Source organism: Camelus bactrianus, chromosome 2 (assembly GCF_048773025.1).
Source record: "Camelus bactrianus isolate YW-2024 breed Bactrian camel chromosome 2, ASM4877302v1, whole genome shotgun sequence".
Lineage (NCBI taxonomy): Eukaryota > Metazoa > Chordata > Mammalia > Artiodactyla > Camelidae > Camelus > Camelus bactrianus.
Window position 1 is genome coordinate 125,713,509 of NC_133540.1, and position 288,358 is coordinate 126,001,866.

General features: G+C 44.4%; 3 protein-coding genes across 12 annotated transcripts; all 3 read left to right on the forward strand.

Moving 5' to 3' along the window:
- Window positions 1-10,756: 10,756 nt before the first annotated feature.
- TAPT1 (transmembrane anterior posterior transformation 1) lies at window positions 10,757-70,369 on the forward strand. The gene is made up of 14 exons (XM_074349985.1): window positions 10,757-11,773; window positions 22,239-22,369; window positions 34,947-35,065; window positions 45,353-45,515; window positions 47,926-48,061; window positions 49,626-49,723; window positions 49,904-49,973; window positions 55,859-55,939; window positions 58,857-58,966; window positions 60,393-60,452; window positions 60,857-60,925; window positions 63,813-63,889; window positions 66,927-67,087; window positions 68,246-70,369. The coding sequence occupies exons 1-14, from the start codon at window positions 10,924-10,926 to the stop codon at window positions 68,461-68,463; spliced, it is 2,343 nt and encodes a 780-aa protein (XP_074206086.1). The 5' UTR covers window positions 10,757-10,923; the 3' UTR covers window positions 68,464-70,369.
- Window positions 70,370-74,514: 4,145 nt separating this feature from the next.
- On the forward strand, window positions 74,515-218,630 carry PROM1 (prominin 1). Of its 10 annotated transcripts, none has more exons than XM_074349990.1 (26): window positions 74,515-74,584; window positions 123,021-123,454; window positions 154,921-154,976; window positions 159,713-159,739; window positions 161,780-161,985; window positions 169,751-169,871; window positions 171,958-172,021; window positions 172,910-172,999; window positions 184,383-184,600; window positions 186,532-186,606; window positions 188,836-188,899; window positions 191,991-192,150; window positions 194,315-194,467; window positions 200,500-200,623; window positions 202,003-202,106; window positions 203,748-203,832; window positions 205,373-205,519; window positions 206,148-206,219; window positions 207,199-207,291; window positions 209,568-209,621; window positions 210,203-210,283; window positions 210,399-210,467; window positions 212,573-212,665; window positions 215,742-215,860; window positions 216,359-216,382; window positions 216,804-218,630. In XM_074349990.1, the coding sequence occupies exons 2-26, from the start codon at window positions 123,235-123,237 to the stop codon at window positions 216,856-216,858; spliced, it is 2,574 nt and encodes an 857-aa protein (XP_074206091.1). In that variant the 5' UTR covers window positions 74,515-74,584; window positions 123,021-123,234; the 3' UTR covers window positions 216,859-218,630. The 10 variants fall into 10 exon arrangements, with proteins under 10 accessions (XP_074206091.1, XP_074206089.1, XP_074206092.1 ...); XM_074349988.1 differs by lacking the exon at window positions 74,515-74,584 and adding an exon at window positions 104,830-105,008; XM_074349991.1 differs by lacking the exon at window positions 74,515-74,584 and adding an exon at window positions 105,131-105,254.
- A 19,743-nt stretch (window positions 218,631-238,373) lies between these two features.
- On the forward strand, window positions 238,374-241,555 carry FGFBP1 (fibroblast growth factor binding protein 1). Its single transcript, XM_010973007.3, has 2 exons — window positions 238,374-238,530; window positions 240,463-241,555. Exon 2 carries the CDS (start codon window positions 240,483-240,485, stop codon window positions 241,194-241,196), a length of 714 nt encoding a protein of 237 aa, XP_010971309.1. The 5' UTR covers window positions 238,374-238,530; window positions 240,463-240,482; the 3' UTR covers window positions 241,197-241,555.
- The last annotated feature ends 46,803 nt before the right edge of the window (window positions 241,556-288,358 follow it).

Sequence of the window (288,358 nt, forward strand, 5' to 3'; positions counted from 1 at the left end):
GGGGAGCTCAGTGGATGGACAGGTGATGTGTGCTGGCTACTGCCCGTACACACGTATTGTGCAGTCTGAGCACAAATGGAAGGAGCGGGCAGTGGGCAGGGTCGTAGCGCCCTGCCCTGTGCCTGGTGGAACTAAGTTGATGTCCCAACCCCCCGCTCACAACCAGGCAGCAAGGGCATCAAAGTATATCCAATGTCGTGGGCAATATGTGGCCACAGAACTTTCTCAAAGGCAGGTCCGGGCAGATGACAGTATCATGGGTTTAGGGACAGCAGATAAAATCCCCTTGACTAAGGATTTTGTTAATCAAATAGTGATTGTTCAAGGCAGAGCTCCATGCCACTAAGGAATCAGAACAGTAACGGACACAGTAGAAGCCACCTCCTGGGAAGGACTGTGGTCCCACTGTGACCTTGGGGACCCATTCCAACTCTCCTGTGTGTTCATCCTCTCCTTCCAACCCATCAGCACTTAACAATGCTCAAGCCTCTCTCCTGCTAAATGGAAATAAATAAATCAGCCAGTGAATAGGCAGACAAGCTCCCCTCTGACAGCAGTGTTGGCTGTGCAACCATCTCCAGGTCTTCACTTCCATCTCACGCCTCTTGTGAGTACACCCAGCTGGGTGGGTCTCTCCCCACTGGTGAGGCGGCTCTCACTGAGGCTAGTGATGGTGTCATTGCTGCCAAATCTGAAGGCCACGTTTCAGTATGTATCCTACATGCCCTCTGCAGCGTCCATCGACACTGACCACTGCTCTCCCTTGACCTGACCTCCATGACAGTGCCCTCCCGTGGGTGTCCTCCCCCCTCTTGCCTCTCCTTCACGGACTCCTCCTCCTCAGCCCACATCTTTCTGGAATGTTGGTGCTCCTCCCAGTTTTTTCCTGGAGGCCGTTCTCTCAGGCTATATACCCTTCTGTGAGATGTCACCATTCTCTTGCCCTCAACATTCAGATGCAAATGACTCCCAAATCTATATTTGACTCCAACTTCTCTTCAAATCACCCTACCTGCATACATACCCTACTTCCTGGACACCTCCCACTGGCCCTCAGTGGGCTGAAATACCCCATTTTGATTCTGTCATTGGGAGGCAGTTTGATTTAAGGACCAGAATGAAACTGTCAAGGGCCAAAACGATATATAGTAAAACCTGTTATAGATGAAAAAGCTGACTTGAGGATCACATATGATTGGTAGATTGGTTTTTTTTATAAACTTTTTTTATTGAGTTACAATCATTTTACAATGTTGTGTCAAATTTCAGTGTAGAGCACAATTTTTCAGTTATATATGAGCATGCATACATTCATTGTCACATTCTCTTTCGCTGTGAGCCACCACAAGATACTGTAAGTATTTCCCCGTGCTACAGCAAAGATTGTTTTAGGAAAATATTGGGCTTGGTTAAAAAAAGACAAGTAAACTACAATGGACAATAGCAAAAACAGAAAATGGTAAAAAAAAAAATTTATTGCTCACAGATTAATGAAAAACGAAAAAGATTCGATAAAAATGTACATGTACAAAATCTGATATGGCAAAAACAGTGGTTTTAGAAGGAAACTTGCCATGGAAAAAGCTATAATCTGTAAAAATTTGACAAAGATGAAGAAAAAGAAATTTAAAAATCAAGCCTTCTTTGTAACGTACACAAGATTTTATCCTGATGGAAATAATGTTGGTAAAACAAAAATGAAAGTGGAGACAACTGGAAACAGTTCTAATATGCTGTATGGAAAATGGATCAGGAGTGAAAGGGCCTCAGAGGAGCCCACCCTAGAATGAAACTTTGCCACAAAGTTCATCAGTGTTGACATCCGTGTTCCAAAACAAAAAACCAGCAGGGTCAAAATACACAAGAGCTCAAAACAATGACATAAAAGTGTCCCACCCTCCCCATGGTTACCTGAGACCCAGGGCCAGTTTCCATACTGGACTCGCTGTTCCTTGCCTACCTACATCCCAAACCACTTCTGTCTCCTCTGCCAGACTCCTCTCCCCACAAGCCACACCTGATCACATCCTGCCTTTTCTGGTTCCTAAGTCTTTCTCGTGTCATCATCATCCCATTCCCACTGTGATTCCTGCTATGGAGGCCACCGTCACCTCTAGACAACAGCCTCTTAATTGGTCATACTGGTTCCTCTATGTCAAACCACTCCATACGCTGCCAAGGAAGGAGATCTTCCTGAAATGCACATCTGGTCGTACATTCTTCATGGTTCCCTCTGCCCGTGCCTGGCTGGCATGGCCCCTCATGGTGTTTACATCCACAGCCTCAACCCCACAGCCCCTGCCAGATGATTCCTCTCTCTGCATCTTGACTTGCCATCCTCTCTCTGCCTGAGGAGCATCCTACACACTTTCCCTACTCCCCCAAACCCTGCTGCCTTCACCCAACCCCAAGAATCGCTGTGTTGGTGAATTCCTACTTGTTCTTCAAGAATTATATTGCAATCGTCTGTTTTCTTGTCTTCAAGAATTATGAAGTTCTCAGGGCAAAACTCATGTCTTGTTCACCATTGTATTTCTTCATACCAAGTACAGTGGCTGACGTGTAATAGGACCTCTCTATGTATTTGTCAAATGGATGGATGGATCATATTTAATCTTCACAACAATCTTGCCCAGCAGGTATTACTACCCTCATTTAAAGAAGCACAAAGAAGCTAGGTAACTTGTCCAAGTGCCCATTGAAAGTAAGTAGCAGTTAAGATTAAACTCATAACAGTTTAACTATAAAGCGCATATTCTCTTCATTTCACCATGTGATGTCTTTTAATTAGATGCAACCAAAATACAGACATGCTAGGACGTTGTGCTGTACACCAGAAATTGACACACTGTAACTGACTGTACTTCAACAAAAAAAAATACAGATGTGGAGACAATTCCTACAAATACGGCACTGAGAGTCAACAGGGAGAATGATGCATTAAAGACTAGGAACACAGTATGGTCACGCAGTCGCAGGTGCATGGACAGTGGGCATATATGGAAGAGAGAGCGGCCGTGGCGGGAAGGGAGCTTTGGGAAGACTGTGAGAAGGACATTCCCACTAGGGTTTAAGGATGAGTAAAAGCTTGACTGGCAAAGTTGGGAAGCGGATCCTGGGCCGATGTAGAAAATGAGCTTAGTTTTCTCATGTATCAGTCACTGCATCAGAATCAGCTTAAGAAATTAATATTCTCTCTGCGTGTAGTTTGGATGACAAAGCAGCTAATGCCAATGTTTTGACATTTCAAAACACTGAAGTGATTAAATGTATAAGCGTTTAAGTGCCAGTGAGGATGATTTCTCAGCAGCGCTGAGCATTATGCTGAAAGCGTCCTTCTCGGATGCTGCCAGTCCTCAGGCAGGCGGGCCATTATGAACATATTTCTTCCTGTCTTGTACCTCATGCACCTATTCCGTTGTGTTCCGAGTGCTAATTAAAATTGTGTGCTGACTGCCAAAGTAAAAGTGCTTATATTAAAATAATAAGTGTCTAAATTAAATGGCTCAAAACAGCCTGATTCCAAGTTGACGTACAGTTCTTACCCCCCATAATTGTAGGGGGAGAGGGTGGAGATGCAGACATAAACTTTAATAGTGTATTCTGATTTTAGAATTATTAGAGTTATTCAAAACAATCCAGAACTTCGAAGTTAACAAAAACCCATTTCCAGGCCATCATCCCATTTCACCCTTTCAATAGACTGAAATGATCTGAGATTCGAGATTCTGAGGTGAAATGTGATATTCTGTATGTGAAGAATGCATTGCTTACTGTTAAACTCTATCCGTGTGTCCCTGTCAAAAGTCTAATCCTTTGTCTTACAGCCAAACAGGACAAACTTTTAAAAACGTTTGTTCTACAAATGTTATATTGAGATAAATTTTCAGAAGAGAAGATGTTGGTAAAAGTTCTTAACTAGATGTGGGACTTGGGCATTTAGAATAAGACAGTACACAGTAAATGCCCATAAACACAGACCAACTTTCTAACTGTTCTACTGAACTACTGTGGGTAGAAGTGCAAGCGAATCTCACAATACAGGAGGTTCAAAAAAAGCTATGAATTATTCTTCAACTTGTCAAGAGAGCCGAGAGGTAGTGTTAGCAACCTTTTAATCTCCTAACTCCTCATTCCACTTGCGACTTCCTTCTAAGCTGTTCCCCCAGAGCAGAATGACTCGGTCTCCCCTTTGAGCTACCGCGACACCTCATTTGTTCCTCTACTGTGACACTTACCACACTGCAGTGTGATCACTTGTGGACAGGAAACACACCTCATTTTTCTTTGTTACTCCAGGGCTGTGTATAGTACCTGACACATAAAAAATATTCAACAAATAGTTGCTGAATAAGAAATATTAAAGTCTGTTGATTAAAGGGAAGCAATTTAAGGTAAATGTTATAATTTAGAACAGGGAACTTGAGTTCACCAGGAGAGAAATATTACAAGCTTATGCCAGGTCAACATTTAACTTCAGCTTAAAATACCCTAAGAGGTACCTAAAATCTCCTAATTCTAGAACCGAAAGGAAACTTTGAGACAATCTAGGCCATCCTCTGCTATATGGATCAGGGAACTAAGACCCAGAGCTCATCCCAAGAATCATGACCAGTAAGTAAGTGGCCACACAGAATCCTAACTCAGGCTTCCTGACTCCAAGTGTACAGCTTTCTCCATTCAATCTGCTGCCTCTCAATCTGAAGACATTTTCTAGACACTTGATATTAGATTGTAGAGTCTTGTCCCAAACAAATGTTACCCACTTTGGCATAGAAGCAAAAAAAAAAAAAAAAAAAATCTGTTTTGAGAAAACCATCTGTTAGCTAGAAGTAAATGTTTGCATGGGTGAATCCACCTGTGTGCTTGCATAGGTCCCTTAAGAATTAACGGATACTGCCTATCTGAAAATTTAGTTAAAAAATTATAGACTCAGAAGAAAACAGATCTTGGCTGGCATGCTATTTAAAAAATATATACCCTTACAATCTTTACAAATACAAAGAAAATTATTTGCTTTCAAAGGAAAAGCCAATTACACTACTCTCCATGAAACAAAACACTATAAAATGCCAGCAAAGAGACCATATCATACCAATTAGACTTGCTCTATGGAACATTATTAAAATGTTAAAGGGAAACAAATGGCAGAAGATTTAGAGTGAACATTAAGTTGCCCAAACTCAGTGGAATCAACTTATTTTTGAACCTGTAATTACTTGTACAAGATTGATTTTATTGTCTGCACCAAGATAAACTAGAAACTATAAAGAGCATTAACAAGCTTGTAAAAATCAAATCAAATTGCATGAAACTTAATATCATCCAGAAAAGGGGTATCTAGCTAACCATGCCAGATCATAAATCCCAGCATAATAAATATTGAGTATTTAAAAATGATTTGCAGCACTAGAAATGAATTTTTATTTATATATTTGGTGTTATTACAGAGCTAAGAATATGGATGAAAGGTTAGAGTGAAAGCAAAGAGATGACAAAAAGTGACCAGCGTCTGATTTAGCCTCAATTTCCTTAGCAATCAGACATTTATGTGTGAATTAGCCATGCCATGTTTTTAACCCCAGCATATATCTGTCATCAGTGGGCATAAGCTCACGCGCATGTGAATCAATGCTAGCATCAGCTTAGGCAAAGCATAATTAGGAGGATAAAACTGTCCCAAGAAAATAATGCTTGCTAAAGACACAATAAATGTTTTCTTTTTATTGCTATTTTGAAAAATTAGCCACAGTACTGTTCTCCTCCATGAAACCTTACGTCTAAGTTATAGTGTTTTTTAAGCATCCATATGGAAGATGAAGTAAAAGCCATTCACTATTTGAAATTGATACTAAATTAGAAAATGTCAGAAACAACAGAAGGATTTTACGTATAAACATAAACTCAGACTATTGAAAAGAAGACGAGACTGTAACAGATGCTTATAAAAGAGCAATTGGAAAATCCAAGGCCTTGAACTCATATAAATAAATTTCTAAAACCTGGATAGCAGAAACCCTAAAAGAAAGGATTATTTTGAGAATCTAAAAATCTATTATGCATTTGTAACACATTTTGGTAACAAAGACAAAAGAGAGAGAGAAACTTGAGTTTGCAAAAGAAGGGAGAAAATTTAAATAGATGTTTATAAGACCCAAGGAGTACATTCATTTTTAACTATCTCAGAAACAAAAAGGAGAAATAGAAAAACTGTTAGAATGGAAACACTGATTCATGAGCAGAAGGGAAGCTAACTACAAGGGGCGGAGTGCATGATCACCGCCCAGAAGAACTTAAAGGGCATGGAAGTCAAGAGAAAAAGTATTCAGTTATTTTGATCCAAGAGAGTTTACCCAGAAACACTAGAAGAAAGTAAAAATTTATCCTAAATAGCATGTAAAATCTGACTACCAACTACTACTTGATAAGTGGCCAGAAGAAGCAATAAATAATTCACCACCAGGGAATAATAAAAACAAGACAATAAAAAATTCCGGAAGGCAAAACCCGAAAGGGCAGGTAACATGAAGCAAGTGATACATACAATCTTCTCTGCTGCATAAATCCTAGTATTAAAGCCTTTGTTGGCTGCAATTATAAGGAAGGGTTTTGAAAGTTATCAAAATTTACTAGAAAGTCTGAGTTCATTCTGCAAGTGGATTCTCGTTAATTAACTGACCCGATGATTAAAACCCTTCTAAACATGGTATGTCTATTTTTTTTTTTTTTTTTTGTAATGGGGATAATGAAAAATGAACAATGTTCTTTCTCCTCAAAGAGAGAAATCTGGACTGGAAAGCTTGCTAAGCCATCCCCACAGTCTCTTTCATCAGTATTTTGGAATTTTCCAGAAATTTAAAATTTAATATGAAACAAACTTTATATCTGATCATGAAGAAAAGGTCCCATTAGCCAATAACGCATGGATGGATTTATGTTCATAGACTTTTTATTACATAAACAGAACCCACTTCAGAACAAAAGATCTTTTATAAAACATTTCTTGTGACAAAATACAATTTTCAGTAGGTCCTATTTAAAATAGTTTCAGTCCTATATTCCTGTGCCAGAGAAATGCTTTTAGAAGTAAGATTTTGCTCATGACCATTTTAGTTAAGTTGTAACAGGTACATTAGGATCAAAAGCACATTATTCAATTTGTGCTACATCTTCCAGAAACAAACTGAGTCGATGTCCTTTCGAAACCCATGGAATAAAGCCCAGACAGGATAAAACCTAGTAAGTATCAGTCCAAAAATGATTGCTGAAGACTGCAAATATTATTACTGCAACTTGGAGATTCAATAAGCTCACATAGATTTACTGCAAAGGCTTGCTCTGGGCCCCACAGTGTATTTTATTTCTTTAGCACATCAGTTGCAAAGCTTTTCGAATTTTTTAAAAGCATCAACTCATACTTTCCTCTCTGAAAACAATGCTGAATAAATTAAACTCAGCACTACATTTTGTGAATTAGAAACGTGGTATTTATGGTTTGGAAAAAAGAAGTCATGTACCGCTAAAATAAATTTTCAACTAAGAAATATAGAATTAATTTAGACTGTACTCTATTCAGTCTATACTGAAACTACACTACCAAATTAATCATATGACAGTAATAATCTCAAACACCATTTCAGTTGCTGGTAAATGCCACTTTCAAGCGGTGTTTTTAGATTTAGGTATACATAGGTACAACATGGGAAACTTGTAAAGGATACAGAAACCCTGAGTCCTGGGCTGAGAAGTGGAAAATTCAGTGAAAGCACATTAGTCTTTGTCACGCAAAGCAATGAAGAACTATCGCGTAGATCATAATGAAGGTACGTTAAAGATGGCCCGCCTTAGATGTGGTATCAATAAAGCAACTGCATTTGAATTCTTGGCATTCAAATTTTAGACTCAATTACAAAGCCCTTCTGTAATTAAGGACTCATACTTCTCCACAAATCTTCATAGTGTCGGCAAATATCTAGCTTTTTTTTAACCCAGGGGCCCAAAAATCTGAAAAGGGTTTGTAAGAATTTTATTACAAATATTTGGAAGAGGCCATCAGGATAATCTAGTGTAATACTCTTACAGAGGGGAAAATGAAGCAGAGAGAGGTCATAACTGTTACCTGAGGTCAAAAGACTCCCTGATGGAGAGTCAAGGAGTCCAGGCCTTCTCCTGATTCAGGGTCCTTTCAAGTCATCAAAGTACTTGATGTTTTTGTTACTCAGGAAATGCATACGGAACTAATTTCAAACATATTTTAGGGGCGTTATACTAGAAATGCTATCAAGAGATCAGTTGCTTTGTAGTTGAAAAGTAAAAGCTACTTGGTCTAAACAAAAGGAATAGCCAAAGTTAGCTTTAAGGAGGAAAAAAAATGGAAAATTTTTCTAGCTCCTATTATAGAATAGGTATTGCCCCATTTACCAGTGAAAGACACAACCAGAGTGCATAGGCTTCGTAAGATCATCTTCTGGAGTTTGCATCCATGGTTCATACACAGTCGGTTAATTGTATTTTGTATAATCACAAGATCTCAATTATTAAATCTTAAATTACCAAAATATAAAGTTATGCAATTCATTTTTTTAAATTGTGCATTACTCACCCAATTTTCTTTTTTTTAAAAAACAATCTCTTGCGTTTTGCTTTTTTCACAATAGCTACATGGTAGGTATTACTAACGTCATGTAAAAAATAAGTCAGTTACGAATACATGTAGCAATTTTACAAACTTTTAACTGAATTTATATAATCATAGCCGTATAAATCCCTTTCTTATTTAAGAAAGTTTTCTTAACTCACTAAATTTCTGTCCTTCTGTATTGTTTACATGTAAGACTCTTCTTAACTTCTCATTCTTGCTCTTCACTTTCCTCTATTGAAACTATTTCCCACCGAAGATTACTTTGACAAACAGCTAGTACAGAAGCATGTTAACTGCACTCCATCTCACTGTTCCTGAATTACTGTTTTAAGTTCAATTCCTGTAGCTTATTGTTATCCAAATTCTGTTTTTATCTGATAACTTATTTCAGAACGCTTTTGGGTGTCTCTTTAATGGTGAGAGTTGTCATGTTTTTTTTTTTTAACTATTTCCCTTATTTCCTAATGGTGATATTATAAATCTAAGCTTTATCTTTCTTTCTACAACTGTTGTAAAGAACATTATGGTATTTTAAGTTGTTTATTTTTCTTAGGGAACTGTTCGTCCTTCTATGCTTTGTAACTATCTCTTAAAATTTGTCATTTACCATTCTGATAATTTAGAATACAAATTTGATAATATCCTTTCCTGGATTCTGAAAAATTTGCAATGGGTTGAATTAACTCAAAGAAAGCAACTTCTCATATATGATAAGATGATTGAATCTAATTATAACACCTAGGTAAGGGAAGAATAGCGTTAATTGAAAAAATTATTTCAATTAATGTTTGCTTCAAAAATGCTTTTTAGTATGTTGACTTCATTACAAGTTTGTTTGAAATTGTGCAGTTTCACAAAGTATCAGGTAAAATAGTGCAGCTCCAGTGAAAAGACCCAATTGATGAAAAACTACGACATTCAGCTTTCCCATTTCTGCTTTGCTCCACTGCTGTTAACACCTTCACTCCTGGCCTGGAAACACTGCTCCCTCCCTCTCTTTGCTGACTATTTTAAAGCATACACACTGCCTTTGGAACACCATGTTCTTCCGCAGGCCCATACAGAAAATGAGAGAAATCCACTCCCACAACTGGCTACCTTAGGAAACAGAATTTCAGATTCTGTCCCTTCCAGCTCCTGTTGAGTTAAAAGCAGGGGCCATAAGCCAATAAATGTGGTGAGACAGTAATTGGGAACTGACATAAACAAGCAATAAAAGCTTACTTCCTCCTTGACAATCAGTAAATAATGAAATGGGCTGGTTTTACACTACAAAAGATCAGAGAATAATAGAATTTAAGCTGTAAGGAAGCTTAGAGGTCATAAAATTTTCAGTACCTTTTGATTTTCAAAATGATTCTGAAGATTTGACCAGAGCATTTGTTTTTGACTGACTCATTAAGACTCAGCTTTGTCCAAATATAACCAAAACAGAGAATCTCATGGTCACAGGAATGTTTATAAATGTAATCCTGTAAACCGCTGTTGTATGAAGGAGGATAAGGATGTTTCAAAGGCATTAGTTCCTCCTTTCACCAGGCGGCCAAGGGTGAGTTCCCAGCGACAGGGCCTTTTTTGGTCCATCTTGGTCCCTCACCCCCGCCTCTGCCCTGCTGTTACACTGTTAGGCGGCTGCCCTCAGCATGGTACCAAAAACAGCCCACTCCGAGTTTGCAACCAGGTAGGTACTCGCTAGTGACAACAGAGCTCTCAAGGCCTCTGATGAATTAACACGAGGTTTATTTTGCTCTAGTTACACCCATTTACATATGGGTCTCAAGTTTAGGTCTAGGGGAATTTCCAGATAGCTTAACGTTAAGGGAAGAATTACAGTTTGCTTTTTGCTAATCAAGAGAGTATCAGAGGCACAGGTGAAGCTGGCATACGAGAAATCGACCTGCCGCCGTCCCACTAATCGGAGCGCCCGGCCCCGTCCCCGAGCCCTGCTGCGGCGGTGGTCAGTGGTCTCGACACCGCTCTCGGTGCGGAATCACATGCCAGAGCTGCAAAGGACGGTCACCCCAAGTAAAGAGGCCGCACAGGTGATGGAGCAAGGGCACCGCGGCGGCCAAGAGCCGTATCCTAACCCTAATGCCGAAGGCCAGTCTAGTGTGTCCGCGGGCGCGGAAAACGTATAAAGCATCCTGCTCCTCAGGCTGAGTCCCTGAGCCCGTCGCACCCCCACCTGTTGGACAGCATCCCTGGGCTCCTTCTTGCCCAAGTGCTTTGGAAACTGTCAACGGAAACCCAGAGGCCAGGGAATGTGAAGGGCGACCAGAACTATGCAGAAGAGCTGGGACCCAAATAGCGGACCTATGGGGCCGGGCCTCACGGGGGTCGGGGAGCTGGAGACGGGCCCTCACCGCCGCGGCCGCGCGAGCGGTGCCAAGACCGGGCGGGCGGCGCCGGCGCACTCCGGGCACGGAGCCTGCAAAAGGGGCGCGGAGCGAGCGGCCGGCCACCTCGCAGACGGCGGGCAGCGGGCGCAGCGGCCGCCGCCCCGGGGCTCCTCGGCCGACCCTCCGCCCGCCGCCGCGCTCGGCCCGTTCCCGCCGGGCCCCCGACCCGAACCCCGGAGGCGCTCTCTCTCCCCGGCCGCGCGGCCCGGCGGCATGGAGCCGGGCACGGGGTCCCGAACGGCAGAGCCCGCGGTGGTGCGGGAAGCCAGCGCACGCCACGGCGACGGCAGGAAGAAGATGGCGGCGGCCGTGGCGGCGGCGGCGGCGGCGGCGGGTGCGGCGGCCTCGCACACGCCGCTGACGCCAATGGCGCGCGCCGGCCGGCGGGCCGCGGATGGCGGCGGCGGCGGCGGCCCGGGCTCCGGCGAGGGGCGGGGCGAGGCGGGAAGGGGGCCGGCCGGAGGCGGAGGCCGGGCGGGAGCCTGGAGGGAGGCCGTGGGGACGGTTTGTTGTGCTCGGAACATGGCGGGCGTCGGCGACGCGGCCGCCCCGGGAGGAGGCGGCGGTGTCGGCGCGGACGGCCCGGAGCGGGACGGCCGCGGCGAGGCGGAGCAGCCGGGCGGCGGCGGCGGCGGCGGCGGCGGTCACGGGCCCCCGCCGGCGCCTCAGCACACGGAGACGCTGGGCTTCTACGAGAGCGACCGGCGGCGGGAGCGGCGCCGCAGCCGCGCAGGTGAGGCGGGCGGCCGAACGGGCGGCGCTAGGCCGCGGAGAGGGCGCCGAGGGCGGCGGGGGGGCGCCGTGGGACTCCCGGCCGCGAACCCCGCGGCCGCCGCTGCCTCCGGGGCCGCCCTGGCTGTGGGCGCGCGGAGCCGCCGCGGCTCCCAGGGCTCGGCTGCCACTGACAGCTCCGCGGGCGGGTCCGCGCGGCACCGAGGCCCCCGCGGCAGGCGCCCGGCCAGGTGCGTCCGAGCGGCAGGGCTGCGGCCGGGAAGTTCCGTCCCAGGTCACTTTACTGCTTCTGAAAGATCTTTAAAAAAACGAAAAGGCTGGGGTATTCTCGAGCCTCGATCATGCTGGCTAGCATCTCCCACGTCTCAGGGAAGCGCGAGGCTGATCTCTTCATTATGTTCTTGCCAAGGTGACTTTTGTTCTGTATTTTAAGCGAACTTGAGCCATAGAAACCTGTTAACCTGCCCTCCAAATACGTGTTCCTCTGCCGCAGCTGACAATGGTAATAATGACCGTGAAGTTCAGTTCTTTTGCCCAGAACAGAAATACTTAGCACTTCTCCTAATGTTACCAGTGAACTTTTCCTAAACCGAAACTTAGGCCACTTAAGAAAAAAAAAGAAGAAGAAAACTGCATTAAAAAAGATACACTTGTGACTCCTACTTTCAGTGACCGGTTTTAAGCATGTTATTATAATATTATTTCTTAAAGCTATAGGAATTTTATCTTTGTTGTTAGAGGATTTCTTAAAACTTGCATTTGTACGCATACTGCAGTTGTGTATTGGGCTTAAGAATAAGGAAGACTTTGAGATGCATGTTTCAGATTGACTACAAAGTGATCACAGCATTTTAATTCTTGCATAATTCTAAGTTTCGGACAGCAGCTGAACCGCAATTCCATTAAATTTCTTCCAGCTAAAAAATTGCTTCTGGTACACAGTAGGAGCTGCATTAGCTGTTACTTCCTCCAGTTCGTCAGAATAAATGTTTAAGTCGTGAGGCTTACTGCATCATTGATTGTACCTTGGTATTGAGGATGTAAGAGTCATTAAATGCTTTAAGGCCAGTCAGGTGAGATCCTGAATGATTTGCTAATTTTCAGAATTAGACGTTGGTTAGATTTTGAAGAGGTCCTTATCTTTGAAAAATTAAGTACAGACTGTGCTTTTCATTGAACCATTTAAAAATTCTCAACTCTATTTTGATTAAGTTGTCAGTTAAACGCTTGTGAGAGTATATACTTTCTGAATTGGCAGGATCTAAGTTAGGGTATTAAGTCTCTCAACTGTCTGTTTACTTACATAGACTTAAAAATTAAAAGCACTGTGGTGCTAATAGAAACAAATGTGGCCAAATGTCACTCCAATATCTTTGAAATATTTCTGAGTTTTAGGAAAGCCACCTTCATTAAAGCCTTTTTTGGTTGGTTGCATGCACAGAAAATGAAGTTGTCAGGTATCTTGCCAGAAGCAGATATTAGGCTCCTGGATAAATCCTTAACACCCCTTCCTGGCCCTTCCCAGCATGGGTCTGGATACCTGGTATCGTGGACTTCTCTAGACTTCATGCTGCACATGCATTCTTCATCATGGGCTACTGAGCAAGGTTTACTTAACTTATTTGAAGCTGGACTTTTAACCCATAGCTACAGAAAGTCGTTGTCAGGGCACACTTCCAGCTTTAGTTGTTGGGGTAGTCCTTACTGTTCCCCTAGTTCCATCCATTACGCGTGAGGAGAGATGTCAGTGGCACCTCTTGGGGATTAGGGTGTAGGTGAGAATCCCAGGAGTATTTCAGCTGGAGTTGCCAGTCGATGTTGTTCCATCTGGGCTTCCCAGCCTTCCCCCGGGTATCTGTCCCTTCTCTGCTGGTCACACAGCTCTTGCTACTGCTGGTGAGGGCTGTCTAACTCTGATGCAGCACTGGTCAGGGCATCCTCGCTAGAGATTAGAATTCTTTCAGCCATTGTTAAATGCCCTTGGCTGCTAAGTGGCTTCTGTGTTCATCCTTACTATCCAGCATTGCTCCCTTCCGCTGCTCTGTAACCTTCCTTTCCTCTCCTGTCCAGAATGTAGAAAGCTCTTCCCCAGGGGCTGGCCTGGGCCAGAGGGCCTTAGAGTGGCACCACCTAGTGTCATGTGAGGAGCATTTCTTCCTGAATCAAACATCTTCCAAGCCAAGGTGCTTGCACTTGTTACTTGTACATTTTTTTGTATTCTGGTGCTGCCTCTAGTCCTCTCTACACACACCCCCAAACCTGCACACCTCCAATTTAGGGCAACCTTTGTCTTTCCTTTTGAAAGTCATAATCTTAATGTCTTGGTAGCCTTAACCGTCAGTTAGTTCCAAAATCCCCTTTATTATTTCTCCCAAGGAATTTAGGGCTCTTATGAATTAGACATTTGTTGACCTGTCCTAACCACCTAGGATCCCACAAATGAATATACAGATTAGATGATTAGCCAAACCCTCCCAATCCAAGTAAAATAACACAGTGTTTGAGGTTCCCATATTTTATACCTGTCCTTGTTCTTTTATAGGTTTATGGAATATAGATGAACATTAGTTTGTGTATATACAGTTACATATACCATATACACGTGTCTGCATCAAGTGTGAGTGTTCTTTTTGTTTCTCTTTTCAAACTCTTATGATCACATTGGTCTCTGAACTCCATCTTTTACTTATATGTAGCCTGGCAGTGGGCTGAGACTTTTCCAGGGTGCTGGTGCTTAAACCTTAACCTAGTTAGAGATGGGTATCCCACTCGTCACTCCTGTCTTCATTCTCTCTCTCAAGATGGCCATTGTGCATTCGACCACTGCCTTAGCTGCTCACCTGTCTTGGACTCTGGGTATGGTAGTCATTGAAAAGTGCAGATTCATCTCTTCTGTCTTCTTTTTTTCCTACTCTTCAAAAAACAACCAACTTCTCTTGACCTTTCTGACATAAGAGCACATAATAAGCACATGTTACAACGTCTCTGTGCTTGTCCCCCACCTCACTCGTCTATAAAAGTTCTGAAGGGGAGATTTTCCTTCTAGCCGTATTCCCATTTAGGAATCCAGGTCCAACAAGTCAACTTTGGACTGAGTTGGGCAATCTGTCCTTGGCTTGATTTGGTTGCTTTGTACTCCATGCTTGCCTAATCCACTCGGCTCTGTTTCATAACGTCACTGCTAAATGGCTTAGTATCTGCAGTGTCTCAGTGGGGTCCAGTGATCATGGAGACTTCACGGTAGAGGAGTCTGGTGTGAAAGAAGTGAAACACCGCCCGGGGAGGAGGACAGCACCTGTGCAGTGCAGGTGCCGGAGTGCGCACTGGGCTGCGGGTCGCTTGTAAAACAAAGAGCCTGAAGGAAGCAGTGAGCGAGCAGTGTTGTGTCTGACTGTTCTCGTGCCCTGCGGCCCATTGTTTTCCCTTTTAAGTGGTGACTCTTCACTTCTAGAGCTTGAGCCTTTTATTTGTCTCTCTTGTCTTTATTTACCCATTTCAGGACTCTTGCCCTACCCCCATAAAATGAACCGAGGCGGGAAGAAAGACTAAACCCCAGAAAAGCCAGCCGGTCTCCTTTTTAGTGGTTCCCACAAAAGGTTTCCAGTGGGACAGGGGTTTTTGCTGTTCACATTCCCTGTGTCCTATTATTTGTGTAATTGAAATTTTAAGTTCTTCTTACAAATAACATACTTTTATTAAAATACGTTTACGTTGAACCCATCTTCATCCTCCACAGAGTGTTACATAGTTACTCCTGTGGCTTCCCAGACTTCTCCTGAGGCATGATTAAAGGCTGTGATTCTGAAAACGAAGCTGTAGAGTCAGTCAGTTTCTCATTTGCAAAGGAAAATAAGAATAACTGTAAAGCTGGCTGGGAAATTACCTGAAGTAACCCTAACCCCGATACAGGTAATGTAAAATTAGCTTCTTCGGACCAACTACTGCTCTGTTTTTAAAATTCTCACTTGCTTTACTTTAATACTTGTAAATTAAACAAGCGGTGAGAAGGTACTTATTTTGATCTTTGACCGGTTCAGTACCTTGGCTTTTTAAAAATGTTTAACATCAACCAAGTTCACCCTCCAGAATTCAGTGCTCGCAGCTCATTTGTGGCCCACTTTGGGGAACAGTTGAATACATGAGGTCTTTGGAAAGGCTGTGTAGCATTCACTGGCACATAAATGGTGCTCTGCTCCCATGTTTAGTCCTTTACTTTGTAACCTTGTGACTTTGGAAAAGAATCACTGCTCTTTTTGAATCTGTTTTTGATCTATAAGTTTATAAATATTCTGCCTGTTCTTTACGTCCCTCGATGAGACTATAAACAATTTGAAGGCCTTAAAAGCTTGAATGGTACCTTTACTATATTTGACTTAGGGAAGCAGAATTGGTGTTGTATTGATTCCTCGTTGGCCTTGTGCAAGGGTGAGCCTTTGTACTTGTGTAATAAATTTACAGTTAATCTTGTAGTGTAGCCTTAGTAAAGCTTATTAAAGTTTGACATTGTTTAGGACTGTGGAGATTTGCATATTTCATAGTATTTTCCTAACACTTAACCAGTATTACTTTCCAATTTTTTTAATGGTCAGTGCTATTTTAAGAAAGATATATTTGGGCATATTACCCAACATGTAAATGTATTTATGATTCCTCATTACTTTGAATTAATACTTTTTTATCCTGGGTTCCTATTTCTAAAACTCTCTCAGAAGATAATTAAAACATACTATTTCTTTGTTTAGGGATGAGAAAGAAACCATTTATACTGTACTTTGCCTCAATGTAAGATACTAGATCACAGGGCAATTCTGTGGTAGATGAATATTGGTTAAAAATTCTCTGGAGGAATTGACTTGGATTTATTATTATTGGTACTGTTTTCCTAGTGTCAAGTATTTACAGTTGGTAAGACTTACTTATTCAAATGTAGAAGCTCTTATTTATATTACAATTAAATAGTAAAATGCTGCTATTTTTTAAAAGACTTTCACTGAATGATATTCCTTCTTGGTGAGAACTGGAGAAATTAACTAAAATTGGTTGACATCTGAAAAGTTCAGAAAGCAAACATGTCAGTTACTTTATTTTAGAATATAATTTGCTCTTAGACTATAAAGACACATGTTTAGCGTAACAAATGAAAGTGATTCTTGCCAAGAAGGAATGAAATACCACCACGGTATGGAAAAAGTTAAGGTACACCTAGCTAGCAGAATTCTTGAAGAGAGGGGTCAAAGAACAGTAGCCTTCCTAAATAATTAGCCAGGTGCTGTCCCCAGTATCACAGGACAGGTGAGTTCAGGTGAGACTGTGGAATGCTAGAGAACAATGTTTAAGACAGCAACAGCAGACAGAAACCCTGAAACACACCTACACTTCCGAACAGAAGACTGAGTAGCATCCTGCAAAATATATCTGTGCCGGGAAAAGATGGGGGCGGACCAGACACGGCAGAAGGCTGTCTTGGTGGCTCCGGCCGCAGGGCAGCAGACTCCTCTTCTTCAGTGTGACTCAGAAGGCTCTTTCTGACAGGTTGCAACCAGGTCAGGGCCAGGTCATCTTCTCTCATATGACTGTCAGATAGACAGGTGGTAATTGTGGTCCGGGTAGAGAGCACACTGGGTTCAGAGTGCAGAGCTCTAGGTGCTAATCCCAGTTTGCCCCTTAGCTTTTCAGTGACTTCAGACAAGTCTCCCAACCTCTGTGAGCTCCATATCCTTCGTTTGCAAAATGTGAATGCCGTTAACTGCTCTCTTTTGCTCTCAGAACTGTTGTGAGGGTTTCATGAAGTCGTGTGTGCAGGACCTTTGCCAGCTCCCTCAGGACGACGTAAAGAGGGAGACTCCCCCACCCTCAAGCAGGGCTGGGTCTCCGGGAGCAGGGGCGGGGGCGGTAAGATAAGGCTCTGGAAATATTTCACCCTATACAGCTTGGGGTTTTTGTCAGTATTGCTTTAATGTGTCTTTTGAAATCATTCCCAGCCCATTGGTGTGGCGTTGCTCATGGCAGACACTAGCCTTACATTCAGAGCTCTCTGGGGCCTGGACACGGGAGGTCAGGGCACATGGTGCTTGCTTTTGAAAAGCTCATGGTCTGGTGAGGGAACCCTGACTCGTTACCAGTGTAACTTCGGAGAAGTAAATCAGGGTTCAGGGTGCTGTGGGGGCACAGGAACAGGACGATGGGGTCCCGGTTTCCCAGAGCACAGTGTGGGCTGTGTGAGGCAGTGATAAGCACAGCATTCTAGTGCCAGCAGGCACACGAGTTAGGGATAGACTGCTTGATTTTGAAGGCTGGCTCTACCATTTGCTTCCTCTGTGACCTTGGAGGCCTCCTTAACTTCTCTGTGCCTTGGTTTCTTCATCCATAGAATGGGCATAATGACAGAACCTATGTCCTAGTTATGAGAGCTGTGCACTCGAAATATGTTTTATCATTTGATTTTTTAAAAGTGTTTTAACTTCTCCATTGGAGAATCTAAACTGATGTTTATAACTAGATGTACTGCATTTCTAGAGGTAGGATCCTGATACAACAGTGTTTCATATTTACAGTACAGTAAGACTCTCATAGGTTTATTTTGTGTAACTAGTTTATAGAAAATGACTTACTCAGGTTATGTAGTTTGTTAAATATGCTTATTTGACATGTTGCCTTTTCTCTATGGAAACAGGGCTGCAGAAATAGCATCAATAAGCACTAGGTGACCACCAGTCATCGGTGGTCACCACTGTAGCTCATGTGGCGTTAACAGTAAGTGGTTCAGGACATGGTGTTGTGCTTCGCAGTCTCGTGTCCTCATACAAACCCTCCCCCGGTCCCTCACACGTGGTTTGTGGAAGATGAGCAGGTGACAGGTGCCACGGTTTTCTCTTCTGAGAGACTGAGTCACAGGCCTGGGGCCCCTCCTCTGATCGCTGGTCCCTGCTCTTGTGGCCCAGAGCAAACCCTTGTTATGGTAAAAGCCCAGTCCTCTGCTGTCACTGGGGAGGCATTTCTGTGGAGGATGATTTTCTAAACAAACAGGGGTACAGCTATCTCCACCTTTTGGTTTAATTTGCTTTTTAAAATTTAAAATTGTGCTATAAGCTGTTTGTCTCCTTCACACACTGAGGTACTAGTGAGCCCCGCCCCCACTGGCTGTGACTGCATCGCGGCACCCTGTCCACTGATGGGTGACCTTTGCAGTTGTTTGGACACACACTGAGAGGAGGCTCCTTATCTCCAGCGGCTGCTGCGTTTATCCAGTGAGACACCCGGAGCTCTGCGCTCCTGCCCTGCTGATTCCTCCCCATCTCAGAACAAGTCTGTCTCAGCCACGAGCCCTCTTCTCGAGGATCCACTACGTTCTGCTTTTGCCACTTCTGATTTCTGATTCTGCTCCTATCTCCGCCACACCCTCCTCTGTGATTTTCCTGCCTCTTTCCTGATCCATCCGTTCTCTTGGCAAGCCTTTGTTGAGCGCGTGTGATGTGCGGTGCCCCAGGATGCAGAGGTACAGAAGAAAACCAGACGAGAAGCAGGCGTAGCGCAGCTCCGGGCAGTGCGGGCAGGTGCAGGTGCTGTGGGGGCCGAGTGGGGGAGAGGATGGGGACGTGGGGAGGTCTCCACAGAGCAGGGGACGCCTGCGTGTGTTCACCGGTGGAAACGGGAAGGGATCTTGAGCCTCGAGCAGCGTGAGCCAACTGCAAGGAGTGAAGAGTGGTGTAACTGGAGAATTATGACCTCAAGGTTCTGGGAGGCGGGTGTGAGGCTCTCTTGAAACAACAGCCCGGGGCCAAGTGGGAAGGGGTCTGGTGTCCCCAGTGCTGAGGTGCAGACCTCACCTGGACGTGACCAGGAGTTGCCTGATGGTTTCCATAGCCCACCAGTGAACGTGCTGACCAGCAGCCAAGCCAAGTAGGGCTGAGGGGAGGAAGGATTGGAAAAAAGATGCCAGTCGGGAAGCCTTTGCAGTAACCTGGAGAGAGAGGATGAGGACCAAATGCAGGTGGAGAAGAGCGAGAGGGCAGAGTTCATAACTGTTTGGAGGAAGAGTCATTAGGGCTTGGGGAGAGGGGTGGGGATGATCAGAATTGGCCCGAGGAACTGTATCACTGGTGAAGCCCTGAGCTGGTCAGGGCTGCAGGAGCCAGTAGGGGTGGGGTAGGGGCAGGGCTAAGAGGGAAGATGCAGAGTTTAGATTTGCAGATTAAAGGTGCCTTTGGGATTTCACGGAGTTGCCCACAGGGCAGTTGGAAATACGGGTCCAGGCTCAGGAGTCAGAGCTGAAGTAGGGTGACTTTAGGATTTAGATGGTGGTTTTGAACTTGGACTGCCCAAGGAGAGTATGTATAGGAAAAAAGAAAAGAAGAAAGAGGAAGTGGCTGACAACACATCAGAGAATATGGCCTTAAGGGCTGGCGGGTTTCAGGGTAACCTGTGCTTTGACAGGATGGAGTGAATAGAGCACCTGCCAGCAAACACTTAAGGGTCAGGTGGAGGAGGAGGAGCTGCCAGAGAGACTTAGGTGAGAAGAGGCGAGTCAAAGAGCAGAACGCCACTGGGGGAGGTGCCAGGCCATGGGGGCCCCACCGCCGGGCGGGTGCTGCTCGGGGTTCTGGTGGAGTGGCTTTTGGGGCTCATGACTCAGCTCACTGGCGTCAGTGAAAATTGGTGTTTCTTCTGCTTTCTGGATGTCATCTTGCTTCCCGATTTTTACATGAAAGAATTGATATTTATAGATTTTAGGTAATGGGAACATCCCTTTCTTTCTATTTGAAAAATGAGCTGAGTAAGAGTATAATTGTTTGATCATTTTTTTTAGTTATAGCTGTTCTTGTTTGCAGCTCAAAAGATTTTTTCTCTCCTTCACATGCAGATCGTGTTCTGGATATAGCCAGCCAGCAACATATTAGAAGTTTCCTAACCAGAAGTTTTACTCTACACGGATTCGGTTATACTGAGGCCTTTTAATCTGAACATCTGTTAGTATCTGCAGTAACGTTCACATCTTGTGTACGGGGCACGCTCAGAGTGCAGGGGATAGTTCAGAGAGCTGTGTCCTGAGTGAATGCACTGAGAGCCCCTGGTGCCCTGGGCAACTTGGCCTGCCCCTGCTCTGGGCTGGAGGGGGCGGACGTCCGCTTTCCTCTCCATCTGTTTCAGGCTCCACGTAGCTCTCAAGGTACCACTAACTCTCTAAATAGATTATGAATCTTGTATTTAAAGAAACGTGTGTATATGTGTAATTTGGGGGAGAAGCTATAACCTCTGTACACAAGCAAACCACTTCACATGATCCTTAAAGAACTGTTGGTCTGTCCCAGCGCTGGCGGAAGCAAGCGTTTTGGGCCCACTGGGGACAGTGGTCTGCTTCTAAGTGTATTTTTGTCTCTACACTCTTTTCCCCACCTCTGCCGCCTTAAATCCTAGCGCTCACATAAAACAGAACTCCTTAGGTCAATAGTCATAAAGGAAATCAGCTTCTTCTCTGTCATTTTTTGGAGGGAACACCAATACTGTATTTGGCAAAAGGACCGCAAGGCCAACTTATAGCAAAGAGGACAGTGTGAAACCCTTGGCATCCTGAGTTCTGGAGGAGAGTGTGGCCTCAGAGAGAGTGAGAGTAGGAAGAATTACGTGGAGTCAGGAGTACTGAGAGGCCACGGAGGTGATGGCCATCGGGGGAGTGCCACACGTCGGGAATAATTGGGGTTAGGCGTTAACAACCTTACCTTCTCATCTCAAGTCTGCCAGATGCAGCCGGGTGGAAAGTATTCAACCTCCTTGACCTTTCTTGCCTCATCTGAGACAAGATGACGGTGGGTGAACATCAGAGAAACGGAGGAAACAGGTGGACGAATCCAAGGAAAGGGAGGCCTTTCAGACTGGGTTGAGGGTCTGCTCTGTATGACGTAGGATCATCGTCATGCTGGGAAGCCGTCACCTAGGGAAACGGCATTCTTTAGACACTTGCACGATCTCAGAAGCTGAAGAAGGACGAACTTGCACCAGCATCCATGTAGTTCACCCAGGATAGTTCCTGGACTGAAGCAACGCCTTTTAGGTGACTTGGCTCCCTTTTGATTTTGTGTGTGCGTGTGTGTGAATATCTTTATTTTATGTATACTTGACAGGTAGTGTTTTTACTTGAACATTACTTGATCTCTCCATCAGTCCAGGTCCTGTATCACCTGCAGAGACCCAGCACTAGGCTCTCACAAAACCCTTTTCTGACTGTTCTGGCTCATGGTAATTGTCCCTTCTACATTCCTGTGACATTTTCAGTTTATATCACACAGAGCAGCGCTTTTCTCAACAATCTTTGCTAATGGTTTGTGTGCAGTTCATTTTTGGGCACAGAATTACAGATGACTTTGTTTTATTCTGTTGTTATATGTATGTATTACCTGTGGCCCCAGCTAGCATGTAAGTTCCTTGATAAACACTGTCCTTTTTGTTTTGTGTCATTTTTTTTCCCGTAGAGCTTTCATTGTTGAGGTTCCTCGGTGCTGAACTAACCAGAGGGTACTTCCTTGAACATAATGAGGCCAAGTATACAGAAAGAAGAGAAAGAGTATACACTTGTATGCGAATACCAAGAGAATTGGAAAAGGTACTTTTTTTTTAAATTACTGGATGTCATTTTGAAAGTTATGTCAACATGTTAATTCTATAAAAAAAAAATTTGTGAACAGCTTGAGTTGGCTTTTAAAATATTGGAAATAATGTGATCGTAAGTAATTAAATATATTGGGGGATAGGAATTCCCATACAGGAAGAGTTTTTTAAAAGTGTATTTTTAGTGTAACATCCAATGATTTGTAACTTTGCTACTTATTAAACTTACCATATTTCCGTTTGTGTCCCATTCAAATAACTTTTTCCATGGAATTACTCTCCACTCACTTCTTTAGTTCTCTTCAATTTTGTTTTACTAGAATCAGGGTTTTTTTGTTTTTCCATTCAACGTGATATAAATTATTTCAGCCGTTTTTTTAAGACTTCAGTTTCTCAAAAAGCCCTCATATTCAGAAACATTAAATGACAGTCTCTTCAGAAAAAAAAGAAAAAAGGAGATTCACTTGACCTTCCTCACAGAACACATCACGGCACAGGATGTGCACAGTAACCGCGACACTAACTGCTACACACCGTCCTCCCTCGACTGCGTCTCGGTGCATCAGGACCTGTCAGACAGGAAGGTGGCTCTCTTCCCTCTGTCGCTAGAGTCGAGTCTGAACAATTCTGAAATTCCTTATAAGAAGCAGAGAATTAAGAAATAATTCAGCTGCAGCTATATTGCAGCACGTTTTCATACTTTTATAGTAACGTAAAACTTGTGATGTTCCAGCCGCTTGCTTAGAATCATGCTCTCCATTGGAGCAGCTCTCAGGGAGCTGTGTTGGTTTGCTCACTCCGTGCATTGTCGTAACAGGAGGTGCGGTGGACAATGTGCAGAAGGATGCAGGTGGTTTGGCTGATGTTCTTTATTTCTGGCAGTCCATCAGTTTGGTGGAAGGAAGAGAGTCGGATTTGGAGTGACAGCTTGAGAAATGAGCTCTCGGTGGCATGGTACCTGTGGAAGCTTTGGGAAGTTCTGTGTTAAGGTGGGATTTAGAGAGCTGGGGGTCAAGCTGACATTTGAGACTGTGAAACAGTTTGTTGCCTTTGGTCAAGATCATTAAATGTGCTTTTATTATTGTCTTGCTGCTTTTCTAGGGAGTTCTGGGGTTCTGTGGAGGAGCAGACGGGCTGGAGATGAGGGGGGCGTCCCGGTGACCCTCCTCTGCAAGTGCAGCAGCATCTTTGTCATTGGAGTTGCTTTAAGATTTTGTCCAGGAGGGGCCTCGGGGACAGTGTTCTTCTGCTTGCAAAAAACAAAACAAAACAGAAAATTAAGTTATTCATGTGTCTTTCTTAAAACACTTCAACCAGCTTTTCGAGCTCACTTTTTCCAGTGGTAAGCCCCGGGCAGGAAGTGTGAGGATGCTGCAGAGGGCACTGCTGGGCTCTCGGACAGGGCAGTGCCAGCCTAGTGCAGTTTTCACCCCCTGGTGTCAGCCTCTATGAGGGAAGTTTTTTTCTCGCACCTGTCTGAGCAGGTGTGTACTCCCATTTTCCTCTGGGGAGAGCACAGGGGGATTTGCCCACAATCCACAGCCAGACTTTATGGACACACCCAGGGGGCTGCCTCAAAGCAGGTGGTTGTCCGTCCTCCCTCTTGTACTGCCCACCTGTGACAGGAAAATGAGCCCTCAGAATTTTGTCACCTCTTCAGAGGCAGGTTCAACACACATATCCTTCTCTTTTCTTTATTAGCAACATTGAAATAAGCATGTTTCTGGGTAGCTTCCTTATAGACATTTGTAAGCATTTCGTGTGTTTTATTCTGAGTGTTAAGATGTCTTCTGGGGAAAATCCCTGTGGGTCTTGATGAGGCTTCAGTAAAAACCAGTTTTTCTATCTGTGGTCTATTGTGGGACCACTGATGGGGGAGTAACCTGCATGGTCAATTGTAATCAATTAGGCTTTTTTTTTTCTTTTTTAAAGAATAGAAAAAGTGTCAGATTACATTCATTGCCAGTCCTAAGGGTAAGTGTTTTTTCTTGGAACTTTGGTTTCATTTGTATGTGGGTAAAATGCATCCTGTCAGAAAAGCTGAAGGAACACTGCTTATGCACAGTTGTGATTGTTCTCTAATCCTGCTTCCCATGAGAGGGGCTTTTGGCTTTAGTCCTATTTGGGAAATTTTGGTTTAGTCTCTTAGAACAACACTTTAGGAGTTTCATTGCTTGAATGTATGAAAGAATGCTGTCCTTTTCTGTTTAGAGCAATTTTTTCTTCTAGGACTCACTGAAGCATAGAGGAAAAAAGAGTTAGATTTCTGTTTAATTCCAGGCTTAAATATCTCTCTTAACAGCATGAATTCACTCTGCCATCCCCATGGCCTTTATTTTATATGAGGGGGTCCACTTCAGGCTTCTGTTATGATAGCAACTTAACTGACTTTTCCTGGTTTCCTTTGTGTTTACGTTGTCTACTCTAAATGTAATGCCTCACTCACTTTTGTTGTTGTTCTTGTTTCTTTTGGGTAAACGCATGGCATTTTCACCTAACCTTTTCGGGAAGAGAAACTTGATAATTAAGGAGTACTTTGCTTGTTCAGGGGTTGCAAATATGGTAAAACATGTAATTAATGCTTATACTTTGAAGTCAAGAGAAAGGTCAACTCAGTATCTCTTACTAGAGCTGTTTAATGATTGTAAAAAAAAAAAAAAAAATCCCAAGGTTTTTGTGTAATATTGTCAGTGGATAAACACGTTATACTTGACATTTAATAAAGATGAATTTCTCATATATTTAAAGTAGTATTTCTAATTATTAACACTTCTTTACATTTGAACTTCTCAATCTAATGTAAGGGTATGAAATTTTGGAGTATTTTGTTGACTTTGGGGCAGCATTTCTTTTTTTCTCTGCAAATCCCTTTTCCCTTCTGCACACACACCTTTTGGGTTCTTGTCCTGGATCTGCTAACTGCTTACGTGGTCCCTTTCAGGGACTGTGTGTTTGTCTTTGATACAGCCAAGAAGGCTGAACTGTACTTTATGTGCATCCTGTACTGAGAGCCAGGATAGCGGAGAGATTGAGGGCATGAATTCTAAAGCTGAGCTGCCTGGATTTGAATCTTGGCTCAAGTTCCTTGAGGTTTTGACCAATTCACTTCTGTCCGTGCGCCTCGGTTTTCTCACCTGTATGTTAATTATGTGGTAAGCCTTATATAAGTGTTTTTAAAGTGTTTTACCAGCCTTGCTTCAGCAATTCTGGAGTGCCCTGCCCTGGGAGAACAGGGACATCTGAAAGGTTTCTTGTCCTCAGGATGCATTCCAGAGGAGGTCTTGCTTGCAGTAGAGGTAGCTGTCGCCTTGGGCCAAGGACAGCAGGAAGTGATTGGGAGAGGACTGGTTTTCAAGGTTCCCCCATGCCCCACTTTGATCTTACGTTATACTTTTAATCTTCCTGCTTTGCTTGCTAATAAACTTGATTTTTCTAACCCTGCGAGGGGCATGGTTTTCTGACCCTCAGCCTTCTTGGTTTTGCTGACCTCAGGCAGAAAGAACCTTTAGAGAATAAACTATTTTCTTCTCTTCTTCCTTTTAGCCAGCTGTCTTAGGGTAAAGCTTATCTCTTTCATGAGCTGATGGCCATAGAGATAACACACCCTACCACCCTGACATTTTCTGCCAAGCCCTCAAGACTGGCCTCAGCAGCCACATGGCTGGAGCTTACAGTTAGGGCAGACAATGGTCACTTTAACCAGGTGCTTGGTGGAACCAGGGAGGGATCACCAGTTTCCTGGAGAGGAGATTCCTGGTGAGTGATTTATACTGCTCCATACCCTACTTGGCTTGGCCAGTTATGTTCCACCTCTGGCTTCCATTTCTGTGTTAATAATAAAACAAATAGGAAACTAAATTCAATTTCTTGTAATGAGCTGTAATGGAAAAGAATCTGAAAAAAATATATATATATGTATATGTATAGCTGAATCACTTTGCTATACAACATAAAACTAACATTGTAAATTGACTACATTTCAATAAAAAAGTTATGATTTAAAAAAAAACACTAAAAATAAATAAAACAAATAGTATTTACCAAATAAAGATTAATGCTAGACACAAGTCTGAGCACTTGAAATGAGTTAACATTAAATCCCGTTCACAGCCTCCTGAGATACGTGTAGTCTTAAAGTTTTGCGTCCTCTGCCTGCCCCACCGTGCATTCCCATACAGACGTCCAGACAGAGCTCCCTTTAACCTATGTGTTAGTGGAAACATGTTAGTGTATTACATTTCGACCCCATACAAACAGTTTACCCTGGACCATGTACAAAATAAGCCCTTGGGTATGCTAGGGAGATCAGAGAGGGGCAGGGGGTGGAAATTATTAGGAACACACAAGGAAGTTCAGGTATGCTGGAAGGATAGGCTGGATCCAAGCTACTTTGAATGGTTAGCCTAAAAAGTTTAGACTAACTTTGGGAGGAAATTAAAATTTATTTCTGAAACATACTTCTGGCTGTGCATGTAACAGAATACCTAACAGTGACTTAAACAAAAAGGCTTTTAAGAATTTTTTTTAACGAGTCTAGAGGAAGGAGGTCTCAGTCGTTCCAGCAGATTAATGAAGCCAGCGTGGACTCAAGTCCTTTTTATCTTTCTACTTCACCATCCCATGGTTGGCAAATTGGCTTTTGGTCCTCTTGCTTGCTGCCTTTTTATAGAAGGATGACAGCTGCAACCTCAGGCATTACATCTGCATTATAATCAGAAACAAGAGGAGATGACCATGCCGCCTTTTCCACTGTCCCTTTTATAAAGAGTTTAAAGTGTCTCAGCATGCTTCCTTCATCTTGTGTGTCATTGGCCCAGTGGAGTTCCACAGCCATCCCAGCTGCATGGGGACTGGGACAGTGACTGTCATGCTTTTCCAGCAAAGGCAGGAGCAGACTGACGGTGGTACCTGGGCACCCACCCCGAGGCTCTGCTCCCGGGGCACAGCGGTGCTCAGCGTGTGCGAGGGAGAAGAGACGTGTGGGGAGCTCACAAGCCCTCTAGGTGTGTGGTCTTCCTTCAGGTTAAAATCCACTGAGTTATTTATTTTACCTCTTAAGAAATTTATTCCTTGAGTTAAATACATGTCAGATGTAGGTTGTGATTATTACGAAGACTTTTATCAAAATTACTTTTCTGTGGTTACATATGTTTATGTAACCTTGCCTATCCTAAGAGGTTGCAATAAAATGAAAGTATATTTTTGACTTTTCTTTACCTTGTAATTCTGTGCTTTTCGGCAGTCCTTTATTTCATTGTTACCATGCTGTGTACATTATAGTTATTTTGTGTATTTTTTAATTGAATTCAACTTAGTCTTGAATAGAACTACTTAGTTATCTTAAGAGTCTAATAAATTTTTATAAGTTTTAAATTCATCAGGTTGAAGATTGAGGTGTCACTCTAGGTATGGAATAGTGTGTTGGGGCATGGACGGTTGTCCTGACTGAAAGGGAGAGGCTCCTGCCACTTGGGAGTCTGGGGTTGAGATTCCGCAGACGTAGCTTCTCATGCCAGGTATTCAGGGAAAAGCCCAGCAGCCTGACTGAGGCGTTCCTTTGGCTTTGACCTTCTTCATCTAAGATTCGGAGGTTGGACTGGGTCATCTCAAGAGGGTTGCTAGTCCACCGCCCTGTGATTGAGTTTGCCTAGAAGGAGCAGGGGAAGGGGGAACTGTGGGAAGAGTCACAGAAAGGGACATCTCACGTCTCCTGGGGGTGGAACTTAGTTCTGCTTTTTTGAGGGTCAGATCGGGTGATAGCACGTGGGAAAAATCATTCAAAAAGTTCCTTGCAGAATGATGAACTAATCAAACTATCATGTGAAGCAGCTTTGCTTCTCGGTATGAGTGAGTATTAAAAAGAGGTAGTCGTGGCCATCGTTTCCTCTTTATTTCAGTAAAACACCCCAGGATTTCATTGTGAATCTAAGAGCGAGCACTTAGATCTGTGTTTCTGGTGGTGGTTTCTTGGGCATCCTGCTCAGTTTATGGTTTCCTGAAAACATGTTTGGGGACTAACTCCCCTATATTGTTCTCGTGATGCAGCTCTTGTTTGTGCCACACTGTGACTCAGATTTTCAGTCCTGCAGCTAAGGAGACCCAGGAAAGCCATGGGGAGCTGCACTTCTCAGCATCCCAGCAACCGTGGCTGGGGTTCCTCTCGTCCCGTCTGAGGCTTGTCACCCCTGGCTTGTAGCGGTGGTGACAGAAGCTTCCATAACCTTCAGCTGTCTTCCTTCCCTCTCCTCGGGGGGCAGGGCCGGTTTGGCGGCAGCACCAGCAGCCCCCTTCAGAAGTGGGGCCTGGGGGTGAGCGGGGAGTGGCCCAGCGCTGGCCTTGCTCCCTTGTGGGCATGTAGGACCCGTCAGATAGTTCTGGCGCAGCCAGCTGAAGACTTCCGGCCTCCACCCCACTCCCTGATCTATGTAGGAGAGTGTGTGATCTTGGCACTGTGGTGCTTTGTTCATCTTTCTGAATCAAGTGACTTATTTCTGTCACATTAGCTTTGGAAACAGCCTTAAATCTCTCTTCCTCTCTCTCCCTTGTGCCACATCAGGCCCTGTGATCTCTCACTCAGACTAGTGTTCTCCTCCTTAACTGTCGTCTGTGCTGACACTCAGCCAGCCGCGGTGCTGCTCGTCAGCCCCTAGAACAGGAGACCCCAGCCTGGAGGGTGTTTGATCACAGCCCGCAACAGCTCCCCAAGCCCGCCGCGGCTGCTAGGACCTCTCAGACGTGCTGTCGGGTCCCCAGGGCACACCAGCCTCGTGCATCGCAGACCTCTGTGTCCTTGCAAAAGGCCAGGGAGTGGCCTCGGCCTCCAGGGTCGTTGTGAGGTTGAATAAGTTAATGTGGGTCAAGTGCTTAGGGTGTAACAGTGTTCAACATGGATTAAAAATAAGAGAAGTAAGAGAAATCTCAAGACCTCTCCATGCACATAGTCTTTCTACAAATTAAAATCTTCAATTTATGTATTTACCTCCAAGGAAACAGATTCCTCGTGTTAAATATGTCAGGTGTAGGTTGATTATTACGAAGCTTTTTATCAAAATGGCTTTGTTTCCCGCGGTTATGTATGTTTCTGTGACCTTGCTTATGGTGAAGGTACCTGGCTTACGGTAATCCCTTTGTCTCCCGTCCCCTAGGGTAGAGACTTCCCTGGGGTGTGAATTTTTGAATTCAGGTGAATAAAAATTATTTTGTTATAGAGCTGACCTTGAAGAAGTAATTGCTTTCAGAATCAAGCATTTGTAAACTTCCTTATTAGTAACTCATTTGCCTTGACATTCTTCTAACGATGGCTCCCCGCATGTGGGTTTGTTGAGAACTTCTAGAACCCAGGATGAGGATTTGTGCTCCTGAGTGATTGACTGAAGGGACCGCTGACCCCCGCGGCCTCCCGCTCACACTGCTCCTGCGCACGCTCTTGTCTTTGCCATGCTGTTCCTCCTTGCTGTGCCTGGCAGCATCTAGTGCCCGCCCTGTCTCCTCCTGGCAGATCTTTGCCAGCGCTGTTCCTCCCTTCCCCAGGCACACTCCCCAGTGCCCACCCTCGTGCTTAGCCTTCTGGCCCTTACTTTGGGGTCTATGTCCCGTGCACTAGATTTGAACTCCCGGAGGAAGGTGTCCTTCTTAATGACCTTGTACCCCGTGTGGAGTTAGCATGACGAGTGAAGCAGTAGACCCAGAGCCTTGTACGGAGGGGAACATGCTTCCCACTTGACCCCTGCTTCCCAGCTTCCACCCCAGAGCAGCCATGCTCGGCTGGCAGGCACTAGTTGTTGGTGATGGTGGTGGAGACGGATTCAGAGTTGCCAGGAGATACTTTGTGCAATTCAGAGAGACATAGCCTGGAATCACTATGGTACTTTAATTTTAGCCATACCACTTTATTCATTTTGACATTTCAAATGGCATTAAAAGGAAGGCAGGAGATTTTTGTCAAAAGGGGTAAACATTTTTTTAAAAGTTAGGAAACCTTGCTCCACTCTGCAGAAAGAGGCCAGCATTTTCATTTGTCTATGTCTTTTGAGGCTAGTAGTTTTCATTTGATTAAGAGTGATAGTAGTTGGTTCGAGATGAATGTGGTAAGAGCTGGTTGTGGAAATTTTCACTAGCGTGTGATGTTTTGTTGACCAACTGTTACAGAATTGTTGCCATTTTGTAGTTTTAACATTGAAGTTCAGATGTTAAAAACTTAGGTTAAATCTTTGTTTTTCTTTCTTTTTTTTAATACATAAGGCTAAACCCACTGGCAAGGTTGAGGCTGATTGACAGTTGTCTTTAGTAGAAGTAGTGCTTCAGTTTCAAAGCCTTGTCTCCTGCAGACTGAAGTCCAACCCTGCCTCTGCTGCGCATGAGCTGGGCCAGCTCCTGAGTCTCACCGCAGAGTCGGGGCAGGGCGCGGTGAGGATGGACGGAAGCCCTGCACACAGCACCTGGCCAGCGCCTGGCTGTACTGCCCGGTACCTGTAAAAGGCTTCTGAAGCCCCTCCACACAAGGTCTCCCTGTGACAGTAGAGCGTACGATAAGCATGTGGTCAAGAGAAAGAAAGAGGGACAAATCAAAGACTGAGCTAGCTCTGGGAAGTTTTCACATAAGACCTTGTGTAGCATTTTTGTCTTTCATCCCTGGAAAAAATACACAGAATGGATAAGAGGTGAAGGCCAAAAACTCCAGTGTAGAATTTCTTCTTGAAGTACGTTGATTGTGCTTTGGTTTTCTGTGTTTTGTTATTCGTGTAACTGCCAGTTCAGAGAGATGACATACTCATTATAAAGCCTTCTCCCGTGAAGGTGAGACGCAGGTGAAGTAAGATGCCATGTTCTACTGGATGGGGAAAGCGAGGTGAGGCTGGAGAGGCAGCACCCGAGCAGAGAGAAATGGGCAAATTGGAGAAGAGTGTGGCAAGGATGTGCATGGCATGACTGTCATCTAACAGGACAGGTGTTCACCCGTGATTTAAGGAGGCATATTTCAAAAGCATCGTGCTTCTTTGATTTTAGTCACCACGTTGTATTTATTTTGAAATTTCTCGAAAGGGAAACAGAGAGTGTTATATATGAGGCTGATTTCATTACCTTATTGTCACATATTGTATATTTCAGGGAAACTCCCATTGGATGTTACTTAAGATTGCTTGAACACGTTATGGTTATTTGATCCAATTAAAAAGGAGGTAGTCCTTGCCTATTTTATCAAGATGCTGTACAAATTAACTGAAGTTGTGAGAGTATACATTATTTTGGTTACCAATGTATCCTCAAATCTTTTAATTTTATTGACTTATTTTCAAAGCCAGCTATAAATCTGTATATGTGAAATTTTAATGCCTCTTGTAAGTTTAAATGCGTTTTAAATCTGCATTTTTTATGACATTAGGCAAATTGGCAAAAGACTAGTTAGCACAGAGAAAATTTTGTTAACTCCTATGTTAACTCCTATGCTTGGTAAGAATAGGGAGTCAGATCTTTTTACTGTGCTCAGACTGTGTCAAGGAGAGCGTGTAGGGCCTTGGGTGGGGCAGGTGTGACTGCCAGTTCCTTTACTTGACCCACAGCCTCGAGCAAGCATTCAGCCTCCAGAGTCGAGGTTTCCTCCTGTGTCAGGCAGGGGTGATAATCACTAGCTCAAAAGCTATTGGGGGATTAATTAGTAAGCAGTCAGCGCCGTGTACAGAACACAGGGGTCGTTCTTGGCGCGGCTGCTTCAGGCTCTGGGTGGCCAGGTGAATAAAACACGATGCCCTGGAGTGTGCAGCAGGGCACCAGGCTCACACTCAGCCCAGCACCGCTTTCTCTGCCTCCTTTGAGGATGAATGTTTTCAGGATTACATCTTGTTTACTTTTTTAAGGAAATTTTCTCATTTTCATTTGTAAACAATTTAAAAAGAAGGCTGTGCTTTGTGGAAAAGTGCAACATCTGAACAATAGGTACAGTAGTTGAGTCACTTTTTTATGTTTCTAACCCTACAAGGCATTTCTGCTGCTTTTCTTGTGTATGTTGTGTTCTCTCCTAGATGGATGCTGTCTTTCTGCCTAGTTGAAGTTTCTTTAGATCACAGCCACTTGCTTTTCTCCCATTTTAATGTCAAGCTCTAGTGTATTGACAGCTCCAGGTGGTCGCTCCATGGTCAGCATGCAGTGGGAGATTTTTGTTTACCCACGGAGTTTGTGGGCTGGTTTAAAATGTGAGGGGAAGGCCCATTAGACTTCTGTTACTGCTGTTCACTATAAACCATAAACACTATTCATACAGATTCCTCTAAGCCTAAGAAAGGCAACTATATTCTTTAAGAGAAACGTCTATTCTTTCAGAGGAAATTTCAGTCTGCGCAGTCACTTTTCTCACCTGTGTTCCTGCTCAGGCTTCCTCCCCCTGGAAAGCTGCCTTCCCTTCCTCCACCCTCTCCACTGCCCAGCCCACCCTCTGCACATGTCAGTAGCCCTCATCTCAAATGTCATTAAGAATTCCCTCTTCTTTGGAGCTTTTTCCAAATCTCCCCAAGTTGGGTTGGCCATTCCCTCCCTGTGGCTCCCCTGTTCCTTGTAGCCTAGTTCTGTCACAGCAGCAGCCAGCTCTGCCTGGACTTCCTTTATCTACATGCTGGTGTCTTTTTTTGTGAAAAGCCGAAGAAGCTTGCTGAGGGCAGGAACCCCGTCCTGGTGTCCTGCCTGGCTTGTGCCCGCCCGGCCGAGCATGTCACTTGACCCATATTAACAGCTTAGCAGATGCTGGATGAATGGACGGTGCGTTCATCCCCAGTGTGAGGCTATGGGAGAGACAGCCGCTTCTTCTCCTTCCCAGCGTGCTGTCTGCTTGTGCACACACACCACGTGCCTTCTGGGGCGTCAGGTGTCTGCGTTTCCTGCCTTTGGGGTACAACTAGCAGTCCCCCAGTGAACGGGGAGAGGATTCCTGGTGACAGGAGAGGAATAAGGACAGACCACTAGTTTTAGGTGGCCCGTGCTCAGTCTTCTACGACACTCCCCTGTGCAGAACAAGGAGACAGATACAGGACTGTGACTGTGCTGAGGACAGAGACAGGGCAACTGACTGACCATCTGTTAAGAAGCCCAGCGCGCGCGCGCACTTGTGTATGTAAAGATGCATACATACACATATGTGTGTATGTGTGTGTGTGTGTGTGTGTGTATTGTTTTCTTTGAGACATCTTGCAAAAAATTAATAAAATGTGCCCTTTCTTTTAAAGGCGTGTTGTTAGTTGGCTACGGCTGTTGTAACAAAATACCTCAGACTGTGTCTTAAAGGACAGAAGTTTGTGTTCTCACAGTTCTAATGTCTGGAAGTCCAAGGTCAAAGTGTCAGCAGGATTGGTTTCTTCGGAGGCCTCTCCTTGGCTTGCAGACGGCCGTCTTTTCTCATGTCTTTGTGTGTGTCTTCCCTCTGCGCACGTTTGTGCCCTCTTCTTAGAAGCATACCAGTCATGCTGGATTAGTGCCCACCCTCATCACCTCATTTTAACTTAATTACCTCTTGTCTTCAAATACACTCACGTTTGGAGGTGCTGTGGGTTAGGCCTTCAGCATATGAATTTGTGGAGATGCAATTCTGCGAGTAACAGTGTGGATTTTAACTACTTAGTGTACTTCTGTAGGGCAGTGTATTAACTGAGATTCCGTGGAGTGTTATGTGTGAGGGCACACATACCATACCATGTTTGTGTGTCAGACTAGAGAAAGTCACCATCCTTGAAACAGAGTTTGGTAGTCTGGGTGTGGCTTCTTCTCTAAACCATCAAAAGACTCTGTCTTCCTCCTGTGAGATCTAGACCTAAATCTAACAGGTAAAAATGGATAGTCACAGAAAAATAGGGAGGATGTGCGAGTACACACAAAAGAGGGAGAGATGCAGACATCAGTGGCTACTCCTCCAGTTAAGCATAATGCCTTCTGGAACTATATTCAGTATCTTGTAATGACCAATAATGAAAATACATATACATACAACTGAATGACTTCACGGTATACCTGAAACTACCACAATATTGTAAATCAACTATACTTCAGTTTTAAGGAAAAAGAATAATGCCTTCCGAGTACAGCAAGTTTGAGTATATATGAAATTGTGTCCAAATGCATGATCACTTTACATATTTTTAACATAAACGGTACTTTAAGTCAGTATATTTACAATCTTTCTCATCCATGAAGTACTCTGATAAACAGGAAACAACAAAATTATGAAGCATAAAGTTAGTTTCAAAGTTTCATCTGGAAGGTTCTCTGTCAGAGAGCGCAAGCTTGAGGAAGTACTCACAAAGCCGCGTCTGACGTTTCGCAGCTGTGCTCAGTTGAGTAATGGACCTGTGTAGGTGGTAAACTCTGGAAGAAGAACTACAAAGTTGCATTTTGAAAAAGGATTTCTTCATTAAAATATGTCACATATACACGAGGAGAACTATTAACTTGTTATTCTCATAGTTATGAGAAATGAATTTCCTACAAAGTTTAGAAATTCCTTGATTGTTTGAAATTTTCATCTACAGTATTTTAAAGGATATTTATTTTATCTTTGTTTTTTTGTATTCTTCTCTCCTTTTAAAATCCAGCTCATGGTGTTTGGGATCTTCCTGTGCCTGGATGCATTTCTGTACGTGTTCACTCTGCTTCCTTTAAGAGTTTTCCTGGCACTGTTCAGGCTCTTCACGCTGCCTTGCTCTGGCTTAAGGTAAGTTTCAGATCATGAACTATTTCAAATGTCTAGATTATTTTTACTGCTTGTAGTTAAAATAAATAATCACTTGGATAGATTTTTTTAGAATGGGGATAATTCATAAAGTTGCATTCACACTTTGGCCCTTACTGTATAAACTAATGCTTTTGTCTTTTTAGTGAATATTATATATTTCTGCTTTTTATATGCACATTTTTCTTTCCAAATGGTTTTGAACCAGAACTTTGCTCCGGCCAGTGACCTAATGTTAGCAATGCAGGAGCCTGTGTGGAAGAGTAGGAAGGACCCAGCACTGGGTCAAGGACCTCATTACCACTCTGCCACCTCACCCAGTGCCTTTATTTTCTTGGCATCTCTCGGCCTCCTGGGCATTATCTGTAAAGTGAAGGCTTTTGTTCTGGTCTGAGAGGCGAGGGCGAGTGGCATCAGAATCTCCCAGGGAGCTCTTAGCTGCAGGGTTTCTCCTCCATCTCACTTGACAGTCACTGCGCGCGTGGCCTAGCGAGCCTTAGTTACTGCTTACAGGTGAGACGCCCTCTGATTTGTGAGAGGGGCAAACTCTGGAAGACCATCGTCCTGCTGGGAAGGATCACCAGCCTGGTCAAGCGCTGATTAGCTGGTGAGCTGTGGGCAACTGCCTAACTTCTCCAAGCCTGTGTCTCCGTCAGTAGAAAGGGGATGTTGAGAACCAGTATCTTTTACCACAAAGACTGAGGTGTAAAAAGAATACTCAGTGTAGTGCCTGGTGCAGTAGACAGGAACAAATACTATTTCCTTCCTTCTCTACCAAAAGTAGACACAGGAAGATGAAAATGTAAAACTAACGTGACTCTTCATGCTTTGTTGATCTTGAGGTTAGAAATTTGGAGTTGACAGTTTTTCCTCTGTGTTGTTATGTCAACGTACGTCCGCTCGGGGTGGTCACTCCCTGTAACGTTGCTGCAGAGCTCTCGCTCCAGCTGCCCAAGGGAGGTGTCTAGCATGCATCACGGTTCTAAATACATTTCATTCTGAAAAAGTTTTAAAATACTGAAATGGACAATAATACGTGAAACTTTATTTAACTATAAAGTAGGTGATTCAGCCATGGTATATAAAATATATAATTAATAACATGATAAAGGATAACTTAAAAATTATTAGTCAATATACAGAACTATATGTTGAAATTTTTTAAAGACTAAAGTCATGGAAGATTCTCTTTTAATGTAGTAAATGAACATATACTTAATATTTAGTAAGCTCTGATTAACACATGCATTCATTTTTAAAATGAGCCTTAGTTTTAATAAGAAAGATATCCTTCTAGTATAAATTGGAAGAATTTATTTATTGATCATGATGATCATATTGTGGTAAGAGGAAAACTTCTTTGCAAGATTGCATGGAGTAAAACAATGATAAGAATAAGATCACATCATTGTTTTATGTGATACTTTATGTTCTGTAATCTTATTGTCCTTCCAGAATGAGAGAATTATGTTACGTATTTTATTAATTACATGTTAATCAAATGGGAGAATCTTTTTTAGGAATTCACCATCAACTTTAAGAAATTCAGGTACACACTTTATGCCTTTGGGAGAATTTTTAAGAAGGCTTTGTTCATAGCAGCACACCTTTTTTAAAGACATTTGGAGCATGGCACTTCAATGTTAACAAAGCCTAACCTCGTATTCTGTCACTGTTCCTTTATCATCATTGGGAGCCCAATAAAATCGTGGCTATTTTAAGAAGAGCAGGAAAGAAGTCTAGTAAGACATTACTAAACATAAATCTTCACGTGCAATTGCGTGACAAGGATGGACACCCGGAAAATTGGGTAAAGCCAGGTGCAAGTACCTGACATAAGACAGCTCGTGCTGTGTGGAGATGCTCACGTCTGCACTATGAGTGAGATTACTTTTTAGCTGTTGTTTGGTCAACAGTGTGAGGCAGATCACGTTCTAGCCGTCTTGGCACAAGTAGCCTTTAAAGACAGAGCATGTTCTAATGACTGTTGGCATGATGAGCTAGAACATTAGGAGGATGTGTACCCTAGAAACACCCTTCCGGGGGGGCTCCTTGGGTGTGTTAGTGGACGTTCGCTGGCTGAGGGATTTGAAATGTTCCCAAGGACCTCTTATTTTAGGTCCTTATCTGAAGAGCAATCTTGTTGCACAAGCATCTAAGCTGTGTCTCTTGTCACTTGGGGGAGCAAGACACCAAAGTAACATTAGAGCAGTCTTTGTTCTGAGAACACAGAGGTGATGCAGCGCTGGGAAGCCGGTGCCCGCTACTCGCATTCGCTGGAGTGCGTGGTTGGTGGTCCCTGAGCCAGCCATTTCTAGGTATTTTAAGATTTTTTAAAGCATATAAAGTAAAGATGATAACTTTTGTGGATCACTTTAAAATATTTTTCAATCTAAATTAATCTGAGTAACATTTTAAAACAGAATTCAAATACATTCTATTTTCAAGGTTTTAGGGCTTAACTGACACCAGAGGGCAGCCTGTTAACACTGATACCTGTGGAAACAGTTCTTGCTGTTTCTGCAGTTTGGATCAACTGAAAAATTACATTTTATGCCATCACTAATAAATACATGATAATGTAAAACGTAACATGCAGTTAAAATTTTTATTATAACAGAATTTCAGCACTTTTAAATGCTCGATGTGAGTACAGATATAGACTATTAAGATACTGCCTTCCTGTCTTAATGCCTAAAGTATAATTTATCAGAAGTGCTTTCTACTTACAGCAATGTGAGCTGCAGTTTGTATTTTCTTTGAGCAATTTATAAAACAATGTATTTTTGAGCATTATTTTTTTAAAGCACTAAACTTGAAATATTTGAAACTTGAAATGCAATGTGAAAAATTATATTAGCAATTATATTAGCAAAGCTGTTGTTCATATTAAGTTTAAGACCTTTCAAATATTTTTAGGAATATAAACAAAATTATTAATCAGCCAAATTTTGCCTTCTTATAGCTTTTCTTCCAACATTGTCTGCTTCCATGAAAGCTTGTTTGATTTGTCTTGCCTGTGGCTGTACCACGTTCCATCTTTTTCAGCAAAAGCAAGAAGTGCTCTTTCCTCCAGTCTGACTTTACTTTTTCAAAGGGATAAGACGGAATTAAAGAGACCAGCAAAGAAGTTGGTTGTATTCTTTTATCTGTTTTCTTTTTCTCACACTCCTGGATTTTAGTCTTCTTGCTGTTTTTGTTTTTTTTTAAAGTTACTATCTTCCTAGTTCCTTAGTTCTTTGAAAGTATTCCCCAAAAGGGGGAAAAAAGAGATATTTGTCCAAGTAACCGAGATGCTGACTTGGAAACAGGAGCTGTTTGCGGTCTCCAGTGCGGTGGTGTCAGCGTCGTGCCGGCAGCAGAGCGCTGTTAGCGCCCTCCTTCCAGAAATGAGATTAGCGTTCCCACCTCCGCTACTTGCACAGTTAGATCTGGTACAGCATTTGCAAGAGGCTTCTGAAAGCTGACAGTCTCCCAGATTTTCTGCTTTAGAATTGATTCTTTAAACCTATTTCCAAATCTTTCGCAGACTTGCCATGGTGTTTGGTTTTGGCTTTGGGGTTTAAAGTGCTGACAGCCAAGTAGCCTCGCTGCCTTTCATTAAGGCTGAGGACCAGAGCGGTTCTGCCACCTCTCAAGGAAACCCAGCCTTCATTGTGATTGGCTCCACTGGTGAGCATTTTGCCAACTTTTGACTCTGTTAAAATATTCTTCATTTTGAAATGTTGGCAGGGTGATTTTCTTGCCTCTGTAGTTGTATATGTGTTGTCTGCAAAGGATGCACTGTTTCCATAAAAAGTTTATACCTGTCCTTAGTAATATCAAGAACATTTAAGTGAAAGCTATTGCTAATGAATTAACAATCTTGAAAAATCCTTGCCGCCAAATATTTTGCTTAGACCAAAATAAATAAAGAAATACATCCAGATTCTTTAAAAGCTGTTTCATTAAAGTACTTCTTCCCTCTTTCCCCAATAGGGTAGTATAATTTGGAAAAACATTTGAGAAACTTACTGAATTAGGATAATTTTTTTAATGAGGAGGACATGGAAATCAGAATTGAAATTTGATTCATTATATGAGGTCTCTGTTTCTTGGGAGAATGAAAGTATTTTGTTTTTTAGAAAAATAGAATGCTCTCTATTATGCTAAAGAGGTATCCAACATCTTTTTTTCCAAAATTATAGAATAAATAAGTAATAACCAACTGTACGTGTGGTTTTAATTTACCTGGCATTTCTGTGAATCCTTTTTCCTCCTCAAACCTGCGACTTCGTTTTGTGTTTCAGATTTTTCATATTTGAGTTAAAAATTGAGGGAGATTGTAGAGAAAAATGATACTATCTAGTGCCAAGAACAGATAGTTTTGAAAACTTTGCTAAAATATTTTAGACAGTAATAGTGTAGAGTAGGTTTAAGTAAGAAATGCTGGCATATTTTTCTTTTGCTATTAGAGTAAATAAAATATGTGCAAGGAAATTTTATGGATCTCATGCCATGGTTTTAGGCATAACTCTTACTTGAGGCTTAAAGTACTTTTTTGTTTTTAAGAGGCAATGATGTCTTTCTTTTGAGAATTTACCCTTAGAAAGCTCTTATCTCCCTGAAGAATGATGAATTTCAAATGCTTGAGTTTCTTAACCCATTGGGTTTTCCTCCGTATGCCTTACCTCCTTCAAGGTAGTTCTACCTAAAATTAACTTCACATACATAAACACACACATATACATATACAGTAGATTTTTCCCTTTTTAGACATAAGCCTTAATTTTGGCCTGAGTGACCAGTGCCACCCCCTGTCGCACGTGTAGGGAGAGCTCTTGATAGCTTTCTCTGGGGAAACGAGCATGGCTGTTATTTCCTCTTACCAGGGCTGATCTGTGTGGCTGAGTTGTAGGGAGCAGTACATTGATTAGAGAGTCTTCATAACCTCAGGTTGTGTCGTCCCCCGTCTCCTCACCGGGACGCTCTAAGCAGCGTGGCAACATGACAACCTTCTCTCTCTCTTTCTCTCTCGTGAATCAGACGGAGGGAGGAGCACTTTCACTTCCTTTATAGGATGGAATGTGGTGTCACAGGGACTCCTCGTGGTGAGTAAACCCTGACTTTTCCTTCTATACTCTTGGCCAAATTGACATCAGTACAAACGTATATTAATCATGATGAAAAAAAATCAGCAGATACAGCCATTTGGGGATGGACACATACTGAAGCAATGTGGTTCCCCATTCTTACTTGGTCATAACATTACTTTGTCCACATTTGGTCAGGATTTGAGCATGATCTCACCTAACAGAAAAATCACTTGATAAAATGATCTTTAATTCTATGCATCAGTCTAGATTTGACAGCAAATAGGTCATTTCCAATGCCCCATCACTCACCTTCAATATAAGCAGTTTTTATTTTGCATCATTCCAAGCACCAAATACAGCTTTATAAAACCAGTACTTCTTCTGATAGTTTGAAATTATTGTAAAGCCGAAAGAATACTTTAATCATTCCATTTAAGCATTTGTAACTATTTTCTACTGTATGTCACAGAAACTTAAGACTTAAAAATTTCAGTTTTCTAATTAAGGAAAACATCTTCATCTCAATACTTTATTCTACTTTAAAATTATAAAATGACTTTTCTTCCAAAAATGGGGACCATTTTTATTATTTTACATTTTTTTCCAGTAGTGCTTGTATTTCTTCATTCTTTCAATTATACCACAAATAGCTAAAAATATTAAAAGAGAAAGAGAGCAAGAAAGAGCCAGTCTGTGTCTTTTGTAATGAAACACTTCATGCTGGCACCGTGGCATATTTCAGCGCCGATCGGAAAGTTAGCTCGGCAGGGATTACCTCATTTGCTTGGTCATTTGTGTTGCCTCTTCTTCCTTCCTGATCTTTCTGTTTACTACCAGCTTTTACTTTAGTCTTAGTTGGCATATTATCTCCTGCTAAACAGGCAAGGAAAAGCCTTGGTCGTCTTTTTATGCTACATCTTTCTTATTCCCATAAAGCGTCCTTTGAAGCAACTGGGTCACTTTATTTGATAATTGTGCAAATCCAATGGAAGCATTTGAATGACCGAAAGATAAAATTTAGATATGCAGAAAATTTAAATTCTGTAAGAGTGGCTTAACTTGAAAATTTAAGAATTTTTAAGTTCTCCTGAATAGTGTTTAATATGACTTGTCTCATGATAACTGGCAGCCAACCTGTAAACTAGATTCATGGGTTTTTCGCTTGGTCCAACGGCTTCCTCCACTTGTTTATGTGTTAGTGTGGGATTTTCAGCATTTGCACAATGAATTGCCAGTAACTACTGTTTAAGAGGCATTTATAAGGAAGAAGTTTGGCCTGGAAGTATTGTTCAAAAGCCGATTCGGAGTTGATTGGCAGGGCTGTAGATAAGCATTTCCAGCTCCATAAGCAGCTTATCGTATAGTCATGCAGAAATACCCCAGCAGAGGAGGAAGCCAATACTGGGACTGGTTCAAGTTGTTTTAACCAGGTCAACTCATTTTGAGGTTGGTTCTTTTTCTTACTCAGAGAGGCTGTGATACATGTGATCCTGCCTTAGAAACAGTTTTTTATTATTGCAGCTTTCCTTTTTCATTAGCAGGGACATTTATATGAAAGCAAGACCCTTGTTTCTTAAGAGTTCTGCTGCTTTTATTTTTTATTTGAATAAATCTCCTTAATTTTGAAAATCAGAGCCATCTTTGTAGCAACCAGCTATGATATAAGCAATGGAAAATTTTCACCAGAGAGTGCACAGAAGGCAGGGACTCTAATAGAAATAGTCTTGTTTATTCTCTTTTTAGAAATAAAGCACAAAAATTATAGCTAATTTGTTTTTTAGCACAATAATTTTTCCAAGTGAAGTGACAGTACAGTGATAAATTATACAGTATTACATTTTGCTGAAAACATAAAATGTGCTGAGTTGCTGATTCCTGTAAGTTTAAAAGTTCTTTTAAAGAAAAGTCTAGAATGGTAGATAGGAGTGAGAACATGCCTTCTGGAGCCAGATGCCAAAGGTCAGATCCCTGCTCCACTCACTTCCTGATTCTTAACTCTGCAGCTGCAGGCACATTCTTGACTACTCTTTGCGTCATCTGTGAAATTGAGATGGTGTGGTACCTTCCTCATAGGATTATAGTGAAAAATAAAACAGGTATATATACAAAGTGCCTAGAATAATACCTGCCAGAGTAACTGTGGATTGTACAGATTGTGCTTCTACAACTCTTCTGTCATTTTTACAACCTGATTTAATCCCAGGCAAAATAAAGCTAAATTCAAGTTATTTATGCTAAATTTTTAAATTTAATTAATTATCATCTTGGTTCAAAATGTGTAGTATTATGTTATTTGGGGATATCTCTTTCTAATGTTTTGTAGCTCTAAATTCTAACAGTGACTTGTATTAAATATAATACTCCTTCAGAGATACACTAGCACATTGTTCCTTTGTTGCACATGTTTATAAAGAAGCACAATTGGATATATATACATATATATACACACATGTATATATATGTGTGTGTGTATATATATATATATAAAATCCTTTTATCTCTTAAATTAGATGCTTTGCCTGAGATCACTTAACTAAGTAGATGCCAATCTAGTACCGAAAGCTCTAAGTATAGATTTCTAGTTTAATTAGCTTTCTAAATCTTTCGGTAATTAATGCAAATTCATTAATACCACCCTACTTTTTGTTCCTGTCATTTTTTTTTTTAAATTCATAAAACATGACCTATAGTTCCTAATTACAAAGGCCCACACTGTGTGGGCGATTTGGGATTTTCAGCGTGTGCTCAGCTGTGTCTGTAATTCTGAGGGGGAGGTGGGTGTGTCCTCCTTGCTAATGCTTCAGTTTGTCCCCTGGCCATCCCAGGGAGACAGGCACACAGGCCAGGAGCCCAAGAGTGTTCAGATGTCTCCTCTTCTCATTGTTTGAATTGAAAATACATGTAGCTCCAACTTTTGACAAATGTAATACCTCTTCTGTTTTTAATCTTAGAGTCGGGGCTGAAATTACCTTGATAGCTGAATAGCCCTCGGCAGAGTTGTGTGTTTGGAGATGGGAGATAAGGCTCACTGTGGTTTTCATAAGGAGGAAAGGGCCAGAGTCTGCCTGGGAGGGAGAGGGACAGCACTGCAGACAGAAAGGGACACAGAAATGGTGATAGAGAGACTGGTCAACTTTACTCTCGATGCGGTTTTACCCAGAATTTCAACTTTAACCGCTAAGAATAACTTCCCTCGGTTTATGGCGCTTGTCTGAGGACACATGGTCTGACCGGGACCATTCGGACCCGTCCCCATTTAGGCTCGTTGGTTCAGCCCAGTGTCTCATCTGCTTCTAGCCCTTCCTGGACACAGTCTTCACCGAACCTGCCTCTTTTCAGGACTTTAGCAGTATTCCGTGTTCTCTCTGTGAACAGATCAGATTCATACCTGACTGAAAGCCACGTGCAGTGTGCACTGTAGAAAACAAGGGTAGGTCTGTATCACTGCTCACAGGATTGGCATTGTACACCTCCCCGTCATCCTATAAAACAGTGTTCTGGGTGGTGGTTCGGAAGAAATACAGATTCCTTGTTGAACCCTACTAGGATCTTTGGAAGAAAGGCGCCCCTGATCTGAATGTGGACAAGGGCTCGGAAGGAGCGCCAGAGAATAGGGAGCCAAGGAATGATACCAAGTAAGTCAGAGCTCAGGAGGCCTTCGGCCCCCAAGAGCCAGCTTGCCCCTGGGGTGTTTGCCAAAATGTCGTAACGACAGGTGGCAGTGAAGAGGCTCTGTGGCCCCTAGTGAAGATATCCGGGCTGTGTGTTGACCGTACTGTTCACGCAGTGGCCAGAGCTGGAGACTGAGCATCTTCTGCTTTGAGGAATGAGCCTGCAGGAGACAGAGAAAGCACCTCTCCCGTTCCTGTCCCAGGAGTTTTATAAACAGTGAAAGTAACCTTAACTTTCTTCTTTTCTTACTTGCTTTTTGCTGAGTCTTAGGAAGACATTTCCATTGACAGTTTAGGTTAGCCCTTAATACTCTGACCTCAGAAGTAAGGAATGATTCAACTCATATTAAGTAGGAAAAGCTGTAGTTGAACCTTAAGGAGCCAGGGGTGAGGGGTCCTGACCCTACACCTAGTTGAAAATCTGTGTGTGACTTTATAACCAGCCCTCTAAATACACGGTCCCTCCGTATCCAAGATTCCGTCGCATCTGTGTTTTCACTTCCATGGATTTAACCAACCGCAGACCATGTAGTACTGTAGCACATGTTTATTGAAGAAAATCCATCTATAAGCTGACCCAGGTAGTTCAAACTTGTGTTATTCCCAAGTACTTTCAACTCATGTCACGGAGGGCTAACTTCTGGAATATAAAAACTGTTCTACAAACCAGTAAGGAAACGATATGAGGAGAGAATTCACATAAAGTGTAAGTAACTTAAATGTATGAAGATGTCAGTTTCCTGATGAGAGAAACTAACTCTGAAACTGCTAGGTCCGATTTTTCACCAGTGGGATTGGCAAAGATCCCAGAGCCAATCGAACACGGAGCCCATGGGCTCGCACGTTTCTAGTGCAAGTGTAAGTTGGTTCAACCCCTGCAGAGGGCAATACAGCTGCTGTTACCAGAAGGTCAAGTGAGCGTAGCCTTGAAATCCCAAGTTTAGAATAGATGGCACTTTCACTTACGAGACATGACACGCACGGTGCATCATGGTTTGCAGTTGCAAAGGCTGGAAATCTGTCAATGATGTGTTAAATAAATTCTGATCCGCACGGTGGAGCACTGCACTGCCATGGAAACACGAGCTCCTTTGAACAGATGTGGAAAAATCTATTATGCTGTTAAATAAAAAGTATGAAATACAGAGCAGTGTGCACAGAATGCTAACATTGTGTGAGAAGAGCTGATCAGCGGGCTATAAGGCTTCCTGACAAGGTGACAGGCTTGTGTCTTAATTGAGAAAATCCATTGCTTCAAAGCGCTCTATCCGCCACCTGCCCTGTGTGCTCCCCACTTCTAGTGGTAACTCTGGTTTCACGTCTTTATACTCTGTACTTGGGCAGAAAGCTTGATGCTGCTGAGTAGTCAGTTAGCATAACTTTCCTTGTTTACTTGAAATTTTTAAAAGGTCACCCTCATTCCCATTACTTCAGTGTGCCAGTGTGTGTCCAGTAAAGATTATTTATTCAAGAACATACAAGGTAGTAAGACTCACATTTTTATTACTTCTCGTATGTTTCAGGGACAGACGTCTGCTCCAGCCTGCCCAGGTGTGTGACATCTTGAAGGGTGTCATTTTGGTCATCTGCTATTTCATGATGCACTACGTGGACTACTCCATGATGTACCACCTGATTCGGGGACAGTCGGTCATCAAGCTCTACATCATCTACAACATGCTCGAGGTGTGTGAGGACGCGCGTCCACCCGCCCAGTCTGCCCGGCCCCCCGCCTGCACGGGGCTGATGGGCGGCACACAGCCTCAGGTCTTCCAGTGTAGAGTGCTTTCCTGCCGCCCCTGGGAATGGTGTTTGTACGGTCACGGGGGACCTTGTTAAAGTGCAGACTCTGATTTGGAAGATCTGGGCTGGAGCTGGAGAATCTGTCTAACGAGGTGGTGCCTGTGCTGCTGGACCTGGGACACACTTAGGGCAGCAGGTCCTCCGGGCATGACGTGTCCTCAAGTGGGAAGAAGGGGACCTGTCGCCCAGACATTTTTGAGTCTGTACGCCTTTAGAACGTACACTGTCAAATGCTAGGGAAGTTATTTCGCAAATTCATTGGAAACGTAGGTATACTTTATGCTAGAACTTTAAAATTTATGAAGAAAATATTAGGATTATGTATATGTTGGCTATAATAGATTTACCTTTTTAATTTCTTTTAAATTTTTACAGAGAGCAAGTAAATGTAAGTTTCCCAATGTTTCTAAGTCCTTAACATTTGTAATACAATATGTCATGTTAAAGTAGTCATCATGTGAAAATCTACATTTATACAAAAAATAAGCAGTTACTCAAAGCAAAAGAAATGCCTTACTTTATAGACAGAATCTTAGTAAGTTTTTAAAATAGTAGACTACCCTAGGTTATATAGTTAACTTTTGAGATTCAAATTGCACTTTGCTATACTGCTTTTTAGGGACATAAGTAAGGTCTACCTCTCTTTTAACTTAGTCACAAATGAGTGTTCCCTAATGAATGAACACACGGGGTGAGGTGGGGGCAGCTGGCCTCTCTGCTCCGCTGAGGGGATGAGGGTCTTCCGTCTCTTCACAGAGGCTACAGAACCCTAGCCATCCTGGTTACCCCACACTCGTTGACCGAGGTGGTTGAAAACCACACCGCAGCATCCTGATCGTAGGCTCGTTGCTGTACACTCGCTTTGCCCCATCGAGTGAGAAGCAGACGATGGCCATGGGTGCAGTTTGTGAAGCAGGGTAGCCGGGCTGCTCTCCCTGCCCTCCCCCACCGACCTCCCCTCCCGTCCCCCCAAGGAAGAAAAGCCTAAGCCTCCTGTGCTCGCTGGCTGGGAGCCCATCTTCACACCGGTGCCCCACTGGTCTCCTTTCCTGCCTTCTCTCTGAGAGGATCGCTGGTGACGGGGCTTCTCCCTACCCCTAACCTTAACACACCTGCCTCCTGATTTACAAAGTCCTCTACAAGGTGGTGTCATTACTGTTACTAAGAAATAGACCAGGAAATGAATTCCTGATGAAAATGGTTTAAATACGTACCCACTTTGTAGACTACAGTTGAGGTGGTTTAGGCACAGTGGACGAGAGTCCAGGGCTTAGTCTGGAGGTAGACCCCCTCCCATCCTGGTTATCCAGCACATGGCTGCTGAACGACTCTAACCCTCAGCTCTCACTTGTGAAATGGAGATGCCAGGGGAATTAGGAGGATTAAGTGAGACAGCACATCGAGAGGGCTTAGCACAATGCCGGGCATGTGGTAAGAGCTCCGTGAAGGGCAGCTCTTACTCCTTCATTCAGCAAATATGTCATCAACACTTTGTGCATGCCAGGCACTGCCTTAGACCCTGAAGGTCCAGACGTGAACGAAGCCTAGTCTTGTACTCTACAGCTGGGAGAGGCCAGTAAACTAGGAGGTATTTGGAAATGATAATTACCATGAAGACGAAGAACAGGGTTGACACATTAGACACCATGGAGCCCCGAGATTGGAGGATCTGGGAAGTCCTGTCTTAGAATGTGACATTCCAGCTGAATCCTGAATGCTATGCCCTCCTTTCTCTGTTACGTGCCTTTTTATTTATCATACTATATGCATGGAGGTCAGTACTTGAAAATGTCTTTAGGAAGCAAGGCTGCATACTATATGCTGTGTGATAAACCTTAAACAAATTGTTGTTTACAGATACTAGGTATGTGTAGAATGGGTCAAATGATATGCTTATCCTAAAGGATTTAAGTTTGAATCCTGAATTTGAATTTAAAGAGTTAAAACCAGAGGAGCTATGATTTTGATACATCGTCTCTCTTTTATTTTTGCTACTAGGTAAGACTTTCCTTGTTACAAACATAGCTAATTAGACAGTGTAACTTAAATAATATAAAATTTGAGCACTCATTTTGTGTCAGAGAATAAGAAAATTTAAGTAAGAAACAAAGATCCCTGTTCTCTTTTGGAGCTTACCTTCTAGTGGGATTTAAAAAGTCAGGGGGAAAAAAAGAAAACAATAAAAAATAAATAAATAGAAAGTCACATCTCCAGTACTTGAGTTACCTCTGAAGTTTAGTCAAATATTCAAATGGAATATTAAGAAACACCTTTCCAAAATTTTTCTCTCTAGGTGGCAGATCGTCTGTTTTCATCATTTGGACAAGATATATTAGATGCTCTCTACTGGACCGCAACAGAGCCCAAAGAAAGAAAAAGAGCCCACATCGGGGTGATTCCTCATTTTTTCATGGCCGTTCTCTATGTCTGTATCCTTTTAGACTTCTTGGAAATTCCAAGCATCAATGTGTAGTCTACATCGTTCTTTTTGGTTAGCTGTTTCTCAGTTCTGAAGGGGTGTGTGTGTGTGTGTGTGTGTGTGTGTATTAAAGATAAATGTGAAATGTCTGATCTCTTTTGAGAAATTGGTTACAGCAGTACAGTAGACCTTGAACAACGTGGGTTAATCCAAGTATAACTAATTATCAGCCCTCCGTATCTGAGGATTCAACCAACCACGGACCATGTAGTAGCATAGTAATCACCACTGAAAAATACATGCATGTAAGTGGGCCCATGCAGCTCAGGCCCATGTTGCTCGTGGGCCAACCGTGACTGTCAGTTAATTTGAAGAGCCTCATGTGTGCAGGACCCTTGAACTGCTAGAAAATAGTTCTCTTCTCAGTGTAACTGATTGTAAGGAAGGGTTTTAGAATAAAGGGATAGTCTATTTATACATACTTTACATTGTATAAATCTATGTAACTTTTCCATACTTATATTAGAACTTTTTTGACATTATCTTTAAGCCTGTGACTTCTTTGTTATAACTTTCAGCTTAAAATGTATACAGTTCATCTAAAGTAAAATTTGAAATTGATTGGGGAGGAATTTTGGAGATTTGATTTTCCCCTCCATCACCCGCATCTGAAAGCTTTTCTTCTGGAGAGGAGATGCTTTACTCTGTAACCCGGTGTGCAAGTGTGTGTGCCCGTGCATCTGTATTTACACACACGTGCAGCCTACACTTACATTCCGTGTGGAGTCAGGACTCGTTCATAGGACGGTGGCATGTGATTTTTTTGTACTGTCTCTGAAAGAGCGATGCTTGAGAGAATTGGACTAGATTTGGGAAGTTAAAGGACCATGTGGGAAGATTTCTTTGAGAATAGAAGCTTGTTCTAAGTGTAAATGGAGTAAAAAGTATTGTTCTAATTTAAGTAAACTATTCCATATGTAGTACGAGTATAATTCTACAGCTTGTGGCTGCTTCAAAAAGGACATCTGAGGAAGAGTCTTAATTGTCAGACATTCCTTATTATCTCACACTCCCCATCCTTGAAGAACCGGAGAGGAAAATCACTTCCAGGATAACTTTTACTTCGTGTTCTTTTCTCTCTTAAAATGCAAATTTTCTTAATTCAGAATGTGTATATCTAAGTCTCTTCTTTCAGTATTTACCAGAATTTATTCATTTTATTTAATAAACTTTTCTGAGGTCCTATTTCCCAAGCATTGTACGAAATGCCAGAGCTCTAGAAAGAGCAACATAGCCGTTTTCCAGAACTCACAGTCTAAGTGGTTGGAGGCACAGAGGTTCGTTTCTGCTTTTGTTTATTTCAAAATGGGTTGCATATATCTTATCCCATCAGATTTATATCAGATAGAGCTGATGGGGAAATTACAAAGAGAATAAAATGCTTCTGTAAGGCTTGATTTAGAAAGCATAGTCACCTTTTTCCCCATTATAAACTTTCAAGATTTTATAGTATTACCTATTAACATAAACTGAAAACAGACTTAAGTTTTTTCCTTGACATCACTTACTGCTAGTTTTGCATGCAATTCTTATAATGGTTCAAGCAACAACTCTCAACGTAGCTTTTAACTCACACAACAAGTCCCTGCTTACTATCATGATGTCTAATAATGTAAGTATGAGATTTTATTTCACATTTTTGAGGATATATGGGCAGTTTAACGGCAATATTTTAGATGGGACAAAATTACTTTTTCTAAATGGTTTTTATTCTCTAGGTAGCTTTATGAGTAGCATGTCCATTTTAAAACTGTTATATTGATGACAATGATGTCTGTGTTTACTATTTCAGTTTGTTGAAATTAAAGGAAGTGTTTTCAAGAAGTTTGAAAAGAACAATCTTTTTCAAATGTCAAATAGCGGTATGTACAATTAGATCCTACCTGCAGCGTTTTGCAGTATTATAAGTCATTCTAAAACTCTGATGCCACAGTTCCTGTGGGCCACTGTTTCTCTGACTTATGTTGTGCTTTCTCATTCTCTCAACATCTTTACTAAGTTTTTTTTTTAATTACTATTTCTTTGCTTATTGTAATCTCAGGATGTTTAAGATAATGTTTTAAAAATCACAGGCATTTGTATAGCACTTTACCATACTTGCAGAAGCTTCTCATTAATCTCAGAAATTCCTTGGAAACAGTTAATACTATTTCACTTTATGGCTGTGGAAACTGAAACACAGAGAAAGTAATTTGACTTCACCAAGGTCACTCACTTAGCTACTAAGAGTGAAACTGTGACAGTAAGCCTCAGGTTGTCTCTCGGTTCTTGGCTTTTTCTGTTTGACCTTCCTTCCTCCTTTCTAAGAAGTGTGAAGGCACAGAATTTATCCCTGGAAACATCTTACATAGTTAGGAAAATCAGAGGAGCATAAGGTCTTAGTTCTCAAAGTATGGCCTATGGAACCCTGAAGGGGAGAGTCCCTGAGTCCCTGGAGGGAAGTCTGCAAAATCAAAACTGTTTTCATAAGAATATGAGGATATTATTTATCTCTTACACCATGTTGCCATTTGCACTGTGGTAAAAATGGGGGGTCGGTGGGGGAGTGGAAGCCAGAGAGAGGTCACCACACATCCACTGTGAATAGCTGGCCCTGTAGCCTGACGATGCCGAGCGTCAGTGACCTTGGGGAGTGACTGGCATTCTCATGTGTTAGATGGCACGAGTGTAAAATACTGCAGCTACTCTGGAAAGCCTTCCGGCGGTTTCTTGTATGTTTAAATATTCACCTATCCTGTGTTCTCATCAGTGAGGACACATTTTCACTAAAAGACTTGTACAAGAGTTATTATGGCAGCTTCGCTCGTAACCAGAAACTGGCAACAACCCAAATCCTCCTATTAAGAAGAAAGTAGATAAATAAATTTTGTTATGTCCACGCTTCTCAGCAATTAGAGAAAACTACTGGTACATTCATCTGTGTGGACGTGTCTCAGAAGCCTTACGCTGAGTGAGAAGAGGCCGGACACACAGAGTGCATACTGTGTGGTTTCATATATACGAGGTTTATGATCAGACAATGAATTTATGATGATAGATGAAGAAGAGTGCTTGCTTCCTAGGGTGGGGATAGGCTGGGACAGGGGCGGTACAAGGGAATGTGCTGTAGTGATGGAACCGCTCTGTGTTTTAATTATGGGGATGGTGGCCTAGGGTATGTATTCATCAAAACTTATCAGATTGTACACTTAAGAGTAAAATTTCACTGTGTATAAACTTTACCTCTATGTTAGACAAGGAAAATAATGGCGTATGAATAAATTAAAGCAAATGAATGTTTAGAGCTATAGGAGATTTGAAAACTAGGCTAGAAACAAAAAGAAGAAATGAAGAACTTCAGACAGTTCTGCGGGACAGCGATAGACTGTAGGTCACAGAGCTCTGAGGGGCAGTCTGGGCTGTGTCTCTCTGTGCAGCAGCGTTCTTCCTCAGGTGTGCGCTGCCCAGCCCTGTGAACCTGAAACGGGAGAGGAGGGGAGGGGAGGGCTATGTTATAGGATTTTTTTTTTCTCAGCTTCAAGAATTAATTATACAATATGTTAATTCAACTATAAAAATTTCACTTGTAGCAGAAATCATTACTTTTATTAATAACCTGATTTTAGTAGGGTCTCTTTATAGAGCTTTAAACTAGACAAGCAGTTCTTTAAGTTTTAAGGGTTTTCAGTCTTTATATATCATGAGGAGGAGATTATGAATGATTTTTAACCTTATCACTAATATGTTGATGTAATTAATATCCCCTTTTCTTTCTTTTATGAGCTGGTCCCCCAGATTATAATCTCTTACTTTAGAAGGATTAGAGACTCAATATTTCAGTTTTAAGAAAACTCTGAAAACAGCGGCATGTGGACCAGGCAGTGCATATCAGTTTACAAGAAATTCAGGAGTATATTTTGGCTTAGAATGGTTAGTAACCAGCATGAAAAGTTTTACTTTTTATTAAAGGTAAAGTAGTTCATGTTACAGTGCAGGGTGCTCTGTATTGTGCTGCCTTCTATCTTCAGCAAGTTTTATAAGAAATTAATTTTACCTCGGGTAGCTTTTAAAACCCATTCCCAAGTAAGAAGGAAAAATCCGTCCTAGACAATCTCGCTGGTGTTGCATGCGGTGCTCAGATACTAAAGGGGTGGATAAGGAGTCACTGGAGCCTACTTTTCACAAGGTGACTGGGTTTATTGCCTCCTCCACATGCATTAGCAGCTGTGAGATGAGAACCAGCCCAAAGGATGCCGCTGGTCACACACCAGCTCCTTCTTTTCCTGTGAATTTCTCTGAGACTTTGAGCTGCTGTGTGTGTAGGATCAAATTCAGTGCCTTGTGCTAGTTTACTGTTGAAAACTTGGTTTGGAAATTTTAGTGACTTTATCCCTTTCAGCTTATTACCTGACTGTACAGTTTCTTTAAGGGAATTGCCTGAGGACACATGAAATGGAGTTTAGTTAATAAAACCCAGCTTTCAACAGTTTATTTTTTCTTTCACTTCATGTTAGTGTAAGTACCAGAGTATTGGAACCTAGGCCTTTCCGATTTGCATTCTTAAAATGAAAATTTTTATGCCGTTAATAACCCATTGATAATGTGAACTGTACATTCAGAAAGATCCTGCAGGAGTTACATTGATCTGCACTCAGGTCCCATCCCAGGGTGCTTCTGTTTCACTCAGCATAAGCCTGTATAACTGCATTAACTTGAATGACTGTTGGAAGTGAAATAGTTACTTATTTCCTGTTTAAAATGCAATTGTAACTACGTTAAAGTATATCCCCCTTAGTGGTAACATAGAAGAGAAAAGGGAGCTTCATAATCTGCAGATCAGAAATCTAAAATTTTTAAAGTATTAGTCACCAGTGTTTTTAAGCTCCTTAATAATGGTTAAGAGAAGACATTTCCATTTTGATAGAAGTTTTCATTTTTTAATTAATGTAAGAGTTCTGTCCAAGTCAAAACTTTGTTCTGAAGATGAGATATGATGTAAATAAGTTGTTAATTGCCTTATTTATCTAGTAAAAACGTTAGATTATCATTAGAATCTGTTATTTTCCAAAAAAACTTCATTTCCTTATATAAGGTTTTATTTCATTCTGGAGTAACTTTTTCAGAATTTTAGTATACTTTAATAATGCTCAAATTTTAAAAGTCAAATCTTGGCTTCAAAATGTATGTAAATCATTTAAATGTAAAAAAAACTAAATTGTGAAAGTACAAAAATGAAACATTTTTTAAATATTTGCATAACAACCTCATTTTCATAGTTAGATTGATAAATGAGTGCTTTTTTGTGCTGCTTTTCTTTTTAATCTTTAAACTTAAACCACTTTTCATATCCTTCATAGTGTAAAATTGCATTTATCTACCAAAAGTTACCAGTTTTTATTAATCTCTACAGTATTTTGAAATAGTCTGCTTTTCTAAAATCTATTTTGCCTTAAATATTCCCCTAAGATGGACTTTCACTCCTTTTATGGTGTCCTTAGAATTGAAATGATTATGGGTTTCCTCTATGCTGCCACCTGCCCTGTGTCCAAGAGTCAAAAAATGTGATTGATTTAAACACTGCTATTGTTTTTGTTTTATTAGAGTTTTTAAAATTATGTTGGCTTGTCTCAAATAATGTTTTAAATTTCTCAAGGTGATTTCTTTCCAGATAATTCTACAGTGAACCAAGTCAGTATCATATGTCCCTGCTTAGTAGGAGGGTCAGAAATAAGTACATTGCTTTGCTAAATTTGTTTATAGAAATTAGAAATTCAGGGGACTTAACACACTATTGATGCGGCTTTGTGAATAATTTTACAGAATTCCATTAAAGGTACTTTGACAGATTTGCTTAATCCCATGAATTAAGTTCCACAGTTGACTGTACATAAATAGCAGAGGATAAATTTTGTTTTAGATTATGGTGGAAATTGTTTTAGGACAGACTTTTCTTAGCTTCCTTTAACCAGTGTTCCCTTTTGACATCACAAAATAAGTTGAACATGTGATCTAGAACTAGTCACACCATGTGTACTTTTTTTTTTTTACTGAAGTACAGTTGATTTACAGTGTTGCGTTAATTTCTGGGGACAGCACGGTGATTTGGTTACACGGCTGTTACAGGGTTCCCTGTGCTGTACAGTTGGACCTTGTTGTCTGTAACACGTGTTCGTTAAACCCCTGCATGTGCTTCCTTCAAGGGGGCGTGCCTGTGCTCTTCACCTCGAGACTCACTGTACTGTGAGTTTATACCCCAAAATATGGTATTTCACAGGAAGTGACTCTCTAGTTTTCATAATAGAACAGCAAGTTGTGCCCACTGGCTTTTGAAGAAGTAAGGAGACAGCTCAGACTCCTTACAGACAAGGGCTGGGATCTGAGCTCCTCTAGAAAAGAGGTGCTGCGACTGACTGGGAAGCAGTTAGTCATCTCGGGAAGGCACGTGGAGGACACCAGCTTGCTTGTGGAGACCGGGTGTAGCTGTAGATAAGAGTCCAGATCATTTGCTGTAGAGCAACGGAGAGCAGTCCCAGGAAGGGCTTCAAGGTGAAGCTGAAATGCAGAGGGGCTCTGGGGCCCCACGGGAGGCCCTGGATGACCGAGGTGCTGGGCTATTAGGGGAGTGACAGCAGATGCATACAGGCGTTCGAGATGGTTCCTAGGCGCATGATGGCCTAGCCACAGCTCCCATCACTGCGTAGACGCAGCACGTGGGCATGGCAACTGACTGTACTTCAATTAAAAAAATAAAATAAACCAGCAAACAAACAAAAAATACTACAGAGCTACAAAAAATCAGAACAGCGTGGTAAAAACAGACATATGGATCAATGGAACAGAATAGAGAGCCCAGAAATAAACCCACAGACTTTTGGTCAATTAACCTTCTACAAAGGAGGCAAGAATATACAATGGAGAAAAGTCTCTTCAGCAAGTGGTGTTGGGGTAACTGGACAGCAGCATGTAAATCAGTGAAGTTAGAACACTCCCTCACACCACACACAGGGATAAACTCAGAATGGCTTAAAGACTGACATATAAGACAAGACACTCACTGCAGACATGGATTTATTTCATTCCATTTCTCTATTACAGCGTATCTTAGACTGTGATAAGGTAACAGCTTAAAGAGTGAACTGTGTAAACTAGCCTTTAGCAGGAATTTAGTTATTTGCTTTTTTTTAAATTCATTCAGGCTAAGCTCAGAGTACTTAGTAACTTATGGTAAATATCCTCTTGAAATCTAATTTTGAGCTTGTTTCACTCCCCTAAGTTCCACATATACCCTAAGAAATGCTATTGTAATACTGATGCTTTCTTGGCTAAAGAATTTACCAAGGTTGGTACTTGGGTATTTATTATTGACCAGATTGGAAATAATCTAGAAAGCAGGGGTTTTATACTACCCAGAGTCTTGTATTTTGCTTTCTGCTTCTATTTTTTTCTTTGTCTGTAAAATGAAAACTTTCCATATGTCCCCAAAGACTGTTGGAGGAATCTGACTCAATCTGAGCAGATTGATGGTTTGAGTATTTTATTGAAGTTTGTAGAAAACTGGAATTTCCATACCAGAATTATGCTAGTGAAAGAAGTAAATGGCTTAACCAGTGTAGCACCACCTGTATTTAAAATAGTATATTTATTTTACAGACATTTACACATAAAATAATAACTTTATCATGTTCTGACTAAAGGAAAAATATTTTATATATGTACTAAATTATTATGTTATTTATATGCACTATAGTATTTGTTAAATTTTTTTCAGATATTAAGGAACGATTCACAAATTACGTGCTTTTGCTAATAGTGTGTCTAAGAAACATGGAACAGTTTTCTTGGAACCCAGGTAAGTAACTCTTAACAAATACAATGCCTTCTAATTTTACTCTTGAACCAAAAAGCATACTTTTTGTGGAATAAAATGAGTTTTGCTGAAAACTTCAAAAACCTTTAGCTGTTCCACTCTCTCGGTCCAGTAGGTGGGTTGAGTGTGCTCCATGTGTGGTGGGGACCTTTGGCTCCTCATTTCCCACAAACCACCCGATGTCTCTAGAGCTGTGTCCCAGTGTCGGGTGGACCCTGCTGGGTACTGCAGCCGCCAAGCCTCTCGGCTTATTTTTTATCCGTAGCATGCTGTGGCTCTGTGAGTACAGTCTGGTCTTTCTCGTTTTAGGGGTTCACCAGGAGCCCCTAACATTTGTCTTTTACTCATTCACTGCCTGTGAATTAGCATTTTCAATGAAGATAAATAGAATGTAAGCAGTAAACTTTGTTACTTATACATCTCTGAATCAAGGCTGACCAGAAGTAGTTGTGATTCCATGAATTTTCGTCAGTTCTTCAGCCAGCAGACATTCACCGTGTACAGTCCGTGCTGGGCGCTGTGGCGCAGGTGCAGGGGACTGAGATAGTGAGGGACTTGGGCTCACAGACGAAGTAGACAGGTCATCGCAGTCTGGTGGCGCTGAAGTGAGCTCGGTGGAAATGATCATGTATCTCAAATTGAGAAATTTTTATGTCTAACATTTTTGTACAGCCTTGTTCTTAAGGACGAGATAGTTTTGCAGTTTATTTAATACTCCCAATACCATGCATGTTAAGGGATTTAATACCTTCTTATTAATTTATTTAGATTCATTGCTAGTTTTCAAGTATGTGTGAAAAATCAGAAACAGATGCAGAATGAGATATATGATCTTAGAAATACATTTCCAGACATTGTTTTCTTATAGAAACCTAAACTCAAGTGGTATATCTTACAGTGGCTTGAATTCTAATCGGAACAGGTCCAAAGGCTACTTGACTTGTGGAGGCAAAGCCCCTCCTCCACACATACACCCAGATTCTCTGCGTATCTGAATCCTGAGTTTGTATCCAAGGCAGCTAACAGAATGTCCATGGCAGACAGAGTAGTGGGTGTGTGTGGCTGGTCCCAGCAGAGCCCACTGGGGTCAGCAGTCCTAAAGCAGGGGTATGGTGCCGGAGGACAGCGATCCCTAAGCCTGCTGACAGCTGGATGTTTTGAAGTCATGTTCTCACTTGTACTTGACTTTCAACAAATTATCTTACATTTTCTTCATCACTAATGTGCACAAAGTCTGATAAGAGGAACACATCTTTGTTGATAAATTCATCTTTCTTCCATTCTTTTTTAGTTTTTCTTAAAAAAAAATTTTAAACCAAAATACCACTTATGTAATCTTGCCTAAGCTCCCAAGATGGTGCTGAACGTACAAAACCAGCACTAGCCTTTTGTGTGCCAGGCCCACTGCTCTGCATGTACATCATCGTCTCGTCTAATTCTCCTGATGGTGACGTGTAGATACTTTTATCTTGTAGCTGAGGAGACTGGCACTTAGATAATGGCCCATGTCATCTAGCCCGTCCGTGGCAGAGTTTACTGTTGAAAGAGGCTCCCTGATTCCCCAAACCTCAGCGTGGTGTCAGACTCGCTGAGACTGCCTCGCCTGTCCCGCACCGCTGCCTGTCACCACCGCCTCCCAGCTGCCCAGGTCCCGGACTGCCTGGTCCTCGTCAACATTTCTGACCTGTTTCTTTCTCTGTCCCACTTTTATATCCTTTTTCAAGGTCTAAGGAGGTTATCTGTTTGCATCTTTTATCAGGTACTTGGTACTAAGTTGAAGTTTTAATACATATGGTAAAGGTGAGCAAATTTGATAAATTACATCTGTAAGACAGTGAAACAAATAATTGACCAATATCTTTAAATCATAGTGACCAGGGAGGGAAAAAATATTGTCCACTTGGCTTAAGCACATGTTCCTACTAGTTATTTACTGTCACACTGAGGCAGCCAGAGTCACAGGATTTTACAAGGAGCCTGGTCATGACAGCAGTCGTCCCCTGCTGGCCCAGGAAGGTGGTGCTTGACACAGAGAAGGCACAGGATAAATACTTGTTGAATGACTTACCCTTCTTTTTTTTTTTTTTTTTGAGCATTGAGGGGTTTTTATTTTTATTTTTTAACATTTTTTATTGAGCTACAATCATTTTGCAATGTTGTGTCAAATTCCAGTGAAGAGCACAATTTTTCAGTTATACATGAACATATATATATTCATTGTCACATTTTTTTCTCTGTGAGCAACCATAAGATCTTGTGTATATTTCCCTGTGCTATACAGTATAATCTTGTTTATCTATTCTACATTTTGAAATCCCGGCCTGTCCCTTCCCACCCTCCGCCCCCTTGGCAACCACAAGTTTGTATTCTATGTCTATGATTCTGTTTCTGATTTGTATTTATGTTTTTGTTTTTGTTTTTTTTTTAGATTCCACATATGAGCGATCTCATGTGGTATTTTTCTTTCTCTCTCTGGCTTACTTCATTTAGACTGACATTCTCCAGGAACATCCATGTTGCTGCAAATGGCGTTATGTTGTCGGTTTTTATGGCTGAATAGTATTCCATTGTATAAATATACCACCTCTTCTCTATCCAGTCATCTGTTGATGGACATTTAGGCTGTCTCCGTGTCTTGGCTATTGTAAACAGTGCTGCTGTGAACATTGGGGTGCAGGTGTCATCCTGAAGTAGGGAAATGACTTATCTTTTAACTTGATAAAATATGGCTCTTTTTATGATTAATTGAATGCTGGTTCTCTCTGTTACCACTTGTTGAAAACATTACAGTCTTGCCCTGTGGAGATTTCTGACATCTGCCATGGTGGCCTGTGATGGGATATTATGGACTCTGTTCATTCTAAGAGATTTAATTGTCTCTTTTCCCTCCACTTTATAGATCATCTCTGGGTGTTGTTTCCAGATGTCTGTATGGTGATTGCATCGGAAATCGCTGTGGATATTGTAAAACATGCCTTTATCACAAAGTTCAATGACATTACTGCAGATGTAAGTATTTCAATAAGCAATTCAATGTTTAGTGTTGACTTCTGATTAATAATAGAAAGCTGTAGAGTAGCCAGTTTAAATTTACTGCATTTATGAAGATAGTAGGAGAGTACTACCACTTTAAAGTTAGAATTATAATTTTTAATTTCTAAAAATAAATATACTACTGAAAGTACATTATTTCAGTAGTGAACAGTTCTGGTTCCACACATTTGGATGGAGAAATAGATTGGCCAGTAGCTGAGGTTAGGGTGTGGCTAACTCAGAATCATTATAAACTGATAATACCATCATAGTCTGTTTACTTAAGCTTTTAAAAATCACATTGTTTCTATTTAAAACATCAGACTATCAAAACTTTTCTCTCTGGCTAGATTTTTTTTAATATTTTATATTTAAAAATTGTTTTTTGTGTGTGATTAAGAATAGGTTTCTGATAAGCTCTAGAAGACAAGAGCCTTATGTTTTACTAGTGGAAGCATTTGATGGAACGTTGAGAAATTTGTTTTATATTGTAACCAGACAGTCTGTAGAATTTCCAGAAATAGATATGTGGCTCTAGGCTCATTGTAAACAAAACATCGGCTAGTTTTCTAGTGCATTTCTCAATCCTACCTCAGGCCCAAAATGAACAGTAATGTTACCAGTTGTCTAGATTTGATTTGGATTGTACTTTGTCTTACTCTGATGCTTTTTGTTTTATTTCAAAAGGCAAAAATTTAAGTTGTAATGCAGTTGCAACTGCATCAATACGATGATTGGATTATGGGGTTTCTGAATGTTTTAATATACTTGAATAAAATGTGATTTTGCACTTTTTTTGCAAAGCACCAATAAAGTAATTTCACCCTTTACTCTTCTCAGCTTCCTCAAAGTAGAAATCCCTTTTCATGGAATCATTTTCTCAGCATCTGAAGTCAAAATCAATAGGCTTGACTAAAATACTTAGTGCAGTTTTTAGTGGAAATGATAGTTTACAAGTGCCTTCATAACCACTGTGTTCCCTAACTCAGGTTTACATCAGGCTTAACATTCATTTTTCTAAGAAGACATCATTATTGTTAGATATACAATAATAAATGTTTAAACTGTTCATTTAATTTAAAATTTCAGAATTATTTTGTATATCTTACACTACTTAAAAGAAACACTATTCCCAAAATTCTGAACTCTCAGGATCATAATCATTGAATATTTATCCCTCTTTGAAGAGAAACCTTTAAAAGGCCTGAGAACTTAACAGTTGGGGAATTGAGGCTATGTTTTACCCTTTTTTGTAGGAAAGCAAATAGAGAAACACTACCCGGATGTGGCTTGGTTATTACACACTCCTCCTAGCTAGCTATTGAACATTTCATCTACAGAGTAAATCTTTCCACGTTGTATATTTGCACTGTATTAATGCTTCACTCTTACTTGCCTTTAGGTCTACAGTGAATATAGAGCCAGCCTCGCTTTTGACCTTGTTAGCAGTCGACAGAAGAATGTGAGCATTATATCAAAGACATAGTCTGAAATTAACCAAACAGTGGTTTGATTTAGCATGGGATATTAATTAAGGGAAAGCTATCGTAAATTTAAACTTCCTACTTATCTCTGTTCTTGACACTAAATGTTTATGAAATAATAAAAATAATACTAATACTTAATAATACTTAACATTAAATAGGGTATGATTTCTGCAGCTCTGGAACAGTTATGCAACTTTGTATTTTAAACTTCTTATAAACATTCAGATTTCCATATCACTTCACTAAATTACGTAGTAGGTGCTAGGTTCTCTTCTTGCTCATGGCCTCACCTGTTTAGAACATTTACTGTTGGTGAGTGAATAGTACTTTTTAAATGCTGTTTAAATCCCATAAATCCTGTTCTCCTTTCTCCGTCTAGGCGTATACTGATTACAGTGACTCCGTGGCGCGGAGGATGGGGTTCATTCCTCTCCCACTGGCTGTTCTAGTAAGTCCAGACTTTTTTCCCTTTTTTATGAGATGACTATCATTACATACAGAATATCAATAAATGGATTATCAATAAGCTTGTTTCAGAAGGACTTGATATAAAAATGAAAGGTAAATGACTTAGAAGGAAATTCAGTTTTAAGTTTGAAATGTAAATAGTACTGTCCTTTTGGATTTTAAGCCATCCAGTAGATAAGTCATATTAAGGCATTATTTTATGTGATGGCTTTCCCAAAATTGAGAATATTCATTTTTGCTCACTCATTTGGCAAAGATTCTTCTTTTTGACTGGAAATACCTAGTGGTAAGCATTGATGTGGCCACTGTAATGCATATGTGTGGAAATGTAAGTTGACCCAACACTCCTAAGGGGCAGTGTGACAGTGTCACACTTTGATGAAGTAATTCCAGTTCTAGGAATTTACCCTAAGAAAATAGTTACAGAAGGTACATGATGATTTATAGGCAAGATTATGCACTGCAGCGGCATTGATAGTAGTAAAAATTTGGAAACAAATGGAATAGATTAAATGAATATAGTATGTTCAAATGAAGAAATATTCTGTATTCATTATAATTACTACTTCTTAAATTTTTTCAAAGTTTTTACAAGGACAGTTTCTACTGTTATACACAGGAAATACCATATTTTTTAAATAATAGCACTGAAATTTACTAGGTCTACCAAAAAAAATCAGTCATCAACTTCAAATATTTTAATGAATTGCTCAGAACAGCCAGCAAATAGTTACTAGCCACATCAGGCTGTCATAATGTTAATTAAGAAGATTTGCTGGCTGCACTTAAATTTGATTATATTCCTTTTTGGCTACCTATTTTCACACCAAAACAAATGCAACCGTCTTTTTGCCAAAGGACACCTGGAGTTCTCCTATAATGCAGAGTCTCATGGAAATCAACTAAGAGATGTATAAAGAAGTTGTAGGTCATATTAACTGTATTTTAGACCAGCTTGCCTGACTTTTTTTTAGAGGATCAGTGACCAATAGATTTGTTATTTAAATTTCAGCATGACTCGCCAGAAAACATCCTTAAGTGTTTTCAACTGTATTAGTAGCTTATTTGTTATATAATAATATAGATTTCTTTTGCTTGGGAAAAGGAACTCCTAGAATTTTAGAAAAACAGGGGATTTTATAGGGTAAAATTATATGTTAAAAATTTAAGAGATTGATAAAATAGAATTTTGAATTTCTCTACGTTTGTTTCCTGCAACTGGAGAAAGGACACGTGCAGTGTGAGGACAAACATGGTTGCCTGACTTTACTTATTTTTTCAGGGATTGGTTAAGTGGTTGGATTTAAATGTGGCCCTGCTTTGCCAAATAATAATTATTTATCCAGTAACATTTTTGCCCAAAACCTCTATTCATAATTAGTATGAATTTTTTAAATTCATATTTTTTAGATTTTTTTCAGTCTTTGATTTATTCTTTAAATGAGTTTTTATAGTTGTTATACAAAAAGATTTAAGCTTAATTAACAATTGATTAGCAAAACACTTCTGGAAAATCTGCAGTCTTGAAGCGGACTGTGTAGTTACGCAGCAGTGCAGCAGGTTTGTTTCAAAGCGTGTTTCTCACAGTGCCAGTGCAGCGCTGTAGCTTCGGCAGACGTCCGGGGGCCTGAGGAATATGCAGAGGCCTCAGTAGCCGAGTTAATTCTTAAATTAAGACTCAAGAGTGGCAGTGTTTCCTTCTAAATGTTACCTTAGATCCTAGAATGAATTCATAGCCAAGAAGAGTGAAATAAATCATACATTAACGTCTCATGGAAATTAGATTTGGACATATGTATCTTAAAGTTACCTAATAGTATGCTCGATAAAAGTGAAGTCATTTAAGCCTTGAATGTGATCATTGGTTTGCCTTTCATATTAATGAGTAAAATTCTAGAGCCATGTTAATTCCATCCCAGATGTTCGTACAACAGGTCATTTCCCTGTTAGAGACTGACAGAGATGAGGACTTCTGTATCAGTTTTCTCATTGGGAAGTTTTACTGAACATATGGCAGTCTATTCTGTCTGTCTCCTCCCAATTGTTCTTTTATTAAAAGCATTTTTAAAATATTTTAAATGTATCTTGTGATATTTATTAAGAGATTCTTCCATTTGATGATAACATTACTGGGTAAGGTCAGTCATTTTCCTTGATTTTCTGTTTTCACATAGCAGTCCTCCTATATCCCAATATATGGGCACGTTATTAAGCTGAACCTATGATGTGTAAACATTTCCCACCAATAGATCCCACCAGATTTATTCAGCAGACTTCCAAAAATAGTGCTATTACTCATATTTATGTGAGATAAGTAAGAAAATAGGTATTTAATCATAACTATCCAAAAGAGACAAATCTTCCGGCCTTTAAGTAATTAATTTTGTAATAATACTTAGTTTTTTTTAAACAGTACAAACCACCTAAGGCTCCCTTTTCTCTCTCTCCCTGCAAGTCATTGGGGGTTCTTAAAGAGTCAAGGAACAAAGGACAGAAAAAGCAGGAATTAGGGAAATGCCCACTCAGTGCTTCCAGCTCTGGCAGGGCCACGTGTAGCAAGATGAGTTCATTTGTATTTTCCAGAATAATTTTTTACTTTAAAAATCAGCTGATTTGCATCTCTATTAGGTACAAGTCAACATGTCATTTATGAATTAGGTATAGTGTCTGCGTTTAGAGTCAACAGTTGAACATGGCAGTAGCCACAGGCAGCCAGATTTTGATATGAATCAACAAATTTGGATTTAGACAAAGGCCACAAGTATGTGCCTGAAGTGTTAAATATATTTATTTATTTATTTATTTATTTAAATATTAACTAATAACTGTGGGTTTATGTTTTGTTGTTTTGGTTTGTTTCTGGCTAGCTCATCAGAGTTGTTACAAGCTCAATTAAAGTGCAAGGAATCCTGTCTTACGCCTGTGTCGTGCTCTTCTATTTTGGGTAAGATCAACTACTCTTGAATATGTTTTGGGTCATACAGTAAAGTTTAAATGCAAGGTGTAATGGAAGTTAATAGCAACCAAATCATATTGGACCCATCCCAACTGTCCTGGGGGTCTCCCTTGAGAGCATGTATCTCCAGATGCATTTGTGACTCAGTTAATTCTGGTTAAATTAAATCTGCTATTCAGTAGTAGGATTAACAGCACTTTAGATTTTATTTTAATCTTTTAATGTAATCATTTACTTTAAAACCCTTTTTTGCTTAGAATTTTAAGTTTCACTCATATTTTCTTTTATGATAAAATCTGCCATTGCAGTCAGACATTTTTCTATGTTTAAAAAAAATACTCTTTGTTTCTACTCTGTTTGCTACATGAGTTGTTTAGCACATTCTAGGCGTATGTCATCATAAACCCAAAGGAGATGCAGGACTGTAGTTCTCAGCCTGTGACTGGCTGAACTTTTATCTGCAGACTTGTTGGTCTCATGCAGCTTATGTCTGGCTGGGAATGACAAACAGTAACAAATTCACAACTAAAACACTAAAATAGTAATAAGCAGTGTGAAGAAAATAATATAAAAAGGCATTTTTGCCGCCACTAGTTTTCTCAAGGTGTGAATTTATGACAGTAGCCCAACCGAGCTTTAGATTCACTTACTTCCGAGGCAGAAAGGGATCCATCCCTGTGCTCGCGGGCAGTGACGCACCAGGAGCTGTGCTCAGGGTCTGGGTGATGGTCAGAACTGAGTTGTCCCTCGAGGGGGGAAGGTGAGGAGAGAATAAGCCTCGCAGTGGTGACCTCAGCTGGAAATGCACCCAGAATCTGCCACGGGAATGAGGTCTGCTTTCCAGAGACCTCTGGGTACTTCCTGCTTCACGTTTTGAGTGTGTTTTCTACACTGCTCTCTGCCCAATAACTGGCCCGGCAGGACAAGTCACTTCTTACTGTCTACACCGAGCCCGTAGGTCGTGAAGAAGCTTCCCACAGCTTCAGTGCCCCGTTCAGGCAGCACAGCTGATTTCAGTGATGCCCAGAGCAAGATAGAGTTCAGATCAGACTGTGTACCATTTACTGTTTTCCGTCTGAATGAACATAGAAATCCTTTACTAGGTTAAGGAGACTCTCTTCAGTTTTTTGCCATGAAAAAACACGAGGTCCTCCTTCCTGGCACAAATGTTCCCTCCGCCCTCCAGAGTTCTTCTCAGCTTTGTTCCTGGTTTATCTCTGCTCTACTGGGCATAGAGTGGGCAGGGACAGCCCAGGAAGGGGCTGGCAGTGATGAGAAGGGAGGGAACCCCTGGAGGCTTCTGAGCAGAGGAGGGCCAGGGTCCATCTGGCTTTTTGCAAGGGCCACCCTGGCTGGTGTGCTGAGAATGACTGGAGTGTAGCGAGAAGAGAAGCAAGGTCAGCCAAGTCATGAGCTGTACAGTCGTCCAGGGAGAGGACCGTGGCTGGTTTTGGGTGGTAAGAATCTGTCAGCTGGTGTTCACGTGAAAGCGGAGGTAGACAAGACCTGCTGATGAATTGATTGGGTGGGAAGTGGGGAAACAGGAAGAATCAAGCATGATTAGAGTTTGTGGCCCGAGCAGTCAGGGTAGAGGAAGTGCCACTTACTGGGATGGGGAAGCCTGTGAGAGATACACGTGGGGCTGGGTTGGGTTTTTGGGGGATTGGAATTGGGATTGAGAGTTCCGATTTGGCTTTAGTACCTTGCAGTCCTACTAGACACTCCCTAGGCAGTGTCGAGGATGCAGTGGCAGGGCTGAGGGATGAGTTCAGGGGAAAGTTGGGATTGGCGGTCAGTCTGGAGGTGTGACACCCACAAGCGGAGGGTCCTCGCAACCTTGGATCTGTATGAGGCCCTCGTGTTTGCATCCATACCCTTGGAGTTGGGAGGCCTGGGAGAGTGAAGGAAGCCTGTTTGCATCTTGCTTTGACCTCCTGCCAGGCCCCTCCTCAGACTTGCCCTCACCGATTTTCAATGTCCAGTTACTGCCAGGAGTTCATCTCATGAGTAAGAAATGGCCACCCACGTCTTCACTCTCTGAACTAGCCGTGGGGTCCTTGGTGCTGTGTCATTCACAGGCCCCTATTTATGAGAAAACAGCAATGTGAAGAATTTTCTCAAAATTTTTTGCCAGATTTGTTTCAAATGCCTAAAAATGTTGTGTACCTTTTGGCCCAGAAATCCCACTTCTGTGATTATCGGTATTTTGGAATTTATCTTAAGGAAACATGTATTTAATAAAGTTCTTTTAGCCAGAAACTTTTTAATAGAAGCTAAGTATTAGAAATAACCTAAAGAATCAGAAATTAAGGGGTTTGGGGGGCTTTGTTACATGATAACCAGGACAGTGAAATGTTCTGAGACCATTAAGATCATGGCACTGAGGAACACCAGCAGGCTGGGAGAATGCTCATGATGTGTTGTCTTGTGGTAGTAAGGTACAAACTAGTTGGCATTTCTGTGTGCCCAGCACGGTTCTGAGCGCCTGACTGAAATCCCCCCCTTTAAGGATTAGCTAGTTAAGAAATTCACTCAGGTCCACACCGGACCTAAGCAGTGGAGTCAGGATTCGAACTCATACTCTTGGCCCCGAGTCTCTACTCTGAACAGTGCAAATAGATGTGCACTCAGAGCAGAAATGACTGGAAGATAATATACCAAACGTCGCGGTGATTAGCAGTGGACTGTGGGATTGTGAGGTTTTTTCTTGGTTCGTCTGCATTTGCTAACTGTATGTGTTTTTTAATAAGGGAATAAATGTTAAATAACTTAGTACAGATAGGACTTCTGAGTGGGATAAATTTCTTCTTAAAATGAGAACTAAGGAGTTTATCAGAATTTTTCCCCGTTGTCAAAGACGCCTCGGGAGAGGGCTTTGCGTAGGAGCTCATCCGTCTCAGACTCCGCCCAGCGATGCCCGGCCCCTCCCCGCGCCCTCCGCCCTCTCATCAGCGGTGGAGGTCATGGCGTTCACCGAGGCTGAGATGAGTTCCAGCAGTGGATGGGTGTTTCCTTCTGGTTTTAGGTTGATCTCCCTGAAAGTGCTTAACAGCATTGTCCTGCTGGGAAAGTCCTGCCAGTACGTGAAGGAAGCCAAGATGGAAGAAAAGTTGTTTAACCCTCCCCCAGCCGGCGCTGCGGGCAAACCGTGCAGTAAATCACAAAGTAAATGTAAACCCTCTCAAGGTAGGTTGAGTTCTTCTTACCACTTCTGTGAAATATTATCTAAAGAATTAATTGTCTGAACTCTACATAATAAAAAAAAGAAAAATCACCTTTCAGTCAACTTCTAGCAGCGCTTTCAAGATTTGACTTCACTTTGCTTGGTTGCCGATTGTTAGTGTTTACGCCGCAGATGTCCTCGCAGGTGCCTCTGCGCACCGCTCCGCCTTTACGTTCATCCTCGCTGCACAGACGGCTGTTGGGCCGCTGTCACCTGGCCGGTCCAGGGATGCGGCCTGGGGGAAGGGCGGAGCTCGGCTGCCGGGAGCTGGGCAGAAAGGGTGGGTGAATGTGCGCTGTGGCAGGAAGTGCTGTCGGGAACGCTAAAGGGGGTCGGGAAAGGGGACGCGGGAGGGGCAACCGGGGGCACTCCCCAACCGAGGAGAGGGCATCCGAGCAGAGATGGCGGAGCCTTCCCGGGAGGAGCCGCCCAGGCAGAGGCCAGCACGCACCTGCACGGGCCCAGGGTGGGGCGTGCCTGGCACGTCGAGGGACAGCAGGGAGGGTGGAGGGAAGGGGCCGCCCAGGGGTCCGAGTCACCCAGGCCCCGCGGGCTCTTGTGAGGACCTTGGCTTTGACTGTATGAGAAGGAGTCGTTGCAGGGCTTGGAGCAGAGGAGTGACGCGACCCAGCAGACATTTTTAAAGGGTTATTTCTCAGTCTTGGTGGAAAACAGACTCAAGGAAGGTGAGCCCAAAGGCGGAGGACGGCAGGGAGGCTGCCTGGCGCGGGGCGCGGAGCTCGGGTCAGCGCGTGAGCGAGAGCCCGGACTCCGCCTCCGGGAGAGCAGGGGCCAGTGTTCACTGTTCAGGTCTGGCAGCGATCGTACTGGGGCTTGGTTTTATAGGACGGCGTTTGTTACACAGCTAAGGGTGTTGTTTGTGCGATATGATCCACATAATTAATAGCTTCTGTGTAAAATTCTGGGTGACAGACAGAGGGAATGCAGCCTCTGAGTTTCCTCACTGACTGCGGTGCTTGTGCAGCGTGCTGTTTGGCTATTACTCGCCTAATCCAAAAGCGTGACTGATAGACTCCTTTTTTAACTATATTGGTAAACTTGTGTTTATTTTAAGTTGGGGGAAAATCCTCCTCTAATTATGTGAATCTGTTTTTCCACAGAAGAAAACCTGTCTGCTTCAGTCACCAGCCAGCCTATTCATCAAAAGGAAAATGTCGTACCACTGCTTGTGACAAGCAATTCTGATCAGTTTCTGACGACGCCAGATGGTGATGAGAAGGACATAACACAAGAAAACTCTGAGCTAAAACACAGATCCTCAAAGAAAGATTTGTTAGAGATAGACAGGTTCACAATTTGTGGAAACCGAATTGACTGAATTCTGTGGCTCCTTGTGCCAAAGAGGCAGAGTCCTGGGGTGGCAAATGCCGTGATACCAGGACGGACAGATGCTAAAAGTGGCACTTACATATTTATTTAAAAACTTAAGTTATTAATGGAAAGCAAATCTCAGTGTCCTTCCTCCAGTCACGTGGTCCGGCTGAAGGTCAGGTCACGTGGGCCAGCCAGCAGTGACCTCCGGCCTTGACTCTGGAAAACTTGACACGCGGGGAAAAGTTGCTCCTGCTTGGCGAAGTGGCAGAGTCACCCCCGGCCCGACGGGAGCAGCCTCAGAATCACTTCTGCTTTGTCGGTCTGTGCTTCCAGAACATCAGATTTTGCCTTGAGTCCCTTTAGTATAAGGATATTCCTGGAAACCTGTGAAGCTCTTACCACGGCGCTCCCTTGCCAGCCTCACTCTGTTTCCACAAGCAGTTTTCAGACGTCATTTCATCTGCCAAAGCGTTAAAAAAAGAATAAACTTAAGTCAAGATAAATGTTCTTACCACCAGAATAATCTTTGAAGATGTATTAATATTCTGAATTAATCAGAATAAAAGGCTACCTTAAATAAGACATAATGAATAGTAGCATTTTATAGGAGAAAAAAAAACCTTAAGCCAGTTTATTTAAAAAATATTCAGTAATGAAGGTTATGCATCACTGAGAAAATGTTTCATACTCTGTACAGCCAAACATGAGCTGTGTATTGTTTAATTACAGTGGATAAAATAGAAATTCCCTTTATAAAAGGCACTTTTTATACTGAAAAAGCAGAGCAGTGTTAACTTTAATGTATAGTTAACTGGTTTCACTTTAAAACTAATTGCTTCATAAATTGTTACAGTCAAAAGGATTTGGTGTTGAACAGGCTGTCAGTGTACAAAATTCAAAGGTATTAACTGGGTTTTCAAAGTAAGTTTTAAAGTCAATATTCTAAGTGGACGGGACATCATCTCTCTTGGGCTTAGAGAACGTGCTCGGCTTTCCATCTGTGCACATGTGCTGGGGATGGGCAAGCTGTGTTGGGGGGAAGTAAATGGAGTGTTTGGGACATGTGTCTGTGTATGTGCGTGGATGTTGGGAACAGCAGCTAAAAGATAATTTTTGGTTTTATTTGAGATCAAGATTCCATTTCTGCTTAATTACTAGTCTGTGGCCTGCATCATAGGACAAGTTACTTTCCACCACATTTTATCTTGAGAAACCTTTCTGCATTTTTATGAAAATTCTACGATGTCTAATTTCAGGACATCCAGATGTCACTGTTAACTGTTACTCCCTTTGATGTTTCCATTTTGAAGTTTAGCTCTCATGCTGATTATTTCCGGCATATAACGTGCAGAAGGTTAAGTTTAGGTGATCTGTCTATTTCCTGGATGAAATGCAAAGCAAGCTTTAATTTGGCTTGTTCATTTGAAAAACAAAAGTGAATTTTAATTTGCATTAAAGCTGAAGAAATCTGAAGATTAATGTTCACATAGGGTAAAAAGAGGAAATTGTACAAAAACAGTTTTGTGAAACCAGGAAGTATTTTAAGTTAAAAATGAAAGACTTTAAATTGCTCTGTATGTGTCAGTGAAGCCCCATTTTTAAATTATTCTCTTTTCCGTCTTCTCTTCACCATAAGGAACAGTATCCATGAGGAATGGGAATAGTCTGGGGAAAACTTGGCCAAACATAGCCCTCATCAGAGCAAGAATATGATTTGGGTATATCTTCCAATTCAGCTTGAATTACTCTGTTGTGCTGTCATTTTCGGGAGATTTTTTTTTCTTTCCCAGAATATATTGGGAGTTTGGAATGATGTTCATTTCTTCTGTTAAAATGGCATTCAGTACTAATTTTATAAGTGCATCTTGTGTGAAACTCAATAAATTCAATTTTGTAATCTTTTTTAAAAAGGTCACTGAATTTATTTTAATAATATTTACTGCTATATTTGCTGGAGTAAATTTCCCACTCTGATAAGAATTCATTTCCAAGTGACAGGACTAATTCACATTATTCTTTTGGTTTTAATGGGAGCAAAATGTTTGATTTTTGTCTTTAAAAAAAAATAGGCTTGTTCTTGATCATAGGCAATTTAATGTCTCTCAGCAAATTAAGGTACTTCATTTTACAGGTGTTTTGAATGTCACACTGTGCTTTTCCACATCTGGGAGTCAAAGTTGACAGTGCTTTGGTTAAAAAAAAAAACCTAAGGCACAACATAAGTCACATTCATTAGCTGTTTCTTTGGGATAGAAGTATAAATACCAAGGGTCTTTCAGAACTGGTCCAGATTTTCTTTGTACTTTGTACTTTCGTAGTCTGGCTGGCATTTAGACTTTCTGCTCTATACATATACATGCAAGAAACTTGTTATATATATTTAGAGCTTCAGAAATGTTCCTGCCATTTCTGGTAACCCAGCAGAGAAGGATGTAAAGTCACAAAATAACTTAAAGTTACTACATTTCGATAGGTTTCAGTCCCATCTATCCACGGAGGTTTGTCAGTCATCTGTGTGTCAGGAACTGCTCTAGGTGCTGGAACCAGCAGTGAGCAAGTCCCTCCCTCCCAGGGGAGACTGGGAGTAACAAGGCAGAGCTAACCGCTGCTGGAGGCAAGTCGGCTGATGACCAAAGGCCCCTCGGGTTTATTTCCGTTTTAAAATATATTTCTTTAACTTTTTAATAAAAATCTGACTTTTTTTCCTATTGGATTTGCTTAAAATCAAACACTAGTATCGCAGTTTCCAACTGCTTCTATAAAACAAAGACAAAAACACTTTTGCACTAAATACTGCTGGTTGTCCACCAGCATCTTCTGTTGCATAAGCAGAGTTGTCACTGGGCTCGCAGCTGCCTGGCTGGGGACTGCGTTCCCTCGTCCCTCTTGCTGAGACATGTGGCCAGGTGACTAATCTCACCAAGAGATGGAAGCTGAAGGGTACATACCATCACGAGGCCCCTCCACCAGTCCCCGTCCCACCAGTTGGACCCTAGAGGAGGTGTGCCCTCACCCCAGCCTTGCAGATCCACGCATGGGGCCGCCTGGGTCCCAGAACGCCTTTGCGAGTGGAGTTGTCCATCAACTTGGAGCACTCCGGTTAGACTGTACGAGAGAGAGATCTACATGCCTTCGGCTCTGAGCCACTGAATCTGCAAGTTCTGTATCACAGCCCACATTCATACACGGAAATCTAGGAGGGCTATTTCGGGAGCTTCACATAAAGAAGTGGATGTGAGACCTAACGTCCCTGAACACATGCTTCTGAAAATACTCTTTGGATGTTTACTATTAATTGTTTATAAGGAAAAAGATAAAACGACCACGCCCCTCTCACTCAGCGGTCGGACCTTCAGCACCCTGGGCCATCACGACCTGAACATCACAGTGTTGACAAGTGGCCAAGTACTGTTGGTTCGCGTCTCTACAGAACAGGTGGGCCTTGCCCCTCGTCTCTCAGGAAGTTGTGTATACAGTAAGCGTAGACTGTGAGTACAGCCTGACAGCACAGAAATTTGGAAATAAAAGTTCATGTATCAAGGCAGCAAAATCATGATCATCTGGGGCCAGTTTGAGGCAAATGGTACTGTGCACGTGGCGGCTGAGACGATCCCTGTGTCAGTGCAGGGTGCTACTCGGGCACCCAGTGTGCCCGAGGCACCTGGGGTGGTTTAAATTATGTTGAATCTGATTAAGGAGGAATGTGAACAGTTGAGAGGGGAAGTCGTTAAAAAAAGGAAATCGACGTGGTAAGGGAGTTGGCAGTTCTGAGAAGTTTGCTTAGGAACAGTGGGTGCAGCTGCGCTGAGCAAACACGACCTCGCTCTTCCCAGTCTCAGTAAGAAAAGAAAGTCAACGTGCGTGGCAGGTTGAAAGTCGTTTCAACTGCATCCCTTAAAAAAGAAGGGAAGGTATCTGCACAATGTACTTTGCCTTTTAACAGCCTTCTTTTTGGCAGATGAGGAAACTGAGGGTCTTGAGGGTACACTTGGCACCTTTATAAGGGAATTAAATCAGGAAAGACCGTATATAAGCTCTTGAGGAGTGAATCCCCTGCAAAATATGTTACTTTTGAAACTGCAAGTACTTTCAACAAGCATATTTCCATTTCATTTTAGGTATTCTACATAAAAATCTAAATACCAGGGAAAGTCAGAGATAGCTATAACGTCAGGGGGTTAACTAGATAAGCGAAATACGACAAACACAAATAGCTTGGTGGACTTGATGTGACAGATGTCACTGGCACAGTCACCGTGCACAGCACAGAACTGAATGAGTTGTGCTCTCTGCTCAGAGTTTGTCCGCTGTCTGGTGGGGGGACCACCTGCTGAGGTAAGTGCTACCACAAACATCAGTGCAGGTGGCAGCGGAACGTCTCATTCAGACGTTCCGCCGTGTTCGCTGCAGCCCAGCATCTTGTACAGTTCCCGGCACGCTGCAGCCCAGCATCTTGTACAGTTCCCGGCACATGGATGCGGCCAATGAATATTCATTGAATGAATAAATGTATTGGACGCATCACCTCACTGTGGAGGATGTGCACTTGGGCAGCTTTGAAAAAGAGTTGGAATTAAGTGGATTTAAAAAAAAAAGAAAGGTAGGGCAAGCCAGAAATGAACAAAGGAGGAAAGAGCACGACAAGGCTCCGGCACATGTCTTCACCCACTCGGGATGTTACCGAAGGCAAGTTCGTGTGCCTGCCGCTCCAAGAGGCCAAACAAACTGAAACATCGAAATCTGGAGCAGAGAAAGGTTTATTGCAGGGTTGAGCAAGGAGGACGGGGTGGCTCATGCCCAAGAAAACCCCGAACTCCCTGAAGGGTTTCAACAAAGCATATTTACAGATCAGATGAGGGAGGGGGTCACAGAGTGCATGATCAGCTCATGCAAAAACTCTGATTGGTTGATGTGGAGGGAACAGGGCAGTCAACACTATCAACCCCTGGGCGAGGAAGGTCTGGGGGCTACGCCTTCTCGATCATCAAGTAATTTCTTCCCTTTAGTGATGGTTTTAAGCTTCTGAAAAACTCAGGAAATACACATGAGATACTATTATCCGGGTGCTTCAGAGAGGAGCTGCAGCAGAGCATACGGGGGAGGAGTCTGACCCTGGAAGGCCCCACAGGGTCCTGCTCCTTTACAGGGATCTGTATCTGAGCGCCTAGTAGGTGCCAACCATCACGCTGAGAATTTGAGGAAGAACAGCTTCGTCCTGGGGGGAACTTGGAGAAGGAAGCAGGGGCTAGATCTTGGAGAGATTTTAATGCCTTACCAGGAATCTTAACTTGATCCTGTAGGCAATGGGGGGAGCTCAAGTGCAGCTTTAAATTGCATTGTTCTAACTATCAAATGAGATGGAAAATGAAAAAAAAAAAAAAACCCAAATGAAAAAACAAAACTGCAGGCATACATCGTTTTATTGTGCCTCGCAGATACTGCATTTTTTACAAATTGAAGGTTTGGGCCGTGCAACAAGTGAGTCTATCAGCACCATTTTTCCAACAGTATTTGCTCACTTCATGTCTCTGTGTCACATTTTGGTAATTCTCAAAATATTTCAAACCCTTCACCAAAAAGATTATGACTTGCTGAAGGCTCAGTTGATGGTTAGCATTTTCTAGCAATAAAATATTTTTTAATTAAGGTATGCACATTTTTTCATTTTTTTACTGAGGTACAGTCAGTTGACAGTGTGTCAATTTCTAGCATACATCATGTTTCAGTCATACATATGCATACAATCTTTTTTTTAATACACTGCTATTGCACACTTAGTAGAATACAATATTAAATAAACATAACTTTTAGATTTACTGGGAAACCAAAAAATGTGTGCCTCGCTTTATTGAGGGACTGGCTTCATTGCGGCGATCCAGCACTGAAACTGCAGAAAAAGAATCTCCGAAGCGCAGGCATACTTTGTAAACAACAAAGTGTTACATAACTTGCCCAAGATCACAGAGGTAGCACATTATCAGAGCAGGAAGTTAAACCCCTCCCCTAACTATAAAACCCGTGCTTTCAACCTCTGTGCTCTCTGCTGCTGTGAAAGGAGGGAGAAGCAGAGGCAGAGAGACCCCTTCAGCAGGCAACTGCGGTCCTCCACACCAGAGGAGCAGGAGGTAAGGGATAGGGAGTGTGGTGACCTTGTGATGTTGGATGTCTAGGATGTTGACCCCTCTAGGAAGTCCGAGGAGGGCTAGCTGGCTGAGCGGTGTTGGGTCAGGGACTTCTGTGTGACACTGCAAACCTCAGTCTGCTCATCTGTAAATCGGGCTCGATCATCTTCTCAGGGTTGTTTGGAGGAGCAAAGAAGATAATGCATCTAAAACTAAGTGTGTAAATGATAAAGCGCTATACAAACCTAAGCTGTGCCACCCATCATTCCCCAAGGCCCCACAGCCCGGATGAGTGGTCCTCAAAGTCTGGCCCCAGACCAGCTGCATCCCATCACCTGGGAACATGTTAGAAATGCAGATTCTTGGCCCCTTCCCAGCCCTGCTGAATCCAAAACTCTGGGAGAGGGGCCCGACAATCTTTTTACGGCCCTCCAGGTGATGGGCATGCACGTTCAAGTTTGAGGCCCCCTGGCCAAGAGCCATCCCCCGTCTAGGATCTGGAACTCAGAAGTTTGGCGCCAAAAACAACTCCATCTGCTTTTCCCAAAGTAAAGACTGAAGAGCCTTAAAATAGGATTTGGGGAAGGACGCGGGGGTGGAGGGAGCCCCGCCCACTCCGGGGAGCCCCACCCACCCCTGCCATCGAGAGCGGGGCGGGGGAGGATCCGTGGGCTGAGGTGGTAGCCCCCAATGAGCAAATCATGGGAAGCCCAGGCACCGGCTACATTCTTTATCCTCCAGCAGGAGGTCTTAACTCCTCTGCAGAGCTCAGGGCTGCTGAAGGAGGTGAGGAGGGTGCAGGGGTGCAGGGGCCCAGGAACAAGGGAGTTGGGATACCAGGGCCAGGGGGTACAGTGGATCAGGAGAGAAGGGGAGTGGCTCGGGTGAGGGATGCTGGGGAGTGGCAGGGATTCAGGGACCAGGGGAGGGTCTAGGGGGGTCAGGTGTGCGGACCTGACCGAGGATCCCCAAGGGGTCACAGGGAGTCTGCATTGCAGAGGGTCTGGGGCACAGCGGGGTTCAGCGGACACCCCCACTTGAAAGGAAGCTGCACTTGCATCATTTCTCCTCCGGGGGCTGCTCCAGGAGGGCTCCTCTCCTGGACGCCCTGCCAGCTCCTCGCAATCTGGCCATTCTAAAGGCGACTCCAGGCACAGCGAAGACAGGAGTCTGTTCTGATGGGTGGTGCTAGGATTTGGATTGTGAAGTATTTTCCAGATCACTCTGGGTCCTGAATAAAATTTTATCTGATAAAACATTTTTCCTGCTTTAGAACAATTGAAAACCATTCTATTCCTACCCAAGCCACCTCTCTACGTCCAAGGACCCTGACTGGGCCCACACTTGATTTTGACCCGCAAGTGTTTTCAGTTGGGACCATCAAAAGGTGTTTTAAAAATCAGATAATTCGGCATAAAAATATAATTTCTGGTTTTTAACTTGCTCTAGTCCCACCCCCAACTCTCTAGTTCAGCAGTAGCCTTGAAAAATAACAGTCTGCCTTCCCAGTACCGGATGGAGCAGAACAGACCTGGAATTCTTTCCAAACGTCATTCCCAAAGAATTATCATTGTGTGACCTGTGCAGTAGTTCCCTGAAAGACCCACTCAGAATGTTTGTCTTTGTTTAAACTGATTCAAAGTTCATCCAGTGTAAAAGTCTCTCCCACCAGGATGGCCATAATAAAAACAAATCAATTTTAAAATAACAGGTGTTGGCAGGGATGTAGAGAAATTAGAACCCTCACATATTGCTGGTGGGAATGAGAAATGGTGCCGGCGCTGTGAAAAAGTTGAGCAGTTTTCCAAAATGTTAAACAGAGTTACTGTACGATGCAGCCGTTCTCCTGGATGTAAACCCAAGAGAAATGAAAACATATGTCTGCATGAAAATTTGTACATGAATTTTCATAGCAGCATGATTCATAATAGCCAAAAAGTGGAAACAACCATATGGTCCATCAACATTAAATGGAGAAGCAAAATTCCATACAATGGAATATCATCCGGCTACAAAAAGAAATGAAGCTACAACATAGATGAACCTTAAAAACATCACGCTAAGTGCAAGAAACCAGACACAAAGCCCTCGTGTTGTAGGATTCTATTTATATGAAATGTCTGGAATTGGCACATCTGTAGAGACAGAAATTACATTATTGGTTCCCAGGGCTCGGGGGAAGGGGAAGGAAGGGTGTGACTCCTTAATGGGTATGGAGTGTCTCTTAGGGGTAACATTCTGAAGTTCGATAGTTGTACCATCTTGTAAATATAATAGAAGCTACTGTATTTTACACTTTTAAATGGTGGATTTTATGGTACATAAATTATATCTTAAAAAATTTTATTAATTAGCAAATGTACAAGGAGGACTTTGCTGTGATGTTTGTTGTCTTACAGACCAAATTTCAGCTCCAAATTGCACTTTTGATACTGGCCTCCTGTAGTTGATGTGTGTTCTGCCCTTTCGCAGTAGAGAGCATAGAGCATAGATATTTACTCTGGATTTGACTGGAGAGAAAATAAGATCAGAGACTGGTTTTAAACCATCCCAGGAGCTGGCCCTCTGACGAGCTGTTGTCAGCTTGCTCGTGGTGGAACTTCACTGCTCCTGTACTTGGACTTGGAGGAGTTAGTAAGGGAACACCTTGAAAGTCTAAAAATAAAAGTCAGTTAAAAAATATTGGAAATTGACAAGTTACAATAAAAAAGCATGAAATGTGAAAACAGTTGGAAATTCTGTAACGACTGGGATATTGCTAAACAAATCAGTAAGGAAAAAGCCCAGTGGAAGAGGAAAAATGTATATACAAAGTTGATTCTTGAGAAAATCAATGGATGAGCCAATCAACAAAAATATACCATCTCTCAAGTAACTTAAAGATTACAAATGGAAACAAGAACAGGAAGTCATTTTTTGCCTCTCAAGTTAACACACAGTTTACAAAGAACCGTAAAACCAGTGATGATGAGCATCGTGAGTATTTTCCTGCATTTTTGGTGGGAACTACAAATTATGATGAATTCTCTGGAGGACTATTTGACAGAAGGTATCAGAAGAATGAAAAGTTACAGAAATGAAATCAGTATGTTCAAGCGTCAGAAACAACAGCTCAAGCTCTGGAATCAGATAAACCTAAGTTTGATTGCAGCTTTGCTGTTTACTAGCTGTGTCACTTTGGACAAGTCATTTAATATCTCCAAACCTCTGACACTGTAGCTGTAAAATGGAATTAATTATGGTACCTGCTTCCCAAGTTTCTCTGAGCATTTGTTTATCAAGACATTTGTAAAGCACTTGGTCGGTCACTGGCCGTTACTAAGCACTCAACAAATAGTCACTGTTTTATTGTCATTAAGAATCTATTCAAAGAACGTGTGCTGTTTACCAGTATTCTTTATACTAATGCAAATTAAAAGGATGCCTTAAAATGTGGAATGTTTAAATAAATCATCATTCATCTACATAATGGATTTCCACACAGATATTTAAAGTGTAATAAAATCTTTACTGACGTAGAAGAATGTTTACAGTATATTGCTAAGTGAACAAAAACATGCGAAAATACTAGAACATGAAACTGTATAAAAAGTCTTTACAAAGACTTCAATTACATAATTTAAACTGTTGAATGATCGTGTGTGTGATCATGTCAGAGAAAAGGTTCTTGCTTTGTGCAGGAAAGAATTTAAGAGCAAGACATAGTAAAATGAAAGCAAATTTATTTAGAGAGATACACACTCCATAGGCAGAGTGCAGGCTGTCTCAGAAGGCAAGAGTGAGCGACCAAGAGGTGCAGAGCTGATGGGTTTTACAGGCTCAGTAATTTCATATGCTAATGAGTAGGAGGATTATTCCAATTCTTTGCGGGGGGGGGGGGGCAGGGATTTCCATGAACTGGGCCCTGCCTACTTCTTGACCTTTTATGGTCAGCCTAGGAACTGTCATGGCACCTGTGGTTATGCCATGAGGCTCAAGTTCTCCTCGAAGTAGAATCTTCCACCATCTTGGTCCTAACCAGTTTGTCCTGTCCTCAATTACTGTGTCATTCCTTCAGCAGTAGTGCCCTGCCCGCTTCCCTCCTGTTTCAATCAGATTCTAAGTGATTTTTTTCCTTTAAGTGATTTTATTTTTTGGATAGGCCTTGTTTTTTAAGGCCAGTTTAAGTTCACATCAAAACTGAGTTCCCATATGCACCCTGGCCCCTGACCCGCACAACCTCTGCCCCACTATCAACCTCCCCCAGTGAGTGGTACATTTGCTGCAATGGATGAGCCCACATGGACATGGACACATCATGCCTACCCGAAATCCATAGTGTTCATGAGGGTTCAACCACTGATCTTCTTACTGTCTTCATAATCTTGCCTTTTCCAGAAAGTCAGATTGTTGGAATCATACACTCTGCAGCCTTCTCAGAATGGTTTATTTCACTTAGTAAAATGCATTGAAGTTTTCTCCTTCAGGTCTTTCTATGCCTTGATGGCTCACTTCCTTTTAGCACTGAATAATATTTCATTATCTGGATGGAACTCAGTTTATTTATCCATTCACCTACTGTGAGACGTTTTGGTTGCTTCCATATTTTGGCAGTTACGAGTAAAGCTGCTAGACAGGTTTTTGTGTAGACATAATTTTTCATGACTAATTTTTATAACAGATTTATTGAGATATAATTCACATATCATAAAATCTACCCATTTAAGGAATAGGATTCAATGATTTCGAGTATATTTATAGAGTCATGCAACCGTTACCACAATCAATTTTAGAACATTTTTGTAACTACACAAGAAACCCCATACCTATTAGTAGTCACTCCGCATCTCATCCACCCTGGCCTCAGGCAACCATTAATATACTTTCTGTCTAGATTTGCCAGTTCTGGATATTTCTTACAATGTATGGTCTTTTGTGACTTCTTTCACGTAGCATAATATTTTCAAGGTGCATCATGTTGAAGCATGTATCAGTACTTCATTCCTTTTTATTGCTTTAATGAATATTCTTCATTGTATGGATAGACCACATTTTCCTTATTCATCAGTTGATGGACATTTGGGTTGATTTCACTTTTTTTGGCCACTGTGAATAATTCTGCTATGAACATTCATGGGCAAGCTCTTATGTGGACATATGTTGTCATGTCTCTTGGGTACATCCCTGGGAGTGGAATCGCTGGGCCATCTCTAACCTTTTGAGAAACTGTGAGATTGTTTGGCAAAGCAGCTGAACTAAACGCCAGCGAGGCATGAGGGTGCTAATCGCCCTACATCCTTACAGCGCCTGCTGTTATCTTTTTCAATAGAACCATCCTTGTCAGTGTAGTGACTTTTTTTCAAAGACATTTTATCCATTTCTCTGTTTTATGATGAATGACTATCATTTTTGTAATTGTGAGGGACGTGTTATATAAATAACCCATAAAAGTAAAAACCCCTCCGGGTGGGACTGCCGTGAGCGGCAGCACCAGGGAGTGCGGCTCCAGTCTGGGACACTGGGTGGGGCAAGCCAGACTGAAAGAGGCAACATTGGCCTGTTGGGGGCACTTGGGGGGGCGCTGTGATCTGCTGCCCCGGGCGTCTCCTGAGGCCCCAGCCTCTGACCCATTCCCTCATTTCGTTTCCACAACTCCAGGAAATGTCTTCAGGGACTGGCCCTCCCTGGCTGGATTTGGGGTTTGCCTCCTCATCACCCCAGTTTGGGGCTTACCTCACTGCTGCTTACCTGGTTGGCAGCGGGCAACACTGCTCATATGGAAGCGCTCCTGGGATATTTCAGGAAGATGCGGGAACTGATTTTGTTAAGGTCCTCTCATGGGCACATCACCCCCAGCAAAGCCAAAGCCCTCAATGGAAAGCCGAGGCTCAGAATGACTCCCTTGTCCCCAATAAGCCGAGGTTCAGTTTCATGTGGTGCATCTAAGTGATGCCAAGTACACTCGTGAGATCTGAACTGTGCTCCTGGGAGTATTGTATTAGTGGACAAATGACAGGAACTTTTTCCCTTTTTGAGTGCAAACGTAGTGACTTGGTCATTGTGCACCCTCGTTACAGAATTCAAAACAAGGATAAGAATGACCGCCGTCACTGTGAACCAAGGACTTACCGCCTTTGGCGCTGCAAGCAGCTGACATACCCTCTCACCTCAGTGCCTTCCTTGTGGCTTGTTTCCTCACCTTCCAGAAAATTGCAGAAGCCATTTCTCATCCAGTCAGTCAGTTCTACAGTAATTAAGAAATCATTCTTGTATTAATCAAGTCTTTTTATTCTGTATTTTTGATGCTTTGACACCTTGGGGTCTTGCTGACCCCGGAGGGGCCGCCTCTCCAAGGTAGCTAATTCCCAGAGACAGCCAATGGCTGGGCTGCGCACAGGTGTTTCCTGTGCAAACCGACCAATCCAGAGCCCACACCCCCAGCCACCTCCCCTAAGGCTCTCACCCTCTGAGCCACTACCCACCTGGCTTCGTCACCCCCAGGCCAGGCACCAGACACCCAGGCACAGCATCCATGGCCCAGAGTCTGCTGAAATTTTTCACACCAGCCAGTCGCACGCCAGCTTACCCTGCAGCAAGCTCCTTCCGCTGGAAACCTTCCTAAAGGCGCTTGCCCGTGTTTTCCCCTCACTCCCTCTGCCTCCAGCGGATCACGGTGCTGCCCCACGTGGCCCTACCTACTGAGCAAGGCCTCCTGTTTCCAGGGATCTGCGAGAATAACACACTTCTTCCTTCACAACAGTTACTGCCCCACTTGTACGGCATGCCATGCCAGTTACAACAAACCCTCACCCCTCTCCAAACCCTCCTGGAGACCCAGTCTAGAGCCCCTCCGGTCCATGCTCCCCAGCAGCCTGCAGATGACTTCGTAAGCTCCTAACTCCCTGTACTAACTCTCTTTTTCCCTGGAAACCACTAGAGGATTTTGTTTCCTACGGTTAACCCTGATGCTAAAGCCTCTAACCCCAGGCTGCACAGGTGGCCGGGAACAAAGACCCCACCGTCTGTCTGCCTCGAGCACCCATGCCCTCGACCAGGAAGCCCTGCTTTATTTACACCGGTGTTTGTGTCACCACCTACCATCTCAAGGGGTTTTCCTCTCTCTTGAAAGCACTTCCCCAACCACAGAATGTTGCACTGGCCCTTAGGTGACCTTCGTGGGCCAGCCTCCAGCTAAAGCTGTTGCCTGAGCAGGTGTTTTCCAATTCCTTAATCTGGATCATTTCCCGGCAGTGACCTGGGCTCCAGGTTAGGTTCTGATCTCTGGAGAAGAGGACTCGAAGGTGTCTATGAAGCCGAACTGAGTGTTCCTCCCATTTTGGAAAAGAACAAGGAATGACAGGGAATCCGGGAAAACTTCCTGCCACCACTCAAGTCTTCAGAGAGGCGCTCTGGCTCCTGCTGAGGCTTGGGGTGGGGGGGGATATTTCAAGTCAGAGCCCATCAGTCACTTCCACCTGCATGTTTCCTGCAAGTTCCTGCCCAATCTTGGCTCGTGGAGGCAACATCTCACATTATATAGGTGGATGGATCCCATAGCTTGTTCAGGTCATTTTCAGATAGTGAAAATACTCCAGTCTGGTCTAAGCCACATCTTTCTTCTTCTTTTTATCATCTCATATCCTACTGAAGCGGCGCTCTTCCCCCAGTTCAGGCAGAACAGCAGCAGGAGGGGGGGCGATGGTGTGTCCTTCGGGGCATATTTTCCCTCCCCCTCCCCCCTCTGCCTTGCTGTGGCTGGTGCCTCCGGAGCTGGAGGAGAAGGGTGGGCAAAGGGAGAGGAGATGCGAAGATAAGGGGGTTCTGTTGAATTCCTGTTGGAATAGCTGACGACTGGAATGTGCTAGGTGGTGGATGCTCAAAGGTTGGTCCTCACGTTAATTTCCTAGGGCTGCCATAGTGACGTGCCACAATCTGAGGGGCTTACATCAACAGAAATGTATTCTCTCACCCTCTGGAGGCCAGAAATCCAAAATCAAGATGTTGGCAGAGCCACGCTTCCTCTGAAGCCCCAAGGGAGGCTCCTTACTGGCTTCCTCCAGCTCCGGTTGGCGCCAGACTTCCTAGGCTCATGGCTGCATCAGTGCCACTGTGCCTCCGTCTTCACATGGCCTCCTCCTCTCTGTGCCCGTGTCCAGACTTCCCTCTGCTTATAAGGACACCAGTCACAGTGGAGTAGGAGCCCACCTGACTCCGGTGGGACCTCACCTTAACCAGTTACATTAGCTGCAACCCCCATTCCCAAAAAAAGCCACACTCACAGGTCCTGGGGGTTCAGATGCCAACGTGTTTGTGGTGGGTGGAGGCAATTCATCCCGAATGGCCCTCTTTCTCCTCTGTCTTTGGTGAGGTGCTCCTGTGGGCTCCTCAGGGATATCACCCTCTCCTCACAACCACCCTCATCACCACCTGGAGCCTCCTGGCCTGGGAGGTCCCTCCTTGTCTGACCTCTCCCAGCTTCTCTTCATCTCTGGCCCCAGGGCTTCACACTGCAGGTCCCCCTGCCCAGCAGCAAGCAGGATTTTTTCCAGGAAAGTTCTAATCTGGTTCCTTCCTTGGCCCCCTTGGTCCCTGGCTGCCACTCCCCCTTGTGTATCCAGGAGGGCTCCCAGAGAGCAGTGCCGTTTACCTGTGGCCTCGGCAGTTCAGAGGCCACACCTGCCTGCAGCAGGGTCGCTGCTCTCCTCTGGTCTGGCCATGCCGGACCGCACCGCAGCAGCTCAGGCCACGCTCAGCACCAAGTCAGACGCCAGAGTGGCCTGGCTGCCCTTCTCACCCCTCCCAGATTCCTCCTCCTGCACCCGCTCTGGTCTGGGATGGTGAGCCCACCTTCCCCTCTTTCCTCTGAAGTGGAGGAGCAGCACCGTAGCATCCTCCACGTCTGTGTAGGTGCTTTAGCCTTCTCTGGTCCATCTCCTCCGAATTTCTCGTCTTCTCTCATGTATGAGGAGGGTGGCGAGCCCAGGTCACAGGATTTGGCAGATTCAGGCATCCCGGGGAGGGGGGGTGTTCTAACACTTCTTTTCAGAATGTGCGAAACCCGTTGTCTTCGGTTCTGGGGGACTCGGGAAAACTCAGTGGACCAGACCAGTCTCATTTAGCATCCTGGATGATGCAGTGCCTGGTTCATAGTGATGCTCAGTAAATAACTGGCTTGGAAGTCCAAATTCCAGTGCCTGTGGTTCTGATGCTCTGTCATTTCATTTCATACTACATTTGCAGCCATGAGACTTCAGGAAACACTGTGGTCCTCCAAAGAATGTTCTACTAAAGACAAACTTCCAAGTTTTGACTCTTTCCACGTCTATTGCCACTGAACTTCGATAGATGGGGACTTGTACACAAGTACGTGATATAAGCAATCACAACCCTCTTCATTCAACTGTGTCCTCCAAGAAGGCTCTCCATCCACTTTATCTTACAGGGAACACCCCTACCCAGACAGTCTCTGCCCCTTTTCCCTTTCTAAGTGTGCTTCAGAGCAGTTCTGACTGCCTGAAATTAAATTAACTTATGGTTTGTTGTTTGTCTCTTCCGACTGGAATATAAGCATCCTTCAGCTCGCCGTTGTCTGCCAGGTCTCCCGCAGCGTCTAGGGTTCAGAAGAGGGTCTAGCACGTGGGAGGTGGAGTGGCTTGAAGGGCGCCCCCCCACCAAAAGATGTGCCCACTGGAAACTGTATGTGACCTTATTTGGGGAAAGTTCTTTGCTGATACAATTAAGTATCTTAGGATGACATCATCCTGAATTAAAGTGAGCCCTAAAAACAATGACAAGTGTCCTTACAAGGGAAGAAAAGGAAAGGAGACACAGACAAGAAGGCCATGTGAAGAGGGAGGCAGAGTTTGGAGGGATGTGACCACAAGCCAAGGGATGCCTGGAGCCACTGGAAGCCAGAAGAGCTAGGGAAGGGTCCATCCCTAGAGACTTCAAAGGGAGTGCAGCCCTGACAACACCCTGATTTTGGCCTTCTTGCCTCCAGAACAGTACAAGAATAATCTCCTGGTATTTCAAGTCACCAAATTTGTGGCAATTTATTATGGTCACCCTGGGAAACTCATACAGTGGACATGCAGTAAATGTCTGCTCAATGAATGAATGAATGAATGAATGAATGAATGCCATCCACAGCAGCAGTGTTCAGCCCCTCTCTATGGGGTCTTGGAGAGCCCATTGCGTCAAGGCATCGCCCCAGAGGAGGAGCAGGTGTCAGGACCATTGGGTGTAAGTCCCAGCTCTGCTGCTAAGTGTCAGTTCCACTCCTGGCCTCAGTGTCCCCGGTTGGAGAGACGATCCCTGAGGTTCTGGGGTCTCCATGACCGAACAGGAGTGCTGCAGAGTCAAAGAAGTCTCTCTCTGAGCAGCTCTTTCCAGGCAGCCCTGCACGCACCGGGTCTGAGGCCGCAGCTGGCAGAGGGCCCCGGGAGTCCCTCCAGAACAGGGCACGGGCTGCGTGCCCAGCAGTGGCAGCTGCTGTGTGTCTGTGTCTGCCTGCCCTCGGAGCCTTGGGTTACCTTAGCGATCATCTCTCTCCCAGGCTGCCCGGGGCAGATGGGATCAGCTGGCGGTAGGGCTAGGGGAGAACTGTCCCCTGGCTGCGAGACAACATGGGTGCATCATGAAGGGCTTAACCTCTAGCTCAGGGTGGAGGACAAGTGGTTTAGGAAATTCACAACAGCGCTTTAAAGGCTTGTTTTCCATTTAGTGGCTGCGGGGAAGCCCCCTGGTATCGACGTGTCTCCTAGGAAGTCTGCCTGGTTTCCCCAACACAGAGAAGGAAGACTATTTTTGGAAACTTGTAATGGTCTACAGAAATTTATCCACAAACCCGGCCTCTGTATTCTCCCGAGAGTCCAGTTGGATGGCCAAGTTGCATGGTTCATTTCAGCAGGCTCACATGGGTTTAAAAAAATTCGGAACTCGATATATTTGCACTGAAGTTCAGCTGAACTCAATCTTCTGACCTTTCCAATGACTGATTCTCTGCGCAGCTGCTGCCCCTCGGAGGGATGGCAGCCCCTGGCAGCCGGGCGGAGCCAAGATGACCCTGGCTGAGGTCCCAGGACACGCAAGCACTAGAGCAGCCTGTGTGACTTTGTAGAAGTTCCTACATCTCTCTGGGCCTCAGCTGCCCATTTGGGAAATAGGACTCACAGTGTCCCTGTGCCCACCTTGGGAGGCGTGGAGAAGGTCCAGCAGCCAGGCACTTCGGAAGACTTCCTAAGAAAGGGCTCGGGGCACCCAGGGAGATGGCTGGTGAAGCCGGAGGAGGGGGAGGCATTAACTTTGCCCAAAGAAAGGTGTCATTACTGAATCTAAACTCGTTCTGCTCACTGCAAGACAGACCAATAAATGGGGGATGAGGTGTTGGAGCAAGGAATAAAAGACTTTACTTGCAAAGCCAGCAGCCCAAGAAGACGGCAGACTAATGTCCCGGAGAACCATCTTCCCCAAGTCAGAATTCAGGCTGCTTTTATCCTGAAAAGGGAAGGGGCTGGGGCTGGTTGTTGCAGACTTCTTGGGGCCAGAGTCCTTTGCTCTGGCATCTGTCCACGTGGGTCAGGTCATGATGTTCCTGCAAACCTCCAGCAGGACGAATATTATTTTCTTTTCTGCAACTTTTTATCTTTATATGAATGGGGAAGTGTTAATACCCTTAAAGGTCAGAGCTTGAGAATGGGTAGACTGTATATTTCAGGCTCTAGGCAACAGTCTTTTACAAAAGGTGCAGAACCAGCATGACTGAGCCCAGGAAACAGAGCACAGGGTTAGAGCCAAAGGAACAGGTCTCATACGCAGTCAGATTTGTTCTTCGCTCCTACAGAGTGGCCTTTATCTCTGGCTTCTGGGAGCTAACCGCCAAGCCCTTGGGATGGTCCACCTGATAGAAGTGCCTTTGTTTACCTGGGTCTTGGGCTGTGCCAAATAATTTGCACTGACAATGTGATCTGTGGTGGAGCCCTGGGACCAAGCAGTTATCAGCTGCCCCAAGGGACTGGATATGAAAGTCAGCCACGTGTGTAATCTGCTTTGTGTCTGTGCGACTGACCCCCATAAAAACTCTGGACATCAAGGGTTGGATGAGTGCCCTTGGTTGGCAACACCCAGTGCGTTCTGTCTCACGTGGTGGCTGAGAGAAGTAAGCACTGTCCTGATGTCACTGGAAGAGGACAAGAGGCAGCTCATACCTGGACCTCTCCTTGACCCCTCCCCGTGCCCTTCTTGTTGCTGATTTTGATCTGTGAGCTTTGGCTGTAATAAATCACAACTGTGAGAATGATAGCTTTGCTGGGTTCTGCAGGTCTTTTTGTTGAATTACTGAAGCTGAGGTTGGTCTTGTAGACTCCCCTGAACTTACACTTGGAGAACAGGCAGCATAGGAGAGGGCTCTGTGGCAGAAAATGTGAGAAAATGTTGGATGGGTCACTACCTCTGGTTCCCCCTGGACCCTCACCCCTGCCCCAGCCCCTCCATCCTGCCACTGGCATGGGGTCATGTCTCTAAGCATCCTGCATCTTCACATCAGTCCCTCAAGTCTCAAAATCTGGGGAGGGAGCATCTGACTGGCTGAGCCTGGATCACGTCTTTGTCCGCTGGTTGCCTAGGGGCTTGGAGAGGGTTTTTGTGGTCGAGGGACCATGCCTCCTACCTGGCTCCAAACAATGGGGGATTCCTCCACCCCCCAAATAGGAAGAGTGTTCCAAGCCTCGGAAGATGAAGCTATCCACTCCAAATGACTTGGCTGCTCAGACCATCTCAGACATTTCTCTCTGAGATTAAAGAGTAGCGGGAAACTGCTTAGAAGCAGACCAGCTTAGCGGGCGTGCAAACCGTGCAGCCGGATAGGGCCCCACACTTGTTTTAATGCTCTGCTATCACCGTCTTGAAGTTTTTCCTAATTTTTGAACAAGGGGCCAACATTTGGTTCTGCACCAGGCCCTGTAAATTGCGTAGCCCGTCGTGCCTGGAAGTCATCAAACATCACACAAATGCAAGGGCTTGTTGTAAGCTTTGTTTACCAGGAAATGATCGAATCCATCAGACTTATTTTCACAGCTGCCTCTTTTATTATTATTATTTACTTTGACTTAGACTTAATGAAACTGCCATCTGTCCCACCTGTCACACCCCCTGAGCAGCACCCTCTGTGGGTATCATAGGCTTTCTGCACCTCAGACCCACTTGCCTGCTCTGCTGCTGTCGGTCCCACTTGACTTTGACCTCTTGGTGCTTCCACTGCATCTGTCCTTCCCTCCAGAAATGCTCCTGCCTGGACTCAGCTGTCCTGTGCTGCCCTGGTTTGCCCCTTTCTTCAGATGTTGATCCTTTGTCTCTGCCATTCGCATTTGCTCTACTTTCTCTGTGCCCTTCAACCCTGGATGTACCTCCAGGGTGAGTTCCCTTTTGTGTCCGCTCTTCTCTAGATGCACCAGTTTTATCCCAAGTCTTCAAGCAGAGCTTCTCTGCCCAGGCTTCCAAGATGGTTGCTCTGACTGGCTGATGGGCATCACCACATGGATGGGCATCACTGCATGGATGGGCATTACCATGTGGATGGGCATCACCATGTTGGTGGGCATCACTGCATGGAAGGGCATCACCACATGGATGCCTCAATTAGGTCCAAATCTAATGTCATCAGCCCAAGCCACCTCCCCCTCCCACTCTCCTGATTCTGCCCATGTGACCATCAGCCTTCTAGCTTAACTAGTCTCCACTTCTTTCCTGCTTACACATTGTTATCTTATTTAAGACATGTCCATCATTAACATCACTTGTAAAATTATTTCCAGTAGGGAGTTGGGTGCATCAGAATCTCTGGGCAGAGGCTGGGGTGGAGAGGTATGTACGTCAGCAAAGTCTCACCGGATGCCATTCCTCAAGCCAGGTGCACAGCAGGGCCAACAAATATTTGTTGAGGAAATGAATGAATGAAATATTTTTTGGCTCTCAGGGCCCCTATAACTAGTGGAGGAGGTAATAATGAACATCTCCAAGCTCCAAGGTCAAGTAAGAGCTACAACCACAAGGAGTCACATTTTCAGCATCAAGCCCTACAACAAGAATTCTGGTAAAGAATTTTTGTCTGATTCTTAAATATATTTAAATAAAAATCTTACAAAACTATTTGAATTTAAACATGTCCAACTGATTTTCACAGCCCCTGATCCTCCCATCCTGTCAAGAACCACATCATCTCCTGCCTGGCGATTGGAGTCACTTCCTAACCGTGCTCACTGTTTCTATTCTGTGCCACCGGCGAGTGGTTCGGGGGTTTCACGTGTGGACACTGGGCGAGAGAAAGCCTCCACTCAAGGGTCTCCACCCAGTGGGACAGGAGGGGATGGGAGCCTGGGGTTGCGGGTGATCAGGCTCTCGGCTACTTGAAGAAAGGCGGTCACTGGTCAGGAAGAGTAAAACAAACGAAGCCCCAGCAACAGAATCTGATCACCGGATCCAGCTGTGCCTGGATCTGCCACTAGCCTTTCTGGACACCTAAGTCAGCACCCTTTGTGTGTGAACTCCTTTGGAGCCAGGTTTCTGTTTCTTACAAACAAAAGGCTTCTGGCAAATGCAGTTTTCCAAGTTTCAGTTTCCTCTTCTGCAAAATAAGCCACCTCCTAGGTCTGTGACGAGGATCAAATGAATGAGTATTGGACCAGAGCTTTGTCAATACACAGTACAATTATTCATTGTCATGTGCTGGCCTAAAGCTCCTATCAGCTAGGATGCTTTGGGTTGCAAGCGATAGAGCATGCAACTAAAATTACGTTCAGCCCTGGTTACTCGAAGTGTGGTCCCTGAACCAACATCAGCATCATCTGGGAGCTTTTGGGAAAGGCAAAGCCAGTGGCCTCACTCCAGTCCCATGAATTTATATCTCTGTGTTACATCAAGTTCCCTGAGAGATCCTCGCTCACTAAATTTGGAAATCAATGGCTTCAGCAGCAAGGATTTATTAGCTTGTATACAAGAAGTGCAAAGCTAGCTGGGAGCGGGTTGTTTAATTTCCTCAGTGGCCTGGGTGCTTTCTACACTGCTTCTTGGTTTACTGGCTTCTGTGCTTGGGTTTGTCTCATGGTCACAGGATGGTGGCCTTAGCCTCCAATACATATCTCCATAGACTTATGTCCAAGAACAGGAGGGGCAATTTCTCCTCACATATCCTTTCCATTAAGGAGGGGAATCCTTCCCCAAGTCCTCAAAGGACCTCTCCTTCTGCCTCAGAAGCTGAGGCTGCATCCCGTGCTCACCCCTAAGTGGTCATGGATGCAGGGAATGAAGGGACCACAAATGGCTCAAACGAAGCCACATGCATTGCCTGTGGCCATGGAGGGGCAGCTCTCTTGAGCATGTGGGAGAGGGAATGCCCAGACCTGGGCTTTGCCAGCAGGGGAAGAGGGCAGAGTCAGCTGTGGAACACCACTAGGAGGGTCTGCCACATGTATAAGAGAAGTGTCATTTAGAGTCTGGAGTGATCATGGTGTTCTGTTCTCTGATCCATCAGTTAAAGTCCAAGTCATGGGGACCTCATCCATGGGTCATGGTGGGTGGAGATTTTTTCCAGGTGTATTAAGTGAGTTTTTCGTTAGTTCAGAAAGGCCAAGGAAATAGGTTGGGTAGATAGAGGCCCCCAGAGGACATTCTAAGCCTTCCCCAGTGTCAAGGCCACACCCATAGCACCAACAGTGTCCCTGCTCTGTGCAGCCCAGCCCAACAGTGCCACATGAGCTCCGTCATCTCTTCACCTAGTGAGGGCCTGACATCTTCAAGGGATAGAGTCCAAGGCATCTGTAATTTCTGAATTCACAAATAAGGCTTCACCTGTGGACACTCTGGAAACTCAAAAACCAGAAGGCCTCCCTGAGTCCTGCCAAGCCCCAAGCTGGAGGACACTCGGGATCTTCATTGAAGGGAAGGATGTCCTGCTTCCAGACTCAACTCCCATTTGACAAGCCAGGCAGCACCCCCAGATGGGGCTTGTCAGGGCCTCCAGGACCCAGGCAGCCTCTAGTCCCAGTGATGAGGGAGCAGCTCCTGCCGAAAAGCACTCCTATCCCGGGAGATCTCCGAAAGACTGAAAACGGCAGGAGCAAGGATGCTCTGTGGGGAGGTGAGCAGCAGGTGAACCCTGGGTCCCTGTGCTCCTCCAAGTCGAATTATTTATGATGCTGTATCGGTCAGGTAGTGTTTTTAATTAGCATCCTGGGAAAAGACTGCAGCCTCGAAGCCCTCTCGTGGAATCTCAGGGAAGGCTCCACGGCCCACTGAATTGTTTTGGTAACAGCGTGAAATCCTGAGCAAGGGGAGCCGGCAGGGCTGCTGGCTCAGGTCTGAGAGCTTTTCCTTGCGGAGGAAGGAAGGGCTGAGGCATTTCCCCACGTACTGCAGGGCTGACCCTGCTCCAGGGCAGAGTTGGGAGGCTTGAATGGATGGCGTCCGTGAGGCAAGGCCAGGTTTCTGGCCCTCAGCAGGCAGCAGCTAGTGTATCCTGGCGAGGCATCGCCCAAGGGCTCCATACGGTCTCCGAGCAGCACCTGAGCGGCTCCGGCAGCAGAAACCTGGGGACTGACAAGCCGGCTTCCTCAGCGTGTTTGTCCCTGCTCGGCTTTTTGGAGGTACTGCTTGAGTATCTCCAGGTGCAGCCAAGAGATGACCAGAGCGAGAAGCCAGGGAGGAAGCAAACGGCAGCTCTGAGGAACCAGGAACGCAGAATCGGATGCTTGGAGCCACACAGAGGTGAGGACCTCTGGCCGCATGTTCCTAAATCCCGTATTAGGGGCCTTCATTACATGGGAGGAGGCAGTGGAGCGGGATGGAGGAAGATACCAGACCTGCAAAGAACCAGCTCTGCCCCTAACTCGCTGTGTGACCTTGGACACCTTGGACACACTTAACCTCTCAGCATCTCAGTTTCCTTCTCTGTAAAATGAGACAATGATAATGACCTAGCACATACAGCTACTCAAAAAAGAATACTTGCTTCCTTTGGTCTTTGGGGAAGTTTTACCTGACCTCTCTGACCCTTGGTTTCTTCTTCTGCAGATAAAATAATCCCCATGACATTGAATTGTGGAGAAAATATAATCACAGCTGATGTGTTCACATTGGCCAAGAGTTTATTCCATGCTTGTCCCATTTTCAGTGCTTCACGTGTATTATTCACTCACTTATCCTCTCAATGAACCTATGAAGCAGGTACTACTATCATCTCCATCGTACAGGTGAGGAAATGAGACACAGAGAGGTTAAGAAACCAACCCAAGGCACACAGCCCAGTAGAGCAACCTAGATGCTCATCAACATTTGCTTGGGGGAAAGATGGGCGACTTGTCTCTAAGATATTAGTCTAGGTATTCTGAGGGATGGGACTAGGAGCAATTTTAAGTTTCTTCTTTGGGATTTTCTGTTTCCAGGTTTTCTACCACAAAATGTGTAATTTTCATTATCACACAAAAAAATCTCAACAAAGGTTAAAATGTATGAAAATGAAAACCACAGTTCCGCCCTCCTACACTGATGCTCTGCAGGTCGCTGAGAAGAGAGTGTGGGACACTTTGATCTGAGCGACATACCTAGGAAAGGTGAATCCACAACGATAGATGCAGACTGGGGGCTGCCAGGGGCTGGGGACAGAGGGGTGGGGAGCAACTGCTTAATGGGATCAGAGCTTTGTTTTGGGGAGATGAAGATGCTTTGGAATTAGACGGGGTGGTAGCTGTGCAAGACTGTGAATGTCCTAAATGCCAGTGAATTGTACACTTTAAAATGGTTAATTTTTTTTTAATTGAAGTATTTACAATGTTGTGTTAGTTTCTGGTGTACAGCATAGTGATTCAGTAACAGACATATATGTCTGTGTGTGTGTGTGTATGTGTGTGTATAAAATGGTTAGTTTTATGTTATGTGAGTTCTACTACAATTTTTTGAAAAAGGAGAAGAGGGTCCTGCCCAGTTGATTCCTGTCCCATGGCTGGATCTGCCGAATGACCGTCCCCCGCCCCCCTGTCACAGAAAGAGCTTCAGCTGAGAAATCTTCCTCCTGTGTTTTTTGTCTGATGCTCAGGGAGGGGCCACCTGCCTGTTGTGGGCCCCACCACCCTCTGGGGTGAGGAGGCCCCTTGGAACCCTGAGGGCCTTTTCTGGTTGAAAAGCCTGTCCCTTCTGTTCCTGTCCCCTCCCTGGGGCCACGCAGCCGCATCCCGGTGCGGCCCCCAGGGCGCAGCGCGGGTGGGGAGGGCGTGCGGCGGGTCTGTGGATGCTGGGCCCTTCTTTGCTGGGCTTAATCTTCGCTCTTTACCATCCTGTGGTCGTTCACAGTGAGTCATTTTTCCCCTTCAGCCCACTGCATCCCTTGAGTTGAGTGAGTCTCCCTGAGCACTGGAAAGCTGACATCTCAGGATCAGCGGGAGGGAAATGAGGAGGCAGCCCCTGCAAGCCCCGAGCAGTCTTATGACCTGGAATTTGCTCCCGGCTCCGCTGCCTCTCTCTCCAGAGAAGCCTGTTCCACAAAATCTGCCTGAATTGGTGGCCATTTGCACCTGCTCTGTGGCCCTGGGGCCCAGTCATAGGGCCAACCTGCTTCCAATTTCAACACCACAGTTAGGAGACCAAGTTGGTGAGGCGGTCGTTAGCAGGAGAGAGCTCAGAGGCCCTCCAGGCAGTCTAGAAAGGCTGGACTGTGTCTTCATTTCCCCTCCTTCCCTCCTCCAAACAGCAAGCACCCTGCAACTGTCTCCAGATGATTTCTGTGGCACGACAATGAAAGGTGGTGCTTGAATCTCAGCTCTGCCGCTCCCTGGCTGGGTGGTTTGGGCTCTTTCTCTGCTTCCTTGAGCTTGGATTTCCTTGGCTCTCCAGGGGAATAAGAGCAGCCCCCACCTCTCGGAGGCGTGGAGAGGCTGGGGTGGGCGAAGGGCCGAGGGGCAGCAGGCCCTGGGGAGGGGGTCGGTAACCCTGAGCTGCGATGGGATGATGCCAGTGTGGGAAAGGGGACGGCCACCCAGGGCCACAACACTTTCACTTTCAAAAATGTCCTGCAGCCACTTTATTTACTTTCCCAGAGTTCAGCTCCGGGTTTAAACAACTGGACCTCCCAACAAGGCTTTGCAACGTAAATAAAGAAACTTCTTCTTCCTCCTGGCTGCCAGGAATCAGATCCCCTCCTGCCTCCGGGAAGGCGCTGCCCTGTCCCGTGGGCACCAGGGAGATCACTGGAAGGGCTGCTCCCTAACCGCAGGAGGGCAGCGAGTGATCATAATTCCCGGCGGGGCGTCCTCCGCTGCGGCACGAGGGCGCAGCTTGTCCCGGGCTCCCCGACCCCTGCGGCCCCTGGAGGAGCAGCTCCGTGCAGTGGGAAAGGCTTGGCAACCAAAGCTCTGCCTCTTACTGGAGGCAGGGACCCTTGAGGGGGACGCGGAAGCTCTCTGAGCCTCTCTCTCCTCATCTGCAAAATAGAGACAACGACTGTCCTCGTGGGGCGGGGGCTCGTTTGCTAGGGCTGCTGGCACCAAGGACCACAAACCGGTGGCTTAGACAGCAGGTGTGCACTATCGCACTGCAAGGGGAGGATCTGTCCCAGGCCTCTCTCCTCGGCTCATAGACAGTCACCTTCTCTCTATGTCTGTCTTTGTGTCCAAGTGTCCCCCTTTTATAAGGTCACCAGTTATTCTGGATTTGGGGCCACCCTAATGACTCATCTTAACTAACGACTCTGTAAAGACCCTGCCTCTGAAAAGGGGGTAGGGACTTCAACATGAATTTGGGGGGGGGCCATTCAACCCTGTCGGGGGGGGTGCCATTCAACCCTCTCAGGGTGGCTGCCATGCTGATAGGAGATGGGGAGGTGACTGTTCATAAATGTGTTCGCTTGTCTCTTCTAGAGGTGGGGAAGCCTTGGTCTTGGGGACATTGAAAGAGGATTAATAAAATGGCCACACTTAGGCTAACAGATTGCTTATTCTTATGCTTGCCCTTCAAACAGTCAACGGACCTGACCGATTGCTACTCACAGCTCCAGGCCCTTTGTTAAAATAAAGCTATTAATTCTGTTTCTGCTTTATTCCAGTGATCAAAAGTAATAATCACACTTGGTTTCTGACTTGTTCTCCAGGGAGAAGGTCACAGAACTGTAACCTTACAAAGTAGGCTAAATACCAAGAAGACCACGCCTTGGGCTCTTAGGAGATAAAGAGACTGAAAAAGTGGTAACTTTTGGCCTCTATAGAATTGATCACCTGGAGGCATCATGACTAAGTCTTATCACTTGGAAAATGAATGTGTTGACTGTTTATTGTTTGAGCTCTGAGCTCTGGCTACATAACCACCCCACCCCATCCCTAAGACGGGTGTACACTTTAGAAGGCACCAGCCTGCTGTGAGTCCCCTTCACCAGGCAAAGCAGTAAAGCTGTCTCTTTCCTTCTAAGCTCCAAGACCCTGTCTCTGAGTTATTTGGTTCATCAGGGACGAGGCAGATCTGGCAACATTTCTGCTGTTCTCTTCTGGCCGTGGCAGCAGAAGCAACTCTTGTAGGACTCTCGCTGGGTGGTTCCCTGCTGCATTCCAGACGATTCCACTGTACACTCTATGATGGACATGGCCACGAGCTCAGCGTAAAATGTCCCAGGGACCCAGACACCTGGCTTAGTGAATTTTTGTTTTCTCTTCCCCACGTTTCAGGCTTCTTTGCTCAAGAAGCAGTCGGGGGTGGAAGCCGAAATCCCAGGCCCGGATTCAGGCCAATCCACACCCAATGCCCCACCCCCATTCCTCAGCAATGGAATTTTGCCAAGTCTCTTCACCTTGGGAATCAAGCAAATGGGCCACATACATTGTGTCTGGGATACAGCGTGGTCTTGAATCAATTCTATTGTTATGGAAACGACAGGCCAGTCAAGAAACAAGCACCACTCGGAGGGTTGGAGTACTCAGATGTATTACGCTGGCGGGCTCAGAGGGGCTTCTGCTCCGAAGCTCTGAGCACCTCCAAGACGTGCGCATGAGGTTTTATAGGGTAAAGTACAAGCTTGGGGTATTTGGCCAGTAGGCATGGAACAGCTTTAGCAGCATTATCATCACAAAAGTGGGGGCGGGGAGGCAGCAAACCAACATTCCAAAGCCAGATACATATCTTTGAAAACCCAGCTGGCTAGCAGAAAACATGAACAGCAAACCAACACTAATTAACCTAGATTTATAAGTTAGTCCAGCAGAACTCAGATCAGTATTCCGATACTTAGATTTGTGAGTTATCTTGTTAGCCCAGCCCGGCTTTTCCTTCACACTATCGAGTGTACGTGGATATTTACTATCGGTGTAAGTCCCTGTGTTATGTGGTGTGTCCCTCTTGGTCTCTGTCCTCCTGAGCCCATCCAGGCACCATGCCTTGTGCCCCATTTGAAAGTGGACAACTTCTCTGCTCCATTTGCTTTAGCATCTAACTGGTAAACGGGGTGAGAGTTCCTCAGTCAAGGCATGATGGGTCAAAGAAGCCACGTTCCCCCAGACTATCTGGTCTTCAGGACATCCTTGGTGAGCCCCCTGGGCCCTTGAGCCAAAGACTTGGCTGCACAGGCAGAGTCCCCGTGCTGGGCTGGCGAGCAGAGATGAACTTTGAGGGGCCGGGCCAGGTGGGAATTCCTGCCCTAAGCAGCTCAGGACAGGGGCACCAGGTGGAGCTGTGAAGACCCCTACTGCAGGAGAGTCTGTGATTTCTAAATGACACCAAGAGGGCAGTGCTCTTGTCAAACACTGAGGCAAAGAAAGCCAAACTCTGACAGTGGGGTTTGCAGCAAAATAAGGGTTCATTTGCAGGGTACCAAGCAAGGAGAATGGGTCCTTCTGGAATTTGAAAAGATCTGAACTCCCTGATGACTTTCAGGGAAGGGCTTTAAAGAGAGTGCGAGGGGAGAGGGTCCTCAGACGTGTGATCAGCTCATGGACATTCTTCTGATTGGTGGCTGTTGCAGGAATCTTCATCATCAGCCTTCTGGCTCCAGCCAGTCTGGGGTCCACGTGCTTGTGGTCAGCATGTAGTCAGCATCCTCACCCAGGGCAGGAGTTTTCGTTTCTATAGAACAACTCCAAGATATGCACCAGACGGTTATCTAGCTCCAGGAGGACCCAGGAGGCCTGAGATTCCATTGTCCTAATCTGTAACTGCTTGAGTCTGTTCTGTGGGACTTGGGGAAGGCCTAGGAGACAGAAGCCTTTTTTCCTACAAATAAGAGATGGGCACGGAGGGGCTTTTGTACTCAGGAAGGCCCCACAGGGTCCTGCTTGGTTTCAGTCCCCACTTCTCTTTGATGTTCATCAGTCCTGAGTGGAACAGCGGCGGAACAAGAAAGGGAATGAGTTTGGACAGAGAGGGTAATCATAAACTCAGTGAGGGAGCTCAGTTTTAGAGGGACTGGGTTTCACTTTGATGTGATAAAGCTGGGGCTGCAAGCCCTTGGGGCGCTGGGCGGGGTGTCCCACATAAGAGTGGACGTCCCTGATGTCAGTGAGGCGGGAAGGGGAAGATGCTGGAACGGGAAGTAGCTTGGAGGGCAGGCCTTACACTGGCAAGGAGCCGACCGACTGCTTCTCCATGGGCCCCGCTGTGGGGACCTGGACCCCAGAAGTAGGGAGAAGGGGTGCCAGATGCTAAGGCTCAGCAGTGGCTACTGCCTGGGAAGAGGCTGAGCCAGGCATGGGACAGCTGCGGGTGACCTTTAGGGTTCTGAGAGCAGCCATGTTGGTGGCGGTGTCATTGACTCTATTCATGTCCCTTTGGTGCTCTCCAATCCCCTATAAAACTGTGCTAAGCCATCCAGCCCAGTCTCAGCTGAGCTGGGGCAAATTGATGGGTGTGTCTGTGTTCAGGGTTAGGTCAGAGAAGTAAAGGACTAGCAGGGGTGTGGTGACATCAGGGAGACTCCGAGGGAACGGGGAGTCTCACAGCCAAGACTGCCATGGCCCTCCCTGCCAGGGAACCTCCCCCCTGGCCACCAGCCTGGAGAATCAAAGTTAAGAATTTGATGAGGACACCTGTCAGGGAGGCACAGTTACAGGGGTGATAAAACCCCTTCCCCATGCGTTTCCTTTCTGAAGACTAGTGTCCAAGGTTATGTGCCATGGGCCACATCAGGGTTAGGGGTTCCCATAAGGGCAGGGGGAGCCAATAGGGGGTCAAGAGAATCTGTCTTAGAAAGCCCAAGTTCAAATTCCAGGAGGATCAAGCTCAGAAGGTCAGAGCATGATTAGGGGGCAGATTACAGAGTTTAGGGTTTAGAAGCCTTCATCTGTATCTTCAAACCCCTGACTTCATGTCCTTACACTGCACTGCAGCCACCAGGACCCTCGATGTTGCATGAGCACGTGAAGCAGTCCTGCACCAGGGCCTTTGCACTGGCTGTTCTCCCTGGAACCCTCGGTCCACAGTTGTCCACTTAACTCTGGTCTCTGCTCCAGCATCACCTCCGAGAGCCATCTCTGAACACCCCATGGAAAATAGCTCTTTCTGTCCCCTATACTTTTTTTTTTTTTTTTGACTTCATGGCACTATTCCTTAAATTGTATCCTACAGGATGTTTATTTATCATTGTCTGTTTGCCCTGGTAGAATGGAACCCCATGAAGACAGGAACTGTGCTTTGCTCAATATTGCCTCCCAAGGCTCTCTAACAGACCTGGCACATAGTAGATGCTCACTGAGTCTTTGCTGAGTGAACGGATTGAAGGTGGTAAGTGCTGCTGAGCCGCCACTCGGGTTCCACGACTTGCCTTTATGGAACATCAGGCTGCCTTAAAGGGGCGGGCACGTGGCAGAGGCAACGTGGACACGCCACAGTGGTTTCTACCTAGGCCTTTAGCCACTCTGTTTTCCATCTTCCTCTCTCTGTTACTCGGTCCTCTCCCCGAGGAGACCCAGTCCTCCGCAGCGACCCTCAACCACACCACACGTATTTCTTCCGTCTGGCCTTCGATCGTGCTTTTGCCTCTTGTAGTGAACGTTCCTTCTCCCTTCCATTTTCCAAATCCTGCTCTTCTTTCAGGTCAGAACTCTCCATCCCACAAGGGCTAGCTTGAGACTCTGAAACCTTTTTTGTAAAAACTCTTTTGTACCAGGTAAAACTAATATTCCTTTCCCTGGGAATCCTGAATACTTTCTTTAGTCTTCAGTTCAAGCAGCTTTCCCAGGCTCGTGTAATTATGACATAAGAGGGGTCTGTCCTTCTTAGAAGACGATAAGCTTCTTAAACATCTTGACTGGAGGTTTGGTATCCCCAGGACTTTGCATATAACAAGTGTTCAATGAATGTTTGCGTAACTGAATACTATTGGCATTATTCTCTGAGAATTAGCTGGAGAAAAGGAAAAAAAATTAAATGTGCTTTGTAATAATGCCATCACATACTTTTAGTTCCCCAAACCCTTATTTCCCCAAACAGCAATCTGACAGCATATACATCTTATGGCATGTATATTACCATCACTGCTTTATAGATGAGGATCAGAGAAGTTGTGTGAGCTGCCCAGGGTCACACAGCTAGTAAGAAGCAGAACAAAGTTTTAAAGTCAGACATATATATTTAAAGACACAATGGCTTATATTTAGTTTAATGGCTTATATTCAGTCAGATTATTTATTAATTTTTTAATATTTTATTTTATTTTATTTTTTGGTTGGGGGGAGGTAATCAGGTCTATTTATTTATTTTTAGAGGAGGTACTAGGGATTGAACCCAGGACCTTGTGCATGCTAAACATGCACTCTACCACTTGAGCGACACCCTCCCCCCTTAGTCAGATTATTTTTATCCCTATAAATTCAGAATGAAATTCTAGAAGATGACATAACTAGATATAAACAGGCATGGACTTGGAAGCTTGATTCTAATATTAGCAAAGGGTGACCAAAAAAAAAAGGTGTCCCTTCTCCACCAGAATAAGGATAACTTTCAGAGGACAGTTTAGAGGCTAGACATCTGCCCCAGATGAATCAAAACAATTGGCTACAATGAAGTCTCATAAATTAGTGATGCTTAATTCACATTTTTCTGGAAGTGGAAACAACTAGCGTAGCTTTACCCAGGCTTGAAGAGGCAAGAGAGATGTTTACAGCAACAAGAACAGCTGATTGCAAGTATTTATGTGTCACTTAAATTTATTCTAGGAAACCTTATAATTACCAAGTTCATCAGCTCTCACACTGGACTCAACAGCTGACGTTACGATTTAAAATTTTATTTTTAAAACGTCCTCTGAAGCTAAGAATAGAAAAATATGAGGGTTGCCCTGAAGTAGTGTCTCAGGGCAAACTTAGCTAATAGAATTTAGTTCAGCCCCTGAAGAAATTAAATTTCACAAACAGTTTATATGAAAATTCTTTAAAAACTATCCGTAAAAAAGCATCTTTCCAAATAATGTGCTCTGATGTTTACGGAACTTAGAACACAAAAATTACCCTTTAAAATATTTCTTTTTGAGGAGGAGGGGAGGAGGTAATTAGGTTTATTTATGTATTTTTTTTAAACGGAAGTACTGGGAATTGAACACAGGGCCTCTTGCATGCTAAGCGTGTGCTCTACCCCTGAGTCATATCCACCCACTTAAAGTATTTCTGTGACGCCCTTAAACTAAATACTTCCAGAGTAAAAACTAATGCATTCTTTTTTTTTTAAATTGAAGTAAATCTGATTTACAAGGTTTCAGGTGTACAGCAAAGTGATTCAGTTATACATATATATATATATAATATATATTATTTTTCATATATTATTATATATATTATTTTTCAGATTCTTTTCCATTATAGGTTATTACAAGATATTGAATACAGTTCCCTGTGCTCCACAGCAGGCCCTTGTTCGCTATCTATTTTATATAGGTTAATCCCAAACTCCTAATTAATCCCTCCCCTCCAAAACTAAACTAATGCATTATTAAACTTTCATGCTTTTTTCTAGAAAAGTTGGTTACCAAATGTATCACTTACAAACTCGAAACAATCAAAAAGCTTTTAAATCTAAAAAAATATAAAAAGAGGGATTGGATGGAGATATTTTAATTCAATTATAGTGATTTTTTTTCCTTCAAAGAAAGTTTTCTTCTTTTAATGATAATGCTTCCAAGCAAAGGCTTTTTAAATAGAAAATCTGGAAAAGACAGAACATTTTTTAAGACTAGAAAAGAAAAAGACTTTGTCCCACTGCTCCCAGAAACAAGCGTGGTGAACGTGTTGGTGTAGCTCCTTTTGCTTTGTTTTGTTTTCTCTAAGCTTGGTTTGTACTGTTCCTGTGTTTGCTCGCATTTATCTGCCCCTTGTTTTGCTCTGAACAGCGCCAGTGACCTGGTGAGTGGTTGTCTTGGGGCCCCGGGAGACTGAGCTGCCATTGCTCTGTGATCGCAGGTGGGTTGTTCTTTCTCTTCTCCAGGCCGGACGTTTACACAGGTCGGTTCTGAGAATCTGAAAAATCAAGCACCTTCTGCCCACAGACCTGCACAGGGGCCCACACCACCTGGCACACAGGCTCAGCACCCAAGTCTAAACCCCTCAGCCAACCCGGAGCCTTGAGTTCAACCCCCTGATCTGGGTGATTGTCCAGACCCGTTGGCAGCTAAGACTCTGTTTCTCAGTGATGCTCTCACGTAGGCCCTTATTGTTTAAATCCGCATGCGTTCTGAGTAAGAGACAAGGAGGAGAGAGCCTTTCCAGACGTCGCCTGAGCCTCCCCGCTGACAGCTTGCTGCCTCCATGAATCTTGCAGGCAGATTGTAGGAAGGGGTTGGGGGCGGCCAGCAGACTTTCTGCACCTGACCCAGGTCACTGCTGGAAACACTCAGGTGAAAACTGTCTGTCTGTGTCAAGATCAGAAGAAAAGGAGCCATCAATCAAGGCTCAAGGAAGGGTTTTGTTTTTCTGTCCCTGCAAAATGGTCCCGGTTCATTACATGTCCTGGCATGCATTCGATGCTGGCTGAAGTGACAGCCACACCCAGGCCCTGACCACACAGGGTCCAAGGGCAGCAGGACAATGACTTGAGTTGCTAACGTCCAAACTGCCTCAACCAGGCTGTGTGGCAATCGTGACATACCACACTTCCTCTAGGGATGCCGCCAAGCCAGCATCGGGACAGTCAGGGACAGAGCCAGGGGTCGGCAGGAAGGGCAGAGGGCCTAGTGGGGCAACTGGGGGCCCGGGGTGAAAGGTGTTCCGGGAAGGACTTTGAACTGAGAGTCTGGAAGACGGGGAACCAGGGTAGAAAGAAACAAGGAAGTATTTGCCAAGTACATACTGAACCCAACACTATGTATACAATCAGTCTATTATTCAAGCTTCTCAAACCTGCACGATAAGTATTGTTCAGCTATTTAACCAACACATATCATGGGCTGGCGCTCTGCACGGGACCCAGCAAGCAGACACCAGGTCCTGCTCCCCAGGGGCTGCCTTCTCCTGGGGGAGCTGGCAAGAGAGAACTGGACAAATACGCGTGTGAGATGACAGATGAGAATGCCCCCCCAAAACTTAGCTGCCTCCAGGGGCAGCAAGGGGCGCAGTCCGGAGAGGCTGTGTGGCATCTGGGGCTGAGGTCCCCCTCGCAGAGGATGTGCTCAGGGCACAGCCGGAGGGGAAGTGGGCCCCGGTGTCTGGGGGCCACGGGGATTACAGGCCACGCCGGACACTTTGGACGTTGTTCTGAGTGGAGGTTGAGATGGGGGCCATCGGCGACTTTTAAGCAAATGAGGGACAAGCTCTGGCTTCCACTTTGAAAGCATCGCTCCTCTGGGTGGGGAATTACACCGCAAGTGGGAAACAGAGAAAGCAGGGGACATGTCAAGTCTCCTGGTCTACAGATGAAGATTCGGAGGCTGAGAAACGTGCCATGACCGTCCTGAATCTTTAAGTGACTTTCCTTTGCCCTTAGAACAGGGCACGTGTATGGACGAGACCCGGCATGTTCTGCCTCACCTCCTGCCCCTGTTCCCTGGCTACCCCGTCATCTCCTGAACTCCTCAAGAGGCCTCTGTGCATTTGTCCTGACACCTGCAGTGCTCTTGTCCCACCTGTTCACCTGGCTAAGTCCTAGTCATCCTTTGCATCCTTAACCCTTTCTCAAGGAAGCCACTCCTTCCCCCGCAGACCAGGCCAGGTTCCTGGGTACCTCTATGGGGTCCTCCTCTGCTTTGGTGGCATTCCTCACCTTTGGTGGTCCTTCTCTTTGGCAGTCTCCCCTCTGGGCTCTGGAACACCCAGGGACAGTCTGGGTTCTCACTTTCCACCCATCAGCACTTCAGCCGGGAGCGTGATCTGACATGTAATGTGGCCCCTTGCTCGTGAATACCTTGTGAGTTGAGAAGACCTGCCCAAGATCACACAGCTAATGAACAGGAAAATCAGGATTCAGACTTCTGATCCCAGCTTCCCTGTAGCCTCAGGACTTGAACTTAAGTCTTGGTTTAGTCCAGGACCTGGGTGCTTCCTAAGAATATTTATTCCCAGCCTCATTCTGACCTGCAGAGTCACAACTCCAAGATCAACCTGGGACCCTGGTTCTGTTTGTTTGCTAGTTTCATCAAGAGCCCTGGGTTATTCTTATCAAATATATTTTGGAAAGGCACACCGATGGGACTCCTTCCCAGAGGAGTGTCCTGAAAGAAAAAGATTAAGGAGGAGATAAGAACAGGATTCCAGGGACTATAACAACAGTTCCTTCTCAAACGCTTTCTCTTTTATAAAAGGCAACTGCAAGTGAAGCCTGATATTTATTTATGTGAATTATTTTGGTGTCCTAATGGAATGTTCCTGAATTCACTGAGAGTGTAATTTCCTGGACAACTCTAAATAGCCCTGCCTGACAAGCTTTGAGCAAGTCTGAATTAGGCAACACTCAAAAGGAGCAAAGGTGGCAAAAACTCTCAAATGCCCTGAAAGGAGAGATAGAAGACAAGAGAGGTTAGCCAACCTATGTGAAGGCACACAGCTAGCAGGTGTTAGAGGTGGAAGGAGACCCAGCTCCCTGTGCCCCTGGCTGACCTCTTTCCTTCTGAACCACAGGAGTGTGCCAGGGCAATGTGGGTTCTGCACAGAACCAGTGATGCTCGTGCTTCAGAGAGAAGGTGCTCTGAAAACATCACATCAGTGATGCTCTGAGACAAAATCAGTGGCATGGCACGCAGTAGGTGCTCAATAAACAATGGTTAACTGGTTGACCAATCCCAGCCCCTAATCACCTGGGAACTAGACACTTTTCATACTATTTCACTCTCTGCCTTGTTGCAGTAAATCTATGAAATACCTGAGCCAAGTTCCCACTAGTCAAATGAAAATGTATTTGATGATTTAAAAAATAATCAGTGCAGAATCAAGGGAGGCAGACATTCTCACTCTGCTGTTTCCTTACCTCGCAGAACCTCAGTTTCTGCCTCTGGGAAATGGGGGTGATGCTTCCCTCATCACGTTGTTGGTGAGGATTAGATGAGAGAGTGCACAGTACCTGCACAGAGTTGGTCAGAGACGGTAAATGAAAAGGAACAGATGAATGACAGAGAGGAAGTGGTCTGTTCTGCCCTAAATTTGGAATTTGTCCTCTCTCCTCCCAACCTCTTGTCCTGTCTATCAAGGATGCAGCAACTATAGGCATTGATTCAGACATTCCCTGAATCAAGAGTCTGTCGTTGGAGGGAGAATGTGAGTCCAAATGCACTATACTAATAAAAGCGGAAAGGAACAGCAAATAAAGAAGCCATAGAACCCACCATCTTCCACTAAGCGTGATACATTGGCATTTTGTTAGTTATGAGGAAGTTTGGTTACATGTAACAGAAAAACAAAAATACCTGTCGCTTAAACCTCATAGAGATGTATTTGTCACTTGCTCATAGTTGTGGAAGGAAGGCAGTGAAGGGCTGGAGTGATGCTTCACTGTTCCTTTCATGTTGCTTTGCTCTGCGTGACTTCTATTTTCAAGGTCAACTCATGACCCTAGATGGCTGCTGGAGCTCCAGCCATCAACCCAAATTCTGACTAGCAGGTGGGAGGAAGAGATGAAGGAAGCACATTCTCCCTCTGTGATGGCTCATTTTATGTGTTCCCAGTTTAAATATTGTTTCTGGGTGTGTTTGTTAGAATTTTCCTGATAAGATTAGCATTTGAATCAGTGGATTTAGTAAAGCTGATTGCCCGCCCCAGTGTGGTTGGGCATTGTCCAATCTACTGAGGGTTTGACTAGAATAAAAGGTGGAGGAAGAAGAAATTCTCCCCGTTTTATTCCTGCTTGAGCTGGGACATTTCACTTCATCTTCTCTTGCCTGTGGACTGGGATTCACATTATCAGCTTGCCCGGTTCTCAGGCCTTCAGACTCAGACAAAATTATACCACCAACTTCCCTGGGGTTCCATCTTGCTGAAGGCAGATCGAGGAACCCCTCAGCCTCCATAGTCACGTGAGTCAATTCCTAGTAATAGATCTGCATCTAGATCTCCTATTGGTTCTGTTTCTCTGGGGAACCCTGACTAACAAACACACCCTCTAAGGACATTTCTGAGAACTGCGTACACCAATCCTGCTTAATTCAGCTTGACCAGAATTCAGTGATATGGGCACACCTAGCTTCGAGGAAGGGTGGGAAACGTCGTCTTTACTGGAGGAGGCCGTGACACTGCTTATTCAGGATTTCAGTGTATGAAAGGTAAAGGGGTGGGGGGAGTGGACATCAGCGGACAAGGAGCAGTTCTGGCCACTCTTACTATTTGTGTGTCGTTAGATGACTCGTCAAGGTCAGGGCTGTCCCTAGGCTAATTTTAAATGTTGAGTTGGGATGGAGAATAGATCCTTTTTTCCTTAAATGCACATCTTATTTAGTAACGTAACCTAACATATGTAACTGACATCTGAGCACCTGCTCCCCTTGAAGTGGGGCCGGGGAGCCCAGACCACGTCCTGCACAAACTCTGGGGCTCCCTGCATCACAGTTAGAAAACCACATCAGAACGGGAGCCCTTTAAGAAGAGCCTTCTGGTAATGAAAGAGTAATTGGGCTTTTATCAAGGATTAGCTTTGTAACATACATGTTCTGGTTGTGCCCTTTGTTTGGGAAGGCAGAAACTGAGGTTCAGAGAGAGCAAACTGCTTGTCTGAGGTCTTAGAGCCGAACGCCCATATATTTCCATCCCTCACGTTGCCTCCCATTCCAAGATGAAGGGGCCTGGTCTGGGTTTTTTCCCAGTATTCTATTGTCCCCTATCATGGGATAGAAGGCTAGATCCCTGAAGTGAGGATCTGGAACCCTCGGTACCCAGCTCCCAGCGATCCTCTAGCTAGTCTCCTGGAGGGGTGAGAGGGGGAGTTCCCCAAGTTCCCTTTGTTAACACGGATGGTCCCGCAGCAGGGACCCTTTGTGGAGGGCGACTGTTGGGCCCCATCAGTCACCACGATTTTTAGCTGACTCAGAGATCAGAGGCCGAGGGGCTCTTTAAACTGCATCCAGGAAGCTGGAGCATTCACAGTGCTCCAGCTCAGTGTCGACCCCCAGAGGAGGGAATGTGTAAGGATGGAGACACATGGGTCCTGGGCAAAGCAGTGGTTTTGAGTAAGAGACCTGAGATTTAATCCCTCATTTCCCACCGACTGACATTGTGACTTTGGGAAAGACCAGCCAGCATGGGGCAGATGTTCAATCAATCCTTACTGAATAGTAATACGCATCAGATCCTGTGCTGAGCTCTTTGGGTGGGTTAACCCACTGAATCCTCACCATCTCATGCCATATTAGATGCTAGTATCTGTCAGCCACACTTTTCAGAGGAGGGAACTGAAGCACAGAGCAGTTAAATAACACCCCCAGGGGACAAGTGACAGGCAATCTCCCTCCAGAACGTGTGCTTAACCCCTCTGGTGTAAAAGGTGGCACACACAACCTCTTGGAGTCCCTGTTCCTTCATCTCAGGAGGCTGGTGAGAGTGGGGGCTCCTCGAGCTTAATCGGTTTGCAGGGCGGGATTGGAACCAGTGCAGCATGGCTGGGGAGTGGTGGACTCGTCCCTGGAAGGCTGTGTCTGCGGGATGGGAGACCCCCTGAGAGATCCTGGGCCAAACAGCAAAGCCCCAAACAGGGGTTGGAGTGACGGTTCTGTGATGCGCGTGGTGTTTTCACTTAGACATCCTGTCCCGCCCCATTTCCCATGGCTGTGCACCTGTGCTCCCCAGGGAGTGGCAGTGGAGGTAAAAACAAAATGAGCATTTCACCAAATTGTCCGCGGGAGAAGGCTGGGCAGTACTGGTTTGGTGTCCCTTTGACAGAGGGTAACATCAGGGAGAGAGGTGTTTCCTCAAGTCTCGAAATATATTGAAGGGTGTGGGATATCCTCATCTGACCCAGGAGACAGCAGTGCTGGTGAGGCAGGTAGTTCCCAGCCAGCCCAGCCTCACTGGGAGCAGGAGGGGAGAAATGGCCCAGGCAAAAGGTTCCCGGGGGCTTCCAGACTGGAGAAGGGGGGAAGGACCTCCCAGGGTGAGACTGGGAAACCCAGCAGCAATGCTGAGAGCACGTGATGAGATTGGGGATGAGAAGTTCTGAAACCTTAGCCAGTCTGTTTGGAGCAAATTAAGCCATGTTAATAGTGGAATCGCTTTAACAGAGGGAAACACCAAGAAGGAAGAGATACTCCCCTAATGTCTGAATTCCTCAGGGTCCCATGGTGGACAAAGGAGAATGAAGAAGAAGCAGAGATGGCCAGCCTGGGGTGGAGAGCAGAGAAAGCAGAGGAGGGCAGAGAACCCCAAGAGCACTGTTGGGGGGAGCCTCTGGGAGGGTCACCTTAAACATTAAGTGAAATACTGAGAGTAATGGTTATCTTGATAAATGGTAACTATTGTTCTTACTGTGGACTAATAAAGTACAGCCTGGGTCTGTGAGCCTCAGTTTCCTTCTCTGGAAAATGAGGATAACAGTGCCCCCTCAGAAGGGTTTGAAATAAGGGGACGTATGGAAAGCAATTTGCTCAGAGCTTAACAGATAGTAAATGGTCAACAAATGGCAGCAACAAGCACACAGAACTGCCCCGTGGATACACATCTTCTGTCTTCTGGCTCCCTTGCTGTTAACTACTAACAACAAAAGAAGTAGGGGGCGGGTAGAGCTCAGTGGAAGAGTGTGTGCTTAGCATGCACGAGGTCCTGGCTTCAATCCCCAGTATCTCTGTTAAAAGAAATACATAAATAAATAAACCTAATTACCTCCCCTCCCAAAAAACAAAAACAAAAACAAAAGAAAAGTACCCAAAAAACAAACATGTAATCAATAGTCAATCAATGCAAAAATTAATCAATAGTCAATTTAAGAAAGAAATGGAAAATTTTATTAGAGCCAAACTGAGAATTATGACCTGGGAGACGGTCTCTCAGAGAGCTCTAAGAATGGCTCCAAAGAGGTAAGTGGGGGGAGGCCAGCCAGTATATATGTGATTTTGGTGAGGAGGTCCCGTGCAATCAAATACACATCAATAAACATCACAGGAGAAGGTTGCTGCTAGCCTCCAAAGACAGACATCTTAGTTAATGATTTTAGTGCTTTTCTAAGTATGGGAAGATGCAAGAATCCAGGTTCATAAAAAAATTCTTCTGAAGATACCCAACTACCTGAAGGCACCTCATCCTGATCTTCAGCCTTCAGGGTGTACTGTAGGTCAGCAGCCACAGTGGCCGATGCCTTGATTCTTCTGGACCGGATGGTGGGCAACGTTCTTTATTTGACACTCCCTCCCTTTTGGTCTTAAGTCTGACCAAGGTTCGGGAGGCATCTCATGACCAATTTGTCCCGTGGTGCTGGGAATGCTCATTCCCGAGTTAGGCAAGGATTTTGTTGATTGGCCACTCAATGTGACATTACTGGACTAGACCCTGTTAACAGCAGGCAGAAGCCTCCGGGCCCCCATCTTACTGGTCTGTTAGGGTCCAGGATACAGTTCCCTCTTGTTGCTTCTTCCCACATCTGGAGTTACACTCTTACCATCACTGATCTTATAAGACTATATATTTGATCAGTCGTTTCAAGTCACCTAATTATCGTTACTTTTAACTGAAGCTCAGTCACGTTCGGTACTGCAAGAAACAATAATCTTATAAAATAGGCAAAATACAAGTAATAAAGCTTGTAACGTGAATAAGGTCCTAAGTAAGTATTTAAGCTAAGAACCCCCATTAGATGCAGTCCAGTATCTCCCCAGGTCCCATGACCAGTCTATTCCACACCAGTCGTTGCCTTTAAGGGAGATTACATCTTGGCATTGTAGGGAATGTTCATCCAAGATCTCTGCATGTATAAGGCAAGGAGGTGGGCCGCCGCGATCCTTTGCAGGATCGAGAGGGCGATGTTATCTTCTGGCGAGTTACATGGCTCGCGTCAATAGGAGGAAAATTGATCTTTATGGTCAAACAGGTATTTCTGCCTTCGGGGAGTCTGGTTAACACGTAATACAGATGCGCTGTGTACGTCAGAGGACGGCGGCCAAAGGGCACAGGAAACGTTTGATGTTTAAATGCTTAAACATTTCTTGTCTTACCTTAAAAGGTGAATTTTATTTCATCATGACTTCTGTTTGTCTTTTTTTGAGCTTATAGTTTCCCCGCACCGCCCCTGACCACCCCCCCACCAGTTTTCCTCTGAGAGTTATCACACGCCAGGCACTTTCTCATTAGGCCATCGGAGATTTCATTAACTATCCTTTTAGTCTTTTTGTCCGAATGCCTCTATGCTCAAAATTATAAGTAAAATGTCGAGCTTCTCCAAGTGTGAGGCTATCCTCAGAACAGCACCCAGCACTGGAGGTTGGTGACGGTCCCAGTGGAGGAGTTGTAGCTATATTCCTGAAATAATGCACTTTGCAATTCTTTCAAAGCAGGCTGTCATCATTGGCTATGTGAGGTCAGGGAGGGCTGACTCCCTGGGGCCAGGGAGGTGACCTGAGTGGATTAAGTGGTTTGGGTACACCATATGCTTTAGGTCTCGACCCAAATGCTTAGTACTTGACAAAACTGATAGTGGAGACGCCTTCTTTAATACAGCTGATAAATTTTGCCCAAACTCAATCATTTCTCCTCTGACTTAAAAAAAAAATTTCAAACTCTAGATTTTGGAAGTATTTGGTTGTCGCAACGTGGGAGGTGGGCGCTACTTCTGTCTGGTGGGTAGGTCAGGGATGCGTGAACATCCCACAGTGCACAGGACAGCCCCACATCAAAGGGTTATCCAGCCCCAAATGTCAGGAGGGCTGAGGTTAAAAACAGCCTTCATCTAGAACAGTATTCTGACTTCATTTGTAATTTTCCTGCCCTCCATAATGTAAACTGTCTGGGGATCTCTCTCAGACTTCACCCGGATTATTGAAAGAGGTCAGGCAGTCCTGCACTTAACCCTGCCTCCAAGTACAGCCCCTGCACTTACATGCCAGCCAGTCCACCAGGCCAGTCCTTCCTCTCTGCTCCCTGGTCTTTCAAGGGCGAGGTAATTCTACCTAAATTATGAGGATGGAGGGGAGAACCGAATTTTGTAAACATTGGAACCTGCTTCCCCGCCATTTTCCTTGATCTTTAAAAACGTTGAGCCTGTTAATTAAAACACAACAAATCATTCTGTGCCTGCAGCAGTCAAAGGGCATCTACTGTAAGCTAGCTTTTAAAATATTTCCCTTTGTCCCTAGCAGTTCCTTGGAGACTTGAGTCAAAGGTTGCTCTAAATGGGATTGCTGTTGGAAAGAGCTGGAAGAAAAGTTGACAGGAACATTTGATGTGAGGCTTGCAGCATCTCTCTCCCAACAGAGGGGCTGTTATTATAATATTAGGGTCTATGCATAGGTTTAGAGGTAACTATGCATTTTACATTTCCAGGATTCATTCACATTTTAATTAAAAATTAATTAATGTTTAAAATTGCTATCTGCTTTTTCAAAAAATTAAAAAACATGACTCCCAGGCAAATGTATAGGGAAAATATGTGAAAGATTTTACTCAACTCATTGATTAATGAGGAAACCAGTAAGATGTTATGACTGCTTCAAAGGATACTTTGAAGAATAGACATTTATATAGGTAATCGGGAATGCTGAAATGAATATGTGCTGATAGTTGCAAAATTTGTCAGCATCCTATAGGGCAGTGAAGTATTATGTTTCAACAGGGTGGAAAGGAAATGATCTTTACCAGAGAACAACCATTTGCATTGTTATCAGTGTTCCACAATTTTAACTTCTACCCTTACAGAGTTGTGATGTATCCAAGTCAATAGAAATACAATCAAACATACACCTCTATAGAATCCAATAATTCCCAGAAGGGCCTTTTGATCATGACCCTCATTCCACTGGAAGGATGCCCAGTCGTCTCCTTTGCCCATTTCCAAGTCTTGGACAATTTCTTCTGCAGAGCAAAGGTCAGAATATGTCTAGCTCCTTCAGCCTTTCTGGCTTGGAGCCATACACATCCTTGGGTCATATTATGTAAATATTTGTAGGATGAACATTTAACTTGTGGACCCAACAGCCCTACACCCCGAATGTATGAAATTGAAACTAAAAATCGGGGGTAGGGGTGAGAGAGCGTTTGACAGAGAAATAGAAAGAGCAGAAATAATAGCTGCCATTCATTGCCTCCTGTGTGCCAGGTGGGTTGCATATACCACCTCATTTAATTTTTGCAAAACCTGTATTTTGCAGGTGAGGAAACTGAAGCTCAGAGAGGTCAAGTACTTATCGAAGGGTATACAGCGAACATGCTTATTGATTTGCTGGCTTATGTGTCTCAAGGTCTCCTTTATGAGGGGGTAAACTCTGGAAGGCCAAGGGTGTCCTTTGGTTTATTCTCTGCCTTTTATCTTTGCTCAGCCTGGCTCGCAGAAGGTACTCAATCAACATTTGTTGAATGCATGTACAAGTGAATGAATGAATGCATGAGAGAATGAATGAATGAGTCAGTGAAGGGAATAAAAGAGCTAGGGCTTGTTACCAGGTTTGTTCAGCCTCCACCTCCCATGCTTTTCCCACCATACCACAAAATATGGCTCCTCCTTCACTCTCTAGTATAAATAATTTTGGGGACTATAATTTAACACCTTCATTGCTCTGGCAAAAATGAATAGTGTTGTAATTAGCAGGAAGTTTAGTGGGTTTAAAATAAATATCTGATTATAGCTTAGGTAGTAGACAAAGTATGATGCAAAAAATTATGCAGAGAATCATTTTTTAGAAAGTCTCACAATGAGGGAAATATGCAAGCGGTCAATAAGAGGAAGGACAGTGTTTCATAAAATAGTTTTTTCATAAGTTTCATTGGAAAAGGTAACTGGAAGACAAATTCAGCACATGAAATATAAAATTCCCTCAAATCTGCCCCATTAAAGTGTAACAGACTTTTCATAAGGATGTTCTGGGTCAGAGTAACTGGAATCTCTAGCTCCTGACATATAGTAGTGTTACTGAACTCAGGTTCGACTGCTTATTGCTCAAGAATTCAATACTAAGAAACAAGTGTTGGGTAAAAGGAAAGATAGTTTCGTTAAGGAAGCTGGCAATCCTGGGAAGAAGGTGCACTCACGTCCCAAAGAACCAACTCGCAACTCTCCAGGTTTTGCTCAGAGATCATATGACGAAAAGAGGAAGGGCTATGTGCTGGGGAGGGGATAATCTTCAATTTTCAGAGATGGCTGTCTTGATTATGTGCTTCCAAGTAGCCATCAGGTCTTGCTTTCAGCTGGAACATTATCTGAGCCATATATTTTTGGCTAGCTGGGAGGGCCCTGCAGGATCCTGCTGGGTTTCAGTCGGTGCTGAGTAATTTTTATGAATGAATGAATGAACGAATGGTTAACTCATGCTTAAAGTGCTTTTAGATGATGATGAAGATAAATGCAAATTAATAGTTCTTTAGAGAAAGGTAATAATAGTAATTATTCCCAGAGGGGTAAAACACTGTGTGCATAGATGCAAGTTTTGTGTTGTGTAAATTAAAAGTTCCTGGGTGAATCTTTTATGGGATATGATAAAAACTGAAAACTATAGAATCAGAATTGTGGAATTTTCTTGCCTGCCTCCTTCTGCAAGCTCTCAATATCATCTAGCTGGAAAGAACCTTGCCTTCCTTAAGAAAATGAGAGAGTGTCCTAGCACTTTATAATTCTCTTACCTTCTATGGCTCTCATTTTTTCCATACAGTTCCTGAAGGCAAGTTATGAAGCCCCACTTGAGTTAGTGCATGTTAAAAATGACGTCAGAGGGAAAGGCACAGGTGAAAGCCAGCCCCAGAGATGAGGCATTTATTCAAAACAGTTACCAAAAGACAGACTCAGCACATAAAATATAAAAGTACCGCACACCTGCCCCATTAAACTGTGACTGAGTTTTCCAACTTCTCCCCACGTTTCTTATTTGGAATTGAAGCTCTGAGGCACTGTCCTTGGCCTGCGCTTTCTGTCTCTCTCCTCCCCTTGGCCCAAACTGTACTGATGTTTTCTTCCTCTGCCTTTGAGTTAGCATGCAGTGGGCTTGATGGAGGAGTTGCAACTCATGGCTGAAGGTTCTCAAAGCACAAGAAGACTGTATTCTTGGCTTTTGGTTATTAAACACCAGCAATGCTATTTTCGGTACGTAAGCCCAGAGCAAGAGGGAAAAAGCTAGATTAACAGGAAATCAAGAGGTAAATCATTTAGAGGAGAACCCTGGCTTGCCTGAAGCCGTTCCCTTCAAAGCTAGTGGAATTTCTGTTTACAGCAATTTCTCTTTCTTTGTTTCTTTGTCCCTGTCTATCTCTGTCTCTGTTTCTGTTTCCCTGTCTCGCTGGCTGTCTCTTACACAAGTTTCAGTCTTAAGAAGACAAGTCAGTGGATGTTGAGATGACACAAACCTGTTTTTCTAAAGGGTCACATGCTGCCATGTTTGTTGGCCATACAAACACATAATTTTTTTTGAACATAGTTATTCACAGAAATTGTCAGGTTAACCAGAATAACATACTCGCTAACTTATTTTGTTTTAGCCTTAGTGACTCAGAAAAATATCCAAAGTTCTTCATAAAGAATATCTTGTCAAAGATTGAGGATTGTTGAATGACCAAGCATTGTGTGCTCCAACAATAATTAATCTCAATCAACACTTCATTCTTTTTTTTAACACTTAACTTCTAATGTCACATAACCCTGATAATTTTTGTTGAAACTTTAAGTTTCTTATTGCAGCCCTGTTGTAATTTTTCCTTTATTATAGCTCACTATTTAACCCAGCACTATCCAGTAGACCTGTCTGTGATGATGGAAATGTCCTGTATCTGCACTGTCCAAAATGGTAGCCTCTAGCCCACTGTGGTCATTGAGCAGGGCTCTTGACCAAAGAGAATGTGAAGTCTGGGGGGTTACATGACTGACCAGGGACCCACTGGCAGCTTGTGACTGAACCTGAAGGAATCTTCTGGCTGTTTCCAGGCTGCCACACTGCCTCATGCTTAGATTTCACTAGGGCAGGAAAAGTGAGGAGCGATGTTTAGAAAAGGAGACCTAATTTTTGCACCTAATGACTGAGTATGTATATGGGAATAACATCACCCTCTCTGGCCTTGCATATGACAGATGACGTAGAAATTTAGTTGCACGAAGTCAAAACCACAATGATGTATCGCTTCAGAATGGCCATCATCAAAAAGTCTACAAATAATAAATGCTCAAGAGGGTGTGGAGAAAAGGGAACCCTCATACACTGTTGGTGGGAATAAAAACTGGTGCAGCCACTATGGAAAATAGCATGGAGGCTCCTTAAGAGAACTAAAGACAAAGCTACCATATCCTGGGTATCCATCTACTCCTCGATATATATCTGGCCAAAATGAAAACTCTAATTTGAAGAGATACATGCACCCTAATGTTCATAGCAGCACTATTTACAATAGCCAAGACATGGAAACAACCCAAGTGCCCATCAACAAATGATTGGCTTAAGAAGATGTGCTATATAAGGGACTATTAACCCTAAAAAAGAATGAAATACTGCCACTTGCAACAACACAGATGAATCTGGAGTGTATTATGCTCGGTGAAATAAGTCAGACAAAGACAAATACTATATGATAGCACTTGCATATGGTATCTAAAAAATAATTCAAATGAATCTATGTACAAAACAGATGCACAGACATACAGGTTACCGAAGGTGGTGGGGGTGGGAGGGGTAGGGATGGGTAGGGGTGGGGAGGGACAAATTAGGAGTATAGGATTAGCAGGTACAAACTGCTATACTTAAAATAGATAAGCAACAAGGATTTACTATATAGCACAGGGAATTATAGTCAATATCTTGTAACAACCTATAATAGAATATAATCTGCAAAAAGAATCCAAAACTCAAATCACTATGCTGTACACCTGAACCTAATGCAATATTGTAAATCAACTATACTTCAATAAAAAAGAAAAAGAAAAGAAATTCAGTTGTGCCAAATAACAGAACTATAGCATTAGAACTCCAGGTTAAATTGAACAGAACAAATCATTAGGTCCTGTCACTGTCTGCCTTAGGCTGTTCAGAACAGATCTTAATATTGTGTTCTATGTTTACTATTTATTCATTTAATTATTAAACACCTAGGACGATCCAGTTAGAGTGGGGTTGGGGGATCTGAGATAAAAGCAGTTGCAGGAAGACAGATGGCTGACCTTTTCAATCCACACTACATCATCTGTCGGGGTTTTATATTATCTTTCTGTGCACTGGTGTGTTAGAACAATCATGGGCTTTGGAGACCAGATCTGAGTTCAAATTCAGTACTTCTCTTACTAGGTTTGTGACCTTGGGCAAATTATTGAAACTCTTTTAGCCTTATTTTTAAGATGGGGATATGCTGTTCTTATTGCTAAGATTACATGAAATAATGCACATAAAACGCTTGGCATAGTATCGCATTTGAAGTGAAAATTCATTAAGTTTTAGCTCTCACCACTACTACAGTTATAATTATTATTACTGTTTTTATTATTAGGGATAAGAATGAGCCCTGTGAGGCTTAATTATCTTTCTTTTCTTTTCTTTTCTTTTTTTTCTTTTTTCTTTTTTTTTTTTTTTGCAGACAAGGAAACTGAGGTTTAGCTAGGTTAAGCACTGATGAAAAAAGACAGGGCTAAAATTTGAGGTAGGACACAGCTGGCTGCTCTCAGGAGGGAAGAACTCACCTCTGGGCCCCACCTAGAGAGGGTGGCCTTTGAGCAGAAGTGCTGGGGCCTCTGGAGGTGTTCCATCAGGGGCCCCAACCAACAGGGGCTTTCAGAGGAGGAAACATCAGGCCTGATTAGACATCTCGCCTAACCTGGCTATGTCTGTACTGCAGTTTTCATAAGTTTCCAGAACTAGCATTTGCCCTGGAAATACGCGCATTCAAGATCAATTTAAACTTTTAACTATAAATCAGACAAATCACACTCTTTCCAACACCTGTTTTGTGCTAGGTTCTGGGGTAAGTGAGAGAGCTACTGAATTAACGTTACTGTCCATCTTTCAATCGTTGGTCTGTTCGTCCTTCCCATTTATCTATATCACAAGCCTTGAACACCTACTGTGTGCTAGACACCGTCCTGAAGGTGCTTGTCTTCTGTAGGTCGTCTTTTTTCCTATCAGACTATACTCTCCACTCAAGATAGGAAGTAGGGAGGGAAGAGTGAGATGAACGTCGGTGTGTGTAGTTGGAGTGGTTGCTTCTGGCAGATTTCCATCACTTAGCCTGCGGAAATGGCAGGCAACTCATAGGCGAGAGACCGATATGCAAAGAGTCACTAACGCTCAATGTTTGCAGCTATAGCGGATGCCTGTGTGCACATAAGGGGTTAAGGACTGCTTTTTGCCGGTTTTATAGCTCCAGCCGCTGGCATTGCGGTTAGTACACGTCAAGGAACCAAATGATTTGAGTTTTCTTTTATTTGGGTGCATTAAAAAAAAGTCTTGAAATTTGGTAATAGAAGCATCTAAAGCGTCACGGGTTGTTACCGAGGCAGGTCTGAGTTGGAAAGAGAGAGAGAAGTTTGTGGAAGAGCAGCGGCGTTCCGAGTAGCCCTCTCTGCTTGCGTAAAGGAGGCGTGGGTGTTGGGAGAAGAACGTGCTCGGGTGAGGGGACTCTCGGCGGCAGGAAATGGATGCAGCGAGGTCCCTGTGGGTACCCTGGGGCATCGTGGCGAAGCTGCTCAGCTGGTCCAACCGGGAGGGCGGGCAGAACCCCGGGCTTAGCGCTCTTTAAAGTCCCCAGCCAGTCCCCACCGGGCACCTGGCCGCGCGCTCGGCTCTCCCGCCGCGGGTGAGTACGTTTACGGAAGCGGTGCATTCCGCCGGCCGCAACAGTCCGGGAGCGGGGGAGGCCGCAACAGGTCGCCGCCGTCACCCTGCTCCTGGCCGGCGGGCCTCCAGGACAGGCGCCTTTCCGGGCCCGCCCCGTCCGGGGGTCTGGCTGGCGCGCGGGGCAGCCAGGCGGCCTCTCCGGAAGCCGTCCCGGTGGTCCCCGAGGCCGACTCATAAATCATTCATGAGCCGGGGCCGGGCGAGGGGGGCTATGAGCAAAGGGGGCGGTGGCTGCGGCGGCGAGGGCAGAAGAGGGAGCTGGACCCGGCGCGCGGTGAGTAGCTGCATCTTCATCCCGGGGCTCGGGAGGTATCTGCGGACTCGACCGCGAGGCTGAGCGCTCCCCTTTCCAGAAAGCTGGGGCGGGGAATGGGGAATGGAAGGGCTCGCTCTGCGCCCGTCTCCGCCCAGCCCTCGGCGTCCCCTCCCCGGCCCCGTGGCAGGTGGTGCGAGCTCCAAGAGCGGCGGGGGAGCCAGCGGGGATTCCGGGCGGGGGGCAGACGCGCGCAAACTTTGCGGGCTGCGTGGTGGGTGTTCTTGCCATGCGCTGCGGGGGAGCCGGCGGCAGTGGCTCGCCAGGTTCCGGGGCTCGAGCTGGCGGTGGGAGAGCGAGCGCGACCCAGACCCCGAGGTTGCCAGCTGGGTCTCTGAGAGGGCGAAGGACGAGAGGAGGCTCGCCCGGGACTTGAGAACTGTTCTGCTGAAGAGTGACCCGGGGTTGCGGGGCACTGACCCTCCCGGGCTGGGTATGGGAAGGGGTCACCTTCCTCTGGTTTTCTAAATGGAGTACGCTGGGCAACTGTCCATCACAGGACGGGGGCTCTGGGGGGTGCAGTGGGAGGCCTTATGGCCGCGCCCATGAGGGAGCACTCGCTCCCCTGACTTGAAGCATCCCTCTGCCCACTTTGGGTGCACAGCGCGGGGACGTTCGGCGATTGCTGGAGGGAGAACTGAGAGATCGCGGCGCACCGCGCCTGTACGGCGCGGGCCAGGACAACAAAGGGAAACGTGGACGGAGGGAGAGCTTCGCGGTGCGGGAGAGTCGGCAGCCTGGAGTCAGTTTTCCCGAAAGTCCGCGCGGGGGCTGGGGATCCGATCCACGGGGGCTTGAGGCACACCGCTCAGGACCCTCACCACCCCTCCACTGGCGACCCCCGATCCATACCAACCTGCATGCGGCCGGGAACCCGCGCTGGCGCGCCGGGCGCAGCCAAGTTACTCCGGCAACCCCCTCCCCCAGGCGGCGGCGGATTCCTTGAGTCTCCTCGCTTCCCGCGCCCGCCCTGCGGCTTATCCTTTGTCCCGCAGCCCGAGAGAGGCTCCTACCCGGGATGGAGCGAGCCCCGGAGGGGCCCCGGCCTGTCTTTGGATTGGAGGGAAAGACCGAGGAAGCCATTACCGCTAGCTTTCTGCAGCAACAGGTTGCGCCTGTAGCCCACGGAGGCTGCTGACCTTTCTCCTGCCCCGGCTTGAGAAAGGTTTTCCCGGGTTCCGGTGGGCGGCGGCTGACCTTTGTTAAGATCAGCAGGTGTATGATTAAGGGCCTTGAACACCCCTTCTCCCAACCGCAACATAAACCCACTGGAGACTCAGACAGCTGCTGGTGATGGTTGGTTGAACTACATGAAATTGCCGCTTTCTGTGGGTCGAAGACTTGACTATCAAGGCAACTTAGTGTGTGAAGTTTCTACCTCTTTCCTCACTCTTTTGTGAGTTTCCGCCTTTAGTACCCTCGGAGCTGCCCTGCCTGCCAGGGTGAGCCTGGGATCCACGGTGGAGTTTAGACTATTTCTCTGTGCAGTGGCCGTACACACCCTCCACCACACCTGCCAGGTGTTTGTGCGGCAGGGCCTGTACCTGTTCCAGCTGCAGCCCTCGCACACAATTCCAAACCCCATTTTACAGATGAGCAGAGGACAGCTTGGAGATTGTAAGCGACTACTGTCACAGAGCTCATCAGTGGGACTGGAGATGTCCCCGTCTCAAAAGCGAGGGCTCTTGTCCTTGCAGCAGCGCCCTTCAGTTTAGTTTTGTTTTCTTAATGGGTCCCCTAATCTTTTTTTAAATGAACTTCCTTAAGAGTTGCATGCTGGGCTATTTCTGTGTGTCTAGATAAGGACCCAGTTTTACTTTGTTTTCCCCCTAAATGGCAAGTCAGTGAAGCAAAGTGCATCAGAGGACAAGTGGGAAATAATAAAACTTTAAATCAAATATTGTTTTGTTGGTACTGTTTAAAATATGAACAATTGGGTTTTGCAGGGGCCGAGAACTTGCTTTGAGATTTGTTAAAGGTCAGGTTGCTTTGTTACAAGCGACAGAAACCAACTCTGGATAACTTAAGCAGAAAAAGGGACTGGATACTGGGTGGCTTAGAGAAATGACAGGAGGGCTGGCTAGCCAGGCCGAGGAGCCTGGAGGAGTGGGACACAGGACATGCAGCAGGTCCCCTGATTGGTGTATGGCCATGGCTGCCCCCAGAGACTGGCTGTGGCTGCTGGCAGGCTGCCATCATTGTTTGGATGAGGTAGACACCACCTCTGCCTCAGTGTGTCTCTCCTGCACAAGCCCAGGAGTAAGCATCTGACTGGCCAAGCTTGGGCTCAGTTTGGGCACCTCAGCGGGCCTCACAATGAGAGGCAAGACGGCCACCCACAGGACTCACAAAGGTTGGCTCAGAAGTTGGGCAGCTCCCATCGTGCCCCACCCCCTCAGTAAACCCAAGATAACAAACATCTACAGATCCTTTAAAAAAGTCCTTCAAAATTTCCGTCAAAAAAAGGAGAGCAGAAATGAAGCTGGATGGTCATTGTATTTGTTTTTAAACCAGTGTTTGTGGACGTGCCCATCCCTGGACTCCAGGCTCAGAATCATGTGAGGTATTTGCTTAAAATTCATGTTCTTGGGTCCCTTTCCCAATCTGAATTCAGTGCATTTGGAGTAGAAACCAGGAATCTGCACCCCGCAAACCAGAAAATGGTGACTCGCCCTTATTGATTATAGTCCGGTGCCTGTGTGAGGAGAGAGGCCCTGAGGGAGCCGGTTCCAAAGCCTGTGAAGTCGAGGGTCCCAGCTGAAAGTATGGCGCCCAGAATGGTAGGCCGGTTGTTCCGCCGTGGGTGACTCCAGCGAGGGGACAGTCTGCTGCTTGTGTTGGAGGAAACAGCTGTAAGCAGTCCAGCACCTCCCTTGCAGAGGCTGGAGGCTGCTTATCAACAGATGCTTGGTCAGTTCTGAAACAGGTAAACATGACCACTTTGTCAGTCTTCTCTCTGCCTGCCGCCGTTTGATTTCAGCAGTCCTTACTGAGTGCCTACCGCGTGCTGGGCTCCCGGGGTGCAGAGAGGATGAGTAAGTCAGGGACCCCCCACGCAGACGTTGGGCCCAGTCAGTTCAATGTAAGAAGGGGACTTGGGGAGCTTTTGTCTTGTGCCTGTTGTTCTGCAGTTGTGTTTGGGAAGATTGAGGTGTCTGGAAAATAGCACGGATTAGCCAGGGGGTCCGTGGGAACAGTGCTGGTTCTCAAATCTTACTTGTTTTACTAATTACTCACAGGGGCAGTGGGTTAAAGATGCAGATTAATGAGCCACATCTTGAGAGATTAGTTCCGATCGATCATCTGCACTTGAAATAAACACCCCGTTTGATGCTGATGCAGCTGATGAGTTGGGAGAGCTTTCCTGGATTTTCTGCCGGCAGCTCCCTGAGCTGCTCTCAGTGGCGCTGGCTTCCTGCGGTGGTTTCATAGGGGAGTAGCCAGACCTTTTTTGGGCACAGCTGATTAAAACTGAGATGTATAACTTCCTTTCCGACTTGGTGTGTATCAATTGTCTAGTGTTTCATAAGTAGTGAGATTTTATTATGCTCTTAAACTTAAAGAGTTCCAGAGCAAGATGTAAAGAAACCTGCACATGCCGCTCAGGTGCCAACTCCCCTGACACCCTGTCTTCCCATTTCATTTGGGATTTCCTTTCCCCTGCTTCTTCTCTGAGGGAGTCGGAAGGTCTCTTTAGTCACAGCTCTCCCGTGGGCCTTCCGCCGTCTCCCTCCCGCTGTTTCTCTGTGTCCCTGGCTGAGGCTTGGTGGCATTACCAGGAAGTCAGCCTTTCTTAGCAGCTGAGCCCTTAATCCTTCCACCGGCTCCTGCCTGTCCTTTAACAGACAACAAGATAAGATGTGAGCGTGGTGTGTGTGTTTATGTATGATGTGTGTATTATGTGTGATGCTTGTGAGTGTGTGTGTGTGCATGTGGGTGTTAGTATGTGGCATGTATGTGTGTGGAGTGTGCTGGCTGTGGACCATATGTACCTGGTATATTTAGTGTGTTGCGTGTATGTGTGTTGTGTGTATGTGGGTTGTGTGTTAGTGTGAGTGAATGCATGGTGTGTGTGATGTGTGCGTGCACACACCCACCTGCCTGCCTAAAGGAGCGTGGTCGTATCCTACCTGAATAACCACACCCCCTCCCCCCACCTTCCCATCTTCCTCCTACCCAGTGCTGGTCCCGCAGACTTCCAGAGAGGGGCTTTGCGAAATAGCTGGCATGCTTTGTTTCCTTCTCACGTACTCTCTCTGGAGATGATCTGAAGACTGAGCAGAGCGCTGATTCCTAGTAGAACCCGGGAAAGGTTAAGCACTTCAGAGCCCGAGGACAGGGACAGCGGCCATGCCTGGCAGGGACTGCCCTTTGGAAACAGTGCCCAGGGTCCTGGTGGGTCTGTAGGGGAGATGGAGCTGGAAGCTTGGGGTTTGATGAGTTTGGCACTGGGCTCCATAGAAGATCTGGGCAGCCCATGATTTCATAAAGGGAGGATCCAGGGTCATTCCGCTGGCAGGTCAGAGCAGAAGCAGTTGGAGTGGGATGGGGCTTAGACGATGAGCCCATATCCAAGGGTACCCAATATGAATGAGCATCTTCATTCAAACAGCTCGTGCAGTACTACCTCTTGTCCGGAGCTTTCTTTGACACCACCTATTTCTGTGATATAGGTGGTGGGCCCTCATACAGTGTGTCACTTTCTTGGTGGTCCCTCTCCCCCATCTCACAGTATGTGTTTCAGGAGCACCCTGTCCTTATTCTGAAAGTTATTGAGTGTGTATCTAACATGAAAAATAAAATCAGGGTGTTTTCTGACCCCAAAGAAGTAAGGACAAGCAGAGCATCCCGGCTGCTCTGGGAGGTTCTGTTTTGATTCAGCCTGTGTTCAGTTCTGGGGATAGAAATTCGAGGAGGACAGGGTCAACGTTGCTCTCACTGGACACTGGGCTGGTAGCACTTCTAGATTCCTGATCCTTCTCCCTTTTCCCGGGGGTGGGTGGGAGCCTCCCTCTGCTCTGCCTCTCATCGCCTGGACCCCGAGTTGTCCAGTTGGTGACTTGGGGCAGGGATTTCCGTCAGGGCTACCTGGTGAGTGTGTTAGGAAGGCAGAGTCCAGTGTCACCCGGCCTTGAAGAGTGTGGTCCCTGCTGGGCAGGCCACGCTCGTCTAGTTTGGGTTGAGGGTGAGTGGAAACAGGGATATTTGAGATGAGATCAGTGAGCACATAGCAGAATAAAAGGCGTATCTCCAGAGATGGGAGAACAACCCCAAACTGGAGGAAATAAACAAGCATTATCGTCTATTGCTGGGGGCCTTCGCTTCTCTGACTGGGAGGGAGGGCTCTGCAGGGACAGTGTCTTGGAGCTGTGGTTAGAGTTCATAGTTAAAGCAAATGACTGGGTTTGAATTCTGTCCCACCGTGAATCAGCCGTGGCCCCAGGCAAGTCGCTGACATGCTATCTGGGTCATCTGTAAAGCGGGATAACGCCTTAACCGAGGGCCTGCCTGCAAAGCATGTAGAACATGTCTGGCATGTAGTAAGTGCTTAATAAATGGCAGCTTCTAAGACTGCACATGCACTTCACTACCTGGTGTTTCTGGGTCTGGTCCCTGGAACCTTCTAGCTTTCCTGCCCTTGCGCTCTGAAGCAGGCTCTGTGTTTGCATCCCCGACAGCGGATTAGGCTGAGGGCTTGCTCTAAAGCTTTGCAGCCTCTCCTCCAGGGAAGCTGCGCTTGCAGGCCGGCTGCGTGCATTAGTGACCGCTGCCCCTTCTCTCCCTGCCAGGGATGGTGCCTTGAGCGGCTGACCACCCTCCACTCCCCGGAGAACATTCTCTGCCGCCCATCACCGCATGCCAGCCCAGCTGGAAAACCGAGGGCTCAGCACACTCAGTCCTCACCACGCCTCTTCTGCACAGCATCACAGTCCTCCAGGCTTCCAGAACCTCTGAGGCAAAAGGCCCCCAGTCCTACCTCATGTTTGGGGCATCTTGCTAGCTATGGCCCCAGTCCTCGGCTTCTTCCTGCTGCTGGGGCTGTGTGGGGACACCGTTTCAGAGGGGTCGCCACCATCCACCAACAGTTTTGATCGTTTGGAATTTGAATTTCCTCCAACAAACTATGAGACCGAAGATTCTTATGAAGCTGGACCCACTGGCATCCTCTTTCAGATGGTGCACATCTTTCTCCACACCGTGCAGCCCCATGCTTTCCCTGAAGGTAAGTGCCGGTTGCGGGAAAAGGTAGGGTTGGGCCCTAGACACGCTCAGGTGCACACACACGATATTGTTTGTTAATGACAACACCATCCGTGTAGAATATATTCAGTATTTTTAAGTGTGAGATTAAAAACGATTGAATTGCACAGGAGCAGAAAGTATTGAGACAGAAATTAAGAAAACCAGGTTAAATAGGTTGTCGGGAGTGTGAACATAAGAAATGAAATCAAACTGCATTGCTGCGCTGTTTTTCCAGTTCTTTATCCTCCATCTCCTCCCTTTTATTTTTTTTTTCATCTGATTAGTGCATTGGATTATTCTCAAGTACGTACCAAAGGTAAAAATTAGGATAAAGATGCAACTTCTCTGTCATCAAATGAGAAGTTAATAATGACCTTTCATGACCATTTAAAATTACAAATGTAACTCCCCCACCCACCACAAAATGCAGTTTTGACATTGCTCAGGGCAAGGCCAGGCTGGACGGAGCCTGTTACCTGGGTAACTGTTTGCTTCAGTTCTAAGAGTCTGAGTGAGGGTGGGAGGGCGTGTTCACGGCACCGGGCTGTTCTGTACCATCCTACTGTTTGGCCTTACCACCGCTCCTCCTCTGTACTCCCGAGTCTTGGGGCTCTGTGTTCTCAAGTGTGGGGTGATGAGAATGTAAATGGTGTGTGGCAAGTGCCTGCTATTAGGGTTTGGCAGTCTAAATTTTTATTGATTTAATGTTAGATCTAGCTTAAGCTTGTTCTTTAAACTATGAAGATTTGAAGATGAGCATGATTACTAAAAATTATAAAATTTGTAGTAATGTTATCATCTTCTTTAGCTGGTCAGCTGTTGTTCACAAGAAGATTATTTGTGTGTGTGAGAGAGAGAGAAAGAGAGAGGGGGAAGAGAGAAAGCGAGAGAATATATTTTGTGAACTTCAGCTCTTGTTTCTATTACAGGCAGTTCATAGATTTTCGTTCATGTACATTTTTAAATGTTCCTTTGTTTTATTTTTTTAGATTCCACTTATATGTGATATCATAAAGTGTTTGTCTTTGTCTGACTTACTTCACTAAGCATAATACCCTCCAGGTCCATCCGTGTTGCATCATTAATATACATTTATGTTGAAACTTCCTTTATATTTGTCTCAGATTAAGCAGTTGAAACAGTTTGAAGTGTAGGTCTCCATTTTTAGTTTAAATTTCAGTTGAGTGAAATAAATCACTCTGAGCCCTGCTGTCATAGGAGAGTGCTTGCTGTTTATGTCACTGCTTGAGCGACTAAATTTGGAAATCCTAAAGGCAGAAGCAGAAAATAAACTGAGTTTATTTATTAATGTTGAATACAAGTTCACTATTCTCAATAAATAGTTCTTCATTTGTTTTTAGACTTGATGTAAATAAAATTAAATAAACAAGTATCTACTAGTGTTTTTAGTCTTGGCTTCTTTGTTGTTTTTTTCTTTTAATGTAAAAAGCATAGAATTCTGTTGTTTAATATGAATTTACAATGACTTCTTTAAAAAGACTGTGATGAGCATCTTCCATGGGTCATTGTAAGACAGATCATGTAATTAGTTAATCCTGTAATCTGTTTCCATATGTTGTTCTATTTTGCTCCTTCTAGACTTCTTGGGAAGACTTCCTCACACATATTTTACAAGGAAAAGCAGTGTTTTTAAAGGTCTTCATTCAAATGATCAGGTTAAAAGACATCTTTCTGGTGCTTTCCGAGGTTTTCGACTCCAATGTCATTATTAGTTTAGAATTTGAATCCTAATGTAATCTGAGGCTGTTGGCCTTGCTTGTCCCTTGACCTTCATTAATACTTGTTACTTCAGAGAAAGAAACTCCCAGAAGTTTCAAAAGTAGACCAGAGCAGACCAGTACTCCCCCTTTCAAAATCACCGTTAGGTTGCTTAGAGAATATAATACTGAAGTTAGCAGGTGACGTCTTGGACTGTTGATTTTCTTCCATCAGCTCATTATTTCTATTCTTTCACCCAGTTACTGGATTTCATAATAGTCTTGAAGTGCCCATTAGGTGCTTTGCAACATAAAGAAAACATATGAGACAATCATAGTTTTTCCATTTGGGGCCGGTGCATTTCATGAGCATCAAAACAGAGGCAGATGTCATCATAATTGAAGATGCAAAAAAAAAAAAAAAAAAATAGAGCAAGAGGGAGAGAGATGGATTTCCGTTCATTAGGTTAACTAATGTAGTACACTAACCAAAACAGATGACTATGGACAAGTCTTCTGTGGAGTAACATCTTCACAGATGGTAATATCCCACAGGTCTATTGTTCCACATGAGGGAGAAGTGTTTTGAATGCAGAGTCCCAGCACAGAGCAGAAGAGGAAGGGAGGAGGGCCCTGAAACCTGGACTCTGTCTTTTCATGCCCTCGGACTGGGGAGTTTTCCACTTTCACATCCCATGTATGACCAAAATGGTGTACCAAATTGTGCATTTGGAACTCCCTAAAGAGAAGTTGTACCATGTTATATCTTGGTAAATACAAAATGGAAAGGTCTAGTTTAGCTGGGGCTTGAGACAAAGGCTTATTCCTGGACAGAAGAAAAGACCAGGAAGACAGGTAACTATACGCTGTGGCAGAATGTGCTCTAGAACCTGGTGTGGGTATTTCATAAATCCCTGCCCTGGACTGAAGTTGCCAGAGTGGAGTGGTGACCTGGGCTTGGCTCTCTAAGCAGAGAGTGATGGCTTACATTTGGGAGGAGTCGTCAGTCTATGCATTCAACCTAGAAAAGGTGTTGATGGCAGGATGAGTGAGGAGGGGCTGGGGGTGGGGGGTGAGGGTGGGGGTGGGGGCTGGGGATGGAGGGTGGGAGAGGGAGTTGGGGAAAGAGCATTCCAGGCAGAGAGAATGGCTTGTCCGGGGAGTGAAGGAGACATTGGTTCATGGTGGACCTATGGGGCGTGTATCTGTGGAATAAGTCCGCCAAGGTTGGGAAGCCAGAGCTGGAGTACCCGGACTGGTAGGCCAGGGGGTTCTGTAGGGGGACAGAAGCTAAGGCAGCAGGAGCAAAGGCTTCATTCACTCGAGAAGCATTATTGAAAGCCCTGCCTTCTGTGGTGCGCCTCGCTGGGTGCTGTGAGCCAGCGTGGATGTGAAGCTGGGTTTTGGGAAAAGAATCCGACAGCAGCTGGTAGGATAGGTCACAGGGAGGGTGGTAATAATGAACTAACGTGGAATGAGGCGAAGGCGATGGGGGAACAGGGTCAGGATCCATTTTAGGTCCAAAAGGCTTGGTTTAAGTCCTAGCTCTTGCCTGTTACCTGCAGGGTGCTCTTGGCCAAGTTAATTTTCAGAACCTCTGTTCTCATAGATGTAGTATGACTATAATCACAGCCCGCTCCGTAGCTTTTATCTGTGAGGCTGAAATGAGCTGATGTACGTGAAGCCTCTGTTTAAAACCATGTCTGCAAGGCACAGAGAAAAATCCTCAGTACATGTGGCTGCTATTAATATTGCCATGTGAGGGGAAGAGTGGGTGAGATTTGATGCCCAGATTGGTGTCGGGAGGGATATGGAAAGAAACGGTGTCCCAGGGGGGCTCATCAAGCTGTCCCTGCTGCTGCTCCCTCAGGACCGTTCTATCCGGAGCTACGTTCCATTATTTTTGAGGTTACGTGGGCTGTATCTCCCCAGCAAGCCCCACGGTGGCAGGACTGGGTCTAGAAGCCAGGACTTGGATGCAATGCTAGTTCACTCAGTAGTCTCTACTCCTACAAAACTACTGGCATCTAACGGGCTCTGTTTTTCTCTGTTGGTTCTTCCCTGCTGTCCCCAGTATCTGCCGTAAGGCATCCTGTGCAAAGCGTTAGCTCATTTGACTCTCAGGTAGTTGATGGTGGTAGATGGTGGTCTAACTTCTGTTTATTACACCCCCCTTTACAGATTGGAAAACTAAGTCAGGATGAGATTCCACATTCAAAGTACACAACTAGCCAGTGGCAGATTGAGGACTCCCCAACCCCCATCTCCAGGACTAGTTATTTCTCGTATATTCTGCAGCTTACTTTGTGGGTAATTTATTTCCCTTTTATTTTATCATAGTGCTTTTAAAATGAAGAAATAAATACGAAAAATAGTAATTTTTACACCTTAAAAGCATGCAGTGCAGAAGATTATCTGGTGTGGATGGTAAGCAGTGTCTTTTCCAGTTTTGTGTGTCTGGGATGAAGTTAGTGTAAATCATGACCCAGATTAGAGCCTTTCTAATGGAGGAAGCAAAGAAAAAGGTCTCCTCTGCTTTTATTCTTAAAGAAGTTTTCTAAAGTCATTCTCCATTCTGTGTTGGTATATTTTAAAATTAGATTTTAGGATGGTTGACCTATTTCTATCAGTGTTTTGGGCTAATGTGATTTGCTTCCTGGAGTTGGCGGGCGTGGGAGCGGAGCTGGTAAGTGGCAGACCTGCAGAAGAGGGAGGGATTAAGCGTGGTTTCTGCAGACTTTGAGATGCGTGAGGATGTGACATTCAGTGGGAGTCTCCCTGTTGAGGTAACAGAAGCCTATTAGCGAAGGGTGTTTATTATCAGGACTCTGGGTTACCTCGTGGGGGGAGGGGTCAGCCACCAGGGACTCCACCTCCTTCCCTCTTGGCTGCTGTCTGCCCGGTGGCCACTTCATTCCTCCTCCTCTCTCCCATCCCCCTCTCTGGGTTCCCCCCTCCTGCAGTCCTCATGGTGGAGAACCTGCCAAGTTCATAGGTTTCAGGCCGGCTTCCTGGAGAGTGGCTGGGCATTCTCTCTCTTTCAGTCCCAAGTCTCAGTTCTCATCCCACCTGGGCCAGTCACCAAGCACGGGCCCATCAAGTCGCCGTGGCCAGAGTGACACCTTGTGCGTGGGCCTGGCGCTGCGAGCCGTCGATGTCCCCCTTGCCTCACAGGCATAGAGGTGGTTTCCAGGAAAGAGGGGTTGGGTGGACAGCCTAATAGGTGTGTGTGTGTCAACGTCCACCTAGAATCAGGAGGTTATATTGTATCCAACACCTGCGTGTTCTTAATTCAGAGCCAGCACTGTCTTCTTTAGATCATGGGACTCATTGGCACCAGGCCTGGCTATAAATAGGGTCATGGAGCCATTGTCCTCCTTCCCAGGTGTCACTCACTGTGCCGCGCAGGGTACAGCTGTCATGTCTTTGCATCTTAACAATTATAACAGCAAACTGCTATTATGTGCCTGCTTTCAGGGGTTTGAACAACTCAGTGACTCTGTGAGCTGGGTACTATTATCCTCATTTTACAGAAGGGGAAGCAGAGGTCCAGAGAGCTAACGAGCTTGACCAGGGTCACACACTAGCCAGTGGGCAGGGTCGAAGTTTGAAGCCAGGCAAGCTGGGTTTGTTGTCCAGGCTCACAGTCGTCACTTGTATTTTGTTGATAAGGAAAGAGAGACTCAGGGAGGTTGAGGGACTGTTGGCAAGGTCACACGCACTGATGGCTAAGGGACCAAGCCAGGGTTTGCCCCGGAGCCCTGTGCCGCCCAAGCCTGGGCTTGTCCCCTGTGCTGCGCCGCGTTGCCTCCGTGGAGGGGATCTGTTGTATATCAGATCAAATAAATGGCATATATGCCACCTATGAGTGTGGGTGGGTTTGAGGAGCGGGGACGTGTCTGGAGACAGTAACGGGCTCTCCTCTAGTCCATCCATCATGGTACAGCTTCTGCAGCTAAGATGAAAAACTAGACCTGTTGACTGTGTTCCCATAAGCTTGTCCATGAAGTCGTGCTGAGCCCTGTCCCGGCCTCCTCCCTGCGAGAAAGTGGTGCAGGCAGGCTGTTCCCTTCTGAGGAGTAAAAGTGGGCCAGTCCCCCGCAAGACACGAGAAGGAAAGCTTCCCTGTCCCCAGCGGTGACGTTCTCTTGGAGGCCTTCAAATACATCCAGGAAAAGACAGATTAGGTATGAATATAAAATGGCCCCCTTCCCCGGGCAGCTGCTGGATGAAGCCCACGTGGTGGGAGGCATCGCTGGTCCACTGAGTGGAAGGGAAGTTCTCGGATGTGCGCTTGGACATCCAGCTGTCGAGTGTGGTCTGGACGGGGCAGTGCTGGGGCAGGAGTGTGAGGGACGTTACCAGGACGGGTGGCCCTGGGCAGCCCTGCCACGTACCGTCTGCCTGGCTGGGGTCTAGATTCCAAAACGGGCCTGGCACTTGAGCGGTGGTGAGCACTCTAGAGCCACTGCCTGAGTTTGACTCCTGGCTCCTGTGTTGACTAGCTCTGTGACCTTGGGCACGTTGCTTAAACTCTCTGTTCCAGAGTTTTCCCTCTGAAAAATGGAGATAATAATAATAATAGTACTTTTGGGATCATCGTAATATCTAAGTAAATAATATTTATGAAGCAATTAGGACATTGATATACACTAAGAGCTATGTGAATGTTTGTTAAATAAAATATGAATGCATAAAATCTATATTCATTACAAACTTAAATTAATGTCACACCTCGGTGATCACATGGACAGAAGAACAAGTATTTATTTGACTTATACTGTGTTGGCTTTTTAGGGCTGCTGTGACAAATAATCACAAACTGGGTGGCTCAAAACAACAGAAATTTATTCTCTTATAGTTCTGGGGGCCAGAAGTACAAAATCAATATATTGGCAGGGCTACTCTCCCTTGAAGGGTCTAGGGGACAGTCCTTCCTGGCTTTCTCCAGCTCCTGGTGCCTCCAGATGTCCTTCGCTTGTGGCTGCATCACTCCAGTCTCTGCCCCTCTCCACACGGCTGCCTTCTGTGTCTCTGGCTTGGATCTCCCTTTGCTTTCTCTTATAAGGACATCTGTCATTGGATTTAGGGCCTATCCTATATTTGGGATGATCTCACCTTGAGATCCCGAACCTAATCTGCAAAGACCCTTTTTCCAAATAAGCTTACATTCCTGGGGTCAGGACTTGCTGATTCTTTTTGGGGGCCAACATTCATCTCACCACACTTATTACAGACTTCTTTAGTTCTCCCGGTAGCCCCAGCAGCTCAGAGATATTAAATGATCTGCCCAAGGTCATATTTCTGAAAAATAATGGAATGAGATTCAGACCTGATTGTCTGATTCCAAGTTCTTGAATTTCAATGCTGTAAGTATAGTGAGCACCCACTGGGTGCCAGGCCTGGTGCTATTTGGCAGACAGACTGGGTTCCCCCGCTCTCAAAAGGCTGACATTGAGCACTGAGCCCTCCACCTCCACAGTCGGCTCTGATACAGGCAGGCTGGTCCATGCTGACTGTCAGGTGCGAATAGTGGGCTCTCGGCTGTCCAGAGGAGGGACTAGCCATTGTGGGGCAATCAGAGAAGGCTTCCTGGAGGAAGTAACATTTGAACTGAGCTGCGCGGTTGTGGAAGAGTTCAGGAAGCAGAGGAGAGCATGACAGGTACACAAGCAGAGGCCCGAGTGATGCATGTTGAGACAGGGGCTCGTGGAATATGTCTTGTAGAGCAGTGAGACCAGAGCCCTGCTTGTCTGGGAGGCTGTCAGGCCACAAGCCGGGGGAGTAGCTTGTGAGCAGATGGCAGATGGGCTCTGGAATGTCATGCCAACACGTGTGCTCGGGGCTCTGCGGACAGCGGGAAGTGGACATCACTCAGTAAACCTGTAACGCCAACCAAAGCAACAGGAAGGAGGCTGGGGGTGGGGTGTGTATTGTTCTCGAAGCCTGTTCCTGGAAATTCTCTTGTACACTTGGACATTTGTGGCATAGCTCGCTGCTACTCCAGGTGTGTCCTTTGGACCAACAGCATCTGCCTCATTTAGGAGTTTATTACAAATGCAGATTCTTGGGCCCTACCTAGTAAGTCAGAATTTTCTATTTTTTATTGAAAAAAAATTTTTAAACAATTTTATGCATATAGAAAAGTGCACCTAAACCTGCAGCTCGATGGCTTTTACTAAACTGCACACATCTGTGTAACTAGACCCCAGGTCAAGAAAAAGAAGCCCCCAGAAGAACCCTCTCGTTTCCCGGTCGCTGTCCCCAGCTTATCCCCAAGGAAACCCTCTCCTGATTTTCAGTGTATAGGTTAGCAATGCCTGGTAGGGGAGTATGTTCTCTTTGGTTTCTAGCTTCTTTTACTTCACATTTTATTTGTGAGATTCATCCACGTTGTTGCATGTAGTTGTAAATATTCACTGCTGTTGTTCTGTCACGTGAATATACCATAATTTATTTATCCATCCTACTGGATTGGCATTTGAGAGGTTTCCAGTTGGGGCCTGTTTTAATCATAACAAAACACCACAGACTGGGTGGTTTAAACAGTCAACATTTCTCTCTCCTAGTCTTGGAGGCTGGAAGTCCAAGATCTTAATGCCGGCGGATTTGATGTCTGGTGAGAGTCCTTTTCTTGGTTTGCAGACGGCTTGCTCTCCTCACTTGGTGGAGAGAGAGGGTTCTGGTCCCTTCCTCTTCTTAGAAGGGTACTAACCCTACCATGAGCCCAGGCTCGTGACCTCACCTAAACCTAATTGCCTCCCAAAGGTCCTACCTCCAAATACCATCATATTGCAGGTTCGGGATTTGAAATATGAATTGATTAGACACAGCAACGGATGTTTGAGTTCCCAGTTGTTTGTTGTTTCAAACACTGCTATGAAGACCACTCTTGAATATGTATCTTGTATACTTATAGTTGGGCAATACAACCAGTACGAGGAATCCCTGGAAAAGGAATTACCATGGCATATGTACCATGGTATGTGCATTTAAAATTTTCATCGCTATTACCATTGTTCTCTAATTTATATACCACTTTGTATTCCCTGTATTAGTGCATGAAAATGCTTGTTTCTCCACACTTTTTCCAACTGTGGTTATGAAGACTCTATCTGGCCGGTCTGACATGTTATAGAAAACATGCTTTATTTTGTGTACCTTTAATCATTGGTCAGTCCTATTCTTTTATCCATTTTTCTTTACTTTTTTTTTTTTTAAGATGGAGATCCTGGGGATTGAACCCAGGACCTCCTGCATGCTAAGCATGCGCTCAACCACTGAGCTATACCCTCCCCCACCATATATATTTCTTTTTTTTCAAAAAAAACTTGTGATTTTGCCTTTGCTCATTTTTTTCAGTTGAGTTATCAGTATTTTTCACCTTTGATTTGTTCCCATATTTCACCGAATTTAGAAAATACCCATTTCTCAATTGGTGACATATATTTACATACTCAGAATTTAGAAGTGCAAAAGGGTATGCGTTGCGAAGCTTCTGTCCCACTCCTGGCTCTCAGTCCCCAGCTTGCTTTCACAGACGACCGCTGTATGCAGGTTTTGCGTGTGCATTTGTGTGTCTGTGTCTTTTCCGATTTGTTTTCTGGTAACGCAGGCAAACGTGTGTCTGTGGTCTTTTTTCCACAGATGATAACATATTGTGTATATTGTTTGGCACCTTGCTTTCTTTGTAAATGCATATTTTGGTCATTGTATTAGTACATTAAGAGCTTCCTCATCTTTTTTTTTTTTATTGCTGCAAAGTAGTTCATTACTTTTAATGTGTTTTTACCATTTTGCTGTTACAAATACTGTGTAACAAGTTATTTCACAAATGTGCAGGTAAGTATGTATTCCTGGAAGCAGAATTGCTGGGTCAATTTATAATTTTGTGAATTGGCACATTTGACAAGTAACCCCTCATCACACTCCACAGAGGTGGATTCAGTTCTGTCCTGCACGAGCGAGGCAGAAAAATCTCGCTGAATTTTGTCCAGTGTCTTGGGAGGCGGACATCATCTCTGTAATATACACATGGGGGAAGAGGCTCAGAGAGAGGAACTCACTTAGCCAGGGTCACACAGCTTGTGAGTGAGCAGAGCAGGGATTTGAACTCAGATCGTCTGATTTTGGCATCTTACTCTTACTTACGTTTCATTACGCTCTTAGACTCAGCTATCGCCCGATGCCTTTTAGTCGGATCAAACAATGCACCCCATGGAAAATGCTTTTGTAAGTTCTTCTATTTCTTAGAAAGCTAGAAAGGCAAGCAAGGAGAATGATTTTAAACTTTTGCTAGAAAAGTGTAGTCCAGTAACTACTCTGGATTTTGGGCCCTTTCAAGGTGACTTTTTAGACACTGTATTGCTTGTTTTACAAATAAGTTTCCCCAGTGTAGCAGAAATGGGCTCTGGAGTTAAGGACTGGCCTTTACTGACTCCTAATGTGCCTTTTAATAAATGAAAAATAACCTTCATTTTGTTTAGTCTGTTATTAGTAATTCTACCCTTCTTCACTTGGAAGTCTATTTAATTTTGGTTTTTTAAATTTTTAGAGTAGAACATCTAGTAATTTCATTTTTGTTCTTATTTCTTTTTCTAAAAATTAAAAAAAAATTTTTTTGTGGGGGGAAGTAATTAGACTTATCTACTCATTTATTACTTTTGGTGGAGGTACCAGGGATTGAACCCGGGACCTCGTGCATGCTAGGCATGCACTTTACCACAGAGCTATACCCTCCCCCTTATTCTTGTTTCTTGATAAATGCATTTAAGCCTATAAAATTTCTCCTGAGAACAGTGTTGGCTTTATCCTGTAGATTTAGAATGTGGTGTTCTCATTTTTAATTTCCAGTAGTTCGTAATTTCAGTTTTGATTTCTTCCTTTTACCCAGTTTGGCTAACATCAATTGAGTCAATTTTACCTTTTTGAAAAGGCATGGATGACAAAGAGTGAGCATGAGTTGCTACAGTGTATTTTAAAAATCTCCAGTCTTCACCTGTGTAGGCTGCCATCCGCCTGGGCTTCGCCCTGAGCTGTGAGCTGTGTGTGGAGGACTCGTGGTGAGCCCTGACACCTCTCCTTGCTGCCGTCTGTAACTGCACAAGGAAACGGGTCCCTCCGGCTCCCATTAGCATGCTGTCGAGGCGGTTAATTACACCTCAGGGTTTCCTTTTGGTGAGAGCATGTGGAATAAAACTTTCTTTCTGAGAAGAGTGGCTCCCCCTTCAGCTGCAGGTACAGGACACAGATGTGCCGCTTGCTCCCTGTGTTCCTCTTCCACAAATGCCAAGTGCATGTGCAGCGCGTGCTGTGCGGGATGGGACCGTGGGTCAGATGGGCTCTACCTGCATGGAGCTTGGGAGTTTCAACTTATGTCCCTGGACTTCCTTTTCTCTTTTTGTCCTTCATATTCATGTTACCTTAATTTTATACATATCCCTGTAAGCCTTGGAAGAATAGGGAAAAAAAGTAAAATCCTGGAAAACAAAAACACTAATTCAAAAAGATACATGCACCCCAGCATCATGGCAGCATTATTTACAATTGCCAAGATATGGAAGCAACCTAAGTGTCCATCCACAGATGAATGAATAAAGAAGATGTACTATGTGTACACACACACACACACACACACACACACACACACACACACACACACTGGAATACTACTCAGCCATAAAAAATGAAATTTTGCCATTTGGAGCAACATGGATGGACTTCAAGGGCATTATGCTAAGTGAAATAAATCAGACAGGGAAATACAAATACTGTGTGACATCACTTACGTGGAATCTAAAGGTAAAAGCTAGTGACTATAATCCAGAAAAAAGCAGACTCACAGATACAGAGAACAAACGAGTGGTTACCAGTGGGGAGGGTGGGAGAGAGGCAATATAGGGGTGGGGAAGTGGGAGGTACAAACTATTGGGTGCAGATTGGCTTCAAGGATGTATTTTACAACACAGGAAACATAGCCAATATTTTGTAATAACTGTACATGGCGAGTGACCTTTAAAAATTATATTAAAATAAACTAAAAATTAAAAAAAAAAAGTCCTAAAAGCCAAGTTCTTATTGAATGGGATTAAAAAAAAACCAAAATAATTTAAAACTAGAAGAGACAGGATGGAGAAGGCTCTCAGGGCAGTAGCTTAGGTGAAAGCAGTCTTTTCAGTCTTTCAAGGAGAGCAGTGACTTGTTTACAGAAAGCAGCTTGAGAAAGCTGTTTAGTAATTCTGTAGGAGGGAACTTCTAAGTTAACGCTGGGAGACAAAAGGTGGCAACATAATGTTTGTGTTTGACATTTTTTGAGCACTGATTACCTAATGCAGGAGTCTGTATGTCCTTGTATTATTATTTTAAAATATTTAATATTTTAGTAATTGATGGTGATGCAGTATGATACGTTTATCACTGCCTTTGAAGGCTCTCCTCCAACCTGATTGGAAGTAAATAGCCTGAATCCTGGGGAAGGGGAGGGTGTGGATGTTTTTATATCCCCTTGGAGGTTGGCTGACCCAGAAGCTCAGCCTAATGAGATTTGGACGGCTGGCTCCTTGGGGGGCCGCTGATTGAGATGTGCTGTGCTTAACGCAGCCAAGTCTACTAGTCTACGGTGGTGTCAAATGACTGAGTACTCTGGAAGCCAGCTTTGCAAGGAATTGCATTTCTTTAAAGAGCCATTCCAAGTATAACCTGTGTAATAGAAATAAAGCAGAGTAGAAATGAGTATCTGCTCTGAAATCAAGTTAATAGCTGACTTCAGAAGTGAGTGCTTCCTGAGTTCTGCATTGAAGTAACAGCACAGACCCGTCTTCCTGAGGACCAGTTTGCTTGGATGTAATTCCACGTGTTGTACTGTGAGTGTGTGTATCTGAGCTGTCCACTTCTCTCCCGCAGGGCTGTCCTCCCCCTCACTAGGGCTGCCGGTCGCCTGGACCAGTGGAGATGCCTCCTCACTTAGGGGGAGAGAACGGGGAAGTGGGGGACACAGTAGCCTCCGAAGGACCGTAACAGTCATCCCAGCTTCCTCCCAGATCTTCCTGAATGTGCCACATGACGTCCTGCCACAGACCCTTGGCATCTGGCCATTCCCTTTGTTTGGACCATTCCTCTGCATGGCTTGTTTTTCCTGTCACTTGGTCTTTGCTCAAATGTCAGCTCCTCAGGGACCATCTCTGGCCACACTCTCTAACTTAGTATCTCTCTCCAAACACACCACACTCCCTGCTGGTCCTGACTTGTTTCTCATACTATTTGCATACATTTTCTTCTCTTTTGAAATTTCTATCCTGAACCCTCCTCCACCAGCCAGTGACCTCCTACTTCACGGAGAAACTGGGTGGAATCCCATGGAAACTAATTCATCCCTCCCCATTTTTATTTCCAATTTTTCTCTAGGCTTATTCAGGCATTTAGAATTCTTTCCCCTCAATAACGAATTAGTCAAAAGATATGATCATTTTCAAAGTCTTTGAAAGAACTACCCATTTCCCAGAAGGTCCTGAAATGGTTGATGCCACCACCAGTAATGTGTTGGGATTTTTTAAGACTGAATTAATTGCATCTTGTTACTTTATACTTATTTCTGATCACTCCTGTGGTTGATGGTTCTCCCATCTGTGTTTCTTTTTTGAGGAGTTTGTGAAATGCCTTCTGCCCAGTTATGTAGCCAAGTCTCTGTCTTTTTAGTGTTGATTTCGTGTCAACAGCTCTTTATACAGAAACCTTTTGCCTAATCAGGTCACTTGGTTTTAGGGAATCTGTCACTGAGGGAAGATCATCTGGTCAGAAATAATCATCCAATTTCCTAGTCCCATTTTACAGACAAGAAAACTAAGGCCCAGAGACAGGAAGCTCGCTCATTTCAGGTCCCTCAGTCAAATGAATGCTGGTAGGTCAGGCAAACAGGAAGGTGGGCAGGGGAGTTGTTGGCTGGGAGGGAGGCAGTGCCTGCTTTGTTGTTTGAAATTGGATTCCTGGTACTTGGGTATAGCAGGAGCTTTTGTTGAATGAACACGCTTTTGTTGACTAAATAAGTGAATAGTTTATTATTGTTGGTTAATATCATTCTTTGCAAGCACAAGAGACATACTTTTATTTGTTTCCATTTTGCAGGTAGAATATGTTCATTCAAAATATACAGAAACAGATTTTAAAAAGGTCCATTCTCCACCCAAAGAAAAAAGATAGTTTTTCAGATTTTTTTTCCCTAGGCAAAGACATTTTAAAATAGTTTTTATATAGTGAAAATCACGCTATATCCCCATATAGAATGTAAGCATAAAGTTAAGACTTGGAAGAAAAAAAGGTATTTAGAACATCTGGTTTCAGACTGTGCACCCACTGGTCTCCAGTATATGCAGAATATCTAGAACTGACTGTGCTTTAGGGTCAAATCATTTTTTATTATGATAAATGAGACTTTTGAGAAATAGATTGCACATTTAAAAACCAGACTGAATTAAGGACTTAGAGCCAGAGGGAAGTCAGATTTTGTGTGATATTTAATGTACCATTGGAATGGCTGGGGTTTTAAAGTTCAACAGTAGTGGTGATTTGGGATTATGATTTAGTTTATAAGAAGTCTTTGATTTCTCAGCCTGCCTCCTTTGGAGCTTAATAAAGAAGACGAGGTGAAAGACATACAGGAATTTCTTAAAATGAAACGAAATATAACTTAAGAATATGATTGTATTTCTAGATTTGTTTTCAAAGAAAATATTCTCACCTAGAAGAAGTTATTTCTTAGGTTGAATTGAGGTGTCTTGTTTAGGGCATGCAAGTTCTACTGAAGACAGGCTGCAGGTGCATAACACTGGGTTAGGAATGATAAGATTTATGTGGGAGAAAGAACATTTCCTACTTTAAGGAATGAACAGTCTCCGGTTGAAGAGATGAAATATATTTACAGAGAATAAATAGTCCAGGGGACATGTAAGCCGGTGGATCATTCAGTCTCACAAGTGGATGATGAACTGTAGGTAATTAGTGATGAGGGAAGTTGGCAAAGGACCTCAAGTGTTAACTTTGAAGGATAGAAGGAGGGTTTTGATAGGTGGGGGGATAGCATCACCAAGCCTCAGAGGGTTGGAATAAGTTTTTTTGTTTGTTTGTTTTGGGGACAAGGGAAGAGATCTGGCTGGATTGGAGGGGTCTTGTCTGGAGGGAGACATAATTATAGCAACTGCCTATTGATTGCATAATATGTGCTGGAGTTTTGACGTATTATTTTTAACAATGGGTATTTATTACCTCCGTATCAAAGATGAGACAATTGAGGTCCAGGGGTGTTAAATAGATTGCCAAGGTCACACATCATTAAGTATCAGATCTGGAATTTGAACTCAGGATCACATGATTTAGGGTGGCCATTTAATTTATCATCTAAACCAGGACTTTTTAAGAGTGAGAGACAGCACTGGTAACGATTAGGCCAGGACAGCAGGTGTGCACCGGACTGTCTGGGCGAGCCAAGATACGTATCTGGTCAGTCTGATTCCAAAGCCTGCACTCGCTTTAATTTCAGTGGGAAGGATAGGGTCACATTATGCACAGCTTTAAAGATAATTAGTGGAGGCCATGTAAAAAGGGTTGTAGGTTAATTAATCTGACAACGTTGTCTAGAAAGGAATGGAGTTAAGAGAGATGTGAGTCCAAGGGATCAATTAGAAGGTGACGTCACTAAAAGTGGGTTACGTGGAATGAAGATCTGAATTGAAGGATGGAGTGAGAGGGAAGTAAGATTTCCTATATGTTTTTATTAATCTGTTTCTTTGTTTTTGTTTTTGTTTTGGTGGGGAGAGGTAATTAGGTTTATTTATTTATTTATTTATTCTTGGAGGAGTTACTGGGGATTGAACCCATGCATGACCTTTTGCATGCTAACTATGCACTCTACCACCTGAGCTATACCCTCCCCTTTCCTATAAATTGTTTATAAAAAATTTTCAAACCTACCCCAAAACCGGAAAGAATAATACAGTGAATCCTCGTTAGCCAATTGCCCAGATGAAAAAATTTATCCGTTTTTGTCATATTTGTTTCATCTGTCCTCTTTTCTTTCTTGTTTCTTTGCTGGGACATTTAAAGCAAATTCAGACATACTATCATTTCACCCTCCACATCAATGTGCCTTTCTAAAGAATACGGGCATTTCTTACTATCCACACTGTCCTTACCGAACTACCAAAATTAATAAGAATTCTATTTTTTTACTATTAATTCTCATCATTAAGTGTGATATCCATTTTCCCAGTTATCTTTTTACTTATTCATTTGTTCCTTGAGTCAGAATCCCAAAAAGGAGAGAACAAAGCATAAAACGTGTGACTTTCCAAAACTGAGTTCAAAAGTTTTGCCCCTAATAAACAGGAAAATAGGTTAACTGGCTAACTAGTATTAGAAACAGAGTTTGGAAAAGGGAAAATGATTATAGGGAAAAAGATGGGAAGAGATCCAGGAACTTTTGCCTTCCAGATTTTTATCTTGAATCATTTCTAAACTTTAGAAATGTTACAAGAATAGTGCAAATGGACACCTGTCTGTCCTTTATAGATTCATCAATTGTTAATATTTTGCCACACTACTTTGTTAGTATTTTGCCACACTACTTTGTTAGTATTTTGCCACACCACAGCATGCATCTTGTAAGACTAAGTCTCTCCTACATAACCACATGCAAGTATGACACTCAGGACATTTAACATTATTGTAACACTTTTATCTAATATACAGTTCATATTTACATTTCTCAGATTTCTCCATAATGTTCTATATAGTTTTTAATTCCCTGGATCCAGTATTCAGTCAAGAATCCTGCCTCACCTTAGATTTAGTCTCCTTTAATCTAGAACAGTTCCCTAGCCTATTTTTCTTTATAGCATACAAGTAGTTTTTTGGACGAGCCTAAGCCATTTTCCCCTGAAGTGTCCCTCAATTTTGAATTTACCTTGATTTCTCATGATTAGATTCAAATGAAATCTTCTGTCGGGGTACTACGTGCATGCTGGATCCGCTCAGTGGATCTCATCTGGAAGTTACTGATGTCAGTTTGTCCCATGATTGGTGAAATTAAGTTTGTTGATTTGATTAAGGTGGTATCTTCCAGTTTTCCCCATATCCTGTCCTGTTCCCCAGCCCTCATTGGCTGAGTGCTTTTAGCAACCAGGGATTACCCGTGCCTTCATAAATCATCACTGTGGTGGTTGTGAATGGTCATGCTCTATCACTTCTTTTCCGTTCATGAGTGGCTTTCTGCTGTGTCAGGAGCATTGTGGTGCCATGTCACAGGAAGGGAGAAAACTTGCACAGTCTAGTATTTCCCCAGGACTCAGGGGTGACTTTTGAGTGGCCTGAACAGAGCTCAGGGACTTGGGATCTGTGGGGTGTCGTGATCGCAGATGCGGGGGAAGGTGCACGTGCTGCCTCAATGGCTGGGGGGCCTTATTTAGCCCCTGCACCCTCCGAGGGGGCCCAGGGGCCCAGGTGTGGGTTCAGCTCTCATAAAGGATTCCTTCCGTCCCCACCCTGGCTGCGGGGCTTCCCATCCCACCGCTAACAAACAGGCAGTGCCGTTGATCCAACAGAAGTTGGTTTGTTTTTGTGTTTAAATTGAAAGGAGGTGGCCTTTGGGCATTTCACTGCCTTCCTCTTCATTTGGGGTTTTGTTCTCTGACACTTAGGAAGTTTATGTAGGAGAAATTCAGAGCAAATAAGCAGAAGCCGTTTTTGTACTGGGGTCTGGGAAGTTGTCTTTGGGGGCCTCCGGGCTCTTGCTAATCCCAGTCTCATTCTGAGTTCCCAGCTCTGCCCTGCCTCGAGGAGTGACTGGAAGACAGCGGTCAAAGGCCAGGCTCACAGACAGGCTCAGGACTTTCACATAACGCAATTCTGTCCCTCTTTTAAAACACAGCTCAAACATCACTCAAACACTGCTCCACGAGTGTTTCCTTACTCGCCACAACTCCCCCAATTTGACCTGCTGACGGTGAACCTTGTATGACCCCATCTTCCCAAAAAGCAGACCTACTTTTTATCTACTTATCTGTGTTTCCAGTAGACTGTGAACCTGTTAACCACAAGAATTTTATCTTTTCGTCTCTGTATCCTTAACACCCAGTATAGGGTCTAGGACATATTTGTGCCTATTAAGTATTTTTTTCGAGATGTATTTTTATTGAAGTATAGTTGATTTACAATATTATATTATTTTCAAGTGTACAACATAGTGATTCAAAATTTTTATAGATTATCCTCCATTTAAAGTTATTATGAAATATTGGCAGTATTCCTTGTGCTGGATAATATACCCTGGTAGCTTATTTATGATATTTGTACCTCTTAATCTGCTACCCCTGTTTTGCCCCTCTCCCCTCCCCTCTCCCTGCTGGTAATCACTAGTTTGTTCTTTATATCTGTGAGTCTGTTTCTGTTATATTCATTTGTTTTATGTTTTTAGATTCCACATATAAGTGGTAACATACAGTATTTGCATTTTTCTGTTTGACTTTTTTCACTAAGCATAATACCTTCTAGGTCCATCCATGTTGTTGCAAATGGCAAGATTTCAATCTTTTTTATGACCGAGTAATATTCCATTGTGTATATCTTCTTTATCCATTCATCTTTTGATGGACACTTAGGTTGCTACCATATCTTGGTAATTGTAAATAATACTGCTGTGAACATTGGGGTACTTGTTTCTTTTCTGATTAATGTTTTCATTTTCTTTGGATATATACCCAGGAGTGGAATTGCTGGGTCATACAGTTGTTCTATTTTTAGTTTTCTGAGAAACCTCTATACTGTTTTCCACAGTAGCTGCACCAGTTTACATTCCCACCAACAGTGTATGAGGGTTCTCTTTTCTCCACATCCTTGCCAACATCTATTACTTGTGTTCTTTTTGGTGATAGCCATTCTGACAGGTGTGAGGTGATACCTCATTACGGTTTTGATTTGCCTTTCTCTGATGGAATGTTGAGCATCTTTTCTTGTGTCTGTTTGTCATCTACTTTCCTCTTTGGAAAAATATCTATTCAGTTTTTCTGCCCATTTTTGAATCGAGCTGTTTGATGTATGTGTGTGTGCGTGTGTGTGTTATATAAGCTGTTTATATATGTTGGATATTAACCCCCTACAGTCTTATCATCTGCAAATATTTTCTCCCATTCAGTAGGTTGTCTTTTGTTTTGTCGATGATTTCTTTTGCTGTGCAAAAGCCTTTGAGTTTAATTAGATCCCATTTGTTTATTTCTGCTTTTATTTATTTTGCTTTAGGAGACAGATCCAAAAAAATATTGCTATGAGATATTGCTACAATTTATGTCAGAGTGTTCTGCCTATGTTTTCCTCTAGGAGTTTTATGGTTTCTGGTCTTACATTTAGGTCTTAAATCCGTTTTGAGTTTATCTTTGTGTGTGGTGTGAGAAAATGTTCTAATTTCATTCTTTTACATGCAGCTGTCCAGTTTTCCCAGCACCACTTACTGAAGGGACTGTCTTTTCTTCATTGCATATTCTTGCCTCCTTTGTCAAAGACTGATTGACCACAAGTGCGTGGGTTTATTTCTGTACTTTCTATCCCATTCCATTGATCTTTGTGTCTATTTTTGGGCCAATACCATACTATTTTGATTACTGTAACTTTGTAATATAGTCTGAAGTCAGGGACTATGAGACCTCCAGCTCTGTTCTTCTTTCTCAATATTGCTTTGGCTCATGAGGGTCTTTTGTGTTTCTATACATATTTGAGAATTATTTGTTCTAGTTCCATGAAGAATGCACTTGGTATTTTGATAGGGATTGCACTGAATGTATAGATTGCCCTGGGTGGTACGGTCATTTTAATTCTTCCAATCCATGAACACACTGTATCTCTTCATCTGCCTAGTAAATATTTTGAGGAGTGTAGTCTGACCATGTCATTATACCAATGAAAAAGCTTCAGCCTGAGAGGGTGAGGAACTTAACAAAACATCATGGAGCAAAGTCTCTCATCTCCCAGTCTTGTCCCTTTTCCTGCTATTAATAGATGTTTTGTCAATATCTATCTTGGATTAAAAAGCCCAAAGATCTATCTTTTCATAAACCACCATTATAGCTACCACCATCACCACCACTATTTGGGGACATTTATTTTGTGTCAGATACTCTTCTAAGTGCTTTTCTACTTACAATACTTAGAATAATCTTGCAAGGTAGGCAGTATTAACTCATTTTACATATGAAGAAGTGGGAGCCTAGGGAATTCAAGGCAAGGGCCCAAGTCACTTCATATCCCACAGGATGCAAGGCTGGACCTGGGATCTGGATCCACACAGGGCTGTGTACTGGAAAGAGCATGGGCTTCAGCATGAAAACACTTCTGAGTCTCAATTCCTGACTCACTGTTTATCACCTGAGGGATTATGTGCAATGTATTCAACCTTCCTGGGCCCCAGTGTCCTCATCTGGGAATGGGAGCGATACGGGGACTGCCGGCAGGATTCTGTGTGGTAGCCATCTAGTGTCATTCTGATAAGCTCATGAGTGGCAATTGCTTTCTCTCCATTTTACAGATGAAGATCTCGAGGCCCAGAGGGTTTCTGTAACTTGGCCCATATTCAGACTGGTCACATTGCTTCTGAGTACTGGAGGCAGAACTTGAAGCCATTTCTGACTGGTTCTAAATCATGTGCTCTCTCTGCTTTGCCACACTGCCTAGAGCGCTTGGCTCTGGTTAATAGTCCCTTATCTTCCCCTCCCTTTCCTCTAAAAGACTGAGAAAGTTAGAAAGTTGGAGTAGGGTAGTAAAAGCCACAGATTGGAGATTTGGACAGAACAGGATAGGTTATTACGATTCTTAGAGAATTGCCACTGGATTGATTTATGGTTAAAAAAAATGAGGATTAATTTAAGGAGAGTAGAACCCTCTTATTCAACATGATTACTATTGGTAGTCGATTTGTTAAAGTTGGTCAATTTGGGGAATCCTAAAAATTATACATCCTTTTTGTTTTTTACATTTTTTGAAATTGAAGTATAGTTGATTTGCAATGTTGTATTCATTTCTGGAATACAGTATAGTGATTCAATTATACATAATGTATTCATTTTCATTACAGGTTACTACAAACCATTGAATATAGTTCCCTGAGCTATACAGAAGGACCATGTTGTTTATCTGTTCTGTACACAGTAGTTTGTATCTGCCAATCCCAAACTCTCAATTTATCCCTCCTTCCCCACCCTGGTAACCACAAGTTTTGTACATACTTTTCTTAAGCATTTTATTTTACCTTGAAGTATAAATGTAAATCCCCTCAACAGTCTTTTTTTTTTTTTTTTAATTCGTCTCTGAAAGTTTTCTAACATCTGGATTCTCTCTGGGTTTGATTCTTTCTTGACAGTGGGTCATTTTTTTTCTTTCCTTTTCATGTGTCTTGTAATTTTTTCCTGAATGCTGGGCATCCTGAGGAGAATTGTAGAAACTGGGCTGAACAGTGTTTATTCCTAGATATGGACATGCCTTCTCTGCTTTCAGGCTATTAGTGTTGGGAGGCTGAGCCCTCCTGGTTGAGTCAGTTTGCTGTTGGACCATCTTCAGTGTATGTACACGGGCTTGCAACTCCCCCAGCCGTGGAGTGTGGTTGCCATGTGTGCAGCGTGGGGCCTGGCGTATGGAGGGTTTTCCTCAGTGTGCCCGCTCCACCCTCAGCTCCTAGCGGTCCCTACTCACCTGTGCCACCGAGGGCCCCTCTCATGCTCCTGCTCCTCCCCTCAGTGCCAGGCTCATGGGGGAGGCAGTGAGGGATGGTCTCCAGCTACCCTGGTCCAGCCTTAGGCTTAGGCTGTCCCTGTGCGGCTGAGCTCGGGGAGTAGTTGGGGGTTTTATCAGTGTTCCTCTCCCCCTCCCCATGGTGGCCAAACTCTTACCGGGAATTTGCCTTCGGTGCTGGAAAGGAGTGAGCTTTCTGCCCCAAGAGTGCTTTCCTCTCTAGGAGCAAAGGGGTTTTGCTCCCATCCTGTCCCCCAGCAGCAGTGGGCCTTTACCTGTGTCCCACAGGCAGGAGGGTTTCAACCTGTTCCCCATGGGCGGATGGGTTTTGCTGATATCCCCCACCCTAGAAGCAGTGGAGTTTTGCCTTGGCCACAGGGCACAGAGGGTTCGCTGCCCCTCCTCGAGTGGCTTTAACGCTTTTTCTTTGAGAGAAATGTCCAGGGAAGTCTGTGGTCTTTGTGTGTGTCCCCAGTGGCAACCCCTCACCTGCATACCTGCCACCACGGGGACTTTCTCCAGGCACCTCCCCCACCCCAGTGGAAGCTTGCAAGCAAATGCAAACTCCTCCACATTTCTGGGTCCTCCAGGTATTCCTTGGGGACACGCTAGCCCACACGTGCCCTTTAATAGGTTGGGAACATTTTCGGTGGTTCCTTTTTGCCTGACCAGCAAAGGGGAAACAGCTTGTGGGTCCCTTGTCTCTCCTTCAGCAGTGTGGTGCTCTTTGGAATCGATTGCTTTGAAGCCTCAATTCTCTGGTGTGCCCAAGAAAAGTGAAACACACACACACACACACATCTGGCTAGTTCTCCATGCTGGTGAGAAAGACCTGTTTGCAAATTCCTACATCCTCATTCTCCACCAAACATTCTGAAGGTCCATCGACTGTGGATCTCTGGATAGGAATTTCCCCAGCATAACTTTGATGATGTCCAGTTTGGGTTTCATTCATGTAACAAGAATGTGTGGTGTAAACTGAGCACTGATTTTTTTTCCCCTAGATTTTTATTGGTTTTTCTATCTGGGCTTTTAGAGTTGCCTCCCCTACACTGAATTCAACAGCTCTTGTTCTTTTTAAAATTACTCCTCTTTACTGAGTTTTAAAAAGCATACCACTGAGAATTTGTATCAATTACTTTTGCTTTTGGAAGTCATGTTTTATCTGCTTACATAATATTTAATTCAGTTATGAAATTGCATCCACAAGTACAATGAGCAGACAGTGGTTTGGGTACACACACGAGAGACTCTGGGAGACTGTTCAGCTCAGCTAGTGCAAGAAGGGATGGAGGCAAACCCCAAAAAAAGCTGCTTCTGGTGATTATTCACAAAACACTGGAAGAGTGTACTTTGTCTGGACCACACACTTGTTGGGACAAAACTGGGCTTATCCAGATCTTGAATATTTGGTTATTCCTTTCCCAGTCATTATTGGGCAGCATCTAAATTTTTGCAGATTTTGCAGATTTCAGCCTTACTTCTTTTCCCTTTTTTTTTTTTTTTGTTTAAATAACAAATACTAGATGCTGAAATACAATAAAAATAGCTCCAGGTCACACCTACTGTAAAATCTGATTCACATGTATGGGAACTAAATTTTTAACTTGATAGTGTTACAAACTCAATTTTTTAATGATTTTTTTGGAGGGGGAGGGTTTGGAAAAAGTAGAAGGGTATGTCAATAAAAGTACTTTGTTTAAAAACTTTTTAATATTCTCTTAAAAATTCAAGTGTATTCCAAGTATACAGAGGAAAAAAAAAGTCCCCCTCCACTCACCTCCTGGTCCCACCTTCTGTCCCCGGTTGTGGGGAGGCCGTGCTCAACAGCTAAGCCTTCCTCTGTCATGTGGCAGAAAAAAATGGGGTGTAGTGGATTCACATTCTCACAGGAGTGTGTGTGCGATCACCTGGACCTTGGTGCCAACCAAAAGATGTAAGTCAAACTATTCCTTTTAAACATCCTCAAGTCAATGTTCCTCAAACAATCAAAAGATGATAGTGGAGCTACGCTTTCCAGGAATGTCTTAGGGGAGGAGATGAGCCAGACACCCTGGGACTCCACAAGCCCCTCCACCCTACCCCCCCCCCCCCCCCGATTTACCAGTGGTGGCGACACAGATGGCAGACCTGTCTCGGTCCCAGCGGCCCCCTCCCAGCCCCCGCCCATCATTAGGGAGCCCCTGGGCCCTGAGCCCTTATCCAACTTGCATCTTTGTCCGAGCTCCAGGAGACCCCAGAGGTCTCCCTTCTCCTGTGCAACCCGAGAGCCTGCTTCCTCTAGAGGAATTTGCAGTGATTGAAGGGCGGGCCTGCCCGTCGCAGGCTTGGCTGCTCGTCGCCTGACGATGAAATAGGATCCCCAGGCACAGACTGGTGTAAACATCTGGTCGGGGAAAGCTACAGGGGCCAGCCTGGTACCAGATGTTTTCCCAAGAACCGCTTCCTGTGCGCCGTTTTTCCGAGCTCTTTCCTTGAAGAGCAAGTCATTAATTCTAGTACAAGCTGATGTGTGCCAGTCCTGCCGGGTAGCCGCCCCAGTCAATTCAAGGACAACGGTGCAGTCCTGTGCTGACAGCTGAAATGAAGGGAAAACCGCACCAAGGGTGTTTGAACTGTGCTTTAAATCCAGGAAAGGGGGCTCACCCTCCAGAATACTGGATGATATAGTTGGAGGCAGGGGGAATATGTTTGATAAGTTCTAATAAACCCAGCTTGGCTTCCAAATGTCTGAAGCATCAATCCTTTTATTAAAAACCAAACTGAAGAGTTTAGTCACGTTGATGGAGGAGTTGAGCGGCAGAAGGTAGCGCTCCGTGAAACGGAAAGGTTCAGGACCTGCCGCCTGAAGTGGTTGCTAAAATGCATTATCACCCAGGTCCTGAAGTCAGACAGACTCAGCGCTGCCACTCCAGAAGGAGATACGGTGGCAACACAGATGGCAGACCCGTCTCGGTCCAAGACCTGAGGCAGTTGCATCGTCTGGGTCCCCAAATCCTCACCCACACCAGCCACAGGAAACTATGAGCCGAGAAGTGGGTCAGTCATGTTCATCCAAGCCTCAAAGGACAGTGGACACACTTGACCAAACCAGGCTGCTGGGAGATGGGCTCGCTAAGTACATTCTTCAGAGAAGCAACACTGACCTTGCAAGTGATAAACTCATTTAGTTCTGTCATTTTTGATGGAAATCTTTTCAAAAAGCATTTATCTGTCTGCCTTTTCGTTCAGCGCACACCAAACGTAAGTCAATTTTGGAGGTGGTTAAGGGCCATCATTTCAAGATTGGCGGTCCCCTGCCTTTGCGCTCGCTCGGCCCCAGTGGCTTGGCTGGAGGCTCCGCTGGTCGGGAGTTGCACTGACGATGGTGAGTCTTCCTGCTGGGTAACAGGGCGGCTCAGACAGCCTCTGCTGCAGCACCCCTCCGGGGCGTAATTATCCTATGGGGAACACAGCTGGCTTGTGCCAAGTCGTGGTTTGTCTTCTGTGTCTACAGTGGTACCTAGGGATTTAATGAAATGCTAATCTAGGTGTTGCTGTGAACGTATTTTGTAGATGTGGTTCACACCTACAGTAAGTTGACTGTCAGTGAGGGCGGTTACCCTCGATAATGTGGGTGGCCCTCATCTAATCAGCTGAAAGGTCTTCAGAGCAAAACTTGATTTCCACAGAAGAAATTCAGCCTCAGGACCGTAGCATCACTTCCTGCCTGAGTTTCCAGCCTGCCTGAGACCTCAGACTTAGTACCCATGGATCTTTTAAATCAGTCTCTCTCTTTCTCCCTGTTTCCCTCTCTCTCTCTTTCTCCTGCTGCCTCTGTCTCTTCCTCTATTTCTATCTCATCTCTTACACAGTTCTGTTTCTTCGGAGAACCTGATGTCTTAACATAGGCAGTTACTCCCAGCGTTTGGGGATGAGGGTGGGGAGCAGTGTGTAGTTGGATAAGAGTTTAGTTTAGCCCCTTCCCATTCCAGTCACTGAAGAATCAAATAAGCAAGATCTTCTCATTTTTCTTGAGGCAGAGTTTGTGGTCACCAAGTTCTTTCTCTGAAGTACCTATCTCTGTGTAGGTGGTGCCATCCTGTGAGCCCATCTGAGTCATTATCATCTACCCTAAGCGTGTGGTTTAGAGATGCGGTGGTGGGCACAGGTCTACCTCTAAATAAGCAAGGAGCTTCCTTTTACCTTGGGTTCTATCTTAACTCACATCCGTTCTAACCAGAGGACTCACACCCAAAAAAGGACCTCAGCTTTTCGTCAAATGCTGGTCAAATGCATGTGTATTTATTTGCTTTAAGTTAAAATAAAATGTCTAAGGCATGAGTCCCTTTTTATTTTTTCACCAGCCTATCAGCTGTTAGAGCTGATCACGTCTGCTACGCCGATGTAAGGTAGATTCAGACATTTTCTATGCAGTGAGTTGGCTCCTTAAACGTTTTTCCTGATAAAAAGTAAACTGAGTCAAATTATTCAAATAACCAGAGGTTTCCTAATTTCTTTGAATTAATGAGATTTTCCTGCCAAGAGAAGAAACCAGTCTCATTTTAGAAATTGGAATCAGGATGTTCTAAAGCATATAAACAAACCCTAGAAAACCTAGATGGATGAGAGAAGACAAGATTCAACTAACAGCAGTGGGGTACCTATGTCTGGAATCCAAGACCCTTTCCCCATGGGGCTCTAGGGAGAGGGCTGGGGGCCACATTCAAATCATGTAAATGTTAACATTTTCACCAACTACCTTTGCATCTTGGTTGAAATCTGCATCCTCCTCCAGAAAGAACAGTCTAGACCTAGAAGCTGGTGCTCACGACCAGCTTTACCAGCCATCCTGTGCACCTAACTCTTGGAGAGGGTACCACCATCTTACACCCATTTAGTCTTAACCCTTTGTCTGATGCCTGTTTCCCAGGATAAAACTGTTACCTGAGAGCATGTTACGTACATATGTTAGCAGTAGAGACGTGCTTGAATCTGTGGCTTGAACTGATTGGGAACACACGCTTTGTAGGTTAGGAGAATTCAGGCAGTAGTGAAGCTTTTGAAAGGCTTGTGGATCTGTGGATGACAGCTCAGGTTGTGCAGACCCGCGGATAAGAAGCAGGCAGGAAGAGTTTTTTCTTTTTAGTATTTTGTATCTTTTTTTAATTGTCTATAGTTGATTTACGATATTATATTAGTTTCATGTGTACAACACAGTGATTTAATACTTTTATAGCTTACACTCCATTTAAAGTTATTAAAATAATGGCTGTATTTCCCTGGGCTGTACAGTATATCACTGTTGCTTTTTTATTTTATACATAATAGTTTGTACCTCTTAATCCCCTACCTCTATCTTGCCCCTCCCCACTTCCCTTTCCCTGCTGGTAATCAGTAGTTTGTTTTCTATATCTGTGAGTCTCTTTCTATTTTGTTACATACATTTCTTTTATTTTTTAGATTCCACATAAAAGTGGCAACTTAGAGTATTTGTCTTTCTCTGTCTGATTTATTCCACTAAACATAATACGTTCTAGGTCCATCCACATTCTCGCAAATGGCAGAAATTCATTCCTTTTTATGGCTGAGTAAAATTCCTTTATATAGATTGCATATGTATATAAATATAAATATATATATATATTTGTGGTGTATATATATATATATATATACACACCACATAGGAAGAGGGTTTATTTGAGGTATACTGCATTGCATTTTGTAGTGATTTTTCTGGGTTCAAATACCATTTCATGCATTCTTTTGTGAATACAGAAATTCCGATTTTTGAATGAAGATGTCTTTTGAATCCTGGTTTACCTTAGTGCTAATTCTCAGTCTCCTATATTATGTGTATGTTACACCTGCTCCTGAGAAAAATGGGTTAGTTTTTATTTGGCCAAATCTGGCAGGTGAGGCTATTGTTAGAGGATGCTTGCAGTGGGAAAATGTTGGGGGTCTTAATTGGCTAAGGCTTTTTTAGTTAGGGCAAGTGACACCGTCTGCTATAGCAAACAAGCCCAAATTTCAGTGAAAAATGCTTCTCTCTCACAGCTCCATCCAGTGGAGAAGTGATGGAGTGGGGGGGGGGCAGGGCATTCTACTTAATGGTTCCGCCATCCTGTTGGGCTTTGTGTTTCTCTACTGGCTCCTCCAGTGGGTGATGCGTAGATGGATAAAGAGGGTACATGAGGTTTTAGAGGAGGTTTTAGGCGCCAGGTGTGGAAGTGGTGGGATATATGTCTGCCCACATTCCAGTGGCCAGAACTCAAGGCTCAGGGCCCCACCTAACTTCAGGAGGGCTGACCGAGGAGAGCAAGGTGACACATGGTTCTGCTGGGTGCTCAATCGGGCCACAAGCTGAAGGACAGGAGAGGGCAGAGCAGTGAAGGTGGTGGGGTACAAGGGTGATGGTGAAGGATGCCAACCTTCACATGTTAGTGTCTTACAAACCAACCATGCCCTGAACACTTCTCTCAGGGCGAAATGCCTCTCGCTCTTCCGCACCCCACATCATGCTAGCACAGCCAAGACATTACCATTTTTCAGACTGTCCAGGTTGGTGTTTTACCTGGACTTGTCAGGCATTCCACTTGGTCTGCCTGCCTGGATCCCATCCCCACAGGAATTTGTCCTGATGGGGACAGTTGTCAAATTGATTTTTAGGAGGCTGTGGAAAGTCTTTTGTGCCTGGAAAGAAACACTTAGAGTTGTGTTTTAAGTCATATTTAATTTACTAAAGTTATACATTTACAACCCTAGTGTTTGTAGGACTTTAAATTGAATTTGGATATCATTTTTATTTACTTATAAAACTCATAGCTTTAGCAAAAACGTGAATAATCTCTTTCACTTCGACCAGTGTTGATTTCATGCACAAATTGGCAGATTAAGTCGCTCTCTGTACAGAGACCCCCACACCATGTGAGTTTAAGATGGTGCCACTGGGGGTCAATGAGGGATGCTGTGGGTGTCTCCAAGGGGGGCACGTAACACTATTTATGCTCTTAGTTAATCACGTTTCCAAGTAAACACTTTAATTCCCCGAGAGGGCTGACTCTGCTCCAGGGCTGTGTGTGTGTATGTGTGTAATTTTTATTAGTAAGAATTCTGAATACAATAGCAAATTTAACCTGACATTTAGGAAAAAAAAGTGATTCATCCTATAAGGTTTGTTCATAAAGAAAAACCTATTCTGTGCATTTTATTCTGCAGTTTTAATGCTTACACCACAATGCTTCTAAGTCTATAACTTAATTTTAGGCTTAATGTTAATAATCCTACATTATTGCATCTGGTCAAAGAGACTAGAAACCCTCAGGTAGAAATGAAAATAACCTGAATATAAAACTTGACTGATAAGCTTTAAAAAAAAGCGTTTTAAAACAATACAGCTTAAAATTAGAATACTTCTGGTAGATAAATTTAGCAGCTATGAACAAAATTAACATTTCATAATATTTTATCAAGAACTACATTACAGTAATATTGTTTTACATATAGGAGAATGATTTGCCTATTTATATCAAATATAAAAATCTCTTTGTCAAAAAAATTTTTAATAGTTTAGCACTTTGGGGAGATATTGTTCCCAAAAAAATGGCAGGAACAGAATTTAGAAGATGAAAGGTGGGGTATATTTTTTAAATCAGAGACCTAACTGATAAGTCTTGTCAAATAGATCCTATGAGCAAAATCTTTCCAAGAGCCCTTCAGTTTGTCACAAATCTGATACATCAACTTCCAAGACAGATGCAAAGGACTGGGCTGCAGCAGAATGAATGTGACACTTGTGAACCACCGAGAGTGGGGGGCAAAATGGGACACCAGTCCTTCCACAGGCTTTCTGAGATGGACTGTAATTGATTCCAAGTTCTCCCCTGCGATGAACCTATTAAAACTGCGATAGAATCTCCGGGAGTGAGGTCCTGTGGGTTCCCAGATGACGTGTGAGCAGCAGCATGTTAATGCCAGGACTTTTCAAGGAAAGATGCTTGGGTTTTGTGTTCTACAGGCATCCCTGATGTTCACTCACCCTGATTAAAAGCCGCTTAGTCAGAGATACACAGGGAAGCCAAGGAAAAAAACGATGTGTGGTGCTGAGCATTGAGGGCTGCTCATTGTGTGTTCCTGTGCCTGGGCACGCTGGGAAGGAGAGGGGGATAAGGAAACAGAGGCCCTGGGGCTTTGGGGAAATGGCATTGCTCCAGGGTGAGCTGGAGCACTTGAACTGTAGCTGGTCTGATCTGAGATGCGCTGAAGGGCATCTACACGGGCTCCTGAACACTTAGTAGCAAAGTAAGACTGTAAAATAGCTTGGTAATATTTATATTGATTGCATGTTGAAATAATACTATTTTGCATATATTTGGAGTTAAGTAAAACATGTTAAAATTAATTTTAAATTAACTAATCACCTTTTTAAATGTGGCTACTAGGAAATTTGAAACTACTTATACAACTTGCAGTATATTTCTGTAAAACAGTGTTGTTCTGGACTGCAGGAAGGGAGACCACCTCTGCTCCACAGTCTTGGGGTGGGTTTTTGGCCAGCATGGCCAGGATCAGCGTTGGCAGGATGTCAGGGGCAGCTGGCAGCCAATGGACAGGGAGCAGCCACCAATGAGTGTTGTCACTAGGTGTAGCTAAGACCGTGCCTGGGACACTCAGGACCACGAGAATCCCAGAAGGACTTGGGAGGGGCCGGGGGTCCTCAAGCAAACTGATGGGAGCATCTGTTTGATATGGAGGAATGTCACTGTTTCACAGAGGTTGCCAATGGTGCATAATCCATGTTCTCCCGTGTTGGCTCACCTCCAGAGAGCTCTATAGAACAACACCTGTTACGTGTGTGCAACTGACGAAAGCAAAGAGACTGGTTCACCATTGGAGGACACTCGTGGGGCTAGGCAGCCTCAGGCTCCTTCCTGCCCTTGGGTTGCCCCTGAGGAGCCTTCAAGAAACTCTAGGGTTCCCACGGTACCTACCAGCTTGAAAATCCCTATTCCTGCAGCACGTCCTTTACAGATGTGTTCCACGTATTTGCTCTGTGCAGGTGGGAAGCTGTGTTCCAGAAGGCCCATAAGAAAGCTTGTTTTGTTTACTGGCCAGTAAATCTGAACGTCTCTGCTTTATAAAAGGGTTCACCGTGGGCTTTCCGCCCCCCTCCCACAGTAGAACACTTTGGAAGTGATCATACAGGATACAGTCATAGCATCCCAGAACCTCATTCCTGGGGCAGGAGACAGTGTGCAGTGTGCGAGGGGCCCGCAGCAGGGGAACAAAGACCTGTGCCTGGGTCTGGCCTCAAATCCACAAATCACTGCTTTTAGACAAGTCACCCTCCCTATCTGGGCATCACTGTGCCATGGCATTACTAGATGGGTGAATCAGGATACGAGGTAGCTCCTGACCTACTGAGAATTTTAAAACTCCCCAAATAAACATGCATAGAGAAGTCCAATTTTGCTTAGCATCGCAGGGTTTTCAGTGCACTGCTTGGAGATGGGAAGGGAGAGACAGCTCATGTTAAGAACTCTTGGGTTAAGTTATTGTAAGATTCCTTTCCTTTCTAAAATATCATGTAAATGTGGAATTATTAAAGAATAAATTAAGCTTGTGGTTCTAAATTATTAAGAATTAGTGATTTCAATGTAACATTTTATCAGCGAGTATTAATGAGGAGTTATGTGGTTTGCTGGTTCATACTGAGGTGTGTTGTGAGAAACTGAAAACTTAAAAATAGCAACCCTCCAGTTCTGCCATTGGCAAAATAGTAGGTCAAAAATATTTGTCCTCCATTCATTTGCTTCTAGCTAGAACCTCATTAGCTCAATTATTCACCTACATTAAGAAATAGGAATAAAGTTATAAGTATTATATGAAGGTGCAATCGTTTGTGAACATACATAGGCCTTTATTTTCTAAATATGCATTTTACATTTTTATTGAAAAAGTGATTTTGTTTTGTGGCTTTTCTTCCCAGATATTATAAGAAAAATTCTACAGAAGAAATTTGACTTCTCAAAGGACTATGATAAGGTAATTTTTATTGATGTATTTGTTATAAAAAATAAGGATGAGCAAAATTTTGACTCACTTGAAAGTAAATCTTTAAACAACCTGTTATTTAAGAATTTAGTAACCTTTCTGGCTGAGTTTTATGGACTGTGGAAACGCCTTATAAATACTATTTGAACTGCAGCAAAAATTTCGAAAGTTAACACTTGCAGAAACATTCATCTTTCAAGCTGTATGTTGTTGAGAAACTAAAATTTCCTTAAAGGAAGTCTTAATGCTACTTTTTTAGCTAAGGAGAGAATACTCCGTGACTGCATGAATTGTTCGACCATCCCTAGAAACAGGGATGTGTACTTGTAACATATGCATGTGTATTTGTAGGGGGAAAATAATTAATTCCGACCAGAAGCTCTTCTGCAAGGAGGTCACTTTGCGACTTGTAAAAAAGATAAGCAGGGCTGGAGCGAGTGGGGAGGTGGCTTTCCAGGCAGTGGGGACCACGGGAGCAGAGGACGAGGTGTGAGAGGAGGAAGCCCATGGGCCAAACCGATGGATGAGCTGGGGCCAGTTCAGGGGAGGGCCTTGAAGGCCTCGCTCAGATAAGTGTGCAGTATTTGCAGAAAGTATCCAGGTACCTTGCATGTCTCTACTTAATACCAAGGTGCTGCTAATTCACTCCGTTTGCTTCTAGGATTAACTTAACAGAAGAATGTGTTCTTTCGATTCTGGCTGATGATGAGTGTAGATTGCCAGGGAAACAAACAGATGAATGTTTGTTGCATTGAAGGTTAGGATAATAAAAAAAAAAGTTGAATCTGTTTGTCAAGCTCTTAGTCCTACAGGGTCAGACACCTTGTTCCTCCTCTCCTGGTATGAAGGTGTCATCAAGACAACAGTAAAAGTACCAGTGGACATCCTTTAATGGCCAGCACAACAAATGTGAATGACAGTGTCCCCAGTGGATGTGAAGGCAGTGCGTCCACCAGGAGGGCTGGTGAAGTCTTTTCCAGAGGTGGTAACAACGGCTGTGTATCCTCAGTTTGCAATATAATGATATTCAAGAGAAAGTAAATGTAGAAGCCAAAGAGGAAAGCCTCGTCCCTAAGCCATTTACACACATCAAAGAGGATGAGCCAGTCGCTCCCTGGTGCCAACAACTGTTCTTAGTACCGTGGAAAGCAGCTTCATTCTTGAATGCCACTGGCTTCATTTATATCTTCCAAGCATGTTTGTCCTTCTCTCTGGGCAGAATAAAATGATTGTAGCTTTTATATTTATATTAAAAATTAGCATGCCATTAGCAGTCCAGCCTGAATGCCAGTTAGTTCTGCCAAAAAATGGGTGGGGCAGGAGGCTGTGCTTTTTCTGTGTCCAAGCCTTGGAGGACCAGGTCCTTAGACCCTGAGGCAACTCTGAGCAGCCTGTCCAGCATGAGCTCGAGTTGGCTGCCACTGTCCATGGCAGGATTCTTAGTTGGACCAGTCCTTTGTGGTTGGCTTGGTATTAGACCTGGAGTTCCTGTAAAATCGGGGACCCCCCCCAGTTCCTGATTTCCTTTCCTTCTTAGGATAGTGGATAAAAACTTTTGGGGTGGAGGTGAAGTGAGGAAAGGAGACAGAACTGGACCCACGTGAATGAACTGAATCCTACCTTAGATGTGGAATAGGGTCACATTTTCCTGATAGCTAAGGAAGAGGGACTTGGTTAAGCAGAGGCACCGAAGAAGCCAGGTCCCCTTGGGAGGGGAGCTTTCTGATTGGTGTTAGTCAGATAAATGCTGGGTACATTGAGTCTGTGTCCCCCAAAGCGGACCCAGAGTCAGGGATTCCAGGGCAAGTCATTTATGCGGGAGGTGCTGGGAGCACTGGTTGGGAGGTGGGAGGTGACCCAGGGGAGGAAGGGTCACTATAGAGGATGTGCCATTCCACCACCTGCCCCAGGGGGCGACAGAGCTCATCCTGTGGAGGAGATGCAAGACACCCTGTAGGACACCAGCCTCCGGATTAGCCCAAGGGAGGGTCAGAGAGCTGAGGTATCTATACTCCAAGACCCAAGAGGCACTGGTTAAGGGCTGCTGGGGGTGGGGGACAGTGCTAATCCCTCTGACCCCTGACCTCCCACGGCTCCTGAAGATGCCTTCGAGCACAGATGGCAGCAGTAGGAAGTCTGAGGAGGCACACTGGCATGGTTAAGGCTGGGGAACATGGGTGGACACCAACAGCATCTCCTATACTGGCCGGTGCCCACTGGCTCTAATACGTGCAGTGGGACAGGTGAGATCTGTCCAGGTGAGTGGCCGTCGGGGGTCCCCTCAGCTGTCCTTGTTCTGAGCTCAGTCTCACCTCCTGGTGAGCCTTGGGGGGCCGAGGAGCCTGGGCTGAGAGTCAGCGATCCTCTGCCGGGCGCTCTTTTTATGAGCTTTCCTCATGAGGAAGTTAGGAAGCAGTCAGCCGTACAGACCTCTTGTTCCAAGGGGTGGGCCTGACTTTGGAAGGGAAATGGGACTCCTTTTCCCAGACCCACCTGCTTCCTCCACTTCAGCTGAGTGTGAGAAGTAGTACTTCAGGATTCTGGGCCTCTTCTACTCCCATTTTCTCTCTTTTGTGTAATGTATTCATTTAATCAGTATTAAGGGAGTACTCACTGGAGGCCATGCATGGTAGGGGTGCAGATGTGTGGAAGGATGGTCTTTATCCAAGAATCTGCGGCTGGTGAAAGGAGGCAGTGGGGTAAGACATGTAGATGCGTGGATGTCATGGGCTGAACTGTGCCCAAAACGCGTATGTTGACGTCCTAATCCTCTGTACCTCAGAATGGGATTGCATTTAGAGATGAGGTCTTTAGAGGAGTAATGAAGTTAAAATGGGGTCATTAATCCACTCTGACTGGGATCCTTACAAGAAGAGGCAATTAGGACACACACACAGAGAAAAGAGCATCTGAAGACATAGGAAGCAGATGGCCACCTGCAAGCCAAGGGGAGAGGTCTTAGAAACTAACCCGGTCAACGCCTTGATCTTAGACTTTCCGGCCTCCAGGACTGTGAGAAAATAAACTTCTGTTGTTTAAGCCACCAAGTGAGTGGTACTTGTTACGGCAGCCCTAGACGACTGACACAGTAGAGCCGGGGGGCAGCCCAGAGAGAGATACACATCATATAAGAAGTTCTGATAAAGGCTGCTTTGCCCAACCTCACTCGTGCTGCAAGTCATGGGGTAGGGATTCGGCACGTAGTAAATGGCAGGCCATCGTTCCAGGTGGAGCTTCGTCGGGGGCAGGCACAGGGCTTGGGACACAGCCCCGCTGCTTTTTCCAGGTGGGTTCGCCATGTTTGGAACTCACCCTACACGTTTGTGAAAGACACATGCCTTGGTTCCTTGTTTCCTGCCCTCCTAGAGGGTAAGCTGCTTTAAGTGTGTAAGTAAGTGTGTAAGAACACACTCTCCTCCCCCCAGTAAGGGAGGTATCTTTTGGGATCTCAGAAAGCATTGAGACAGGAAGCAGTACGAGATAGTCCCTGACCGCGTCATTGTCTGAGGCTCCCGGGAGTTTAGGGCTGAAGATGATGCTGACGTGCGTTATTATTACTATTATTATTACTGATTGAGCTTTACTCCGGCAGACACTTCCACCTAATATATGTTAAATAGTACATGCCAAGTGCTGAGAACAGAATAATGCACAGAACATGCATCGCCCTCATTCTGTCGCCATGGTAACTCAGGCTCAGAGTCGCATTTTAACCATGCCAAGACCTGTCCCCCAGAGACTCCTATGTAGTTGGTCAGGGTCGGCTGGTTATTGATACTGCTCAAAAGGTTCCCGGGGGAGTGGTAATGGGAGATTAATTGGAGCACTGTCCCTCAATTCACTAGTGTATCTGATTGCAATTGGGCAGCTGTCATCTGCCAAGCCCCTGGTGGGTGCCCGGGAAAGAGCGGGGAGTGTGACTGTCACAGTTCTCCCTCCCCTGGGGCTGCAGCAGGCTCAGGAATCGGCCACAAGGGAGCCGTCACCCTAAGTCAGGTGAGTGCCATGAAGGGACAAGTGTAGGACTCCATGAAGGAAGGATTTACAGCAAACTCAGACATGGTTATCAAGACAGACTTGCTGGAAGAAGCAACGTCCAAACTTAGACTTGAGTTTCATCAGGGGAGCAGTGATGGGAATAATGTTCTGGGTGAGGAGGTGGCAGGAGGGAGCCCAGAGTGAAGAAGGGGAGAGAGCATGACGCTTCCTGGGGACTAGACTGGTCAAGAAGAACAGGACGTGCAGCCGGGCAGCAGAGGCCCACGTGGAGGAGTGTGAATTCCACGTGGTGGGAGCCCCTGGGATGCTATTCAGCAGGGGAATGCCCCATCAGAGCTTCATATTGGAAAGGGCACTTGGAAGGTGGTGCCTTGGGCTCTGGGGTTCTAGGCAGCTGCTGATTCTCTTTTACAGAGACCATGTGGTTAGTGCATTAAGCATTTGTAGCTCTCCCTCCCATTCCCTGGTCCATGACTGATTAGCATATGATTAAGGACCTTTCAAGGAATCCAAATGTGAATTCAAACGTGAGCCTTAGAACTTGACTCCACCTGCAGCACCGTTTCTCTGATGAACACTCCTTTCACATTCCTGTCTGGTGTCCTCTCCCCCTTGATTTTCTCTGTGTCGGGTATTAATGTTCTTCGTGGTGGTTGATCACTCCAGTAACTTTTCTGTTTTCTCACTGCATGCTGCCTCTGCGGGCACAACGGCTTTGACTTCTACAGCCAGAAAACGTAGTCCTGACTCTGAAGGTAAAGTCCTGGCCGCTGTTTCACGTCGCTCTGTCTAAAGCCCACGAGTGGTGTGATGCTTTGGCCTGAACGCTCTGGTCACTGTCCTCTCCACTGTGATGGTTTTAAAATTACTTGTTTCTCTTTTGTTTCTTCCATCATCTTTCATCTTCTATTTCAGCTTTAGTGGTTCATGAAAGAATAGCCACCCATCTCGGCAAATTTAAATCTTGATCTCTTCAACACAGTCCACAAAGGCCTCCGGAGATCTTGGTATATCAGGAAATAACTGAGGTCCTTGCCAGACCTTGGCCAGACTTCAGCCTAGACGGGGACTCTGGAAATGACGTACCTTGTTCCTGACTCTGTTTGACCTCATATTTAGTCAGAAACATTGGGAAAGTTGTACATAAAACATAAAATTTGCATTTGGAGCTAAAGAGCACATTTAAAACGTTTTAATACACCTTTCTCTTCTGGGTTTGGGTTCAGTGTCTCGGGCTTCAGAAAGGATTTTAAATTCCTTTTAAAATAGTAACAGTTTTGTTTTTTTTTTAAGTAACGATTTAGAATATTTGCTGAGAAATGAAAGCAAACTAAGTAAGAGTGTCTGGGGTTGGTTTCTCTATTAGCCAGTGATGTGAGTCCTCAAGGCCGGGTTACGCACCAGCAAATAGTGACTCTTCGTGGCCGCAGTGTCGGGCTGAGTTTAAGGAAGAGTGTGTAAGTGATGAAGGTGGCAAAAATTTAATCACTTTTTTTCTCCCTTTTTTTTTTTTTTTTTAGCATTTTAACCTTAATATGGGAGTAGATAATACTCAAGGGCCATGTGCACCTGGCTTAATACTTACAAGCATTTGCCCACAGAGTTAGCTAATATTGATCGAATATTTGCTGCGTGCTGGGAAGTTGGCTAATTGCTGACACATTACATTATTTAATTAGCTGTCCTTTACAATATGCCTGTGACATTAGTGCTAGCAATGCAGCGCTTCGCAGTTTAGAGAATGAGAAGCCCGCTGCTGGGATTTAATTAGGCCTTCTGACTCTAAGTTCAGTGCTCTCTCCCAAGACATCACATGTGCTTCTAGCAACGAGCCTTGGGCTTTGTTTCGCTTTGCTCAGCTTGGCTTCAGAACATATTGCTATCTAGCTGGCCCATAGCTGCAAACTGCCAACCTGTAATTTCCTATCATTCTTTAAAAATGTCTTGCTTTATGAAAATGTGAGTAACTGCAGACATGGATTGGAACAAGAACAAGTTTTATCCAGTTGCATTAATTTTTTTTTATCCTGGAATAAAGCCAGGAAAATATGTTTAGGTCATGTGATTGTATCTAGCAATTGGGCCAGTTCCTAGGAACCTAGGAACCTAGGAACGATCTGAGACAGGCTGCCGAGCGCAGCCTCACTTATTAAGCATCTGCTCCGTGCCAGGTACTTGGTACGTTATTGCTAATCGCAGATTATCTGTAACGTTCACCGTGACCTTACAAAGTATATATTATTATTCCCAGTGTATGGATGGGGAAACTGAGTCACCTGTGATTCACATGTCTGATTCGGAAAGTCTGAGCCTTTTTCCTAAATGTAGATATATTCCAGACTCTTTTGCAACTAACTATGAATTTATCATTAATTGATCCAGTCCAAACTGCTTTGAATCCTTAATGATGACTATTAATTCTATCTGGTGAAAAGCACCCTTGGTGTAGGTTATTCATTATGCAAGTATTCCTGCCAAAATTTGTCATGCCATTTAAACAAAATACCTTTGAGGCTGAAATTCACTTGCAGCTTGGCCTTGCATTTGGATATTTTCCTGGAAGTTGAAAGAATTTAGTAATGGCTTGGTCCCATGTTCTGATAACTCAAATGTCTGCTTCCTCTGTTTCAAGAAGGATCTTCAGAATGGATGCACACACACATACACACACACACTCCTTACAATTTAACTCATGATGGCAAATAGGTTAAAAAGCATGAAATGTGTACCCTGTGGAATGTTCTACGTGTGATTTTGTGTTACAGCATGTGCTGTTTCTTTTGTTTGACTTGCAGATTATCTACTATGAGATCGGAATTATTACCTGTGCTGCCCTGGGATTGCTGTTCATTATCTTGATGCCCCTGGTGGGGTTTTTCTTTAGCGTGTGTCGTTGCTGTAACAAGTGTGGTGGAGAAATGCACCAGCGACAGAAGAAAAATGGCACCTACCTTAGGAAATACTTTGCAGTCTCCCTCTTGGTGATTTGTATATTTATAAGGCAAGTAGAATCTTGGACAACAGCTGATGGTGTTTTAGGTCAATGAGAAATGTCTCGTGTTTTAACTGTTAAGCCCATGAGTTTGAAACAACAACCACCAAAAACAAAAACAAAAACAAAAACAAAACTAAAAACTAAAAAAAACCCCAAAACAGAAAAGAGAGGACAGAGATGCTTGCCCAGGACAGCTCAAAAATATGTCACTTTTAAGCAGAAGTTAGCGTTGTAACCAAGCTGCTCTAGCTTATGTGATGAGCCAGCCCTTTGGTAGTTTTTCATTTGAAGACATCCTGATACACCTCTGGCCGCAGAAAGCGTTCACCTCCCAGAACGGCACCCCCTCCTCTGAGTAGCTCCCTAGAGCCAGGCAGCAGGCAGGAGGGCAGAGCAAGTATTTGCTAGTTGGTTTGTACATCGTAGGTGTCTTGAAGGACGGGTAGAGTCCCTGAATTTGGCAAATTGAGAATATTGTAGAATGGAATTAATTTTCTCATCATATACCCAGTCTTCTAGAATTTGCGATTAAGCTGAAATCCTCTCTTGAAGCCTGGAGTACGCTTCATGGTGTTTCTTCTGCAGCTCCTACTGCTGCCAAAAGTTTTCCAGTTGAGTGACAAATGGGACGTGCCCGGCTTTTAGGACAAGGATATTAAGTTGGGTCCAAATCAGGTTCCTTGGTTGAGGAGTTTGCGTCATGGTACTGGCCCTCTGGTTGGGATATTTGGTCCTCTCTTCACATTTCCTCATTCATTCAACTGATGTGTCAAATCCAGGGGAAAAAAAAGTGCCTATGACATGAATAATGCCTTAAGGAGACACAGAGACAGCGAGGAGAGGCAGTCAGCCTCTTCCCTGAGGTGTCTCTACCGCATTTCTCAGTAGCTGTGAGGAAGATTTTTCAAGTTGCTAAATAACTGATATTGGGGAGTTTAAGCAGAAAACAGAATTGAGCAGAACAATTTAAAGTTCTAAAGCTCTAGCTGCAAACTCAAGAGGAAGAGTCTTTAAGTGTGGCCGCCAGTAGGGGCCTGGTAAGATGTATGCTGTCAGGGGGACCATTCAGCGGCATGCAGTATACCCAGGGGAGAGAGCACTGGCCAGCTCTAGATTTGCTGATATAAAACAGTCCCCAAGTGAGATGCAGTGAGACAAGCAGGTGGCAGACCCTGTGTAGAACACAGCGTCAGTGATTGAAAACAAAAAAGTCAGGGCACAAGCACTTTCTTACATTTGCACAGAGCACATGTGGAAAGATTGCCAGGACCCTGGCAACGCGGCGGTCCGACCTCTGGGAAGGAAACTGGTGGTCGTCTCTTTTAGATGACCTACCATGCTCAGCATTACCTGCTGAATTAGGTGCACTAAAAATTAACCCTGAACAACCGAAAAAATCTCCTCAGAAAGCAGAAGCTAATGCACTGCCGCTGATTCCAGGGAAGTCATTTTTTGAACAAGGGCATAACTTCTGCTGAAAATAGTCAAATAATAGACCTTAACAATATGCTCTTTAACAAATTACAACTGAGTGTTAGCTCATTTCACGCACCCTTGTTTGACCACCAGGGAGCTTTGTTGTGTGTGTTTTCTCTGCAAGATTGGGATGTGAGTGTCTCTCTCTCTACCCACCACCCCAACTCCTGTTTCCCTGTGTGCCTCTACCTCTGTCTCTCCGTACATAATTTGAATCTGTTTCTTCACTTTGCATTCTGCAAAGCAGCTTAGGATCAGGTTGATGGTAATTCCAGATGTCCCCTCTCTCTCTGCTTTGCATTTGAAATATTTTCAGGAATGCACAGAGGAGTAATTACCTCCTCCCCAACCGCCAGAGAAATGTCAGGTATAGCCCAAAGCCCCTTGTGCATTTCCTTTAAGCCTGAAACTTACATCCTTCATGCATCCAAAGACTTGGACAGCCATGCCTCTCCCTCCTTGTACACCATGGACATCAAAGATGAGGCTCAAGTGACAAAGTGTCATTTGAAAAGACTTGCCCTTAGGGGTTCTTGTCAGCATGATTACTTACTTAACAAGTTAATAGTTTTCACTTGATATAAATGCATGTGATGTAATTTCAGGAAAAGTCTTTATTGCATGTAGTTACTTATTTACCCAAATAAATGTTCACATATATAATAATAGGCTTTGAGGGTTATTTATTTTAGTGGAGCATATGTCCTGTATTAGGCTTCTATTTTTAAACTGGATTTTTATTCACATTACATATAATTATGCAATATAAGCGTTATAGTTCACCCGGAACTGACTGCATTATTTTTATTAGGTTTTAGATACCAAAATATATGAAAGCTTCAATGTCAGAAAGAAACTTGAATGCTGTATGTATTTTTTATTCTTGAGAACTCAGACCCATCAAACAAATTTAGATAAGTTTTTTCTCCTGAGTCTATTTTAATTTAGAAAATTCTTAAATTTTCTTACATACACAGATGTGAGTCTGTAACCTCCAACACATTCAGTTAAGATATTTTCCCCCAACCAAGTAAAACTTACTAATTAATATCACAATTTTAAATTTCAGTATAATTAAACCAAATTTGATCAACCATTTGAGGCTAAGTGACACATTGACAACTAATTTATTTCACACAAAACACTGAATTTATATATGAATTATAAATAGGCCTAAATAAGAGTAGTATTTGAGACTGTTTTGTTTACTTCAAATTCAGACTAGAAGTTTAAACTTCTTTGCCTTGAAGCTTTCAAATTTAAGTAGCTATTTTGATGTCTTCCTTCTTGAACACTTACTGGTTTGCAAGTATCTTCAAATCATGAGTTGAAATAATGTCTGTGTGTTGTTTGCAAGTAATCAAAACTAGCCAGTGAGAGTAAAGACTAGGCGAAAGCAAGGATTTCTCTATTATGATTAGATACAAAGGAGAAGGAAGTTACGTCCCCACATCAGAAGATTAGATAAAATAAGAGGGGAAGGAATGCCAACAAAACCAGAAGGCAGAAAGAGGAAGAAAAGGAGGTGTTAACCTCCGGCTTATGTTGACCTCAGCAGAGATTGGATTCTGTTGACAAATAATCTTTGTATATGATTTTTTAAAACTCCGCTCAGAAGCCCACAGTAGTCCACTTGCCTTTTAATCAGGCTCAGTTCCAATTTGTGGCTGTACACTAAATGTTAGAATTAAAAATGAGGTTGGCTTTTAAATGAGTCTTGAGTACTCTAACATTTCATACGTTCTGTTTTCTTTAAAAATTAAAAAAAAATTTTTTTAATTAAGAAAGGCATAGATGTTAAGGAGAAAGCTTCCCTATATGTAGAATATATGTGGTCGTGTTCTCTCTGGGCTTTTCCAAAGGCAAGCTGTGGAATGTTTAATTCCACAGACATTGACATGTGTTTGTGTAAGCCTGTTTGACCATCAGCAGAAGATTACATTTCCACATCTCGCTGTGGATGGTTTACACAGATGTGTCTTACTCCAGAAAAAGCCAACTTTCCTTTGCACCTGTCATCACTGCATTTTTCAGAATTTCATAAAGGTTATAAGCAATGGTGAAAAGGAGAAGCCATGCATGCCTTTATTTCTCCAGTACAGAGGTGTTTCTAAGTTTCCAAGTGCGGTAAGTCAGCTTCTACTAATTACTGTAGGGAAAATTGAATCCCGGTCATTTTAGGAAGACGGCTGTTTTCAAAGTTCATTTATTTTTGTTGTTAGGATGTGATATCAATTCCTGGCTTGGTGGCCACAAGCTTCTAGCAAAGAAATTGAGCCAGTATGCCTTGAAAATCATGAGACTTTCTTAATGAGAGGGCTAGTTATTTAAAATCGATACTCAAATTGAAAAATTATTTTTAAAAAGTAAGAGACCAGTTACACACTGAAATTTATTTGGCTCTTATTGGCTAATTTCATTGTCAGTAGAAATTGGTAGAACAAATTGCTACAAATTTTAAAGGTTTAGCTATACTCTTTAAAAACTTTAAATATTTACTTCTAAGTGTATATGAGAGCAAATTGGTCCGTCCATATAAAATATAGAAGATGTAGTGCTAATATATCATAAAAAAAGTCCTGTCTTCTGCTAAAATTTTCCAGGAAATTTTGTTGTCCTGCATTAAACTTGAAGGCTTTTCTGTCAAATGTGAGAGAGCTGAAAGTAGTTTGATTATCATTTGATTGAAATTTTATTCACTTTTTGTGTGAGGTGAACTTCTTTCATCCTCATATCCTAAGAGTTGATTGGTAGTTGTTTAAAAAAAACCCAAAAACATTAATTCACATAATTTTTCTTTTTGCTTTAAAGAGCATCAAATAATAGGGAATGTCTAAATCAACAGCAACAAAAAGCATAACTTTTTCATTTTCTATTTGTGTGTAAATAGCAGTGTTAAATTTGAGATTATAAATGGAGACCATCAATTTGTGTAGTATTTAAAATTTTTTTCTTTGATTTGTTGCTAATATTTAAAAACAGGAAAAAAAATTTAAAAATGAAAATGGGAGATTTTACATACAAATCCAGACTCCCAGATTTTTGTAAATAATTGGAAGATCCGGCAATACTGGTCTTCCATCGAGGTGGCACTTGCTGGAGTTGCAGAACATCTGGCGCACCCTATCTTTGCTCCCCCAGCTCCCAAAGGTCGGTACCCTACACTGTGCCCTCCATGCTTTCTGCCTGCCTCTGTGGGCTTTTGATGTTCCCATCTTTAATTTAAATGTAAAATTTACAATGAGCTATGGGTTTGAAAATCAGCTTTGAAAGTTGCTGAATTCTATCCCAGAATTCTGTTTAGTACAGTTTTTTTTTAATGATCTATGCTTTCATTTTAATTGGATTCATAACTGGGTAGCAGAAATGTGGGTCTTTTTAACTATGTTGCATTGAAATTCAGTGTTGTTTTGCAGCGCTGTGATGCTGTTCATTTATTTTACTGATTGATGATCTTTTGAGTAAAGGCATTAATTCAATAAAGGAACAAAGACAGTTTCTGACTTGGACACTCCGAACATATGGCTAATCTTCTAAATGGATCAAATGAAACAAAGCCCAGTCCTTAAACCCACATTCACTGATCACCCACCGTGAACAAGAGACCCTCAGTACCCAAAGTTGACAAAGAAGCAGTCAACCTTTCTTTTAGAGCAGTTAAACATAGGTGAAAATAAAGACAAAATAAGAGACGAAGTGAGAAATATCCCATCAGAACTTCAGGCGCGCCCTCTAGGAGTTCATGGCTAGGCGTTCTCCCATCCAGGTGGACTTGGGCCTGCTGTTTGCTTCCCAAGTTCACTTTGACTTCTTATGTGACAAAATGAGTCTGGAGCATGATGAATGACGAATAATTTGGACGTGATGGGGAGGAGAACAAGAGTCCCAGTGTGAAATCTTCTGGTCAGGTGGCGATCCTGACTTGGCATGGTATGGAATGTTTGAGATTTGGCGTGGTAAATAAAGCTCCAGGCACATTGCTGTGACTCAGCCTTTCCTCCCTACTGTTGACACTACACCAAACTCATTGTTTTGGGTCATTTGGCCTCATTTCGCATGAATGTATCATTTAATAACTCATTGCTCTGGTGTAATGTCAACCTCATAAATACCGATGCAGACCTTTAAGACTGACAAAAATGTATTCCAAGGTGGTCATTCTAAATGGCAATTTTTAAAGGTGGTCCTTGACACCCAAACTTTTAAAATAATCGTAGATACCTTGTGAACATCCATACCCCTCATCTTTGCAGTTTGAGAAGCACCGATCTAATCGAGTTTCTAGCTTTGTGATGCCAGGGAAACTCAGAGGGAAAGTGACTTTCTCAGGCTCACACAGTGTAAGTTAGTGGCACTAGAACCCAAGTCTCCTGTTTCTACCCTAGTACACGTCCCACTGCAACTTGTTAACCATAAGAAATATTGTTCACCATTGTGTAATAGACTTTTTAGGATTAGTTTGGAAAACCCAAAGCACTTGTGTAATACTGCTGAGGGAAAGTATGTTTTTATGAGAACAGCAATGAACTCCTTGGAATAACTCATTACCGAAACTGGGGTGAATGATTCCTCATTTACCCAAGACTGAGAGGTTTCCTGGGAACATGGGACCTTTGGTGCAAAAATGGACACTTGGCCACCCTACTTGTAAATATATGAATGCATACTGCCTAAGATGTTGCTTTTGGTGAAGATGCAAAAGTATTCATATTCTGCATCAGAATTATTTTCCCCAAAGTTTCTTATTTGCAAAACATTTTTCTAAAAACATATTGACACCAATCATTGAGTGGTTATAAACTAACAATTTGTTGCAAACTAAATTTTGTTATTAACTTCTCAGGTAACATCTACAGCCTATGTGTTGAGTTTATGTGAGTCCCTGCTGCCATCTAGAGGCTAAATCCAATGAGGGGGGGCTTGGCAATTAGCAATTTTAAATGTAACTTTTTAATGTTTAAAGGCTTTGACATAAAAACAAACCAGTCGATCAAATTAATTGAAGTCAGTGAATTGTTGGTAATTAGTCAACATTAAGAGCCCTTAAGATTAAATGTAGACATTTCAGATGGTTCAAAAAATGTTTTTTATTTTCATGTAGAACTTTGCATGCAGGATGCCTTTCATGTAGTGTTTTTGAAACTCTTTTCCAAAGTATATTTTATATGGAAAGAAGTGTTCATATCATAAATACATAGGTATGAATTTCCGTGAAGTGAGCACAGCGATCCACCCCTCCCCAAGTATAACCACTGGCGTTTAGCATCAGAGTTGTGTTTGATTCTGTATTTCACGTGAGCTAGAATGACACAGTATGTACTTTGCTGTGTGTGGCTTCTTATGTAGCATTTTAATGCAAGATTAATTCATGTTTCTTTTCAATCTGGACGATACAGTAATAACAGACAATTATATTAACTGAAAACGTTAGAAAGCCCAAACCATTCTTATCATTTGGGTTTTTTTTTTTTTTTTTTTTCAGTAACGGAAATGGATTTTTTGTGTATATTTATTTTTTAGAAGTATAGTCAGTTTACAATGCTGTGTCAACTTCTGGCATACAGCATAATGCTTCAGTCATACATGAACATACAGGTATTTGTTTTCATATTCTTTTTCACCATAAGTTACTATAAGATATTGAATATAGTTCTCTGTGCTATAGAGTATGAACTTGTTGATCTATTTTATATATATTAGTTAATGTCTGCAAATCTTGAATTCCCAATTTGTCCCTTCCCATCCCCTTCCTGCCTTCCAACCATAAGTTTATTTTCTATGTCTGTGAATCTAAAAAAAACAAAAGGCAAAGGAACTTATTTACAAAACATTTGGGTGTTTTTGCTGAGAGTCTTCTGTGAGGGAAGCAGAGCTACGCGTGTGGGGTTTGTGTGTGTGCTGCGTGGAGGGTGTGCACCTGTGTTCCCATCTGTACAGAAATGGGACTGTATTCCACACGCTGCTCTGTAACCTTTGTGACTTCTGTTTCTGCCATAACTGATCGTGAACATTGTTCGGTTTATAAGGCTTGTATTTAACAGAACAATGTCTCTTGAACGGATGTGGGTGTTCTCTGAGAGGATGGAGTCCTGTTCCGTGGGTCACATTGGCTGGTGCGTGGATTATGGTTCTGTGGCAGGAAGGTTGTGGCAGTGGGGGGCTGGGCTTGGGGAGGAGGGGCCTCTGCGCAGGAAGACCCCCCCCCAACCCCGGGCCCCGAGGCTGCTCTGAACCTGGCCACAGGGTCGCTGCGCCCTCAGTAAACGCTGTCCCTTCTCCTCTGCTCTCCCCGCAGCATTGGCATCACCTATGGTTTTGTGGCAAGCCACCACATGAGGACTCACCTCAGAAAGACTCAGAAATTGGCAGAAAGCAATTTCAACGACTTGAGAACGCTCCTAAACACCACTCCAGGGGTAAGGACCACGGTCTGATTATCCTGTGATGCTCTGTGTCTGGGGCCTTTTGGAGTTCCTGCATATATTTGGAATCTCATTCAGACCTTCTGGAAACCTAATGAATCAATGCAGATGGATGCTGTCTCTTAATTTTGCAGATGAAGAAATAAAGGCCTAGCAAGTGATTTTCAAAAGAGTATAAAAGCATAATTTCTGAATTTGTGTTTTTATTATATTTTATTTCTTTATTTTATTAAGGTATAACATATAGTACGTATTATAAAAGTACTTAACCATTTTAAGGGTCTCATGATTTTTAAGATTTTATTGTTATTTATTTGTGTATTTACTTATTTATTGAAGTATTACTTTGTTTTTAGGTCTTTTTTTCTGTTTTGTGAACACTTACTTGCTAATACCTATATACATGTGTAAACTTCCTTGGGAAGGAGACACACAGACACAAGCTGTCTTTGGGGAAGGGGACAGGGTGGCTTGAGGGCATCCTTTTTCTGTATCCCAGAAATATGTTGATGCCCTGCCTATTCAGAACCTTGTTTTTAAAAATATCTCAGCAGAAAGCAGCCCAAACATGCTGCTGAGCGTGTGGGAACCTACATGCGGAGACAAAGATGCTGTCTTATCAGAGTCACTAGTAAGAGCCTGCTGGAATCCCTGGGCCTCCTCACACAGGGATGTGTTCTTCCAAATTGAACACATTCTACAAAAATGCCAACATGTTAAATATGGCGCTAGTTTTTTAATATGTGGTTGGAACTAAAATAGCAAAGCGTGCAAGCTTTCTTTAATACTGAGATTAGAGAAGCTAGTTTTATTAATAGTTTCATAGCCTGTGCAGAGAGGGACGCTTCATTTTCCCAGCCTGCGAATAAAAGTTCATATTTTCCACCTATCATCCTAACGACTCCAAAGTAAAACGTTCCCCCTAAAAAGTTGGCAAAGTCATACACGCAGCAGTCATGGCTGGTGAACTTTGGAATTGCTTTCCTAATCTCAGAAGGAGAGTAAATTGTTATGACTTTGGGGGAAACTTATCTGGTTCAAAGTATAAGAAAGCGCTCTGACAAATCTATAAGAAACTGGGCAAAGAATGTCAGTAGTCGATTCACAGAGGAAATATAGCTGGTCCCAAACACAATAAGAGATTCAGCTTTCCTCTAGTAATTGGAGAAATGAAAAAGTAAATCATGATGCACCGAGAAGGTTGGCAGTAGTTATTTTATTTAAAAGTGGTGATACCCGAAGTTGCAGAGGCTGCGGGGAAGCAGATCCGCTAAGACCTAGTAGACGGAAGAGCAAGTGTCCCCAGCAGAGGCCAGATCAGCGATAACTGCTGAACAAAATGATGCTAAGGTGGTAGGTTTCTAATGGCCTCGAATTCTTTGCAGTCTCTCCTCCCTTCAAGACGTGGATCTGTTTGCAACCCCTTGAACCTGGGCTGTGCCTCTGACCTGATTCTTTGACCAAAAGAATGCAGCGGACATGACCTTGTGCTAGTTTTGACCTTAGGCTGCCAGAAGCCTTGCAGGGTCCACTCTTGTCCTCTCGTTGCAGGGGCCGCTACGTGAAAACACCCGGCAGGCCTTGGGGGGAGAAGCCACATAGAGAGAGGGGTCCGTTTATCCCCAGCCACACTGGCCCCAACCAGGCAATCCACATAGCCCATCCACAGGACCATGAGAAATAATAAACCATATTTCTTAAGACAATAAGCTTTGAGTATTTTGAAGAAGTCTGGGAGTCAGATAGGAGAAGTATCTCTGAGAACCCAGTTTCCTATAAAAATGTTCTGATTCAGGATAATTTTTCCCTTTAAATCTCTTTTTTTTTAAAAAATTGAAATATAGTTGATCTATAATGTGTTAATCTCTGGTGTACAGCAGTGATTCAGTCGTATATATATTCTTTCTCATATTCCTCTTCATTATAGGTTATTATGAGCCATTGAATACAGTCCCCTGTGCTATACAGTGGGACCTTGTTCATCTGTTTTGTATAAAGTAGTGTTAAACGTCTTCCTACTGTGGCTTCTAAGGAGAAGAGGCGGTTTCATTTAGTTTTTTGTTTTTGTTTTTGTGTTTAGCAAATCGACTATGTACTGGACCAGTACACCATCACTAAGGCAAAGGCATTCTCAGATCTGGACAGTAAGTAAAATCTAAACTTGCCTCAAATTGTTTGTTTTGGCTGGAAGATGCTATGGCCACTTCCCATAAAACATGGAGGAAGAACTGAAGTAGTTGTTTCTACATTTTCTGCGTGAAAGCAGGGGAAAGCAGGTCAGTGGTTCCTCAGTGCTATTGACAATGTGTAGTTTGTTCCTCAGTGAGGAAAACCTAGCATTTATTGTAAGAATGCTTTTGCTTCCCTGCGGTCACCATCACCCGGTCTTCACTCCCCACGTGGGAGAGGAGATGGGTCTCTGGCAGGTCCATCGTTAGAGACAGAAATGGACCCACCGGAGAAACCAGTGGCTTTGGGACTAGAGGGACAGGTGGGTGGTGCCGGTCCCTGCGCGCCCACGTGGCACTCACACACAGCCCAGTGTTCAGGAACCAGGGGCTGTATTGCCTTCGAGACAACATTTGGCAACATCTGGAGGCATTCCGGTTGTCCCTACGGGGTGAGGAGGAGAGAGCAGCGCTGCTGGCATCCATCAGTAGAGGCCAGGGATGCAGGGAAAAGCCCTCAGTGCCCAGGACAGCCCCTACAACAAAGAAGGATCAGGCCCTCAGTGTCGACGTGCCAGGGTTCAGAAACCCTGGTCCAGCTGGAGAGATTAGGGACCCCTCTGCGGTGATTAAGTTTTCCCGGGGGGCACCACTGGTGTGGGGGCTTTGAAGAAGGCGATGAAATCCCCAAGGCGAGGGTCCACGCCTGAACGGAGTCTGGAGTGAAAGGGGATTTCAGGGCGGGAGAGACTACAGAGAATCTTCCAGGCAGGGACATCTTGCAGCGTGAAGAGACTGAGCGGTAGGAGGGTAGGCAATCAGTGCAACCCACCCTCACCGCCCCTTCTGCTTCTTTGAATTTAGATGTTAAATTATTGCTGGGAGGCAGCATTTACGAAAAGCTGAGACCCAGGGTGGTCCCCGCGCTGGATAATGTCAAGGCCATGGCAGAAGGTAAGCACATGGCACAAAGACCCGGACAGCCTTGCACCCGGAGTCCCCGGCTCCCCAGCCTCCCTCTCTGGCTTCTCTTTTCCCTGCGAGTCAGCGGGGGTGGGGTCTCGCTAGAGTCTGTTTTTTAAAACTTTTTTTAAAAAAAGCCTGTGCTAAAGCTATTGTACAAATGACCTAAAAGTCATTTGAAATAATAGTAGCAGAATTTGATAGGGGCCCGCCAGTTGCTTTTGTAAATAAAGTTCTTGGAACCCAGCCATGCTCACCTGTGCAGACATCACCTGTGGCAGCTGCCACACTGTCACACGGAGCTGAATCGATGCACCAGGGGGCCCACGAAGCCCACATATGATGGCCTGGCCCTTGACAGAAAAAACTTGTCAGCTCCTCCTGCAGATTTTAGGTCTTTTGGAGTTTGATGGCTTCCTTTTCCTTTTCCCCCTGAGAGAACAACTTCTGATGCAATAGGAGAATATGTTTGTATCGTAAGCTGCTGTGATCACTGATGTAAGTGAGCAGATATACTGATGTTAAATAATAAACTACATATTCAACTGCAGTGAAAAAAGACCTCCCGGGCCCTTCCCGATGTTGAGAAAATGTCGTTTTCTAAGCGTTTGATGGAGAAGACAGTTTCATCTATGCAAAACTTTTGTCATTTTGCCAATCTGAATTTCATTTTCATGAGCTTGTATTCCTGAGAAAATGGGCCATAAGAGAATGAATTGGGTGGAAGCTGGGAAATTATGCCTGTTCCTTTTGGCATAACACCTCCCGTCTTAGATTTCAAGGACTCAGGGAGGTACAGAAACACGTTGACGTACAGAACAACCAGGGGCCGGTCAGATTAGTCTTATTAACTAATGGGAAGGGCCTTTCCCTGCCCTTCCCCTTGACTCTGCGAAGGCTCCGGCTACGGTCTGAAGATGTTTCCTCTGCTCTTGACGCCTTAGACGGCTCCAGACACCTGTTCTCCTCGTCACCAACCATTTCCCATGCAGAGAAACTGAGGTCCAGAGAGGGGAGTGACTGCTGAGACCCATGGCCTCGCCTTCCTGTCCTAACTTCTTCCATGTAGTCTTCTCTTCCTCCCTTCCTTCCTTTCTTCCTCCCTTCCTCCCTTCCTTCCTCCCTTCCTCCCTTCCTTCCTCCCTTCCTCCCTTCCTTCCTCCCTTCCTCCCTTCCTTCCTTCCTTCTTCCCTTCCTTCCATGCCTGACCCCTGCTTGTCATTCCAGTCTCTCTTCTGCCAGAGCCCTTCGCCTTCCATTCCAGGCCATGAATCCAGGTGGTCATCCTGCTGTAAGTCCCTGATGGTGTCATTCTCTCCCAGATCCCGTACTGCGTGTGTTTCCTCTGCCTGGGGTGCCACAGAACCCCACCTCATCTTACCTGCCTCGTGGCCCTGAGCTAAGCGTTCTCTCCTCTGCAAGCTTCCCCACCCCCTCCCCTCCCACAGGGGAGCATGATAACTCCGTGTTTCTGCTGCTCACTTTGTAACCCTGAATACACGGCTTATTCATGGCATTTACAGCATTGCCTCTGTAGTACACCACGAGCTACTTCAGGACAGGATCTGTTGATTTTGTTCACCCTTTATTCCCTGTACCTCTTGCAGCATCTGGACTGGAGCAGAGAGATGATCATTTCTTGAATGAGTAAATGCCTGTGGCCCTTACCTTAATTGTCTAAGTTTAGGATATTGTGAGTTCACTGGGTATAAAGTAGAAAATGGACTGTATTCTTTCATCACCCTGCCTCAGTTGGTAGGCAGCTCCTTTTGAGTCTACAAGCTTCCTGACCCTTTACTTTTTTTAAAATATATTTTTTAATTGAAGTATATTCAGTTTACAATGTGTCAATTTCTGGTGTACAGCACAATACTTCAGTCATATAGGAACATACATATATTCGTTTTCACATTCTTTTTCACCATAAGTTACTACAAGATATTGAATATAGTTCCCTGTGCTGTACAGTATGAACTTGTTGTTTATCTATTTTGTATATATTAGTTAGTATCTGTAAAATCTCAAACTCCCAGTTTATCCTTTCTCAATCCCTTCCCCACCTGGTAACCATAAGTTTGTTTTTTATGTCTGTGAGTCTGTTTTGTAAATAAATTTGGTTTTTTTGTTTTTGTTTTTGTTTTTTAATTCCACATGTAAGTGATAGCATGTGATATTTTTCTTTCTCTTTCTTGCTTCCTTCACTTAGAAAGACAATCTCCAGGTTCATCCATGTTGCTGCAAATGGCATTATTTTATTATTTTTTATGGCTGAATAGTATTCCATTGTATAGATATACCACAGCTTTATCCACTGACCATTTACTTTGGATGTCTCTAGTCATTTGTTTAACTTCATGACTTATTTATTTATTTATTAAGGTATAGGCAGTTACAGTATGTCAATTTCTGGTGGATAGCATAATGTCCCAGTTATACATACACACACATATACTCATTTTCATATTCTTTTTCATTATAGTTTACTGCAAGATATAGAATATAGCTCCCTGTGCTATATAGAAAAAATTTGGGTTTTTAATCTATTTTATATATAGTAGTTAATATTAGCAATTCTCAAACTCCCAGTTTATCCCTTCTCACCCTCTTTCCCCCTGGTAACCATGGGTCTGTTTACCATATCTGTGAATCTGTTTCTGTTTTATAGATAAGTTCGTTAGTGTCTTCTTTTTTTTTTGTTCTTTCCTTTCTTTCTTTCTTTCTTTCTTTTTCTTTTTTTTTTTTAGATTCCACATATGAATGATATCATGTGGTATTTTTCTTTCTCTTTCTGGTCTATTTCACTTAGAATGACAGTCTCCAGGTCCATCCATGTTGCTGCAAATGGCATTATTCTATTCTTTTTTATGGCTGAGTAGTATTCCATTGTATAAATATACCACAGCTTCTTTATCCAGTCATCTGTCAATGGACATTTAAGTTGCTTCTGTGTCTTGGCTACTGTAAATAGTGCTGCTGTGAACATTGGGGTGCATGTATCTTTTCGAATTAGAGTTCCCTCTGGATATCCGTCCAGGAGTGGGATTGCTGGATCATATGGTAAGTCTATTTTTAGTTTTTTGAGGAATGTGATTTTTTTCAGTTGCCTTCAGTGTGCTCTATGGCTGTATCTGTCTGCCTGTCTATCTATCTATCTATTTATCTATTTATGTATTTCAGTGAGATTAAAATTGTTTTCATCGGAATTTAGGAGATAATTCTCATAATTAGAGATCTTTTGAAGGTGATATGATATCAATGCTAAAGATCACTTGAGTGGCTTAAACAATAGAAAATATATCACCCATGACAGGGTATCGGCTGTGAGGGGTTGGTTGCTTCAGTGGTTCAATAACATTGTCAGGGTGTCCCCTGCCCTTCAGCTTCCCTCGTGTTACCCTTTGTGTGTTGGTGTGGCTCTCCTGTGTAGCTCCAGGTACATGTGACTCTCATATATGTCACATGAGGAAGAGGGACACTGTCTCCTGTGCTCCTTTATATCACAAATGACAGCAGGCCTGGCCTCAGTCCTCTTAGCCAGTGCCCCTGGCAGTGGCTGAAGGGGCTGAAAAGGCGTGCTTGCTATGGAAGACCTGTGGTTCTCAAACTTGAGGGTGCACTGCAATCACCTTGAGTCTTGTAAGAACACAGCTGCCGGTGCCCCGCCGCAAGCTTCTGATTCAGTTGGTCCGGAGTGGGCCTGAGGCTTTCCAGGTCTAACGAGCTCCCAGGGGATGCTGCTGCTGCTGCTGGTTCAAGAACCACGTTCTGAAAACTACTGCTTTGATCTGTCGCTCCCAGGCCTGGGTGCTTATTAGAATCACCAGGTGAGCCTTTAAAAAATACCCTCCCTCGATAGACTCTGAGTTTATGGCTCTCGGGAGGACCCTGGCTGATGTTCTGTGCCTCTCCTGTTATGTTTCGTTGTTAAAAACTCCAGATGATTCTAAGGAGCACTCGGGTTGATAATCCATTGCTTAAAGGAACAGGCATGCGTGCTGTGTGGTTTGTGAGGGGCTTGTTCAACACATTGCCATGTATTTCTGAAACAATCAGAAAGGAGGGAGCAGAGCCGAGGCCACCGGATGATTGTATCAACTGACCTTTGCTGCATAACACAGTCTGTTCCAAACTTAATGGCTTGAAACAAGTCATCTGTTTAGCTCCTGATTCTTTGGGTCAATAGGGTGGCATTCCTGCTTCAGGTTAGCTCAGCTGATCTCCACTGGGCTCTCAGACGTGTCTGCAGTCAGCTGCCCGTCCAGCCTGGGGCTGGGTGATGAATGATGTCCTCATTCACCTCTGGCCATCAGGAGGCTGTTGACGAGGGCAGCGGAGCCATGTGCCCCATCACCCAGCAGGCTCGCTGGTGCTGCCTCACCTGCCAGCCACGGGTTCTGCAAGCAGCAGGGAGGGGGAGCCCCAGTGCTCCAGCCCCTTTCAAATCTCTGCTGTGTCACATTTGTTATTGTCCCACTGGCTGCAGGGAGTGACATGGCCAAGCCTAGTGTGGGAAGAGACTACCCAAGGGTGTGAACTTAGTGCGGCACCAATGTATGGGGACCATCACTAGAACAGCCTACCACAGTGGGTGTGGTCCCCAGCCTTCACCATGGCCCCAGTGACCGCAGCCTGCTGGTGGTCCCATCATCACGTGAGTCTCCCGCACCATGACACGAGGTCTGTGTGGCTAATGCAATATAGCAAATAGGGCAGAGGTGATGGTGTGTCACTTCTGGGCTCCCATCTCTCTCCCTCACTAATCACACACATTGGGAAGTCAGCTGCTGTGTGGTGAGCCGCCCTAGAGAGGGGCCCACATGGTGAGGAACTGAGGTCTCCTGCCAACCACGTGATTGACTGGGAAATTGGTCCTCCAGCCCCCAGCAGTCTTCAGACAGATGCAGCCCCAGCTGACAGCTTGGGTGCAACCTCAGGGGAAACCCTGAGCCAGAACAACCCTGCTCAGCTAACCCCAGACTTCTGACCCTCAGAAACTGTGTGAGATAATAAACATTTGCAGTTTTAAGCTGCTAACTTTTGGGGATAACATGTGTGCAGCAACAGATAACTAATACCATGGACAGTCAAGCGTGTCCGTTATTTCCCTAAAGCATCAATTTACTATCTGGGCTCTGACACATGGAGAAGGACTAAAATCGTCTGATTTTCCCAGCCAATATATACGATGTTATCTGTGACACCTTTTCAGATTTATACCTGATTTTCAGGCAGCGTGTATTATATAGACCATTGGATTAAGAAAGAACTTTTTGGGGAAAGAGGAAAGTATCACATTAAACTAAATACAATATTGATCAAACATGCATCTTCATTTCATTAAAGTTAATGCAAAAAAGAAAGTGAAAGGAGTCATTGAATCAGGGAAGTTTGATAATCCTTAAAAACGGAAAGATGACCCACTCCGGAGCCAAAAAAAATAATAGGGAAAGAATAAACACACGAAAATGATAACACGGTGGACTCGTAGGGGGCGCTGTCTTAGATGAAGGACTCAGTGTGCAAGGAGTGTAACGTCTTATTCCTGTTAATTAGTACATTTTCTTACACCTGAGCTTTAACATTTCTTTCCTCCAATAATCACACTTAAGACAGAAGATGAAGTCTTTGTGATCATGGCCAAAAGTTGGCTCCCAAACAGTGTATTATTGTCCTTTATTGAAAACTAAATGGTGTTAGTTACAAAAAGAGCCAGCAAAGGCCTTTGGCAGGATCTTCATATGTGAGGCATCAGGTCTGCTTAGAGATGAAAGATGAAAGCTCTTTCTCATTTGAAAAGATGCTTGAAACAATGAAAACCACCTTCCTTGGTTTCAGCCCATTTTTACACTGAAGCCAGGATGTCTCTGATCTGGGAGGTGGGTGGGGCCGTCTACTCACAGGAAGGGCGGACTTCCCTAAATCCTCTTTCCGGTGTTGCATCTGTGCCAAAAACAAAACAAAAAGAAACAGATTTGAGAGAGAGCGAGTGTGTGTGTGGCGGGTGTGCCGAGGCTTGCTTCGACCCTCACCTCTAGGTGAGATTTCACAGCCCTCGTTCCTTGAGTGTTGACATTGCCTTTCACGTGGCAGCCGTTGTACAGGCTGGTACCCAAGGAATCCGCATTCCTGCAAATCCTCCTCCCAAATGATTCCCCCAGCCAGTCAACGGTGCTGAAAAGCCACTCCTTAACTCCACTGTCCCCGCAGAGCTACTCGGCCTCCCACGATGGTGGTGTGCTCTCCATCCTCCCATAGGTATGAAAATAATGCCTGATATTTGTATAGGATTTTGTGGTTTTTCAAACACCTTTTAAAGTATATATGTATTCCATGTACTTGTCATCATGTCCCTGGGATACAGGCAGGGAGCTATGATGAGCCCCACATTGCAAAGAAAAGCCCAGAACTTGAAACCTATGTTCTTTGGTTAAATTGGATGCTTTTTTCCCTCTAGTGCTTTCTGACCCACTCTTACTTCTCTGCTTTAGGACAGCCAGAGAAAGAGATTGGAAACACCACTTCCTCTCTAACTAGGCAGTGTCCTTTGCTGACACGGGGAACACAAGAAGCAGGGAGGGACCCGCTTTGGAGAGCTTCCTCTTGCCCCTGGCACACTCGTCCGAGTGGCCAACAAGTGTGCTTCACGCCACGCGAGGCTGGGAGGAAGTTGTTGAGCGCAGCTAATTTTACCCCAACGTCGGCAGGTCTGCCTTGCTTGGTCTGTTGAAAATTCAGCCTTCATAAGCTGAAGTAAGTCCCTTTTAAATTAAAACCGAAACAAAACCAAAAACAAAACAAAACAAAAGATGCCTTCTCATTGACCAAGCGTACTGGAATTTGGGCTTTCATTGGTTGAGGGGTGGCTCCTGTCTGTCCCCGTGATGGCTCTGATGATCAATTCATCTTTGTCAAGCAGCAGAAAGATGTTTCCTGAACTGCCTAAGGAGAACCACCCACCGGATCAGTACATGGCAGAAATTTAGATCGGGGGTCCTTGACATTTTTGGTACTATGGACTTGTGAACTCTATGGACTTTTCCTCAGAATATTTTTAAATACATCACATAAAAGATACAAGGTCATAAAGGAGACCAGTTGGGTTGAAATATCAAAATATTAAAAAAATGAATCTGCAGAGCAGTAGCATGTGCTTGTTTATTAACGTCATTAGCTAGTGGCGTCTAGTAGGGGTCTGATAACTGTCATAATTTCAGAATAGCCATGAGCAGACACAGTATATCAGCAAACACTGAATATTAAATAAAAATATTTCTGACTTTTTAGTGACAGTCAGAGAAACTGCCAGAGATTGGCTGTCCACTTTCGTAAGAGAATCAAAGGCTAAAATGTGACTAGAGTGGAAATAAAAAGGGGGGTTTGCTTTGGTTAGACTCTTTTCTTCCAAGCTCATAAATCCTCCTGAATTCTATTCACAGGCACAGTTGAAAAACCTCCGATTTCACCTTAAATAGTTCAGGTTTATCCAGGGAACCAGATTACATCAGAAACAAGGAGCCCTGGGTTGTGATTAGAGCTGAGGGAACAGTCTTCAGAGACGACTTTGTCACTTGGTGTTTGAGCATTCCCACTGCGGGGAGGAGAATGAAGCCCGGAAGTCCTCCCTGGAGAAGCTTCCTTCCATAGCTGTCCCCCTCACCGCCCTCCTCCCCCCACCCCCCACCTCACCCAGGCCTGTGTCTTAGCAGGAAATACTACTACTTAACTGGCAGGAGCGGAACTGTGATGAGAGTGGGGGTCCAGCGGCTCCTCCTCCCTTCGCCTTCAGAGTTCACCACCCTTGTCCGATAGCCTTCACTCTCTGCTGCCTCCGGCATCACTCTTGCTGGCGATCCTCTAGGGCCCTCCATCCCACCCTCGAGTGTTTATTTACACTTCACCAGTGGATTAATGATTATTTGGGTTGGCTCTGTGACCTTTTACAATCAAATCTCTCCAGTCATCTCTTTCATTCTCTTATAAGCATTTTTTGAGTAATCATGGGATGTTTGTCTGATTCATACAGAAAACCTATCTCTATCTGGCTTTCGACTGAGTGGATTATTGGCTCATGCACCTGAAACTAGCTTCAGGTGAGGCTTGATCTAGCGGTGAGCCGCTTTCCATCTAGCTGTTCTCTACAATGTCTGCACCACTCTAATGCAAACTCCCTTTGCAGTTGAAAGAGGGCTGGCTCCAGCCACACTGGTCCTCCTGCTCAACCAGATTTCCCTCCAGTTGGGCCATCAAGGGCCCATGGCCAGCTCTGAACCGGTGCTACGGAGGGGAAATAGGTTGGCTGGGGGCAGTCAAGGCCCACTCCTTAAGCTGAGGGTGGATCCTGCATTACCCAAACTGCTGCCTCATGGAAGAGGGCTTCTGAGATGTCAGCCAGCAAAGTCCAACAAAGCAAGTGTTTGTAGAAATGATGAGCCATGAAGTCAAATTTAGAAAGCTGTTGAGTGTTGGGGGCCTGCCATGTGCTAATGCTGTGCACCAAGTACTCTCCTGTGTTCTGTCAGTCAGTGCTCACAACTGCTCTGTGGGATGGATCTGGTTACCCCCATTTTGCCAGCTCGAGACAGTGAGTCTCAGAGATCGTCTAACTTGTCTGAGATAAGATAGCCGGGAAGTGGTGGCTGGGAGCTGGGATTCAGACCCTGGTCTGACTCTAAGGCCTGTGCTGCCTTGACTCCGTGATATTTGGGCACATTCGGGAGTGATGATGCAGGGTGCTTCTGGGCCGTCCACGGCAACACAGCTCAGTGTCAGTTTGGAAGAGGAGTTAGGAATCTGGAGTTCAAGAGCTGGTGTGACCCCAGGATGATGCTGGGCACCTCTGCACCCCAGATCCCTCATGAGTCAGTGCCTTTGGAGCAGGGGTCTGCCAAGATCTCTTCCAGCTTCAAAATTCTGTGAAGGTAAAGGCCGTGCAGAAATATGCAGACGGGTCAGTGCATGTTTACTTTGCCCCGTGGTTTGCCCAGCTTTTCCTGTTTGCTTTATAGTTCTCTTGGATTAAAGCCAATTAACACAGATGTTTTTTCATTTCAGTGCTTTCTGTATTTGTATTGAAGTTGTCTGTATTTTTTAAAAAAGCCAGCCTGAATACGTTAGAGTTTAGCCTCTGGTGTTGCCAGAGCGTCTTAAAATGTACTTAATAAACTGCTTCGGCAAATGTTTTGCTAAAAATTCCTTTCAGCTGCATGTGTCTTGTGGCCTTTGGAGAAAGTAGAAACATGCAGATGGATTGGTGCAGGTCGTATTTGAGCTGCAGGGTAGGACCTCTAAAGGAAGTGTGCTATGAGCTGGTAAAATGTTAATTAGCTAAAATTGAGATTCTAGAATACCTTTCCACTGACTTCAGATACATAATATATGTGATCTTGGTAGGCTTGGAATGACTCCCAGAGTTATGACCCAGTAGACATTTTATAAAATGCTTTGAAGCCTTTGGAAAATAAATGTATTTATTACTTCTCAGTCCTTCTTGGGACATGGCAGCCTAGTACCCATAATCCAGAATGTCTACACATGGCGCCTAAACGGACACACGTTTTCTGGGCCATCCACTTATTTTATTGTCCATTCTTTGTTGTTGTTGTTTGTTTGTCTCTTACCTTAAAATAACTCATCTTGAAGTCAAGACGGAAGGGGCTATGAGAGGTAAACCACAGAACATTAAGATGTGAGGTGTGTGTTGTGTGATTTTGGCATGGTCTTTTGCATCCTCCTGTGTGTTTCTAGCTGGCACTGTGTTCTTTGAGTCTTGCTTCCCTATGGTAGGTATTTATTGAACCTCTAATTTGGGCTGGGTACCTGCTCCATGCTTTGCTGATAATCCTGGGAGATAGATGGAAAATGAGCAACTGGGGCTCAGAGCGACTTTTTGATAAAGTCTTTATTAATATTGTAATCTCAAATATCGTCAAGATATGACTGGGCCTTAAGTCAGGAGAAAAGATTGTAGCAGACTCTAAAATCTTCTATTCGGAGAAGGTGATAGAACTGGGGGCCGAGGGTCATACAGTCCAATCCTGGAGACCTCCCCAGATCTCTGAGAGAATCATCAAGGCTGGGTTGTGGCACCATCTTGGATGACACGGGCAGTGCCACCTCCTACGAGCATACCTGCTAAGGTCCAGCCTAGAAGCACAGACTCGCCTTATAACCAGGAGATGACCCACCCAACCTCCCACCCAGCCTCTAATTTGCAGGTGTGCAAACCAGGTTCCGAGAGGTGAAGGAGTTTGCCAAACGTGCTAGAACAAGGTGGTAGAAGACCTGGGGTGAGACTGCACGCTGCTTTTGGCAAGAGGCCACAACACATGAAAATGTGTGTGTGTGGTGTTAGCACCGAGTTTCATGTGGTTGCCAGGGGAATTTGGGGACACTAGTTTTTAAAGGCACACTTTCCCTAGCAGCACGCTGTTGTGACTTGGTGCCCCCAGCATCTGTTTTGTGAGCCCAGACTTATTTGCTTAGAAGAAAAGCATTGCCCTGTAATTTAAATTTCACCTCTTTCACTGCTTTGATTTTCAGTCACTGTGGAAAAGAGTTGTCAGTTTGCTCCTTGCCTAGCCTTGAATTTCTACGCCCCAGAGAGACCAGGGTAGCAAATGACGGAATAGGGATTTCCTAGTCTAGGGACGTGTCCTCGGCGGTGGAGCTTCCAACATTTAACAGGTGGACTCAGTGCCACTGAGGAATTTCAGCCTGGTCATCCTAACCTCACAGTTTGCAGTATGAGCCTGGTGGTGGTGGTTTCACCGTTTTCAGATGAAGAAATTGCCAGTGTTCAGGAATCGGCGTCTGTTTACACAGCGGGTAGAGAGGCTGGGACCTGCACCTTGGCTTGCCTGCATCCCAACCTGTGATTGTAACCACTGCCCTGTGTTTAATTACAGCTCTTTGAATGTCCACAGCTAAAATCTGACTTGGGGTGACTAGTTTTTATGTGAGTTAAAACTGCTTGGGATGGAAGGTGCTAGCCTGTGTGGGCTGACCTCTTCATGGGCAAGGCTAGGGGGGCGACACCTTTCCCTGCCGCTGCTGCTCCAGTCTGGCCAGTTCATGCTGTGCCCACCCGTCCCGGGCACATTCCTGGGGGTTGACCCTCGCCCCTGCTTGTTGGAAAGAGCCCCCCGGTGGGAAAGCTGAGCTGGTGGGAGCAGCTGGCAGGGGCAGAGGAGGCCAGCAGTGTCCCTGCATTTCCCCGCCAGACGCCCCCTCACAGCAGGGTCCCCTGCTTTGCCCTCCAGTGTCATTTACAAGTTCATCTCGAGTTCCCTTAGAGGACTTTTGTAGATGAGAAGGGATTTTTCCACTTGCTGGCCTAGTGAGTGCCTCTGTTCTGAAGTGGACTGTGTTCCTGCAGCCATCAGAGAGACCGAAGAAGCCCTGGTGATGGTGAACAGTGTCTTAATGGACATGAAACAGTCATCCGCACAGCTGAGTGCCAACCTGAGTGACGTTCAGAAGGACCTGGCGCTATCCCTCAAGGACCCCGCGTGCCAGGTGCCTTCGGCAGCCACCACTTGCGACCACATCAACAGCTCTCTAAGCTACCTGGATGTCAGCGTGGACTTCAGTCAGGTGAGGGGGGGCCCTGGCTCCGGGGCAGCGCCAGCTGGGGAAGGCTGATTAGGAGGGGCTCGCCCGTCAGGTGCTTGGTGACCGGGTCTGTGTCGCGGTAGAACAGTGGCAGCAGGAGAGAAGGAGTCGCGGGAGACCCTCCTTGGGAGTTCTCTGCGACTGATCTGATGAAACATCAGAATGAATTCAGCTTTTTTTTTTTCAGATTCTTCTTTTTAAATTTAATTTAAATTTTACTTTGGTAGTTTCAATGTGCATTTTATAAAATACAGGCTGTGTTCCCTGTGTTGTGCAGTATATCCCTGTAGCTTTTTTTATACATCATAGTTGGTGCCTCTTAATCCCCTCTCCCTGTATCGCCCCTCCCCCTCCGCCTCCCCACTGGGAACCACCAGTGTGTTCTCTGTATCTGTGATACATTCAGCTTTAAAAAAGAAAAAGGAAGTCGAATGCATTTTTGTAGACCTTTAAAAATTAAAATAGTTTTAAAAATGGTGAGCCTAGTATATTAACCACATATGCCTAAATATTGGGTAATTTCCCATATTCCCAAAGAGATTAGAAAAAAAAAGAATTTGGAGCAACTTGAATATATAAAGTTCTGGGTTGTAGATAAAATAATCATATATCAGCATTGTGATATATACACACCACACTTTATACACAACAGTATTTTAACATAGCTACATTTTCCTCACCTTCACATCCCGTGAGTCGGTTTCATTCACACACGTCACATTCAACATCTGTGTCTGCGTATCTACTACAGTCACTTTTCTTGTCATCGAACAGTTTTTCAGAGCCTAGGACCTATAGTTGCATTTAGGTTATTTGAAATCAAGTCCTTTTGGGGGTATCTTTTATTTTTGATGTGCTTTTAATACATGCAGAAAATTTGCAAGATTGGTATAAGGAACCCTTGTTCACAGCTTTTATCCACGTTCACCAGATGTCAACATTTGGGTCCATGTGCTTAATTTATCTCTGTATCTGCCATCTTTCTCTTCATACCACCATATATGTGCAAATTTAGTATTGTGTACTGTGCATTTTGCTCTTTTCTCAGTCATTTGGAGGTAAGTTGCAGACATTATTCCCTTTTACCCTTAAATATTTCAGTGGATTTCCTAACTTTACATAACATTTGGATGATCAAAATTAGGGCATATAATGTTGACCCAATACCACTAACAAATCCACAGTTTATATTCAAATTTTGCCGATTTTTCCCAAAAATGCTCTTTTAAACTGCTTTTTCTTTTTCCAGTCTGAGATCCAGTTTAGAGTACACGGTCTTTAGCTGTAATGTCTCTTTAGTTCCTTTGATCTGGAACAGTCTCAGTCTTTTTTTGAAGATTGCGGGCCATTTATTTTAAAGCATGACCTTCAATTTTGCTTTGTCCAATGTTCCCTCATGATTAGATTTGTTATGCGTATTTGTCAGGGTGTCACAAAAATGATACAGTGTCCTTCTCGGTACATTGTGTCAGAGGCCCATGATCTCTGTCCCAGTATTGGAAAGAGATAGAACACTTACATCCATATGTAATGCTGTAAAATAAAATATTTATTCCAGGCCACTCACCAAGATAACCACTGACTATTACTTTTAAACATGCTTTTTCAAAGGTTATTTACAACTGTATTCAACACTGTTCAGTACCTGACATTGTGAGGTCACACATACTCAATCTGTGTTAAATTTCTTTCCCTCATTTTTAGCTGACTGCAACAGGAGACCTTCAAACGTTGAAAAGTTAATGCTTGTAGAGCCCATTCTGAGCTAAATGTGTTTTCCCCAAATAATACTCTTAGATCATACCCTGAAATATAGAGACTTTGGGACTTGGGTGTAAGATGATTCCCATTTTTATGACAAATAATTTTGGGGGAAACCACCTTGCCTAATATTCTGTTTTATAAAATTTCAGCTCCCACCTTTGGATAAGCAAATTGCTAATATGAGTGATGTTCTTCAAACAAATTTGTCCGGCTTGATCCAAGAGGTATGTTTTTTGGGGAAAAAAAAATACAGTAGCTCATTTTAGATTATTTTAAAGAGTAGAACAGTACATAAGAAAACAGGTAACAGCAGAAAAGCAGTGATGCTCTGGAGGAGGGTGGCCAAGAACGGTGATCGGTGTTATCCTCCGGGTAATTCTATTCATTCCAATTCAGGAATTTTTTTTTATCGTGTATCTATTTTATGCCAAGCACAATGCTAGGACCGTAAGAGACAAAAAGAAAAACATGATCTCAACTTCCTGGGGCTCAGAATTTGGTGGGCTTGGTGTTGGACCCCATGCTGATTCTGACACAGACGCTCTCCCACTCGGCCTGTGAGTCAGCCGCGTTTTGTTTCTTTCCGCTTCTGCACGTGTGCACATGCTGGGCGCTCTGCCCGCGCTCTCTTCCTTCCCCCTCCCCTTTGCCTCCCTTCTTGGGCTACTAAGGCCGAGCTCCTTTAAGTTTTATACATCACTTTCTTAGTGAGACTTTTCCTGGGCTTCTTGACCAGGTCAAACCCTTTTTAATACATCCTTACAGCATTGCAAATATTTTTTGTTAATTTCCTCATAATTGTGATTATTGCTTTCATGTCTCGATTATCCCCCTGGACTGTAAACCCTAAAAAAGGCAGGGACCACATTGTTCGAGAATACCTTGATTTCCGCAATAGCCTAAAAGGAAGAGAATAGAATTTTACTCTTGGCTCTGCCTTTTAGCATAGTCATAAAAAAGTTATAAAATAACTCTTCAACACTAATCTTCATATACTAACAAAGTGAGTGTCCCCAGAAACAAGTCATTCAAAACTCTTAGCCTTTGCCTTCTGATGTCACCTCCTTTGTTAAATGAAGGAATGGAGCCGGGAGATGTGTGAGTCCCCTTACAGCCACGAAGCCTCTCATGATGGGTGAGCCCCACAAGTCCAAACACCGATAGAGACAGAGGGACCAGGTGTACTGAAGCCAGCACAAGCTCTGGTGTGCTCAGCGGCTTAGTCCCTGTGAGGAAACGAGTCGGGGACGTGCTTTTAATGACATCAGCACTGCTGGGCTGAGGTGGAAGTGTTCTGGCACCATAAATCTCATAACGGCTATAGCAGATTGCACTGCTATGAAAGAATATAGACTAGGTGGTTTATAAACAACAGAAGTTTCTCACATTTGTGGTGGCTGGACGTCAAGGTCAGCCTGCCAGCATGGTCAGTTCTGATGAGGACGCCTTCCAGGTTGCCGATGGCCATTGCGTCATTGTAACCCCGTATGGTAGAGAGAGCTCTGAGGTCCAGCCCTTTTAAAAGGGCACCGACTGATCCCATTCGTGAGGGTGAGGGCTGCATTCTCACAACGTAACACCCTCCCAAAGGCCTCTTGACAACGTCTCACTGGGGATTAGGATTTCAACACATGCTTTTCAGGGGAGACAGACATTCAGTTCATGTAATTGCCACGGTTCCCCTAGAGGATGCCTAAATACACCAGCAGGCAGGTAGGAGACACAAACTAAACCCCTTCCAGAGGAAAGGCTGGCTATTGAATTGAGTTGCTTGGAAATAGTGACATTTTCCTGTCGTGGATTTAGATGCAAAGTGTGAAAGCTTGGCGTGGCTGTTTTGGTTTTCATTTTAGCTCCCTGCAATGTGTATCCTTTGTCAGTTGTGTTTTAGGACATGACTGTTTTCTATGAGACCTGATCTCCAATTTTACTGTGTAATTGCACTGGAGAATAAGATTCTATTTTCAGAAATTCACTTTATATCTGCACATGGTGCATTGTGCAGATCAGGGTCTTTTTAGCCTCAGCACAGTTGGGGCTGGATGATTCTTTGTTGTGGGGACTATCCTGTGCACTGCTGGGTTTTTATTAGCTCCTCTGGCTCATGTCCACACAAGGCCAACAGCACCCCCACAACTGTGATAACCAGAATGTCTCCAGACGTTGCCAGATACTCCTTGGGGAACCAAATGGCTCCCGATTGAGAAACACTAGTATAGATACATGTAAACTTGTAACATGAGTTGAACATTAAAAATGGGAACCTTTTAACATGATCTTCAGCGGATACAATTTAAAGGAAGTCCTCTCTAAAGGGTAATGAACATATGATCGTTTCAGCCTTAGGGGGCATGTTCCATTTTAATTTTGCTCCTCTACTCCATATGAGGTTGAAAATGAATAATAGCGAACCGCTCACTCTGTATTTCACTTTATTTTGAACTATTTTTTAGGGCTATAGATCTTTTAATGATATACCTGAGACAGTGGAAAGTAAAACCACGAACGTCATATCAGGTAAGAGTCCCAGTCGGCAGTAATTTTGCATCTCTCCTTGTTAGAAATTGGCTGCTAGTACAAACAAACGTATTGTTGAAAATTGTATCATTCTTTTTCCCTCTTAAAAAAATATTCTTTCACTAAAACCTTAAACACTCAACGCATATTTCAGTTGTGTTACCTTCACACCGTGATGGAGATTTTCAAAAATAGTAATATTATTGAGCATCCATCACATCCGCCTGCGGGCTGGAAGCTGTCTGGTTGAGGGCCACGCCTTTGTCAGGTGCTGTCAGAGCCCACAACAGCCAAAGTCCACAGTTTGGAAGGTCACATTCTGATTGTTTTCGCTGGAAATTTATTTTATTTTCTAAAAGAACTTAAAATTCATTTTTTTAAAGTTTGTTTTTAAATTTAAAAATTTTTTAAATTTTTCAGGGGGCTAATTAGGGTTTATTTATTTATTCTAATGGTGGTACCAGAGATTGAACCCAGGACTTTGTGCGTGCTAAGCATGCACTCTACCACTGAGCTATACCTTCCCCCTTGAAAAATTCATTTGTTTTTAGAGGAATACTCCGTAGAGGGATTTATTTTGTCTTTTTATGAATTTGTTCCTCTGATGCTGATATAATGCTATTTTAGACTCTTAAGGATGCTCACAATTTTGGAGAGACAGAACTGATGCTGAGAGAATGCCACTGGTCTCAAATGACCGCATCATGTCGAATTCAGGTTTTGGTATCTGGAGTGGATATGGAGAAAGAATGCAGTATACACAGTTCTTTGAGCAGGGGTGGGACTCCATCAAGGTTGTTTGCTAAGAAGGGAAATCTCTGAAGCTATGTAAGATTATCTTCTCTTTTTGTAAAACTTATCATCTTCTCAGTGCTTCCTTTTTATCTGTTGACCAAGTGGTTTTATTTCATTTATTATTATTTTTTTAATTGAAGTATAGTCAGTTACAATGTATCAGTTTCTGGTGTTCAGCACAATGTCCTGACCAAGTGGTTTTAAAATACCGTCTAGAGGTATTTGATAGTTTTTTTCCTAGTAGAGTTCTTTCAACCCATTAAGACTTTAGAAAGGGGGTTTTATCCTGAGACATAGTATTTTGGATGTTTTGTGGGTTCCCTTCTGTTCTAGATTCTGCTTTAAAATGTTAAGATTCTCAAGACAGAGTTCACGCTTTCCTAAGCTAGCATCTGAGGGCTTGCACACCCACGCTGCACACCCAGTAGCCACCTGCTGACTAATCTCTGTGTTTACTTTTTTTGTTTCCCCTTTCTGGACCTCTTCTGCCAGTACTCATGGCCCTCCCTTGTAAGTCTGGCCAAGCGAGGCGTGCGGTTTGTGTGAGCGAGGCCCGGTGCACGCCATGTCATTACCCAAACACAAGCCAGAGTTTTCCCAAGTCTGAGCGAGTGCCAGCCATTCCATCAAGCCGAGTATCATGCCCTTCCAAAACAAATAACCCTTAGCTCCCATGTCTTGAGCATTGGGTCCTACCCTGCATGCGTACTTTGAGTGCCTACTGTGTGCCAGGCGCCGCTAGGCTCTGGGGATGGCAGGTGAATAAGGCCTGACCCCTTCCTGCCTGTCAGCTGGGTGTGTTTACAGATGCTTGTTATCACCCTCCGGGAACAGGGCGAGGTGTGTGCAAGGAATCCAAGGTGGGTAGAGGGTCACAGAAGGTTTCCTGGAGGAAGCAACATCCAGATGGAGGCCTGAAGAAGGTATTAGCTGAGAGAGGGCACCAGCCATGTGTAGTCACCAAGGCTGTGGTGTGTGGGAGGCAGCACAGCCTGAGGAGCAGAAGGGGCCCGACTCTGAGTTCAGGCAACTGTGCGCAGGAGACGGGGGCGGTCTCCATGCTACATCTCCCGGACTCCCAGAGATCCCAGGGGTAAAAGAGAGACCTGCAGGGTCACCTTGTCCAGGATCCTGGGGTCTTTTGGTGCACAAGCCATCTGGAGGAGACGCTGAGCTCTCCTATTAGGAGCTCTCGAGATTGTATATTGATGTGAACCACCGGCTTTGAAAAACAGTTCCCCCCTACCCCCATGTTATGTAATTTCATTTTGGCTCATGCTACCACCGCCCCGAAGTTCACCAGGAGCCCTGGGACTGCATTGTGAGGACTGCCAGTCTTACTTCTGCTGCTGCAAAGAGGTTTATCTGCCTTTGAGGGTCGGTGGACTTTGCACTGATTAGCATGTTTTTGGTATGTCCATGTCAAGAATCACGGTGGATAAAGCCAACTTCAGATCTTAGGCGGGTGTTGGACCAGGTGACAGCCCTACCCCCCCCCCCCAGGGCTTTGACCCCAAGACTTGTCAGGATGGATGGACGCTTTCCAGGAAACTGGAACTTTATTTCCTCTCTGAAAGATTAAGATGACTATTAATAGAAACTGTTCAACCACTGGGAATCCTATTGATTCTTGCATATAAGACAGAGATGTACTTTAATAAGTCTCAATTTGTATGAGTCAAATATAATTTTAACAAAAATGTCACCTGGGTCACTTCTTCCAAAAACTAGTCCTAGAGAATTACTTTGTTCTTGAGTGGCATTTCATAGATGGAGGAATTATTATAATGTTAAATTATTTTCCCCAAGTCATTTAACAGAACCTTTAGTCAGAGAAACCCGAGTTTTCATCCCATTTCTAGTGCTTTCTGAAAAAGAGACAGATGGGCGAATGATTTAACCCCCAGGGGACTCAACATCACTGTCAGTGAAATGGGAATAAAGAAATGAGTTAACATTTATAAAAGTGCCTGGCCCATGGTAGGCACAAAATACATTTTAAATCGCCTGACCTTTTTTTTTTTTTTTTTTTAGTGAAATAAGTAGAAGAAAACTCTGGCTTGATTTCAGCACCATATCATTACAGTCAGCTCTCATGGCTTGCTGTTTTGTTAAGTAATTGTTTTCCTATGGGCTTGGCTACATTCCTGCTTGTCATAGACCCTTTTCATATTTTCGACACGTACATAATGCGGGAAAGGCCAGAAGTGGTTCGAGCTTTCCAGTTGAGTTCCAGGGCAAAAGTTCTGTGTCCTCTAGGTTGGAAAACGCATCACTGAGGTATCTTTGTTTTCAGATATCAAGAGGACTTTGAATTCCATTGGCTCAGAGATCACTAATATAAGCAAAAAGATTCCTGTTCAGGATAAGCTGTCAAATTTCATTCACTACATTAATAACACTGAAGATTACATCCACCGCTATTTACCCACTTTGGAAGAATATGATTCGTACAGGTGAGTGAGTGCCTCCTGTGAGCTGGTAAACTAGCAGAGTGACACCTACCATAGGGCAGGATGAAAATTTAACATCATAACCAAGACAATCTTATGAGAGCCAACTGTACAAAGAGGCCATAACCTGATGGGTTGACCCTAGTTTATGTTCATTAAGAAGTTGAAGTGTTCACTTCGGTAGCACAGATACTAAAGTTGAAACTATGTAAAGAAGACTCAGGGCGTGGGTGTAGCTCAGTGGTAGAGCACATGCTCAGTATACATGAGGTTCTGGGTTCAATCTCCAGTACCTCCATTAACAAAAATTTCTTAAAAATAAAGACTAGCATGTTTGCTGTGAAAGGATGTCATGGGAATTCACGAAGCAGTCCATTTATTAAAAATTGCAGACTTGAAGTTCTTGAGCCAAATAGTCGATAACATGCAATTTTGATGTTGTCAGTGGACTCTGGAATCTTGGTTATAATTATCTAAGGCAGGTAAAAGGATTTTGAAGCTTAAAAGTAATTAAAAAGGGCATTTGGATAATATTTTTCTCTTCTTTGGTTTATAAAATAAATACATAGGTGTCGGTTCTCACAGAAAGAGCATCCTTGAAACCAGTACCGTGACTGAAGCTGCTGTCGTTCCCAGCTCTTCGCCCTTTAGGAGAATGCCCGGGTGGGGCTTGGCCCCGGGAGATGGTGGTGGGCATCTCAGACAGGAGCGTGGGGGAGGGAGGGGCTTGGAGACTCAGTGTTCCCAGGATCGCATGAGATGTGGGACGCACTCTCCTCTCTGAAAGGCTCAGCCCTATGACTGGCCACCGGAACTGTGCCTTCTGCCCCAACCCACAGAGATTCTGGAGACTTCCATTCCTGTTCAGGTTATTTATTAGGCAAGGATATGAGATAAATAATAAGATAATAGCAATAATTGCAAGCCTTTAGGGGACAGTCACAACGTGCCTATCACATGCTGTACACATGGCATCCCCTTTAATACAAAATCCCTTTGCTTGTGTTCTATTTATAACCCTGTTTCATAGGTGAGGACACTGAGGCTCAGGGAGGTGAGGCGACTTTCTTAGGGCTGGCGACAGCACGGCAAAAGTGGGTTTTCAGCCTCCGCCTGACTCTGCTTTTAATTATTGCTCTGTAATCAACAAGCCATTTTCTGACCCTGCAGCTTGGCCCCCCCAGCAGGTGTCAGGACAAACATAAGACACACCCTTTACAATCTCATTGGAAGTCATAGCTGGAAAAATGGTGCAGTGATCTGTCTATATATCAGCTCCCCTTCCTTTCATCTTCCCCCATCCTGAGACTGTAAGCTCATTAAAAAAAAATTTAATGAAGCAGATGAGGTATACATTAACTGGAAAAGATTTCTGAAGCCAGGTCCAGGGCTTATTTCATTTTGTGTCCTCAGTATCTGGAACAAAAAGTCACAGAATTGGTACAGGTGGCTATAATGATAATTGACGAGTTTGCACTTAATTGAATGAAAAGCTGTAGTGGCTGCTTTTGTCCAAGAAGTAAATGCTTTGTTTTTTAGTGTTTTAAGGGTTAGGAAGCATTTCTACCCTTAAATGCTCCTCAGTTGCTGGGAAAGGTTGATGTACGTTCCAGGAATGCCAGTAAGACCTAATTGAGGCTCCATTATCCTAAAATGTCTCACTGGACCATTACAAAATTGAGACTTGCAGGCATTTGATTTAGGATGCTCCTAAAATTCTGAAATATTCAATGCCCTCATCACATAGAGTTGCTGGCTCAGTAAAGAACACAATTCACTCCCCGCCCCAAATATTCCTGCAGCCACAAAACATGTCAGAGGAAGACCAGTGGAAGGAGCCTCATGTTTCTTTATCTCATCATATCTGTTCACATCTCATCATCATCATAATAAACACTGCAGGAACCCTGAAGGAACTTAACCCTGCAAAGGAAAGACGGAATAATCCCGTGTCCGTTGAGAGCTCTTTGAAACCAAGATAAACATCATCTTGGTTGGGTTTGAGGGCTAGGGGTGGAGAGGGGTCTTTTCACAACACTCTCACCCTCTGAGGAATGAACAGAAGGATCTGACACTGGATCACCAGCTGTTCCAGCTCAAGTCCGAGAGCTCTTGTGTTGCGATGACGTCACTCTTGTGTTTGCTAACACTGTGCTTGTTCCACCAGGTGGCTGGGTTGCTTGGTTGTCTGCTGTTTGCTGACCCTCATAGTGATTTTTTTTTGCCTGGGCTTACTGTGTGGCACGTTGGGCTATGACCGGAAAGCTACCCCAACCAGACGAGGCTGTGTCTCGAACACCGGAGGCATCTTCCTCATGGTGTGAGTGTTGGCTCTTCCTTGCCGTGGGTGGGGTGGGGGTCGGTTTGAAACACAAGGAGGAGAGCAGGTGAGTCTGGTGTTACAGCGACCCGGTGGCCTCTGGGCCAAGCAATCTGGGTTCCAGTGAAGTAGGTCGCCTGGTGTGATTGTGCTTTCATTGGTTTGGGGAATTCCATGAAACGTACGTAAAGGAAGACTCTCAGTTGGCTGCACCCTGATAGACAAGCTTAAAAACAATACTTCTAGACGGTAGACTCCTCTTTAAAGCAGCTGTCATGGAAATTGTTTCCAAGTTTCTTTTCCTGATTCTTACTGGTTTTTTCCCCATATTCATCCATCTATCCATCCACCCCTCCCTCCCTCTCTTCATTCATTCATTCATTCCTTCACCAGATACTTGCTGATGACTGACTTGGTATCATACACCATTCTATATGATCAGCCAGCTTGTTCACTTTGAAACACTAGAAACTTGATTCAGAACAGAGGTGGCCAACCTGGCACCCTTGGAATTCAGACAAGTAGCCTAAATTAGTGATGAGATCAGATGCGAGGTACCAGGGAATGGTGAGCCTGCCGTGGACTGAAGCCACTGCCCCCATTTCAATCACATTCATGTCTAAGTTCATATTTTTGAAAGGGGAAAAAAAAAAAACTTTACTAGAGTGTAACAAGGTATAGGGGACATGCACGAGGTGGGACTGGAGATGGAGCCAGGAATGGAAGGCAGTAACCAGGGACAAAAGCTTTGAATGGTCCCCAGAGAGGAAGCTGTGTGAATTCCACCTCCATGAGCTCGTGGAGAATCCATGGGGGGGGGGGGAACGGGGGTGAGGAGGCCCCAGGGATGGAAAAGATCTGGAACAAGTCCTTCAGACAATAGAGAATCACAGCCGTGGCCGTTTATTATGTCAACAGGGACATGCCTTGACTTGCTTTTTTAACCTTTGGGTCGCTCTGATGTTCAGACTTCTTAAGAGCAATGGTTCTAAGGCCTTTTCCTTAAACCTTTAAGCTCCACTGTAGTGCAAGCCTTTATTAACATGAACACAGGCACACGAGTTTTAAAAATAACCTTCAAGCTAATGACATGGGAGTCTGCCAGAATTGGACAGAATTGGACAGAGTTCCACACATGGAAACGCCTGTTTGCTTACATGCCTAAACTTAAGAAATTAAACTAGCAAGGAGGAGTATATTTGCCCGGACTTTTTGTTTAAATGTACACGGCTACAGACAGAAAATTAATTTCATGTTCAGAATTTAATAATCCCGGCACTTGGCTATTTTGTCAGTGTTTTGATGGCAAATTTATTTATTACAACTTTTTAATTGTTTGAAGGGAGGGAGTAAATACTCCATCTTTTTCAAGGGATAAAACCAAAAGATGTGATATTTAGCTTCGAAGAATAAAGAAACAGGAGAGTCACGAGCGGATTGATGGCGGCTGAGAGCAGCGGCAGTTTGGACGTGATGCTCATTTGTGCAGGTTAAGGACTCTCTGAAGGGCTAAAGTCACGTGGACCCCTATGACTTCGGGGCCACAGGATTTAGCTCAGCAGTAAGAAAAAGGCTGGTGACTATAAGTTGCCATCAGATGCGTTCCAGGTGGTCTGCAGATCCGGAGGGTGGCTGTGGTCTCTGGCCTGTAAAGCTCACTGCTCCACATGGCGTGCTCTGCTGTCCTTGGCAAAACTCTCCACCCCTTGCCACATCTGGCAAACAACTGGATGGACTCATCAGACTAACCAGAAGAATGCAGTTCCTTCTTTATAATGCTCTACTTGCTTGTAGACACAAGAAAGCGTATATTTAGTTCAGCTTCAACCAAAACACCACCGGCTCTTTAAAAATAGGGACACTGTTCAATCAAGAGCGTGAACTTCATAAAAATCCTTGCCTCCCGAGAGGACGCTAGTGAAAGACCTGGAAGGAGGGCAGGCAGAGAGTCCTGGCTCTGTCTGCCCCTCCATCTCCTGAGGGCCCAGGGAGCATTTTAGGGGCTGAATGGATGATGGGGTGAACGTACATCTGCAGGGGATATGGACAGTTTCCCCAGAGATAAGGAGACCCAATTAAGGCAGCCAGAAAACAAATCTCTTGTACTGAAGCCCACTGTAAAACTTCCAGTTGTAGCTTGAAAACAATGCCTGGATTACCCAGACCTTTGAAGAAAAACTAATACCAGATGTTGCCATGGGCGTTTTACATACAGTGGAACTACAGGTGGCAGTTTCAACTGTTCTGTTAGAGCAGGCAGATGGATAGATGTGAGCAGAGAAAGGGAGACACAGGCCAAATGTCAGGAAACCATACATCTTGTGAGCAACCAGGGTCCTTGGGCAGACAGAGGAAAACAGGAACCTCTGGACTGGTAAGAAATCACACATTTTGGGGTGACGAGTGTTCTGGAGGCAGACAAAAGTGGGGAAAAGCAAGAATCTCTGGTGTCCCAATGTAACCTTTTGCTCACTATGCTCTCATTATAATAAGATTAGCCTTGCAGGTTAAAAGTACCCATCACGCACTGACGCCATGACACACTTCCGAGCCAGACTAAACAAGGACAAAAACCTCTCCTCCCCTTGGGAAAGTGGAGCTGGGATGGAGATCAGGGAACACAACTCCAAACCCTTCCCTCCCCAGTGATATTCTGCCCATTCATTTTTATACCCCGTGTAACCAGCTTGACAAAGAAACTCAGCACAGCTACTCACCTGAGTCTGCCCACTCTCCCCTTGAGAATGTGCTGTGTAGCCCTTAATAAATCCTCACTTTACTTTCTTGACCTCCGTGTCTCATCTCTGAATTCTTTCTGCAAGGAGACAAGAACTTAATCACCGGCAACAGTTATAGATACTTGGAAAGCAATTTGTTAGGTTCTAGCAAGGGCCATAAAGAGACCATAATCCTCTTGGTCAAGCCCTTCCCATTTAGAGAATTTATTTTGAGGAAGTAGACCGAACTGTGGGAAGAGCATCCTGCGCAGCTGAGTGTTTTTGCCTTGTTAGTTATAACAGCTAATTCCAGGTGACTGTCAGCTCCCAAGGAATGGGAAATCACGTAGCCACGGAAAGGATAAGTAGGTTAGCTCTCCTGGATGGCTGACGAAAGTGTCTTAAGATGTGCCACAAGGACCCACAAAATCATGCACGTGTCATTAGAACCGTGTGATCGGGAGTGGGCAAACTTTTTCTATCAAGGTCCCAATAATCAGTATTTTAGGTTCTGCCGGCCACATACAGTCTTTGCTGAATATTATCATTCTTGTTCTTATTTTTTCTTCTCCTTCTTGTTCTCCACCTCCTCCTCCTTTACGACACTTTAAACACACACCCACCATTCTTACCTCACCAACCTCACAAAGACAGGCCCTGGGCAGTTGCATGCATGTTCCTGACCTGGATGCATGCATGTTCCTGACCTGTATACATGCATGTTTAGAAAACAAAAACTGGAAATGTCAGCAGCATACTCTTTAGAGTAGTGGTGTTGCTTTGGAGTGTTCTATAGTAGGTTATTGATTATTTGTATAATTCTAACACACACACACACAACACTGATGTGCTCAGTTAGAACCTGGGGGTCTGTTATCGCCCTCTGTCGACTGAAAAAGAATGTACAACCTTAAAGTTGAGAATTATGTTTTATTCAACGGACTTGAGGATTAAGCCCAGAAGACAGCCTCTCAGGTCGCTCTGAGGAGCTTCTCTGAAGAGGAAAGGGAGGAGCCCAGATAAATAGGAGTTTTTGCAACAAAAGCTAGGTAGTCGGAACATCAAAATATTACTGTTAATTAAAGAAAACCAGACAACTCAAGTTAATGAATTTCGCTCCTTTCCATGTATGGGAAAATGCAAGAATCTGGGCTTACTGAAATCATTCCTTTGACGAACACCTTAATTAACTCTCTAGGGCCAGTGTCCTGCTGCTCTCCATCCTGAGTCCCCCAGGGCACACAGACAGGCAGCAGCGGCTGATGGCTTGATGGCCCTGACACCCTTTGTTTACTGATATGGCAGGTGGTGTTTTTCATCCACATCTCACCTGAGGTCCCCTCCTTTACCTTCCCCCTAACTCAATAGTCCTGTCCGTCAGAGAAGGTCCAGACTGACCGAGGGCCCCTCCAGCAAACAGACCTTGCTGTTTATTTCAGACCAGCCACTTACATGTAATTCTGCTGTAAGTGTTTGCCCTGGGAAGAGTTGTGCTGAGAAAAACACTGTATTATTAAAAACATCAGCCCTCACCCTCCTGAGGGTCCTTCTGATGTGCGCCAGTGATGGTACAGGATTGGCTACTTTGCCTAGACTAATTTAAGGGTTTGCTCTGTCTGTGTTTCCGTCTGGGCACCTGAGCATGGCTAGAGAAAAGTCACACAACAGGGCACATTAGGATCCCTACGAAATTATGATACCCCACCTCAAAGGGACCCTCCATAGCCCTGGAAATTCCTTCTTTCCTCCCTCTCTCCCTCCCTTCCTTTATTTCTTTCTTCTGGTCTTCCCACTCTGGTACATCCATCCTTCTTATTTCCTCTCTCTCAGCAGACAGCTTTACCATTTTCTTCACAGAGAAAATAGAAGCCATCACAAGCTTTCCACCACCACCCCTCCGAACGTGACTGCGCTCACAGACACGCGAAGCCAGAGGCAGAGGGGTCTCTCTGCCCGGCCCCTCCTCCTGCCCTGGCCCGCTGTGTTCTCTGTCCTTCCCTGCTCACCGTCCGAGGATGGGTCACAGCCTCCCTTCTCTCTCCTGCATCCTCATTATCTTCTCTCCTGGGTTTTCTTCTCAACACTTAAACATGTTCTGTTCTCTGCCTTTGAAAAGGAAAACAGAAAACCCCTACCAACACTGCTCCTTCCCTCCCGCTCCCCTCTCTGCACAGACGTCGGGAAGTGAAGGTCGAGTCTGCTGCCTGTTTCTGCATCTCCTTCTTCCTCCCCAGCCAGCTCCCCTGTGACTGCCCCGCCTGTCACTTGCAGGGCAGCCGTGATCTCTCCGTCTCCAGTACAGTGGGCTGCTTTTGGTTCTTCTGGAGCGCGTCCTCAGAGCAGTGATTGGAATAACTAGCTGCTGCTTCTGCAAACACTCCTCAGTCTCCCTGTCAGTGACTTCACACCCTAATGCTTTCCTTCCTACCTCTCTGACCCTCCACCTTGGTCTTGTTTGCAGACTACCCCTGTTCTTCAAATGGTGAGGCTCCCCCGGTGCAGCCCTAGGCTGCTTCTCCCTCCAACCCCAGCCCCAGGGGTCAGTGATCGTGTCTAAACTGCTGATGCCCTAAAGGAGGCCTGTAACCCAGGCATCTGCTCCAGACACCTGGCGGCCGCCTCCATGGCATCTCCACTGAGGTGTCTCCCGGGCAACGTGACCAAAAGGCCACCCTCTCTCCCCTCCCTGTCCCTGCCGCTGACAAGCCCTGGTGCCCCCCTTGGCCCTTTCCCTTCCTTCACCCCCAGTGCACACGTCTTCACCACATCCCGCTGCGCCGGCCTCCCGTGGCACACTGCTTTCACTGCCAACTTCTCTCCACCACCAGCACCCGGGTCCGACCACCACCTGCGGCCAGAAACAGCCCCCTCGGTGGCACCTTGGTCCACGTGGGCACCTGTCCATCTATCCTTCATGCTCTGCCAAGAGAGAAATGTGGGGGAGGGGTGTTCTTCTTGAGCGTTCCCTCCCTGGACCCTTTACAGACTCCGAGGAGTACGTTTCCCACATCACAGCCTCCTCACTCACCAGGAAGCCACAGTTCTCTCATGTGACCCCAGAGCCCGTGCCTGACACCACGGTGCTGGGCTGCAAGCAGGCCAGGGGCTAAGTCATCAGGGGCCCCTAAACACGTGCTTAGGACTGACGGGGACAGTGCTTACCCCTTCCTGTCGGCGCTCGTGGGGAGGCTGACCCGCCTAACCCGCAGGAGGCTGAAGCATACAGTGACTGGGTAGAGTTAGTAAGGACTGGTAGGAAATGTTGAGTAATTCCTGGTAAAATTATTAACTTTATTTCTATTTTTTTTTCCCCAGCGGGGTTGGATTCAGTTTCTTATTCTGTTGGCTACTGATGACCATTGTGGTTCTTACTTTTGTGGTTGGTGGAAATGTGGAAAAACTCGTCTGTGAATCTTACCAAAACAAAAAGTTATTCCAGGTACATATGGTTTGGGGACCCCTTATGGAAGGGGCTTGGGTCAAAACTTTTATTTCCCCATATCTTGTGAGTTTCTTCAAGAGCAAAACGATGAGCAGTTGGTTTGTATTCAATACAGTGAGATTCCTTCTGTTTGTCAGAGCAGAAAAATACAGCAATGCGGCCGACCGTAGAACAACAGGCAGTTGAGGGGGTGGGGGGCTGACCCTCCACGTATGCAAAATCTGCGTACAGTTTATGCTGGTTTGAGGACCCTTAATTTTAAGTGAAAGAGACTGATAAATGGCACACCTTGTGGCTGAGGGCTGTCCCTGGTGGAAATCTGATGAGGTAGTTAGGAATTGAATTTGAACTTCACTTTCTCCCTCTGAAACCAGCTGCTTCAGACTCAGTGGCACCAGGTCCAAGTTTAGCTTCGTTAACTAATGATGTTTTGATCTACATGTCTGTCTTCTAACTTTGGCTTTCCAAGGTTTTTCTCCAGATTCAGGTTTTTAAAAAATCTGTTTTCTTGTTTTATTGGCTATATTGTGTTGACCTCGAATCTGTTACTAGAATCAGGTGAATGGCTACTAAAATAAACCAGCTGTTGGGGTGGTAGTTTAACTGCTCAGCCGGCTGAGGAAAATTAAATCAGGAACATGAGTTTGTCAAGTCGTCTCCATTTGGCCTCTTGATTGAAAAATAATACATCAAACCAGACTTCACCATCTTTTGTGCTACGTTAAATTGTTGAAAAGGAATTCTCTAAAAGTAGGGGATATTTGGGAACCATTTACAGTCCTCAAGCATATGTACAGTCATGTACTAACTACCCCGTCTTACATGTGCATCCTGTGAGGTCAGAGAATGTGCCAATTTCATTCATTTTTGTCTACAGGGAAGTAGTGAAGAGCTGGGTCAGCTGCTTCATGGATTCTATTAGCTGTTCTCAGTCGAACAGTCTGTTTTGCTCCCATTTCTAATATGTTCATTTTACCAAAATAGAGGTCCCCCCCCCAAGGGTACTGTTTTTTTTGTTTTTTGGGTTTTTTTGAGGGGAGGTGGTAGCTAGGTTCATTTATTTATTATTTCTTTTTTAATGGGGGCTACTGGGGATTGAGCCCAGGACATCATACGTGCCAAGCACGTGCTCTACTGCAGGGCTCTACCCTCTCCCCAAAAGTAATCTCAGTGATTCCTACTGATGCCACCCAGAAGTCAACCCATTTATTCCAATTACACTCCTGTTTTTTAGTTGTAAGTTGAAAATCAATGAGGAAAATCATGATACGAACATCCCCCCAACACTGTCTCTATCACAGAATATTCATTTTATTATCTGTATGTATGTGAGTAGAAAACTGTCTTTCCAAAAAAAGCTTTAAAATTTGTTCTAGGTTTTGGACACACCGTATTTGCTGAATGAGAATTGGAAATACTACCTCTCTGGCATGATGTTTGACAAACCAGACGTTAATCTCACTTTTGAACAAGTTTACAGGTACAAATAATTGCATGATGCATTTGTGTGTTGTTGTTGTTATGGAGAATGTTGTTTTTCTACAATGAGAATTTTGCTTTCAAAGTGTCTTTAATTTTAATGATCAGACTTTGCAGTTCCAGAATTAAGCTGCTCTCTAGTCTTGGCTGTATGACCAAAAAGATAACCCTCCCCCTGAACGCCTTCTAGGCCTTAGGACGGTGATGCCCCGAGTCGCTTTGTCTTGATCCCTGGGGAAGGTGACCCCAAAATGCATTCATGGGACACTGTGAAAACTCTTATTTAAGAATCACCCTGCCCCATGTAAATGCCATATAACAAGAATTCATCGAATGGGTCTGTTGACGGAAGTAATCAATAAACAATCTCTAGCAGGAATAGAAAAGAATTTTATCTGAGCCAAACGAAGAACAATAGCCTGGGAGGCAGCCTCTCAGGTTACTCTGAGGAACTGCTCTGGAGAAGCATGGTTTTCAACACCGTTTTGTATTTTGTCAGAACAAACATCAAACAAGTCAAGGATACACTCATTAAATGTTTCCAAACAAGCATCAATTAAACCATCCCTAGGCAGAGAGGATGAGGCCAGGCTGGGCCTGGCCTGCCAGCTCTTTGTGATTCTGGCCCTTGTGGAACTTTCTGGTCTCACCTCCGATGGTTAGTATGTCAAACGCTCTGTTCCAACACCAACCCACGTGGGGCTCCCTGGAGAGGAGTGTCGTTCCTCCCAGGGGTGGGGGAGGGTTGCCTCTCCCAGGCACCCCTTGGGGCTAGAGGGCTTTGGCTGCTGGACAAGGAGGAGGTGCCCCAGGAAGTGGCCGTCCTGGTGGCAAGGTTGCACATCAGATGAGGCCACCCTGCTTAGCTCAGTCGAGGAGGCACTTGTCACATTATGAAGCACAGAGAGGTGAGGCCAAGTTAGGTTTGTGGCCAAAGTGGACTGACCCTTTGGAAGTTTATCACCCCGTCAAACTGGGTCTCCTTCCTGCCTTTAATCCAACCTTATGTTTGGTGAGTGAAGCCCACCCTAGAAATATGCAGGGGCTTGATAGGATCTTTTCATAAATCTTTTAATAAAGATAGTTTATTTTTATTTATTTATTTTTTAATTTTTGTGGGGGAGGTTTATTTATTTATTTATTTTGAAGGAGGTACTGGGGATTGAACCCAGGACCTTGGGCATGCTAGGCATGTGCTCAACCACTGAGCTGTACCCCCCTCCCCCCTTAATAAAGGTAGTTTATTTGTAACACACCTTTGTAACATGCTTCTTTCTGGCCTATGCTTTTTTTTCTTTTAATTAGAGTTTATTTCTTCCCAAATTTGTAAACTCCATTATCACTCACAGCACTGGAAGAGCTCAAAGGAGACAGACAGAAGGATGCAGTGTTTACCAGTCCTGTTGTATCTGTCCCCAACATGGGGCATTTAGTAAAATGGGGAGCGAAGGCAGGAATGGTGGGCGCCATGGGGGTTCGTGCGGCCACTGGTGATGGCCCACTGCGTCCATCCCCAGACGTCACGCCTGTGTACACAGGTTAAACAAGGATGAACAGTTAGCCTTTCTCTCCATCCTGAGCAGTGGACCGAGGTGGCCACAACTGCCTTTCTGGATCTTGATTTCTCTGTTTATTCCTTCAGTGATTGCACGGAAAACAAAGGCATTTATGCCACACTTAGGCTGGAGAACATCTACAATATCAGTAAACATCTCAATTTCCAAGAGGTGAGTAACCAGGGCTGATCAGGATGCTGACCTATTTCTCTGCTACATTCAGTTGTCTTTTGTTTAAATTGGGGTGAAGTTCACGTAGGATAAAATTAATTATTTTAAAGTGACATTTAGTACATTTGCAAGGTTGTGCAACCTTCACGACTGTCTTAATTCCAAAACAATTTCATCACCCGCCCCCAACCAGTTGACTTTCTTTAGCATGCGTTTCTCTAGTAGATCATATGAGCTCCTCCCTGCGCACGCCTCATGGGGAAAGATTTTTGTCTTGCTGAGCGTTGATGTTCCTCGAGGAATAAACCCCGCTTGCTTCCCAGGGATGTTGACTCTCCAAGACCAGCCACCCTTTTCGGTCATGTCCCTGAAGAGAGAACGAGGCACCAAGAACTGTGGCCCACACAGTCACCACTGCTGGCTGTGGCCCCAGGATGCCAGCGTGGGCGCTGGTGAGCTCTGCTGGCCTTTGCCAAGAGACACCGTGAGGACAGAATGGAGCGACCTCTCCTCCTCCTTTGCCCAAGCTCACACCCAAGGCTTGAGTCCTAAGACTCCAAGGAGAGGCCAGTCTAGAGCACACTGGCTGGGAAAAGGGGCAAAGGGGTTTCAGCTGCCCAGGCCTAAGGCACTATTAGCCTAGGCTGTCCCTACTCCCCCATGCCTGCGGGCCTTCTGGGAAAGAATCTAAGGAACCTTCTTTCTTCTGGGCTTCCACATGGAAGCAGATACCAAGGGAAATCAAGGGAAGAGGTTGCTCCCCAAATCTCACGGCTTACCCACTGAGGCATCACAGAAGGCTTCCAAGAGGTACCGTGAGGCCATGACGGCCTGACAGTTTTCAGATGTGAAGAGGCTTATTTGAAAGCTGCGTACAGATTTTGTATTGATTATCTTCCTTAAACATCCCTTGCACGTCTACATAAATAAAATATAATTTTGCAACCAAGCCCTCAATCGATGCCCTCTACTCATTGGCTCATCATGCTATGTGCCATTTTCTTGGTGCACCATGACGATGTGTGACACCTCCCTGCTGCCCCATCTACCCGCAGGCCCAAGTCATCAACCACGGTCCTGCGATCCCGAGTCTCCCTACCACGCAAGTCCAGTGCATGCTGCCTCTTTCCGCCCCTTTCAGCATCTCTATTTGTCAAGACTCACTCAGAAGCCACCCCCTCTGTTGGCCTCCCTAGCCCCCTGCCTTGAAAGGCTCTGTCTCTGGTGTCCCCATGTGGTTCATGTGCCTCTATTACAACACTGCCTCTTCCCTTCGAGGTCTTTGAGGGTGGAGGTGCAATATTACTCTGTTCTGCAGCCCACCTCCTGGCCTCGCACAGTGCTTGGCCTGGGTATAAGGAAGAAGGCAGGGAGGTGGGGGAGGAGTCGGGGGAGGGGCGGTACCAGGAAGAAATGCCGGTCAAGTGTGCGTGTGTTTGTTTTTGGCCTGTGTGGATTTTATTGCTCTTTTAAAGCATTGGGTATGTGACGTTCTTGGAGAAGAGCGGACTGATTCCTAACTTTTCTTTTTATTCTGCAGCGTATGGGAAGCATAAACAGTAGTTTTGAAAATACAGTCATCAGAATTGAGAACGTAGTTCTGCTGGATGAGGCGGGAAGAAAAAACCTTATGGATTTCAGCTCTTCGGGAGTAGACAGAATAGACTACAACACCTTCATGAATGCGGTATGACCCATGAGTTCATGCTTGATTTTGGGGGGATAAGTAGGGCATCGCATATATATGGTTTTCGCTTGTTTGTTCTTAGTTTTTTTTTTTTAATTGAGATGAGATTCACATAACAAAATTAACTCTTTGACCAAGTGAGCAATTCACTAGCATTTAGTATAATCACAGTGTTGCAAAACTAACCGCCTTATCTGGTTCCAGAGTGCCTTCATCACGCCAAGAGAAAGCCCCAATCTCATTCAGTAGTTGCTCCCATCCCCCACTCCCAGCCCCTGGCAACCATCGCTCTGTCTTCTGTTTCTGTGAATTTACCTATTCTAGATATTTCATATGAATGGAATCATACAGTATGTGACCTTTTGTATCTGATGATCTTCACTGGTCCCTTCTGTGTAAGTTTTTTGAGATACATGTCCATCATACCGTGCATCATCACTTTATTCCTCTTTGTGGTTGAGTAACAATAATATCAGTTTTATGTGTATAAATTAGAATGCAGATGTTGCCCATGTGAGAGTGTCTAGCCTTACTTTACGGTTATGGACCTGTGTTCTCTGTTGCTTCTGACACGTTATGGTTTAAAAATCCCACATCCATAACATCGCTTTTCGCACCTCTTTTGCAGACCAGTAAACATCCCACAAAAGTGAATCTTTTATCCTTTGCTGCTGATCTAGATATAAAAGCCAATCATTTGGTGAGTTCAAACAGTCTGGTTAAATGCTGTAATTGTTGTAGATGTCAAATGTCTGTACCATTCTTAGAGAAGCTGCGGAAGGGGTTCCTTAGACCACAAGTAACTCCTCTCCGTGCATGGTAAAATCTCCCACCAGCAGCCACTGCCGCCTGGCCCGAAGTCTGCGAGCGCGTGAATGTTTCCTGGGCGGCTTCAGGATGCATGCAGCTGTTCACAGCCTCTGCTCCTGGTGCTGCTGCCCTCGCTGCTTTAGCCTCGAGTCTGCTTTCACCCCTGTCAACCCCTCATTGCCTGTGCACACATGTTTGTTGCAGTACAGGGGGTAACTGAGGACATGGGAGGGAGATCCCATTTGGTGCCATGCGTCGCCAGTAATGAGTGGCCAAGGGAGGGCAAAGGCACCATCCAAGCCCCGTAAGCCTCCCGGTCACCACCTCCTCTGCTGGTAGGTGACTAATGGCTGTAACTGGTCCCTCTGAAGAAGCAGCCGAGCACGATGATGTGGAATTTGGGCTCTGGAGGAAGACTAGTATTTAAATCCTGACTCAGCCACTTCCTCACTTTGGGCAAGATAGTGCACCCCTGTGCCTTAGCTTCTTCATCTGTAAAATGGGGGCAATAGTAACGCTTATTATACATTGTTATACCAGAAACTATGTAAGTGTGGGTTAAATAAAAGTTTTTAGTTGAACCTTGGTTTTCTTATCCTGTGAAGTGGCTCTCCAGCGGCCGTATTAGGGTGAGGTGAGAGAGGAAACACAGCCTCTGGCGCTCAGGGAGAGCTGAGTGTGGGCTGTCACTGAGAGTGTGTGGTTCCCCGATTTGAGGTAGGGAGTCCTGGTGCTGCCCCTCCTCGTGAGCCCCGCACCCACATCGGCATCCCATTAGAAGGCGGCATCCTCGTGTCCTGTGATTAGAGACCGTGCTCCAGAGTCTGGAAAGATGGTGCTAATATTTATTTACTTTGTTTTCTTTGTAGCCCCAAGGAGATTTGAAACAGTCCCTGAAAAGAAATGCACAAACCTTGAGAACGATTCACCGCATCAGAATCATTCCTTTGGAAAAATCAATGGTAATAACCAACAAGCTCTGGCACCTCACCAAGACCCGGGCAAGCCCCCTTTCACCTAGGATAAGTGATATATTTGCATCTAACGCGTAGGTCAACGTTGATTAACCTCAGGCTAAGAAATTGAGCTCTTTTTGGGAAAAAAATGGTAGTAACTGGGCTTTGAAGAAGACGCACTTTCAATTTTCACTACTCCTTTTCTGCCTTTTCCTTGCCTTTTTCCATTTGAGTGTGAGGTTAGCTTCGATCTGTGGCCACCTCGCATGTTCTGCTGTAGTTTCCATGGCTTTAACAGCCCCCACCCCGCCCCCCGCCCCAAGCCTTGCAGCAACTGAAGTGCTGCTATTTTGGTCTGGACTCACTCTTACTTGGTTTCTTGTTCTTAAACTCTTTTCCTCCTGACCCTGCTGGGAACTATGGGAAGGCAAGGCTGTGTCCTCTCTTTCTACCTCCACTGAGTGCTGCTCCCCGTACCGATGTTCTTTTCTCCTCTCTTCCATCCAACTTCCACTTTCCCCTCTTTTTCTTCTCACTGCCTTCTGGCTTCTTTCCTTAAATGCCTGAAAGGCAGTTTGTAGCAGAGAAAAATCACGGACCCTGGAGTCAAGTGGCCCTGATCTCACGTTCCGCTTCTGCATCTCCAAAGGCTTGTCGCTTTCAGTTTCCTCGTGTGGAAGCAGTGGGGACGGTCCTCGCCTCGCTGTTCCCTGGAAATGAAGGACCTGATGTCCCCGAGGCACTCAGTCAGTGGGAGCTGTGACTCTTTTTTTTTTTTTAATTGAAGTACTGTCAGTTACAATGTGTTAATCTCTGGTGTACAGCGCAATGTCCCTGTCATGCATATGCATACATATATTGATTTTCATATTCTTTTCCCTTAAAGGTTATTACAAGATATTAAATATAGTTTCCTGTGCTCTACAGAAGAAATTTGTTTTTTTTATATATTTTTATATATAGTGGCTAGCATTTGCAAATCTCAAACTTCCAAATTTATTCCTTCCCACTGCCTTTCCCTTGGTAACCATAAGATTGTTTACTATGTCTAGGAGTCTGTTTCTGTTTTGTAGATGAGTTCATTAGTGTCCTCTTTTTTTCTTTTTTTAGATTCCACATATGACTGATATCATATGGTATTTTTCTTTCTGGCTTACTTAGAATGACAAATGGCATTGTTGCTGCAAATGGCATTATTTTATTTTTTCATGGCTGAGTAGTATTCCATTGTATAAATATATCACAGCTTCTTTATCCAGTCATCTGTCGATGGACATTTAGGTTGCTATGCTTGTGTGGAGGTTGTGTTGGCAGTCGTGGAGGGGAGGCTGCATGGGCACTAGGTTACAGGGTCAGCTTGCTCAGGCATGAGGAAGCTGATCAGTCCACTCGACTCCAGCTTCAGAACCTTCTAGAACTAGTTCTTTCTGTCTCTCTTTTCATTTTCCTTCTTACTTTCTTGTTCAGTCAAGTTTTCACCAAGCCCTCCCAACAACTTTCCTGATTCATGTGCCGTGCCCCCTCGGTTCTCTCTCTGATGTCTTGTTTATCTGAGCACAACTTTGTTAACATTGTAAGCTGGTTTTTACACATTCCTTAAATCCTGTCCTTTACTTCACTTCCTTGGACTTTTCAGAGATGGGCAACCTACAAATGGGCAGGTTGTTCTGTAGTTGTGACCCACAATTTAAACTGGGGGTTAGCAAACCAGGGCCTCAAAAACTGCAGCCTATGGGCTCCATCTGGCCTGCTGTCTGTTTTGATAAATAAAGTTTTACTGGAACACAGCCACATCGACTTCGTTTCAGAGGATCTGTGGCTGCCTTTGGCTAAAAGGGCAAAGTTGAGTAGTTGGGACAGGGTATAGCCCACAAAGCCTAAAATATTTACTTATCGGGACCTTAACTGATAAAGTTGGCCAGTTTCTCCTCTAAACCATGCAAATTAAGCCACTCTTGTCAAGGAGGTTTTACTTTAAGCATTGCCTGCTGCTTTGCACAAACCCGATTCCAGACAGTTTCCTGGACACCTTACCTGTGGTGTGCTGCCCTTCAAAGCCCTAGAATATCGATCCCAATTTTCTCCGTCATGTTTTCTTATACCAGCAGTATGCGGGATGCATATTGCTACCTGTGTCTGCTGGGTTTTTTTCTAGAATGAAACTTACAGATTAAAGCCAGATTTGATGGCTGACTTGGAGTTGGGGCCGGGAGAATACAAAGCACATGATCCTGCAGCTTCGTGTAATAAGTTGAAAAATATTATCTGTGTTTGTTCATCAGAGCACTGTGTACCAAACCATGAGGGGACTTCAGTACAAAAACAGTGGACTGGGGGTAAGGATTTGTTTTCTTTTTCTGGCATGGAGCCCTGTTATAAAAGCACCCACAGACTTTCAGAGATGTTGGTTTTTGCAGATACTTTAAGTAAAATGAAGTCTCAGTTACCCACCCATTCTAAACACCAAACTGGGTTCTGCCACCAATCTCCTTTCTACAAAGACTTCTGTAAACACAGGCAGCATCCTGGCATGTTGTTAGTTACAGGAGAAAGTGGTATTTGGATGTGTAGGATGCAAGTGTAGAAGACACACCGGTCACTTTTATGGTCGTTTTTACAGCCTCCAAATCTCCGTGCCTTCTGACCACAAACCTTCATTCTCATGGGAGGACTGGCACAGTGCCACCTCGTCTGCCTTCCAGGGGCCAAAGCAAGTCACACAGCCAAGCCCACCCTCGTGGGGAGGGGACGTACACTGGTGTCCTGGGAAACCATGCCTGGGAAGCTAGCAATAACCACGAACAGCTAGTACAGCCTTCTTAATAGCAGGCTGTGGTGGCGTGGAGCGGAATTAACAGACTCTGCCAACTGTGCAATGAAACCTTTTATCACTTGATACCACTGCTGTGTTTTCCAGGTAAAAGTGGCCAATGTCATTTTCTTTTTGAATACTGCTCAGGACTTCCTCAAAAACCACATCTCCATGATCACTGCCGAAGTAAGTTTTGTTGTTTAAGTAAGTATGCCAGTAAGTGGACGTGACTGCCTGCGTAAGGAGAGGACGATGTTGGCATTTTAATGGGCTTAATTCTCTTTGCTGTCTTTTTTTCCAGGAAAGTAAGAAGTTTGCGGCTATGATACTGGGATACTTTGAGCACTATCTGCAGTGGGTCAGGATCGCCGTAAGTGGTTTGACCTTTAAGAACTTCAGGGGGCCCTGTCTTGAGATAGTTATTTTCCAGGATAAAATCAGGAGGAACTCAAATTAAATTCCCAGTAATTAGAGAGGAGGGAGGTAAAAGGCCCTTGATCGTGGGGCTCACGAGTGGAGGCGCCGTAAACTCAGTACAAGTGGCGTCCACGCCAGGTGGCTTCCCCGGCCTGCCCACGTGGGGTCGTGCCCACTGCTCCAGGGGCTCTGGCCCCCTCCCCTGCGTCTCCCCTGGCAAACCACAAGCTCCTGATGATAGAGTCCCTTTGACGCTGGGGTTTGTACCTGCCCCGGGCAGCGCTGCGTCTGCTGTGTTGCTGGTGTACTTGGGGACTAGGGTTCTTAAACAGCAGAAGTTTATTTTCTCACCATCCTGGAGGCTGCAAGTCCAAGATCAAAATGGCAGCAGGGTGGTTCCTTCTGAGGCCTCTCTCCCTGGCTTGTTGGTGGACGTCTTCTCTTGTGTCTTCACGTTGTCTTCCCTCTGTCCGTGTCCATGTTTCCTCTTCTTTTATTAAAGACACCAGTCCTGTTGGATTAGAGCCCATCGTAGTGACCTCATTTTAACTGAGTTGCCTCTTCAAAGACCCTATCTCCAAATATGGTCCCATTCTGAGACACTGGGAGTTAGGACTTTGACATAGAAACTTGCGGTGGGGGGTGGCCAATTCAGTCCATAAAGTTGGGTCTCTATGGACGTATGAGAAGTTGAGGGGAAGGGTGAAGTTCCCAGGGGTGCACGTTGCTCCCAGCATGTGACTTACGGAGAATTACAGCGTTTTGGAAAATGCCTTTTGTCATCTTGGGCCCTGGGCCAGGTCCCCACTGAGGATCATTCCTCTGGGGCGGTGTGCTTGCAGGAGAGTGACTCAGGGAGGTGCACACGCACAGGTGAGTAGTGGCAGAGGAAACACACAGTCTTATCGCCACCATTGCCAACCTGCATCTCCTCTGCTTGACCAGAGGACCCCATCCAGTCACTCTGGAAGTAAAGCGAATCGGGACAGGAATGCTTAAGTCATGCAAGAGCCACAGCATGGGAATATTAAGTGGCCGTGGGTACAAAATGGATCAGAGCTACCCCACAGGACTTGGAGAGATTTTTATGGAGTACATGTGAGAGAGAAAAGCCAGATGCAGGAAAACATGCAAGACGTGACCCCTACCCCACTTTTTGTAAAACTAACGGTGAAAAAGCCTGATAGGGTTGTTTGAGCTCAGAAGCATAAGGTTATGAACGTGGGTTGCCCTGTAAGGTGCAGGTGGAAGAAAGGGGGAGGTGAGCCAACCAACAAAGGAAAAGAACTAAGACACACCCCTGCCCCAAAGGGCCAGCACCTGGCTTACTGTACTTACTGTACTTACTACGAAGCTTCTGGAATCAGTGAATAGAGCTTTCTGAAGTCAACGGGATTGGAGCATCTGTTTGTGTTTATTCTCACCTTGTTAATGAGAACTTCGTTTTCTGTCTTCTAAGACGGGGTGCACAGGTACTGCCAGTGTTGTAAATAATGTTTTATTGGCACACAGCCACGCCCATTTGTTCGTGGATCGTCCGTGGTTGCTTGCACCCTACCACGGCAGAGCGGAGCAGTAGCGACAGATGTGTCTCAGCCCAGCCTGCAAAGTCTGAAATATTTATTCTTTGGCCCTTTAGAGAGAAACTTTGCAAACCTCTGTTCTGAAATGTCCCCTGTTTTGAAATGTCCCCTGTTCTAAAATTATCCACCTTTCTATTTAGATCATCCCGTCAGATTACAAAGGGGTCAGGTAAGAAATTCAGACTGAGGTGCAATGCTGGCCGCCTGGACTCTCTGATGCTCTCGGGAGTCCTGCAGGTTGGGACTTACTGTTCCAATAACAAACGAGGAAACCAAGAGAATCGAGGTCTTGCTTTCTAGTACGTACTTTGATGTGTCGTGGAACTCATGCATAGAAATCAGCTGTCAGCTCCATATCCCAAAGGGCACAGAGATCCCTTCTGTGAAAACGGGCCAGAAGTGACTGGCATGTCTCACTCTTGTGGAATTGTGTGGGTGTGGCTCAGAGTTTGCCTGTGTTTCTTACCCACTACAGATCACCGAGCAGGTTGCAGCCTGCAAACCAGTGGCCACTGCTTTAGATTCTGCCATTGACATCTTTCTGTGCGGCTACGTTGTTGACCCCATGGTAAGAATTTCGTCTTTCAAAATAAGAAGACACGATAAACTCACTATCTTTGATTTTTTTTTTCTTCCAGATTGTGGTACATGCTATTATGTGAAATAGATTTCTGCTCGGGTCTGTTACAGTTGTAGAGTCCAAGACCTAAAATCTAAAATCTAGCAGAATGTGTTGATACCAAATAGACTAGAAAAGTCCAAGTCCCAGCTGCACCTCTTCATTCCTTACTGGGATTTTAGTTACGGAAGTCAGGAGACCTTCATGAAGAAGACTCCTCTTTGCCCAGAATAATCAGAAAGGAGCAGTCACTGGTGTGCAGATTGCCACCGTTCCATGGGACTCTTAGTGCAGCTGTAAATGGAAGCCTAAAGATACAGCAAACTTAATTTAATTTTTGAGTTAAAAGCCCTTTAAGATGCTTGTTACCTTTGGGCTGGTAAGTTCCGGTTAGTCAAGTTCATTCCCCAGCTCTATTCACTCCTTGGTCCACACTGACTGTCTCCATGAGTCAGTCCTCTCACAGCCTTCCCTTAAAGCACCTCAGTGACTTACCATTCACACCACAATAAAGATCAGCCTCCTTAATGTTCTACACTAGACCCTGCATGATTGGCTGCCTGCTCCTTTGGCCACATTTTGTACTATTTGATCACTTTTCCTACTGTGCTCCAGACACACTTTCTTTCATTTCTTCAAAAAAATTTTCGATCTTCCCACCCCGGGGCCTTTGCACATGCCAGTCCTCTGCCTGGAAATGGGAAATTCTTTCTCTCTCATTCCTCTCCTCCACACCCATCCCTCACCTAGCTGACTCCTCTAGGTTTTACAATATAACGATTGAGAACAGGTTCTGAATTCAAATTCCATTTCTACATTTCTTGAACTCTGTGACTTGGGAAAAATATTGAACTTCATCACCTTAATGGGGTGGTTTTGATGGTCCAAAGAGAGATTGCATAGGAAGCCCTTAGCACCATTCTTGGCACATGAACACACTCCATGAATGTTTGCTGTCATTCAGTTTGTGTGTCTTGCCCAAACGTATCTTTTTTTGTCCAGGAAGGCTCTTCTGATCTTCTCAACTAGATCTGGCTCCCTTTCCTACACTCCCATGGAACTTCCTGCTTTTCCTTTAGAGATGTTATTAAGCTGTTTGAATCATGCATTTGCGTGGCTTTTTGATGAAGATCTGTCCCCCACAACGTACACTAGACTCTAGATGCCTTAGCAAGGGGTACATGTTCACTGCTGTGTCCCTGTCATCTGGAGTATCTCCAGCACAGGCCATTGAATGAAGGATGATCAGATAGCCGTCTGTCACAGTGCATTCGGATTGCTCTATCCATCCATCGCCCTGTCCCATGTCCACATGCCCTACCTTCTGTGGGATGGACTTTTGTACCTGAATGGAAACAATCCTGCCTCTTTCTCCACCATGCAGGCCCCACACCTTGGCTTTCCGGCTGCTTCTCTCTTGTTCCAACTTCTTATCCTTTTTGTCCTGCTGCTTGGAGCCCCTGCTGATGGCTCTGGTTGAAGCCCTCATTAGGGGAGCCCTCAGTTAGCCTAGTTAATTATGAGTTCATCTCCTTGTGTCCAGTCTCTACCACCCGCCCGCAGCCAGGCATATTACCCACTGACCAGAGGCCTCTCTGAAACAATGGGAGACACTGGAGGGGAGGCCTGGAGGGGGCTCAGGGAGATTGTAGGCTGGAGCTTTGTCAGAGGTGGTTTAAAGAGTCAGGGAGAGTTCTGGCCAGGAAAATAGACTCCAGGCTGTCTGATGTGTTTCTTTTATATCTTGATTATACCCCGAAGGATTGAGGCAGCTTCCGGTAAAAGGTATGGTTGTCATAAAGCTCTAAGGCCTCCACAAACAAGGTTGAGAGCGTAGAAATCTACCAATAGAGAACATGTGGAAAAATAGAACAAGCTTACTGGAAATTCTGGGCCACAAGGTGCCACTCCAGTCGACACTAAACCCAGCCAGGAACAAAGCAGCAATGCAGGGGCCGAGGCCTGAGGGTCTGGGCGGTGGTTGTTGCCTCCCTGCGGGCTAGGAGGGCTGCTGTAGTGTTGCTGCCGTGTCCTTGGGAGGGGCTGCAGACTGGAGCCTCTGCAGGGATCTGGCGGGTGGTAGATTTGCAAAGCAGGCCGAGGTCAGACACCGGCTGGCGTACAGGGTGGATGGTACCCACGGGGCCGTGCTGGTCGTGCACGGCTGTGTCTGTGCTAATTGGTGGTCAGGTTAAATGACGTCGGGTAGCACCCCTGCGAGAGCTCGTGGTGTGGCCTGCGGCAGGCTGAGGACAGATGCCCCTCTTGAAGGAAGAACCATCACTTGGCTCCAGCTGACATCACCTTGTGGGCTCGAGAGTCCAGCTGTTGCAAGATCTAACTTGAGACTTTCTGAGAAAAGATGCGTAAACCCAAGTTTCGAGGTGAAATCTGACTTAGGAATATTGGCAACTGTCTTCAAAAAAATAACTTTAACATTGTTTTTTGGACAAAAACAGGATTGAATTCAGCCTCCAATTGACCCTAAAGTTGGTCTAATGAGTCATGAGGTGTTTGTTGGGGGCCTCAGCTGCACCGACCATTGCTTCTGCTTTCTTCACCCAGTAATGTTATGGGGTGAGGATGCTGCCGTCCCACTGTTCTGATGCAGAACAAAGCCAGGGAGTTTCATGAGCCACCCTAACATCAGAGCAACTCATGGAAAGATTTGCCCATGCTCCTGCCACTGGCCACAAAGGGAAGCCGTCTAGTGGGGTGGTGAGCAGTGGTTTCTGGGGATCCTGGATGCTAATCCTGGCTTCACTACTTGCTGCCTCTGTTCCTTGTTTGTAAAATAAATAAATACAACAATAGGATCTAGTCAAGGTTTTCAGAAAGATTGAATGAATTATAATAAGACGCAGCACTTCACACAGTGGCCAGTGCATCTTAAATTCACAACCGGCTTCGATGAGCAAAGTTAGAATCCGTTTAAAAAAAAAAAAAAAAACCCAAGCAAGTGTTGTTTTCCATTTCTCATCTCCAAGCGTCTAATCCTCCTGATTTTCCTTTTTCCCTTCTCCAGAATTTGTTTTGGTTTGGCCTAGGAAAAGCTACCGTATTTTTACTTCCAGCTATAATTTTTGCTGTGAAGCTGGCCAAGTATTACCGTCGGATGGATTCTGAAGATGTGTATGATGATGAGTAAGTGTGCACGTGAGGGGCGCGGGGTCACTTTCTAAGCGGTGCTACCTTCCAAGAGCTTTCTGGGGAAGAGCTCTGATGAGATTTTACTTGATCGTTTTTTTAAGCGGCAGGTCAGCCCTATTCAGATGTTTTCTTTGTACTGATTTTCTATGCGTGACCTATTTGTCCCCTTGCCTGATCTCAGCTTCTTTAACCAGCCTTCTTATTTCTTGTTTGCAGTTCCTCTGTCCCGGGGACTTGGCACTTTACTTTGTAACTGTTTCACTAGTTTTCGTTTTGACTCTTTTGACTCTGTAGTCCGCGCTCCACTCTTCCCGGTGAACTTGTATTCAAACTGTGTTCATTTTTCCTTTAGTCACCTCCTCCGCAATATGTGTTTCTTCTGAATTTGCTTCGTCAGCGTCTGTATTAGAGTGAAAATGTGGAGGATGCAGCTCCTGGGCTGTAACTGTAATTAAAAAATAATTTTATCTTTTTTTTTTTGTATTTTTATAGTCTTGAAACTATTCCCATGGAAAAGTAAGCCTTTTCTTTATTAAGCTGTATTTATAAGGTGGGACTGGGGAGGGCTTTGTTATTAGATGATGGACTTTTAAAACTCAATTAACAACATTATAGTTATGTCACAACCACAGATATGCCCAGATAAAAATAAACACTGATGCCTCTTAAAATGAGAGCAGGCACGTGGAGAGGACTAAAGAAATACTTGTTGAATTAAGGAAAACTTTATATGTTATAAAACTTATTAATATATAAAATGTCGGTTTTTTGGTTTTTAAAGGAAACAAAATGTAAATATACCTTTTTACTCTCTTTGTAGATGTAACACATTGTTATAGACATTGTACAGCCATTATATTGTCTTTGTAACCCATGAGGTAAATGCTTTATCTTAGAGATAACATGGTTTTTTTTGGTGTATTTATTCTTGTTACAGTATGAAAAACGGTAATATTGGTTTTCGTAGACATCGAACCTCTCAGACACATTGAACAAAGTTTTTAAACAGAGCCAACTGCACAAGTTCTTGAACTGCAGCGCCTGCAAATATTGGAAAAGAAACCTTCCCTTCAGGAGTTCACAGAGTTCAGTGGGATCATATGGAATGTATACTGATGGGAAAGCACGCATGCTTATGTTTTATTTTTAGTAGTTTTGTTTTAATCATTTGAGCCTCCTTTGAACATTTAAATATGCAACACATTCGTTAATTACCCGTTTAGCCTTGGAAACTAGATGTGAATTTTGGCCCATTTCACTGCATGGGAACTTAGACTCCTAGTTAGAGAAAGTCCAGCAGACCACAGATACGTGTGTGCACAATAAAAGAATGATTTCAGAACTATGACTCTAATCTTTTTATTGCAAAATGGGCCTAAACTACAGGTGTCAATTAAGTCTCTGTATTATTTCCTTAGGGTGGCTGTAACACATCACACAAACTGGGTGGCTTAAAGCAGCAGAAATGTGTCCTCGCGGTTCCGGAGACCGGAAGTCTGAAATGAACGCGGCAGCAGAAATCAGCCTCCTCCCTGCGGGTCTGCGGGAGAGTCTGTCTGTTCCATGCCTCTCTCCCAGATTCTGATGATTGCTGGCAATCCTTGATGTTCCTCGGCTTGTAGACATATCACTGCAGTCTGTCTCTGTCTTCACATGGAGTTTTCCTTTGTGTATCTGCGTCCAAATTTCCCTCATCTCCCAGGGACACCAGTCTTTGGATCAGGGCCCATCCTAATCAAGAATGACCTCATCTTAATTTCATCACATCTGCAAACAACCTGTTTCCGAACATTCACAGGTTCTAGGTGGACATAATTTGGGGCAGGGGTGGATATTCAGCCCAGCACAGTCACACAACAATAGCAAATAGCCAAAGAGATAGAGACGTGGACACGAAAGAGCAACACTGTACACACAGAAATAAAGTAAGTTACCAGAATCAGAAATGACAGGAAATAAAAAATTTTGATAGACATACACAAAATAGTGACTCGTTCCCCTCTTAATTTTGTTTGTCTTTGTCTAAGAGCATGTTAATACTCCACTGCTTGTGCACATAAATTGTTTTCCATCTAACCCAGTGATGCCCCGCCCCTGCTAGACAGTGGATTTACCCAAGGGGGGAACTTTTAAAAAGTACTGATACTGGCTCCTACCCTAGGAGGTTCCCATGTCGTTGGTTACTGATGTGGCTTGAATATGTGGATTTAAACATTTTCCTGGGTTAGGGGGAGGGTATAGCTCAGTGGCAGAGTGTGTGCTTAGCCTGCACAAGGTCCGAGGTTCAATCCGCAGTACCTCCACTAAAAGAAAAATTAGTTAAAAAATACATAAGTAAACCTAATTACTACCCCTCCGCCCCTCCTAAAAAAAAAGATTTTCCCTGGTGATTCTGATGTACAGCCAAGGTTGAGAAACACTATGTCTGATTCATTAAGTCAGAATTTCTGAGCTGTATCCCAGGTAATCCTCATATGTAACCTGGATTGAGAAGTACTCATTCAGCTTCTACAGGCATTGCATCCCATTAATATATTTTCATTTATTGTCTGCTATGTCCCAAGCCCTGTGCAAGACCCTGGGTGGAGGAGGGGGTGAGCTAACAGATTAGGTCCAGCCTCGTAGGAATTCACCGTCAGCAGCGGAGACCGAGAAGATACACTTGATGAGAGTATGAGAGACAGAAGGCTGTGGGGTGGTGGGAGTCAGGGAGGTTTTTGCTGCAGTTGAATTTCTGAAAAATAAATACATTAAAAACCTATGACACAGTTAACACATCTGTTTCTTGGGAAAGCTCTGCGTCTTTTACTGTCCCCTCCTGTAGTCCTCACCGCATCCCTGTGGGGTCAGCAGTTTTAGTTAATAACTATAAACTAAGTGGCCTGAAGCTTACAGAATCGAGTTGTCCGGTACCACCCAGCTCATAAGTGTTGGGGCCAGAAGAGGCCTCCGGTCCCCCAGATTCTGTAGCTTCTGACTCCCCAGCACATGCACGGCTGGGCTGGGCTGGGTTTTGGCTCAGACATGTACTGACAACATTTCAAAGGAAAACCGCCCGTTAGCTGCCTGGTGTTCTGTAGGGATGAAATGGAATGAGCATCAGTGCTACTCAGAGCGTGGGCTGAGGACCAGAGCATCACCAGGGGAACCGAGAAAGGCTAATTCTGACCCCACCCTGGACACACTGAATCAGAGTCGCTGAGGGCAAGGCCCAGGAATGTGGATTTTAACAAGCTATCAGGATGAGTCCAAAGTAACCTAAAGTTGGCCAGTATTTCAATATTTCAAATCACCCTGAAGGAAAAGATCCTGATTCATTTACAAAATTGCTTTTGCCCAAGAAATGCGGCTAAGCCCCACTGCAAACTAGAGACTGTTGGCAGAGCAACCTGTGCCTCTGTAAGGGCTGCAGAAGGCAAGGGAGCGCGGTCATGGTGCTTTACACGGCTGAGCGCCAGGCGCAGACCCACCTCCACCCGGCTGAAACGCCCGTCTCCTCGCCCGTCGTCCCCTGCGGGCCTTCATGCCTTTTCTGAACGGCAGCTGCCATCAGGTCAGATCAGTGACGGCCACCACTTCTCCGTCCTCTTCTAAATAAGCATTTATTTTATTGCTCCAACCAGGTCTCAGACCCTCGTACACAAAGCCCATGTCTCAAGTTCCTCAGATTCCCCCTGGCCCATTAGAGTGTTAACCACAGTTTCAGAACCAGAGACCTAACTAAAATAAAGAGAGATTTATTTAGGATTTATTAGGAGCGCAGTCCAGGAGACACAGATTCAAGATGTCCCTACAGCGCCTTCCTGGGACAGACCACCCCAGCCCCCCTGTATCCTCCACCTGCCTCTTGTTGGTAGAAGACTTTAGCCTCCTAGACTTTCCCCAAGTTCCACAGAATACATTTAATCAGACAAGTGAGAAAATGCAGAAACAAAGGAAAACAGTCAAATAAGACAAAATAATAATAGTTTAGCCATTAAACAAAGTCAAGGACCTATAGGCCGTCCTCCGGGGCTGTGGGAGCTTTGAGCTGTTCTACAGGTACATAAACCCCCACCAGGTGGAAGAAGTTAGCTGTCTGCTGCCCACAGCACGTAGACCCTAGACTGGTCGGCTCCCGATTACCTCACCACCAGCCAATCAAAACAAGGTCCACAAAGCTGATCTCGAACCCCGAAACCCTCTCCCTCACCCTGTCTTTAAAAAACCTTTCCCTGAAAGCCACTAGGGGAGCGTTCAGGTCTTTTAAGCACCAGCTTTCTGGACTCCTTGCTTGGTGTCCTGCCGTAAACACTGCACTTTCCTTCACCACAACCTGGTGTCGGTGGATTGGCTTTACAGCCCGAGGCTGAGCAGACACAAGTTTGGTTTGGTAACAAAGAAGCACTTGAATTGTGCCCCCCCAGGCTAGAAAATGCGAGAAACTTATAAAGGCAAAAACTCACAGGATTACAGAAGTTGTTTGCCAAGAATTAGAATTGGAGCCGGCAAGAAGTAAAGGTGCTTGTTAAGCAAGGATTGGTTGGGGTTTGAAATGATTAGCAGTGTAAGGGGTGGGGTACTTTGAAATGACATGGTTACAGCTAGCAGCTGCTAGCAGGTAATGTTTTGCAAACTTAATGCTGGTAGTGTCCTTGAGTTTGATACCGTTCAAGAAAGTTCAAGTTCTCAAGGATGCAGGAACGTGTCTGAAACCACAACCACAGTGGCCACCCAGCTCCATCTGAGAACCATAGTTACTCCATTTTGAATTTTAAATGATTTTAAATATGTCATCAAGAGACAGTCTGGACTGACGTCAGACTCTGAGACCTCAGTTCAAATGTGGCTCTCCCTTGAGAAATAACTCAAGCTTTCTCAGCCTCATTCTCCCATCTGTTAACCGGGGAGGGGAATGCACCCACCTCCTTGGGTGGATGTGATGGTCCTCATGATGGCTGGCACCGAGTAGCCTCAATAAAGGAGAGCCAGTGTCACCTGCCAGTGATGCTATAGGCTTCCAATACACAGCAGATCAAGGTTTTTTTGTGAGGTAGTGAACTCCTGTCCCTGGGGGGTTCAAGAAAGTCTAGCCAAACTATGTTATTTGTGAGATGTCATGAAGAGGTGTCTCCAGTTCAAAGAAGAAAAGAAAGGAAAGGAAGATGTTAGAGAAGGCACGAGGATCTGTCTTCCCACTTAAAAATGAATTGCGCAGACAAAATCTGTCCAAAATAGTTACACTATTTTGGAACCCTGGAGTCTATTGAAGGCTGACAAATTCCAGGGGAATATTTGGATGGTAAACTGGGTAATTTCCATCAATTTCAGCTTGAAGCTCTCCATTCCCTGCCCTAGTCCGATGGCAGTCAATGGTGTGTGTGTTCCTGGAGTAGCTCGTACGCAGACTTTTCGAGTGCCAGGATGGGCATTATGGACCCTGTTCCCCAGATACTGGGGGCCTGTGTTCTGATCACTGGCTGCTGCTTCTAATCACAGAGGTGCAGTCGCAGACACAGGTGGCTCTTCTTGACTTCCTCTAGGGACAAGCTGCTCTAATGCTCACGCAGTCTGGCTATGGGGTGGCCCACTATGCTGGCAGCACATCCTATCCTGCTGGATGGACTTCTCCAGCCAAGTTTTTTCATGTCCCTTCTACCTCTTGCTGATGCCACCAGCTGAGACATCTGTGGAATGTCACGTTCACCAGCCCACTGCCAGGGCCCCTTTGCTGTGAGTGATGCAGCATATGTGACCACAATGAGCTTGGTCTCCAGTGCTACCTGGGATGGCCCAAATCTGCCACTGGTGCAGAATGGCAAATTCTAGTTAGAGGTTAAGTGTCCAAGGCCACTGGAAGCCACGAGCAGTCACAAGATGGCAGCAGAGGACACATGTGTTCTATTTGCCAGAAAAGGGCAAGGCTCACCCTTAGAGCTGAAAGGGTCCCGGCTTATTTTCAGAAAGACAGATGAACTACTGACGGGCACCACAACCCGATAGTCACTTCAGTCTCAACGGCACACAGATGTAAGCCCCGTTTTAGAGCCCACTGCGCTAGAGGCAGGATTACCACAACCAGACCAACGCGGGTGGAGAGAGGGATTGATGATGGCACTGGGAATGTGCAGACCACTGACTCGCACTGTTCCACTCAGTCTCAGCTGGGTGTGCACCTTCCCACGGGCACCCACCTGGTGCACAGAGAAGTGTCATGCAGCAGTGGCTTTCCAGAGCACGCAGCTGCACAGAGGGGTGTCTTGGATGTACTTGTCATTGTCAACCACTAGCTAGGTTGCTATCCAGGGTCCAAGAACAGGTAATAAGAGGCCTGCCTGGTCCCTAGGAGTATTGCTTAAGGGAAGGGCGACTGCATTCAATTTCAGTTTAGCCCAAGAGCTGATGGGCTCCTTCCAGAGCTGTCACCGGCAGTAGGTGGCTGCTGCCAACCGGTGGGCTCCATCAGTTTTTAGCTGGGATATGCCTTCAGCAAACTGGGTCCAAGCATCCTCGGGGACTTCTGGGAGCCACCCCCAGGTAGCCAAAGGCTTTCCCCAGGAGTAACCAGGGGATGCCCAGTGGATCCCTAAGGGTGTGGCCTCAGCCTTCTTGTGTGAAGAGCACTCATCTGTGGGGCCAGACTTGATGTTCTGGAATGTTCCATTTCCTTTTTTTTTTTTAAGTAAGAAATCTGTTTGCTTTTCCAACTCTGTCTTCAGCATCTGAGGGGGCCAAGGCAGGATGGGGATCCCTGGACATAGTGACATCTGGCAGTCCTCTCTAAGGCACTTGGTCTCCACAAGTGCCCAAGAGCAGGCCAGGAGCTGGTTTTTCTTTTTTTTTTTAGACATTATTTTTATTTTTTTAGTTGAAATGTAGTTGATTTACAATGCTGTGTTAGTTTCTGGTGTACAGCATAGAGATTTTGTTATGTCTATGTGTATATCTATATCTATATCTATGTTTATTCCTGTTCAGATTCTTTTCCATTATAGGTTATTACAAGATATTGATTGTAGTTCCCTGTGCTGTACAGTAGGTCCTTCTTGTTTATCTATTTTATATACAGTAGTTTGTATATGTTAATCCGAAGCTCCTAACTTATGTCTGTCCCCTCCCTTTCCCCTTTGGTAACCATAAGTTTGTGTTCTATGTCTGTGAGTCTACTTCTGTTTTGTAAATAAGTTCATTTGTGTAATTTTTTTAGATTTCACATATAAGCAATATCATATTTGTCTTGCTGTCTGACCTACTCTCCAGGTCCATCCATGTTGCTGGAAATGGCATTATTACATTCTTTTTTATGGCTGAGTAGTAGTCCATTGTGTATGGTGTGTGTGTGTGTGTGTATATATACACACACACATATATATATACACACACACACACATGTACTACACCTTCTTTATCTGGTCATCTGTTGATGGACATTTAGGTTGCTTCTATGTCTTGGCCATTGTAAATAGTGCTGCTGTGAACACAGGGGTGCATGTATCTTTTTGAATTAGTTTCCTCTGGATATATGCCCAGGAGTGGGATTGCTGGATCACTCTATTTTGAGCTTTTGTTAGGAATTTCCATACTGTTCCGGGAGCTGTTTTTTAAGTGGGGTCTCACCAGGAGCCATGCCTCCGAGGAGCCGGTAGCCCAAGGGCAGACCCTGGGCAGAGGCTGCCTCCTTCTGCCGGAGGCTCCACTCAGCATAGCTCGCAGTGTCAGCCAGATTTCACCCCATCCTCGGGTTTATGGGGCCCCAGCATAGGTTGCCTGTGGGACTCCCTCTAGCACACCTGCCACCCTGATGCCCAGGTAAACCTGGCAGATTTTCTGGTAACTGTGTACACCGGGCTCAGCAAAATACCTGGATGAGGCACATTGCTTCCTGTTCCCAAGGAGTCCCGCTAAGTCTGGGCTTTCTACTTCAGTTGTGAGGTCTTCAGGGAGAGTAATTTTTTCTTTACTGTCTCAGGAATCAGTCTTGAAGCCTCAGTCCGTGGTGCTCCCAGGAATTGACATGGTGGCTGATCCCTGATCCTCTGGGGACTGTTGAGTCCCCACCCCCACCCTGCTTTGGCATTAGTCAGAGTCTATTCTCAGTTTCTGCCACCTGCTCTTCATGGGAGCCTCTCAGAATGAAATCATCCACGTAGTCACTCCCTGAGGGGAGAAAGGCTTGTCCCGTCACTTGGCTCATCCTTTGGTGACAAATACTAGAACAGTAAACATGCATGGACATCCAAGTGATCTTCCAAGAAAACTGACCCCTGACACTTTGTGCCAAAGAGACTGAGAAAAGGCATTCATTAGCCGTGTCCAAGACAAAACACTGGCAGAATGTATAACATTTTGCAGCAAGTAGACAAAGTCTGCCAAGGCTGGGGCTGTAGAGCCAACCACTGAATTTTGTTGGCTAGAATTAGCCGTGGAAACATCCGCTGTGGACTTCATGTGAGGAAGAAATGCCTTTCCAGTGTGTTAAGCCCCTGAGACCTGGGGCTTTATTTGCAACTGCATTCCTGGCTTACAGACTTGGCTACTTCTTGGCTCGAGGACTTGTAAGTGACACGTGATCTGTCTGAGCTCCATGTAGGAACATCAGTAACTATTTGTCAAATTAATTGGGTTAATGGATATAAACTGATGACATTGAGCTGTATCATCTCTCAGAGGTACTCCTCTTACAGTCAGAGATTGAAAGTTTATTTGAATGTTGGGCCAGTTTGGACGCTGGACTAATTACTGCCCTTTATGAACAACCATCCCCTTGTCTGCAGGAAGGCGTTAAGAAATGCCCGAGGAGTCCATGAGGTGAGAAGCCTCACGGCTTTGAGTTTGATGTCTAAGAAACATGTGAGCGTGAAAAGAGAAAGAAAAACAGCATATGATATCACTCACATGTGGAATCTAAAAAAAGAAAACAGAAAAAAGAGGACACTAATGAACTCACCTACAAAACGGAAACAGACTCGTAGACATAGTAAACTATCTTTTGGTTACTGGGGAAAGGGAGTGAGAAGGGATAAATTTGGGAGTTTGAGATTTGCAAATGTTAACCACAATATATAAAAATAGGTAAAAAACCAAATTTCTTCTGTATAGCACAGGGAACTGTATTCAATATCTTGTAATAACCTTTAATGAAAAAGAATATGAAAATGAATATATGTATGTATATGCATGACTGGGACATTGTGCTGAATACCAGAAACTGACACATTGTGACTGACTATGCTTTAATTAAGAAGAAGAAATACGTGAGCACGAAAAATCCCTTGCTGTGTGTCAAGTTGCAAATATAGGTAGGTCTCTGAGCACCACAAGGATGGCAGTTTATAACCGGCATAAAGGAACGCTTTGAAGGACTGTTTTCTGCCTGGAGAGCTCAAGTCTGAGGCCAGCCTGGAGCAGCTGGGTGGTCTTGTGGCTGTTCTTTAATAATATATTTTTTATGTTCCCCTGAAGTCATACATCCATCGACACTTTAGAGATCAGAGTTGGAAAAGACTTTAGACCTGTTAAAGAGAGTGACCCTTTGTGTGAAGGCATCCTCCCCATTCCTCTCCAGCCTTTGAGTCACTCAGGCTGCACCCACCCTCCCAGGGAGCATCGTTCTCTTTCTGCTTTGCCTTCCTTTCTCAGCCCCTCTGCTTCCAGGAGCCTGCCGAGCTGCTAGCTGAAGTCTAAGCAGGATTTCCTGTGTGCAGTTCTACCCCCTGACTCCTGTATTCATCTGCTGTCAGGCTTCATTTGGGCTTGTGGTGTCAAGCAAAGATGAAAAACCTTTGTCAGAGGAGAAAGAACATTGTCTCTGAGGTAGGAGATCTGGGGACAGCTGAAAGGTTGGAGTTCTGAGACTTTCGGGAAGTCACTGGAGTCAGTTTTCTCATCTTTATTTTTAAGCGTAAATAACAGCTACTCCTCATCGGGTTGGTATCAAAGTCTGATGTAAGAGTGCACAGTGGACACACGGCAATGAAATGGTCTGGGCAGATGTGAGGTGCAATTATCACACAGATAGAAAAGAGGCTGAAATATTCAAAAAAGGGAGGAAAAGACCTCCCGACAGACCAGTCTGCTCTTCCAGGATAAGATCACCACGAGGTGGCGATATGGAGTCACCAACGCGTCTGAAAACTGGTAACCAGAGGCTCCCTGTCACTGAGAAGGACTGAGGACTAAACTAGCCTGAACAGAAGCCCTCACCATGAAAACCTGCTGTAAAAGTTGGTTGTTACAAGTTTGAACTCTGAGACAAATTAAAACGTTGAATTCATTCAGATGATGGTTTTAAAGAGAAGCTGAGGAAAGGTGACCCTTTTTCTGCATTTAGGTCATTTGAAGGTGCCAGGAGAGGGAGGCATGTTACTAAACCAAACCTGGCCCCCGGGGGTGGGAGTGGGGGCTGACATCAGACTCTCTTTCCCTCCCCGGTCACACTCCGATGACCCTGTCCCTCTTGGAGACTGACTCCCCCATATTTGAAGAGCTGTGTCTGTTCTGAGGTCAGACCCTGGGTGGGCGGATGGCCTGTGGATCCATTTAGCCTCTCGCAGTCCCAGAGTGAACCTTCTCTACCCACCTCTTTCAAAGGTGGCAGCCTGTGTGACCTCAGGGATTTCTAACTGCTGGTCCCAAAAGGGCCCCAAGCAGAGGGTGGCAGGCGGTAGGAGGAGAAGAAAGAGCATAGGGTCTGAAGGCCAGATGTTACAGGGCTGGGTGGGGCCACTGTGTCTTGGACATAGATATACAACTCATGGGCAAATGACAGTAGGTGGTACAGTAGTAAATGAGCTGCATATCTATTTAAAATCATAATTCCCATTGGCTCTGTGTCATCTTTTGACAGCAGTTTAGGCTCAGGGCATAGATTTTTTAGTGTCTCCATGACCTTGTTAAACCATGGCTTTGTCAGTCGTTAGCTGTCTGGTCTTGGGTAATCTTTAATTTCCTCGTCTCCACAATGTGGGTAATAATAGCACCTATCTCATAAGCTTGGTGCAAGAATTAAGTGTGATTATCCACATAGATTGTGCGGAGTAATGGCTCACGCGATAGCTGCTGTCACTTTCAAACTTTATTAAATGCATGAGTGCAGTGATGGAGAGGTCTGCCCAGGGTGCGGGGATCATCAAAGGGTCCTCATCCTGGAGAAGATAGGAAGCCATTGGTCTGGATGCAGCCTCAGGTGAATTCTAGAATGTCCTCCCGCACACCTCCTGGTCTACCTGATCCATAAATTTCTCCCACGCAGACCTGAACCCTACAGAGTCTCTCCGTGCTGGGAACAGCTCTCTGTGTGAGAAGAGTTGCTTCTCCTTCAAATCCTACCACAGATGTCAGGGGACCGGGCTGTTTGCCCCAGGATCCTGCTCTTTGCCAGAGTCCATGAGTCCAGCAGCAGGAACATGACTCAAGCCCAGGAAATTGAATATAGTTCCCTGTGCTATCAGTAGGCCCTTGTCGTTTACCTATTTTATATATAGTAATGTCTGTTAATCCCAAACTCCTAATCTATCCCTCCCCCTCCATTCCCCCCTGGTCATCACAGTTTGCTTTCTATGTGGGTGATCTATCTCTGACATGTAAAAAAACTTTTTTTTTTAGATTCCACATGTAAGTGACATCATATGATATTTGTTTTTATCTGTGGAGTCAGTCATTTTAATAATATTAGATATTGGGTATGAGGGTCCTGGAGGATGAGAACACAGTATTAAAGTTGTTTTCATTTACCATGAGGTAACCTTTATTTTTCTTCAATTTCTTGTAGTGAGCTGTAATAGAAAAGAATCCGAAAAAAAATGTGTATGTATAACTGAATCTCTTAGCTGTACATGTGAAACTAACATTGTAAATTGACTATACTTCAATAAAAAATAAGAATTTAAAAAAAAGACTGACTATACCCAATTAACACCTGGTGACTGCCTGCCCCGTGGCTTTGGCTAGCATGGTCTTTTCAGTGCCTCTTTGAGCAGCCTCTCACTGCTGTTTGCCTTCCCCCACAAAGGGACACGATGCACTTTTTCCAGACCACCCACGGACTACGCTAACAGCTTTGTCATCATGGCAGCTTTGCAGACAAGGTCTTAATGGCTTTTAAGATTACACGACATACAATGTTGAAATTTAATGAGGTCCTCAGATACAGCTATAATTTGAGCCTCAATGTTGATTGTGTTTTATCAATTGTCAATTTATCATTTGTAAAGCTGATGGCACTCCTCCCATAAGCAGCCTGCTCTGCAGTGTAGACAGTTCAGGTCTCGAGAGTAATCTAGGGGCGTACCCATCAGTTCAACACCTGCTGGGCCAACTGTCTCAAAAGCTACCCTTAGGATTCTAATTTACAGGAGTGGCTGGGTGATGACATTGAGAGGCTAATGCCATTAAAAGAACAATTTATTACTTACATTTCAGAAAAGAAGTGGGCACACCCTGCCACCACAGCCACAGGGGAAGCACCTGGTTTTTGTCAGGAGGGAGGGGAAAGTGGAGGCTAGAGCCCTTACTGTGGTTATTTGAGAGAAAGACCCTTCCCCTTTAAATATGTCAACAGGAAAAGGCAGGGCGGAGTAAACAGTTTAGGATGGGCCAGTGTGAATAGTTCCCGCGGGCTTGGGACAGTGGCTGGCTGTTTGATATCTGGCCATGGGTTGACTTAAGGCAGGAAAAAAATATTGGCGTGGGGAGTTCAGAGTTAGATACGGATGGTTAGCTTGTATAAGGGAAAAGCGCGCGTAATTAAGCTACTTACTATCTCCAGGATTAGCTTGCCCTGGGAAGGGCAGTCTCTCCTCGTATCTGTTGGCTCCCGGCAAGATGTCAAAACATCATAAGATACAGGATATAAAATACACGATTAAGACAACCACTCAGACACACAGAGGTGGGGACCTAGAAATCACCAGCACAATCTCTCATATCGCATCTCCTTTTTCTCTGCACGTGTGCTTTGCATTCTCAGAAAACTCTTCCTCACATGGTTAGAAACGTGGCTGTCAGCAGCTCTGACAGAGGCCGTGTGGCAAATCTCAGGGATAGACTTTGATAAGCTGGGCTCGAGGCCCAGAGCACGGATATGACATTACGTTGACGACAGCTCCGCTGAAGAGAGATATTTGACACGTTCATTATGGACATAGAAGTCCAGCAACTTTTTGTTCCTTTTGGATTCTAGTGGCAACATAGTCTTCATCTACAAACTTTACTTCCAAGTTAAAATCAGCTGGCTCCCGTTGGTGCCCTCGGAGACTCCTTCATTGGAGTGGCTTCGGCCACCTCTTCTCATGCCCCCTGGAGTCTCTGGGCCACCAGTGAAGGCCATCAGTTGGCCAAGGGCTCTGATACAAGAAACTACCCCTCTCAGCTGGGCTGTACACCAGTAACACAACAGATGACTGGCTACCTACTGGGCTGTGCTGGACCCTGAGCCCGTGACCCTTCATGCCCACTGGCACGTTATGGTTTGGGTCATGCCACCAGCACCCCACAAGACAGGATGGAGGCAAACTGAGGCTCTCTGGAATATTCCTGCTGCAGGAGTCGGTGGCTTCCCCTGTCCTCTGTCCCTGGCCAGAGGTCTCAGTGCTAGAGGAGGTCACCCCTCCCCCAGTCACCTTTGTGACCCGAGAAGCCCCTTGGGAGTGACTAAGTGAAGAGCAATGGGTAGTGGTAGACCACGCGAATAGCACCACCGAGCACCGTGCCGTCATCCCAGCACTGGACGCTTTGGCCAGTAAGGGGCCCCATTTCCACATTTATTACAAACTCTTGGTCCATGGCCTTAAACTTTTCCCCTTCAGAGTAAAGAACTCTGGGAATCTCTTGTCTCACAGATACCCAAAATATCAATCAAAATCACACACGTCCCTACCTGTACCAAGGCCACGGTACAAGGCCAGGACATCCTGTACCTTCACAGTAACCAAGTTACAGACACTCCTCATAGTAACCAAGACACAAGTTTCACTTCTCAGAATAGACAGTGCTTGGAAGAGGCGTTCAGTAGAACTCTCGTGTTCTGGATTGTTCCGGGAAACCTGGAGCAACTGAGACATGTGACTGTCTCCTCTAAGAACTTGTTTACATATTCCAGTCCAACAAAGAAACCTCCAGGTGAGTTTCTATTTTGCCCGAGGCCCTAATCCAGTTTCACAAACTTTCTGTCCTGAGCCCATCTGATGACGTCCGGCAGCCAGATCGAGGGCACAGATTCTTCTGAAATCCATTAACCAGACGTTATCCCAGGACCAGCAGATGCCTGTGCAACATAGGACGGATGTGAACCTAGACTTTCCTCCAAAGCAAAAGCCAGCTCAGTGCCGCAGTACCACACTCTGTGGGCTGTTGCTCTAATTGCTTCTGGTCTAGGAGCTTTCACTGGTGTGTAATACAGAGGCCCAAACCCTCCAAACAAGCCATTGTTTCATCCAAACATGGCACGTGCTTAGAGCCACATCAGTTGGAGGGGATGTCCACTTGGAAAGGATGCTCCAGTCCCACATCCCAAATGACATCGCCCTGGCCTAGGTGACGCCACTAGTGACGCCCTCACTGCTGAAGATGACATTAACTCAAGTGACATTGCCCCTTAAGTAGGGGCAGCTGAAGACCTCACCTTGGACGTAGGACATTTTTGCTTCTTTTTTTTAATGTCAGAAATTCTGTTGTGTTTCTGAGCTCACTGTCTGCTTAGCTCATGATGCTGGAGTAGACATTCCTTGCTCTCTGCCAAGACCTACACACCTACACTCCCTGCCTAAAGGGAAATCTGGGAAGGGGTACTACTGTCTGAGCCATTCTCCCCAGGAGACACCTCACCTGCCTCATATCAGTCAACCTCCTCGAGCCCCTGGGTAGAGGACCACCCACTCCTCTGTGCCTTTACCTACTACCCCCACCTCAGCTTCCCACCACAATCTCCACTCTTGCATTTCCCACGAGACCACCGTAACTGTCCCTCCCCTTAGTTACACACGACGCCACCAATCTTTACATATACTTTACTAACTTGTGAGTTTATATCCTCCAACAGCATAACTGCCACCTTGAACCAAAATACGTGCACAAAGACATTATTGGCAAACTGTTGCTTTTAATGATTTCCACCAGGGTATGGTTGGAAACCTCTGCAAATTCCAGATCTCATTTCTTGATTACACCTTATAAATAGAAAACTTACTTATGGGCTGGCCTGAAAGAATCCCATGTACCTCTACTTGTGACTCTCCATTCTGCTTTCATAACAAAATATTTTCTTAGCTGTTGAGGGCAACTTATGGTTCACTCCCCCAAAATCTCCATGATCATCACACCAAAATTTCCTTAGTCTGGTGTCAAAACATCAGAGGATGGATTGAATTCATTATTTTTTTTATAGTCTGCATTTTATGATGCTTTGCTATTTTACAGGATCTTCTAAACTTGAGGAGAGACTGCCCCTCCAGAGGTAGTTAATTCCGAATGAGAGCAGCAGCTTATTTGGGAGCATACCTCTCATTTGCTAGGTAAGCACCTCCTTTATTCAGCTCTCACACATCAAACCAATAACTCCCTGCCCCCAGTCCATCCAGGGCCAGGGGCCAGATAGCTAGGGATACCCCTGGGCCCCACATCCCTCTAGAGCTATTAAAACTGACCAGTCCAAAGCTGTTTACTATGCCCTGCTTCACCTTGCCCTTGGAAGCCCCAGTAAGGGCGCTGGTCCAGGCTTTCCTTCCCCCTCTCTTAATTCTGCCTCCCAAACAAACAAGCCAGATGCTCTTCCTTGGAAAATGTAAGTTTTGAACTCTTCTGTCAGTAGCTTTATACACTCCACAGAGTCACTTAGTAACTTCCATAAATGAAAATTCCAAAGGTACATTTTGAGACAGGGGTCCTACACGATCCTCCTTGCCTTCCATGGGTTATAAGAAACTTCCTGCAAATTCCCAATTTTGTTTCTATTGTTTTTAGTTTTTTTTTTATTATGATTACAATCAGAATAATCTTGATAAACACAAAATCCAATTCAATTCAATAAATATTTGCTAAGTGCTTACTTATTTTTTTAAAATTGAAGTACAGTCAGTCTACAATGTGTCAATTTCTGGTGTACAACATAATGTTTCAGTCATATGTACACATGTATATATTCGTTTTCATAGTCTTTTCCACTGTAGGTTACTACAGTATTGAATGTAGTTCTCTGTGCAGGAGAAACTTGTTGTTTAGGCTAAGTGCTTTCTAAGCTTTGTGCTTGAGCTCTGGGCCAGAGATGTCACTACCTGGGATGCAGGTGGTGGCGAGTACATGAATGAAGCAAAACAAGGCGACCCCTCAGCTGTAATCATGGTGAAGTCAGTGAAAACGTATGAGACCCGATGAAGGAGCAACGAATTCTGCCGTAGGCACAGGGAGTCAGGGAGAGAGAGAATCTGCCAGGTAGAGAAGGGTGAAATGGACTTTTAGGCAAAAATATCAGTTTGACAGAGGCAACGTGTCCTGAAACAGTCCAACGTGTAGGAGAAGAGTGGATGGGAGGATACAGCTGGAGCCCAGGGACATGTGTGTAGGATGTGCAGGGTGTTGACCTTGAAGTTGGCTAGAATTGAGAAGGGAAGGACTTCTTAGGTCAGATTCAGAAATTTGGACCTTTTCTCTAAGCAGATGAAAAGCCTCAGGGACTTGAAGCTAAGATGTAATGAGATGCCACCATGACAGCAGTCACTGGAGAGTGAGCTGTAGACCAGGCTGGTGGTCTGGAAGGCAGGGGCCAAAGCTCTCTCACCCTGCATCCCGCACAGTGACTAACAGTGCACTTGGCACAGAGTGGGTACTGAGTAATGACTGAATAGATACTGTTCTCTCCAGCTATTGTGTTGTCACCTAACCAGTAGAAGGCTATTGAGAAATTCTCTCTGCCTCTGGCTAGGTCAGATGTCCCCACACTGAGCGTTCCAGCCTTCCCTCCAACATTTCAGTGGCCACTGTATTGTCATGACCGGTAGCCTTTTCTCACCCCCTACTGCCGTCTCTTTGAGGACGGGTACCAGCTCATTCTTGACAGCAATTCATTCAATGACAGAGAGAGTCTGGGACCTGAGGTGCTTCATGAGTGCTCTTTGGGTAACTGGAAGAATGAGAGAATGACAGGAGAATGACAGACTGAGTGACAGGATGAATGAGGTCTGGCAGAGGCCAGCCCTGTTCTTGCTGGAATCAACAGTGTCAGTTCCCCCAGCACCCCTCTCTTCCCTGAAACTGCCCGCAGCTCTTGGAGCATGGATACCATTTGCCCCAGGAGTCACCACAGGCCTTTTCAGAGCTGTTTTCTGATACCTTTCATCTAAACGTCTTCACCTCTTCATGTGACAAAAGCAGCCAATCAAATGCCCGCGTGCATGGTGACTCACAGCATTAACGCAAAGGGCAACTTGTCTTCTCCTCTTTTCAGATTCCTAGGACAGCAACAGACACTCTTTGTAGCAAAGATGCTGAGGGTTAGAGACACAGGTTAGAGACTAATAGTTCCAAAGGGAAACTCTCTAAGACCTTCTGCCCCAAGATACAGAGGTGGCAGCTGTGCGAAGGAATGTGTCCCCATCTGTGACGCACCTGCATGACAGTGTGTGTACGTACGTGTGTTCAGGGTGTTTAAGAGGATGTTTAAGATGTTTTAAAGCAATTTCTTTTTAAAAACGAAATGAAAAACCCAGAAAAAATCAATTAACTTATCTTGTATAAAGAGTTTGTTATAAAACACTAAAATTAAAAATATATATGTATAAGGCTTTGAGATACCTGGGGAAAAACCCTCTAAATATTATTATTAGTTCGAGCTATTCGAAAATTGCTGATATTCTACCATGTTTACCTACCAGAAACAACAATTTCATCTGGTTTAACTTTAGCAGAAAAACTATGAATTACTTTTTAGATGGATTCAGAATCAAAACCAAGAATTGCACATGGCTTCGAACAAAATAGTTTCAATGTTAAGAGATGTGACATAGGGCCTTCCTTTAAGAGAAATAAACATTAATATACTTTCCATTTGCATTCATACAAAGTGCTGTACCATCAACTCTTCACTGTCTCTTATTTTTCTAAAGTAAAACATTAGCAATTTGATCTGCTGGACAGGAATTCTGAAACCTCATGGCTAATGAGCATTTTAAATTTGGAAAGCAAACACTGTTCTGTAGGTCTAAGATGGATGCTTTCTGCCAGACTAGATTTTAGCTTATGTTTATTTGGCCAACTTCCTCATTTTCTGACAATGAATATGTTTTTAATGTACATAATTTGACCGAAAAATTAATACTGCTTTGATGCAGTGATAAGCATTTTGTCTGTATGTGAGGTCACTTTTGAAGGAGGGGCTAGTTTTTGAGCAAATTTGGCCTGGCAAAATGCACAGTTAAGACTCAGCTGAGAGCAAAACCTCACCCACTGGATAACCACTGGTGACTTACAAACAGGGGCCAGCCCTCTAGGTCAGGGAACCACACGGCAGTACAACATGCATGAGAGCAAAGTCAGATTTTGAACTTCAAAACTATCAGTGACCAGACTGCATAGGACACGTATTCAACCACCAGCCTTAGCTGTGGGTGGTCACTAGTTGTGTCCAGACATTCTATGGAACCCCCAAAGGAAACCTGCCATCCATCATTTCAATCTTTGGTGAAGAGAATGACACATCCCCAATCTAATCAGGAGAAAAAAGCAGAGAAATTCCAGATGGAACACATTCTCAAAACACCTGACCGTACTCCTGAAAACTGTCAAGGTCATGAAAAACAAGGAACATTTGAAAAACCGTCACAACCAAGGGGACCCTAAGGAGTCTTGTCTATTAAATGTCACTTGGAATCTTGGATAGAATCCTGGGCAGAAAAGATCATTAGGAATTGAACACATATGTCCATAGCAAAGCCTGCACGCAAATGTTAATAGAAGCTTTTCTCATAGTTACAAAAATGATGGAGCAGCTGAGATGTCCATCAGGAGGTGAATGGATAAATAAACTGTGGTCCATCCGGTGGAATGCTATTCAGTGCTAAAAAGAAGTGAGCTATCAAACCACAAAAAGAAACAAAGGAAACTTAAAATCTTATCACTGAGTGAAAGAAGCCATTCAGAAAAGAGTAAGTTCTGTATGATTCCAACTATATGACACTTGTGAAAGGCAAAACTACGGAGCCAGTAAAAAGACTGGGTATCTCCAGTGGTTGGGGGAGGTGGGGTGAGCAGGTGTGACGCAGAGGATTTTTAGGGCAGTGAAACTCCTCTGGATGACACTATAATGGTGGAAACATGTTATTATGTTTGTCAGAACCCGTGGATTATACAGCCCCAAGAGGGAACTATTATGAAACCTATGGACTTGGGGTAATTACAATGTGTCAAGAAACGTTCATCAGCTATTGTGATTGTACCACCCTGGTGGAAAATCTTGACAGTGTTTGTGAAGGACAGGGTTGATATGGGAATTTTCTGCACTTTCCACTCAATGTTGCTGGGAACCAAAAACCACTCTTAAAAATAATATCCAGTAATAGCCTCCAATGAATAAGAATATTAAAGAGTATATATACATGTAACTGAATCACAATGCTGTATACCAGAAATTAACACAGCATTATGAATAAACTAAACTTCAATTAAATAAAGTCTCTTGATGATTTAAAAAAAGAACACTAGGTAAAAAGTAAGGAGGGCTGAACAAAATATGGACTTTAGCAGTAATACATCAATATTGGTTCAATAGTTTTATTAATGTAGCATTATTTTGCAAAAGGTTGACAACAGAGGAACCTGGATTGGAGGTAGGGCAAGGGAAACTATCTTTGCCAATATTTTGTAAAGTTAATACTAGTCTAATATTTAAAAATGTATATATTAAAGAGAGAGTTTACAATTTATCAAAGTAAGGGTACATCATTTTTCATGAAAGTATTAGAAGTGGCCTCCATTCAGTCTTTCCTAATCACATGCCAGGCACATGCTTAGCCTCAGCTTCACATCTGGACCACAAAATCTGGCAAAAAAAGAGTTGATGAGCCTTTACAGAGTCTGTTCTCCAGGAGTCAGGGAAGCCCTCAGTTCTGGGAGTATGGGGGTTTCATGAAACCTGCTGAGAGCAGCCTTGCTGAGGTTCCAAACCCCGTCCAGCTCCCCAGGGCACAGCAGTGCAGGTGTATGCTTTCTCAGCACGTCGAGCTGTGAGTTAGTGTGTGGATAGAGCCTCAGCATGATGCTAGCACACTGGGAGTGACGGTCTATTTCTCTCCGTGGATGTCCATGAAAAACGGGCAATGGGGAAGCTTCAGGGGACCAAGGACACCAACAAAGAGGAGATGGCATTTGAGATGGATCTTGAAGGATGAGTTATTGTGTGTCTGGCAAAGTAGAACTGGAAGGGCATTCCAAGTAAAGGGAACAGCAGTAGCAAAGGCAGGAAGGGGAAGAATTCACCAGGTATTCAGGAAATGCTGGATGAGTGGCTTAGTGTGTGTGTGTGTGTGTGTGTGTGTGTGTGTGTGTCTAGAAATGAGTTTGAAATAACAAGCTCAGCCAAGAGGAAAAAGACTACACAGCCTGGTCTAAGATTGTTCCCCCTGTTTGGAAAAGAAAGATCAAGGCAGAAGTTGGCACAGGGTCACAGGAAAAGCTGGGGGTCCACGGGAAGCCAGTGAAGAAAGTTCCCTGCTCCCTGCCAGAGCTTGGAGACATCTCTCAGAAAAGATCCCGGAGTCCACATGTTTTTGTTTTTCTAATTTTGCTTTGTGTTCTGACCTATAGTCTTTCTCCAGAAAGAATCTGGCTGCCACTTTAGGATCAAGATGAATTTCTCATTTTGCAGGAGACCACCTCGATCTGTACTTCCTTGTGAAACAAAGCAGCTTTGTCTTGCCTGTGTCCAAGTAATCCCCCAAAATACCACATTGTGAGTGCCTGTTTGTGCGGTTCAACAAAGCGAACAGAGGGTTGGATCTTAGGGTGAGCCAGCTTTACATGGGGCTTGGAGTCTGGGGAAATAGCCTCCTTCCATGCGATTCATGAAGAAAAACTTTGAATCACTGAGAGAACCAGTCACTACCCAGAGCTCTGTGATCTTGGAATTCTCAAACAGGTGGAACTTGAATGGAATCCATCCACAGTCACAACTTTTTGTATCTTTATTGTGGGTCAGGACAATGTTTTTGAAAGTTACAATTAGCTACCAACCCAATTCTATAAACACACATCAAGATGTCAGAGGAGCTCTTAAAATTTCATGAAATGTCCATTTTTATTTTTAAAATTGTATATGTGAAAAAAATTCATTAGGTCAGAAAATACTGATCTTCATGCCAACTTGTTTTTGGTCAACTGGCACTGAGTGTTGACATTTGGATATCAGGAACTACCCTGTTTGCCACAGTCCCCACCACTCCTTATTGCCTCACTGTCCCTGTCCCAGAGGCAAGGCTCAGTTGCCATTTATCATCACACATGTGCTGTTGTTTTCCTTACAACTGAGTCAAAAAGGAAAACGACAAATTTCTTGTGCCCAAACATCATGAAAAGTAAAGAAACAAATTATAGAGATCTACATCTTTATGGAAGTGAGTTCTTTTTATATGGTCAATGTGAAAACAAAATGTATCTATTTTTAAAGAATACAACTTATGAACCAAATCTGTTCTGCTTCATTTCATGTTAATAGCTCAGCCTCCTATAATTTAGTATGAAGCCTTACATGAGGGGCTGTGGTTGTCAGCTATCAGGAGATGAGCAAATGGAAATTCAGAGAAGTTAAGATCACAGCCAAACAGATGCTGTATCCAGGGCTCCATCCACGTAGGTCATTCTGCTACCAGACTCTGCCTAGAAAAGCCTGACCAGAGTGAGGTCCCCCACATGTGGCCAGAAGGTGAATTTTTTTAAATCAAAAACCCAGATCAAGAATTTCCTCCTTATTAACCTCTCAGGGCCCAAGGATGCCTCTGCTCACACAGTAACTTCAGGTGCTTCACAGGAAACAGGAACTCACAGACCGAGATGGCTTCCCCAGCTCAGTCCTTCATTCATCGAATGTTCATTGAGAGCAGCAGATAGGAAAAGATCAGATAGTGGACTCCAAGCTTCGGGGCTTCAAACTCTGGGCTTCTCATCCTCCTAACCCTGTGACTTTGGACAAGCCGTGAGTATCTCCAAGCTCCAACATTCCATCTGTAAAATGGGATGAATTATAGGTTACGCATACCATGGAGGGGACTGTGATGAGAATGAAGGGAGAGCTTTGGGTAAAATGGGCTTATTGTTTGTAACTTCCCCTCCAAGATTTTGCTGCTGGGGTCCTTACCCAATCAAGGAGGGTCTTTACAAGGCTGAGCTGTCCTAAACCGGCTGCTGGGGGGAAAGGAAAGGGCTTGGAAGAACCTGGTCTAATGCCACACATGTAACACCGTCCCACCCCGCCCCCCACAAGATTACATCAACCACTTTCCCTGCAGGAAATGGCTGTCTCTGAAGGGGCGTGGCTGGGAGGAGTGTGAGTAAAGCTACACAGGTTTGTGAGTTGTAAAACCCTTGTCTATCTGGGCTCTTGTATAAAAGGCCGTCCCTGCCTCATACTGTGGACAAGACAGCTGTAAGCCTGCAAGCTCACTCCTACATCTGGGATCACACTGGATCTGCAAACTCAGAGCCAGGTAAGAGCCTAGCTCTCTAGAGAGTTTCATTGCCTGTCCCTCTCCCAGCTCCCATGAGGACCTCAGGTTCCTGGGGTCTGGACCCCAGCAGAGACATGTGGGCGCTGAGTCCCAGTGCCGTGAGGAATGAGTGGGTCTTCATCTGATATGCCTGGCTCCCATCCAGCCTTCATTTTGGAAGCCCACGTTTGGTGACTATCCTGTATCAATCCTGAAGGGAGGCCATGTGCTAAGAGTAGAAATGAGATCAGGGCCACTTCCTGCCTCTTTTGTTTTTAAGTTTTTTTTATTGAAATGTAGTTGATTTACAATGTTAGTTTCAGGTGTACAGCAAAGTGATTCAGTTACACAGATATATATATATACTTTTTCAGATTCTTTTCCATTGTAGTTTATTACAAGATATTGAATGTAGTTCCCTGTGCTACACAGTAGGTGCTTGTCGTTGATCTATTTTATGTATAGTAACATGTGTCTGTTAATCCCCAACCCCTAATTTTCCCTCCCCGCCCTTTCCCCTTTGTGAGACCTGCCTCTTTTTAAGCAAAATTCTGTATTCTTTTAAAATGGAGCACTGATCATAATAATCAGCTTATCACCCTGAACTAAGCCAAACCAAATCTTGAGTTTTTCATAATTGCTTTTTTATTTCTTGCCAATGTTTTCTGAAAGGCAGAGTAAGGTGAAGGCAAGAGGTCTTCAATGAGGGCTGGTGTACAGGACCAGAGAGAGAAGTTCTGGCTGTCTGTCCCAGCTTTGTCACTTGACCACCAGGGGACACTGAGCAATTTGTTTGCCATTCTGAACCTTAACTGTCATATCTGTTACCTGGGGGTGATGTTTTATTACCTACCAGGCAGGGCTCTTGTGTGGATTAACAAGACAAGAATTAAATACCAGTCAAGTGCTTAGCACATAGTAGGTATCAAATTAAAATGCTAATTCTCTTCTTTCAAGTGTGGTTTTTGTTGCCCACCTGATAAAATCTATGCAGTTTGGTGTAGCAATTAAGGTCATCCTATTTGTTCAATGATTACTTTTGAAAAGCACTGATTGTGGGCTTTCTGTATGTCAAGCACAGTGCCACAAGTCTAAAGGCTCCGGTGGAAATTCACCCCTATCCACCCTGGTTCACGTTGCCCAGTCAAGTTGGGTGACTTCCCCTCTTGCATGACTCTCCCTAGCTCTTACTGAATCCCAAATACCCCTCCTCCCAAGCCCCGCTCCATCCCCCATCTCAGAGTCTCCAAACTTCATGCATGTCTAACCTTGGGTCAAACATCACCTTTCATGTCACTTACCATGTCCTTCATCATTGTGTGGTCATCTGAGTGCACATCGAACAGTGAGAGAGAAATTCAGCACGCTGGAGCTGGAAGAGGGTTGACGATGATCTCACCCACCATCTTGATTTCCAGATAAAGAAGCTGAGACCCAGAATGGGAGAGAGACTTGCCCAAGATCAAGCTGGGGACACAGTTGGGATAGACTCCTGGTCCATGTTATTCAGAGTCCCCAAAGAGTTGCCTCTAAGTTTTTAAGACATGAGACTTTCTTACTTACCTTGAGGAATTCAACTTCCAGTCTAGTGCACAGCTAGTAGAAGCAGCTCCATGAGTGCTTAGTGAGTGATGAGCACAGGAGTGAGTGAGCAAGTGTGCAGTAATTCAGTGAGTGATTGAGGGAGTGAGAGTTAAGGATGTTCAGAGTGGTGATGAATGAATGAAGAGTAAGAACTTGCTGACATTCAAGATTCAAGTCAAGCAGAAGTATAATTAGACAGACTGCTTGTTTACTAATTCCAGGAAAGAGAAGGATCTTTGATCTCGCTCCTCTGCAGGCAGGCACGGGTCTGGGTGGAGGGAGGGTCATCCTGCAGCCCAGCACTGCAGAACGCTGCCTGACACTGACTCACTGCCTTTTGTCACACAGGTTCCCACCAAGCTGAAGCCATGAGGGTCCAGAGCCTCACCCTTCTCTCCCTCCTCCTTCTGGCTGCTCAGGTGCTCTCGGTGGAGGCCGAAAAAGAAAGAAAGAAACGACATGGCAGTAAAGCCAGCACAGATAAATTGCATGCTCCGGGCAAGCCCCAGATGGAGCCGAGAAGCCAGCCATCCAAGCACCTGACCAAAGGCAAGTTTGTTACCCAAGACCACGCCAACTGCAGATGGGCGGTGACTGAGCAGGAGGAGGGTATTGCCCTGAAGGTCGAGTGCACTCGGCAGGACAATAAGTTTTCCTGTTTCTTCACTGGCAATCCAACCTCATGCTTTGAGTCAAACCAAAAGAACGTCTATTGGAAACAAATTGGCCGGAACCTACGCTCTCAAAAGATAATCTGTGGGGACTCCAAGAGCGTCCTGAAGACCAGGGTGTGCAGAAAGAAGTTTCCAGAATCCAATCTCAAGCTGGTGAACTCCACTCTGATTAGAAACCAGAAATCCAGCCAGAAGTTAATGAAGCCTTCTACTGAAGAGCAGAGTGAGGTCGAAAAGACCACCCTTTCCAGCCCAGCAAAGACTCAGACCACGGCCACCAATTATTCCAAGTGTGTGGAGGACCCAGACTTGGTAAACCAGAGGAAGATAGCTTTAGACTACTGTGGGGAGTCCTGGAGCTTTTTCTGCAATTTCTTCATCTCCATGATACAGGGCAGTTCATGTTAATGAAGTCAAAATTGAACAGAGCCCACTAGGAGGCGCCATGTCAAAACTTTTCCATGTGCTGTAAAGATCTCCTGGTTACCTGTAAGATGAACATTTGTGCTATGAGAGTGCAACAGTTTATTTAAACAGATTTTGTAATTTTTGCTTTTGTGTTTTGGTATTTGTTTTATATTCATTTCCTGAGATGTGATTTCCAGAGGCTGTTGACCTCTGTATGTTTCCATGACCCCTAAAGCTATGTTTATATGAGCACTAAGGACCAGTCTTTGAGCTGAATGAGTCAGAGTGATGATTTCAGTTCAATGCACTTTCTGCACAATTAACAAACATAATAAAGCTCTGTGTGTTTTTCAGAAATACATCCAACCATTGTTTGGTTTCTCTATATCTAGTTCGAATGAACTCATAAACAGGCCCTCACGTAAGTGGAAAAAATATCCTGTTACCATCCTAAGTCATCCATAAGGGGACCCACCCAGAATCTCCATCTGCATACTTCCATGCTTTGGTCTGAAGTATTTGATGCTGACTGAACTGATTTCCAGTGGGGCACCTGAAGCATAAAGTTATTGATTGATACCTGTCAGGGTCTCACAGAAGGTAAGAAGGGAGGCAGGACTGGAACCCAGGAGGTCGGCAGGGTGGCCAGGTCCACAGGCTGGAGGGGCATCCTCCATCGATTCAAGTCAGGGCTGCCCATTACCACTCGCCATATACAGGACCTCTGACCGTGAGCTCGTTTCCAGCCTGGGGAGAGGGGCCTAAGTAAGTACAGCTTCCTGAGATGAAGACTCCAATACAAGGGTAGAGGCAGCATGGAAAACCAGAGAGAGGAGACAGAAACTTCTGGAAGATCTCAGGTTGAGCTTCAGAGAAGAGGTGATACCAGAGCTAGAATTTGGAGAGAGTTTCTTTAGGTAGGAAGTGGTGCAGAATGGAGGCACATTAGGCAGATGACAGACGTATGGTGAAGCTTCCACACAAAGACACACTCATCTCCACTTCTGTGGTCAATGCAGATCCAGTGGCCACACCCAAGTTTAAGGGGGCCGGAAAATGCCATCTTATGGTGTATCCAGGTGGGAGAAAACTGCATAGAATAATGACTCTTACACATAGCTAATAACTGTACCACTCTGAATGTTTCACAAGAGATTTTTCCATACCTGAGGTCTCACTGTCTTTAAATTCCCTGGGTGACTGTGAACCTCACGATGGCAAATGTAGATGTGATTCTAGGTAATGGGGCCTTGAGATTTCTGAGCAGGGAAGGACAGAGTGCTAAAGTTCCATAAGTAAATGAAGGCAAGCATCAACGCGGTGCTGGAAACCAATGCCGATGCTGGTAGAGCGCAGGGGGCACTTGCCGTGCGAGACGTCAAAGACGGCAGCCGTGGAAAAGCTGCTGGAACAGTCCAGGTGCAACCTGGACTTGGGATGGTGGCGACGAAAAGACAAGAGAATACTACAGAGACACTCTGATGCACGAAACACTGAGTATCTACTCTGTGCCAAGCACTGCAGGGCACTGGACGCGCAGAGATGGGTGAGAATGACCCGACGGCGGAGGCACTTCCAGTCCTGGTGGGGGAGACAGACATGAACAACTCTTCCTCTTGGGAAATAAATAGAATTAGTGAAACTTGACCTTGGATGTGGCCATTGGCCTTGCCTTGGCCAAAGAAGTAGAAATGAGCATGTCACTTGGCTGCCTCTGTTCTCACCCTGTGCCCACCTCAGAGTAAGACTTAACACTTAGTTTTATTCCTGGAAAAGTAAACCTGCAACCTCCCTTTAAAGAGGGTCCACATTTTACTGAAGATGGCGTGGAGAGCTGGAGAACACTCCATCGGACACAGCACAGCAAAGCGAATGGTTACCAAGCCCCATTCAGTGGCGCCCTTCTTCCCCAACACACGCTCTGACCACAGCCAGCCTCACTTCCTTGTTCCAGGCCACTGACACCCCCCTCTCCCCCACCCCCGTATTCCCCAAACTTCCTTTTCTCTTTGCAAAGCGATTTAGTGCTCTCTCTCTCTCAGCCTCTCCCAGCCTGCAGTCTGGCGCACGGCACGGTCCTGGGCGTATGGCCAACCCTCCTGAGAACTCACCCTCTTCAGAAGGGGAAGTAGGTGATGAAAACGACTATCAGCTGCCTGTCTCAGTCCCTTGCCTTCCCTGACGCTCTTCCCAGAGCAGAGCGGCTTCAGCTCATCTATTACTTAACCTTTTCTCAGAGAACTTTGAGAAGACAAAGCAGGCCATTCACTCTGTGCAGGGACCCGTCTCAGTCTGTGTCTGACACCTTCCCTCTTCCTTTTGGCTCTGCCCTGTCGTTTAGCGCAGAGACACGTTTACCGGGTCCCTGGGCGTCTCCACTGAATGTGCTGGCCATGGGGGCTTGGCACTTTCTCTGCTTCTCACTCCTCCCAGCACTAGGGCTCCTGGCACTTGGGGAAGCGGCCCCTTCTGGGTCGCCTACCGATCCTCCCCCAGCAGATGCTCTGGAGAAACTTAGCTCACAGTACCATTACTGTTTAGGTAGAATTAACATTCCAAATAAAAATCAAATGGTGAGTATTTAGAAATGTTCTTTCTACCAGTGTTAAAGCAACTATTAAATATTGTTCATGTTTTTAAATATAGGAATAAACAAAACAATGCTCAGAGAGTGACACTCCGTCCTCGTGACGAGTGTCCATTCGCCAAATAATACTGGGATCGTTTCCCACCGCTGGCCCCCCACGCACGACTGCTGGCTGGATTCTGCCTCGGCCCCAGCACGTCCTGGGGAAAGAGAGGCCCATATAACGAATGCCTTGAACAGGGCTCCTGTCCTCACCTCTGTCAGGCTTTCTAAAGTTTCCCCAGACCCTAGGGAAAGGCTTTTAACAAAGCCCTTCCTCCTCTTAGGAAGCAAATAGAATTAATGAAACTCAGAGTCAGTGCACGGACCTCTGGGTGTCCTCTTCCTGGAAAACAATCAAACAAACAAAAACCAGGCGGTTATGAGGAAGGAGAAACCGCTTGGGTGGCAGAAGTCCTCACCCCAGGACCTCTTGCTGGGAGATGGTGCTGGCCGAGGGCGATGTTCTTGTTAGTGGCAGAAGTAAACACCCACCCTGCTGCTCTACCACGTATGACGTAGGGAAGCTGGGCCTAAGGGGGATAGCAGGGCTCAGGGCACCTTGCACCTACAAGGTGGTCAGCCGCTCGAGGCCACAGAGCTTGGCTGTCCACTGCAGAGTAACTGCCCTGAGTCCATCCTAGAGCCAAGGCCACTGCTCATGGTATTAATCATGTTTTAAAATTTTCTATATTGCCTGATGCTTTGATGTCTTGGGGCCTTGCTTCCTCGGGAAAAGACCCCTGCTCCGGGGACTCGTCCCAGTAAAGGACCCACCTGCACGTGCTTTTTTCAAATGAGGATCCAATCCGAAGCCCACAGCCCAAGCCCCTCCCTCCCTGGGCTCACACAGGACTCCCACACTCCAGGCCAGTGTTCCCCTGCCCTGATCACACCGGAGCCAGGTACCAGACACCTCAGGACAGCTGCGCCACTGTGGAGCCTGCTCAAATTAGACACACTAGCCAGTTCTCAGTCTGCCTCGTCTGCCGCTTCTCACAGGGACCCCAGTGCAGGCTCCTACCGTGTTCTCCTCCCGCTGCCTCTGCCCCCTGACCAGGCCTGGTGCTTCCCCACGCGGCCTGCGCAGGGTGACGTGTGCCCCTCCTCCTGGGAGCTGCGAGCAATAAACTGCTCTTTCAATGGCAGCGTCTCAGTGTCTCACCGCACCTGAATAATAATGAAACCTGCATTTTCAAACGCCTGCCTTGGGCAGAGGGCTGCAAGTGGTGTTGGCGATATTTAAATGTGCTTAGTTTTGTCTCGGATGGGGACAAAAGGTCAGTGACTAGTGTCAGTCTCTGGGTGTCCTGAAACTTCTGTCTAACTGGATTAACAGAATCAAAGTATGCCCTAGGGCGGAGAGGCGAGTCACTGACAATCTGACAGGTCCTAAAATCGAATTAGGAAGCGTTTCCATGCATCTTTGTTTTGCAGTGAAGTTTGTCAGAATCCAAGCCTACGCATATTCTTCCCATAAAATCCCTTCCTTCTTAAATTAAGGTGACACGGGTCAAGGAGCATAATGATCTGTGTAGGAAAGCCCCACTCTTCTCCTGCGTCTGCACTTTTGTCTCACATCCCTACCACACTCACACCGCTTCTGACACCAGATGTGTGGGTTTTCCCCAGGCCACGCAGTTCTGTGACACCAGCTGGGTGTCTTACAATCTAACTCAATCTGGACACTGCCTACCTGGAAGGCACAAGTCTGCCCCCCACCGTAGATGCCAATCACAGGTGGTAGGTCCCCAGGTTACCCACAGCTTCAGTCCAACTTGGCTACAAATCGGAGGTTCCCAGACCCCCTCCTTGGGTTCAATTTGCTGAAGAGACTCACAGAACTCAGAGAAATATTTACTTACGTTTATGAATTTATTAAAGGAAATGATAAAGGCTACAGATGAACAGCCAGATGAAGAGATACATAGGGCGGGGTCTGGGAGGGTCCCCAGGGCAGGAGTTTCTGTTCCCATAGAGTTGGAATGCATTACACTCCCCGTGTGGATGTGACCACTAACCCCATACTTGTGGGATTTTTAGGGAGATCTTATCATGTAAGCATGATTGACAAGTAACTCCATTTCCAGCCCCTCTTCCTTCTCTGCAGAATGGGGGTGGGCCTGAAAATTCCAAGCTTTTAATTATGGCCTGGTCTTGTTGGTGACTCATTCAGCCCCCCCTCAGGAGCAAACCCAAAGTCACACCATTAGAAACAAAGACATTCCTATCGCCCAGAAAATTCCAAGGGTTTAGGAGATTTGTGCCAGGAACCAAGGGCAAAGATCAATGTGTGCGTGTGTGTGTATGTGTGTGTGTGTGTGTGTGTATATATTCTATTATCTCACAAGAGCCAGCCTATAAAATTTCAATCCTTTTGAATAAACATATTTGAAAATAGATTACATACATCCCTGCTTTCTTAAGTGAAGTTAATTCAAAGAGTGCACAGCAGGCCATAAACTAGGTACCAAAATAAGAATATGTAAGCTGTCAGTGAAGGCCCAAAGCACGTACTCACCTGTCATAGAACACAGAAGCGTTAGTGTCCAGACAATACCTATTTTGATGGTTAGAGACATTTGTTTTATTTCTTTCCAGTTTTTTGGAAATTGGAATGGTACTAATTTTTACTAGTACGATTAAGAATCAAATGTCTTTACTGGACTCTTTCCTATCCTCATTCACTGATGGGGCCAACAAGTTTCAAAGGAGTTAAGTGCCCAGAGACTGATGGCCAGAAAATAATGGAGCTGAGGTTTGAAACGAGACCTGTCAGGCTGCCGAAGCCCCCTTTCTCAACCTCATGTCTGTCTTGAGCAACTAACATTGTCAGGTTAGTGCCTTACAGTGGCTGGTGTGTTACTGAGGTTTAGCTAAAGTCAGGTCCGTCAGTGATGATGCTGGAAGGAAAAGAAATGCCTCACAATGTAGAGAGTAACCGTCGAGCTCCGCAGAGTCCATGCACACTTCCCGATGGGAAACCACACTGACGGTCCTTTAGGGAGAACTGCCTCCCTAGACCTTTCCCTGCAGGAGACGTTCTCCAGCTCTGAGAATGTTTTATCCTACTTTTTTTTTTTTTTTGGTTTATTTTTATTTCCCCAAATATGGTGAAATATTTTGGTTTTTCAGCAGTGCCACCTAACTAGCTTGTCTCAGTAAAAGTCTAGTGCCAGCCCCGGTTGCAGTTTTGAAGTTGAACGACCCAGAGCCGTGCAGGTCTCTGCCTCCACGCTCCCGCCTTCAAGGAGGTCTTTCTGCCTGATTGATCTCAGTTCAATATTTCAGTGCAGCAAATTTGACAAGCGTCCACATAACTAGTTAGACTGCCCTACTTTCTAGTGTCCTGAGATTTGGGTGTGGAGTTGGGAAGACAAGTGGTGTGACCCTGGGCAAGTCATTTAACCTCTGAGCATGTTCATTTCAGTCAACTCACTTCAAAACCACTCACTGAGGTCCTACTAACTACCATGCCCCAGGCTAGGTCATAGCTAGGTCACACAGGAGTGCAGGTTTTGAAGCTAGACAGACCTGGGTTCATAGGCCAGCCCATCACCTCCCTAATCATGTGACCTGGGGATAGCCACTTCCATTCTCTAATATGAGCTGGCACTCAGGACCGTATACCTTCTCCATCACCCAACAGGGATGGATTAAGCCTCTGTCATGTGTCAGGTGTCCAGCCCTGGGTAAAGTGAACAGCAAACACAGCAACCCTAGACACAGGACAGTGCTCACCACGTGCAGACACTGCCATGAGTCTTTGACAGATGTTAACCCAGTTAACCCTTCTGATAACCTGTATATGAGGTAGGCACTCTCATTAGCCCTGTCCTGCAGCCAGGAAATCGGGGCATAAAGTCAAACAACTGGCTAAGATCACACAGCTACTAGGTGGCAGAGCCAGGAGTCAAACCCAGGCAGTCTGGGTCCAGAGTCCCTGCCCATCGCCCTGTGTAAGTTGAGGCTCTCAGTAACCCGACCAGAACTTCAGCAACAAATTCCTGTCTTGTTTCTGCCACTACTCTTGTTCCTTGTCAGCCCATGGCCCTCCCTGCATGAAACCTCCCAACAGTTCCCCACACCTTCAGAGTCAAGATCAAATTCCCCACTGGAACTCAAAGGCCCACAGATCCTACCCTTGAACAATTTCCACCAGCTCAGCTCTCACTGAGACACACCCTCCCCCAACCACCACCCCCTGCAAGCTCTTATCACACAAGAACACCCTGGGACCTTGACCTTCTGTGTTTTGCTTACCCTTCTCCCTCTGCCCTCCCTCCCTCCCCTCCACCAGGCCATGCCCAATTCATTTTTTAACAGAACACCAAGTAGGAATTTTTTTTTATACAGAATGTTTACAAAAACAAAACAAACAAAAAAACCTTCCTTGACTTTCTGTTGAGATATAGGTACAAATATCAAAAGTAAAACATTCACATGGTATACTTGTTTGCTAGGGTTGCCATAACAAAGTACCACCCACTGGGGGACTTAAACAACAGAAATTTATTTTCCCACAGTTTGGGAGGCTAGAAGTCCAAGATCAAGGTGTTGGCAGGATTGGTTTCTTCTGAGGCCTCTGTCGCCGGCTTGTACTCAGCCAGCTTCTCCGTGTCTGCTGTGTGCCTCTGTCTTCCGAGTGCCTGTGTCTCTTCTTATAAAGAAGACAGTCATGTTGGACTAAGACCCACCCAATAGGACCTCATTTTAACTTAATCACCTCTTCAAAAACTCTAAATAGAGTCACATTTTGAAGTACAAGGGGTTAGGACTTCAGTATGTGAAATTTAGGGGGACACACTTCAGCCCACCACACGTGGTTAGAAAACCAACGCATTTCCTCCCCCCTTCTCTCATGACTTTCCCCATAGGAAACCACTCCAAACAGTTTCTTGGGATTCCCACCTGCTTAATGTATATGCATTGACTATCCCCTCTGCCATGAAAATCACCCAGAGAAAAGTGACTATGACTTCCACAGTGTTGCATCTTGCCTCTTCCTCTCAGTGACATATCTTGGGTCTCTTTCTGGAGTAACATGTTCGAACCTGCCTCACTCTTCACGGGCTACGGTGTCTCCAGCACAGAGAGGTACCTCCTTGAGCCAGCCCCTGTGGATAAGCAGCTGGTCTCCTAAGCTTCCACCATCACAAACAAAGCTGCGGGGGAGGCCAGCACACGTGGGTCTGGGCAAACTTTTCCCAGTAAATTCGTAGGCTAAATTCCCACCAGGTGGATCCCTGCAGCCTGCACACTGGGTTGTGCCAAATTTCCACCAGCACCCCGGTTTATGCTCCACCAAGCATGGATGAGACAGCCTACTCTGATGTGCGTCAGCTCATTTTTGAAACCGAGTTTCAAATTCTTTGTAATTTCCTCTGCTGAGTCCTGACGGTTCAGGGTGAGCTGAACAGTCGTGCCCACCCTTCGGGTCCCCCAGGGCCCTTCTGCCAGGACAGCTTCCTGCATGCATTTACTTAGCTCTGTGTTCCTCAAGGGCAGAGGAAAGCCGGCTTCACCTCTGTACACCCAGTGCCTTGATCATAGCAGGTGCTCATTAAACTTTACTGACCTGCCTATTGGCTCCTCCAGGAGCATCCTAATCTTAGAATCCTGGGAGTCTGGGTTGGGGATAATGTTTCATTCACCTGCATTTCTCCAGGCCTGAGCCCAGCACCTGGTGTGGTCATGGATTCAAAGGAGAGTTCTAGAATGGAGCAGTTCCCAAGAAGCCTTGTCAACGTGATGGGCTAATTCAGCTTGTCTTTACAGCTGTCCCTTCTGCCCCTTGAGAGGGGCAGAGAGAAGAAGGAAGGAAGGATGGAGAGGCATCCAGAGCCCTGAGCTCTCAGGAACCCCATTTTGCTGATGGCTCACGACCAAGCTCCGTGGGATCAACCAAGTGCCTATTTCATGGAGTGCCGGCAAGGGAGGAGGGGGCTGCCCTGTTATTACTTCCCCCGGGCAGACAACTTCCACCTGCCAGTTAGAAATGAACTCACTACTCTCTTATTTCATGCAAGACATTAAGGGGGAATTTTTATGACATTCTCTACTAAAACCTTGGAAGAAAGCAAGCCAGCATTTTCCCTTTTTTTTTTTGAGCAAGAGCTTGGAAAGTGTCAATGTACATTTTCCTCTTCCCAGATAGAGAGCACCTTCTGGGGACACACAGCTCTTGGTACAACTTTGCTTAAGGACCATAGACAAGAGCCTCAGCTCTTCCATTTGAGGGGCTCTTTAATTTAACTTCCTTCCTCTGGGGGCCCCCCGGACCTCTCTGTCAACTGGAAGTACCACAAATTCTGGCAGAGGAAAGAGCGGATAATATTGGAGCAGGTGCTGGTGTGCTGGCTCCAGCATTTGGCTAAAAACAATTCAGTTGAAAACCCAGCCAGCGGACAAAACCACCCGGCTAAAATGAAGACATGTCAAAACCGAAGGGCGCCACGTCCTGTATTTTCAGCCCATACTGGTCGTTTGGATGCACTGGGTCATTTTGAACGTTTTGAAATTTGTCTTTAATCATTTTAGCATAATTTAGAATTTCTCAGGTTTAAAGAAAAGAGATTCCAATGCTTTGTTATTTATTCCTAATTCAATTTTAGCTTATTGTGATGATTTGTTTGGACTGCAAAACCAAAAAGACCGAACAATCCAAATAACTAACAACAGAGATTAGTTACAACAACCTGAAAGTCCTGCGGGGAATTGATTGGAAACCACCTAAACATCTCAGAACTGGTGGCTGGCGACAGCAAACTGTGGCGGGCTATCATACAATATTTACGGTAAGATCAAAGTTTACAGAAAACAGTATTTATACACATGTGTGGATGCATGGAAAATAATCTGAATTACACACCTGGTCTGCTCCCCACCCCTCGACATTTCCAGGGTTCAGGCAAAAGTACAGACAGGGTCTGACATCCCATATGTATAAATATTTAGAAGTTATAGATTAAACTAACAAACTGTTTAAAAAAGGTCTATTCTTTCCTTAACAAAGTTACTTTTCTAATGACTCAGAAGGCTAGGGTGAAATACAGAATTCTTAGACTCCTCAGAGCTCCGAGCTGGAGAGTGGAACCATGAAACAGGGCAGTATTTCCTTCTCCCCCTTCACCCCCCAGGGCTTGCTTGGTTCGGTCCCCGGCTCCCACCCCTCAGGCCCTCAGCCCCCAGCCCCCAGCCTGTCCCCTTCTCCTGTCACCCAGAGCTCCATCCCACGGCAGGAGCAGCCTCACGCACATGTGTGAACCACCCCACCTGCACATCCCAGTTCTGTCCAACCCCACTAATAGCCACTGCTGGGTGCCCTTTGGGACTGGGGTGCCCCCTTGGCCCCCTTGTAAGGCTGGACCAAGGAAACAGGCCATGCAAGTGGAGAGTGGGCTTGGGACATTTGGGCAATGAACTCGATCTTGGGCACCCATGGGAGTTCCAGGAGAGTGGGCACTAGCTTTCAGTGGGTCTAACACCACGGGTCCACAAACTCCTTCCCTGGTGGACAGAGGCTGGTATCATGGAGTTTAGGGCAGTGGGTTAACTTCCTTTTGTTGCTATAACAAATGACCACAAACTTCTCACAGACTTCAGACAACACTACAGAGCTACAGTAATCAAGGCAGCATGGTATTGGTACAAAAACAGACATATAGACCAATGGAACAGAATAGAGAGCCCAGAAATGAACCCACAAACTTTTGGTCAACTAATCTTCAACAAAGGAGGCAAGAATATACAATGGAATAAAGACAGTCTCTTCAGCAAATGGTGTTGGGAAAACTGGACAGCAGCATGTAAATCAATGAAGCTAGAACACTCTCTTACACCATACACAAAAATCAACTCAAAATGGATCAAAGACTTAAACATAAGACAAGATACAATAAACCTCCTAGAAGAAAATATAGGCAAAACATTATCTCACATACATCTCAAAAATGTTCTCCTAGGACAATCTGCCCAAGCAATAGAAATAAAGGCAAGAATAATCAAATGAGACCTAATTAAACTTACAAGCTTCTGCACAGCAAAGGAAACCATAAATAAAACAAAACGACAACCTATGGAATGGAACAAAATTTTTGCAAATGAAACCGACAAAGGCTTGATCTCCAGAATATATAAGCAGCTGATATGACATCATAAGAAAAAAACAAACAACCCCATCCAAAAATGGGCAGAAGACCTAAATAAGCAATTCTCCAAGAAAGAAATACAAATGATCAATAGGCACATGAAGAAAATGCTCAACATCACTAATTATCAGAGAAATGCAAATCAAAACTACAATGAGGTATCACCTCACTCCAGTCAGAATGGCCATCATTCAAAAGTCCACAAATGACAAATGCTGGAGAGGCTGTGGAGAAAAGGGAACCCTCCTACGCTGCTGGTGCGAATGCAGTTTGGTGCAGCCACTGCGGAAAGCAGGATGGAGATTCCTCAAAAGACTAGGAGTAGACTTACCATATGACCCAGGAATCCTGCTCCTGGGCATATATCCAGAAGGAACCCTACTTCAAAAAGACACCTGCACCCCAATGTTCATAGCAGCACTATTTACAACAGACAGACATGGAAACAGCCTAAATGTCCATCAACAGATGACTGGATAAAGAAGCAGTGGTATATTTATACAATGGAATACTATTCAGCCATAAAAACCAACAACATAACGCCATTTGCAGCAACATGGATGTTCCTAGAGAATGTCATTGTAAGTGAAGTAAGCCAGAAAGAGAAAGAAAAATACCATATGAGATCACTCATATGTGGAATCTAAATAAATAAAAAAAAAAAACCAAAAACCATAAATACAAAACAGAAACAGATTCATAGACTGAATGCAAACTTGTGGTTGCCAAGGGGGCAGGGAGTCAGAAGGGACAGACTGGGATTTAAAAATATAGAATAGATAAACAAGATTATAGTATATAGCACAGGGAAATATATACAAGATCTTGTGGTAGCTCACAGTGAAAAAAAATGTGTAACAATTAATATATGTATGTTCATGTATAACTGAAAAATTGTACTCTACACTGGAATTTGACACAACATTGTAAAGTGACTATTACTTAATAAAAAAAAGTGTTAAAAAAAAAAAGACCACAAACTTAATGGCTAAAACTAGCAAAAAATTATTATCTTACAGTTCTGGAGGTCAGAGGTCCAACACAGATCTCACTGGATAAAATCAAGGTGTCAGCCAAATGATGTTTCTTTCTTTTATCTCTAGGGGAGAATCTGTTTCCTTGCCTTTTTCATCTTTGAGAGGCTGCCCACATCCCTTGGTTCATGGCCTCTCCTCCATCTTCAAAGCAAGGAATGTGGGCAACTGTTTTTACTGTGGTCTAGAGATTTCTGGGAGGTCCCTGAGACCCTTTCAGGGGTTTCATAAAGTCCAAGCTATTGTCTTAATACACTAAGATGCCATTTACCTTTTCATGCCCCCCTCAGGGGTGGACGGTTCAGGTTTCCAGAGGTACAGTAATATCACGGCAGACTGAATATAGCCACAGGGAGGAGCAGCCCACTGGCTTCCACTAAGCCAGATGTGAAAGAGATTTGCAAAAATGTAAAACAATGTCATTATTCTAGTTACGTTTTGTTTGAGGAAATATAGTTACTTTTCACAAAAATGTTTCTGTTAACACGTCATAGGTTTATTAATGTTTAAAATAATTTAAAATTTTTTCTTATTTTTGACTTCAAATACAGTAAATACTAATAGCTATAAGTCACAGAAACAAGAAATGTTAGGGGATTTCAATAATTTTTAAGAGTGTGAAGAGGTCCTGAGGCCAGATTGCTTGACCCCTGAGCCTGGCAGTCAAGGGCAGGGTCACATCCCTCCCAGAAGGACTTGGTGAGGCTGGACAGGCCTGGCAGGGCTGGAGTCCAGGTGGGGGGACCAGTGATGGAAGAGGGTGACAAGTGGGCAGAGGACTGCAGGAGGGTCTCCCAAGCTGCCAAAGGAAGCCCCTTAAGGCATAAAGAAGGGTGAGCCAGCTGAAAGGTCACATTAAAGAGCTCACTTTCTCTGCTCCCAGAATAGTTTGGAAGGGATGTTTTCAGTAGGTGCACTTCGAGGGGTGCGGGGCTCCTTGTCACCACCTACAACTCAGGAAATTGGTTTCAAGCTCCAAAGCAAATCTGGTATAAAGAAGATGATGCTTAAGAGAGTAGATCTTAAAAGTTCTCACCCTAAGAAAAAACAGTTGGAACTCTGTGTGGTGATGGATGTCAGCTAGAATTATGCGGTGGCCATTTCACAGTACATAGATACGCGAATCATTCTGTTGTGCACCTGAAAGGAACATAAGGTTCTGTCAATTATATTTCATTTAAAAAGAGAAGATGCTTTATTGATAGAAATGTACAGTTCTTTTAAAAATAAAAAAGGACAAGATATTGGTTCAGTCGCTTTGGAGGTAAAGGACTGTGGATTGTAAGTTTGACTTTGCCACTTACTGGCAGCAGTGGGCATGCAGTTCTGACGTCTCTGATCCTCAGTTTCCCCATCTACAAAATGGGAATTAAAAATAGCCCCTGCTTCTTAGGGTTGTTGTGAGAATCAAAGGAGCAGGTGCATGAAAAGTACTCACCACGGTGGTCAGTAAATCGCCTTTTTTTTTTTTAATGGTGTTGGGTAGTGTCCCTTTGGAGGTGGCCATCTCTGTCAAGAAACCTTTATCATTCTTTCTAAATTCACGTTCTTTCTCCTGTCCGGGCCGATTTAGTTACCCACTTGGCAGCAGCAGTTTTGGGGAGTGGCTTACACACTTGTTTGGTCACACCTGGGGAACGGAACCGGGCAGGGGCGGGACACACCCTGGGCTCAGCGACCAGCCCTGCCCTGACCTTGGGGAATGGAACCCTGGCAGGGGCAAGACAAGCCCTGGGACCAGGGACCGGCCCTGCCCTGCCCCGCCCCACCCCGCCCCGCCCGTGCCCGGGTCCCGCCCCACCGCCTGATGTTGCCCCATGCACCCCGGCCAATCAGCGGGGCCACCGCCCTTGCCAGGTACCTGGCTGGCACCTGCTCCAGCTCGCATCTGCATCTAACTGGGCGGGATGCAGAAGCGCGCTCTTCCGGCCCTCACCTTCTCCACCTGCCCTCGCTCCCTGGCCTCCTCAGAGTCCGGACTCCCACCCTTGCTGTCATCTCACCCACCCTTCCTTCTGACCACCCCCTCCCCTTCAAAGGCGGGAATCTTAATTCCTAGGGGTGGGGGATGGGTAGGAGAGGAAGGGAGCAACCCACAGCAGGACATTTCTTACAAGGCTGGCCTTGAACCAGCTTTTACTATTTTTTTCATAAGATGGAAACTGGTTTTTCCTGTTTCACTGGCAAAGATTGTTACAGAGAGATGTCTGCCCTGCATGGAAGAGGAAATGAAAATGGGGAAAATTAGCTGCATGTGGAGACAATTGAAGGAGGGTGTGATGGACAAAGGTCACAAGGTGTGACTGGCACACTTGCCCCAGTTCCCAATTCCTTAGAACCAGGGGCGTCATCTGACTTTGAGATGATTGCAGGGGAAGACCGTGTCTCTGCTGTACGTCCTCTAGAGGACTTACAGAATAGCAGCTATCCTGCTCAGATGCTGCTTTACATCATCTCGCTTACTCTTCTTGCCTGGGAGGTTTGTATCGTTGCTTCCCATTTGCAGGTGAGGAACTTGAGGTCCAGGTAGGATGACTTAAACAACTAGTAAGTGACAGAGCCAGAAAGCAAGGCTCTTGGGGTAACCACTCTGCTTTCTCACCTCCCTTACGCGGTAATGGATGGGCTGACATCCAGCAGGGAGCCATTATAGGACTCTTCCTGGGCAGAGGACAAAAACAGAGCATAGGGAAATACCATTTTGATGGTGACTGTCTGGCACATTTTGTCTTCAGAGCAGCCCATCAGAAAATCCCATGATTTATTCATTCATTCAGTCAACAAACATGCGTCGAGTCCTTCTATGAGCCAGGCGTCTTACTAAGGCAATGCAATAGTCAGACTTAATTCCCTGCCCTCGTGGAGCTGAGATTCTAGTAGTTGGGGGTGGGTGCGGGGAGAGAAAGGCCATAAACAATAAATGTAAGAAAATAATCATTTAATTATAGAGTAAGATAGGAAAAAGCAGAGCATGTTAAGGGGGATTGAAAGTATAGGAGAAGTGGGAGCAGGTTGCAATTATAAATAGGGTTTTCAGGGCAGGGTTCGCTGAGAAGATAGCAAGGGTAGGAGCTGTCTTAGGAAAGAGTTTTCCAAGCAAGAGGGTGTGGCCAGGGCAATGGCTCTGAGATTGGAGTGTAGCTGGAGCAACTAGGAAGCTAGTAGGGATGGAAAGAAGGGAAGGAGTGAGCAGGGAGAGAATGGTAGGATGTAAGGTCTGGGGCGTGGAGGATGTGTCGTGTCCTGTAGGATCTTGAAGGTCATTATAAAGACTAACTTTCACTTTGGGTGCCATGGAAGGCCACTGGGGAGTGACATGATCTGCCTTTCATCTGAACAAGATCACTCTACCACCGTGCTGAGAGGAGCACGCAGGGAGTCGTGGGTCGACACTGAACAGCAGGTTAGAGGCGTTCCCCACCGTCCAGCTGAGAGACGATGGTGGCCAGGGACCAAGGTGGCAGCAATGAAGTGGAGAGAAGGACCTCGATTTGGGATCTACTCTAAAGATAAAGTCAATAGAATTTGGTGATGGACTGGATGTGAGTCATGAACAAGAGGGGTCAACAGTGATTTGAAGGTTTGACCAAACCGAAAGAGTTGAGTTGCTCCCCCGAAGTCAGGAAGTGCTGTGAAACAGCGTTAGTGGTGGGATTAGGAGTTCACTTTTGTTTCTCACCCGCTGTGCAGACACCTGAAGGCACAGGCGCGCTGGGTGTGGGCTCTCCCTGTGCTCCAGTGCCGTTTCATGACATTGTGCTTTCACACCGCCTTATGCTCCCAGCTTCCTTTCTACCGCTGGTGCCTAGTAAATTTCTACTTCTCTTTAACATCTTAGGTAAATGGCATCCTTCAAAGAATCCTCTGTTGACACTAAGTGCCGGGGGCCATTCTCTCAACCCCTTTAGTCTCTGCCACCTAATATGATTCTGTGAGGTCATTTGGGATTCACTGTTTTCTTGAGGTTTGCTAGCTCCCTGGAGATGTCTCAAAAGGTCAACGCTCATGCCTTACCTCTTGTATCTCACAGGGTACCTAACACACAGGGGCTTGGCTCTTGGTGGGACTTGATCAGAGCTTGTTGACTGAGCTGCTTCTGTACGTTGTAGTGGAAATGATCACTGACATGGCGAATGGCCGTGTTGGATGGGAATCGCAGGTTTGGGATCATGGAGTCAGCACTTCTCTAGCTTGAAGGTCCTGTCATCAGATGAGAAACTTGGGTCCCAGAGAAGGTAAGTAACTGGTCCGAGGTCTTTTCGGGAATTAGAGAGCCAGGACTAGGACATAGCTGCTCTCATTCTTTAGCATAATCTGCAAAATTCTGTTTGCCATGTAGGATAACACAAGCACAGATTCCAGGAACTGGCACATGGACATCTCTGGGGAGTCAGGATTCTGCCAACCTTCATAGGAATGTGTTATCCTATCTAGAGTCCCATTAGGAAACTGTCCTCTCAGTGAAGCTGTTTCAGGAGGTATATACTTGAATTGTAGAGGGAAGCAGTTGGCCAACAGTGTGCCTCAGAGCGACCTGAGTGTAAGGGGAGCAGATTAAAAAATGCAGCTGCCAGAGCCCCTCCCCAGCCATTCTGACTCATCAGATCAGAGCTGGTGGCTGCCATATTTGGTCCCCTTTCCTCAGGCGGAAGTGAATGAATCACACTTGCCCAAGCTTGAGACCCTTCCCTTGAGGACACAGGTGAGAGAGAACAGGTAGAAGCTCGTTTTCCTGGTCCCCTTCTGAAGTCCTTCCTCTCAAGGGTACTTATGTGGCAGAATCACTTCCCAGTTTGTCAACAGTCACCGGCAAGAATGAACATGCCGGCGACAGTCAGGATGAGCGAGCTTCTTCAAGGGGATGGTACTGGCAGACCTCCTTCCTCAGGAGACAGCGAACTGCTTCCCCCTAGGTCATCCATAAAAAAGGAGGGGACAACAAGACCTCTTTGCAAGCTTTCTTCTTGCAATATTTAGTATTTCAATTATAGGAACATATTGTTTGTTTTTTTTTTTTTTCAGTTAAAAAGGAATCGTGCCCTGAATAGCCAAGTGGGGCTAATCTAATCACACGACCCCTTAGACAAGGAGAACCTTCAGAGGGAGACTTGACTATGGAAGAATGGTTGGAGAGATGCAATGGCTATGGAGGATGAAAAAGGTAAGGAAACAGACTCTCCTCTAGAGCTTCCAGAAGGGAATGCAGCCATACCGACACCTCGATTTTAGCCCAGTGAAACCTGGATAGGACTTCTGACCTCCAGAACTGTAAGATAATAAATTTGTCTTGTTTTAAATCCCTAAGTTTATAACAACTTGTTATAGTAGCAATTGGAAATGGAAACATAAGTATTCTGGGCAAAGGTGTTCAATGTGAATCTAATCAAATGTCTATACTTCATCTAGATTGCAGGAAACGCAGGGACTAAAGGAACAAGTCAAATGACACCAGGAGGAAACACCAGACAAAGGAAGAATGTAGGACATTCTTGAAGACAGCTGGCCTAGATTATTGTATTAAAAAAGCAATGTTATGGAAAACAAATCCAGGAGGGGCTGCTTTGGATTAAAATAGACAAATGAGACGTAACCAAAAGCCATGTGGGGTACTTGGTTAGATCCTGATTCAGAAAAAGAGGAGGAAAAAAACAGAAAACACTTTCTTAAGGCAAATGGAGGAGTTTTAATATTTTTATTTTTATTATTTATTATTTTTTACTATTTATTGTAGTCCATGTACTAAATTAGATGATAGAATTATTGTAAATATTCTTAGGTGTGCTAATGGAGTTATAGTTAGTAGAATATCCCTGGAAAATGCTTGCTGGAATATTTAAACATAAAGTATAGTGTCCAGCTTACTTTCAAATATTTTTGAAAAAATAAACAATAGAAGGAAGGGAAAAAGGGTGTGTAAGGGAAGGGAGAGAGAAAACTAGGGTAAGGAAAGAGAAAGAAAGAATGTAAATATGACAAAATGTTAACTCCTGTTCAATCGGGGAGGAGGGTTTCTGCATACATTGCATAGTCTTTCAATTTTCTTATATTTGAAGATATTCATAGTAAAACTTGAGGTGAGGAGAAACCTGAGTTGATGGAGAATTTGAAGATAGAAGAACAGACCTCAAATCACCTGTTCTGGCAGATACTGTGGACAGATTGATCCTCATATGTTGGGTTTTGGTGTCTTTCACTCGTGTGTTTATTCATTAATTTATTTTTATACTTATGTACTTATGAAACAGGCAGTAAGGGTCTCCTTTTTCTAGGTCCTGATTTAAGCCACAGGAGATCACAGGAAGGGAACTCCCCTCAGGGGAAAGGAACACTCAGATTGAAATTTCCTGCTGACCCCTGGGCAGTTGGAGAGTTTGGAGTGGGGAAGACCCGCTTCTGGGTGAGAGCAGGTCAAGCCAGAAGAGATCTTTGCAGCTCTGCCTTCTCTGGCAAAAGGGAAAGGAAAGGAACGGGAAAGGCCTCCTCACCCTCTTCCCCGCCCGTGAAATGCAAGATTCAAAGGCTGCTTGTCACCTCAGTCCCAGTACTCATCAAGCAGGGCCCTTGACCCACAATCCATCCACCTGCCAGAGGCAGGCAAAATCGTTTACTCCTCCACCCAACGAACGTTGGGTGAACTCCTGCCATGTGTCAGGAGACAATCTAGTTACTGTGGGTTCACAGCGGAGAAAGCAAAGTTCCCACCCTCACGAGTTTCTGTTCTTTTGGAGGGTGGAGATGGGAAATAAACAAATAAAAAAGTAAATATAATAATGTCAGGCAGTGATAAGCGCTACAAAGACTAACAAAGCAGAGTGAAGGGTAGAGAGCCTGGGTGGCTGGAACGCTCTCCTGAGAACTGGACCTCCGAGCAGAGATCAGAGTGAAGTGAGGGAACTTGCCACGTGGGGGCATCTGGCGGAGAGGGAAGAGCACGAGCAGAGTTCCTGGTGGAGGATGTTCTTGGTGTGTTCAAGTGAGAGGACAGGTGGCCAGAATGGAAGGAAGTAGGAGAAAAGGCTGTGTATTATTATTATTGTTTGGTCTTTGCCCATGGCTCCTGGCACAGAGCTCCTAAAGGCTCTGGAATTTCCTAAGTGATGGAGGTGATTGGAGTGGTTTTTGTTATTTAATAACAAGCCCCTTTCAACTGGTCATACCTGCTTTTAAGCTAACAAGGTGACTCTCGGAGGGTCCCTAGACAGCTTCAGGATGGGGGCTGGTTGTCAGAGAAGCCAACATGGATCAGAAGGCTGAAACATTCAGCCCCACTCCCAACCTCAGGGAGGAGAGAGGGCCTGAGATTGAGTTCAATCACCAAGAGCCAATGGTTTAATCGGTCATGTCCAGATGATGAAACCTCCATAAAAAAATCCCTAAACAATAAAATCCGGGGAGCTTCCAAGTCGGCAAACACATCCATGTGCTGGGAGGGGGGAGGTGCACACCTCAACTACACAGGACAGAGGCTTCTGCATCTGGAACCCTTGTGGACCTTGCCCTGTGTACCCCTTCATCGGGCTGGTCACTGTATCTTTAGGGGAGGAGTAAGCTTTCCCAGGCCCTCTTAGGGTCCCTGGCTGGGTCTAACAATTAAACTGACAAAGATAGGTTAACAGGATAAAAGCACATTTTATTGCACTTTTACGTGTACCTGGGAGCCTCCACAGGAGAATGAAGACTGGAAGAAGTGACCAGAACAGGAAACTCCTATACCTTTAGACAAAGAAACAATACATTTGTGGAAAATTGTCAAGGCAGGGAGGTTTGGGCTAGAGGTATTAAATGGTGAAAAATTAACAAGGTTTTTTGTTTTTTTTTTTTAATTAGTCTTTTCTGCCCTGAATTCCCTGTCTCTAGTGATGTCTCTCTTCCTCTTGGTACATGGAGGGTACCTTTCACATGGGAGATTTACCTCCTGCTTTCAAGGAAGACAGGCCTGGTGGGAGAGGTCAGAATGGCCTTCTTGCTTCTGCTATTTTCTCAAACTCCTTCAGCCTGACATATCCAGTGGGCCAAGGTGCCGTATTTTAAGGTGGTGTCTCCTGAACCCCATTATGTCCTTTATAATTAACTCTAACAAGAAGTATAGCGTTTTCTTGAATTCTGTAGGTCACTCTCGTAAATAATTTAACCTGAGGAGAGGGGTTGTGGGAACACTCGACTTCGTAGCCCGTTGGACAGAATGTGGGTGACCTGGGGACCTGATTCTTGTGACTGGCACCTGAAAGGGGACAGTCCTGTGGGACTGAGCACTTAAACCTGTGGGGTCTGAGACTAACCGTTGGTGTCAGAACAGAACTGAACTATGGGACACCCAGTCAGCGAGCAGAGAGTTGGAGAATTGGTTGGTATGAGAGGAAAACCCCTCACCTTTGGTGTCAGAAGTGCTGTGAGTAAAAGCAGATCAGAGAACTCTCAGTGACTGAGCTTACAAACACTTTCTTCTCTGTTTCAAACTTAGAAAAGGGCCAGCTGCCATTCAGCCTCACATGAAGGGACCTGAATGTACCTCTCCTTTACCTGACTGCCAAGAGTTACCTGAATGCACCAGCCTACTGTCATAATTCTTTCAGAAGGGATTTGGACTTGGTGCAAGTCCCAAGTGTAATAAAACATTATACCGATGACATTGTGATAATGTCAGAAAGCTACGAACAAGCTAGGACTGACTTGTAACCCGCGGTGACTCACATAACCAACCGAGATGGGTTAATAAATCCAACAGAGTTCCAAGGGCCCGCCTGCCAGTGAAATTCTTGAGAACAGTCTGGGCAGGAGCCATCCCGGCCATTCATTCCACAAGTGGCCAGAAATAAAATGCTGTTATTACCCAGCCCTAGGGCCAAGGAGGGAGACCAGTGATTGTTTGGTTGATGCAGATTTGGGAGAACACATATTCCACACCTGGTAATACTGAAGCTCCTACCCGTGTGACTCCCTGAAAGAAGGCCATGTTTGAGTTGGGAGCGGAACAAAAAGCAGGCCATGTCTGAATTACACAAAGCATGAGTTTTCTCCGTGGTCTTGAACGCTTTGATTCCCCACGCAGGTATGGTTTTTGGAAATGTCTGCCACCGGACAAGCAGACTGGAGCTGATGGCAAAAGCCTGTGCGTACCTGCCGGTGGCGTACGTTGAGTTTTGGACCAGAAAATTTCCACGTGTTACCACCCCATATACACCAACTAACAGGCAATGACTAGCTTGCTGTTGACATTTGACTCTGCCTCAGTGACGAGGCATGTGAAAATAACCATGGCACCTGAGATGCCCATAATGTCTCTATCAGAGAAGCACTCTGATGAGGAAGGCAGTGCCCAGAGGAAGTTCCATAAAAAAACGGAAATGGTTTCTGTACCCGCCGGCAGGGAGCCTCTCCTCCCCGAGGACCAGCTTTGGAACTATCCGAGGAGCTGCCACAACCTTTTGCCATGCAGGCGGTACCCCAGGAGCAGCACTCAACTGACCAAGAATCAGCTGCTTGGTTTTCAAATGGCAGTTCCTCGGGGAATGGACAGAGTCTGGTTTGGAAAGCTGCCACATTAAGACCGGCAGGCAGAGAGACTCTGCTTGAGGAAGGTGAGAATGAATCACCTCATCGGACTGAGCTGCGTGCTCTTTTCCTAGCAGTGATGGACGCATTCAACAGCGGTGACAGCCCCTGTGTTCGGGTTTTTACCAGCTCCTGGGCAGCAGCCAATGGCTGAGCCATACCGTCAGGTAAACGGACAGTGGAAAACTGGACTGTTAAAGGGCTGCCTGTGTGAAGCATTCCCCTGGGGCAACCACTCTGGGAACTTAAGGGGCACATTAAAGTAGGACCTGTTGATGCACATCAGATGAACTCCGGTCCAGGTTCAGAAGGCGACTGGAGCCACCAAGTGGACCTCTGGGTGCACATTCTTGCAGTGGCCACGTGGGTGCATGAAATGAGTGGACGTGGAGGGCAGCAGCAATGCAGAGATGCGTGGAATCTGGACATCTTCCTCTTGTCCCCTCCAAGGCAAAAAACTCCAACAACTGTCTTGTCTACCAACGAGAGGGATAGAGGCTGCGGATGGCTATAGGGACATTCCCGGGGAGGAAGGCCCTACCCGTAGCAGGCAATGGATACACTGGGCCAATGCTGGTGGCCCCAGGAGGCTAGAACTGGACCCTAAAGGGAATAGACACTTACTCTGGACTGGGATTTGCACACCCTGTGGAAAGGCAAGTGCTCAAAATACTATTAAACAATTGGAACAGAAGACACTGTACCAATTTAGGTGACTGAGTCAATTTCTTCAGACCAAGGGACTGTAAAGTGTTTTGCAGCCCATAGTGTCCAACAGTGGTCCAAGAGATAGCAAATTAAATGGACGTATCGCACCACAAAGCATCCTTAGAGTAGTGGTTTAACAGAGAATCGAAATGAGCAGTTGAAATACTGCTGTCTAAACAGGGGGAGATCAAGGCATGATGGGCTGGCTTACACACTTTCACAAGCGTGTGCTCACACTCAGCCCTGTGTAAGCCCACCATACAGGATGAGAGTGCACAGAGCCCTGCGTACCTCTTCATGTGGTTGTTCCCTTGGAGCCTTTATGATAAAGTGTGATAGTCAGTGTGACAGTCACTGAGCTCTGTGAGCCATAGAAGCAAATTAGGGAACCATGGTCAGGGAGGGGGTCATGGGAACCCTTGACTTTGTAGCCAAATTGGGCAAAAGTGCAGGACACCTGGGGACCTGACATTTAATGAGTGGCCTCTGAAGCGCGTGCAGTCTTGTGGGCTGAGCCTCTCCATTTGCAGTCTGAGGCTAACTCTGGGTGGTTAGAGTCAGATTCTAACTGAATTATAGGACACCACATTGGGTGTTCAAGAGTTTGCTGGCTAGGAAAAAAAAAAAAAAGCATTAGTAGCAGAAAGTGCCCAGGGACCAGACCATGAGAAACATCATAGGCTATGCTGAGAAATCTGAATTCTAGTCTAAGTAATTACTCTTACCTTTCTTGCTTGTTTGTTTTTTGGAATACCAACTCCATATCCAGCTCCTTTACATGGGTTAATTCCCTTATTTTCAATACTCATAACCATCCTTTGAGACCAGCATTACTATGCCCATTTTACAATTAAGACAAACTAAGGCTCGGAAATCCTAGGTAACTCACAAACAGTCATACATAGTAGGACAGCTGAAACGAAATTTGAATTCAGGACAGTTTGACAATGTCTGTCTGGCAATGGCAGCAACAGAACGAGAGTGTTGAGGACCCCCCCCCCCCCCCCCCGCTGCTCAAGGATTCTCTGAGTGGCGGACAAGAATGGGCACCTGGAAAAGTCTGGAGTGAGAGGCAACTGCTCAGATGTGGCTGGAAGTCACATGAGAATAAAAGCAATGCAATTCAAGAGACTGCACCCAGGGTTGTTGTAAGGGGACAGACACAATGCGGATAATGGCATTAAACTTTTGTGCCTGATTAAATCATTGTATTTTGTATTCCTTTGAGAACATTTTGCTCTGGAGAGGCCTGGAATACAGACCAGGAAGGGGAGCCCAGGGCTGAGAGCTCAGGAACAGAGCAGCCACCAGGAACCAGCCAGCAGGAGGCACATACTCCAGTGGAAACCAAGGACCAAGACCCCACCCCTGTTCCTTGCTCCCCTTTCTGCCCCCAGGTGCCTCTCTGAGAATAAAGGGGTGAAGAAACCCCTTGAGAGAGGGAGAAAAAATCCCCGAGGAGCAGTTCTATCTTTGAACTTACCACTTACCCCAAAGAGACTGAGTTAACCCTGAAGAGAATAGTTTAAATCTCAAAAGAGAAAGCACCACTTAACCGCCTTGCTAAACCCCTCTTCTGCCCTCTTGGCAGGAATGGGGACTTCAGAGCGCAGTGCCAGCAGTTCACAGAAAAGACGTGTGTTTTGCAGACCTAAACTGTAATGTATGCGTTTCCATTTGTCAACTCTCAGAGCTCGTCTCACTCAAACTCCCAGGAACTTCTGCCACAAGGGTCACGCAGTCTTTCTGGAGGCACTCTCTTTGCGTGGCTGCGGGGCACCACACCCAGCCCCGCTTGCCTCACCTTACAGGTCGCTACTTCTCAGCTGCCTTTGCTGTCTCCATCTCCTCTTCCCAACCTCTCCTTGTGGGAGGGTCCCAAGGATCAGTCCTGGGAACCCTGCTTTTGCCATTTACAACCCTGCCTCCAAAGTATCCCAAGACCAACCTGTCCAATAGGTTCAGACTCACGTGTCCAAATGCCCACCCGACATATCACATGGGTGCGTGGTAGGCATTTCAAAGTAAGCGTGTCCGGGACTCTTGACTCCTAATCAACTCCTTCCCCAGGTGCCCCCACATCTGTAAATGGCACCCACAGTTATCCGTTTATTCTGGTAGTGAACCTAGGACCCATCTTGGGCGCCTTCATTTCCTTTAGCCTTCCATCTGCTCCATTAACAGGTCCTGCTGGCTCTACCATCAAACCACCTTGTCTCCTAACTGGGCTTCCTGCTTCCCTTCCCCACAATCATTCTACACCTAGCAGCTGGAGAGCATCATTTAAAACATAAACAGACCTGTCCAGTACCTTTCAGAATCTTCCAGTCGCATGTAGAATAAAAGCCAGCCTCTTCTCCATGGCTAGTAAATCCCTGTATAATCTGACCCCTGCTTCCCGCTCTGGTCTCATTCATTTGTAATTTCTAACTTCCAACATCTCTAACTCATTTCTCGGCTTTGCTTCCCCTGTCCCAGTCCACACTGGCCTGCTTTCTGTTTCCACACTCCTGAAACTAATTCCTCACTTTGGGTCTTTGCCCCTTGCTTTCCCCTCTGCCAGGAAGCCCTGCCGTAGAGATTCACATGGCTGATTTAACTCACCTCTTCCTAGAGACATTCTTGATCCCTTTCTCCAAAATAACACCCTTCCATCCTTTCCCATGTTCCCCCTGAGTAGGGAGGATTGGCTTGAGAGTGGGGCCAGCAGAGAAGACAGCAGAATTGAGAAATAGAAATACAATAGTGAAATATCTTTCTCCAGTCACAGATCCATAACATAGGATGTAATAGTGTGTGCCCCTGGTTCTAGCTCTGCCTGGACTTGAATTCTTTGCAGTATCATGAGTCATCAGAATCTCTTTGTTCTGAAAACCCAGTTTGGGTTTTTTTTTTTCCTTTCCTGTCATTTATAACCAAGAGCCTTGACCACGGACACCAAACCCATCTATTTCCATGTGCTGCCTACCTTGACACACCTTTCTTATTCTACTGTCTTCATCTACATGACTTGACTTTGCCAGGTAAACCTTTTGCTCTGATGTCCCTTAAAAAAAAAACTCTCAATAGAATCAATGTTGTACAGCAAGGCAATGAGTTCTTTATGAAAGTCAAAAGCTGCTGAGTCATGCTTCAAAGTTGCTGGGAGGTAAAAACAAATTGTGCCATCATTGTCTTTAAAGACATCACTACTAGTCCAGGAAACATTTGTTCGACCAGGAAGATAAGAAGTTGCAGATGACTTTATTGTTCAGGTTAGGAAATTCCTGAGATCAAACTGATTTAAATGAATGTCAGACTGCTCGATATTCAGTAGGTGGTATCAAATGACATTTATACCCCAAGACTCTTCTAAAGCTTTGCCTGGGAACCCTTGTTTTGCTGGGTCCACTGATCCTAAATGATTGTGTCACAAGCCTTACCCAGTTTTCATCAAAGCCCTGCACTGGAAGACCCAGCTTAAACCAGACCCCAAAGCCCATAAATACCTGAATGTCCTAACTTTGCTCTTCCCACTCTGAGACTCTATGGAGACTCTTCAGGGTAGCAACAAACAGACTGGCTGATCAACCAGTTGTTTCAGCGGTATTTGCAGGGGACAAGCACTTGAGAATAAATAAAACTAATCCTAGATCTGGGCTTGGTGAGCATGTGACTGTGTTTGGGGTGTGTGTTTGTGTGTGTGAGTGCACTGCATGCTGTCAGGGGCTTTCTGACACCCAAGTGGAGTCTTTCTTTGGCCACCTCGGTTTCACCTACTTTTTATCTGCTTTCTCCTGACCAGCCGACCTTATGGATCTCTTTTCTTGGGCCATCACTGAAGTTTGAAAACGTGCTTGTCTTTTTCTTCTATAACAGTTTCTGTAATTGCAAAGGCCACGTGGCATCATGAATAGACTAGGGACCACGGTTGTTGAGTTCCTGCTCTGCCACTTACTAAATACAATGGTTTGGGGGCTTTCACTTACCTTTTGAGCCTCATATTTAAAATACAGAGAATACTGTATATTAATCAGGGTAATACAGAGACCCAGGACTAATAGTAGAGAGAGGGAGAGAGAGAGAGAGAGAGAGAGAGAGAGATTTTAAGGAGCTGGCTCACAGGATTGTGGAGGCTTGGCAGGTCCAAAACCTCCAGGGCAGGGCAGCAGCCTAGATACCAAGGAAGAATTGCAGTTTGAGTCCAAAGGCAGTCTGTTGACAGAATTTCTTCTTTCTTGAGTGAGGTCAGTCTTTGTCTATAAAAGCCTTCAACTGATTGGGTGAGGCCCACCCACATTATGGAGAGTAATCTGCTTTACTCAAAGTCTACTGATTTAAATGTTAACCATGTTTAAAATACCTTCATAGCAATATACAGAATAATGTTTGACCAACTATCTGGGTACCATGACACAAAAATTAACCATTACACAATACCAGAATTTCTGTTTTTAACTATAACGAGAAATCCCAATTTGGTCTTATGTCATTTTTCCAAACTCCAAATATTTTCTACTTTTCTAAAGTTATCAATTACTATTATCTTTAAATTGATTCAATTTTGAAATTAAATTTGTTTTAAAAGAAAGGTTTATTTCACCACATTAAAATAAAAGCTAGTACAATTTTATATAGAGAGAAAGTAATTATGGAAATAAATATAATATGAAGAAATTCAGGTTATTAAAGTCTAGCTAGAAGCCACTGCCTCATCTAGGCTCTGAGCCTGAGACCTGTTGTCTCTCTGTTAGAAGGAAAGAAAAAGAAAAGAAAAAAGATGGGCATTGAAAAAAAAAAGTGATATAATAACAGCAAACTGAAATCATTGTCTTTGAGGTAACTGGATTGAGAAAGAAATTTAAAGGGAATAGTTTTCTTACTGCAAGATTCAATATTATGTTCTTTCTAGGAATGATCTAAAATCATTACATGTTTAACCAAAAAGTGTCTTTCATGGATTCATATCTTACACCTTGGGAAATATGGACTCCCTAAGGGAGAAGCTCTACTTTTGAAGAGACAGAATCCAGTGTCTAAAACTAAAGAGAGAGAGATGTTGGAAGTACATGTTTGATGAGGATTTGGAGGAGGAAATGCTGCATGCTCTGTAAGTAAATTTTTCTCTCTATTTTTCCCAAGAATCGTTCGGTGAAATTGACATTGGATGCTAACGCAATGAGTTCTTTATGAATGTAAAGAAGTGATGAGTTGTGCTTCAAAGTTGCTGCACGGCAGAAACAAAACCCACGGTCAGAGACAGCCAATGTATGGGTTACAAATACCACTTAATTCAAACAGTCATTGAGCATCTATTACACCCAGGCACTAGGCAGAGACGGAGAAGACCAGCCCCTCCCTTTGTAGAGCTCACACTAGTGGGAGGGATACGGAGGGGACGGCTTGTCTCCCACAGGACAAAGACATCTTCGTAGGGCTATATATTGATTTCTCCATCCTGTTACTTTTTAGAGAAAGAAAATCATTTCAAAATTATATTGTGCTCTTAAAACAACTATAAAGAGCGAGTTTCACTAGCAGGAGATTTTCTCTCAACCCATCCTGATTATTTGAAGTTGGAGAAGTCAAGATGCCTCACCTGGATTATGGATTCAAGGTTTCTTCTCCTTATTTTTGTCTGTTATCACTGGCATTCAATGGTAACTGCTTCAGAGCGGTGTTTCTTAAGCCTGGCTCATGCATCAATAGGTTCGTCCACCAACACTTGTAAGTCTGGAGCCAATCAATATATTATTACTCAATACAAATCACAGTATGACATTTAAAGATAAATCAGATGACTCATTGGTGGCCCATTGCTCCCTAGGTGAGTTTTGGATTATAAGAGCTTTCCTGTTCAGGAAATCTGGAGGGATGTACCAACTGATCGAACTTGTACTGACCATGTTTGAGCCTGAAGACAGCTGAAAGGACATCACACCTCTCTGTTCACCAGGCCTTCAGGGCAGGGTTGAAACAACTTCTCACTGAACCCAGTAGTGAATCATCTGCTTTAGTCAATTTCCTCGTGGCTTCCTGGGCAACCTCTGTGATTAAAGGAATGCATTTTTGCATTAGCCTAGAGCATCTCTCAATATCCTTTCAAAACTGGAGTTGAACTGAATGAAGAATGTGTTGCACTTTCCAAAACCAACCCTTTGCTTTTAGCCAATTGATCAAAAGGGGACACAGAATATTATGGTGGTTGTTATTGTTATTATTATTATTATTACTCCCTCTTAGATAAATACCACAGTCAAATCTCTAATTTTGTTCCCCTTTCCAAGTCTCCCATATTAATGGACTCATTTGTTCATTCATTCAACAAATATTTGCTGCTCATACACCAGGGCCAACACATAAATTGCCTTTACCCTTAAATAACTGATATTAATAAGCAAATTGGCCATTTTGGAACTGTATGAGCAGCCAAGTAAAAGTCAAGAGAGGCTTCCTGGAGGAGGCAATGTATGAGCTGAGTCCTAAGGGTTGAACACATGTCAGCCAGGCAGTGATGTCAAAGAATGAGGTTCCAGGCAGACAGAACAACACACAGAAAGACCAAATCTGGGAGAAAAGCATGAACAGATGCTCAGTGTGACTTACTTAGTGGAGACACTTAGGTGTTATGGTGGGAGAAAATTTGAAAGGGTTTAGCCCTACTCTGAAAGCAAAGGAGAGCCATTTCAGGAATTAATATTAAATGGGTTCCCCCACTTCAAAAAGACACCTGCACTCCAATGTTCATAGCAGCACTATTTACAATAGCCAAGACATTGAAACAGCCTAAATGTCCATCAACAGATGACTGGATAAAGAAGCAGTGGTATATTTATACAATGGAATACTATTCAGCCATAAAGACTGACAGCATAATGCCATTTGCAGCAACATGGATGTTCCTGGAGAATGTCATTCTAAGTGAAGTAAGCCAGAAAGAGAAAGAAAAATACCATATGAGATCGCTCATATGTGAAATCTTAAAAAAAATGAACATAAATACAAAACAGAAACAGACTCATAGACATAGAATACAAACTTGTGTTTGCCAAGGGGCAGGGGTGGGAATGGATAGACTGGGAGTTTAAAATTTTAGATACTGACAGGCATATGCAGAAAGATAAACAAGATTACACTGTATAGCACAGGGAAATATATACAAGATCTTGTGGTAGCTCACAGCGAAAAAAAAATGTGACAATGAATATATATATGTTCATGTATAACTGAAAAATTGTGCTCTATGCTGGAATTTGACACAACATTGTAAAATGACTGTAACTCAATAAAAAAAGTTTAAAAAACATTAAATGGGTTCCATAGTAGTATATGGATTAAGTAGAAGTGGTGCCACTGACAGTAAGAGCAATCTCATACAAATTTAAAGGGAAAGCAGATCTAAAATCACAGGGCAGTATCTCCTTACACCCTCCAAAATGGCTAAAATGGAAATGATAAGCAATGCCAAGTGCTGGCAAGGATGTGGAACAAATGGAACTTTCACCCACTGGAGCCTGTATGTTGTGACCATCACCTTGGAAAACTTTGTTGGTAGCAACTACAAATGCTGAACACATGCATAACCTATGACTCAGTCATCTACTCCTTAAATATGTACTCAACAGAACTGTGTCTACAGGTCCGCCTAGAGGCATGTGTGAGAAGGTAGCAGCATTATTCCCAATAACCCCAAACTGGAAATTACCAAAACGCTCATCAAGAGTAGAATACACAACGTTATATTCACACAATAAAATTCTATACGTTAATTAAAATGAGAACATTACAACATGCAACAACAGGGATGAATTTCACAAACACAATGCTGAGCTGACAAAGCCAAACAAGAAAGCATATATGTTCTATGATTCATTTACATAAAGATCAGAAAAAGACAAAAATTTCCTGTGGTGTAGGAAGACAGGATGTGGTTTACCCTTGGGGGATAATTACTGCAAACCGCCTAAAGAAAGCTTCAAAGGTGGTGAAAATGTGTTTTTTTGACCTGAGGGGCCATTACACTGTGTGTTAACTTTGTGAAAAGTCATCAAAGTATATATTTATGATTTATGTACTTTTCTGTATGTATGGTACACTGCAATAAAAAGCCATTCCCCACCCACAAAGAACCAAACACACACACACACACACACACACCAGGAAGACTATTAAAGCTACCAACCCATTGCACTGGGACTTGGGTTTAGTGAGAGACCAGACCAGCCTCTTCTGCAGGGTGTGGAGCTTAATGCAAAGCTAGGAAAGGAGACCAGCTAACCTGTGGTTTTGGAGTCCTGCACAGTATTCTTAACATTTGTAATTAGTCACCAACATTCTAAAAAGTTTGCATAAAAATCTAAATGCTCTTGCCTCCTTGCTTCTCAAAAAAGCCTTGAAGATCTAGCAACACCCCAGGGCACACAACAACAACTGACTGCAGCAGAGTACTTCCGGCTGCTCCCCTGTGCCCCGTCCCCTGTGCCTACGTCACCCACCCTGTAGGCATCTGAATCTGCGACAGTGGGAACTCATTGAAACCTGGGTGTCATCTCCTTGGCACCGCCCCCAGCACTACCAGGCCAGGTCATTTAGCCCAATTGGACCACTGGTGCCTCATCTGGAAAAAGGAAGTAATGAATATCCTGCTTACCTGAAGATGAGGAACTAGACCAGATAATATACTGAAGTCCTCTTCCAGCTTGCAGGTCTCTTACTCTTACATTCTTTGCTCCATTTCCACTTTCCTTCACTGCAGGCTTCGGAGGGATGGGTGGAAGAGTCTCCCACCTTCCCTCTGGCTGCATCGCTCGTGCAGTATAGCCTGGGAGAACACCCTTGAATTCCCGGGGTCTGACATAAGCCCAATCCATCTCAGTTGGTCTGGACTTCTTTTATTCCTCCAGGTACATTTAAATAGTTTAGATCCAGAGGAGAAAGCCTGTTAGAATAGAGGGCAGCCCCCAGTGGTGCCTGGAGTCATACTGAAGCAGTTTAAGTTGCTGTTGGTTATGGAGCACATCGGCTGTTATAGCACCCAGCTAGGTATGTTACAGACGTTTTCTCATTCAATTCAGGCAACGCTTATGTGAGATGGGAATTTTTATCCCCACTTTGCAAATGAAGAAATAGGTTCTGTCTGGCTGAACATGCCCAAGTTTATATAACCAGGGAACAGAGGAGTTGAGACTTAAAACAGAGTCTGTCACCTTCAGTCTGTTCTCTAAACCTCATGCTGCTTGCTGTGTCCTGAGACAATGGTTTCATGTTCCCTTCCAACAGAAGGCAAATGTTCTTCGGTAATAATGGGTTCCCTTCCCATGGACCCCTGATACCCTTATATTTAAACTATGGGGGACAAAACCAAGGACAGAGGAGTCCAGACTTCTCACTGAGGATGCTAAGCGAATATACAAGCATACTACAAATAAATCCCCCGTGGAAACTCCACCAGGTGACGAGAATTGAAGATGGGGTACTCCCTCCTCAGGCTTGGAACTTTCTTATAAATCATCTCCCGGCACTAAAAAGATCTACATCCTAAAAAAAGGAAATGTGATTTTCTTTATAACTGAAATGTTAGTTATAATGAATGGATAATATGGTAATTTTATATCACATTAAAGAGCCTGACACGGAAAACGGCATAAATAAGAGTATGTGATGTAAGATTACAAGAAAGATTTTAATCCTCGCTCTTCCATCTATTAAGCTGTGAGATGCTGGATAAGGCATCTGACCTCTCGGAGACTTGTTTTAGTTCGCTTATCTGTAAAATGGAGACAATTGTAGCACCTCCCTTTATCTGCTGCACCGGACCACTGCGGTTCACAGGACTGACTGTATTCAGATTCCAAGTCTGTTGTTCAGTACTCCTAAGACAGGGAGCAAATTGTTCAAACTCATTTTTAACCCAATTTTGCCTTAGCTTTCTCAAATGAAATGAGACATATTTATAACTGTATTTTCTTTATAGAGTTCTTCTGAGGTTTAAATGAGTTTACACCAATAAAGCGCTTAGAACAGTGTTCGGCACAAAGTGTGCCCTAGAGAAATATTTGCCATCATTATAAGTGGTGCTATGTGTCAGTGTGTGCTTGGAAACACACACCACTGTACAAAGGATTGTTTTTGCTGTTATTAGTGGGAGTTCCCACGTTAGAAAAGGTCATTTAAATTCCATGTACAAAGGTATCATTAGTGTCCATTTCACAGGTGACTTGGCAGACAGGGTCAAGGGCAGAGCAGACTGCTAACAAGACCCAACACAAAGTCCTGACAATTAAGGAATTCGTGGAGAAGACCCCAGACCTCAGTGTGGGGGACTAGGTCACATTCAACCTACAGTTAATTAACTGTATAAAAATAATGATTCATACTATGACTGATTATCCAATCATATCACTGACCTGTTAGCATTTTGGTGTCCACAGTTAACCCCTTCACATTCTCTACACAGCTCCTCACAATTTATGTCCTTTTGTAACTATGATTCACTTAAAAAAAAACTTTCTAAAACGAGCCACTTTTTTAAAACACATAAATCTGTTTTAAAAAGAAAGGCTGCTTCTGCACAGCAAAGGAAACCATAAGTAAAACAAAATGACAACCTACGGAATGGGAGAAGATTTTTGCAAATAAAACCAACAAAGGCTTGATCTCCAGAATATATAAGCAGCTCATGTGACTTAATAAGAAAAAAAACAAACAACCCCATCCAAAAATGGGCAGAAGACCTAAACAAGCAATTCTCCAAGGAAGACATACAAATGATCAATAGGCACATGAAAAAATGCTCAATATCACTAATTATCAGAGAAATGCAAATCAAAACTACAGTGAGGTATCACCTCACACCAGTCAGAATGGCCATCATTCAAAAGTCCACAAATGACAAATGCTGGAGAGGCTGTGGAGAAAAGAGAACCTCTTACACTGCTGGTGGGAATGCAGTTTGGTGCAGCCACTATGGAAAACAGTATGGAGATTCCTCAAAAGACTAGGAATAGACTTACCATATGACCCAGGAATCCTGCTCCTGGGCATATATCCAGAAGGAACCCTACTTCAAAAAGACACCTGCACCCCAGTGTTCATAGCAGCATTATTTACAATAGCCAAGACATAGAAACAGACTAAATGTCCATCAACAGATGACTGGATAAAGAAGAAGTGGTATATTTATACAATGGAATACTATTCAGCCATCAAAACCAACAACATAATGCCATTTGCAGCGACATGGATGTTCCTGGAGAATGTCATTCTAAGTGAGGTAAGCCAGAAAGAGAAAGAAAAATACCATAGGGTATCACTTTTTTGTGGAATCTAAAAAAACAAACAAACAAACAAAAACCATAAATACAAAACAGAAACAGACTCATAGACATAGAATACAAACTTGTGGGTGCCAAGGGGATGGGGGAATGGGAAGGGACAGATTGGGGTTTTAAAATGTAGAATAGATAAACAAGATTATACTGTATAGCACAGGGAAATATATACAAGATCTTGTGGTAGCTCACAGAGAAAAAAAAATATGACAGTGAATATATGTATGTTCATGTATAACTGAAAAATTATGCTCTACACTGGAATTTGACACAACATTGTAAAATGACTATAACTCAATAAAAAATGTTTAAAAATAAATAAATAAAAATTAAAAAGAATGCAAAAATTTTTTAAAAATAAAAATAATAAAAAGAAAGGCTGATAATGCAGAATGGGATGATCCCTGTGGAAGAGAATCAGTTGGTATTTGGCAAGAGTACAGATGCCTTTATCTTTGATCCAGTGATTGTGCTCCTAGGAATCTGTCCAACTACACCTGCATAAGTAAGAAATGCTGTATGTGCAAGGTAATTCACCATGGAGTGTCTGAAAAGGCAAAGGACTAAAAATAATCCAAATGCTTAGCAATAGGGGACTGGCTGGATAAGCTGGGAGATAGCTACATGATGGAGTATTATGTAGCCATTAAAAGTGATGAGGACTATCTGTGTGCATTAATATGGAGAGATCTCCAGTATGTGTTGTTCAATGGAAAAAACAAAGTGCTAAACTATATACAGTATGTTACTTTTTATATAAGAAAGGGAGAGGATTTTGTGTGTCCATATGCACATAGTTGTCCATATATGTGTTCATACAACAGAGAGCACACATCCTGCCTTCACATTGTTGGAGTAAATGTCTCATGAGACCATCTCCATCTCCCCTTTTCTCATGTTCCAGGACTCTCACCCTTTCTCTCCTGAGCATCTCCAGTGATAATTAGAGTGTAATTCCAATTGGTAAATTTTATTGAACAGGTAATGCTTCTGTTGTCCTGATCCTGGACCATGTCCAAGGAACCTCATCCCTCTCTGGTTCAATCAAATTTGACAATAAATAATAGGCATTAAAAGCAGCAAATTGAGGAGGGGGAGTCTGATGACAGCACTGAGAATGCAAGTGAGTTTGGGAAAGACAATCAACATGGGGTGAGGATAGTGTTGGATGGTTTTGGGTGATAGGATTGAGTTGGAGATGGGAGAGACCTGGGGATAAGGTTGCTAATAGGGCTTTATTGGGTTGGGGCTGTAGAAGGAGCCAAGAGTGAGTATTTGGATGGGGAGGTGTTGAAATACAGTGGAGATGGTGTTGTGGGTTGACGTTGATAATGAGGACTAAATGTGCAATTGAATGTCTGCACTGGGGTAGGGTTTGGTGGGGGTGGGCTGGCTCATAGCTGTGAGTGTCTCTCAAGGTGACAGAATGGCCACTGTTCTTCCCCATCTTGGAAATATCCCACCTTCCAGGGCTGGACCCAGAGTGAGGACTGAGTCCTCTTTCTGAGTAGAGTTGGGTTTAGGCCTGAGTGGCAGGAGGGAAGATGCTGGGTTAAGGGAGGTGACAGACTTGTGTGGGAAGTCAGGGTACCTGTGACCTCTTGTGGCCTGGGTCCATATTTCCAGAAAAAGCCTTTCTCACTTGGGAAGGGCTGGAACCTGGGGTCAGGGTGGCTGGCTTTGGCATTTGCTGAGGGGTGAGTACTAGGTGAACACTGATATTGGGGCTTAGGATTGGCTGACTCTTATTGAAATGAGGTCATGGACCCACCAAGGGTTGGGTGCCTTCCACCCCCTCACTTGATAGATAGGGCACCTGGAGCCCAGAGAGTCAGTGAGCTGCTGAAAGTCACACGCCAGCTAGACCAAATCCAGGTGTACTGTCTCATAGATCAGGGCTGGGTTAGCGAAAGGAGGAGTAAGGACTAGAAAAAGAGACTGTGTTCCTAGTGGTTCAGAGCTGAGGCTCTGGAGCCAGACTGCCTGCATTCAAGTGACATGGCCACTCTGTGCCTCAGTGTCCCATTTGTAAAATGGTGCTATCAATAGCACCTGCCTCATAAAGGAGGGTTAAACATGTTAATATTTGGAAGTGCTTAGACGAGAGTCTTGACATGAACCATGGGCCATAAATGTGCTTTTTAAAGAAGTAAAGCTGGAGCTGGAAGATTCCTGAGGGCCCCACCCTGGGTTGGCTTCAAAATGGGATTCTTTGTCCAGTAGGAACTGGAAGTTCTGGTTGGAAGTGCTGGCTAGGACAAGAAAGTTGGCCCCATACCTAGGTCTGGAGCAGAGGGCCCGATGCAAAGGTGAAGGACAGGGAGACAGAGAAAGACACAAAAGGATAAATACAGAGATAGAAAGAATAAGATGGATGAGAGAGGGCAGAGGAAATGCAGGGAGAGACAAAGGCATGAAGGTGTCAGAGGTAGAAAGACAGAGAGATGCCTGGGGAGAACCCAGACTTGGGCTTTTGGAGACAAAGCTGCACAGGAAGTTGGGACACATGAATTATTCTTTAGAGCCGGATCCATGTGATTAAGATGGTCAACCCCAGTCATCATCTTTCTCAGGCAGCAATGAAATACCACTTTTCACTCATTAAAAATAATAAATATATAAACAAAATAAGCAAATTATATTGTTCTGATTGTTCTCATTGGGAAGTGACATTTGAGGAAAATCTTGAAGAAAGGGAAGGACTTAACTGGGGAAGAGGATTTCAGGCAGGGGGAAGAGCTGGTGCAATGCCCTGAGGCAGGGGTGGGCCTGGTGTGCTGGGGAATCAAGGAGGCCAGTGAGGCCGGAGGAGGGACCAAGGTGGAGGAGAAATAAGGGACAAGGTCTGAGAGATCATCGGGCCTTGAGACCCATCGGGCTTTTGCTCGAGAGAGAGAAGGAGCTATTGGAGAATTTTGAGCAGAAGAGTGTCCAGCTATGATTTGTGTTTTAAGGGGACAACTTAGACTACTTTATGGAAAATATACTACAAGCTGCAAAAGCAGGGACTGGGTAGGAGACTGTTGCCAGAATCCAGATAAGAAGTGAGCATATCTTGGATCACAGGGATAAGATGAAAAATGCCAATTTATGTGCAAATTCTAGATATATTTTGAAAGTACAATGAATGCATTCTCTGGTGTGAGTGTGGGATATAAAGAGAAAGCTAAGGACAACTCCAAGGATCTTGGACTGACTAACTGAAAGGAGAAAGTACCAACTGAGATGGGTGAAGCCTGAGAATTGAGCAGGGCTTTTGGGACAATGGGGGGTGTGGATGGAGATTAGTCCCCTCAGTTGTGTTAAATTTGAGATAGGTCTTAAATAGCCAATTGGAGATTTCAACAGAGAGTTGAATATTTGAGTCTGGAGTTTGGTAAAGAGGTCTGGAAAGGAGAGATAATTGTGGGAGTCATCAGTGCGTGGATGGTATTTAAAGCCATGAGATTAGAAGCAAGCAAAGGAGTGGATGGAGTCCAAGGACTGAGACCTGGGTTTCCAACATGAAGAGCTCTGGATGAAAAACAGGAAGCAGCAAGAGACAAGGAAGGAATGGGCAATGAGGCAGGACATAAACCAAGAGCGTGTGGTATCCTGGAAGACACACGAAGAAGGTATATTACTGAGGATGCTGTGATCAACCGAGTCAAATGCCAAGGAAGGTGAACACTGAAGAAGGACCGGTGGATTTGGCAACGTAGAGGTCATCATGAAATTGGCAAGAGCTCTCTTGGTAGAGTGATGGGCCAAAAAGCAGAGGGGATAAGTTCAAAAGAGAATGGAAGGAAAGACTGGGAATCAGTAAGTGTCATCAATTCTTCCATGGAATTTTGCTGCTAAAGGGAGCTGAGACATGAGATCATCAACACAGGTAGAAAAGAAGTATTTTTCTGTTTGTATGTCTGTTTTGTTAAGTGGGAAAACTAACTGTATGCTCGTGTGCTGAAGAGAATAATGAAAATCAAAAAAAAAAAAGCTGATGTTATAGAGAACAGAGAGGAATTTCTGGGAAAATGTGCTTGGACGGGCAAGAGGTGTAGGAGCTGGTCACAAAGTGATTGGCTTCCAGTATCATATGTGATGGTGGCTGAGGTGGTAGAGTGTGTGGGTACAGATGTTGGTTGATGGAAAACCTCTCTGGGTCTCAGCTTCCTTATCCATAACTGGGGCTCATCTCACATAGCCTTTGTAGAGGCTGAGTGGATACAGGTGAGCACCTGGCTCCCAGCATTTCTCAAAAAATGACAACCCCACCTTGTCTCACTGTCCTTAAGTCACAAGGTCCAGCTCTGAAAGTCTCTCTGTTGAGAGGCTGTGCATCTACTAGACAAATTCAAGAAGTTAGTGAGGTTAGGTTTATCCATCAATAACTCATCAGATTTTTCAAGCATTTCTCTCTTAATAAAATGTCTCAGCATCTTGTATGAAATGCCTCCTATGAAAATACTCAGTCAAAGGCAATAACAAAATCTGTCAGAGCAGCATATTTCACATCTTTAGCATCCTGTTCAGACAGGTAAATTTTAAACCTAACCCAAGTCTGTAACTTTTATAACAAAATGAAGGTACAGGAAATGCTTCAGGCTGTGAATCAGAATTTGTAAGAAACCACCTCCTTCCCCACTTCATTTCAAAGCATAGATCAGCCAAATGGATGAGCCAAAAGTTTGAAGTCAGCCAAGTTGCATTGTTTAGCTCTGCTGAAACTGAGGTAAAGGGCGGTTCCCTAGGAATTAAGAGCCTTGGCCTCTAGCCCTGAGATTAACTTCTGCTATCGGACATGAGCATTGGAAAGACCTTTAATTTTCTGGGCCTCTGTTTCCTAATCCATGAAACAAATTGCTTAGACCTGATGGCATCATTTTAGCTTCCAGGGTCTATGATTCTGAGTGTTTGAACGGGCAGTAGAAGGGGATTCACCGGGGCCACCACTATCCCATTGTGGAATGTGAGCAGATTGTTCAACTTCTCAATTTCCTTACCTTTCACCTGAGTTGTGGGAACCAAATACAATCCTGTTAGAAAACCACCTTACTGAGGGTCCTCAGCTCTGCCAAACTAAGGGGCTAAAGCAGTGGCCTCAACAGGAGAAGGCAGGATATGTCAGGCTCAACCTGTGGTGTATACTCAAAATATCCACATCTCTCCTACCGCTCAGAAGATGATCCAGTGAGGCAGACAGTTTCCTTCTCTTTTTCAAACTGTTAGATTAGTAATGGTTGCCTAGAGACTTGTCTTGAGAAGAATGGTAAGGACATGAAAGGACTTCATTAGAAAGTTTTGTGGTTGATGAATTCTCTCTGTGGTGGGTACAGGATTAACAAGAGGTTGCTCTGACTCTGTGTTTGCAACCCCAGGTTAAATGTGTTCAAGTGTGTCAGAAAGATTTTTCAGTCCCATTTCATTCCTTTTTCTTTCACTATCCCCTTTCTCTCCCTTCTTCCTTTCTTCCTGCCCTCTCCCAAAATTGTCCAGCATGCTCTTCCATTTTTAACTTCTACTAACACTGAGAGAAGACAAATTGGTAGAGAAGTTTGGCAAAGGCTGACTTTCCTTGTTGTTTTTTTGTGGTAGATTGTCTGCAGAGTGATCACCATGTCCCTCTTCCCATCAAGAGAGGAGTCAGTTTCCCCAGCCCTGAAACCGGAGCTGGCCTTGTGACTCGGTTTGACCAACAGAATGCAGCCAATGTGATATCCTGGGATTTCTAAGCCTAGACCCCAAGGAGCCACATAGGCTCTTCTTCTACTCAAAGGGGAATCCAACCCACCATGGAAGGAAGTCCAGGCTATCTATAAGGACAGAAGAGAGCACACGAAAGAGAATCCAGGTTCCAGATGTATGAGTGGTTTCTGTCTACACAAGAAGAGTGAAGCCCAGTAATCTTAGCTGGTCCCCAGCCATTCAAGCCATTCCAGCTAAGGCACCAGACATGTGAGGGAGGCCATCTTGAATCCTCAGGTCCCAGGAGAGCCACACTGAGACCACATGGGGCAGGGAAGAGCTGTCCCAGCTGGACGCTGCTTAGAATTGTGACCATAAAATGAGTATTGTTCAAAGCCACTAAATTTTGAGGAAACCAAGGCTCAGATGAGTTAATTACCTTACTCAAAGTCACAAAAAGAGTGAATCGCAGAGCTGAGATTAGAACACAAGTCCAGGCTTTCCCAAATTGATGATGTAATTCTTATTCTTCCTCCTCACACTCCCTCTACTTGCATACAGAACTTGAACTTAAAGATTTTAATTATTGAATGATAGGCTTCAAAGCACGAGCATGTTTAGTTGGTACCACACAACTCAGGTCTCAGCTATCTACTGACTCACTCTGCTGTTTAATTACTTGATGAAACATATTTCAATTTAATTTCTCAGAAGTCAGCAAAGGGGAATGTGCTTCCTGATAGTATTTCAAACTATAATCATTAGATTCAGTATAAGTGGGCCTTACTTTTTACAATTGAATCAGTCTTTTAGAAGTTTTATATAAACAAAACCTGTGTAAATCAAATCACATTTTAATGAAATACAAGATTCCATTTAGAGAAAATCAGCAGCAGGTTTATTAATAGAGCTTGAATCGTTTTTAAGGTGATGAATCACTGTATGGTCATTTTCTACCCTAGAAGCTGAGACTTCTATGTTAGATTTTCTTAAATTTTGGCACAACTTGAAAAGATGAGATTGTACAGTGCATAGGATGGTCCTTGATCCAAAGTAAGTGCTGTGAAAAAATGGTAACAATTACATGCATGTTATGGGTTGAATTGTGTTTCCCCCAAACTGTTGAACTCTTAACCGCTAGTATCTGTGAATGTTTCAGCATCCATAATGTAAATGCTACTTACTCCTTCATTTTGTTTTTTGTACTGTACCACCACTTTTTTATTTGACCATTGCCACCAGTCTAGAAATCCTATTTTATCCTCTAAGAAAGTAAACCTCCATTCCTCAAAAAACTAAAAATAGAACTACCATATGACCCAGCAGTTCCCTCCTGGGTATACATCTAGAAAAAACAAAAACACTAATTTGAAAAGATACATGCACTCCAATGTTCACAGCAGCACTACTTACAATAGCCAAGACATGGAAGCAACCCAAATGCCCATCAACAGATGACTGGATAAAAAAGATGTGGTGTGTGTGTATATATATATATATATATGAATAATATTCAGTCATAAAAAGAATGAAATGCTGCCATTTGCAGCAATGTGGATGGACCTAGAGAATATTATGTTTAGTGAAATAAATCAGACAGAGAAAGACAAATACTGTATATCACTTATATGTGGAATCTAAAAAATAATACAATGAATGCATATGCAAAACAGAGACAGACTCACAGATATAGAAAACAAACTAATGACTATCATAAGGGAGGGGAAGGGTAGGGGCAAATTAGGGATATGAGATTAAGAGATACAAACTACTACATACAAAATAGATAAGCAACAGGATATATTGTATAGCACAGGAAATTACAACTATTACCTTGTAATTACTTTTAATGGAATATAATCTGTAAAAATACTGAACCACTTTGCCATACACCTAAAACTAACATAGTATTGTAAGTCAACTGTACTTCAATTTAAAAAAGAAGAAGAAGAAAAGAAAAGAAAAGAAACCTCCAATTATCTCTCAGGGTGGAGAGGGATGAATTCAAGGAGTGGACACGAAGATTTCAACTACTTTTTATACAAAAATGTAAGGAATCCTCTAGTCTTACATATCACCCTCCCTTCACTTCCAGAGGCATCAGTTTTTCCAGTTCCTTTTAAGGGACTTGCAGTGTAGTATTTGACTAGGGCTGCCATAACGAAGTGCCACAGCCCAGGTGGCTTAAACAACAGAAACTTCTCACAATTTTCAAGCCTAGAAATCTAAGAACAAGGTGTCAGCAAGGTGGGTTTCCTCTGAGGCCTCCGTCCTAGCTTGTAGGTGGCTCTCGTCTCTCTGTGTCTTTCACGTGTGTGTCTGTGTCCTCAACTCTTCTTATAAAGATACCAGTCCTTTCTGGACTAAGGCCCATATTGAATGGGCCATAACCATATTAATCCATTATAACCATGATCATCCATTATATTAATCCATTATAAGCCATTATAACCATAATAAGTTAAGGCCCACCCTCATGACCTCACTTTGACTTAATTACCTTTTAAATACAGTCACATTTTGAGGTACTGGGGGTTAGGACTTCAACACATGAATTTGGAGGTAGGAGCAGATACAATTGAACCCATAATAATCAGTGTAAAACTGAATTATTTTGGCCTCCTTCTGTGCTTAGATTTAGCTCCTTTGATTTGCCACATCCACTCAATCAATTGTTTTACACCTTCCAAAATGTAGTTGCCATTCACTCTCCTCCCAAAGTCTTTATCCTGAAAGGTTTATGTCTCTCTCTATGTCTCACTTACTCTTATTTGGTGTGGTTTTGGAAGTCAGCAAAAGTAAACGCTTGTGTTCCAGCCCTCATCTTTTATCAGATGTCTAGCCCACTTTATATCTGTCAATACGGCAATATAAGACTTTTCCAAATTATTGAAAAATCTTCCTAAAGCTAATTTTTATGGCTACATAAATGAATCTTTTAACAGGAGGGTTCCATGCCCTATTTGTCTATTTGATCTATGCTTATGTTTCCAATTTTTTACTAGAAGTAACATATCTGAGTCAAGAATATTGAGTAACTCTTTAATAAAGTCTTTTGATATATACCTAAATTCATCAAATTTAAGACACCATCCATTGTAAGATACAGCAAAGGGTTGAAAAAGTTTACTTCTGGAGCAGAGGACAGGGGGTTGGTGAAGTCAAGAGACTGATTTTTTTTTTACAAGTTTTTAAAAACATTTTGACTCTATGTGCATCTACAAAATCTGATAAAAATTAAAACTGAAGGGAAAAATCAAGTCAGGAAGTTATGTCTACAACGTGACTTCAACCATTTAAAGCCAATAAAATGTCATAGAAACAATACTAGAAATCCACAGGGGTAAGTTTATAAGTGAGTTTTATTTTCATTGTTATCTATTTCTAGATTTTTCAAAATTGTTAGAGATGAGTAGCTAGTTTCTAAAGAAAAGAAAGGTTTACTTTTTTCCCCCTTCATTCAAAAAAGAAAAATGATCAGAAGGACACATACTGAACTGTAGTCCTTGAATTGTGACACTATGGGTGGCATTTCTCCTGAGTGCTTCTCTGAAGTTCCTGGATTTTCCCTAATGAACATGTTTGAGGGCTTAAAGGCTCCAAGAAAGAAGACCCTGGTCGAGAAACAGAAAAAGAATTGAGGCAGATGAAGGATAAAATATCACCCTTCTAATTGGTAAACTCTAGGTCAGATGACTTGCTGAAAAATCAGATTTTTGTGTAGGCTAGCAAATTAACCAAATTAACTGGAAATCCACCAAAATGTACACTCTACTTTGTGCTGTGAGGACCATCCAGACGTTCACTTAGAATCGGTTGCTGAGGTATGACACAGCCTTTGGGATTTTTCGTGGTCCTAAATATCCAGAGAAACTCCAAGGAAATGCTGATTATTCCCACAGGTGTTATCAAAGGAAAGCTGTATTCCTGTTGCTAAGTGACAACTCACAATATTTAGCACTGGGACAGCTTGAAATGAGAAATGGAAACTTTTGCTAACATGATTTATTAGTTTCATAATTGATCGTTGATGTCCTAGACTGGAAATAAAATTAAGGAATAAAAATGCAAATATCTGTAAAGGAAGCCTGGCTAGTTTCCAGAATACAAGCCAAGGAGTAACTAGAATTTCCTCCAGGTTTCTGGAAATCATGTCTTGCAGTAGATCTGAGATTGCCTGACGGGTGAGTGTTCGCATCTTATTGTTGGAAGATGAGCGTTTTGATCTCATAACGTGGCTTGGATGGGGGCCAAAGGAGTGGCCTCTCAACTTGGAGCAGGTTTTCACCTTCTCAATCCTCTTTGATCATCGCTGTAGTTTTGCCAGACCCTGCAGCCCTCTGTCATTTCTCATTCAACTGAGTTCTCTTGAAACTTAATAGATTTCCTTGAACATAGTCCTATTTAATATTTACTGAGACAACATTCATATCTGAAGAGAACAGTGGAAAACAAATACTGGGTAATCTTTAGAACCAAGCAGCCGTTGGATGGGTGGACCCAAAAGTGTTCTCACATTAGCCACAGTCAGTGAAATGAACGCCGGTTCTCACTTTTATCTGCTTAAATTATGACCATTCATCTAAAGCAGATACAGTGACTGAAGGACCACTTAAAGCAAACCGAGTGACTGGAGGACCCTGGGACAATGCACATGTTTGCCAATGGTGCTTTATAATTCTAGAATGATTTCTAGAAGCTCTCAGAATTTCATGGGGATCCAAATTTTAGAACTCTAGAGCCAGTCATTCATATTCCTTTAAAGTCATGTCTCATTTTTCTGTTTGTTCCAGCCCAGTGTGATCACTTTCCTTAGCAAACTGGGTGTGAAGTAGCTTATAAAAATCAGGTTCACAAAGGATATTTCAAAGAATGAGCCAGTGGCATTTGGGCTACAGTAATGAATAGAAGACAGCAATTTAAATGGGAAAAAAAATACTAACCTATTCACAGCCCACCTGTTGGCCTATATTGACAGACTGCAGAGGGCATTAATAAACAGAACATATAAAGGAAGAAATGCTGAGACGGACCCCCAGCACCCCTGGCGTAGGTGGCACAGCCCAGCAGATGCTCAGATGCCCTGCCGGCTCCAGACTCTACTCGCTCTCCCAGCTGCTGGCAGTGCTGGCAGCTAATGGCTCTCAGCTGAGCCCCTCCAGAACTGCTCTTGGTGAGGAGACCCAAAGTCACAATCTCCAATGGCTGTGCGATGTTCCAGCCCTTGCCTCCGGGACAGACCACCTGAAGGGCCATCCCAGCGCCCTTAGGGATCCGCTGAGGTCTTTGCTGAGACTGAATGGAGGCCTGATTTCTCTTTTTGCCCGCGTCTGATTCTCTCGCCTCCCCTCCTGAAGTGCTGATCCCAAGAGCACCCCAATGAACTTCCTACTCTCAAATCTCCTCCTTCTGAGTCTGCTTCCCAGAGAACCTGACCTACAACACACACGTGCCTTAAGCTGATTCAGAGATCTTCCACCAACTTGCTTTAAGTCAGGAAAGTGTTTCTGAAGGCACTCTTTTGAAACAGAAACCTCATTTTGGCTTGTAATTTTGAGGCACATGTTAACAGAAAGATTACAAGACAGTTCACATCCTATGACTATAATGTTTCAAAAATATAAAAATACATGCATTCATAATAATAATGATTTGAGAATATAGTCAATGAACCAATAATTTTTGAGGACTTACTTTTGGCCAGGCATTCAATTCAGCATTACACCAAAAACACGAAATCGGCGATTATCTCTGGGTAATGGAATTAGAAGTGATTTTTATTTCGTCATCTTCTTTGTAGCATATTTCACAAGTTTTGTTTTGTAATTAGATACAAAGTTCTAAAAATTATCTTACATATCAACCTTACATAAGTACATTTTCATTTCATCAAGGATTTCAATAAATGTTTGCTGTAATTTTTATATTACAAAGTAACCCCCAAATCTTCTTTCTACTCTCTGAAAAGCCCAAGACCTACAAAAATAAAATGTGTCAATCCAACAGAAATTGTATTAAATTTCAAAATTTGGGATATGCTGAGTTGTCATTAATTTTCTAGTACTGAGATAAATAGCCTGAGTGTTTTCTGAATCATCTGCATTTTGAAGCTGAGAAAAAGGGACTTTTAGGTACTTCCCTGATGACCTCAGATTACATGACAAAAGGAAAGTGAAATTTTCCCAGCATTGAGTCTTTAATAAAGACATTATGATCATCAAGAAAGGCAGAGCCTCGACTTGAGAGTTTGAACCAAACCCTAAGCACCCTGATATTCTCTACCAGTCCAATCTGTAATTTGTCATCCAAAGATTATATTCGTTATTTTTCTTTCACATGTTAATTTGGAATACGTTATTAACTGACTACATTTGGTCTTCAACTCAGAGAGAAAATTCAGTATCATGTCACTCTAAGGCTAAGTAAGTGAAGGCGATGTAAGGTAAATAAAATGTAGGCAAAATATTTTAGATAAATATCATTAATAATAGTTATATTGATAATTTATATATGATTACTATAATATGGTCCCTCTAATATACATTATATATTATCTGAATAATGTTGTGTGTTATTAATAATAGAGAATGTATTACTAATTCCCCCCACATATATTTGTTTTGCTTTTTGGGGGGCTCAAATAAGTATATTTTATTACATCTCTCTGGCAAAAACTTTTGACTGAATTCAAACAAGGGTACCTAAAGGTTAATTGAAACGCAGACATATTTTTCTGTAAGCTTTTCCAGTTGCTTCTGAGTTTCTGCCAAGCCAAAATAAAGAGTGAGATGTAAAGATAAGTCGACACCTTTCACATTATGTCTGGCCATTCCGGTGACTACGCCAAGTCACATCCAGAGTGTTACCATCTGATTTGTAGAACATTGTGTAACGAAGGAGATGGAAGCGGGAAGTCAGCAGATTTGGTTCCCTTAAACAAGGTTTCTGATTTTCTCTGGTCTGGGAACAAACAAGAGTGTCGCAAGGACTTTGGGGAATTAGCAACGCTCCCCATCTTCAAGGACATCACTGAGTGTTCGTCAGAGAATTGCTAAAGCTAGGCTGTCCTTATTAGGGAGGGTGGGAATCTATGTAGCTTTGAAGAAGACTAATTCCCCATCCACTCTCAACTCACTTGAGATGCAAATAATTTAGGGACTAGGTGAAAATTAATGGGGAAAAGGATCCTTGAAAGTTTACTGGGTCTGCAGCCTCACAGCACCAAGCTTCCATATTCTACTGGTTTCCTAAGTTTCAAGGGCTGCAAGACATTTAAAGGGGGCAAAACCGTGAGCTGAGATGCAACAACCCAGAGAGGAAGAGAAAGGGGAGGACCTGCCTGCCGCCCTGCCCCAGTGGCCCAAGATAAATGAATTCATTCTCCCATTTATCACCATCAATTACTAATCGAGCCCTGCTGTTGCCAGGAAGATGGAAATTAATGCGGACTATTTAAATGAAATAGTGACTGTTTACAAAGCATTCACTCTGTGCTGGGTGTTCCACTGAGCACGTTCATTTCATGACCTCCTTTGACACCATGCTAAGTGTAGTAAATCCTATTTTTAGCACTATTTCACAGCTGAAGGCACTGAGCCTGGGACGGATCATATCCCGGAGTCAGAAACAGGGGTGGCTGGACTTTAAAGTCAGATGGTCCAAGTCGTGAGCCCACATTTTTAGCTACTGTTCCTGCCCTGAAGGAGGTAAGTGTGTTAATAGAGGTACAGACATGTACGTAGATAGTTTCTATTTACTCCCTCATCCATGCAGACATTCACTGAGCATTTATTCAACATCTACTGTATGCAGGCATTGTGCTAGGCTGTGGAGACAAAATCCAGGGAAGGACTAGGACCCCAGAGTCGGAGGGACCGACAACCAAGTCTCTCCCCTCTGGGTCCCCACCCAGCTCCCTTCACAGCGCTGCACTTGCCTTATTCTCTAACAGACCCACAGCAGCTTGAACCTCAGGACATGTCTGTCTCATTTCTGCATCCACAGCCCCCAAGAACCATGTCCTGCATGTAGACAATGCCCAGTAAGCACTGAGGGATAGAATGTAGGAAGAACCTGAAAAAGACCCAAGTGTAGAAAAATGACTCTCTGCTTCATTAAG

Coding starts and splice junctions, on each gene's coding strand:
- TAPT1 (XM_074349985.1), top strand. CDS start 10,924: ATGCAGAAGAGCTGGGACCCAAATAGCGGACCTATGGGGCCGGGCCTC. Junction 11,774..22,238: donor GCGGCGCCGCAGCCGCGCAG/GTGAGGCGGGCG, acceptor TTTTTCCCGTAG/AGCTTTCATTGTTGAGGTTC. Junction 55,940..58,856: donor ACAGTTTTCTTGGAACCCAG/GTAAGTAACTCT, acceptor TCCACTTTATAG/ATCATCTCTGGGTGTTGTTT.
- PROM1 (XM_074349990.1), top strand. CDS start 123,235: ATGGCCCCAGTCCTCGGCTTCTTCCTGCTGCTGGGGCTGTGTGGGGAC. Junction 173,000..184,382: donor TGTCAAGGCCATGGCAGAAG/GTAAGCACATGG, acceptor GTGTTCCTGCAG/CCATCAGAGAGACCGAAGAA. Junction 186,607..188,835: donor TGTCCGGCTTGATCCAAGAG/GTATGTTTTTTG, acceptor ACTATTTTTTAG/GGCTATAGATCTTTTAATGA.
- FGFBP1 (XM_010973007.3), top strand. CDS start 240,483: ATGAGGGTCCAGAGCCTCACCCTTCTCTCCCTCCTCCTTCTGGCTGCT.